General features: G+C 34.8%; 22 protein-coding genes, 2 long non-coding RNA genes, 3 other non-coding genes and 1 pseudogene across 66 annotated transcripts in view; 15 read left to right on the plus strand and 13 right to left on the minus strand.

The window, feature by feature from the left end:
- The window catches only part of LOC140665799 (DDB1- and CUL4-associated factor 11), a 16,852-nt gene extending 8,588 nt beyond the window's left edge, over nt 1-8,264 (plus strand). For all 5 annotated transcript variants that reach the window (XM_072892355.1, XM_072892353.1, XM_072892357.1 and 2 more), the window contains exons 2-10: nt 3,000-3,093; nt 3,329-3,578; nt 3,733-3,885; nt 3,966-4,144; nt 4,230-4,322; nt 4,498-4,744; nt 4,886-5,038; nt 5,137-5,243; nt 5,773-8,264. In XM_072892355.1, coding sequence (XP_072748456.1) covers nt 3,000-3,093; nt 3,329-3,578; nt 3,733-3,885; nt 3,966-4,144; nt 4,230-4,322; nt 4,498-4,744; nt 4,886-5,038; nt 5,137-5,243; nt 5,773-5,916 — 1,420 coding nt within the window. In that variant the 3' untranslated portion in view covers nt 5,917-8,264. The remainder of the gene's footprint in view (nt 1-2,999; nt 3,094-3,328; nt 3,579-3,732; nt 3,886-3,965; nt 4,145-4,229; nt 4,323-4,497; nt 4,745-4,885; nt 5,039-5,136; nt 5,244-5,772) is intronic.
- Nucleotides 8,265-11,519: 3,255 nt separating this feature from the next.
- Nucleotides 11,520-18,157, plus strand: Tan (C45 family peptidase tan). Its single transcript, XM_072892359.1, has 8 exons — nt 11,520-11,679; nt 12,572-12,751; nt 13,710-13,907; nt 14,317-14,424; nt 15,555-15,771; nt 16,593-16,833; nt 17,379-17,575; nt 17,919-18,157. The coding sequence occupies exons 2-8, from the start codon at nt 12,638-12,640 to the stop codon at nt 18,047-18,049; spliced, it is 1,206 nt and encodes a 401-aa protein (XP_072748460.1). The 5' UTR covers nt 11,520-11,679; nt 12,572-12,637; the 3' UTR covers nt 18,050-18,157.
- Nucleotides 18,158-18,522: 365 nt separating this feature from the next.
- Eef2 (eukaryotic translation elongation factor 2) lies at nt 18,523-25,756 on the minus strand. The gene is made up of 14 exons (XM_072892343.1): nt 25,602-25,756; nt 23,590-23,804; nt 23,307-23,500; nt 22,715-22,923; nt 22,392-22,625; nt 22,189-22,302; nt 21,828-21,974; nt 21,395-21,635; nt 21,027-21,194; nt 20,478-20,767; nt 20,080-20,289; nt 19,805-19,987; nt 19,441-19,698; nt 18,523-19,164 (listed from the first exon to the last, which is right to left on the minus strand). The coding sequence occupies exons 1-14, from the start codon at nt 25,602-25,604 to the stop codon at nt 19,096-19,098; spliced, it is 2,535 nt and encodes an 844-aa protein (XP_072748444.1). The 5' UTR covers nt 25,605-25,756; the 3' UTR covers nt 18,523-19,095.
- A 1,056-nt stretch (nt 25,757-26,812) lies between these two features.
- On the minus strand, nt 26,813-45,712 carry Cactin (cactin, spliceosome C complex subunit). The gene is made up of 12 exons (XM_072892365.1): nt 45,368-45,712; nt 44,020-44,870; nt 43,769-43,945; nt 43,481-43,679; nt 42,880-43,375; nt 33,353-33,879; nt 31,980-32,457; nt 30,662-30,778; nt 29,613-29,702; nt 29,305-29,532; nt 28,756-28,927; nt 26,813-27,624 (listed from the first exon to the last, which is right to left on the minus strand). The coding sequence occupies exons 1-12, from the start codon at nt 45,604-45,606 to the stop codon at nt 27,425-27,427; spliced, it is 3,774 nt and encodes a 1,257-aa protein (XP_072748466.1). The 5' UTR covers nt 45,607-45,712; the 3' UTR covers nt 26,813-27,424.
- LOC140665805 (uncharacterized) lies at nt 39,634-40,556 on the plus strand. The gene is made up of 3 exons (XR_012046660.1): nt 39,634-39,798; nt 39,951-40,100; nt 40,253-40,556. It is a non-coding gene; the product is annotated as an uncharacterized lncRNA (long non-coding RNA).
- A 54-nt stretch (nt 45,713-45,766) lies between the features above and the next one.
- Cks30a (Cyclin-dependent kinase subunit 30A) lies at nt 45,767-48,887 on the plus strand. Its single transcript, XM_072892364.1, has 3 exons — nt 45,767-46,183; nt 47,274-47,401; nt 47,492-48,887. The coding sequence occupies exons 1-3, from the start codon at nt 46,131-46,133 to the stop codon at nt 47,557-47,559; spliced, it is 249 nt and encodes an 82-aa protein (XP_072748465.1). The 5' UTR covers nt 45,767-46,130; the 3' UTR covers nt 47,560-48,887.
- Nucleotides 48,465-49,952, minus strand: Vps25 (vacuolar protein sorting 25). The gene is made up of 4 exons (XM_072892362.1): nt 49,741-49,952; nt 49,345-49,490; nt 48,911-49,129; nt 48,465-48,819 (listed from the first exon to the last, which is right to left on the minus strand). The coding sequence occupies exons 1-4, from the start codon at nt 49,788-49,790 to the stop codon at nt 48,707-48,709; spliced, it is 528 nt and encodes a 175-aa protein (XP_072748463.1). The 5' UTR covers nt 49,791-49,952; the 3' UTR covers nt 48,465-48,706.
- A 1,021-nt stretch (nt 49,953-50,973) lies between these two features.
- LOC140666045 (E3 ubiquitin-protein ligase RNF34) lies at nt 50,974-55,033 on the minus strand. 4 transcript variants are annotated; one of them, XM_072892770.1, is made up of 7 exons: nt 54,653-55,033; nt 54,449-54,534; nt 53,863-54,055; nt 53,311-53,422; nt 52,450-52,828; nt 52,200-52,380; nt 50,974-52,066 (listed from the first exon to the last, which is right to left on the minus strand). In XM_072892770.1, exons 1-7 carry the CDS (start codon nt 54,666-54,668, stop codon nt 51,891-51,893), a joined length of 1,143 nt encoding a protein of 380 aa, XP_072748871.1. In that variant the 5' UTR covers nt 54,669-55,033; the 3' UTR covers nt 50,974-51,890. The 4 variants fall into 4 exon arrangements, with proteins under 4 accessions (XP_072748871.1, XP_072748870.1, XP_072748873.1 ...); XM_072892769.1 differs by having other exon boundaries at nt 50,990-52,066; nt 52,450-52,861; XM_072892772.1 differs by having other exon boundaries at nt 50,997-52,066; nt 52,450-52,861; nt 54,649-55,032.
- Nucleotides 55,034-55,940: 907 nt separating this feature from the next.
- LOC140666225 (uncharacterized) lies at nt 55,941-67,480 on the minus strand. 5 transcript variants are annotated; one of them, XM_072893159.1, is made up of 6 exons: nt 61,085-61,149; nt 60,728-61,008; nt 59,029-59,303; nt 57,932-58,271; nt 57,592-57,729; nt 55,941-57,308 (listed from the first exon to the last, which is right to left on the minus strand). In XM_072893159.1, the coding sequence occupies exons 3-6, from the start codon at nt 59,285-59,287 to the stop codon at nt 57,194-57,196; spliced, it is 852 nt and encodes a 283-aa protein (XP_072749260.1). In that variant the 5' UTR covers nt 59,288-59,303; nt 60,728-61,008; nt 61,085-61,149; the 3' UTR covers nt 55,941-57,193. The 5 variants fall into 5 exon arrangements, with proteins under 5 accessions (XP_072749260.1, XP_072749259.1, XP_072749264.1 ...); XM_072893158.1 differs by lacking the exons at nt 60,728-61,008; nt 61,085-61,149 and adding an exon at nt 66,475-67,480; XM_072893163.1 differs by lacking the exon at nt 61,085-61,149 and having other exon boundaries at nt 60,884-60,904.
- Nucleotides 67,481-71,575: 4,095 nt separating this feature from the next.
- Nucleotides 71,576-122,492, minus strand: LOC140666380 (uncharacterized). 3 transcript variants are annotated; one of them, XM_072893509.1, is made up of 6 exons: nt 122,356-122,492; nt 121,818-121,950; nt 77,289-77,611; nt 76,607-76,878; nt 76,179-76,340; nt 71,576-75,760 (listed from the first exon to the last, which is right to left on the minus strand). In XM_072893509.1, exons 2-6 carry the CDS (start codon nt 121,828-121,830, stop codon nt 75,493-75,495), a joined length of 1,038 nt encoding a protein of 345 aa, XP_072749610.1. In that variant the 5' UTR covers nt 121,831-121,950; nt 122,356-122,492; the 3' UTR covers nt 71,576-75,492. The 3 variants fall into 3 exon arrangements, with proteins under 3 accessions (XP_072749610.1, XP_072749609.1, XP_072749611.1); XM_072893508.1 differs by lacking the exons at nt 121,818-121,950; nt 122,356-122,492 and adding an exon at nt 95,467-96,593; XM_072893510.1 differs by lacking the exons at nt 76,179-76,340; nt 121,818-121,950; nt 122,356-122,492 and adding an exon at nt 95,467-96,622.
- Nucleotides 80,286-81,459, minus strand: LOC140665847 (nucleolar MIF4G domain-containing protein 1 homolog; annotated as a pseudogene).
- Nucleotides 118,316-123,844, plus strand: LOC140666383 (alpha/beta-tubulin-N-acetyltransferase 9-like). 4 transcript variants are annotated; one of them, XM_072893516.1, is made up of 7 exons: nt 118,316-118,423; nt 122,818-122,902; nt 122,993-123,102; nt 123,176-123,232; nt 123,297-123,437; nt 123,513-123,607; nt 123,687-123,844. In XM_072893516.1, the coding sequence occupies exons 2-7, from the start codon at nt 122,826-122,828 to the stop codon at nt 123,795-123,797; spliced, it is 591 nt and encodes a 196-aa protein (XP_072749617.1). In that variant the 5' UTR covers nt 118,316-118,423; nt 122,818-122,825; the 3' UTR covers nt 123,798-123,844. The 4 variants fall into 4 exon arrangements, with proteins under 4 accessions (XP_072749617.1, XP_072749618.1, XP_072749619.1 ...); XM_072893517.1 differs by lacking the exon at nt 118,316-118,423 and adding an exon at nt 122,536-122,675; XM_072893518.1 differs by lacking the exon at nt 118,316-118,423 and adding an exon at nt 122,539-122,665.
- Nucleotides 123,845-123,982: 138 nt separating this feature from the next.
- On the plus strand, nt 123,983-125,409 carry LOC140666382 (mpv17-like protein). Its single transcript, XM_072893514.1, has 5 exons — nt 123,983-124,342; nt 124,440-124,630; nt 124,712-124,824; nt 124,920-124,990; nt 125,049-125,409. The coding sequence occupies exons 1-5, from the start codon at nt 124,208-124,210 to the stop codon at nt 125,205-125,207; spliced, it is 669 nt and encodes a 222-aa protein (XP_072749615.1). The 5' UTR covers nt 123,983-124,207; the 3' UTR covers nt 125,208-125,409.
- Nucleotides 125,410-125,506: 97 nt separating this feature from the next.
- LOC140666379 (arf-GAP with dual PH domain-containing protein 1) lies at nt 125,507-128,323 on the minus strand. Its single transcript, XM_072893507.1, has 6 exons — nt 128,138-128,323; nt 127,478-127,703; nt 127,095-127,293; nt 126,659-127,018; nt 126,362-126,584; nt 125,507-126,279 (listed from the first exon to the last, which is right to left on the minus strand). Exons 1-6 carry the CDS (start codon nt 128,247-128,249, stop codon nt 126,212-126,214), a joined length of 1,188 nt encoding a protein of 395 aa, XP_072749608.1. The 5' UTR covers nt 128,250-128,323; the 3' UTR covers nt 125,507-126,211.
- Nucleotides 128,324-128,895: 572 nt separating this feature from the next.
- On the plus strand, nt 128,896-130,147 carry LOC140666381 (uncharacterized). Of its 2 annotated transcripts, none has more exons than XM_072893513.1 (3): nt 128,896-129,217; nt 129,304-129,702; nt 129,864-130,147. In XM_072893513.1, exons 1-3 carry the CDS (start codon nt 129,144-129,146, stop codon nt 130,042-130,044), a joined length of 654 nt encoding a protein of 217 aa, XP_072749614.1. In that variant the 5' UTR covers nt 128,896-129,143; the 3' UTR covers nt 130,045-130,147. The 2 variants fall into 2 exon arrangements, with proteins under 2 accessions (XP_072749614.1, XP_072749613.1); XM_072893512.1 differs by having other exon boundaries at nt 128,899-129,217; nt 129,786-130,147.
- Nucleotides 130,148-131,458: 1,311 nt separating this feature from the next.
- On the plus strand, nt 131,459-134,002 carry LOC140666315 (uncharacterized). The gene is made up of 3 exons (XR_012046742.1): nt 131,459-131,789; nt 131,858-131,992; nt 133,644-134,002. It is a non-coding gene; the product is annotated as an uncharacterized lncRNA (long non-coding RNA).
- A 2,321-nt stretch (nt 134,003-136,323) lies between these two features.
- LOC140666184 (uncharacterized) lies at nt 136,324-145,491 on the plus strand. Of its 4 annotated transcripts, XM_072893096.1 has the most exons (9): nt 136,324-136,516; nt 136,627-136,767; nt 138,945-139,169; nt 140,847-140,947; nt 141,140-141,288; nt 141,388-141,636; nt 141,809-142,322; nt 143,648-144,163; nt 144,533-145,491. In XM_072893096.1, exons 3-9 carry the CDS (start codon nt 139,085-139,087, stop codon nt 144,971-144,973), a joined length of 2,055 nt encoding a protein of 684 aa, XP_072749197.1. In that variant the 5' UTR covers nt 136,324-136,516; nt 136,627-136,767; nt 138,945-139,084; the 3' UTR covers nt 144,974-145,491. The 4 variants fall into 4 exon arrangements, with proteins under 4 accessions (XP_072749197.1, XP_072749196.1, XP_072749198.1 ...); XM_072893095.1 differs by having other exon boundaries at nt 136,324-136,767; XM_072893097.1 differs by having other exon boundaries at nt 136,324-136,763.
- On the minus strand, nt 145,146-145,217 carry Trnaq-cug (transfer RNA glutamine (anticodon CUG)). The gene has a single exon. It is a non-coding gene; the product is annotated as a tRNA-Gln (tRNA).
- Nucleotides 145,492-146,739: 1,248 nt separating the features above from the next.
- Nucleotides 146,740-148,454, plus strand: LOC140665613 (uncharacterized). Its single transcript, XM_072891909.1, has 3 exons — nt 146,740-147,006; nt 147,498-147,620; nt 147,698-148,454. Exons 1-3 carry the CDS (start codon nt 146,834-146,836, stop codon nt 147,873-147,875), a joined length of 474 nt encoding a protein of 157 aa, XP_072748010.1. The 5' UTR covers nt 146,740-146,833; the 3' UTR covers nt 147,876-148,454.
- Nucleotides 148,455-150,078: 1,624 nt separating this feature from the next.
- On the minus strand, nt 150,079-169,236 carry LOC140665614 (zinc transporter ZIP1-like). Of its 7 annotated transcripts, none has more exons than XM_072891914.1 (9): nt 168,570-169,236; nt 167,279-167,365; nt 162,536-162,772; nt 161,895-162,062; nt 161,276-161,437; nt 161,024-161,173; nt 160,450-160,657; nt 160,100-160,226; nt 150,079-151,035 (listed from the first exon to the last, which is right to left on the minus strand). In XM_072891914.1, the coding sequence occupies exons 3-9, from the start codon at nt 162,724-162,726 to the stop codon at nt 150,797-150,799; spliced, it is 1,245 nt and encodes a 414-aa protein (XP_072748015.1). In that variant the 5' UTR covers nt 162,727-162,772; nt 167,279-167,365; nt 168,570-169,236; the 3' UTR covers nt 150,079-150,796. The 7 variants fall into 7 exon arrangements, with proteins under 7 accessions (XP_072748015.1, XP_072748014.1, XP_072748013.1 ...); XM_072891913.1 differs by having other exon boundaries at nt 167,279-167,426; XM_072891912.1 differs by lacking the exon at nt 167,279-167,365 and having other exon boundaries at nt 168,570-168,879; nt 168,954-169,235.
- Nucleotides 169,237-178,080: 8,844 nt separating this feature from the next.
- Jar (Myosin heavy chain 95F jaguar) lies at nt 178,081-196,954 on the plus strand. The gene is made up of 18 exons (XM_072891896.1): nt 178,081-178,240; nt 185,702-185,895; nt 186,255-186,328; nt 186,432-186,561; nt 186,670-186,834; nt 187,044-187,456; nt 188,558-188,817; nt 188,980-189,137; nt 189,216-189,380; nt 189,740-189,963; nt 190,121-190,312; nt 190,995-191,978; nt 192,107-192,246; nt 193,049-193,093; nt 194,120-194,240; nt 194,327-194,444; nt 194,570-194,785; nt 195,995-196,954. The coding sequence occupies exons 2-18, from the start codon at nt 185,715-185,717 to the stop codon at nt 196,144-196,146; spliced, it is 3,738 nt and encodes a 1,245-aa protein (XP_072747997.1). The 5' UTR covers nt 178,081-178,240; nt 185,702-185,714; the 3' UTR covers nt 196,147-196,954.
- A 232-nt stretch (nt 196,955-197,186) lies between these two features.
- Nucleotides 197,187-208,275, minus strand: LOC140665604 (fatty-acid amide hydrolase 2). Of its 2 annotated transcripts, none has more exons than XM_072891897.1 (10): nt 207,955-208,275; nt 201,879-202,049; nt 200,799-201,018; nt 200,253-200,470; nt 199,088-199,199; nt 198,696-198,994; nt 198,530-198,628; nt 197,889-198,056; nt 197,621-197,803; nt 197,187-197,466 (listed from the first exon to the last, which is right to left on the minus strand). In XM_072891897.1, the coding sequence occupies exons 2-10, from the start codon at nt 202,044-202,046 to the stop codon at nt 197,362-197,364; spliced, it is 1,572 nt and encodes a 523-aa protein (XP_072747998.1). In that variant the 5' UTR covers nt 202,047-202,049; nt 207,955-208,275; the 3' UTR covers nt 197,187-197,361. The 2 variants fall into 2 exon arrangements, with proteins under 2 accessions (XP_072747998.1, XP_072747999.1); XM_072891898.1 differs by lacking the exon at nt 207,955-208,275 and adding an exon at nt 202,696-202,831.
- Nucleotides 208,276-211,081: 2,806 nt separating this feature from the next.
- On the plus strand, nt 211,082-241,411 carry Axn (protein axin). 10 transcript variants are annotated; one of them, XM_072891839.1, is made up of 9 exons: nt 211,082-211,458; nt 211,590-211,748; nt 234,739-234,894; nt 235,275-236,079; nt 236,490-236,651; nt 236,942-237,603; nt 237,683-237,999; nt 238,071-238,366; nt 238,453-241,411. In XM_072891839.1, exons 3-9 carry the CDS (start codon nt 234,807-234,809, stop codon nt 238,577-238,579), a joined length of 2,457 nt encoding a protein of 818 aa, XP_072747940.1. In that variant the 5' UTR covers nt 211,082-211,458; nt 211,590-211,748; nt 234,739-234,806; the 3' UTR covers nt 238,580-241,411. The 10 variants fall into 10 exon arrangements, with proteins under 10 accessions (XP_072747940.1, XP_072747948.1, XP_072747942.1 ...); XM_072891847.1 differs by having other exon boundaries at nt 236,945-237,603; XM_072891841.1 differs by having other exon boundaries at nt 211,082-211,454.
- Nucleotides 241,198-250,450, minus strand: LOC140665578 (uncharacterized). 3 transcript variants are annotated; one of them, XM_072891850.1, is made up of 5 exons: nt 250,191-250,450; nt 247,388-247,547; nt 246,504-246,634; nt 243,748-243,870; nt 241,198-242,160 (listed from the first exon to the last, which is right to left on the minus strand). In XM_072891850.1, exons 1-5 carry the CDS (start codon nt 250,246-250,248, stop codon nt 242,075-242,077), a joined length of 558 nt encoding a protein of 185 aa, XP_072747951.1. In that variant the 5' UTR covers nt 250,249-250,450; the 3' UTR covers nt 241,198-242,074. The 3 variants fall into 3 exon arrangements, with proteins under 3 accessions (XP_072747951.1, XP_072747953.1, XP_072747952.1); XM_072891852.1 differs by having other exon boundaries at nt 243,748-243,855; nt 250,191-250,449; XM_072891851.1 differs by having other exon boundaries at nt 243,748-243,858; nt 250,191-250,447.
- Nucleotides 250,451-251,421: 971 nt separating this feature from the next.
- On the minus strand, nt 251,422-253,289 carry Sturkopf (lipid droplet associated hydrolase sturkopf). 2 transcript variants are annotated; one of them, XM_072893155.1, is made up of 5 exons: nt 253,143-253,289; nt 252,896-253,026; nt 252,504-252,824; nt 252,203-252,394; nt 251,422-252,112 (listed from the first exon to the last, which is right to left on the minus strand). In XM_072893155.1, the coding sequence occupies exons 1-5, from the start codon at nt 253,162-253,164 to the stop codon at nt 251,678-251,680; spliced, it is 1,101 nt and encodes a 366-aa protein (XP_072749256.1). In that variant the 5' UTR covers nt 253,165-253,289; the 3' UTR covers nt 251,422-251,677. The 2 variants fall into 2 exon arrangements, with proteins under 2 accessions (XP_072749256.1, XP_072749257.1); XM_072893156.1 differs by having other exon boundaries at nt 252,896-252,969; nt 253,143-253,167.
- Trnaf-gaa (transfer RNA phenylalanine (anticodon GAA)) lies at nt 253,215-253,287 on the plus strand. The gene has a single exon. It is a non-coding gene; the product is annotated as a tRNA-Phe (tRNA).
- A 3,660-nt stretch (nt 253,290-256,949) lies between the features above and the next one.
- Wge (BAH domain and coiled-coil containing protein winged eye) overlaps nt 256,950-288,358 on the plus strand; it is a 59,281-nt gene continuing 27,872 nt past the window's right edge. The window contains exons 1-6 of the mRNA XM_072893154.1: nt 256,950-257,964; nt 281,466-281,693; nt 283,275-283,400; nt 285,765-286,067; nt 287,552-287,962; nt 288,326-288,358. The exon at nt 288,326-288,358 is cut by the window's right edge and continues 198 nt beyond it. Of these exons, the coding sequence (XP_072749255.1) occupies nt 281,486-281,693; nt 283,275-283,400; nt 285,765-286,067; nt 287,552-287,962; nt 288,326-288,358 (1,081 nt within the window). The 5' untranslated portion in view covers nt 256,950-257,964; nt 281,466-281,485. The remainder of the gene's footprint in view (nt 257,965-281,465; nt 281,694-283,274; nt 283,401-285,764; nt 286,068-287,551; nt 287,963-288,325) is intronic.
- Nucleotides 282,163-282,235, plus strand: Trnaf-gaa (transfer RNA phenylalanine (anticodon GAA)). Its single transcript has one exon. It is a non-coding gene; the product is annotated as a tRNA-Phe (tRNA).

Raw genomic sequence — 288,358 nt, forward strand, 5'->3', positions numbered from 1 at the left:
AATTTACTGAATATAATAGATTCTATTATATAGATCACTAAATATCTGGTTATCTAATCTATTAATCATTAACCTTTGTTTCTGCGAGATAATAATTTTCCGCTCATATATCTTTGTTTATTCTATAAATAATTAAGGTGCAGATTTAAATTTCCTTCTGTCTACGTAATATTATATATACGATAACGAAATGACCGATTATATTTTCAATTGATAATATATTTTATTTTTTAAGCAAAATTCAACAATTAATTTTTTCGTAATATTTTTTTTTGTAGAGAAATAATTACGAAAAAACAGTCTTATTTATTTTTTCTTCTATATTAATCACGCAATTAATAACGAATTTAGTAAAATGTTAAGACTATCTGATAATATTTCCAAAATGTGATTAAGATATGATAAAGATGAAAATATTATTTTCTTTTATTTTGTAAATTAAATTTCAAAATGTGAATAAAGAACAGATACTCTATTAAAAAACTATGACGCAAAATAAAGGTAAAAATAAACCTTGGAAAATATAGTAAAAATTAAAATAAGTTTTTAAAAAAAATAAAAAACATTTTTGTGCAATAAATTTAAAATGCATATCATATTAATAAGCTATTATTCGCTTTTGGGCGCTGTATTAAATTTCAAAATATTAACCGAATATATCGATAAAAATATAATGACATATTGAAATATTGATCTAACCGCAAAACTAACCGCATCGTTGTATTATAATTACTCACCATTTTACATTTTCACATTGCATAGAGAATTTGAATTTATCGCTACAAATTGGATTCAAATTTTTACATTCGCCCCCCTTTTTCCCGCGCCACATCAATTTCTTTTAATATCGTTATCTTGTAGCCATAATTCTTCAGTAAATCATCTTTCACAAGTTTGCATGACCTTTATCTTAAACTTAACTTTCAAATACGCTTCTAAAGTTTGGAACAGTTACCGCAGTATATGCGATAATAAATACAATTCGATTTGCATAATCAGAGACGAAAACTTCTCGGGCAAAATTCAAGAGCACGAGTTTTCGCGAGATATTATTTAACGACAATAGATTGCAGAAAAGAAAATTCGTGAAATTGTTATGGATGAAAAAATTACAAGAAACGTCAGACGAAAAGTATCAAAAAATCGATTTGCACGAAATGCGTTTATGCGGAATACACTTACATCTTATGAAAAAAATATGTTAATACATTACACGTATACATTTCATTATTATTATTATTATTATTATTATTATTATTATATAATTTATATAACGTGCACAAGTGATATATCTCCGAAAATTGAAATGATATCGATGGAAATGTCAATAATTACATAAATAATAGCACTTGCTGTTTTAAGATCACGAACTTTTCAATTTCATTATATATTATTGTTATCAATTCTCAATCGAGTTAAACGTTGATTAATTGAGTCTCGAATGAATATGAATATCGATGTTGCAAGAAACACGTTTTATCGCTTCTAAAATTATAATTATTGCATTATTATTATAAATTGTCGAATTTGCATATGAAAGGCGACATTTAGCGATAGATGGATAAATGCTCGATTTCCGTAATAAATGCATTAAATTGTTTACAATGAAACAAAACCGCGAATCTCGAAATCACCGACAATTCATTTGAATGCCGATAAATGCGATACGCAAAATCCGAATGAAATATACATGCGAATTTATTTATATTAATAACAGATACGTTTAAGGTTAACGGCATAAAATCGCAAAATTGCTTCTAAATTGCGTGGGTTGTATGATTTGAAATTAACCTTGCGCTCTTTTAGAGACCAAAAAAAATGAAATTCAAAATGAATAAAAATGACGTATTGTTGACCAATATTCGCAGAATCTTTTAGAATATTGAGTCTTAAATAATTCCAGAATTTGAATTATAAATTTGTTACCTTGTTAGAAAATCACAATGATATTAATATCGATAATATATTTAATAATATTGTAGAAATATACGATACGGCTCAATGTATATGTATAATGAGAGAGAAAGAGAACGTACTTACGATTTTTATATTCAAATATGGCAAAGTGTGTGAATACCATAGACTTATGTAATATAAATAGACTGCGCACTCTATTGTTCCATCTTACTAATGTTGATTTCGAGTATCTCATCTTGGAAGAACGCAATTGACAAGCGTCTACTGTATTCAGTAATTCTTTTCGAGTAAGTCTATGGTAAATATTGGTGGGAAATTGATATAAAACACGTGCGATTGAAGGTGTTTATCTAACGTTTTCGAATGTTAATTTATGACCAATCAGAGCCATTCCTCTAAAGAATGAAATGCCTATGATTAGTTAATCTGTGTCAAACGTTATAGAATACATGCACGTGTAATGTCGTATCTACAATAAATATATAGTAAGCCTGAAAAAATTAACCAATTATATTTCATTATTTTTCTCGTATTCAATTGTGATTGGTCGATTTTTTTACGGCTCATCACACCTATCGCAGATTCGGTCTGATACGTGCGTCGTTGCGTAATACGCAGGCGCGGGAAAATATATTTAATACGTTTAATGTTTTGTACATACATACATACATTGTATCGCGTTGCGTTATATTTTCTTTTTCCCTCCCATATTAAACGCGCGATTGATCGCTTTCATATGCATCGCGTGATTATGCAAGTCCGTTTGTACGGGCTTTTATCGTCGATCCCTTTCCCGCGCTCACTGTTTTCCTAACCTCCCGAGCTGTCTCTCTCGCTCTCGAGCTACTCTCGCATATGTCGTCTCGTCACGCGACGCTTCCCGGTGATCGCTGATTCTCTCGCTGACCAAGGCCGAGAAAAAGCCGAGAAAAATCTTCCCTCCTCGCCTGCGCCCTGCGCAGGACATCATATTCGTACGCTGTACCTGTCAATCGTATAACCTAACCTAACCTAACCTAATCATGCCAACATCATGTGACATACATTTCGGATAATTATTTCAATATTATTTTCTTTTCCAGCTCAGACAGGATAGAAGATAGATCCGATGAATCCGAAGATGAACATTCAACCGCCACAAGACGAAGATATGTTCAAGATACAGCCGGGCTAGTAGTGAGTTACCTGCTGCAGAATAATTTTATTCTCGATTGATTACGTTGTTTGGAAAATATTTCCCCCTTTTCCACTCTATTTTCTTTTGGAAAGCCAAATACAAATTTTTTATATTCATCTACTATCGCTCTTTATATATTTTTTTTTAATTTTTAATTGATTACCTCATTTAATTTTATTGATTACATATCATCTGCAATTTGCATCACGCGTAACTTTGTGCAATACTTTTTAGGGAAATGATATAAACTACATCGTTAAACAGGCCTCTGGGGTAACGCATAGTTCTGATCAAAAGAATTTGTCCATTACACCTGTGATACAAAGGAGAGCCCTCAGACCTGATGGTTTTAACTCACATGAAAAATGTATATTAAGAAATAGTCTTTTACCGAATAAACCAGATGTGATAGCGAATTATAATTCTAAAGTTTTTTGCGGTTTATTTTCTAAGGATGGAAAGTTTTTCGTCACTGCCACACAGGGTAAATTCATTATTTATATTTATCATGTGTTATTTCATGCGAGAAGTCTTATATGCATTATATATAAATAAACTTGTTGTAATTGTGCAATTCTATGACTTTGCGATAAATTGTCAATTGCCGATTCATGTTCAACGTGTGCAAATGTTTGTAGATAAACGGTTGCGTGTATATAGCACACCTAAAGATAGATTTAATGCGATTTTACCCAAGGAAATCCAGGGACGCGACGTGGGTTGGAGTATCCTAGACATAGCATTTTCTCCGGATGGTAAATACTTCGCATACTCGAGTTGGTCAGAAAGTTGTAAGTAATATCTTATGATTACACGATGTGCGTTTACAGCTCTTTTGCAATATGTAATTTTCTTATATATTTCTTGACAGTATATCAGTACCCTCTCGTTGGGCGTAGAAGTGTAGAAAGGCTACAATTAATACCGACAACTCGGCGATTCTGCGTGTTTTCGATAGCATTTTCAAACGATGGCAAAGAGATCATCAGTGGCGCCAATGATGAATACATTTATATATATGATCGCGAGAGTTCTCAGCAAGTTTTGCGGGTTTGTAAAAGCATTATCTAGAAAGAAGAAGATATTTTCATGATCCATTACCATTGGTTTTTTCATTGGATATAAATTTTTACAGTTTCATGGTCACGAAAAAGATGTAAATACTATAGCCTTTGCCGATGACTCTTCACATGTTTTCTACAGTGGCAGCGACGACGGATTGTGTAAGGTACAATCTCGAGCCAAGAATTTTTTTCTCTTTTTCCCTAATGATATAAGTCGAGTATTGTGAGAGAGTGCGTTAAATATTAAAATATTCGATGGAACTGGCATTTGTTAAGATAAGCAATTATCCAGAAAGGTCTCTTTATATTAATCTTTATCATGTCTCTCTATCGGTTTAGGTATGGGATAGGAGAACAATAAACCAAAGAAATCCCTGTGCAGTTGGAGTGTTGGCCGGTCATAGCAATGGAATCACGTATATCGATTCACGCGGCGACCAACGATATTTAATTTCCAATTCTAAAGACCAAAGCATTAAATTGTGGGACATACGCAATTACTCCAGTCGTAGAGCTGCGCTAGCTGCTAGACAGTTTGTCGATCATGAAAACTGGGACTACAGATGGCAGCGTATGCCTGACATGAGTAAATTTTCATTGAATTTTAATAAAAAAGAAAAAATTAGGATAGCCAATGTTTTTATTTTTGTTATATTTACATGTTTTATATTATATTTATTTTTATTATATTATATACACATACATACATGGTATTTTGCTATTTCAGTAAGAGAACCACAAATTTTAGAGGGTGACAGCAGTGTTATGACGTATTATGGCCATTCCATTCGTAAGACTCTGATACGTTGTCGTTTCTCGCCACGAATTACAACCGGCCAAAGATACATTTCTACAGGAGATTCGAGGGGTCGGCTCATCGGTAAGTTTTGATCCTTCTGATTTATTGTACGATGTTGCAAAATAATCGCACAAATGAGCGACCTAGTTTTACACACTCTCTTTTTTACTCAATTCCAGTATACGATCTTCTAACGGGGAGAATAGTGCTCAATATAAGAGGTCACAGAGGATGCGTCCGTGATGTTTGCTGGCATCCTGATAATCACCACATCTTTACCTCATCTGTGAGTAAAATCATTGCAAAAATATAGATTGAAAAAGAAGTCAAAATTGTCGCTAACGAGTTCTTCTCTAAGATATGTTAATAAAATTATCTGTTGAAATATGTTTGAAAACAAAGGCTTGAAATATATTTCTCGAAATGTATGCAATTCTTTGTTTAGAGAATAGTGGAAGATATTTTTGTGCAATATTATTCAAGAAAATTTCTCGCTGTCTTTTCGGACATGTATAAAACTTATACTTAAAATATATATATATATATTAAAAGATATTGCAATTTAATTCACTATATATATTTAATCACTTTAAATCACTATATATATATATATATATATATATATATATATATATATATATATAGTGATTTAAAGTGATTAAATATATATATATATATATATATATATAGTGATTTAAAGTGATTAAATATATATAGTGAATTAAATTGCAATATCTTTTAATCTATCATCCAAAATACAAACTATTGTTATGGTAATATAATTATACTATTTATAATATATTTTATGCTTATAGTGGGATGGTAAAGTAGCTAAATGGAGCTACAGAGATGATAGAAATATCAATATGGATAATCAAGAAGAGGAATTGATTATTCCTAATGCTCCACTATTACGGCGAAGTGAAAGAATAGCTGGACAAAGAAGAATAAATTCATAATGCAATTGATCAGTATTTATAAAATTTTCTTTGTTATATTTTCTCTTTTCTTTTCCGAAGCAAATTCAGTATTTGATTGGTTAAAAAAGAAAAAAAAACAAATTTGCTTCAAAAAGCGAGGGAAATAGAAAAAACGGCTATCGATAACAGGTTTCGCTGAAGTGCTACTTTGGACTTTCCTAGCATACAAGTATTCGATGTACAAGACTGAAAATACTTTTTATCATCCGTGCTTATGTATTTTGCGGGAAAATAATTGTCATAAACACTTCGCGTCACTGATACAGATTGAACGAGAACACTATTACTCAATCTGTTGTAATGGCACAAAAACAATTTAATCACATGCTATGCATATCTCTTCCTTTTTTCCTTTTTACATCGTTCACAAGTGTTTATACTATAAAAAAGCGATGTATTTTGATTAAATCCTCGTCGTTTTTATGAAATCTTTAATGACTTATTCCATTAAATGGCACTTTGATTGACAATATTACAATCGGTTCTTTTTCCTGGATTGTAATTTTACTCAGACTGTTTAGACATAGTATTCGAGCTATGAGCAAACTTGTCTCCAAAAATGTTTTCCTCTTTTCAAACATACCTCTATAACTTAAAAATTCGGATCGCTCCAACATTTGTTTTTAACTGTGTAAATTAGCTTATTGGAAATTATTTTATTATTGTCTCAGGCCCGATTGCATCAACATTATTTTGGGTTTAAGCGAGACTTAAATATATGTCTGTCTTTATTCATTTAGAAAGAAAGATAAAGATAGACACATGTTTAAGTCTCACTTAAATCCAAAATTATGTTGGTGCAATTAGGCCTCAGTGATTTAAAGATATTCGAGATTGACATATCTTCCTCTAGTAACGAAACGAGAAAGAATAAACACAAATGAGAGAAAATAAGAGAAAGAGCAAATTTTAACATCAAAATACTGATTAGAGTGTTGTTAATGTTGGTAAAATATATATCTAACAATAAATATTCAGATAAAAATTCAAGCTCATGCTCACAAAAGAATAAAAGAAGGAATGATTTTATCATTGCATTCTGTGTATAAAGATACTAGTATATTTGTTTGCAATTGTAATATCATGGCAAAAATACAATTTTGATGCTTTCAATATTAAATGCGACATTTTGCGCACAATAACTCTGACTTCGATTAAAATTAAATAATTTTACATTACTTTTGATGCAGAATGATGTGTATAATCAAGGTAGCCTCGTTTTGTATTGTGCAGTACTTATTCTAAGGCCCTAAAACGTGTACATATATATATATATATATATATATATATATATATATATATATATATATATATATATATATATATATATATATACATACATACATACACACAAGCAATTTCCTTATTATATAACAATTATTTTAAAATGTCAAACAAAATGTCGTATTAATTTATACGTTTATATTTGAAGTAAAAATTATCTCAGAGGAAATTACTATTTAATAATTTTAAACTAACTGAACGTATTAAAATTATTAAAATTTTTACATTTCTATGAGAAAAAAAATCGCTCATGTATGTATGTATGGTATTTTAAAAATTAATTTAGTAACTTTATAATTTAATTTAAGAAATTAAGGGACTATTGAGCGATCCGTAATTTCGAACTAATTTGTTAAGCTGTCATAATTAATAAATATTTACATTTTTATCTAAAAAAATGTAACATACTGTTGGTTTAATATAATACCGATTATTATATGGCTTGGCATTTTAATATTACTAAATTCTTTTTCAGAATTTTAAATATTTTTTTATTGCGTTTTAAAAAATTAACTTAAAAAAAACTTTCTTTAAGTTAATTCCTTTTAAAAGTCCTTAAAAAAATAATTTTATTATACATAATATATTACACTATATATTTTAAATTTATACTACAGTCGGACCTCTTATCCTATGACATTTTCGGTCCGGAATCTTCCCTTTAAACCTCTGATCCTACGACAAAAATTTGAGAGTGGGGGTATAATTCCTCTTTCGCGGTCGTAGCATGAGAGGATTTTATTGTCGTAGGATAAGAGGTCCGACTGTATATTGTATTATGTATATTTGAGACAATTTTGTTGACAGTATGATTGATAATATTATTCTATTGGACATTAATATATAACTTCATGCATGCAATTACATATTACATAATACAAATCCAACATGCATAAAAAAGATAAAAGCGCGTGCAACTCGTACACGCGCTTTTGTTTTTTTGCAAGATTAGAACATTATGCATACAATTACATAATACAAAATCCAACATGCATAAAAAAAAGACTAGAAGATTATAAGCGCGCGCACCATTTTGTTTGTATTGTGTGTATGTATGTATATATATATATATATATATATATATATATATATATATATATATATATATATAGTGCTTATTTAATACAAAACTTTATTTATTATAAAATAATAAAGTAATATGAATTATATAACATACCAATCTTTTATTTTTTTAATTCGAATTTCAAATTTATTTTATGTTTTCTTTAATTTAACCAATTAAGAATCCTAATAAAATTATAAATTAATATTACTATACTACAGAATAAACTACAGAAATTAAATGAATGTTATTATTAGAGATAAACTTTTGCAGAATTATAAAATAATTTATTATCATGTGCTATTTTATAAATATTTTATTACTTTAATTTATTTAAGCTAAGCTAATATATTAATATATTACAAATATTTTTCAGAATAATATATATAGATGTATATTCCTTATTTTAAAGAAATATTTAATTGTATGAAATAAGTCTTTTTAAAATGAAGATTTAATCAAGAATTGTATTGTTTTATGCGAAAACTGAGATATATATATATATATATTTATATATAAACAAAGTAATCGCAGGCTTACGGAGCAAACAATTTATTTAAAAATAATAATTGTTGTGAACTTGAAATAAATATTCCAGTACAAATAACTGGCAAAAAGAGAAAAAAATCAATTAAAAACTAAAATAAAAACCAGCAAACGTTTCAGTCCTATGACCGGACTCTCTTTAGTGTTAAATAAAAAAAAAAACGTTTAGTCTATCGCAATATACACGTGTCTAAAATGTAATTAAAACGGTAATCAGTCGACTCTGATTGGATTTCTTTACAGTTTACATGTTACTTATTACGGAGATCCGTGTGTGAAGGCCTTAATTATTATTACCTCCCAATTGTTGTGGAAAACATTGTGGGGACAACGATTTTGAAGATAGCTATCGGTGATTTCTCGCTTCTGCGTTTAAGGACAATTGTTTCTAACCGTCTCTTACTGATTACCCGTTTTAATTACATTTAAGGCATATGTATTATGCAATAGACTAGTTCTATTTTAACACGTAAAATAAAAATGATTACTTATATATTTGTGTAATATACTGAGGAAAAAGTTCTTTTAAATCAAGTAAATGTATTTTCTTGAAACCTTTGCTTTTGATGGAAGGAATTAATTATTTTATTTAAATAAAAGTATATAATTTTAAGTAAATTTGCATATTATATTGAGTATATTATTTTCTGTCTATATATTTTCTACGTTTAAATACCACTTTTATAAAATATATAATATCATTTATTAATTCAAGTACATTGTTTTTTTAAATTAAAAAATTAAATTTTTTTCTAATTAAAAAATGCATTTTAATAAATATTTTATAAAATTAAAATATAAAAATGATGTAATATATTTTATAATAAGTAAATGTACTTAGTTCAAGAAAAAAATAATTTTCTTATTTAATATTTACTGTTTTTAATATACTTACTCAAACAAATTGACGTTTTGCGTACAAGTAAATACGTCATTAGGACCCATCAAATAAATAGTTTTCTTGAATTAAGTAAAACGTTTTGGTTTTAAGATAGTTTTTCTGTCTTATTATTAATTTATATACTTATATAATAATAATAATAATAATGTATATATTTATACAATAATAATAATTTATTATCTAATTTTTCTCTTTATAAAAAATGGCATAAAGCCTTTTTCAAAAAAGAATCTTTGAACCATCAACGTGATCTTACGGAAGCCACATAAAACACACGATAATTGATTTAACTCGCGGAAAGACGAGAATTTGGAAGCCGCATAAATTCTGATGGCGATTGATCGATCGTGATGTAACTCGCGGACATTGTGTCGACGATTCCGATAATTTGGCGCGTGTAAAAGATTTTTCTTTACGAATACAATAAAATTATACACAATTTTTACCTAAACTCGAATAGATTAATACTCTAAAGAGTTTTAACGGATCCTGTACAAGATTTACTGAGATATATCACGCGAAGGAACATTATATTTATTTAAACGCACACATTTTGTTAGAACCTTGAGGAATATTTCTCTCTCTCAAACGTACTGAGAGATCTAATTATCCCGGGGAAAAAAACCACACACAGGCCACGTGTAATCGTCGTCGATGCGCGTTTCCTCCCACAGGTTTTTACATGAAAATCGTTTGAGAAAAACGTCGACATCTCGCAAAGACAAAGACGAACGGAGTCTTCGCCATTTCCAGATTTAGCTGCGCGCGAAATCGAGATTCATTGTCGGTAGATGAAGTACACACGCGACGATATATTTCCCGGATGGTCCTTGAGCGCAATATCGAGGGAGCCTTGAATAATATTCTTCTACAAGAACGAACGCGACTTATTCGGGTCTATGCGTACCATCGTGAAAAGAACCGATGACTATAAATGGAGCTACTTTAATTTCTAACGCGATAACATATATTTACGGTACTACAATTCTTTCTCATGTTTTTTTTTCTTGTGTTTTTAATCCATTAGAATTATGATGATGAGACGTAAGAATAAAGCGCTGTCTTGAGATGAAGGAGAATTGAGATAAAAAAGATCTACTCGCGCGAAGAAAAGAGACTCTATTGAAAATTGAAAGGATGAATGTGAATGTTATTTAATTTATCTTGAATTATTTAATTTTTTAATTAAATCTGCGACAAAACTTTAACAACTTTTGAAAGGACGAAATTGCGCGATATATATGTTATTTCGAATTTTCTATTATCTCGATGAACAAAATATGTATAAATAATGTAGAAAATAAATCTGTGATTTTAATAAAAATAATAAAAATAAGACTACAAGTATCAGTCACGTAAAGAGGATACTATATACGCAGTGTATCTATTGTACAAAGTATAAACGTGTATTTAAACCAGTGTGTAGAATCCTGCTAATCTGTCACTTTTTATATTAGATGAAAAAATGTCAAAAAAAAAAAAAAAAAAAAAACAAATCGGTCGGATCGCGCGTTGACAATGTCGATTAGATAAATGAGCTTCTCTTCTCTTTACCCGGGTGACTATCAGCGGCCTCCCGCCTCCCGGATCTACCTCCGAGAGATCGCTTCAAGGTAACGGGTGCATGCGGTGAAACGTAAATCCTCATCTCTCTCTCTTGTGTGTTTTTTTTTCCACGTGGTGGTCGTGGCTCGACGCGGTCGCGATTACGCGAACGTAAAGCGATGTAACGCGATAAAAGCCAGATAAAAGACACTCGCGAGTCTTCCCGATCGCGAGGCGAGACAGGTCGAGGAATTGTCAGTCGCGCGACGATCGTTAATCGCCGCGAACCGGGTGATAGACGGTCGATTAGAGGGACATCATCATCGGTCCGCGCGATCGGTACCCTCACATCCGCGAAGATACACCTGCAACACTCGATAGAAATCGCAAGTAAATCAGGCAGGTATGTGCACGCGATGGATAGATGATCGCTCTTTGTGAATCTTCCTCTCTCTCTTATGTTTATTATTTTTTCCGCAAATTGTCGCGTCGTGATCAAAACAAAGAAAAAAAAGGCAAATAGGAGTCCACGTGATTATACTTATCAATCCGTTTTGTCTTTTTTTTTCTTTTTTTTTTTTTTTTGCGTGAAAATTGATTATAGAAAATACACGTTCCATTATATCGCTCTTATGTCAAAACCGCGAATGTGCAATTTGTAGTCATGTGTTATTGCAATTTGGAAGTTTAATTTGCTCCGAAAAATCAGGTCCTTGTTTTATTTTTGTAATTTTTTTTTTGTATCAATACTTCAAATTTTCTATCGCTCTCTGATATAGAATCTTTGTTTAAAATTGAGTAAACAATTGAATTAGTGAAAATTCGGGAAATGTGCAAATTTCGTGACATGAGGATAACAATATTATTATTTTTGCACTATCCGTTTCCGAAATGGTTTTCGATTACGTCGATTATGGTATTATTAACTTTTTTCTTCGTTAAACTACGCTTGCGTTAATATAAAGAGAAACTGGATACTATAGAGTGAAATTGAAAACGCCAAAGAGTATTAAAGTAGCCGAGAATACAACATGCTGTTTACCATAGGAATAATTCATGGCGAAATAAATACAACTGTTAGCTTGTCGATGATATATAATTATGTTTAGTTAACATAAATCAGTTAATACAAATATAATTATTTAACGCATTATAATTATTCTATAAGCGATTTTCACAATAAATGACTAATGTGTATATGTCATTTTCCACGCTTCGACTGCTAATTTGAATCGCAACTCTGATTCACTGAATCGCAATCGATTTAGCATTAAAAAAATGTATTATCAATCCAGAGTGGATATTCATCAAGCTAAGAAGAAAGAGAAGAAACGAACATTTTCGTCGTTCAGACTGAAAATATGACGGACGTCGAATCGTGCAAGATCAAGTCGATTTCCAAGGGCATAGGGCGCAGGAACGTCGTTCCTATAATCCATGTTCGAGGAACGCATTACGAGATTGGCTTCGATATCGTAAGAATGAGATTTTTACATAGATCTTGTTTGATCTCTTCAAATTTTTATCGAGCTCGAATTTGTGTAAAACAATTGTCTGATTTCATCGTTTGTGTATATAATGATTATTTTATTTCACTTTTGAATATGCGATAATCATTCGTGTTTCTAATTTTAATGATTATCGCAAATGTCATTTGATGTAATGATTGTATTTTGATTTATTCCGATATTATACGCTATTATTGTCAAGATAATTGAGTCAGCTACTTTGTTTCAATGTATTTGTATCTTTCTAATTAAAAAAAAAAAGGGAAAAGTTTACAGATAATCTTTCTGCGACCGATTGATTATATTTATATCACTTTTTTACTCGTAAATAGCGTAAATGACACATATAAGTCCAATCAGAATAAATAAACTTCGACATATCACGCACGATTGAATAAAAAAGTGTGCATAAGATAATCGGAATCGGGGGCGGAACGAGCGCGGGGTGGGACGCAATAATGCGCGAGTGGAGAGAGAGAAAAAAAGGACGGTGTGACATTCACCCGGATTAAGTTCTCTGCATGCATTATTATACGCGACAGCCGACGTACATATATATATATATATATATATATATATGTATATCATGTTTGATTCTTTCGAGATCGAGGGAATTTATCGCAGCTATTGACCGACAGTTCGGCAATAAAACAAGGAAATTGAAATGAACAGAATCGATCTTCAGTAATAAAATTCTTCTATTTTAAATTATCGCCAGATAATGTTTCATTTCTTCTTCAATGTCAATTTTTAAGGAATTTTTATATAGGAAATTCCGTATGACATTTATTTATTTTTGAGAGAGATGCAAATATAAATTTATATATAAAAAGAGAATTAATCCTTAATTAACGGATATTTATTTTAATCTCTCTAGTTTAATCAAATTTTCTTGTGCGATGTGTCCCTTATTTTTCTGCATCAGGGACGCACTTTTGCCAAGATGATCCAAGATTTCGTGGATATTTATTCACCACTGAACGAAACTTATTTACCGCTGTATGTTACTAAGGAGGGCAAAAATGTTTACGAAGAAACCCTTAGCGCGGTAAAGAAACAGTTCCCGCAATACGTGAGGGAAATCGAGGGAACAGCGGACGGTGCAAATGTACCATTCTATAAGGTATGTCCCTTCCAAAATATATATAAATAAGAAAATTTATACATATAAATATATATAAATAAGAAAAGAGAGAAGTTATATATTTAATAATAAGAAGCCAAATTTTCATTTCGACAGAAAGAATTCGAATCTGACATTTATGAAGAGAAAAAGTATCATTATCCTTATTTACGCTAATTTTATAATTAAGGAATAATTAAAGATTGTAATATGATTTCAGATTTTACAAATTTATTCCTTTTGTTCATCTTAATTATTTCAAACTAAATTTAAAAATTGCGAGATTGTGTCCGAATAATAATAACTATTTAAATACTTTTACTTTTAAAATACAAAAAATTTTGTTATTTGTCTTTGACATACACAAAAGATCAGAAATTTAAACGAATGCGTTACATGATCATTACAGCTGTTTCTGATGCATCTGGATGACATTATTTCGAACGTCACACTTGGAACCCAGGAAAATTCACTTCCAGTCGGCTGTTCGACTATCATATGCAATCAATCAGGATCTGTAAGAGTGATAATAAATCAAAATAGATTAGTGTATCTTATCGGTATAGAATATAGACTCTCAAGGTGAGATACCTGGATCAAACGTGTGTTTTACAATGCTTACATATCAGTAACAACGATATATGACAGGAGATGTGATTGCGACTGATTCTCTTTACATCTTAAATAAAACGCACCGGTGCGAGAAAAATAAAAATGAAATCATGATATCGTTTGAAGATGAAAAAACAATCTTTATAATATAAGACATAATAATTTATGTTATTTACAGAATTAGTTATAATAATTAAAGCAAGAAAATATTTACTATTAATAAAGACATTAAAGAGCTAAACAGACACGCATAAATTAACATATGGAATGCGAATTTTTTATCATGTAAATATTTTTATTATGTACATATTTTATAGCACATTTTATATTTTAATTAAATAGAATATATGTTTACGCTGACCTTTTTAACTTGATAGACGAAAGCAATTTCTACTAAAATTCTCGCGTAATAGAACAACGCGCGCATCGATAAAATTGAAATATGATAATCAATAATTGAAAACCTTATTGTATCTGTGAAGAGAAAAACTCGCGATGGAAAAAAAACGTTTTAATTCTCGCAACTTTATCTGATAAAAATATATGTAAATATGAGTACAGCCGGATGAGTCTCGTCTTCTTTGCAAAACAATAATAATGATATCGGGACACATTATCAATTTCCTTTTCCATAATTCTCCTTCAGATGTCACAATTATTGTCTTGCATAATAAGATATGAAACGACAGACATTATTTTTTATGACCATAAAATGGTATTACTTTATAATAATAGTCGACAAAAGTCGCTAGTATATCTTTGCTTACTATATTATTATATTATATTATTTTTTATTTGATTCATATGCATAATATTACATATATATTATTATATCTTGTTACTTTTATATTATAGTATTAGAATGTGTACTACTATAATAATATAATAATATAATAATATAAAATCTGTTTACATATTATATTATAGTCTATAAAATATTATAGTAAATATAATGTAATATTATTATATATTATTTATTCTCGTTATTCGATTTTATTTTGTTCTCGTGACACGCGCGCTTAACGAAAAGCATAGGAGATTCTTGGTCACAACGAGGACGCCCTCAAGGAGACCTTGAACCACTGGTACCTGGTGAGCGCTCACGTGATAGAAGCCGGCTACCGGGAGGAGAAGTTCACGTCGTTGAGCTATGCTGGTTTCCTGCCGGGTTACACGATGGGTTACAACCATCACGGCCTCGTTTACAGCATCAATACGCTTAGTGCCGCTGTGCTGCGGTCTGGCAAGACTCGTGAGTTTCATCCCTTTGTGAAATTTTAATCTTCTTTTACAATTAAATATTAAAATGATTAAAATTCACACTTGAAAATATAACTTTAATATCGTTTACTTTCTTAGATTTCTTAGTTAGCCTCTTGATTTAATCGTGAATCATAGGAAAGATAACTTGGTTGAAGTAAAAAATTGATTCCCTATCGATCGAAGGAAAACTTCTGATATTTTTTGTTATATAATTTTTTTCTTCTAATATTTTGTATATATAATAAAAAACTAAAGTTTTTATATTTTTAATTTATCTTTTTTCAAAAATCAGTTTAATAAACTAATGATATTTTTACGTCAAGTATGACATGATTTGGATAAATTTCATTTAAATCGATATAACAATTTTTATTATACGTTTTAATCACAAAAAAACCCATTAATTCATTAAAATAACTTTCGAAAAAAATTTAATTAAAAATATAAAACAGCTTTACTTTTTTATTGTATTAAAATATATACATAATACTGACTAAAGTACATTTTTAAAAATTGCAAACTATATTTTTGTTATTTATAATAATTAAAAGTTACATTATTGTAATAGTTAATTGGAATGCGATCTACATTTAAAATACTGGTGCTTAGTCCACATTTATTATCTAAAAAATCAAAAGTAATGAAAAATTAACTTGCAATAATCAAAATATAAATATGTTAAATATCTAGAAAAAAATTTTTTTAAATTTAAAAAACCGTATTTTATGGAAAAAAAATTTTATTTGTTTTTTCTATTTACGTCTGCACTATCCTGTATTAAAAAATCGTACAATTTCGTTTTACACGCAGCACGATACTTTTTGACGCGGGCACTCCTGGGCGTGGAGAACTTTGTGCAGGCGCAGCAGACGCTGAGGAACGAGGGCTTCGGCGCAGCGGAGGGCTTCTCGGTGAACATGACATTCCTCGCGCAGGAGGGCGATCGGATGTTTCACAACGCCGAGGTGGGCCCGGCCGAGGCGGATGCCGCCAGGTCGCAGCTCAACATTCTGACTGTCAGCCCGGGCGAAAACACGTGGCATTGCAACAAGTATACGATTATGACCACATAATTATTGCATTATCGCGTGGATTATGCATATATTGTTTTTTATCATTTTTCTCGGTATCAGAGTTATCTTTCGCTTACATTATTGTCTCACGCAAAATGAGGCTAACCGCATGCAATATTATTACCAATTAGATCAGTCAATTTGACTAATGTTTAATTTGCATTTCTGATTAATTTTTTTTTTTTATTAGAGACAACACTTGGCTCGATCTTGAAAGTCTAACAATCTAATTTCGAAATATATCAAAGTAAAAAGATGATGATTACTCGCTGAATGGAAGTAACAATTATTATATTTAAAATCATAAACATAAATTATTATTGTACATTAAAAGTAAAATAATCACTAATACTGACAGTGGGATGAATCAATTATTTTACACATCTCATTTACAAATGAGACGTTTGCTCAATAGTCAAGAATGCTGAAATAATTAAATGATAAAACATACAGCTTTTCTCATGTATGTACGCCTTCGTATTTCATCATTAAGCAATTAAACAATGCATTTCTATTGTTTCAGGTATCTGCGTCTGAAGGTGACAGAGGTGGAAGGCATGATCATACAGAGCAGCATCAAGAGGATGAAGGCGATTTGCAAGCATCCGCCGGCCGAATGTCGCCAGGATGTGATCGATATACTCAGCGATCAGACAGACGATGAATTTAGAGTCTATCAGGAATTCAACAGAGATGATCGCATCAAGACGATCGCCACCGGTACGTTCTAAATCAGGAAGTTGAGCTTATCTAAAAAGAATCTCTTTCCTGCACCTTTCGATTAAAATTGGTGGTACGATTATATATAATCATTAGATTCCATATTTATTAAAAAAAAAAAATAGAAAGCATCATATATATGAGATAAACGCGCTGGAAAAAATTACGTCATAGTTATTTAGGATTTTCTTATCAACATTCGCTGATTAAAATTCAAGCACGATCCGCGTATCTCTCAGAATTCACGTTGCAAGATCATCTGAAAGACCTGAATACAAATGAGGAAATTCTGCGTCTTACGCATGTGAAATAATTACTATTACTATGGCTTCGTTAATTGTAGGTATCTTCGACTGCATCGAACGAACGTGGTCCATTTACACGGACAAACCGCAGTGCAACGAGCCGATACTGGTAATACCTATGCAGCTTCGAGACTCTGTGGCTTCGCGATACAATAATGTGAAGAAATAATTCCTCTCGCTTCTCATCTCGATCGAATTTCTCGCTTGAATCACAAAAATGTGTATTAAAGTATATACATTCGTATTCGTAAGCTGTAATAAAATTATATATTCTTGACTCGCGATTTATAATAATTACACATGGAAATTCATTCGTTCGTTATTATAGATCCTCCACACATACAACATACATATATATAGCGTTATTTCGTTTTAGATTCGAATAAAAAAAAAGATATGTAGAAACATATTTCTAATCTTTACGTAAATAAAATAAAAAGTAACACAATGTGTAATTCAATTGTGTAAAAAATATTAATGTATGCAGATCTTATTGAATAAATAAAATTTTATACACTATCAATCATCGCACTTCCGGTGCGTCTCAATATTTTTAATTGGAAAAGGAAATTGGCCGTAAATTTTATAAATAATCGTCATTGCGGCACATATTGGGCAAAGGGAATAAAAATATTCGTCGTGTACTATTTTGTAATCTCATCTTTAATTCCTTGATATTTTTTGTAATATGAGTACATTGTTGTGATGATTCTTCCGTTTTAGTAATTTCGGGAACTGTTTGCATCCGATCAATCGTATAATTGTAAAGTCTTCAACATAATCTACTAAATTCCAGTAAAAAAGCAATTTAAACTATTACAGAATCGTTTTCTTTTTTTTTTTTCATCTTTAAACAAGATTGGCGTGAAAAACGCCGTAATATGAGTAACAGTCATAGCGCTTTACCCAATAGCTAAAAAACCATAAGCAACCACCAGTCTAGCGTTGCTTTCCTAATTAAATAAATGTACAAAACATATAGTCCCTTTGCACTTTTACATGCAGATGTATTCTGCATATTATTTTTGTTTCTTTCGTTATATAATTACATTTTATTATCCTTGTTCGTATTTATAGTTGTCTTCCACGGATCATTGCGCAAAATAAAATTTATAATAAACCGATGTTGTAATTGTATACAGCAGCTCCAGCGATTTATTAATCGAATTACAATATTTAAATAGGTATTTAAATATGGTGCGCGCGGATTTGAGGTTACAATTTGTCAAGGTACGCGTTCAAGTCTGGGAGACCTTCCTTCAATCCCTTTCTCTTACGTGTATCCTGCAAAAAGCACAATTTCCATTGTCAATATCTCAATATAATTATAATTGCAATGATTTATATTTGTATTTGTCGATGATCTGATTATTTATTTATTGTTAAATGAATGTACGTTTCCCTATTCAGGCTAACCAGGACTTGTACTGGAAAGCCGAAACTAAAAAACGCTTTCTCTTCCACGAGATTAAAAATGGCAGTGGCAGCGCATGATCACCGCCATCAGTTATGCACGTGGTGAAACACGGGAGAAATGTATACGACGTGAAATGTACTTACTTGCACAACTTGGTATGGTCGAGAAGTGGCTTCCATTGGATCACCCGGCAGGATCTGCCAGTGATCGAACACGCACTGTGGGAATGCCTGACCACCAGTGTTGGAGCGTAGATCCGCGGTGAAGCCAAAGGATTCGTTTACAGGAAGATAAGCTTTAACTACGAACATGGGAGTACCCGCCACCTGTTGTTCCTCGAACACGTGACCTCTTCTACGATTCAGTACACCGTAGATACCACCGACTGCTACTTCCGGACACTATTAAAAAATAATTTGAGATTTAATTGTCTCTTGATAAATTTTCTTACACTTTGATTTGTATAAAATTGATAATGTGCATCATTATCGAAATGATATAATTTACCTGAATTTCACATAAGTAAACGGGTTCCATAATTCGGGGTGAGGCAGTGAGAAGACAGGCATAAAGGCAACGTCTTGTAGTAGGGATAATTTGACCACCACCTCTGTGGATCGCGTCAGCGTGTAACGTCACATCGTGAATGTTAAAACGTACCCCTCTTAAATTCTCTTCCGAAAGAACGCCCTATAATAATATAGAAATAAGTTATAATATTGAACGTTATTCATCACGCGTGCATTACATCCGAAACGAAAAATCCTTCGATAGATCTTTACCTCTTTCGTAGCCCATTGGAATCCAGCTACTACCGAGTCCTTAATTTCATTGAGATACTGTACACCTTTGGTGCAATCGACCAATATATTGGGTCCGCTGCCATCAGGTCCGAAGCACCAGATTTTCCTAGCTTCGGTTACATCATAATCATATTTCTCATTCAAATAACGAGCGCGCACTTTGAAGTCGTCCCGCGGGTTAACATCACCCTGCAAAATATCGAAAGATAAAATTTAGTTTGGGTTTCCTTTTTCTAAGAAAGAAAACTATGTTCACACATTCTCAATCTATCTATTTTCTCAATATCTTTTTCATTCGGTTTTCATATTTCACTTGACTTTATCAGAAATGCTACGTTAATAAAATTCCTAAAAAGAGAAAAAGATGTGAAACTTACGCTGTCAATATCTTCAGCGAGACCGTCCGGCATCGGACAAGCCATCATGAACAATCGATTGTGTTTGTTTGGAGATTTCGAAAGACACATTTGATTTGACTGTTCAGAGATCGTTTCTCTATACGATACGACGGGATCGGATTTCTTAATCGGAATACACGCGTGATCTTCCTCAAGATCTTTCAGACAAATTTCGAGATGCAACTCTCCGGCACCGGCGATGATATGTTCGCCAGATTCCTCGATGATGCACTGCACCATAGGATCGGACTTGGCCAAACGCTTGAGACCTGTAATTTGACATGAGAAATTAAATCATACATTTTCGCAAATAAAAAATATTTCAAAATAAATAAATATTTAACGATATTTTCAATATCGTATCAGATGGAAAAATTCAAATCATGGTCCTTCATAACCCAATGCTCTTGTTAGTCTCATCATGTGAATAAATAGTAGAAGTATAACTTTTAACAAAATATTATAAGATGTTACTAATAATTAAATGTTTATTGATGTTTAAATTGTAAAATTATATAAAAAGCTTACCTTCCACCAATTTTGGCAAATCAGCAGGATTTTTCGGTTCTACTGCGACACGTACGACGGGCGATACCGAGAATTTCATAACTTTCATATTGTGTGCATCCTTAAATGTCGTGATAGTACCAGTCTTGACCAAGAACTGATCAACACCAACAAGACCGCAAATATTACCTACATTATCAAAATAAATTATTAGTCGAGTAATAAAAAAATATAATAAAAAATTCTATTTTTATTTAGTAGAATCAGCTGGCCGTTCTATTTATCGATCATAAGATATCAGAACAGGTCTGTCGAACAATCATCATGTAAATTTTGTATAAAAATAATAAAATGATATTAGAATCAGATATCTTGACTTGATCACTAACCAGAAGGCACATCTTCAATAGCTTCGACATAACGACCCATCATTAGAATGGTACGTTGAATAGCTTTCTCGTATAGATCTTCCTTCTTGCCCGGTTGGAAGTTGGGTCCCATGATACGAGCCTTCATGCCCGTGCACACCTTGCCCGAAAATACTCGGCCAAAAGCGTAGAAACGTCCTTTATCTGATGTCGGTACCATTTTCGAGACGTACATCATCAAAGGTCCGTTCGGATCGCAATTCTAAACAAGAAACGATTTTATTAATAAAATCACAAACTCATCGGCGATTTGATTATTACTTTATATATAATTTTTTTTAAATCAGCATTTCAATTTTCCTTCATTAATTTCAGAACAGGTCTGTGAAATAAATTCATCATATATATGTTTATTTGAAATAAGTTCAGAAAGAATCTAATATATATTACAAACCTTGATACCGATGGCAGCTTCGTCATCAAGTGGTCCTTCGTACAGCATCTCCATACGGTATTTTTGAGCAGTTACAGGAGATGGTAGGTGAATGGCAATCATCTGAAGTAGAGCCTCTCCAGCAGGCAACCACGTTCTCATAACAACCTGAAAATATTATACAACACAATAGTAAAAACATTCCAAACTAAAAAAGAAGATAATACTACAATTATCGAGTATTTTTCAGATGCTATTATCGTCTCATTATAAATCGGAAGAGGTGTCAGAAAGCAATAAAATTATCATCATATTGACATGTATATATGTAATAAGTATATATCCTAAAATATACAAAATTTATTTTCCAAATAAAATTTACCTTTAAAAGAGCTTTTCCATCCTTGTCCTTATCTTCGGGTTTCAGTACAATTCCCAGTTTTTGCAAAAGAGTGTCCGCTTCCTCCTTCTTATAATTCATGATACTATCGAAAACCTACAAATGAATTTAATTTTTGTAACTTTTGTGATATTAAATCATCATAATTGATTTTCGATAACATTGAAGACTAAGATAGTGCTCACCTTATAAATCGGATCTAAAACATACATGCAGAAGGATCGTTTGTTATCGGTCTCTTTCTGTTTGCTCCATTTCTTGGTCTTGGGATTGAAGAAAGACTCGCCCCACAATCTGTTCATAAGTTTCACTACGTCAATCTTGAACTTTTCAGCGTACATCTCAGAGAATTGTTTTAAAGTAAATGCCCAACCGTGGAGACCGGAACCGAAACCTACAGAGCCCTTGCTGGGATCTACCTGTTTTACAAATATATTATATTTAAAGAGGCATTTTGTGTATAATGATAGTTTTCATCCAAAAATGAAAATAAATATATTCCACTTACTCTAACTTCACCCATGGGACCATCATCATCAGAGTACGTCGCAATAATAACGTTAACATTTTCAACAATACGTTGGAAAGTTTGATAGAGATCTTCGCTATCCAGTTGGAGCTCTAACAATGCGCGATCCATTTTGTTCATAAATAAAACAGGCTTGATACGCTCCGCGATCGCTTGGCGTAGTACAGTTTCAGTTTGTACGCAAACACCTAGAAAAAAAACAAATGAATAATTATAATTGCTTTTCTCTCATTTCAGAAGAGAAATTATCATGTTAAAATCTTTATAAAAAAAATGTATTTTTTATGAATGTTCGAAATAATGTTATTATGAGAGTTTAAAGGATTTGTAGCACTTGTGACGTAGCATATTAGTAATGAACATAAAGATAGAGGTTCACTAACAGCGTTTAGACACATTTGCTCTTTACTCTTCTTCCATTGCACTGTCAACACTGTCAATGTATATCGATCAGTTGCAGATGCAAACCAAACGACATACTGTAGAGTAACCCTTGTGTGCTGGAAGACCAATCTGATCGATTGTATCAAAGGAACTTATTTATAGTAGATGAAAAAAGTGAAAAACATACCTGATACACAATCAACGACAACAAGAGCTCCATCAGTGACACGAAGGGCGGCTGTAACCTCGCTTGAAAAATCTACGTGTCCAGGTGAATCAATCAGATTAATTAAAAAGCCCTTCTCATCTTTGTCACGTTGATCGGGATTTGTAATAAAGACTAAATCTTTTTCTTCAAGTTCAAAGAACATGGAAATAGCACTAGAGGGAAAGCAGCGAGTGATAATAATGAACAATATAAGAGCCAGAGATCAATTGACATTATAATAGTACAGAGAAATGCAACTTACGTAGATTTAATAGTGATACAACGCTCTTGTTCATCCTTGCGTGTATCAGTAAACCGGGTTTCACCGGCTTTAGCGCCGGCGATAATGCCGGCCTTAGATACAAGGGAGTCGGTCAGAGTTGACTTTCCATGATCGACATGTGCAATGACAGACATATTTCTGATGTTCTTTTTTTTGTCCATCATGGTACGGATCTCGTCTACTGTAAAGTTCACCTGCAACAATGTATTTTCACAATTAAAGCATATTTTACTTTTATGCAAATACAAGTTACAGATTAATGTAAACTAAAATTTATTCAAATTTATCTCAATATAATGCATATATATATATATATATATATATTGTTATATATATATATATATATATATATATATATATATATCTTCATGCAACTTTATTGCAACATGTTACGACATTTGAAAAATATAGATTATTCCCAAATTATACAAAAAATATTCTTTTTATTGAATATTAAATCATTTAGTTTAATTCTCATATAATATCAAAGTTAAATACTTTTGTAAAACAATTTAATAATTATATATCTAGCAAAATATTTAAGATCCATAATCACTTTTGTATTAATTAAATTTTAAAAAATAATAATAGTAACTTTATAATGTGTATGAATGCAACGGAATGTATATATAATAATATGAGGCTAATAATAAAGTGAAAAAAAAAATATATTTTTAGAAACAAAGTGATAGCATACATTACTTTAAGTCTAACCTAAAAAAAAGAATTCACAAAAACAGAGATAAAGAGATATATTTATGTATAATCACTATATTTTAAATGGTATTGATAAAAATTATTGGCACACTTCAAAAGTAAAAATAAAAATAAAATAATTATACAATTAAACATTTTGATAAAAATACAGCAACAGTTTGGAAAGAGAAAGAATAGATATTAAAAGCAAATTTAAATTAACATTTCATAACAACAATAAATTAAAACATTTCATTGTAAAATAGGAAAAGGCAGTAAAGAATTTCAATTGATATATTTAGATGGAAAAGAAAAATGCTGTTGAAAGAGAAAGAGAGACATGTATAATCAGAATTGAAATAAAGATAAATCGAAATATCAGAACGTGATACCAGAGACAATACATATAAAGAATAGTTTGAGTTAATGAATAGTATTGTATTCCTAGCCTTGATTGACGCACATTATTCCGTGCGTAGATTCGCGATCAGCGTCATCGCCTCAAAGATTTCGAGAGAGAAAGAAAAATTCAAGCACATTGCCACGCGTGTCGACACGAGGCTGCATTGTGACACGTCGACGAGAGAGAGATAAAACATTTCCGCTCGGAACACATCGCGAAGATGGAATTTCGCGGCCGCGTGTCTCCCGTGACATTTCGCTCAGGTATCGTGCGATCCAGGAGTCGGATCCAGGACAGATGTCTCCGAATACGTATAGCGTCCCCGTCTATTTCGCTATCCCGATGGGCGGGAATTTTTTCTCTCACGACGCTCGACACATTTTCCTACGGGCGGACAGAGCCTCGATGAACATCAGGCGAGTACCGCGTGGTCGAGAACTCGAGGGAAGCGTATCACGCTGGCCCGAGCACGTTGCTCGACAGGCACCATGACACGTTGCGGGCGAAACATATTTCCGCTCGGAACACGTCGCGGACGTGATGCCGCTGACGGTGGAAATTTTCCCCCAACTCGAGGATGTTCCCCGCGACGTTTGCCACCCGCGTGGCGCGGCTCGGCGTGTCCGAAAACCCGAGATCTTGAGCGAGATTCGACGCGTGACAAAATTGCGCAATCCTGAGTAATCGTTCACTCTCCGTTCACGCGAGGGAGACGGTAAGATAGACGGACTCTCTTGCGGTTCTCGGCTCTTTTGCGCGAACGAGCTCGAGGTGTGCGAGCAAGGACGGCGAGGGAGACCGCGAACCTGGGGAAAAAAATATTCGCGGTCGCGCGTCTCCGAAGGTCGTGCGATCGCGATCGCGGCAGCGGCATCGCAACGCGGTTACGTACCATCTTGGATGTTGTCCGATTGTCGACGGCCTGGTTCGAAATATACGTGCACCAACAATGGCGAACTCCCTCGGAAAGAACTGGCTATCCGCCGTGCACCCCAACGCCGCCTCTTATGAGTGGCGAAAGCGCCGCGGTGCGGCGGCGTGCGGCTCCTCGTCGCGTCGACCAATCGGGTCGTAGCGCGACTTGCGCAGGCGCGCTCCCCCCACGCGACATTTTAAATTCGCCCAAGTTCCAGTGCGCGCGTGGATGTTCGTTCCTTCATGCGCTCGTCTAATTTATTGTAACCTACAATTTTTTTTAATTTATAAAATACGAGAAAATGCGAATTTGATGTAGCGCTCTCTTTATACAGGACGCAATGCACATCAGATAGTAAGAAATAGTTGGTAATATTTAATCAATCTTCTGTTTTTTTCCTTTTTGTCTAGAACACTTATCATATGATGTAGCAGTTATGATAAAAGATTAAGTTTGTTGTTTATTTCAAGACGAGAACATAGTCTTAAGATAAGCGAATCGATCAATAAGAGTCGAAAATTTTCATCAATCTAATCTCAAGATTATTCGACTTATTATTTGTAGCTTTATCTCCAGCCTAACGTGTCTGATGTTTGACATATAACAGTTTATATATAAAAATGTAGATTCTAATACAACACATTTTCGTTTTTGGAAAAAAAATACTTTTATGTCAACCATCAGACGCAATGCGAATTTTCTATATCTCCTATCGTCTTGCACCGGGTGCAATTTAGTACAACACGACTCAATATTTCTTCGTGATTTGTGTATACTTGTACATCTATCCAAAATCTAAAAGTTAACACCAATCATGAATAGCCACTCACTGAACGTCCAATGATCGATGTTATACTAAATGCACCCATTGCAGTGCATTCCACAGGATTAACTGAGTAGAGTTTTCGAACGCAGTTTAAAAAGCAATCTTGCACTTACTGCCATCTATGGATAGTAAAAATGTGTTTTGAAAAATGTCACGTCGATTGTATAATATATAATTGATGTTTAGATTAAGAAAATAATTAAAAAAAAAAAAAAAAATAAATATATAAAGTTTACATTTCTACGATAAAAAAATATCTTTTTACACAAGTGATTGCAAGTATTTTTTTTGCGATCTGAAATATGATTCCTGCTAAGAAGATTATCATTTCGCAATGTGTTCTTTTTCGAATAAATTTTATTTTATAAAATTTTATTTGAATCAATTACAAAGCCACTCTGTGTTATGTAAATTAATCGCACGATCAAATATATTTTCTAAGATAATATGGATTAACAAAAAAATCCGCGAACTGGAATAATGATATTTCTGAGACATCTCGTATATACATTATGTATTTTATAGATAATTAATTTTTGTTTCTAAGAAATATAACGTGCATTACATGCGCAATTCCAACAATTGAGACAGTCTAATAAATTCGTGTTCACGCAAAGTGCACGTCAATTGTTGCATATAAATTTAAGTCTCTTAGACAGAGACTATAATTATTACTCACTTTTAAACAAGAAGAATCATTATAACTCGAATCACGTAATACAAACCTAAATAAAAATGAAATAAAACTGTAAATATCCGTACGGACACACTCTAATATTACAAAAATTGCGAGCTAGCATTGTAATATTTAGTCCTCATATAAAAACACAGATGAGAATCACTTCTAAAAAAAAAGATATAGCGATTTGTTATATATTTGTTATATATTCTACCGCTTGCTCATAGTTAGATGATCCATGTCCACCCGAATTTCTAAGATTAAACAAAGAGCAAATTGCAGTATAATAGTCTCTCAACGATTTCCTTTGCAGCTATTCTCGTGAATGTTCACGCGATCCGGATTAAAGGTTCTTCCACAACGTTTACACGGCACCAGCTGACTCAGATGCGTCATCCAATTAGCCTCCGCCGTCGCCGCCTGATCAACCACCATATTTCCCGAACGGGTATCTTCTGCGAACAGTGAAGTCGTCATTGCCGATTGTATCGAACCTTGAAAAGTGCAGGAAAAATCTTAAAAAGGTACTCGAACAATTATATCATCGGAGATAAGTTGGTAAACAATGGTAACTAATCTGTTTGATTATCAACAAATCGAATCGCCTCAATTTCGCGACAAATTAATGTTGAAACAAATTTTTTAGAAAATTTAAACTTTTAAAAGTCGCCGTGATAATCCTATATTTGCATCACGATTCTCGGATTTTAAAATTCTTATCTCGAAATTACATTTTTATATACTTGTTTAAGGTAAACGAAATTTTTTTTTTTTTTGTCACGTTTTTCTGCTACGAATTATTGATTCAAAGCAACAGCATTTTTAACTAAGAATAATCTGCGATTCGTGTATAATAAATTAGATCTGCCACCCACTTTCATTCTACGATGGTGCATAAACCAACATTACGGATTCATATATCATATATGCACGTGTAATTGCTTCGGTGAGCGATTGACTCACTATAGGTACTTGAGTCTTACGTATTATTCTTGACCCTGACAGAATGAATCTCAAGGTAAGAGACAGAAATGTGTACGAAAGGGCAAATGTGTATTACGTATCGAATAAATACTTATAAACTTCGAAAAAAAAATCAATTTTAAGTTATTTATTATTTTTTGATAATAAATGACAGTTAAAATTAATTTGTTTTCGAAATTTATTTATTCCTTTTAATTATACAGAAAAAGAATAAAATTTATTTAATATGTATCTTTAAAAAACATATATGTCCTTCTACTTTACACACGTTAAAACATTTAATTGTAATTTTTACCAAGCAATCAATAATATACTTTTTCTCGCTGTTCTCTGAAAGTTTAATTTTTAATGTTTAAATAGAAAGTGCTGCGAATGTACTTCCTCCACTGATGTACGATAATACTATATAGTACGATATACAAAATTTTTTTAAATTTTATTTTTATTATTATATTTATTTATTTTACTTTTATTTAATTTTTTTTTAATTTTTATTAAATCATGCATATCTCTTGTTCGAAATATCAAACTTTTTTTTTTTCAAATGCGTGTACTTTCATCGCAAAGTTCCTCCGATGACTTTATTTCCATCTTATACATATAGGCGTGAGAATATTATCGAAAGAATATAATTGACTTACGTATGTATATAACATCAGGTTTTATCGGCTCCTTTCTTCTTCGGGCCGGCGACAGTTTGTCATTCTCGGCGTGCCATTTCTTCAAGCACTGCGGCTCGTGAATGGCGATACTGGAGGATCCGAAATCTCTACCACAAATGTAACACGTGACGGTCCTCTTTTGCGATATATCCTAGAATCAAGCGATTTATGCGTCTTCTTCCTCTTCTCTTCTCTCATCTTCGACTAAATGTTTCGTCCGAAGAATATGCTAATACTTGCATGTTATCTTTTATTGAAATCGTGTAACAGCACACACAAAATCTGCTTTATGCTCGCACACAACACAATCACATACATTTTGCATAAAATAAGATATTTTATTTTGCAAATGACAAACAAAATCGTTTATACAGAGTGCTACATAGAAATACATTGTTTTAAATATTAGAATTATTGGAAAAAAGGCTAATTACTAAGAGAAATTTATTCGCACAAAAAGATGCATTATACACGAGATCGACTACGGAAATTCAAATGCGTGCGCATTTTTTTACTGTAAGGACTCACCGGATACATCGACGATGATCCTTCCTGATTTCTGGCCGATTTTTGCCTATGGAGGGTCAGCTGATCTTTCTGCTCGTTGGCCGAATCGTTTTGTAACTGCCATCGTCTACTGCACTGAGGCTCATGAATCTTGATGCTTCTGGTGCCGAAATTTCGTCCACAAATCCGACAAGGAACAGTTGGTGGCATAACATTACGTCCATTCGCCGTTGCCAGTCGTTCGTTGTTCTAGAAAAACAAACACGGTGTCGATGAGAAAGAAATAAAATATGAAAATGATTAGGCGAGTAAAAGCTTATTTTTAGTACCTTTGGAGTAGCCTTGCAGCTTCTCTCGTGAATTGGTAATCGTTCCGGTAAAAATGTCCTTCCGCACTTTGCGCACGGAACTAATTGCTCCTAAAAGAAAATTCAAGTTCTCATATCTTTGATCATCACCTTTAAAAAAAATATGAGAAAAGGTGTGCCTGTTTAAAAAATTTTTGTGCAAAATACGCACAATTATATTGCACTTTTTATTGAATATAACAATTTTTATGCTTGTAAAAGAATCTAACAATAAGTGTTTACCATTGATTATTTACAGAAATTATAACAATCAAATATTTTATATCTATTTTTAAATGTATATTTTATATACAAATATAAAGAAATAAAAATTAATATAAAAATTTTTTCACACGATAGAAATGCAATTAATAATTATTAATGCGGTGATCTAATTAATAATTTATGAAATAACCGGAGAATACTTATTCATTAAAAAACATACATTTTTTTTGTTTGCCTGTAATACTTGGCTGGATTTGCAAATATATTAAGCTCTATCAATCTAACGACCAATCTACAATTCAGCAGAATTTCTTACGCAAATGTTTATTAATCGAAGTCTGTTTGGACGGTTCTCATTTGGTATGCGTTCGTGTGAGTTATATGCATATGAGATGTTAAGAGCAATCTTTAATATTCCGTTTAGAATCACGCACTAAAATTACAAGTGGCACGAAACGTTCGCACTTCGCGATACATATTTTTATTATGATTTATAAATCTTAAACGTAAAATGAGTTGAATATATTTCCAAATCTCCAATTTTATAGAAACAAATTCTTTCCGGTCGACGTTAACTCGCAATGAGATGTGTTTCTGAACATTTTTAAATATACGATTGAGCATTCTTTAAATCATTTCTTGCATCATCGGTCAACGAAAGTTACGTCACCGTTTGACAAGATTAATGAAGCGCAGACACCGACGTCCGCTCAGGTAGAAACGGCGTGATGCACTTTTCGCGTAAAGATAATCGCTTCGTAATGTGTCTGTTAACGCTGCACGGTTAATTAAAAAAAATTAACTACCTGACTTTGTTCCCATGCGGCTGCGTTCCAATCGCTATGTTCGACACCGACCGCGGGTCTTTGCGGCCTGGGTCGTCTTTGAGATGGAGGCAGCAAATTATTCTCACGATCCCATTTCTATAATAGCATGTATATAATTAATTGCATTACAAATTTATATCTGCATATTATTTATGAATATATATTTTTTATGAAATAATACAGAAAAATAATAATTAGTCAATATAAAAATAAATAGATAATAATATAATTGATCAATAAGTAAATAGGTAAGATAATAAGTAACTAATATAAAATAAAAAAAATTAATATTACACAATTTTATTATTATTAAAAAAAAAGTGTTAAACAAAAGGAGAAATTTATTTCTTTTAACAAAAATGCTTAAAAAAATTTTCGCACGATTTATGCGCGACATGCGGTTGTATCGATTTTACATTGCAGTATTGCATTGGCATTGCTGTTGTGGTTGACATTATAACTTGTTCCTTAATGTCTGTCATTGCAAAATATATATATATATATATATATATATACCTATCGAGTTAGAGGTGACTGTGCAAATGTGAATTTTGCTGATCGATTACAAGGATCGCGAACGTGACAAGATAAAGATCGAATAACGTGACTATATCGGTCGATCGATCGGAGACACCCAGTATAAGAGAACCCGCAAATTACCGAACGCTTATAGTGCGTTATAGTTACCTGTACGACGTACGTCAGTTACACCTGCACGAATCTGCATCTATGAGATATCGAGCTTGATGCCGTACAACACGTCGCGCCATCGATTTTGCAAAAGGGCCTTGACTTATTACACGCGCGCATTATCGAGAGGCGCTCTATTATATTATAAACTTTCCGTGTATATGTTGCTCCCGCGATAAAATCGCGATGTCACACACAAAGAGGAATTTACTTGGATAAAGAAGCTAGTCTTCGATTAATCTCTTATAATTCTACTTCGAGAGGCTTAATTAAGTTATATGATTTATCAACTATATATTATAAAAGAGATAGGACTGAGATTTTTTTATTCAAAAAAATAGACGCAGTTTAATTATATAACTCGCGCGATGCGAATGTTAAATTTTTTTTTCTCAAAACTAAATTTGTAGAAAATTGTATCGCGTTATTGCATTATAAATTTACATAATATACATAATTAAGAATTATTAATAATAATTAATAGTTATTAATAACTAATAATCAAGAATAAGTAATAATGTTAATTATTAATTATTGTTAATATTTTTTATTAATTCTTAATAATTATTAATTATTGTGTCAAGATGTGACAATTGAAATTATTTACCTGCATGCACCTAGGCTCATGTATGGGAAAACTGGCGGTGCCGAATTCCCGGCCGCAAATGTAACACGTGATCGTCTTGGGGCCCCGTTTCATCGACGCCGGCGACGACCTGACCTGGCGACCCGAGTCCTGGGAAGGACGATCCTCAGAAGCGACCGGCTCGTCCGACCTGTTTCTATTCCGGTCGCTGCGAAAGTTTAATGCCACCGGCTTCTGGATAGACTTGGGCACCGGCGGCACCGCAGGAGTCGACTTCACTGACGTTGACGTTGATGTCGGGATGTCCTTGATCTTGGTCTGACTGCCCTTTGGGTGACTATGAAATCTCTCCGGCTGATCCGGACGTCCGCAGGTCTTGCAGGGTTCCGGGGCGCTCCTCGTCGACGACGCGGTGGCGGTGAATATTTCAAGATCGTTTGGCAGACCGACCCGCGAGCTCTTTTTCTTCACCGTGGACAGCACTTTGAGAGGACCGTTTCTAATATATATGTGAGTACAGAGTACGCGATTAAATATGCAAGCATTGCGATTTTTAATTTATCAGTTATCAGATGCGAATATAGAACTAACTGAGATTTTTAAATTGATACTATAATTATTTTTCGAGAATAAAATTCATGATTTTTTTTCAAGTTTTAATAACCATTAAATACGAACATTTGATGTAATATTTTTTAATAATTTTATAATTTACAATAACTTATTGTTTGTTTATTTTACGCCCGTGCCTTGCTTTTTTCTGAATAATTAATTTATATTATTAATGTATTTTTTACAAATTTAAAGTTCTAAATAATTAATTTATATTATTAATGTATTTTTTACAAATTTAAAGTTCTAAAATACTTGAAAGAAATTTCTATAGCTAAGGGAATGTATAAATGTAAAAGGTACGCCATTATTTTTGATGTATTCGCAGACTATAAGAAAAAGTAGTTATTTCGGCTTATGTAAAGCCATTACCTATACCTATACAACATCTAGCATTGTCTCAATAACTTATTCTGGCAGAAATGTACATTTATACGTATTTTCACAATAGCAGTTTTTACTTATCATGCCTATGCATCAGCCAGCTGTTCGATCGAACAGTTATGTTAGTTTATTTGATAGCCACCTTTTTAAATTACAGTTTTTATTTTACAATTTAATTTTTAAATATAGAAACTTTTTTTTTTCAACATGCAAACTAGATTCCTTGATACATGCGATTACACAAAATCTTTGAAAAATGTGTGTATTACTTAAAACTTTTATGAAATTTTCATTATTATCTCCTCCAAAAAAAAAAAAAGAAGAAATTATTTTTATTAAATTCCTATTTTGCCGAAACTAAACGATTCTATTTAATAAATCACAATCAGATCACCGACCTATTATTATTATCGTCGAGTTTCCTGACATCGGAGTTCCGTGTCACGGTGCCTGTGGGCGACGTGATCTTTTGATTTCCGCGGGGCGATCGCAATCGGTCGATCTCCTCCATCTGACGATCCGTCGCGATCCGCGGCTCGAAACTCGCTCGCTGACGGCGCGTCACTGGAGGAGCGTCTTCGCGGGACGACCAAGTAATGGGCGTCGTCGAGGCGGTGGCGGCGGCGGCGACGGCGGCGGCGCTCCGGCGACGTCGTCGTCTTGTAGCCGATGGCGACGACGGCACCGGCAACAACGATGACAATGACGATGACGACGACGACGACGCCGTCCCCGTGTTCCCGCCGATCGACCTGTCCATGTTTGCGGTCGGCTGCTGGAACCGCGTCATCGAGTCGCACAGAAGTTCCTTACTCAGCAACGACATGTCAAGCTTGTCAACGAGCGCGGGGTCCAGCACGCTCGGTCGCGCGAGATTCGCCGTCTTCGGCCTCTCCGGTTCCTCCGCGAGGGACCCATCCGTGCGCTTCATCTTGGGCGGCCAGGTGCCGGTGTTCGCCGCATTTCTCGGCGTTGTCCTCCCGCCGTCCGTTCTCTTGGTCGCACCTATTTAGACGATCTATCGTTGATAACGTGCACCGACATCGTTACGCGTGAATTTACATCAGTTAATATCCATTAGAGAAACCGTAATTGTAAAAAATTTACGTAATTGTTTTTTTAAAGATATCAGATTAACAGTAGAATTATTAAATATGTAGTTAATAATTTAATGTTTGAAAATTAAATGATTGGAAGATATTAAACTTTTTTGAAAATTTCGAATGAATTTTGAAACGAATATACGAGAAAGAATAAATAATATTTATTTTAAAATAAAATATTTTTTTCTTTTAACAAAATTATTTCAATTATGATAAAATTTTGTTTTAAAAATAAATATTGACTTTTTTTAATTGGTTGGCATTAATGTTTGAAAATTAAATGATCGGAAGATACTAAACTTTTTTGAAAATTTCGAAACAAATATACGAGAAAGAATAAATAATATTTATTTTAACATAAAATATTTTTTTCTTTTTACAAAATTATTTCAATTGTGATAAAATTTTGTCTTAAAATGGGTATTGACTTTTTTTAATTGGTTGGCATTTAGTTTTGAATCAATTTAAAAAGAAATCAGAGATAAATTAGAAAAAATATTTCTATTCAAGAATTTATATTATTTATAAAATATTGCATAAAATGATATTTTTTATTATTAATCTGTTATCAATTAACCAAAAAAAAATTTATATCTTTAAATTCTGAATTCTATTTTCGACATTCTATATAAAAAATATTTACAATATTTTTATTAGATATATCAATCGAGTAATTTCGATACTAACAACTATGACAGCTTATTTTTTTAAAAATTAATTTTTTAATAATTTATTAATTTAATATGTATATCGATCAGTTTGCGATAAAGTATGCGATAAAATACACGATACAGACACATTACCTTTAAAAATCTTCAAGTCATCTTTTAGTATGAGAAATGTTTTCTCCGATAAAAACTCACACGGTCCTTTCTTCCACTTCATTTTATCGATTTTATCGATTTTATCGATTTCGTGATCTTACAAATCGCGGATATCAGAGTTATTTACACGCTGCTCGTGTCACGAAGCGAGCATTACTTATCATATTTTGCATCACGACAAATTTTTTTCTCCATCGATTTACACCAACATTGACAACTTTACATTGATTTATGACAGGTGAAACCAAAAAAAAGTATCAAATTTATTAATCAAATTCCCCTTCAATTTCATATCATTCAGAAATAAAGTATTATATTATATTACAATTTATCTCATTAGTGACATGTGTTTCGGAAAGCTGTCACGTTGGAAAGGAAACATTTTCCGACGCCTGTTTGAGCGATCTTTTACTTTTCCACACAAACGGGTGTTATTTTTCTTCGACTCTAAGTTACTCGACGGCTTGACGTCATAGACGTGTATCTTTCCTCCCGATGAAGACGGGCTATAAGTACGCGTTATCCCGTATTACAATCTGCTAAATTGATTATCGAATCTACTTGATAATTTTAATTAATTTAATGACGACATTGATGAAGTAATTACTTTACACCATTCGCGTTAGAAATGCAAGAACGTGGCTCCTTTTTTTTTGTTTTACAAATCGCACACATTAACGCGGATACGCGAAAAGTAATCGTCCATGCACCAAGTTCCGAACGTGTATTCTTAATTGTGCGTGACCGTAAAGCGGAAGTCAAATTCCCCGTCGACGCGCAGCTCCTCACCGTCGAATTACGCGGCGCACTGAGGCTCGGCTTTACATTGCCATTAGCTTCGGACGGCTTTTACCTTTCTATATGTGTGAGTGTAGGGTCGACTGTGTGACAGTACACAGGTGGCAGAGCAAAAATCGATCCAACGACCACCGTTTAAAACGGCTATACACTCGGCGCTCGAGTGTATGTTCTCATCACTGCGCGGAAGTCGTTGGCGATAAAAGTACGTGGAAATCACAAAGGGAACCATGCGCTTTGCCATAAAATAATCACCTACAGTCGGTTCCGTAAAACAAAAAACACCCTATATATATTTCTATAGACCTTTTTTGTATTCAGTTTTTTACCGATGTGAACCTGGCGCCCGACTTTATGAAAAAAAAAAATTAATAATATAGTTCGTTTGTACGTCGTTTGTACCTGTTTGTACCACACTTTTTTTCGTTTGTACCTCAACCGGTTCGGAAATAAAAAATAATCAAAAAATGGCCAGCGCTCGACTTTAAGATATTTTAATTTCATTAATGCCATTCGATAGAGAATCGTTTGTACCTGTTTGTACCTTTTTTCAAATCGTTTGTACCTCAACCGGTTCGGAAATACGACCATTTTTAGTTTTAGAGTAACGCTATACCGATATTTCCGCTATTTTTTTAGATATCGCAAAACGGCCAACGGGGTTCGATAGAGAATCGTTTGTACCTGTTTGTACCTTTTTTCAAATCGTTTGTACCTCAACCGGTTCGGAAATACGGCCATTTTTAGTTTTAGAGTAACGCTATACCGGTATTTTCGCTATTTTTTTAGATATCGCGAAACGGCCAACGGGGTTCGAAAGAGAATCGTTTGTACCTGTTTGTACCTCTTTTCAAATCGTTTGTACCTCAACCGGTTCGGAAATACAGCGATTTTCGAGTTTTGAAATTAACGCTAAACTCGTATTTCCGCTATTTTTTTAGATATCGCGAAACGGCCAACGGGGTTCGAAAGAGAATCGTTTGTACCTGTTTGTACCTTTTTTCAAATGGTTTGTACCTCAACCGGTTCGGAAATACGACCATTTTTAGTTTTAGAGTAACGCTATACCGATATTTCCGCTATTTTTTTAGATATCGCAAAACGGCCAACGGGGTTCGATAGAGAATCGTTTGTACCTGTTTGTACCTTTTTTCAAATCGTTTGTACCTCAACCGGTTCGGAAATACGGCCATTTTTAGTTTTAGAGTAACGCTATACCGGTATTTCCGCTATTTTTTTAGATATCGCGAAACGGCCAACGGGGTTCGAAAGAGAATCGTTTGTACCTGTTTGTACCTCTTTTCAAATCGTTTGTACCTCAACCGGTTCGGAAATACAGCGATTTTCGAGTTTTGAAATTAACGCTAAACTCGTATTTCCGCTATTTTTTTAGATATCGCGAAACGGCCAACGGGGTTCGATAGAGAATCGTTTGTACCTGTTTGTACCTTTTTTCAAATCGTTTGTACCTCAACCGGTTCGGAAATACGGCCATTTTTAGTTTTAGAGTAACGCTATACCGGTATTTTCGCTATTTTTTTAGATATCGCGAAACGGCCAACGGGGTTCGAAAGAGAATCGTTTGTACCTGTTTGTACCTCTTTTCAAATCGTTTGTACCTCAACCGGTTCGGAAATACAGCGATTTTCGAGTTTTGAAATTAACGCTAAACTCGTATTTCCGCTATTTTTTTAGATATCGCGAAACGGCCAACGGGGTTCGAAAGAGAATCGTTTGTACCTGTTTGTACCTTTTTTCAAATGGTTTGTACCTCAACCGGTTCGGAAATACGACCATTTTTAGTTTTAGAGTAACGCTATACCGATATTTCCGCTATTTTTTTAGATATCGCAAAACGGCCAACGGGGTTCGATAGAGAATCGTTTGTACCTGTTTGTACCTTTTTTCAAATCGTTTGTACCTCAACCGGTTCGGAAATACGGCCATTTTTAGTTTTAGAGTAACGCTATACCGGTATTTCCGCTATTTTTTTAGATATCGCGAAACAGCCAACGGGGTTCGAAAGAGAATCGTTTGTACCTGTTTGTACCTCTTTTCAAATCGTTTGTACCTCAACCGGTTCGGAAATACAGCGATTTTCGAGTTTTGAAATTAACGCTAAACTCGTATTTCCGCTATTTTTTTAGATATCGCGAAACGGCCAACGGGGTTCGAAAGAGAATCGTTTGTACCTGTTTGTACCTTTTTTCAAATGGTTTGTACCTCAACCGGTTCGGAAATACGATCATTTTTAGTTTTAGAGTAACGCTATACCGATATTTCCGCTATTTTTTTAGATATCGCAAAACGGCCAACGGGGTTCGATAGAGAATCGTTTGTACCTGTTTGTACCTTTTTTCAAATCGTTTGTACCTCAACCGGTTCGGAAATACGGCCATTTTTAGTTTTAGAGTAACGCTATACCGGTATTTCCGCTATTTTTTTAGATATCGCGAAACGGCCAACGGGGTTCGAAAGAGAATCGTTTGTACCTGTTTGTACCTCTTTTCAAATCGTTTGTACCTCAACCGGTTCGGAAATACGGCCATTTTTAGTTTTAGAGTAACGCTATACCGGTATTTCCGCTATTTTTTTAGATATCGCGAAACGGCCAACGGGGTTCGAAAGAGAATCGTTTGTACCTGTTTGTACCTCTTTTCAAATCGTTTGTACCTCAACCGGTTCGGAAATACAGCGATTTTCGAGTTTTGAAATTAACGCTAAACTCGTATTTCCGCTATTTTTTTAGATATCGCGAAACGGCCAACGGGGTTCGAAAGAGAATCGTTTGTACCTGTTTGTACCTTTTTTCAAATGGTTTGTACCTCAACCGGTTCGGAAATACGATCATTTTTAGTTTTAGAGTAACGCTATACCGATATTTCCGCTATTTTTTTAGATATCGCAAAACGGCCAACGGGGTTCGATAGAGAATCGTTTGTACCTGTTTGTACCTTTTTTCAAATCGTTTGTACCTCAACCGGTTCGGAAATACGGCCATTTTTAGTTTTAGAGTAACGCTATACCGGTATTTCCGCTATTTTTTTAGATATCGCGAAACGGCCAACGGGGTTCGAAAGAGAATCGTTTGTACCTGTTTGTACCTCTTTTCAAATCGTTTGTACCTCAACCGGTTCGGAAATACGACCATTTTTAGTTTTAGAGTAACGCTATACCGGTATTTTCGCTATTTTTTTAGATATCGCGAAACGGCCAACGGGGTTCGATAGAGAATCGTTTGTACCTGTTTGTACCTCTTTTCATTTCGTTTGTACCTCAACCGGTTTGGAAATACAGCGATTTTCGAGTTTTGAAATTAACGCTAAACTCGTATTTCCGCTATTTTTTTAGATATCGCGAAACGGCCAACGGGGTTTGATAGAGAATCGTTTGTACCTGTTTGTACCTTTTTTCAAATCGTTTGTACCTCAACCGGTTCGGAAATACGACCATTTTTAGTTTTAGAGTAACGCTATACCGGTATTTCCGCTATTTTTTTAGATATCGCGAAACGGCCAACGGGGTTCGATAGAGAATCGTTTGTACCTGTTTGTACCTCTTTTCATTTCGTTTGTACCTCAACCGGTTCGGAAATACCACTATTTTTAGTTTTAGAGTTAACGTTATTTTATATATATATATATATATAATTACATTTATAATTCATTATAAATTATATATCTTTATTATAAAAAAATGAATCCCGTTGGCCGTTTCGCGATATCTAAAAAAATAGCGGAAATACCGGTATAGCGTTACTCTAAAACTAAAAATGGCCGTATTTCCGAACCGGTTGAGGTACAAACGATTTGAAAAAAGGTACAAACAGGTACAAACGATTCTCTATCAAACCCCGTTGGCCGTTTTGCGATATCTAAAAAAATAGCGGAAATATCGGTATAGCGTCACTCTAAAACTAAAAATGGTCGTATTTCCGAACCGGTTGAGGTACAAACGATTTGAAAAAAGGTACAAACAGGTACAAACGATTCTCTATCGAACCCCGTTGGCCGTTTTGCGATATCTAAAAAAATAGCGGAAATATCGGTATAGCGTTACTCTAAAACTAAAAATGGTCGTATTTCCGAACCGGTTGAGGTACAAACGATTTGAAAAAAGGTACAAACAGGTACAAACGATTCTCTTTCGAACCCCGTTGGCCGTTTCGCGATATCTAAAAAAATAGCGGAAATACGAGTTTAGCGTTAATTTCAAAACTCGAAAATCGCTGTATTTCCGAACCGGTTGAGGTACAAACGAAATGAAAAGAGGTACAAACAGGTACAAACGATTCTCTATCGAACCCCGTTGGCCGTTTCGCGATATCTAAAAAAATAGCGGAAATACCGGTATAGCGTTACTCTAAAACTAAAAATGGCCGTATTTCCGAACCGGTTGAGGTACAAACGATTTGAAAAAAGGTACAAACAGGTACAAACGATTCTCTATCAAACCCCGTTGGCCATTTCGCGATATCTAAAAAAATAGCGGAAATACGAGTTTAGCGTTAATTTCAAAACTCGAAAATCGCTGTATTTCCAAACCGGTTGAGGTACAAACAAAATGAAAAGAGGTACAAACAGGTACAAACGATTCTCTATCGAACCCCGTTGGCCGTTTCGCGATATCTAAAAAAATAGCGGAAATACCGGTATAGCGTTACTCTAAAACTAAAAATGGCCGTATTTCCGAACCGGTTGAGGTACAAACGATTTGAAAAAAGGTACAAACAGGTACAAACGATTCTCTATCGAACCCCGTTGGCCGTTTTGCGATATCTAAAAAAATAGCGGAAATATCGGTATAGCGTTACTCTAAAACTAAAAATGGTCGTATTTCCGAACCGGTTGAGGTACAAACGATTTGAAAAAAGGTACAAACAGGTACAAACGATTCTCTTTCGAACCCCGTTGGCCGTTTCGCGATATCTAAAAAAATAGCGGAAATACGAGTTTAGCGTTAATTTCAAAACTCGAAAATCGCTGTATTTCCGAACCGGTTGAGGTACAAACGATTTGAAAAGAGGTACAAACAGGTACAAACGATTCTCTTTCGAACCCCGTTGGCCGTTTCGCGATATCTAAAAAAATAGCGGAAATACCAGTATAGCGTTACTCTAAAACTAAAAATGGCCGTATTTCCGAACCGGTTGAGGTACAAACGATTTGAAAAAAGGTACAAACAGGTACAAACGATTCTCTATCGAACCCCGTTGGCCGTTTTGCGATATCTAAAAAAATAGCGGAAATATCGGTATAGCGTTACTCTAAAACTAAAAATGGTCGTATTTCCGAACCGGTTGAGGTACAAACGATTTGAAAAAAGGTACAAACAGGTACAAACGATTCTCTTTCGAACCCCGTTGGCCGTTTCGCGATATCTAAAAAAATAGCGGAAATACGAGTTTAGCGTTAATTTCAAAACTCGAAAATCGCTGTATTTCCGAACCGGTTGAGGTACAAACGAAATGAAAAGAGGTACAAACAGGTACAAACGATTCTCTATCGAACCCCGTTGGCCGTTTCGCGATATCTAAAAAAATAGCGGAAATACCGGTATAGCGTTAATCTAAAACTAAAAATGGCCGTATTTCCGAACCGGTTGAGGTACAAACGATTTGAAAAAAGGTACAAACAGGTACAAACGATTCTCTATCAAACCCCGTTGGCCATTTCGCGATATCTAAAAAAATAGCGGAAATACGAGTTTAGCGTTAATTTCAAAACTCGAAAATCGCTGTATTTCCAAACCGGTTGAGGTACAAACAAAATGAAAAGAGGTACAAACAGGTACAAACGATTCTCTATCGAACCCCGTTGGCCGTTTCGCGATATCTAAAAAAATAGCGGAAATACCGGTATAGCGTTACTCTAAAACTAAAAATGGCCGTATTTCCGAACCGGTTGAGGTACAAACGATTTGAAAAAAGGTACAAACAGGTACAAACGATTCTCTATCGAACCCCGTTGGCCGTTTTGCGATATCTAAAAAAATAGCGGAAATATCGGTATAGCGTTACTCTAAAACTAAAAATGGTCGTATTTCCGAACCGGTTGAGGTACAAACGATTTGAAAAAAGGTACAAACAGGTACAAACGATTCTCTTTCGAACCCCGTTGGCCGTTTCGCGATATCTAAAAAAATAGCGGAAATACGAGTTTAGCGTTAATTTCAAAACTCGAAAATCGCTGTATTTCCGAACCGGTTGAGGTACAAACGATTTGAAAAGAGGTACAAACAGGTACAAACGATTCTCTTTCGAACCCCGTTGGCCGTTTCGCGATATCTAAAAAAATAGCGGAAATACCAGTATAGCGTTACTCTAAAACTAAAAATGGCCGTATTTCCGAACCGGTTGAGGTACAAACGATTTGAAAAAAGGTACAAACAGGTACAAACGATTCTCTATCGAACCCCGTTGGCCGTTTTGCGATATCTAAAAAAATAGCGGAAATATCGGTATAGCGTTACTCTAAAACTAAAAATGGTCGTATTTCCGAACCGGTTGAGGTACAAACGATTTGAAAAAAGGTACAAACAGGTACAAACGATTCTCTATCGAATGGCATTAATGAAATTAAAATATCTTAAAGTCGAGCGCTGGCCATTTTTTGATTATTTTTTATTTCCGAACCGGTTGAGGTACAAACGAAAAAAAGTGTGGTACAAACAGGTACAAACGACGTACAAACGAACTATATTATTAATTTTTTTTTTTCATAAAGTCGGGCGCCAGGTTCACATCGGTCAGTTTTTTTTATATAAATATAATATTAAAAAGTCTATTCGCGTAGCATTGTACAATATAATAAAAAATGGTACAATATATATATATATACAAGTTTTTATCCATAAAAATATGATTATTAAATAATGATATATATTTTACATTAACGGCGGTATCTGTATCTCTTGAAATGAAACCACAACTGAAAGATGTTGTTGTGAAACTGACATCTGAATCCGCGTTTGTACGAATATTCCCATTCCCGGTTGACGATCTTGAACGCGATGTCCTCATAAGGTGGGCCCGCGTGAAATCGCAAAATAGCAAAGTCCTTATTGTCGGCACAAGGTGTCTGAAAGTTAAACATTGATGATTAATTGTTGACATATCCAGTGATATAGATTTTAAATTAAAATATTTAAATGAATTCTACATCTACGCGCGCAAAGGAAACAGAGAACATATACATATACCAGAAAATACTCCGGCGTAGTATTTTTGTCGATGAGATCCGGATAGAAGATGTTGAACTTGTAGCCTTGTACAATCTTGGGCGGCGGATTGTCCATGTCGTAGTGCGTCTGGTTGTACTTGTTCCACTCAAAGCCAGTGTGCACGCGATTAAAGTAACGCGGCTTACGTGGTCGATACTTGTCGGACCAGAGATAGATCTGCGCTTCCAGCGACGACTCGACACTAAACTGCGCTTCGTCTGAACCCATACCCTTGCGCGCCTCCCGATGCATTGCTTGCTCTTCGGTCGTTAGTACATTCTGAATCTTTCTACCGGTACTAAGTACCTGCTGTCTCGCGTACTCCAGTCGCTGATTGTCCTCGTCCACCTGTGTAATTAGCGTACCCGGTTCGAGTTGCGAATAAAGTAGATAATTGGGTGAGTAGCCACCCGCTTCATACTCGCGGAAGCATTCGGACAATAGATCGTTGGCAGCATTAGTTTCCTGATCATCACTGTAACATAATAGTTTACCTTGTTATCATTGCGAAAAACGAAATGAAATTTTAATAAATTAAAAAAAAGCCAAATGGAATTAATGGGAGGGAGAGATCACTTACTCTGGACTATTTTCGTCCTTTTCGACCGCTATACTCGTGGAAGGCTCATCCTGCTTAGCCAAGGACTCGCTCTCCTGCGTTTGTGAGCTTTCAGCTTCGTTCTCCGCTCTAGCTACACCTTGTTCGGCGATTAGAACCTCCAGCTTTTTACGCAGGTTCTCTTGATGTCGATCTCGAAGTCTCGCCCTTGCCATATGGGCTATACGTTTAATACTTAGCGTGAATAACATGAATTATTATTTACAATTTTTTAATACATTTTTAAATTATTCATCATATCTGTCTTACCTTTTAATTGCGACAATAGGCTTTCCCAATATCCGATATCGACACCTTCTGGCTTTCCTGTAATTTTCGCCTGAATCTGCAACTGTAAAGCTTCCAACTGCGTCGCAGTTTTACCTTTAAAGATGGTTGTAACGTCTTTGGCTACTGATTCATGAATTCCTTCTCTTCTACCAACAGCTGAAAAAAATATAATATAGTATAAACAACAACAAAATCAAGAAAAAAAAAAAAAAAAAGAATTGCTCCCTTACCAACTTCGTATTCCGTCCGTTCCAGCTTTCTGAGCTTATGTAATTCATCCTCGACAATCACTGTTATATCGTTCCAGTAGTCTAAATTTTTGCCTCTTTCCAGTTCCTTGTAAACCTTTATATCCTCTATGAGATCCTCCAAATCCTTCACTTGCAAACCTCGCAAGTATGTGTATGGCTCATGCATTTCTACCGCGTCAACCTCCTCCTCTGCGCTAATGTACTTTGCAAGAAGGTCGATAGGTTTCGCACGACCATCTTGAATTCTAATACGGGATCTTAATCGAGCTTGCTCGAGATGAAATTGATCTTCCTGCCGAGCCCATTGCTCTAATTGAGCAGCCTCCTTGCCCCTCTGCAACATGGTCATTTCCTCCTCTCTCTGTTGCCGTTCCAATTCTCTCTCTTGTCTCCTCTTCTTGACCTTCTCCAACTCTCTTTTATTCTCCTCCTGCTTGTGTCTGTTACGAATCTCCAATTCCTCTCTTCCAACACCGAGCAAACCCTCTTTTCCCAATTTTTTCGACCACACAAAGGTGGAGAGAATATTGCCATCCCCAAATGGATTATCTGTATTCGTGTAATGTAAATAATCATTGTCCCAGCCCATTCTCTCTTTACGTCTGCGCTCCTTGGCTTCCTTCTTTTTCAGGCGACGTAGGCGTTTTTCTTCTGGCGTTTCCGTCACCTTCATCATCTCTTTCTGACGTTTGCGTTCCTCCATCTGTTTCTGCCGCTGCTTTTGCAGTTTCTCCAACAATTTTGTAGAATCTGAAGATGAATCTGTGGATGAGTCGTTACTAAGCTTACTTGAATCGGACGATGAGGACGACGACGACGATGAAGACTCCCTGAACAAAAAAAAATATATCAATATACGTTATTATTAAGGTGACCAGACGTTCCGGAGTTCTAAGCTCTTTGTCCCGCATTAAAATTGTTCCAAAAAATGTCCCAGAGAGAAAGAGAGAAAGATTTAACGTTTCTAACTTTTTAACATAATTTTTACTATTGTTGTTTCATAGACAGCGTTAGTTAAGACTAATGTTATTATGTTAAATTTTAATTTTGATTTTAATTTTGATGTTTACTTTATGGAAAAAAAGTATTTAATTTTGTGTTGTTAATTTATATTAATTTGTAAAAAATTAAGAAATGTTTTCTCTCTCTCTCTCTCTGTCTTTTGCAGTTTAAATATATTAATAAATGTATAAAAATATAAACACGTGTTTTATTAAGGTTTATTTTTTTTTCTTTTACTTGGACACCGCATCGAGGCACTAAACATCTGGTCACTTTAGTTATTACGAAACAAAGGCCAAAGAGTCTTGAAACAGAAAAAACCTACCTCTTTCGGTTTTTATGTTTGGAAGACTTCTTCCGCGATTCGCGACGCGAACGGGAATCTCCGTCCTTTGACTTTTTACGCCTTTCGCCGGACTTTTCCGAATATTTGTGTCCGGACTTGGATCTCCTGGATTCCACGTGATCGCGATCCCTTCGCGACGTTCGATCCTTACGTCCACGATCCTCGTCGTATTCCATCCTCCTCGATCTACGGTCGTCGTCACGTGAGTATTTCTCCATCGCCCGATGGGAGGAAAAATAAAAATTATTATCAATCAAAATCCCTCACGCGTCTAACCTCGTTCCCTCTCGGGAACGATGCGCTCGGCAGACGCGCCATCTGGCGCCATCTTGGCGCAGCTGCTTGACGCAGCTGATTCCGCGACTACGTGAGTTGACAGACGGAACCTGGGTGGTTGGCGAGAAGCGGCGAGGAGGAACCGTCCCGACTCGCCGACGACGATCATCCTCGTCGATCGATCAATGTTTCTGTCACCACCAGGATACCGACGACGGTGGGAAAAACGCGTCGCGATAGCTCGATGAAAATCTCTCTTGACTCGCGCAGTGAGGCCTCTTCCGGGGCTCGCATGCTCGGCCGGCATATCCGTTAAACTTTCAAATTAGACAGCGTACGCACGCTAGCGCGAGTGGTCTTTTTGAAGAATTCGTCTCGTGTTTAAGTGCGTGTATTTATTTCTTCGCGAATCCCGAGTCTCTCTCTCTCTCTCTCGGTGATCTCTCGCGTGTAACCAAAGGACAGAATGTCGCACATCTACTACTCTAACAAGTACTACGACGACAAGTACGAGTACAGGTAGGACACCGCACGCAGGAAGTCTTTTGTGGAGTCCCTTTCTTCTCCTAAACAGAGTCCCCGCTGATCTCGATTCCTCGCGAGACTCGACGTTTCCTGCATAATCTCGAGTCTGAGACGACTCTGCGTCTGCGTCTGAGTCATCTTCTTCCTTCCTCTCGTCCGATCTTTTTCCTTGTCTTTTTTTTTTTTTTTTTTTTCATCTTTTTTCGTCCTGCTGATCGGCGAACGTGTCGAAGCACATTTAAGCACGTCGTTTAGTTTAAATGGCCGAATCGAGAAAGTTCGCGCTGTCAATTTGCTTTGTTTTGTCTGTGTTAAAGCTTGTCGTTCATTCCAAATTAGCATTTCTCGAGTTGTCCTTTTTTTTCTGTTTAAATGGATCCGATGATTTCTTGACCTTCATAGCGCAAGCGGTTGCGTTCGGATGAAAGAGAAATAATGCTTACATGTGTAGTTCCTCTCTCGCAATTTGTGATTTCAGTGCAAGAAATGTCTTCTATTAGAAGGATAAATGTGAAGAATATATACAAAGAAAATAAGAAGAGATAATAATATTGCTAATATATATTCACAAATTTTTTTTTGGGTTAAAGTATAAAAGTTAAATTAAAGTTTGAGAAAATATATTAATTATATATATCACATTATGAGAGACTATAATATTTGAAACTAAAAAAATTATGGAAGAAAAGCTAATTATTTTCTTTGTTTAATTGTACTAAATTCAGAAAATGACATATAAAATTGAATTAAAAGATTACTGAATTTTTTGTCATCTTGCACAATATTATGATTAATTTTTATCGAGGAAAACAAATTGATAAGAATTTATTTTGCAACTTTATGAACTTCATTTTTATTTAAATTAATAAATTACTCTTTGAAATAAAAGAAACAATTTGAAAATTTTTCATTTTTTTTCAACTTATTTTATATAAATCTCTATATAAAAAGAGATTATAAGGTTTATTATATTTTTTATTTTTATTTTTTCTCACGTACTTATTATTTTTTATATCTCATTTATTTATTATTTTTATATTTTCTTTTTCTTATCATTTATTTTTTCTTCTCATAAATTTCATAGGCATGTTGTTTTGCCAAAAGAAATGGTAAAACTAGTGCCAAGAACTCATCTGCTGTCTGAGCAGGAATGGAGAGCCATTGGAGTCCAACAGAGTCAAGGATGGGTGCATTACATGATTCATGAACCTGGTATGCATTTAGTACATTCATGTAGTTCTTATGTTTCTTTAGCGTTTACAATTAACAAGAAACTTATTTTAATCAAATGAATGTTTTCAGAACCACACATTCTTTTATTCAAGAGAAAAATAACGACACCTCCAGAGCTGAGAGAAGAAGAAAATTGAATGTGGAGAAATTATTATACTATTAGCTTGTAAATAATGATTCAGATCATGTTCATATTTATAGTGGAACATATTTGTGATGGTAAAGCAATGTTACTTTCTTCCCCTTTCTCTTTCTCTGTCTTTAATACAGAATGCACTGCATGATATTAACTAAATTTTCTATAGATTTGATTTAAGGAAACCGTGCAAATTAATTGTACATAAAAAATAGTCTGGTTAATTTCCACATAATAATATGTCCATGGTCTTCGTGTCTATAATTACTTCGCTTAGCCATTCATAAAAAAATGTCAAGCAAGTATGCTGTATATATGTCTATAGAGTATCTTAGTTTTTAATCATCGCTTTGTCATAGCTCTCACCTTTTTGCATTAAAACCCAAGAAAGATATGATATATTAACTCTGCGACAGTATGCGACATACTCTAGTTGTTCTCAAAGGTTGTAGTTTTGAAGCGAAGTAATTTATAAGAATTTATTCTTGTGATGAGAGTGCCTTTTAGAAGATTAGTCTAAAAATTTCAGTTAAATTAAGGCGCTTGGAGTAAACATTTCATTAAGTTTGACAAAAGTTCTAATAATAATTAATACAGAAATAGTGTAAACACATTGCGTTCTATGTAACTCGTTCGTTTCAATTTTAATACTTTGACTCCGATTCCAAGAAGTTTTATTTTTATTTTTGCATTTTCTCGTTTTGACTTATGTATTGACTTGTATGATTTATATACCTTGAAGAGAGTGTATAACTGGAGATACATTAGTTCATACTTGAAAAAGAATGTACACAGATAATAAAATCATTATTCATTTCAACGCAATTCTTATATCCGAATTTTAGGTATACTTAGTGATTTTGATTTACTTTTTATAAGAAAAAAAGAAAAAATGTATTGCTAATATTATGTTAAATAAATGTTTGCATTTATGAACACATATTATTTGTAAAAAAACAATATTACCTTATATTTTAACAATATTTCCTTTACATCGTTTGTGTAATCATAAATTTGACAAAAATGTATATCTAAATGCAAATATTTATAAGCTATAACGCATCAAGTATATGCAGTTCAATATATTATATTTCACATAATCTATACTCGTGCAATTTTCAATAATACTTGTACAGTTTTTCCAAGAGTTAAAAGAATTTAACACCTTGATTATCATCAAATAAGATTAGCTCTGCTTTTCTGGCAGGTTCCAGTGTCCTCAATGATCTGATTAATACTTCTGTATCAAGACCATGAAATTCTATAAATTGAAAAACATACATATGTAAGAAATTGACCTAAATATGAGTATAACAATATAATTGACAATTGAACTGAATCATACAATGTACCTTGCTCAGTCGTATCCTCTCCTTGTGTCAGTTCGAATAACGTGCACACAGATCCAATAAAACCATTCTCTTGCGCCCAATTATATATTATATCACCCCATTCCTCCAAAGTATGCCAATAAACCAGCCATCTCTGTTTGCTTTTATCCAATGGAGATGCGTTTCCTGATTTTCCCAATTCTTCCAGTATTATTAACACAGCTTCAGACGGCAACCTTCCTATTATTATTCTGTTAAGGAATTCTCAGTAAACAGCAGATGTGAATAAACTATTAAATAACATTATTATTAAGCAACTATTACAAGAGAGAAAGAAAGCACATAAATAAGTTGTTAAATACATTAGTAAAATGTAGAAATTCTATTGAGTAGAATGTGTAACAAAAATTATATTAAGAATAATTGTCTTTCATTGTAACAAAGAAAAAGGATACTATTTATATTGGTGTTATTAAAAAGAGGATTTGTGTGCACTTCTCGCACGTCCACGACGGCCTGTTTTGTGATACGATAATATTCGAGTACCAGACCCTTCCAGGCCGCTATTTGTTTGGCTCTGGTATCCGCGTGAGGTTGAAGCCTGCAACGATAAAGCGAGATCGTAAAAACGCGTGAGAGATAGAATTCCGAGAGATTTTCCAATTTAATATCATTTTGCAAAAAACATATACAATCCACATACTTTCGTTTTCGATTTACATTCTTAACCTATGCGGAGGGCTTTTATCGAAACACGTTTTTGCGTTGAATGTCTTGTCAAACTCAGCGTTCATTGACGTTGCGTTTTAATTTCGTTGTGTAATTGTACATTTTTTGACAGCGATACTCACGTAAAAAACGGAGGGAAACTGTATTGCCACGGCCACTCAATTTCTGCCATTGTCAGTGATCAATTGTCGCAAGACAACGACAATCAAGCGTGCGCTATCGAGGATCGCATAGGTATTTTATTCAAGAAAAAGTAATTTGACATAGGTATCTCGAAAATACTTCAATATATATGCAATTTGTTAAAAATAATAATGCATCTTTCACGTCATCCCGCACGAATAGTATAAAAATAAAACTGTTTCAGTATGTATATTTTTTTAATTTAAATGCGAATTTACATTAATTATTGCAAAGATTCTCTGCATATAATTATTTTTAAATTAGATTTTCTCTTCTCTTTCAGACTCGTAATCTTTTGCTAGTCTTAAATATTTGTAATAATTGAATTCCTTTCGCATTATGAATAATGATACAATTCATTATAATCAGAACAATATTAATTCTATTATTGTTTAATGCTTTATTTTTTTTCTATGGAAATAGGATAAAATTAATAAGCTAGTTGCATATAAAAACATTAATATTTATCTCCTTTTTTTCTTCTTTTGATTTATAAATTTCTGTTAAATACTGTATTGTAAAATAATTGGAGGAAGGGACAGTAGGCTCAGCAAAGGAATTTTTGTAATTGGAAAGGTAAGGTGATGAATTTTTAATTGTTATTGTTTATTATATTATTGTTTTCCTTTTAAATAAAGTGTGATATGTCTATGCACATACATATATAATTATACATGTACACATTTATATAACAAAACTTGAAATTTAATTTTTTTTTATAAATGTTCATATATAGTATTTTTTATATTGTAGAAATGCTAAGACAACATTAAAAAAACTCAGCAGGATATATTTTGTTATGATTGTATATAATAAAATGTGTTTCAGCTGTATATAATAATAAATGAGTTTTTCTGTTACATTTATTTAGGATATCCTAGTTATACTTTCTTCGATTAGAAAAAATGAAATAAAATTTACAATAATTTTCGCAGTTTATGCGAAATATTATTGGTAAATTTTTTTGTTGGTAATTGATATTACAATTTAAATTCAAAAATTTGCGAAATATGTTATCAAGATATAATCAAAAAATTGGTGCTAATTATAATTTCCAAAATTGCGATTTTAAACATTTCTTAAATCTTTAATTTTTACAGTTTAAACTGCGAAAATTTAAGTTTTCAAAAATTGGTAAAATATTAGAAAAATATAATCAAGTAAGAATTTTAACTAAAATTCTAAAAGGATCGCTAGATCCAAGAATTGCTATAGAGGTTTTCAAGTGTTAATTTACTATTTTGCAGAACTATAATTCATCTACAGAGTTTATTTTCATAAAAAAGATACACTGTACAATACAGAATTTACAAAATTTCCGAAATCAATGCACTGTCAAAGTATCTCGGAAAATGTGTAATTCTGTAATATAAAAACTTTATTTTCATTCCTAGCATTTCGAAAATTCATTCGCGATATATATATCATATATAATTAATATACACATTTATAGACATTTATTTCAAAATATAATCGATTTCTTCTATTCCATTATCCTCTATTCTATTATCCTCTTTTATTCCATTATCTTCTATTCTATTATCCTCTTCTAAGTTTTTCCGTTTAAGATTAGCTAAATAAGATTTTTCTGTTGTGCTGTTATTTTATTGCTCACTTGTCATGTAATCATACTAGAGTGAGAAAGCGAAAGGAGCATATAATGATATTTTTATTCTGCACGCGAATACAAGCAAGGATTAAAAGAAAATTATAAAATAGAGGAATGTTCAATATCTCTTTTGATAGACATAGATAGATACTAGGATAGAGGAAATCGACTGTACATCGGTATTTCGTCAAGAAAAAAGAACTATATTTCAGATGGCGAAAGGTTAACCCATCTGAATTTTAATAAAAATACGGACTGTCACGCATATATAACGTTTGTCAATATTACATGCGATTTGCGTCATTCATCAAAATTTTTATTCTGCAAGATCTTGGTGTTTCTTTCGATTCGATTCTTTATATACATGTATTTATAGATCGATTTCAAATGATAGTTGTGAAATCAATCTATTTGTTGTGACAAATGACAATAGCCAGTCGCTGCTCAAGCGCGGCTACACTCTTTCTAGCCATTATCTCATTAGGCTTTAAAGAATCGCACAACACGAACGACGTACTGCTTGCATATCGGACACTCGGACATTTGTTTACCACAGTTTATACAGCAGGCCATATGGCCACATTCTAAAATTACGCATTCGATCGGAGCGTCCCAACAAATTTTACATAGTTCTTCCTCGCTGAGTTTTTCCACATCTGTAATAATTCATTTATTGTAATAAAGGGCAATATAAAATTCTTCAAAATAACACAAAATGGTGAAACATACATAATTATACACACATACACATAAACACATACATTAATAATATAATATATTTGATCTTACCTTCTCTAGATTGTTTGTACTCCTGCCATAATCTGGACACTCTGTTCAATAATTCCTGTCTCTCTAAGCAGCCTTTGTAATCTACGCGATTTGTACTCAACAGATTTTTTAATTGTTTAACACTTAGATACTCTAGTTCCGATGCCTCTTTTATATCCGACAATTGTACTTTATCCGACCACTGCAAGAAGAGAAAAGAATTAAGAAGCCAAATGTATATAAATATATGTACAGGTTGGTTAATGTTTACCGTGGGAATTTCTGTAACCATATCCGATTTTCTCTCGTTTGACGCTTCGGAAACTTCCTCATGCTCTGTGATTAGCGGCTCCGATGCATTATTGGGCTCGGTTGGACTGTTGTCAGTTTCCAATACTTCATGTATCTCAATGTTATTACTTTTCGTCGGTCCCTCCTCGAACGATTCGCTATCACTTAGTGGCACGCTAATGATCGGACTACTGTGACTACTCTCGCTTGGCTCCTCCGTCATTTCGACGTCTTCGCTTCTTGCGGGTTGCGCTTGTTGTTCCTGCGCGGATTGTGCCTGTTGTTCCTGCTCGGGTTGTGTCTGCACGTCTTGGTGCGGTTCGTCATTTGCAGTACTGACATTTGGTGTGCTTTCCAATCTATATAAGGAAGAATATCTAGGAACTCTAGAACTATAAATATTCACATTATTTTAAAATAGTATCTCGTAAAATGTGTCCTAATTCATTTGAGACATTTGTAGAGAATTAAGAATATTTTTATGCCATTCTTTTCTGTGAAATTAATGATAAAATAGTTGTGAAAACTAAAGCTATAAATCTGTTTATCAACATATATTTTCTGTATTTCTATATTTTAAACTTTTCAAAATAACTTACTTATTAGATCATTTGTAATATTTTTTAGTACCTTAACTCCACGACAATCAGTGGCATATATATATATATATATGCCAATAAAATTTCTTTGCATGAAAGAATTGTATCATAAATATAATAAACAATTGACTCGTGTATCAAGAGATGAGTGTTTCAAATCAGAAAGTTCTCATCGCTTGAAAAAATTGGTCTTTAAAGGATCAATACTTGTTAATCATGCTGATATGTAAAATGTAACATACAGTGGCTCTTCAGCAACGTTTTGTATTCCGGCGCTTGTACTATAGTCAGTACTAGAGCAAGGGTCAGTTCCGTTAGCAAAGAGCATTAGTAAATGTACCAAGTCTTCTTTCTCTGAAAAATCAAAGTATGGTCCATGAAACCTTTCCATTACAGTGCATCTTCAATCTTTATTTATATCTTTATTTAATATTATACATGCATTAAATTATATAGAATGTGCATTCTCATAAATTCAGAATATGTTGAAATTTAAACTAATCTTGTGAGAAAAACTTTGAATGTTATATTCATAGAAACAAATAGAAAGAGAGATTAAAAAAGTGTATAACAGACGTTTTTATTGTAAATTTATATTCTTTATAAATTGAATAGATCAAAGTTGAAAACATTCAAATATTAAATATAGACCATACTGAATTTGAAAGAAATCTGTTTGTAGATTTTTTCTTGGTTTATTTTATGCTGCGAAAAATTCAATGAATTTTTCACAAGTTAGTTTATTAAGATGTATTATATACAGAACTATGTCAACAGACAATGTTTATGCATACCAACGCATCCTCTGACAGAGACCTTCTTTGCCACAAGGTACTGACGTAAATCCTTGGAGCGAATCTGCCTAATCTGATTTCTCACAAGTGGCCTCCTTGATAGTACACCGCAGCTGTCGCAGGTAAACACCTTATCCAGTCGTTTTATCACACATTCGGAACAGAAGTGTCTCAGACAATCCGCACATTGTTTCTAAAAATATATTATACATAAATATAGAGAGAAGTTTGTGTTATATGTAATAATTTTCATCTTTTGAGTAGAGAACTTTGTGACCTAATTCAAAGATCCAAACAGGATCTTGGAAATGTCACTTTAAGTCCTTCAAATAATTTCAGATCTTAGAGATATTTAAAGCCAACAACAAAATGTTAATTACTAAGTTTATTACTAAGTTTAACGGATAAAAAATTAACATGTGTGATGACATTTATGCGACACGTATCCCGAGAAAGAGACACGTCCTCTTTCGCGTCATCCAAATAATAATACGCGTAATTGGATGCGTTAATTGGAGCTGATCGAATCGTCGTCTCAGGTGAAATATGCAAAGCGAAAACACCGTAGGAAAACCTGTTTACTAACTTTTCTTTTGAACAAATTGAACTTTGCACTGCAAGCCTCGCAAGCCATCTCGGTGAAGGTGTCCCCGGAGCCGCCCGTTCGTCGGCCTGAAAAGTAAAGGAATTTCACGGACATGCCGTGAGATTATGAAGCACCAGGAATAAAGGTCGTATGATACATCCTACGATAAATCTACGATAGAGAATGAATGCTATACACACGCACGTCGTAGAGGCGACATAATAGGGAGCGTAACCTTTTTTTTTAAATCGATATCGCGACTACGGTGTACTGTTATCGGTCCAGTATGGCCGATGGCGACGATGTCGCGAGTCGCGGACGAAAAACGAAAGCGCCGATCGGTGAGGAATGTTCCTACACGTCGACGTCGTCGTCGTCGTCGTCGTCGTCGGCGTCGGCGTCGGCGTTGGCGTTGTTGTTATCTTCCTCTCTTTCTTCCTCCTTTCTTCTCCCGTTTGACCCGCTGAGCTACTCTCGCGATCGGGCCGAGAAATTTGAAATGTCATAATGCGCCGACCGATCATATGATGATACGTTTCTCCGAGCTCGGCGGGAACTTTTGTGTCAGTCGCGATAACATCTTTCTCCCTTTTTATTCTTATTATAATATCTCATATATAATGATAAAATCTCCTCTTTATCATATCGAGAATATCGATGCACGATATCGGCTGTTATCGATATGAAAGTAGGATTAGTCAATCGATCCATCATCAATGAAAATTTATCGAATTAATTTAACTTTTTTATTTTCTATTTTCCTGTGTTTTATATATATTGCATATAAGTTTTATTGATACGAGATGTAAATATTCTTTGAGCAAATTATCGATTTTTAGCTTATTTTCGCTTACCGATCGAGAATGAAAGTATTTCGAGAAATATACTATATATATTATTTAATAATAAATATTTAATTAACTTAATATATAGGTTTGAATATTTAATGTCTTAACAAAGTATTGAATATATTCTTTATTATAATTTTTACTGGTTAAAAAATTGAAAATATCACATGAATAAAAAAATTTTTATTTTAATAAGCTATTCAGTTTTCTTCAGTACATTTGCAAATCTTTTTATGAGTAAAAATCATATAGCAAATGCATATAATAAAAAAAGTCTTTTAAAAAGTTGAATTAAAAATTTTTTTAACTATTCTTTTTACCTTGAATTTTAAACAAAAATACCTGGAAAATTAGATAATTTTTTAAAAATTTAAATAGATATCTTTATTGTTAGTATCTATTATTATATTATTATATTATATTATTTTAACTATTTTGATAGAATTGATTAAAATTCTTCTCATAATTATCACTCTCTCTAATGACTCAAAGAAGAATTTGTTTTATGATTAATATAAATCTAATTACACCATAAAATAATGATACACGTCATTATAAATGTTATAGAGAGAGAAAGCAAAATTTATATGTATATTTTTACAGAAGATAAATTCGCTTTTTATACATCTTATTATATATGCGTATATAATTTTTATACAAAAGAATCGTGCATGCAAGTCGAAAAAACTTGTTAAAAAATGTATTTTATTGCACATAATTATTACTCATATGTATTTTTTCTCGCGCGAGACGATAAATTTCATAAATAATTCGTTTACACTTCTGAAAATTCGCTTATAAAAAAAAGATAGGGTAAAGTAATTATTATGTACCACACGATGCTGATATACATTTACTATATTTATTATGGCAGCATGGTATCGTGTTTTGAAATTTTCAAACACACGATATACGTTTTTCTCGTGAGTATACTTTGCATAAGATATATTTATATATTATTGCGCTTCATTAAAAATCTCACGAAGAAAATTAGGTTGTTAAAAAAGACGTTAAAAATTAGGTCGTATAAAATTATGTATGACAAAGAAGAAATTATAATTATTTCTAGCTAATTCGTACAAAAGTTCAATTACTAACGATATATACAGTGTGACTCGCAAAATATAGAGAAAAAAATCAAGAGCAATAGATAAATAAATAAAATAAAATTATAAATATGATGTGAGAGTAAAAATACTTATTTAATTTTACTCATCCCTGTATAATCGCACATGATCGCTCAATACTGATACATGTCTCTGTCGTCATATATTACAAATCGCATCTCGCATCGTATACATACACACAATTAAATATAATTAATAAGTCGATAAAAATATTCTCATACTGTACAAATAAATATATAAAACATCGATCTCGTTTTACACTGTCGACTAGCCAAACTTTTGGCAGTTTCTCAGATGATATATAGGTATATATAGATTTTTATACCTATATATACGATATTTCGGTCGAGAATTTGACCTATCACGGTATCATAGTTACACAATAATGGTAATCTCGTTGTATTAACATTATTGCATTTATTTGTGAGCTTTTCTTTAAAGAACCTATGTAATTTTTGCGTACATTTTGCGAAACATTTATGTAATCACAAGTATCTGTTAATTCCCGAATCTACGTTTAAAGAATATTTTCTTATTTAAAAAATCCCCCCATGTTGAATATTTTTATATTCGACGCGAAAAGAAATTGTAATATTCTTTATTAATAACATGAAGTTTACGAAGGGATTATTCAATTCTCCTAATCCTTTGGACAAACTTTTTACTTTACTTTCATAGAACTTGTCAGAGAAGAGAATAAACGCACGTTTCTCTCTTTCCATTCCTAGACACGAGTCATCTCGTGTATAATTATAATTATACCATTACAATTACATCGGATGTAACTGTTCCGATATCCTCGTGAGAGGTTCTTCATCGAGTTCATTAGAAATTTGATTCCAACGTTCATCCTCTTCATCCTCTTCGTCGTGCATCGAATCTTTCCTGAAGAACAAAGATTTTTCATTTATGTAATCAAATTTGAAAAAAAAAAATACAAAATATATAATATTTTAATCTTTTGACAAATGTTTTGATAAAAATAAATGTCTACAATAATTATGAAACAGTCTACATACACTTGTAGCAGAAGACTAGTTTGAAAAAAAAATGTAACTTAAATGATCGATGATTTCGTGTCTTTTAATGAATAAATAATTCTAATTTTGATCCTGATAATTTCTATTGTAGATCTAAAATCGAAAATTACAGAAGTAGCATTACTAACTGATATTTGTTGGCGGAGGGTAGAAATAAGGATTTCGGACAATCCTTAAAATAGGGCCAGCACTCGCCGTGAAATTTCCCACGATTTTCAGCCTCGACGTATTCCTTGAGGAGACTCGCGAACGGCGATCGGCTGGCTCTAAAAATAAATTTATTTCAATTTTATTCAAATTACCTTTTTATATACTTATTTTATAGTGTTATTAAATAATTAATAATTATAATTATGTATGTATATACATATATATATATATATATATATATGTAAAACAAAATTATTTCGCAACAGTACCTTCTAAAAAAATTTCACATTCGCAACTAATTGGCAGTTGAATTCTTACGTGAAGAACAGCTTTAGCATTTCGCCAATCAGGCCAAAGTTGTTGAGATGGTGTCCTTGGACCTCGCAGATCGCCCTCAACAGGCACGCTTTCCCGTTCATTCCCAAGGCACTCAACATATCTTCGGCGGTACCGTAAAGCAAGGCTCGTTCGCCACCGTGGAACGCATTTTTTGGTACCTCCGCCATGTCTCGTTTGTGTAATCTGCGTTTAATGAAGGCTGCGATAAAATCCGCCATCATCATGCCGGCTTGTCGACTCTTCAGCTTCCTATCAAAACTAGGTGGTAAGGCGCCGTACGGATTCTCGTTGTCCGTCAAGCCCAGCTTGTCGAAGTCGACTGAAAAAGAATTCCGTCAATCGTAATTCGAAATAATTTTACGAAATTTTCGCCAAAAAAATTTCTCCATTTCAATGTGAGAATTGATTGTAGAGTTATTTAATATTCAATTGAGTAAAAAAGGTAGAAAATATTCTGCTGGACCACACAAATATATATAGCATGCTTCTTCAAATAGACTTGAATTCGAAGAAATTTTAATTCTAATTTTTTAAATAGAATCTAGTGTCTCTTCTATTTACAATTTACAGTATTGAATTTTTTACAAAAAGTAAATTAATTTTCAATGTCAATTAAAACACTGTATTCATTGAGAATGAGTTAACTTACATTTTTCTCGATCTTTTGTACTTTTGAGTTGTAAATAGAAAATTCTTCAATGGATCACATTTATAAATGTATAACATTATTCTTCTTCAAATAAAACTTTAAACTTTAATTCGATGGAACTTAAATATGAATTCTAATTATAATTTTCAAAGAAAAAATAGACTTGTCTATTTACAGTATCAAATTTCTTATAAGAAATTTAATTTTAAATATCAATTATCACTGTAATCATTGATAATATCAAGTCACATTTTTCTTGATCTTTTTTATTTTTAAGTAATTATTAATTATTTTTAAGTTCTCTTCTCCCTATAGTATTTATAGTCGCAAGGGAACGTTCGACTCGCAGGACTTTGCTTTGTACGAGTGAGGTCTCGAAGAAAAAAAATCAAGATCGCGAAGCAGGATGATTAATGGACGGACTCACTCGTGAACGGCAGACTGATGGTCATATTGCTGAGGAAACCGTAAGGTGGATGCCTAACGAAGGGCAACGCTAACGTCGGCGTGATCGTCATGACCGTACCGGGCGGTAACGCGATTCGTCCATCGTTTGTGAACCAAAAGACCCTCTTCTGCCTGTGATGCGGCTGTTGGCTGGAGGCATCATTTTCCGTGTCCTTCCCGGATGACGATTCTTTCAGCAGGGCCAGACCGAGTAGCAACAAAAGCCCTCTTCGCGTCATCTTGTCGTCCGAGCAGCTGGAATTGAAATCCGCTTGTAAACAAATTGTCGTATATACACTCAAAAAAAATGATCTCGCATGTCTTCAACAAAAATTTTCTAGGTGTAAAAAATTAACTAAAACAGATAAATTATTAGCAAATACTGTGCTCCTACATATATTTTCCTTAATCAATTTAAATGACAGAGACAGAATTTATATCTGTACTATTAGTGTAATTTAGACGAGTAATTTTAGAAGTATTTTAAAAGTGTAATTTCCTCCAACACGTTACATGCCTCCAATTAATTAAATTACGATATAAATTAATATATTTATATCGTATAGAACTGACAGCTTTAACACGCGGCCGAAATTTTTGACAGTTCTCGCGAGGAGGGTCAATATCCTCCACACTATTGTCAAAGACAATTATATTTGTAATTAATATTTGGCAATGGGATCTAAATTTTCTAGAAGTATTGCTAGAATATTGCTGCTATAATTCTATACGTGACAAACAATATTCCAACAGATACAAAAAATAGCGATAAATTTTAATTGAGACATCTAGAAATCTATCTACATTAGCAAAAAATTTTTTTGAGTGTAGTTAACAAATATTTATTAGATTCGAACATCAATCGCTGGACTAATTAAGATAACTTGCGTTTTGTTTTGTTCTTGTATTGTTTTTTAAAAAAATAATAGACGTAACCACAGAAAATAGAATTAATAGATAGTTTAGCACAGATACGTGTTTTCGCAGATTGTAGACCACGCGGATTAGATTAATGGTTTTATTTACGAATACCCGGTAATTCTGTCGTCCTCTTAATGACGCGCCGGCGTTTCAAGTAGGCCGCACGACAGATCCCGCGGAATTATTTGCGATAAATCGCAACGCGCACGATGCGTATATTACGTATCGCACTCACGAGACGCACTTACGGTACCCGCGTTATTGGATCTCTCTGAAGGTAAAAACATCTGTCTCCGCAGGCGCACGCATCGGGGAGGGAAAAAAAATTTTTCTCGGACAGATATCGCCGATGGATTTGTCGTCATTCATGCGATTAATATCCTGTTGGCGTGCGAGAAAATTTTCGCCTAATTGATATTCGGGACGAGCATGTTTGGCCGAGAGCTTAGCCAATTCGGCCAATTAGAAACTTAATTTATGAGTAAGGAGAATAGACCGTCTCTTTACGAGATAATTGTGCGTTACATTAGCTTTTAGCACGCGCAAATATTTATTCCGTTCAATAAATGTATATCTAAGCATTTAGAAAAATTAATAAAAATTTATTAATTATGATAATATAATATTAAAATTTGCTAATTTATTTATTATAAAATCTTTATTATAAAATAATTTATTTATTAAAAAATTAAGAATTGAAAATTCGAGAAAAAAGGGTAAAAGTCCCGGAATATTCGGAACTTTCATTTTATACGTACGCTTTTTTGTCAAAACAGCAGGGCTAATTCATATCGTTTTAATTACGATAAAAACAAGTCTCGATTGCGTATCCCGACGTCTCCTTTTTCTCCCCTTTATGTCACAAAGTGCGTGCGATGCACACACATCGTCGCGTCTCGTGTCTCCCTACTTACGATTGCCGGGTTCACTAGACGTTGGCCGGTTCCGTACCTTTTTGATCGATGTAACAGTATATTCTGCAATATATACTGCAAAACCCCGTGCAGTTAAAGGGGGAATCAGGCGACTGGGCTTCGCCCTAGAAAAACGCGATGTCGTTTGTCCGTATAGATACACATATCCTCATGTCATGTCGTCTTATATACCATACATACCGTTTGCTTCTCGATAACTCCACGAATGACCCGAGCACGAATATTGATCATTAAAATAAATTTTTTCTTGAATTTTTTTCTACAAGTATTTAAAGTGTATTATAGTCTTTCATAACACCTATAAAAATAATAATTATATATAGAATAAAATAATTGTATATTGCAAATAATTTATGGTGTAAATATATTTTTATTTTTTCCCCGAGTATATATATATATAAATTCTATTATTGAATCATCGATGCAATTTCCTCCAACACTGTTATATGCCTCCAATTAATTAAATTACGATATACATTAATATATTTGTCCATGCAACTGAAAGCTTTAACACGTGGCCGAAATTTTTGACAGTTCTCGCGAGGAGGATCAGTATTTATAAAAATAATAATTATATATAGAATAGAATAATTGTATATTGCAAATAATTTATAGTGTAAATATATTTGTATTTTTCCCCGAGTATATATATTCTATTATTGAATCATCGTACAATTTCCTCCAACACGTTACATGCCTCCAATTAATTAAATTACGATATAAATGAATATATTTGTCATGCAACTGACAGCTTTAACACGTGGCCGAAATTTTTGACAGTTCTCGCGAGGAGGGTCAGTATTTATAAAAATAATAATTATATATAGAATAGAATAATTGTATATTGCAAATAATTTATTGTGTAAATATATTTTCATTTTTTCCCCGAGTATGTATTCTATTATTAAATTATCGATACAATTTCCTGCTACACGTTACATGCCTCCAATTAATTAAATTACGATATAATTAATATATTTGTCATGCAACTGACAGCTTTAACACGTGGCCGAAATTTTTGACAGTTCTCGCGAGAAGGGTCAGTGTCCTTCACACATTTATTATTACTGATTTTAATATGCATCGATGTAACGTACCACGTTTTACGAAGTTGCTCCGAAATGTTTTAAATCTACATTTAACCCGTTACGATATTCGTGCTTCGAATATCGTAACGGCATATTTATTATCAAATTCGACTTGTATGTTAATATAATTGCAATAATGAAATGTAACTGACGGTTTTGACTTGCGGCCTAAATTTTTGACAGTTCGTGAGGAGGGTCAGTATCCTTCAACACATTCATTATCACTGATCTTATGCATCGATGTAATACATTACATTTTACGAACTCGGCCCAAATTTTTTTTTAAATCCACACTTAACCTGTTTCGTGCTTCGAATAGTGTAACGGATGTTCGTTATCGAATACAACCGGTATCATCCAAAATGTTTCTATGAATTATCCTCTTTGAGAATTCAGCGGAAATCAACGTAACTTGATTTGATCTAGATCGTCGGCGAACCGGGCCACATTATTCTACACGGCGAGAGTGAAGTTCAGAAAGAGGAAAGACGAAGAGCAGGGAAGAAAAGGTGGGCCGACCGCTAAGTGCATTGCGCGGAATACGAAATGCGATTGACCCGTATAGGTATTTTGATATGCGTGCGGTGTCGTTCACGAGAGGAGAATGAACTCGCGGTCGAGACGGCGTCTCGCATTATAAGCCACTTATAATTACATCCCGGACCCTCGATATCGCGGCACATATGTGTTTTTCGAGGAAACACCGTTAGCAAGATCTGGGTCATTTTTCAGGATCCGTGGTTCCTCCCCGCTCCCTTCCAGCGGTTCAAGAGAGATCCTATATCTCGCGCAATCAGATGCTTCTTTTTATCGAGCGAAGCGACGAGATAGCGTTCGATAGGGTCACTGGTAGTTGTTCAAAGTGGCCGTTAAATGTCGCATTATAATATGTTTAACGATGTGGAATGGTTCGTGATCGGAATAAGATGTTTAAAGAGGTAAACAAAATCTGGGGACAGAATTAAAAAATGTTGTAAACTCGATAATATTTCAATTATAAATAATGATTTAAAATGTAAAGATCCTTTTTTGGATTTAATTAAGCTCTTTAAGGAAAGAAATAAATAAAAAGAATTTTTATTTCAAGAGTGCTTTATTCCTTAAATATTGGCAGTCAGTTTATATATTTTTTTCCTTTTCAAATGTATTGCAAAATATTGCGAATGCTAATTTCTTATGAAATATGCATTAAGAGAGAAGATTCATTGTTATTATTTAACAAAATTTTTTTCATATATTCGAAAAGACAATCGTTACATCAGCTTAGTTTATAAAAACTTATATCCTGTTAATTTGCAAGGCTTTCTTTTCAATTAAATCTCTTCAGTCTAGTGCCTAAAATCGCTTCGCGGTTGAATTGCGCGACGAGCCAATTTCGATAAACACGTGTTACGGTTTCGCTTCGGAAGCGCGCGCTGCACCTGATTTTATATGCACCCATACAGATGTACATTTAACATTCCTTCGCAACAAAATGTAACGAATTCCTGACCTAGTGCCCGAGCCTAACGGTAATATCGTAATACACCATGGTTAAAAATTACGCTCTTAATGATGACTTTTGCAAAAAAAAATAAGACAAATTAATTATCTATATATTAAATTGTTCGTTTTATCGATTGCCCGATACGTCAACAACAAAGTCTCATCTCGTTCGATTAATAGAGATTAAATCAGAAGTCAAATATTCGATCCTGGAGTTGATTTTTGATCATTTATGGGAATCATTACAATATGTAATACAAACGGAAACTGAGTACGATGCTCCGCAAATAGCTCATAGATTTGTTTGTCGACTCGTAATCAAGATCATTTATTATTAGACCTTTGAGATTGCCATTCACGACCAATGCCAAGGAGCGCTTCGTCGAATAATTAATTTACGATGCGCGTAGCCATGTGTAACGATGAGGAGTAATTATCGCCCGGTCGTAATCAACTACTTTCTAATTGTATGCGACACGTGTAGATGTTTTCCCAAGCGAATAATTAAATCGAGTTGGTGTATTACTATGAAAAAGAACATATTAGTAATAGAACCAAAAAACTAATTTTGATTACTTTCTGTGATACACTTTTGGATATTAGCAATGATAAAAAATAGATTTTTAAATGGAAATACATTTAAATATGAGGGCACTAATTTGAAAGATTTTAATATCACAGTAGACATTAATATTTTAATTTTTTTTAAAGGCGGTAATAATTTAAAAAAATTGCATTATTTTCGCATATTCCTCGATGCATGGCGTACGATATTATAAATTGCAAATTACTGATTTCTAGAGATTTACTGTGCGTACCGCTCCTTCCACGTAATACAAATATTTCTTTCATAAGACGGCACGCGCACGTTCATTAATACGCAAACGTGCACGAGATCGTGCCTCTGTAATCTGAGATTTTCCACATCATAGCGAAAGCGAATGTGGCGATTCGCAGATCTGCTGCGACCGTCTCACATGCATAAATTATGACGATCTAGATATGTGAATGTGAATGTGAACGTAGAATGTGCAAAAACTTCATTTAAGCTTTAGACTATAATAAATAATTAATTATCATATGCATACACGAGATCAGATCAGATTTTTCTCTTACAAATTTATAAAAATATTAAATTTACATATTTCAGGGTGAAATAAAAAATACTATTAAAGCTATTAAGAATTCAGTTTTTTGTCCAATTTAAATAAGGGAGAGCAATTGAATAAAATATTAATTTTATATACTATATACTATGTTCAAAAAATGTTTATAAAATGTTTTAACATTCTATGGATCTCTTATAAACTTCTTTTAAACATGTGTGTTGTTAGAGTAGTATATTTAATAAGACCTTGAGACACATCTCTTTCTAAAGCAATATTTTTCCTTGCATCTTTAACATCCCAATTTCTTATTCTGAAATAGGGGAAGGATTCTATAATTAAGATAAAGTAATCAGCACGTTATATAAGGAATTAATCAGAAACCAAGGAAAGTCCGGGAAAGGGATTGATATAGCGATCTCGCGTACTAATGAGTGGACGATCGTTAAGGTCGAGGCCGCGGCACGGATATTGCCTCAGGGATTTGACTAATGTAAGTTCATACCCAGGCTCTAGAGTTGAAACCCGTCTGATGGGGCCAGTTGAACGGGAAAGAAAATCCGGATTTTCAAAGAATCGCGAAAAAGAATGACGGCGCACGATGTCGTGAATCTTAACACGCGACTTTTTTAAGGTCTTCTGATAATGAATGCAAGTACCGTTCGCGCGAGGGGGCGAAGATATAAATTCGTACGTGTGTCGAAAAGTGTATAGTGCATTGACACTTTTAATGTATGCGTTACCTGTAGATTATAATTAAATCTAAATATAAGATTTTTATTTGTGACGATTCAATATTTATTTTACTTATATTCATTAACGATTTTTCATCCAATTATTTTCATCAAAATTAATAAGGGTTTTAAATTTCTTTAATCTAAAAAAAAAAAACTTTAAAAAATAGAATTTTAATGAATGAGAGAATCTTGTTTTTTAATTATTATATTATTATTATTATATTATTACTTTTTAATTATTTTCGTCAAAATTAATAGGATTTTAAATTTCTTTAAAAAACTTTAAAAAATAGAATTTTAATGAATAAGAGAATTTTTTTCTTTTTTTTTTTTTAATATCACAATCAGAGTCTGTCGATAGATTAAACGACTTAATTCGTGTGCTTTGCTCTATCGCTATAGTCTCGAAAATAGCAAGCTTGCGTTACAACGATATGCAAAATCTATGTTTCCCAGAAAATACAGAAAATACGAGATCGATTCTTCACGGTATGTTTCAGAAGATACATGTTCATTGCGAAAGTATAAATACGCGACCGTTATGCCGCATCTACGCACCCATGTGGATGTTTCTAAATCGATGCTGCGCTCAGTGTAATCATAAACCTCCAGTATATTCCACTCTACACGTGCCTAACCACGGAGATTAACCTGTTCGTTCACTTCAACAAATCATCCGAAGATCCACCTGTCCATTATCGGCCAGCAACACTTTTTCCAATCGCAACATTGAATGAAAAAAAAATGGAACGACAAAAAGAAAAAATTGGGAGATAGACGATGCGGAAAAAAAATTTGATGCTCGATTAATCCTGACATCGCTAAAGAAGACAGGCTTCTTTTTCCGGTCAATTGTCGCTAATATAAAATAATCGTTTAATATTATAAAATGTCTATAATCCTCTTATTTTATCGTGTAACTAACAATAAATACTTGAAATATTTTATTACAAATTTTTACTGATTAAAAGAGAATTTATACGTGTGTTCGTTAAGTAAATAAAATTTTATAACTATGAAGAATGTAAAATGAACAAAAATACTTTGCGTAACCATTATAAATAGAATTAAAGAAAAAGGGGAAAGAGAAAGTCGATTAAATTTGAAATGACAGTAACTAATGATTAAATTAACGATTAATAAGCTTATTTTACCTTTATTCACAACAACAGGCGCAATATTTTGCGACGGTGCAGCGGCTCGGATCGACGGCGGATCCACCGGCCGGTGATATGTAGGGTAAATCTTGATACACACTGATTAACAGAGCTGATTAACAGAGAGCTGGCACACAACGTTGCGCGCCCAAGCAACCACGCGCGGATGTCCAATTTTTACGCGCGCATATTTCTATCTGAATGTAATGAAAAGTGTCTATTTTTTATCCGGGCATTGTCGGTTCGCCATAAAGAGAGAGAGAGAGAGAGAGAGAAAGAAGAAGAAAGAAAGAAAGAAAAAAAAAGAAAGAAAAAGCGAGTCGATCCAGTTTTTGTTAACGCCCGTTCCGTTTCGTGCTTATCCGGAGAACAGATATCGAGATAACGAACGCTGTTTCCCGCGACTCGCACAGATGATGATCTGTCATTGCACAGATGATGATCGCGTCGCCGCATGCATTTTATCCGCGACGCCTCATCCCGTCCATTCACTGACACTTGGCTCCAAATCGGATCAATTAAATATCTTGGCACGATTAATTAAAGAGGGGAGGACTCCTGATCCCGACCAAGTGTCACCGATCTTTGGCGCAAATCGAGATTGAGTCACCGAGTATATATATATATATATATATTGTCCACATTTATTAACGTAAATCTATGGTTTTGTCCGCGGATTTGATATCGATCAGCCTTCTTGAAGGGTCGCGTGAACACGCACTTTATTGACACGTCCTCTGGCGCATCGATTTGCAGATATTCGCTACTCTTCTCGGGGGGCGATACGCTGTCAGTCGGAGCATTTACTTCGTTGTAACGTTGCGCGGTTTTTCCTCCTTTTGACTTTTCGACCGGATTCGGTTGCGTGCGCACGCGGAGACAGCCGTGTCAGTGGCTCGCGCGCCGACTTTTTCAGACTGATCGCGATTCCGCGATGGCGCAGTCTCTCGACGCGGACTCGTGTCTCCCCTTCCTCGGGTTACGCATGTATACCTTCCTCTTCTCCCCCAATACGCGACCTTGAGTCTTCTCTGTGCGCTCGATGAATTAACGCTTATTTATTGATACTTAATATTCAATATTAATAATTTATATTTAATTACTAATAGTAAAAAACTAGTATGTCACCTGGATCTAAGAATTCTTTTGTGACCCCGCTGGTTTTTGGCAGATTGTTTAAAGATCAAGCTTATTGTTCAATCAAGCTACATAGGTCTCATTTTGTGCAGATTCTGGAGATTTAAAAACATGTAACCCAGATACCTTTTCAAGAACAGGACAGTGACATAAGATGCTGTTCTTTATCCTCGTCATATAGCCGGCATTCTTTGGCAGCTAGATCAAGGTTGAATAAATGGGCTCCAAGGACCACATGAGAAGTAAGGAGGCTTGGTATATCAACCCCGTCGCATTTTTTCTTAAAAATTAAAAAGACAACATATCATAACGTGTGCGTTAAAAGTTACAGAATAGCCCTGCCTGAACGGAAACGCTCGTGGAATGCGACACGGGGTTGGTAACAGGCCACGCTGATGATGAAACAACCCTTGACTAATAGAAACTCCTGTCAATGAAGGCTTCGGACTAGTATCGGCCTTCTTACTAGTCACATGGCTCTTAGAGCCCATTTATTCAACCTTGGTGATTTTATGTTTAATATAATTTAATATTAATATTTAATAACGATTTATTATTTTCATATATACCTATTGGTATCTCGGAGATAAAAGTATATGTATTATATGCACGTTAAAATATAAATATTATTGGATGTATATGTATATTATATTTGTTTTTTGAACTTTTAAACATCTCTCACAAAGAAGAGGTAAACATTTGTTAAAATTTAAAAAATATAAATAAATACCAAGAATAACTTTCCCTCTCTCGTTTCTCGATTTCCAAAGTTTTCTCGAAGGTACCGTCTCTTCATTTTATTATTCGAATGTACAGTTGATCCAATCTCCTTAAACAAGTCTTGTCTTTCGTGAGAAGAAACGAGAGAGATATGAATTAAAATTTATGCATGTTATATTATATTATTACATAATAATATATTAATTTTGAAAAAGGGATGAAAGGAGTAATGACGAAACAAGACGTATATTTCAAGATTAAATATGTATCTATCTCCAATCCAGTTTCCAATAGAGTGTAACGCGTAGTGAAAGGAGCAAACATCAGAGAGAGATTTATAGCATCTTAATTCATTACATAAGTTTTTAATGTGCATCTTTTAAAGAAAAAGAAACTCGAGTATCCGAAAAATTATTCAATGTAAGCATGTAATTTGTTTTGTGCGAAAAATATACAAATTGTTATATATATTAGGTATTATACAGTACTTTTCTCATGGACCAGCAGAGATTTTCTCTAAATTTTCTTCGAATTAAATAAATTTTTATAAATTTAATTTAATTTAAATTGAAATACTTCAAGAGAATTTTTTTTTATAAGAAAGACGAATATTAAATATAACAAAAAAAATTAATCAAACAAGTTTAATCGTATGCGTTTTACAGATACACTCGTCTGTCTTCGTAGAAGACTTTAGAGTAAAGGTTACGATGTATTGTCCAGAATTCGTGACGCGAATCGGACAAAAGAGAGAGAAAAAGAGCGAGTTCTCCTTCTCTCTCCCACCCCCGTTACTGTTCTGGATCTAAATACGAGATTGATATTGAGAACGAAGAGACACACGCGGAAAAGGAAGACGGGCGTTACGCAAATGAAGGAGCTAGCCGGCCGGAGAATGAAAAAAGGGGAAAATCGAAGTACGTCCACGAAGATAGCGGTATACAAGCGTCACTGTGAAGACGAGAAAAAGGGGGTTAAACAGGGAAAGGTGGTTACGGTTGTAGAGCGTTATAATGACATTACCGTTAACAATAACGAAAACGATAGGAATAAGAATAAGGATAGACACAAACAGCATCGATCATCATCCCCCATTAGATCTCTTAATTTTAACAATTTTTTTGTATAACGCACGCGATATTTTCGTAATATCAGAAAATTTGACAAAATTTATATCTACTGAAATTTAATTTATTTTTTCACTATTAAAGGTCTTAATTGTTTTTAAATTATTTAAATTATTTCCATAAATCGTTCAGATCATCCCCCATTAGATCTCTTAATTTTAACAATTTTTTTGTATAACGCACTCGATATTTTCGTAATATCAGAAAATTTGACAAAATTTATATCTACTGAAATTTAATTTATTTTTTCATTATTAGAGGTCTTAATTATTTTTAAATTATTTAAATTATTTCCATAAATCGTTCAGATCATCCCCCATTAGATCTCTTAATTTTAACAATTTTTTTGTATAACGCACTCGATATTTTCGTAATATCAGAAAATTTGACAAAATTTATATCTACTGAAATTTAATTTATTTTTTCATTATTCGATCTTATAAATATTGATGTTTGAAAGGTTACAAGAAGAAAAAACGCGAAGAGGACTTAAAAGGTTTTCAACATATTTTATTAGATTTGTTTATGGAACGAACAAGGTTTAATACGATAATACTAATCCTAAATGAAATCTTCGAAGGCTCGCGCGATCCTCACATGCTCAAGATTTCTCCGAAATAAAAATTTCATTAAATTATCTTTGATTCTTTGCCGTAAGGATCAGATACACGAGCGAGAAAACTCGGATACGCGCGTGTCAGGATACGCGCGAGTCCCTCTTTCATAACAAATCGCATAATTTGAACAAATCATCACGTACGAAGATACGATCGAAACGTCGGGAAGGGGAGAAAAAAAACAACATGTGCGTATAATTATACGCAATTAGTCGTAACGTATCGCGTTTTAAACATATTATTCATTAAACTTAAATCAATATATATATATATATATCTACCTATAGGACCTTACCATACTTATACGAACTATAATAAGTCGATAATATGGCACTTACTACATAGTTTTCAGTGTGTCTGTGTATGTATGTGTGTATGTGTGTAAGAGCCGAACTTAAAACCGCGGTACATAATAACCGATTAGTTATTGTCTAACAATAAGTAATAGAGTGATATGCATATCGACGCGGAGAGTGAAACTGCTGGCTGTAACAGGTTCGTGCAGCTAGTAAATATCATCGGACATCTGTGTCGTCCCCGGTAGATCCTGTACGTGTATGTGTGTTTGTGTGTGCCCGGATAACGGACGGAATTGTGCACACAATCCTCCGTCCCGCTTTATTTCATTTCGTGTATAAAAACGTCGAAATATAAGATCTTTTTCATACGGTATACATATTGCCTCGTCGCGCGATAAAAGGGCGCGGAATCGCCGTTAATCTTCCGCCCCGAGCGATCGGAATCTCTTCTATAGTTCCCCATTTCCCTATCATGTATCTCGCAGAGAATTCGATCGGATATGCTTATCCAATGGAATTCATCATTAATGCGATTGATAACAATCGCTTTGAAAGGAATAAAATCTCTCGGCAGCTCGGCGCGATCGACCATGATTTAACTCGCTTCTCTCTCAAACATCTCGAAGAATCACGTCGAGAATTTTATTACGCAATTGAGATCGACGGGCAGAGAATAACGAGTCAGATCACTTCTCATCGCAAGTACATATATTTCTGCGAATATATATATATATATATATATATATATATATATAATTATATATAAAAGTTGTTATATATATATATATAAATTATATATAAATATAGTTAATTTTATATATATATAAAAGAGATTTATGATATATTTCACATGAACTAATTTCTCTCTCTTCGTTGTGCGGAGAATTTTCGTCGATCGATAGACTGCGTAGAGATTATAATCAAACGCATAAGTTCCTTCCGTTCTGCTGATAATATTCCGAAAGAGAGTGATTTTATTCTATTCTCGAGATCTCAAAGTTTTAACGAGGGTGTGAGCAAGATTACGATTGTATATAACACTAGAGGAAGCTCCGTTCGCCGTCAATTCAATCAAATGGCGGATTAAGATACGTGTTCTTGGCGACTTCGTCGTTGTTGTACGTAATGGTCGTAGCTCTAAAAACGCTAAAAGAGACGTCCCTCTCGCGAGTCGAGACGTCCCGGTAAAAAGGCACACTTAATTCTAGGTCGTTAAGTTTTGTACGATAGTAACTGTCGGATTTCTCGATTTTCGAATCCTGCACGCGTTCAATATACGTAAGATGTGATCGACAATAACACTAAAAGAAAAGAAAAAAAAATCGAATAAGGGTCGAGATTTAGACACTTGGCTATGGCTATGGCAGTGTGGTCGTTCCGTTTGTAAAAGTACGGTGATCCACAATAATCTATCCAGGGTGTCCTCCCGCGATCTTAGTATCTATGACAGATTTTTTACGAGCGAGTTTGTCCTCGGTAAAAATGTCGAGACGAATTACATGCGATTCCAGATTTTTCAAAGAGTACACTTCAGAAAAACAAATATAATATTATAATTTACAGTTTTTATCTGGAAAGATACTGAAAATTTTTGAAAAGTATAAATCTATTTTGTGGAAATAAATGTTTAAATTAATAAAAAATAAGATTTCACTAAAAACTGAATCTCTATCAGCACACATGTTCAAAAGATGTTCAAATGTTTACGAGATCCACAGAATATTAAAATAATAGTTTTAACATTCTATGGATTTCTTAAAAACATCTTTTGAACATGTATGCTGTTAGAGATATTTGATATTATAAAGATTTTTGAGATCAGATATCTAAGAAATATAAATTATCTTTTCTTTGAAAAAATTAATTTCATGGTATATAAATATTGTGTAATGTAATTAGTAATCGAAAAATTAATTTTATGAAATTAAATATAATAATAAACATAATATTATCGTATTATATTAATTAATTAATATATGTATAATATTAATATTATATAATAATATAAAATATAATATATAATATATTTAGTGTATTCATAAATGTGAAAAATTAATTATATAAATAAATGCAATAATAATAATTGAAAATTGACGATAAATTATAATTTTTTTTCGCGATATTTTCACAAAGGAAATCTTGATTTTAGATTCGCCTAGAAATTCAATATTTTTAAGACACCCTGTATAGTTTTTGCACTAATACCGGACGTGTGTTAGGTTAGGTTAGCGTATCGTTCAGATGGTATAAGTATCAGAACGATAAGAATAATTAACAATCACTCTAATCTTAATTCACAACCGGCTTGTCAGCTCTTTCGGAAAGTAAAATTAAAAAGGAAAAAAAAAAAGAAGAAAAAAAATACAAGAAATGAATAAACGAAACATTTAAAAGTGCAAGTGAAACCGACTGCGTGTTATTTTCGTTAAAATAGATAAAGGGAGATAAAGGAGGAAGAAAAAAATAATAAAAAGAAAAAAGACAACGAAAAAAAAAAAAATACACTTAACTGGTCTCGCAAAGACGAGAGAAGGGTCTATATGTCTTCAACGAAGCTGTCTCCAAGTCAACGTTAAGAAAAAAAGCTGCTCGAAATAAAAAATAGTCAAGAAATTGAAAATAAAAATCTCTATGCCATTTTATCAAGATTAGGTAAATAGTTACTTCACCTAATGCTTTAGTTACGTATATAACGAGGAAGTACGCGAAACTTTCCGCATGAAGTTTCTTGCATTGTCGCGTGCGATATTGATATCTTATTATGTACTTCGCCATCGTTTTTTTTACTCCGCTCCCCCCCTTCCCTCTCTCGTGTTTCACATAATTCTCTGTTCACCTTTTCTTCTCTCTCTCTCTCTCTCTCTCTCTCTCTCTCTCTCTCTCTCTCTCTCTCTCTCTCTCTCTCTCTTTGTATAATTTTTTTTTCGCCGCTAATAGAAATTACCTTATCACTGTAATAACAAGTAGTCATCAAGAGTGTCGTATTAAAAAATAAATTTCAATCGTACAATTAACAACATTATCCATGAACATTTATCTTTCTGCGTGCGCCTCCCTAATGGGATGGCTACTCGTGGTAATTCGCGAATATACGCAACTGGTTGTTTTCCAGGCGAGTACACATATTCACTTCGTCCCTTTGTAACATTTACACAAAAATCGCAACCTCTATACTGTCACAATTTCGGGGAGAGCGATGAGCGCACAATTTAATTATTAGTAATTAAAAATAAAAGTCTTTGGTTTTTTGCACACTTCTCTCTAGATCTCGGCCTATATCTCGTCGACGCGCTTTACAAACGCTTGTGTACACAACATATATACATATAGTGGCAAAGCCTTGTCTTCTCATCAATATTTCTTTCAATTTCATTACTATATCTTTCATTGACGCGTTCAAAACAATACGATATGAAAATTCTCTTATCAATCTCGGAAACGCGATTGTGCGAAAATGCATTATACTGGCATATATCTTTCTTTTTTTTTTCTTGCCATGCGCGCTCGAGCTAATTTTGATTCAGAATGCGCATCGTGTGATCCGATATATAACACGAGATAAATGCGAAAATATTTTAGCAAATTTGGCGTGTACTAGTGCACATTAGAAATTATACAAATTTACAATATTAACATGAATAATTAAACCATTAAAATAATTATAATAGTATATTATAACTCTTCGTATTATTTATTTTATTTTAATTATTTATGCTAATATAAATTTGTGCGCAATCTTTGTATGTGCCAGTATAGTCCATCTAAATTTGCTACAAGATTTTTTCTAAAAATTAATGAAATTCAGAAACGACTTGGATTGCAATAAGATTATCAAAATAATTGAGAAACTTCACTAAAATTTTGTCAAAAAGAGAACCATTTAAATTAAATCATAGTAAATAAATGATTGAATGAATGCGAGAGATTGCGTCTCGACTGATAGAATTATAGAAATATTAATGTTCGTTACACTGCAAACTTCTGTCAATTGTACTTTCAAGAAGATTCGCTCTCGTTACTTCGTAAATAGACCGTCCGATCGATCTATTCTACGTCATGTGTGCTATCAGCAGCAATTAGCATTTCGCAGTCTTTCGGGGGTTTGCGCTGTTTTTTTTATTTCGCCATAAGTCTGTAACAACTTACGTATATATACTATAAAGATATAGTATATAATATTACTTCGAAACTGTGATACACGTATCTTTATGTCGACATAAAACTCAGAGTTAAAACAAAAGATTATCGTGAGCAGAGGAACACTATTACTAGAAACAATATAGTCTCGATGCCGCGTAGATCATTTTTATTTATCTCTATTCAGCTAACTAACGACGTACTTCTCGAAGAGCGAATATAACTTTTGTACTTGTGCGGTTACTTTTTTGTTCTCTTTTTTTCGTTTTTTTTTTTCCTTTAATAGCATGCTTATACATATTATTCAGACTTGTTTCTCTTAATTAAGGCAGAGTTTCGTGATGCTCGGGCTAAGCACTTTGGCACTCGCTGGTTTCGGTTAAGTTGATAAATCCCCTTTTACGTCCGTTTTATGCGCACCCGCGTTCGTCGATAGTTAGTTAGACGCAAAAGGGAATTTCTTCCTTTTCGTAATTTATTTATAATAAGATCAGGTAATTTGTAACGGTGTGGACTAAACGCGTCGTTAAGTATAGCTTCAGGAACGAAGAACGGAGAGAAAACCGCACTTGTCGTCAACACATCATTATTAGCTATCCGACTAATCCAAGAATTAAAAACATAACGCTAGTTTAAAAACTTAAAACGCGACATACGATATAAAAATCCAACGGGCGGATTTTGCCGTCATTTTGGTACTGGTATTATCGTGGGCAAACGCGAGAAACATTGATTGCCGAGCGATTAACAATTTATTTAATACAAAGTCTAACAATTGTTTCTTTTTTTTTCAATTTTTGTTTTTGTTTTTTTTTTTGTTTTTTTTTCTATCTTTTTTTTTCATGGACAACGAAGAAAAGTTAAAAATTTATTTAATTTTTCCCCCGACGTATCCTGTCGTCATTCAATACGCGAGGGACGTCATCCTTGTTCTCCGTTGTCCTTGTCAACGGGTGGAAGCCTCCTTTCCCTATTCATTTAGGGAAGAGTTGACGGCGATCGTTGCCTCGAAGGCTCGTACGGACTGGCTACGGCAATCTCCACGAGCATCCTAAAGGAGTCCCCGTTGTCCTGGTGGGCGTATGCGTTCTCGAGAGTCCGCGGTGGCAGGCCACGATAGTGGAGTTCTATCTGCTGCTGCTGTTGCACACCGGGCGTTGCTGACAGGTGCTCTCGAGGGGCGCTCCAATACGCAGCGGGTTCGCCGGTGGAGTTGTCGTGGGAACTCTCAGAATTGTTGTCATCCCTGTACAAAAAAGATGCTACATTTAATTCACTAATTTCTAAAACACTGAGACGTCTACGTTATTTGCAGCGTTAAAACAGATGTGAGTCGCGTGCGAGAATCAGTGATTTGAATCACAGTGCCAATGAAAAAAACGTGCGTTAAATGAAAAACATAACTGATTCTTTTATACGTACATCTGAATATATTTGATTTATTTAGTATTTTAGCATTTGCTCTAATCAATTTTTCAATTTTTTCGTTATGTTTGTATTGATAATAAATTTTTTTTTGTATTTCCAATTATTTTTGTTTGCACGATTGAGGAAGTCTCGCAAATCGCTGAGAAGCTTTTTTTAACGGATAATTTCATAACGATCGCAAAGCTCTGTTTTTCCCCTGTATCGAAAGCAACCGATTGTATCGGTATAAAACTTGCCTTCGTCGAGCAGGATGAGAGATATCGTCGCTGTCTAACTGCTCGACTTGGGCCTCCGCATAGGGGCGAACGATTACGTTGGGCCATCGTATCGAAGGACGTTCTTCCTCGCTGTGGTAATCGTTCGGACTGCTCTCGTAATCATTCGGACTGTCCTCGCTTCTGCGTAGGTAAATCTTGAATGATACATCTAGTATTTTCGTACACTTAATCTACCGATTTTCCTACTGTCCTAACGTGTTCTCTCAAGCCTCGTCATTAGCGAAACAATGGATATAAGCGCGATTTCCTTCATTGATTTTTTGACGCGCGGCAAGAGGTCGGTGTTGAGTCGGTAAGTGTCGGTGAGGACAAAATTCTTTCCCGCGCTAATATCTATACATCGATAACACAACTACATCGGAAATAGGAAGAAAAAATAAAATTACCGATATGCAGGTTCCTCATCGTAATCGTGATCTCTTTCGAGACCCTGCGTCGACGCGGCCGTCCTGTCCACGGCGTGTAAGCCCCAATTCTGGGACCTCGATACGTCCATCATTTCCGACGAATCAGACCTTCGACCCTCCCGGCGAGGAACGCCAGCCTGTACGCTACGGCGGGCACGGCGCGATATCGTGTAATGGAGAGGATCCTTGCCGTCCTTGCGCAATAAATCAGGCAAGATACGCCGCCTGGCATTTATGAACCAATTGCAAACCTGCAAAAATAAACCGGTATATGTATATAATGGCGAGTCGATGTTGAAGTAATAGGCGAGAATCAACTAGATAGATTAAGTTTAAGTCAAACTATAATTTATTATACACGCAATTAATTGGGCAAGATCAAAGTTTACATTGTACCCAGCCAAGTCGGAATAATAATTTTTTCTTTTGTATGTAAAATTATACATCGTATTTAAATGTGTCCACCATTCCCAAAAAGATATGACGCAAACCACATTTTCATATTAATCGATTAATTAGTAGCGAAAGTGATTTAAAAATTTTTTTAAGTTATTCAAACTGACATATTTTCACGACTTACTAGATATCCGTGGTTACATAAAAGTCTCGCGAATGGAAAAAAAAAAAAAAATAAATAAAACAAGTGTATATCATAACTAACCTGGAGGACTGAGAGCGATGTTTGTTCGCTGAGATTCGACTTCTCGCTCTCGCTCGGGTAAGCGTTGTACCTGTGCTCGATCAGCCAACGCTTCAGGATATTCACCGCTTCCTTGGGCAGGTTGCCACGGCGTTTCCTACGCGAGGAATCTTGGCCGGAGGCGGTGTGACGATTCCGGCGAATATCAGGCGACGTGTCCGGCGAGATGTTCTCCGTTTCTGATGATCCGCTGTGGTCGTCGTCCGTGCTACTGGAGGCTCGAGGTGGCAGAGCTCCCACCGAGGCTCCTGTCCCATTCGAGGAGCGATTGTAGTACGGAGCCACTAAGATCGTATACGTAGGTTTGTTAATCGTTCATCGATATATCATTATTTTCTCACAGTCGGAAAATTTGTGTTTTCTTACAGTATTAAAAAACATGTCTTTTTAACATTATTTTCTCGTTAAATTTAACACTGTGTTTGTGTCTTCGTAATCTTTCGTATAAAACGAAAACGAGATCCTTACGCGAGAAACGAATCTCGGGATTCGATTTGGTCATTTATTTTACGCTTGTTCAAAAATTCTTCTTCTTCTTCTTTTTGATTTTCTCTTATGAAGGTTGCCTAATTTTTTTTATTATTGAAAAACATGTTATTTTAACATTATTTTCTCGTTAAATTTAACACAAATTTTCCAACTGTGTTTGTATCTTCGTAATCTTTCGTATATTTATTTTACGCTTGTTCAAAAATTATTCTTCTTTTTCTTTTTGGTTTTCTCTTATGGAGGTTGCCCAATTTTTTTTTTTTGAACTTGGACAAAATCTTGTAGTTTAAATTAAAAAATCTTAATCGCGAATTTTAATTCGGAAAGTAATTTAGGAAAAACATAGAGACGAATTGTACTCGGTGCCTGCTATTTATGTCTTAATTTCTTAAACAGTCTATTAATCGAGAGATATTTTTATCAATAATCTCTGTCATGATTTTTGTCATAGATTTATAAAATTATTATCTTGATGTACTTGTTTTATCACAGATTTCTATATCTTATTATTGCTTTAAAAAGAACTAATCTCATGTTAATAATATCTTAACACGTTAATTATTAAATAAAAAATTTGAAAGTTGATAGTGTGTTTAAGAATGATAAATTGATAGGACAAGGAATTAAAAAAACGATGACTTTCGATTGTGTAACGAGATAAGAAAGAAACGCGCAACGTGTGTCCCACCTGATGCCGACTTCCGAGAAGCAGCTTTTATTTCTCCTCTTCGGGAGTCAACCTCACGTGAGAAGAAGTTATTTGAGCAGCTAAATAAATAGTAGAACGATAAGCCAGTAAATTCACATGCACCCTTTCTCAGTCGATCAGTTTTAGCAATATCGTCTTCGTTACACAAACAACTTTACAAGCAAACCGCGTTGATATCGCGTAACAAGAATCTTGTGTTGCGATAACGTGTCAATTACGCGTTAAAATAATAGAGAGAGATTCTCGCGCCTACGTGTTTCGCGCGTTTCCCTCACGCACAAACGTACGTCGGATTGGCCGAGATTCGCCTTTCATTGAGACGGCGCACGCGTACAGACGTCCGGATTATGCAATCCAAGGTTACGGGGGAACGAGCGTAAATAGTAAGGTCGTAAGAGTAAGCGAGTTGCAGTGCGAGAGAGGCAACCGACCAGAAACACCGAAGGAATTTATTTCGACGGTCGGCGATCGAAGAGCTCGTGACTCGAATGATGGTTTCTCGATGAGGATATATTCCCGATTCCTAAATGATTTCTCAACATGTGTTAACGTATAAATATGGGTGCTAGAAAAAAACTTGGACGGAAAAAAAAATCTCTCTAAAAAATGTAATGGAAATAAATGCAGATGGTCTCGAAGGAGACGATCAGGAGACAATAAGGTACTATTAACATAACGAAATTTTTTAAATCTTTCAACCTTTGTTTTTAATCTTTCAACCCTCATTTTTCTTACATGAATTGTAGAAAATTTATTACAAGTTGACATTTTTTGCTTTTATTTTCGGTTTAAATGATTAATGATTTTTTTCAATGATTAATAACAATTTTTCCAAATGGCTTTTCTACAAACTGTCATTTTTTCGGAAACCTTTAATGTCAAGTTAATTGACGTTTCAGAAAATGAAAAATTAAGAAAAAAAAAGAAAGATTTTTATCATTACATTTTTATATATCGTTATATATCTCTAAAAAACATCGATGCAGATGATAACTTTACAATCTTTATTTGAATTTTTCAAAATGAATCTACTATCTAATTGTTATGTTCTAAAGGGACAGATTTAATTTATATAAGAATTGAATAATTTCTGTTCTACATTTCAAGCTCATTAATTTTGTGTTATCATACAGATGATTTAAAATACATTTTGTTAATATTATTTGTTAATTAATAATATCATAAAAATTTGCACAAAAAATTTACTAATCTAATCCAAGCATAGGCATCCTTCTCTTACTGCAAAGTGAAAAAGAAAAGATGATCTAATTGAAAGAGCCGATATTAAATTTGCAACAAAAGTGGTACGTATTTCTGCAACTTTACTAAAAAATAATGACATAAGCAAAATATCTCAATATGACTCATCTCTGATAGAACATTTGAAGAAAAATTTAAAAAATTTTAACGATAAGGTAACAGCGTTACACAATTTAATGTAACTCTAGAAGATTATTAGAAGTTGATGAGAAAGAAAAATAGTAGAAGCCAAAAAGATATATGAAGATATATAATGGTAAAAGGTTTGCAAAAAAAAATGATGACCTCTGACAGTTTCGCTGAAAAAAAATCATCTCTAACTTCAAAGGAATCCGTTCTTAAACATATGTACGATAATTTTGACACATCCTGTATATTACATATTTATACATATATTTACAGAATATTATATACTATATACAATATATATATATATATATATATATATATATATATATATATATATATAAAATGTATTTTACACTTACTATATAAAACTTTTAAAATAAAAGTTTCGATTCTCGGGTATTTAATAATTTATCTATCCCCATTATGCCCGTTTATTCAATAATTCACTTTCAAATTGTCAATAGCACCAATATTTTCTACGGAGAAATAATTTATAAATAATCTATAATCAATTTCCTCTAAAAATTTGCAATTTTGGAGATCAGAATATTCTTTTAAACACTTCTAAACAGACCCCGCTTCATTTTATGTAACAATATTCGTAACATGATTTGTCGTACGCGCATTATGATTAATTTATCTAATTCGATAAATTGGATTACTTTTAAAACGAGAAAAGGAAGAGCTTTGTTTAAAAATAGGTGAGTCAAGAACTTTGCTAGATTTAGTAACTGTTTTATATTTAAATCTTCTAATGTCTTTTTTATCTCACAATGCATAATATATAGTTAACTGATATTTTCTGTCATAGTCACATAATTTTTGTATTAGTACAGCATAATATGGATTACATTTTTTTCTCTTGCAGTAATTGAAAATAATAGAAATTACTTCCCTTTACTGATTTCTCAACCCAAGATGATGAATCTTCTCAAAAGCGTCTAAATAATCTTTAGCTAATCTAGTATGCAAAAGTGTGTCTTCTAACATCGGTATTTATTCTGTTTTTTGTGCCAACTCCAATATTTTTTCGCAGTAATTTTATTTCTTATCTTCTAAAGTCCTTTTGAATTTACCAATATCGTTGAGATCCGACTGATCTTATTATCCACCATTTTCCTTTCTCATTGACTTCTAATAAGTCTTCTACAATTACATTAAATTGTGTAACGCTATTATTTTTAAGGATAAAATTTTTTTAAATTTTCTTCAAACGTTTTATCATAGATGTTTATCATATTGAGATATTTTGTTCGTGCTATTATTTTTTTAGTATCAGTAATCATCTAACGTAAATTTGATTTTCCAATTTTTTTTCCAAAGCAGAAATATGTACCACTTTTGTTACAAATTTAATATCAGTTCTTTCAATGCAATTGGATCATCTTTTCTTAATTGAAAACTCACTGTGTTTTATAATCAGTAAAATTAATTACATCTCTTTTTCAATGAATCTTTTCTCTAATATATAGAATATTTTGAGTTCTTTCTATTTGCTTTCCATTCCCAGATATTTTTGAATTTTCATCAATCAACCTTTTTCATTTTTGTAGTTTCTTTGGCCACACGATAGCTATCTAATAGTACGATAGTTACCTGAATCTGTAACGTAATACTTACATACCAATAAGCATTACGTTAAAAATTCAGAGGTAACACCATTGTTATGTATACCGACTTATTTTACTATTCAAATTTACTTCTATACAAAGTTTTTCTATACATAATATAAAAGATCTCTTCTATTCATATCTACATCTTTTTGGCTTATATTTATTAGAATTTCCAATTGCTGTACGGGTTAAACAATGTCTTTTTTGATGAATAGGAAAAGTGTAACTATCATAAATTCTCAAAACGGCAATTCTCTAACTCAAAGCATATTCAAGAAAAAAAAAAAAAATTTGCTAGCCCCGCACTTTTCGAGTTTTGCATTTTTATTAATTGTGCCATATTGTGCTACAATTGTGCTGACTTGTGCCGCAAACGCGAGATTGATAACACCAATAACAATTAAGGAAAAAAATAAAAACGAAATTATGATAGCCCCGCACTTTTTTACGATATCAAAGATAACATAGAGATTTATTCGTATTTTGTATTTCTACCCAAAAAGATAAACTTTATAATTGGTTTATTATTTCTATGATTTTAAATATAAATTATATAAAATATAATATAAAATTCTATATAAAGTTCTAGATGTCATTGGGTCCAGAGTCACGGGAAGAGAATTTCAGTGTAATCTAACATATCCGAGTTAACGGGTCACACAATCGGCTCGCGAGCTACGCGGTAAATATTAATATCAGAATGTTACGTAAAAATCGACGATATCTGCAAGGGGGTCAGAAAAAGCGCATGTGAGGGTCGCGTCACATTACTAACATCCGTGATATATAGCTTTATCCTCGTTATATAAAGCGATTCAAAACTAGATTATATTCGTTGACGTTCTTGGAGATGAGAGCAAAAATTTATAAACGTCAAGCAACGGAGTGACATTTTCTAAAAACTAAAAAATTGGAACGATAAAATGCAAAAAAATAATAATGTGCCTGATAAGAGTTTAACTACTCGTCGGAGTGGAGTTTGAAATAATATCGCTGTACAAGTTCTACTCGTACATTGTATTCGTCGAAAGACACATCGCGCGTAAATCATATGGAAATAAACTCTAAGGTCGGTTTCCCTTTCCACGCGATGTGGTCTCGCGAGCGTTGTTATTTGAATAAGATTATGTAAAACTTATGCGAAGCAGAGGTCGATCCGTAAGCGACGCAAACGTCAAAACGTAAAAACGGACAGCAGGGACGAGCGAGCTGTCATATATCGAACAACAAACATCATGAGATATAAAATCGCATTCCTTCCTTAAATTTACGACTTGAAACTCATTTTCAATCGTTAGATTAAACGATATTAGGATATTCATACAACATAAATTATATATAGTGTTACAAAACTACCTTCTCAATTTTATTAATTAAAAACTGAATAAGATTAAGGAGTGGAAAACATCTAAATATAAAGGTAGATCAAAATATTAATTGATAATTGATTTCTAAAATGAAAGCCATACAGAGTCGACGTAGAATAGCCATTTAATTGTCAAAATTGTATAGTTTATAATAAATAATGAAACCTTCTTTTTTCTCAGTTAACTTCAACCGATTTTCTTTTATAATGAAGGAAATTTAACTCAAAGATAATTAAATCGATATATATATATATATATATATTGAAGAGATCGCAAATATTTTTCACCTACTACCTAATACATATACGACTAATCGAAATCATTGTAATTTACGTCTTGTTAAGCGACGATCAACACTCATTCAAAGCATCCTAATTAAACAGCTGAGTCACGACCGTCGCTTTTTCGATCAAATGCTGCGAACAATTCGTTGCCAACCGCGCTGCGCGACCCTGCCAAGTGTCATTACACTCCGGTATGTCCGAGGTGAGTTTAGAAGCTGGCATTTCGTGTCACTATAAATTTAGCAAGATCCTCGTAGAGTTGACCGTCGTTACGCGGCGAGACGCGTCTAAAAAAATAATCGGCCAGCCAAGCGAAGACATCGATGATTACGTTCTCGCCTTTCAAATTTTATGTTTCAACGATGCGGATGTTTGTAATTATAAATACATATACATTTTATACATTGACGTTGACGGCTGACACGGCCGAGAGATAATGTTATGATATTAACGTTATATATTCTTTCGAATTCAGTCGGAATTTGCGTCGGAGTTGCGTCTTTATTTATAAACCTATAACGATATTTAAACGCCGATTGGTCCGTCATAAACATTGTTGATATGTAAAGCCATCGGCGAAAAAATCGAAAGTATATTTTTTTGTTAAGTATGTAGATAATAAGATGGGAATGAGGATTTTCTCTATCAAGAATATTTTCATCTCTTACTTAGTCGCGCGATTATACTCGGCTAGAAGTCCTACCTATACCTAGGTAGTGCTAGGAAGACTCGTCGTTCTCAAAATAATCTAAGTGTTCCGCGCTGGTCCCATATTTAGCGCGAATATCGGACTGATTCGAGTACAGGTCAAACAGAGACCGAAGTTGGAGGCAACATAAATATATTTAAATATATTTAATTAACCGATAGAGAGATTAAATTAACATAAATTTTTTAAATCAAATTAATATTAAGTATTAAATTTTAAATTGACAAACATTTTATATTTGAATGTACTTAAACAAGCACAAAATATACAAACTGAAAAAAAAAATTAGACCTAACCGAAAGATATAAAATTATTTTATCAGAGAAAGTTTATCGAAAAATTATTTCGAATATCTAAATATATCCTTGAATAAATGCGATAGATACGTTATTCTTTTAAACAATCACGTGGAATTAATCAGATAATAGTATCTCCCAATTTTTTAGACTAATCAAGTAAGCAATGATCGAAAAAAACATAAGAATCCAACGCATGTTTCGAAAATGTTTCAAGCATATTTTTTTATTTCAATGTGATTGAACGCGATATGGATCGATATCTCGCGAATCGGGGAGGGAGGGGGAGGGGGGGGGGGTAGCAAGGTGCTTTTTCTCAAGAAATGCATCGTGCATCTCGTCAAAAAACAACGTTGCCGGAAGCGGAATCCACCGCTAGAGAGTCTAACGTTAGAGGACCGACTAAACTTAGCGCTTGAGTTTTGCGATTACGTAAGGTCCAGTAACCCGACGGCGTAAAATTAGGATAGCTCTCCTTGCTCTTACGCGCGTGCGCTCCCCTATTTTTTTCTTTTTATGCGACAACTGTCCTCGTCTCATAGTTCGCTATATCCATCCATCTTGCGACCCGTAACAGAATCCACAATGTCTGATGATAAATAACGTGTTACTTATTCCGTATTTATTAACATATTGCAAGACTTGTCTGATGACTTTCGTGTATAAATGTCAAATACAAATATATATACACACACACACACATACACAAATATTTTAATTAATAATATTGTATTAATATTAATATACTTAATTATAATATTAAATATTGCGCTACACTATTGAAAGAGATATATAATATGAAAAAATAGTAGATATTACAAAATTGCAGACAATGAAAATGATATTATATTATGATACCATTATAAATAAATATCAGTATATATAGAAATAATGTTTAATATTCATTGCGATTTATATTTCTAAGATAGCGTATTTACCTATTAAATATTTGTATATTTGTATGTCGCAGGTTTCGTCATAAAATCAATATTTTATTAAAAAAAAACTTCTTAGAAAAAAATTTTTGAAAATTTTTTTTTTTATGAAATATTTTAATAAAATATACTTAAATAATACATGACTTGATATTTAGCATTACAGATAACATGCGAATTGTCCAGTTGTATTTTAAACTTTGTATTTCATTCGAGAATCGTATTAATGATTATATTATAAACGATTTAAATAGATTGTAAGAATGTGTTATGTGTTAAGAAGTGTTTGAAAAAACGAATAAACTATTATTAATCAACTCATTCATTCATTTTTCTTTTTCCTTATACTCTGTCATTATCATGGATTATTATAACCGTCGGTTAATCTTGCGGAACATTCTGTATCGCTTGACAGATTTACGTTAAGAAATTTATGACGCGTAGAATAATATAACCGATGTGAACTTGACGACTGACTTTAAAAAAAAAAAAAAATTAATAATGTAGTTCGTTTATACCTGTTGTTAAAGAATTCGAAATAGTCAAAAAATGGCCAGAACCGGTTTGAGGTACAAAGAAAAGTGAAAAAGATATAAACAGGTAGCCACGATTCTTTGTCAAACCCGGTTAGTAGTTTCACGATATCTAAAAAAATAACAGAGTTACCGTTTTATCGTAAAACTAAAAATCACCGTATTTCTGCACCGGTTGAGATACAAAGAAAAATGAAAAAAATACAAACGATTCTTTGTCAAACCGATTCGAAAATACGGTAATTTTTAATTCTTTCATATAACGCTAAGACGGTATCTCCGCTATTTTTTTAGATATCGCAAAACGACCAACGGAAAAATAAAATGTGGTACAAACAGGTACAAACAAATTATATTATTAATTTTTTTTTTATAAAATCGGGCGCCAAATTCACATCGGTAATAATATAAGCGTCCGAAATAAGATAAAAGACAATTATAATTGCAATTTCTAAAATCTTCTTAAATATTAGAGATTAAGTGCTGTGGTTAATTATAATGAAAAAAATTTCCAAAAATTTTTACACGTGTAACAAAACGTTGACAATATTTGCAAAAAAAAAAAAAAGAAAATTTTTCGAATTCATACTAGGGCTATCAGATGCTACCCTTAGAGTTCTATCTTAACCCAATAAGGTCAACTAACCCACGCCTCTACATAAGACGACCTATGCTATGGTCTCAAATTATGAAATTTGGCATTGAAAGACCGGTTTCAGTTTAGGAACACCATAGGCAAAAAAATTTCTGACCATCCCTTAAATACTGAAAATGTTTCACGATAGGTTAAACGTCACTCTTCTACACATTGATCATAACAAAATGGACGGCTAAAATTTCATAGTTTTCCACATTTTTATTTCTACGCATTTATGTATATGTACATACACTTCTTATGTATATCTGTTATTGGTTAAAGGAATATAAAGATTATATAACGATTTCTTTTTTTATTCTTAATAAATATGCATTACGCGCCACCTCTGTAATGAAAAAAATGTTACTTTAATGAAAATCTATCAAAAATTCAACAAATATATAAAGAATATTTTATGCGATACATTATTTTTATTTGCTGTTCTTTAATTCTCTCTGAGAGTTAAATTAATCCTCAGAAAATTATTTAGGATATTGTTATTTTATTATTCATGAATGAAATAAGGAAAAAATTTTATATAATATATATATATATATATATATATATATTGTAGAATGTGGGAATTGGTGTGCTGTCACGAATGACAGTTCGATGATTTTCATATTATTTGGATCGCGTCGAGCGAAACGAACAATACGAATTAAAATAGTCGCCGTGCAGACATAGAGCGGGGTGTACGTATCGAAATTGAAAATAACGACGATCGGATAACGATATCTCTGATTGTAATCAATTTTCTTTAATTGTTACTAATAAATATAATCAGTGACTTACGATATAACTTACTCGAGTATTTTCCGTCTCCGAATCCTATCTCTCTCTCTCTCTCTCTCTCTCTCTCTCTCTCTCTCTCTCTCTTTCTTTTTCTCTCTCTCAACATTAAAAATAAAGTAGAATAACTAACAAACTCTACAATATATGTATGTATATATATATATATATATATATAATTTATAAATAATTAAAACAATTAAGATTTATGTATTAGTATGAATAATATTAGGCCTCGTTGAAAAAAGTAATTTTTTTCTATAAAACGTTTTTATATTTTATTTAATTTAATGAAATAATAAAATAAAAAAATTAGTCAGTTTCTAGGAATTAATTTTATTTTGATTAGAATTTGAACAAATACCCGTATTATTTATTATTGGAAATCTTTTCTTTCTAAGTTCATGCCTATATATTACAGTATAGCCTCGATATATTTACAGTACCGTGCCTGTACAAAAATGATTTGAAAAAGAGCATCGAATGCCACTGATATGGTATAGCGCCAAAAATTTAAATTACGCGGCAACTGCTTCGTTCCGAAAGAAACGATTGTATAGAAATAATAAAATACAAAATATTATATATGATGTTCTACGATAGAAAGAACGTTCTGTGAGTATTGTAAGACAATAAAAGTACCGGACAAAATTTCATAACAAGAATTCATTATTTTCACACGATGTTATAAGTAAAGATAAAAAGTTTATTTATGGATTTCTGTCCTTTTCACAATATTACATTTTCTTCATCGTAGATATTATACTTCGTATATAGCGGGTATATGTTTTCTTACAGAAAGATATTATTATTGCCACTCAAATGTGCTCATTACTTCATGCAATGGCACGAGCCATGACATGACGGCTCTACTGAACTATCCGGCTTTTTAAGTAATTTTTTTTATAAAATATAACCAAGTACATGCTGATATATTCTATGTATTTCATTTATAAATGATCTATAGAAAGCGTAGATTATTCATAAACGAGCCAGCGACATCATAACAACTGACAAAAGAAATAGTTATTAATAGCTACTTAATAACTATGTCCTCTTTTTATTAGAAGTAGTAGGGACAAATTTATCTTTGTTACAAAAGAATAACTTTGTTAAGTAATTCTATCTTTCTCACCCGAGTAAATAAATCTGCTTACGTGTAAATGTCTAGGGCTTCGTTATCTTGGGAAAATGATCTTATAATTGTCTGTAAGAAATGTTAAAGAATATCACCTATTCCAGATCACTCGTCTGTTTTTTTTTTTTTTTCTTACGATTTTCACAGTAAAGAGGCTACGTAAAATAGAGTCTAAAAACTTGATCGTAAACTAACTCCTTATACATATGCAAATAACTTTGATCCTCAATAGTCCGATGCTTAGCCATAACTTGAATAAATTCTGCAGATGAGACGATTGTCGATTTGCGATATTCGTACTTTGTCTCGCACAAAATAAATTATTGAAAACATAATTCAACGATACTTATTTTTAGAAATTTTTTGAAAATACATAAATAAACCTAGAACTGCACAAGAATCATTTTAGAATAATATTTTTGCTCATAGATACGATTTTCCCGAATCTCATCCCTATAGATATGATTTTCTTGAATAGTATAAACTATTTATTAATATTTTAAATTTATTAAATTAAAAAAAAAATTTAATCTTTGTTAATATTAATTTTAATAATTCTTAATAATAAAATTAAAATACACATAAATAATAATAATAAACCTACAAGGAAACTATATTATAACAAGTGACATGAAACAATTTCGATATAAAGTTTTTCTTTCATCTAAATTTATAATAACTGTTTATAAATTTAGATGAGTCGCTGTTCTATTTCAATCAATTTTTTTTTTTTTAAAGTAAAACTCTTTATAGAAAACTTGAAATCATTATAATAATGAGATTCATCAAAACAATATTTTTTTCAACAAGCACATGTGTAATTAAAATTCTTATCTTGTTTTCTTGAATGCTTTTTTATGTTTCTTTATACTTTATTTGTACTTTACTATTTTTTTTTTATTTTTCTTTGTATTTTTCGGAAATGAAATAAAAAATAAAGTAATGATGAAAGAGACATCACAGAACCTCAAATATTAATTTTCTAAGAGCAATAAATTGGGGATAACTTGATAAAATAGCATTGATTTGAAACTTAATTAAATCGTATATTTAATTTTTTTCTCGAACTGTCAAATTAACGAAAGAATTATTCGGCTGTCAACTGCTTACAATTTTATATTTAATCTCTTCGTGCGCAATTACAGTAATGCTTTATTGCTATAATTTTATCTATTACATATCTATATATTTATTTTCAATATCATTTAAGAGAAACTGATATTAAAAGAAGGATTACGACGTAAAAGTTCAATTATCTCTTATAAGCAAAATGTTAAGTGCTTTGTATCTTTTCGTACCTTTGTGAATCGAAAATTTATAATATTTTAATCGTAAGCCTTTTTCTTTTTATAAAAAATGCTTTCTAGTAGAAACTTGATTTTTTTTGCTGAGTCATTGGAATCTTAAAAAAAATTGTAGGATGTCAAAAACATTGATAGAACGTTTTTGTGCTCAAGAGACTACGATCGAGATTGACCTACAGACGATTAACTAAGCACGTTGCATATGGATTCCGCCAAGCTAAGATACGTAATCGCCGTATTCAATGCAAAGTGTACTGATAGACGGAGCATGTACAAACAGATGTCACGGACGTGATCGCTGCGATATCTCAGTCAGATATGACCGGATGTAGGGGAAACTACTTGAGATTTTACCTGAGATATAGATTTTTCTATTTTAGTTTTTCTATTTTAAGATTGGCTATTTTAATTTTTTTAATTTCTTTTAGGAATTAAAAGGTATATGCACGATGTTGCCTACACATAAAGTCGGTATTTAAATTATATAATATTTAATAGAGTCTATGTGAACAACTTGACGCATACATGCAACAGATCTCTTACAATTCATCAATAAACGATTTCAAAAATCTTAAAAATATTGATAATTATATTATAAAATATTCACATACGACTATTATATATGAATATTTATTATAAATCTCTCTCTCTCTCTCTCTCTCCGCCTCACCTGCTTCCCCTCCCCCTTCTCTCTCTTTACTTGGTGAAAAGAAGCAAAATTCTTTTATTATTTTCTTCCTATTATTACAACACATTTTTCATAAAATTAAATATTTCTACAGAGAAAATGTTACAATTTTGATTTCATTCTTTAGAAAACTTTTTATGATTAATGAAAATCTTGCAATCTTATTACTATAATATTTAATGTAATATTTAGGATGAGTTAAAGGAATCTGGCAATTTTCAAAATGAAATAAAAAAATGAAATATAACTTATTAAATATTTATTTCTTGTCAGATAACAATGAAATGCCATTTGAGTATATTACCTGATTTTTATCCATTTTTTAAATTAAAAAAAATTTTTCACATTATTAAATGTTCTCCGCATTTATCCTACATTACTTTAATCTATCATGCAGGTTCACTGTTTGCATATCTGGTATAACTATAATTTTTTATATATGTATATTACCAAACTCAAGGCCAGTATACAGCAAAAAATTGCAGTTATACTAGACAACACGAGGCAAACAGTAAATTTGCATGATAGATTAGAGCAACAAAGTAAAATAAATGCGGAGGACATTTAATAAATGGAAATTTTTTTTAATTTTAAAAAATAAATAAAAGATCAAGTAACATATTCAAAGGACATTATATATCATTGTTATCTATCAAGAAATAATAAATAAAGTTGTATTTTATTTTAAAAATCGTCAGGTTTCTTTGACTCATCTTATACTATATATCTTTTTATTTCAGGGATTTTATTTTTAAATATATATATATTTTACTAAACATGTTTTTTATTATATGCAAACTGTTACATTACAGAATAAACTTTTTTTTAGAAATATTTGTATTTCTTTTTTGACGTAATAACAAGAGAGCAATTTACTTTCAAAAATATTAAACTTTATTGTCAAGTGTTTGTTTCACGATCTTTTTATATATATTACAGATTTTTTTTTTAAATTTGAATTGATAAAGAATAAACTTTTTTTTAGAAATATTTGTATTTCTTTTTTGACGTAATAACAAGAGAGCAATTTACTTTCAAAAATATTAAACTTTATTGTCAAGTGTTTGTTTCACGATCTTTTTATATATATTACAGATTTTTTTTTTTATATTTGAATTGATAAAGAATAAACTTTTTTTTAAAAATATTTGTATTTCTTTTTTGACGTAATAACAAGAGAGCAATTTACTTTCAAAAGTATTAAACTTTATTGTCAAGTGTTTGTTTCACGATCTTTTTATATATATTACAGATTTTATTTTTAAATTTGAATTGATGAAGAATAAACTTTTTTTTAGAAATATTTGTATTTCTTTTTTGACGTAATAACAAGAGAGCAATTTACTTTCAAAAGTATTAAACTTTATTGTCAAGTGTTTGTTTCACGATCTTTTTATATATATTACAGATTTTTTTTTTAAATTTGAATTGATGAAGAATTTGCGTATGAAATATATATAAAAATTGAAATATTCATTTTAATTTGTAAACTAAGAATTTTTACCAGAATTATTATTCTTATGTCGAGATACCCGTAAATTAGTTTAAATTAAATAAAAATAACATTTTTTAAATACAATGGCTATATTTAATAAATAATCAATTGAAACTGGAATCGCTTTCTCCCCATAAACTAAACCATCAACTCTATTCATCTACTGAGATTGGGCGAGCAGATATAAAATTTAACCTTAAATCGAACATTGAGATCTTGATTGAGATCTTAAAAACAAAACTGACATTTAGAAGGTATTACTCGACAGCTGTTCGTTCGAAAAATGAAAGACATGACTTTCTCTCCGTTACGAAAAATCATTCTGTTAATGAGGAGTTACTGTGTTATCTCGATGTCACCATATATATATTGCGATTAAGTGTTTTGATGCGTCCCTCGTCGCCAAAGAAAGAGCTATTTATGCAACAGAGATGAATCCTTGAAAATATTAACCTTTCGTCGGTGGCTAATGCTTTCTAAGATCTGGGTCAGTGGTGATACGGACATTTCATCAAACATGTATCTTTCTCCGTCATCTTCAAGGTTTTTAATTTCTTATTCATTCATTAAAAAAAAATATAAAAAATGTAAAGAACCAAGAGAAAATAAACTTTGTGATTTAGAGCAATAATATCTTCTGTAACTAAAAATAGATAGAAATATATACGATAAAAACTAATTATAAAAACTAAAATAGATATCGAATAATTAAAATTTTGAGTCCAGTAATGACTATAATTCTATTTTGATTATTATTTATACTTTACTAATGGCGAACGCTAAAAAGATATTGCTCATATAATTTATAACGATAACCTGTTTAGTAAAAAAATTAAAGCAAAGAATAAAATAGAGATCAAAGTTATGAAATTAATTCAAACATATAAATTTGAAAATTGAGATTTATTTGATTGAAAAATGTGAGTCAGACAATGTTACTTCTCAACATGAAAAATAATAATGGGTAAACGACCCCGTAACGCGAACCGGTTTAAAAATAATGTCACATAAACGATACGCACTGAACCATCAAATTGAAAGTGAAGGAGAATGCCAATCGGCAGGCATACGTATTTTAGTGAGATAATCATGTTAGATAAGAAAGATGACATGGCGTATACATATCGCTGACTCTATAAATTTTGTCTTTGTTGCAGAAGAATTGATTTTTTCAAAAGACAACATATATGAGGTATATCATGAATACAATATTTTAATAAGTGAATGTGCACATTAAAATAAATAAATATGTTATTAAAAATCATACATACTAGTTTCTGAATTATAAATAATAAAAAATGCTCAATCTTATTTTATTTCAATCCAAACATTTTTATTTTTGTCGTGTATTTATGATTAATCTGTATAAATCATGTAAGAAAAAATTGTCAGAACGACATTGTCGAACTTTGATTCTTGATGAATAATTGAGATTTATATTTCTATAAATCACATATAGATCACAGAAATATTCAAAACTTATACAATATTTAAAAATCATTATTCTAACATATGGCACTTTTTTCAACAGAAAATTGGCATCCTTCTATATGCATTTTGTCTCTTTTTTAAATGTTACAATTATTCGAGCAGGATTGAGAAATATTTCTAAAGATAAAAAAAGAAATCAAAATTGACATATGGAAGACAATTTATTAATTTTTAACGATTCTCGCAGCCACGCGATACAATGTCAGAATTTACGACATTGAGATTCTTACGTTCTCCGCGTTAAAGTTTTTGTTTGCACGCGCTGAATATCTTTTAATGAATTTAAATTTAAGTTGTAAAATTTCAAAAAAGACAAAATGTATATAAGTAGTTGCTAATTTTATGTCTAAAAAAAGCCATATTTTAAAAAAGTATTTTTTAAATATAAGTTTTAAATATTTCTGTGATCCATGTTATTTCTGAAAATATAAATAAATCCTAATTATTATAAAAAATAATTAACTTTTTTGCATTAGATATTTCTAAAAAAATAACTTACATTTCATAAAATTTAATGTTAACATCAATTTGTTTTATATGGCGATGCACGTAATTTAACAAGACAAAACTATTTCACTTATTATGTACAAATATTTTACATATTTCCTTTGTTTTATAATTTTCTATATTAAATAGGTAAACTAATTTTTAATTTAAAAATTGTTAAAGAAACATATAAATTTACAAATAAATCTTGAAGAAAAGAACAAATTTTATGTAATATAAAATTTAGGAAATACAATTTTATCTCTTTTTTAATTTAGAAGTAATATAAATAATTGCAAAACACACAAGAGCAAGAAAAAAAGGCCAAACGTTTACGTATAGAGAGGCAAATAGAATATTTATATCTTGCTAAGATCGGGCGCCATGATCCAAATCTAAAATCTATGTTTAATTCCATGTATCATATTGTAAGTTTATCGATAAAGATTGTATCAAAGTTTTTGGAATGTCGATATTTTTTCTTCGATCAACATGATTGACAAACGATACATCAGTTATGTCAGAAAAAAACTATAGCCCGCGCATTGCCATTGACGCGAGAGCACGTGGTCGTGCGTTCTTACGAGCGACATTACGGGGTTTACACGAGTATCTCCACGGAGTGCGGACTGCGGACACTTCCTTACGTCACGCGCCGGTGCTGCGGCGGAATCACACACTGTCAAGAGCCACCACGTGCTTTGGACATACGTGTGAGACGCCCACGCTCTTGTTGCGACTGTCAGATCGACGTAATTCGTCAAAAAGCGCATGATTCTAAGTGCCGATCAACGAAACGAATGTCGAATATTCGTCTCGGATGATTTTGCCAATATCTTATAACGCTATTTTCGTGCATCATGTGATAATAAGAATGATGGGTATAACGTCACGTATCTCATGCAATGCACTTTGACGTTATAACGAATCTTACGAAGTTGATAGTAATCTTTGGAACTTGGTCAATAGATTACTCGAATGTGCAGAAACGAATGACAATTTACATATAACACACATACACATATACATAATAAATATGCAGCGTACAAATATGTTGTTTCTACATTAATCAATATTTAATCGATATACATAAATAGATGTTATAAATTCTTTAATATTTATACTTAAAGTTTCAAACTGTTAACAGAATTTTATTAGGAGAATAATGACATTATTGACAGATGTCACAATGCCGTTAATATATAGTAAGAATTCTTTAACAACAGCTGGATATATAAAAAAAATGAAGAAAAATAAGAAGAATAAAACATATAGTTAAAAATATAAAAGTTTTCTGCGAAATTTTTTTTGCTTGTTTCATGATTTTTATTTATTATAGTCAATCTTTTGGGTTGTTTGCTTTCCAGCAAGTAACACAAACGACATCATTCTATTTTCTTTCAACTTTAGTGATATAATAACAAAGATAGAATTGACTGTGTCGTCTGCTTGTTGGAAAGCACCCTAGATTTTTTTTTCTCTCAAGGAAAAAATAAAACTTTGAAAATTATATTTCTTTAAAAATTCATCAATTGACACCGTATATGAAGTTATGTTCAATGATAGGATAGAATTTTGGCGTATTTTGTACCGGCATGTGACTCGTAAAAATGTCAAAAACGACTGTCACTTGCACATATCTGTCACCGGCAAAATAATCATAATAAACAGACGATTCAACTTGGTCATATTTCAAGCTGACATGAATATAAACAATTGTTATTCAAGAAATTAATGATAGCAAATTTTCACGGTGAAAACTAAACTATATTATATTCATGTACCTGGTCTTTCATTGCCCATTCTTTGTTCTAAATGCATGGCGGCCGGAGGTAGCATTCTCTTTGATACTTCAACGTCGCAAATTCAAGTGAGATAAGTTTTTGATCTTTTTTAAAGTCTGGTCTTTATAAATATAGATACATCTATACACTTCTATTTTTTATCTTTAAGGCACTACTTTTTTGTCTAATAATAAACTCTCGAGTATAAATTATAAATATGTACACTTGTCAGTATATTAGTTATTGTTTATTCTTCTCTTTTTACTTTTAGAGCAGAACGTTTTTTTATAGCAGAATATTTTCGAGTTAACAAACTCCACAAAACGATACTTTTATACGCATCGTGGACACGATATTACGAGTGCTAGTTTCCGTCAGTATAAAAACTTGCAAAGATTTGTAATAATTCCTATCGCTTGGAACGTCTCGACAAGACTCTCCGTCAGCTCTTCAAATGTCAAAAATGACAGATGGGTCTCAGTAATCACGCTGAATACAATCTCTCTCGAGTCTTTTTCTCGACTGCCCCGAGTTACACGAATGATCTTATTCGAACCTTCATGCGAACTATTTAAAAGCTGCGACAGCTGTGCTCTCGCTTCGACACGAACTTGCGAAAACACGTTGCTTGAAAACCGGTTCGATTAAAACACGAGCGTCCGATCTGGATCACGAGGCGATGACGATGGCGATGCTCGAGAGGACGACGCGAGGACGACATCGGCATTGTCGACGGCGACCTAACCGCCAGGACGCTTCTTCGACGCGGCTGCATTTGACGAGACGAACTCGTCGCGACACGCGACGGCGACCACAATCGCCGAGATACCGTCCGTTCGCGATCGTCCGGACACGATTGCCACATCCGAGTGTCTCTCTCACCTCTCCTTTCGCCGATAACAAGACGGATGATATCCGGAATGCCCAAATATCGCACGTCGACGCCACCGCGACCCGTTTCTTCTTCCCTCTTTTTTTATTTTTTTTTATTTTTTTTCACTCGCGAGAACGCAACCGATTCGATTCGTAATCCCGCTCGACACGACCGACCCGACTCGTATCACGCTCGGCGCGCGACTGCCGACCGCGAGAGACGCGACTTCGCTTTTACCCCACTATCTTCCCGCGATCGGAGCAACGCGAGACACACACGCATACATACGCGACGCGATAGAGTTACGTCACGCACTCGTAACGATAGTAGATAGGTAAAATCATCGCGCAGCGCAGAATGAGTTGGCGGGAAAACTTCACAGCCGAGTAAACGAAGGTTGTCGTGAAAACATTTTGTCTTAGGGCTCGCTATTATACGTTTAAACATGTAATTAGCATATCCGTTTATTAGAAACATTTATTTCCGAATTCGTGTTTTTTAATACTATGCGTTTAAACGAAATTGTTTTAAAAATAAATAATGACTGGAACTCTGTTTAAAATTAGGGCTCAAATTTTATATATTTTATATATTTTTTGAATATACGTGTAGTCGTGAAACGTTTATCCGTTTATTTACTTAAAAAAAAACCGTTTACTATTATACGTTTATTATATGTTTACTATACGTTTACAATTTAAACGAAAACACGTTGACGCGTTTACACGTTTAAATTAAAACGTTTACACGTATTATTAATATCCATTTATTAACATATTCCTTTATCCAGTTAAATTATTAAAATTAACTGAAAAAAAGCATATAAAAATAACACAATGTGCACGTATTTTTAATTTTACATTATAAATGTTTCGAATTATTAGTGACAAAATTTATCTGTTCAAATTTACAGAAAAAATGTAACATTATATGTATAATAACAATAAATAATGTTAAACTTTTACACAAAAATTATGTCAAAAAATAAAATTTACTTTTAATTTAATTTATTTTTATGTTAAATTATAACATAATATTACTTTTTTTATTCTAACATATGTCCAACATTTATTATTTATTATTTATTAACAGAAAAATTTCTGTGGATCTTTTGAGACGCGATTTGTGTTAGATTTAACACAAATTTTCCAATTGTGTATCTTGACTTTATTTATACAGGGTGTCCCCGAATCAACTCTCGTGGGTAGATAGAGCGTAATAAAACTATAAATTGTTTTTATTTCTTTTATTTTTTACGTAATTTTGTAACTTTTTCTTAATTTTTTAAAAATTTATAAAATTTTTATACATTCCTTTCACGGCATAAATGTAACGCAGATTCCTTGAACGATTGATACGCCCCTGAATATTAGTCCTAAAACATGGCGAAATACTACGTCATCAATTGCAAAAAGACCAAGTGTCGACAATACGTATTGTGCCAGAATAAACCTGCGGCGCAAAAAAGCCTCCTACTTGTTACTTGTTATTAGGCGCATAGTATAACTAGTATGGGCACTCTTTGTCGACACTTGGTCTTTTTGCAATTGATGACGTAGTATTTCGCCATGTTTTAGGACTAATATTCAGGGGCGTATCAATCGTTCAAGGAATCTGCGTTACATTTATGCCGTGAAAGGAATGTATAAAAATTTTATAAATTTTTAAAAAATTAAGAAAAAGTTACAAAATTACGTAAAAAATAAAAGAAATAAAAATAATTTATAGTTTTATATTCACAAATATATTATAGTGTTACCTCTGTGATGCACTCTCACAGATTTCACACTACCACATATACAACAATTGTCTGATTGGTTTTCCTCCCAAAAACATGATGGAAGCGCAGAACGAATCGACGCAAACCCTGAAAAAGCTCGGAGTGTGCATATAGTATTACTATACTAGGCGCGGCGAGACAGTAGTCGGAGGGCTCTACAAAAAACGTACAAAGGACGTACAAAGGGCGTACTAAAAGAGACACGTACAGTGCACTCTGCGTTTATGTCTACTACCCACGAGAGATCCGCCAATTCGGGAACACCTTGTATATCAAGAAATTTATATGGTTTAAATTAAAAAAGCATAAAAAGAGATATTTGAAAATTATATTCATTATAAAATAATTCCTTTTGTGACTTTTCATGTATTACAACAAAGAAATTATGTGCTATATTATTTTACGTATATTAAATGATAATTTTATAAAGATAAAAGATTAAATCATATGCTACCTAAATACTGATAAATTTATTATTTTATATATTATGAATTATAAGACAATATACATAATATTAATAATAAAGCATAATAAAATATAATGTGTTTAAATATCCAAATATATTTTATAATCTTATAAAAAATAATATTAATCTTAACTTTCAATAATCATAAAGTACTTAATAATCATATAATCATAATAAAAATGTATTTTAGGCCCCCTTTCGCCTTTATTAGATATATGTATTTAAAAAAATGCACACAGTATCTCGAGTTTACTGTGTGCATTTTTATTTTTCGATGTGCTTTTTGTTTAAAAATATAAAGAAAATCGCAAAATCAGAAAAGATGTTAATTGCAAAATATTTTATCCTACATAATTATTCAAATTATTACTCACCCCTGTGAGAACGTGTACGCATTATTGTGGAAGATGCAATAATCACAGATAACTTATAATTTGGTTTGTGGTCTGTTCGATAGCTCGATGAGGAATGGACGGACTGAGTAACAGTTTAGCATCTTCTCTCTCCCCACCTACTTAAATTGCAAATGGCTGAAAACCTAACCCTTAAAGTTTCCGAAATATAATAGAATTGCAACACGACAAAAAGAAAAGAGGATAACCAAGATTAAGACAATGACAAATTATCCAGCTACAACTGAATATACCAATATATTTGAATGCGCCTTCTCTAGGCATTGGCCAATCACAGCCATTCCATTCTTTAGAAAAATGGCCACAGAAGGGGAGGTGGAGGATAATGCCGATGGCAAGACTCGCACCTCTCCGTAATTTTTTTCTTTTTTATGCTTTTTTCATTTAAACCATATAAGTTTCTTGATATATAAATAAAGTCAAGGTACACAATTGGAAAATTTGTATTAAATTTAACACAAATCGCGTGTCTCGAAAAATCCACAGAAATTTTTCTGTTAAATAATAAATAATAAATCGCCAGTCAAGGACACTCGAAGGGATTGTTTAGTGTATTAGGCCCGATAAATAGGAAGATTCTCACATACCCCCGAAGGAGTTCCCAATTCTCCGGAGGATGCGTAATGCACTTCCCCTACGTTAACAAAAAAAAAAAAAAAAAAAGATATGTCAAATCGGACTCATATATATATATACACATATATATAGGTATATATAATTATTCCGCGAGTAGTACGCATTATGAAATAAAAAAAGGAGTGGGGATGACAGGCGAAATCGGCCACAGGCTTGAGTTATAAGAATAAGAAATAATTTAAGCTGAAACTCACACGTACATAATTCATTCTTGTTGTTTTCCCCTTTTTTGACAGTGACACACACATACACACACAAACCTGCGCGCACACGGAACAAAATCGGACATGTTCAGTTTAGGGAAATTGACATTACAGTCGGACCTTTTATCCTAGGACTCTCTTATGCTACGAAACCTCTTATCCTACGACAAAAAATCCTCTCATGCTACGACTGTGAAAGGGGAATTATACCTCCACTCTCAAATTTTTGTCATAGGATCAGAGGTTTAAGAGGAAGAGGTCCGACTGTATTAAATCCATACTATTGTATTCTATATTGTATTCATTTTGTATACTATAATACCATACTATTCATTATAAAAAAGACAATAAATGACCATAAAAAATTATAGTGTATGTAAATTGTTAAACTTTGAGAAATTGCTAGACAAAGAAAGAAATAATTATCCTCGCATTTTGATTTCGTGAAATTTACAATGACATTTATGTGGATTTTAAAAAAGTAACCAATTTTCAATGATTTATATAAAGTTATAAACAAAATTGAAAAATATATTCAAAGAATGACAAAGAAGATGTGTATTGTCTACTAAACAAAGGAATTCCGAATGAATGCGTAATTGATGCAGTTACATCTTCAGGGCTGAAAAAAGATGTGTACTTATAATCCGAAACAGAAAAAAACTCGTTGCAAAGCAAGAATTTTTTTCTTAAAATAACAAAAAATGGCTACGCGTAATTTTTTTAATATCAATGAGCATACATATCACTTGTAACGGTGCATCGAAATACTGGATATTTCCTTGAAGCACACAGATAGTTTTGACAGTATTATTCAAAACGCCATCGTCGTTCGTCGCTATTTTTCATATTGTACGCAGTATGCTCTTCGACACGTGTTTTAAGATTTTATTGTTGAAAACATATAAATTTTCAACATATTTGATCACAAATTTGTTATAATGCATAAAAAATGCTACGACATTGCTACGTAATTTTTTTAATATCAATGAACAATTAAAAATGTCGTGTTGTATTTATAAAAAATTTATACAGTTTATTTTATATTTCCATTAATATTTATAAAATTTGAAACGTTAAATGCTGTAGAGAGCAAGGAATCAAATCAAAATAAAATAGGACAACAATTAAGAAAAACAAATATACAATATAATTCAATAAACTTAGATTTAAATATGAAGACTATTTGGTACAAAAATCTATGTAAAATTTAAGGTTAACATTAAGGTTAACGAATCTGTTTTGGGCTCTTTTTTTTAAACAAGAAGTAGTGAGTAATAATGCATTTGGATTATATCGTGGGATAAAATATTTTGCAATTAACATCTTTTCTGGTTTTGCAATTTTCTTTATATTTTTAAATAAAAGGCAAATGGAAAAATACACCTAGGAGTGAACTCGAGATACCACGTGCATTTTTTTCTATACATATATCACTAATACATTAATGCAATCAAAATATCAAAATATCTTTAAATAACGATGATAAAATTAATAAATATTAATATTTACAATAAACTATTGTACAAGTCAAATATGGCGAGAGATGACTATAAATGGACATAAGACGCCATTGCAATGGGAGTCACAAAGGAACAGAGATCCACAAATAAGATTGCAAAAAGACAGCCCTCCCTAGCCGGGAAAAACTGAATACAGACTTTAGGAGAGGATAGAACGACATGGAAACAATTGGAAGAGGCCTATGTCCAGGGGCGAATGCTCACAGGTTGAAGAAGAAAAAAAAGATTATTAAGTCAAATATATGTGACACATTCGTCATACGCTTTAAAAGAATAACTTGAGTAAAAGTGTGGTACGTAAGGGCGTAAAGGAACTGATTATGCACGGAAAAAATAAATTCATTAAATTTTATTTAACTAGGCATTCACTTTTGCATAGCGCCGAAAATCTTGCAGAAATTAAATCACTTCGTATTGTGAACTTTGATAAATAATTTTTTGAGATATGTATAACACATAAGGAAGTGTTTATTGACTGTCTGTTAAAATTCTAAAACGAAAAAATGTAATAACCTAATGAATCATTTATTAACAGTTTTCAAACCAGTCATATAAACTTTCGATGACTGTCAACAAAAATTTGAAAGCGCGGGAAGGCAGCTTGTATAATACTCATGTATTAAATTTTCAAAGTCAGTCAAGGAAAGTTTAGATAACTATCAACTAGCTTGTTCACACTATTGGTACAGGGCCGAATAAGTTCGATCACGGTGGTAAAAGATTTTTTCGAATTGATCGTTGCCTGACCGAGAGCGGAACGAAATTTGAGCGTGAACCTAGTGTAAATAAAATGTTTACATAGTGTGTATAAGGTAGCTGTCCCAGTTATAAATCATTTAAGATTGATGACTACAATTTTTTTATGTTTAGAAAAAGGATTATACAGGAGAAAAAGAGTTATATATTTGAGTAGACACCCTGTTATACAGGGTGTATACTCAAATTCTGTAAAAAAACTCCCTGAGAATTCCAGGATCTTTCAGACATTTTTGTTCAAAATTCCAAGTAAAATTAAAATATTTTTAGATGCATTTTTAAAATAAGCTTAATTATTAGCGTATGTGTGCAACAATAAATAATCTCGAGAAATATGTACCAAAAAGCATGTGTTGCACAACGTGTATAAAGGATGACAATGGCCTCTTGGATGATGTCGATGACCTTGTGACTATCTGCTAAATCAATTTACGGAAGGTCATGATTTATGTCAAAATTTTTCACACAGAATTTGTAGAATGATAAAGTGTATTATCAGAAAAAACTTCATTACCGAAATGGAACAATAAACAAGAATATTCGGCTTAGCCGAAACGTTTCCTGCCTAATTTATACGATCCTCTATAATTTATCTATAATTTATTTAAAAAATGTAGTGTACATGATATATAAAAAATGTTATTATATTCCCTTTCTCTCTCTCTCTCTCTCTCTCTCTCTCTCTCTCTCTCTCTCTCTCTCTCTCTCTCTCTCTCTCTCTCTCTCTCTCTCTCTCTCTCTCTCTCTCTCTCTCTCTCTCTCCTAATGACTTAAAACATTATTCCAAAGTGAAGGTACACAGTAAAGAAGAAGAGAGGGAAGCAATTAACACAAGTGCCAAAAATGTTCAACGCAATGAAGTAAATGTGCCAGTTGAACGAACGATACGTCTTATCTCCGGCGTCAACTTAACACATAACAGATAACTTGACTCTCAAGACTCGTACCGCAACTGACAGATTACGTGACAATTACGTGATTCCTTTTCGTATCGTTGTTTCGACCGATCGATTTCGCTGGCGAATAGTCGCGCGTTCGCAAAATATATGATGTCATCTCGCGCGACATCGAAATTATAAACAAATCGCGATTTTAATTTTGCGATCGCGCTTCGAACATTATCCAAGGCCTCATCTGTACTATTCACATTTTATTGATAGCTGAAGCATTAATAAAAATACAAAAAATTCGTATCAACTCTTTTAGTTCAGTCAATTAAAATATCCTTAATTAATCCGGTCGACGATTCAAATTGTAACTCAAAAGGTCTTCCTTTTTTTTCTGAGCGTAACATAAAGATTACGATTTATTTCTATCGCTATATATTTATACTATGTATTCATTAATTTTAAAAATTATCTTTGTTTATATAACTCTATTTCAGAAATTTTCGAAAAATTATTATTCCTATCTTTGTTTTTCTTTAATATTAAACACGTACAATGCTCAATGATGTGAGATAACGAAAAATTTGTCTAATCACAATTGTCACATGTAATGTGGTTTATAAAAGTAACTTTCAATATCTCTTATAAGACTCACAATTTTTATCATGCTAAAACTACAACGATAAAACCGTCGAACGATATATCCTTGATATCGCCGTGTTATTGCAAGTGCTTTCAAAAGTGCGTAATAATTAATTACGGTTCGTATAGTTTCGTAATTAACTCAGCCATCGATTAGTTAAATTATGAATCTTTTCACAAAGATTTCTTATTCAATAACTGTATTCGGTATATATAACCTTTTCAAAATGATAGTAGAAATCATCCTTATCTTATCGGTAAAATGCTTGTATTACATATTCTTATTTTTATTTAGTACTCCTGTACTTTGTACGACATTTCAATGAAGTGAAATATCCCGCAACTTGAAAATTACTCTTTAATTGTAAAGTTCGATCAATCATAAATCTTATAGAATAAATAAAAAAATGGCAATATACTTAAAATTATTACCGTAATTTTAACGGATACCAGAATTCTTCTTCAAATTCCTTAACAATTAATCACAACAGTTTCTTAACGTTAACATGATAGAAAATGAGACTCCGTTCATAAAAAAAGTACTAAAAGAAATATCAAAATTTCTCTTATTCTTTAGATAATTTCCGTTAAAGTTTGTTTTAAAATTATTTATCTGCGATTAAATTTCTAAATAATACATATAATTCATTAACATTAAAAAAAAAGTATTGCTTCCTTCTTTCAGCTCTTAATAAACTCAATTATATATCCCGCGATTTAGTCTCAATTAAATATTATTTTAAAGTGGAATTTATATTTAAAATACATGATATAAGGTTTTATTTATGAAACCTAAAAAAGATTTCACATATCAGTTTTGTTTATATCAAATTAAAATTACGAAACATTGTCATACGTGATGGCACTTGCTTCTTTGTAGTATTCTTTTGTATAGAGATATTGCAAAAATGTGCGTGGTATGTAGATAAAAAAAATATATAAATATATGCAATAATAATAGGGGAAAGTCGCCGATATCATACCGGCTCCTAAATTGTATCATCTTTATATTTTATAAAATCCGAAGGCCTAGTGTCATCTGAGTATTATCCGAGATTTGTCTAACCTCATAAAATTAGTAGAGGGAAATAAATGTTTGTCCACGAAAGCATCCTGTTAAAAAGAGCAAGTAAAGGTTACTCTGTTGTATACTTTGTTATCATAATTTGAAAAAAAAAAAGTCTCTTAAATCGTACCACTTATGGTTCCCTATATGATAAACTAGTATGATGAAAAGTATAGAAAATATAGAAAAGATGATCATAGGGCGTAATTTTTCTAATACTTAATCGCTCTATAATGATCGATTATCTTTAATAATGACTAAAAGACTATACAATAGGATATGATATCATACTCTATTGTACCGGTACAATGTGGTGATTTCTTTTCTTTTTTATAAAATATAATAATTCAAAAGTGGATATACGAATCTTGTTGTAACATTGTTTGGTAATTATTCACTTATACGGAGTTAGTATTAAAAGTTATTAAGACTCACTCATATATCAATTATTCACTTATACGGAGTTAGTATTAAAAGTTATTAAGATTCACTCAAAACAATTTCTGTGTAAGTGGAAAAGATACTTAATCGTGTAGATTGTCAAAGTTTACTATTATTACTATCAGAAAACTTGTGTTAATAACTTTTTAATAAATGCCCAGCGCGGCCTAAAATCTTCACAACATTACTCAAGATGATCACCTTAATAACATATGTGAAGGACATTGAAATCGGGGGTGGCTCCGTATAAGTGAATAATTACCCATTGTTTCTAAGAGAGGCTACATCTGTAATTGTTGCCAAAATTGTATCACTTGCAAAGGTTTTAAAAAAACGTATCCGTAGTAGATATTGTTGTATAAAAAAATTAAAAAAAAAAAAAAAATAAATATCACAAACAGATCAAAGATAAATCCCCATCAATTTTTGATCCATTTTTATTCAGCTTCTGCAAGTTGTAAAAAAAATTGAAAACTGGTCCAAATTGTAGGCAACCTTACCCTATACAGCTATGTGGAAATTAATGCGAGATGCGCCGCCTCTACGTACAAAATTAATTTTGTCGCTCACTGATATTCTTCGGAGAGCGCAAGGCGCGCGTATGAAGAAAAAAAAATATAGGATATACAAACTAGATCACTAAATAAACCGTTTGCGCGTGAGTCGCCATTAGCGCGTGCTCTCTAAACACCTTGCGCAAATCCGCGCGAGAGCCCCTTTAACGATCTGAACAAATCGTGAAACGGTCGGTGAAGAGATCCGTGCTTCTCGTTAGCTCGTCGCCGCTAACGCAGAGAAGACCATTCGCATTCTTTTCGCCTCCTTCGCGATCTTTGTCCGACCGGTCGCTCCAATTGCCTAAATGTCAAGTACTAATTACTATTAGGTCAGAAAGTCTTTTCGTAGTTTGAATCGCCCTTTTTGCATAAAATAAAAAAAAAATTAACCTAATAATTTTCGACGATGTTCTATTATAAAATTTCTAGATAATGAAAAGTCTACAATCAAAGAAGGGTGAGTAAAATGTGCTGATTTTTGCCCAAAAAGTGTAATTTTAATCACTTTCCCACAGGGTTAGACCAATAAAACGAGTACTTTCGTATTCAACAACTCAAAGACGATTTTGTTGCAATTATTTAATTATTTATATTATAGTTTAGTTTTATAACTTTGTTTACTAAAAACTAAGGAGAGAGAACTAAGGTTGAACCCGGGAAAAACGAAAATAGTAATATTTGAGAAAGGAAGAGGAAGAGCAAGGAGGAGAGAATGGAAGTGGGAAAAGGAGAGTTTAGAGAAAGTGAAAAAGATGAGATACTTGAGGTACATAATGCAGAAGAATGAAGGAGCAGAGAAGCATACAGGGTGGATCATTTTAATCCATCCAGTCGAATATCTCGAAAACCAAGCTCGGGAGAGAAAAATGTTTCAGACAAAAGTTGTATGGTTTCGAGGGGGCCATAAGATGGTACCATTGGTTTGACCTTGAAAAGTAGTCATTTGAAGGTCACGTGAAGGTCACTTCAAGTTTTTTAAATGGAACACCCTATATATTTTTACATATTCTTGTAGCTCATCTCGAGAGCTTTCCAAAATACTTATGACAAAATATTTTTCATTAAGTATTTTTTGAGTTGTAAGGCTTCAAAGTTGCAGTATTTTGACATAAATTACAAGATATCTCATAAAATATTCATTTTTTGATTATCTTACTCTAATACTTTTATGCACAGAATAATGAGACGAATCAATTGGTGTAAAGAAAACACATAATTATGTTAAAGTAAAAATATGTAACTGTTAGTTGCAAATTCAGATTTTTACTTTAACATAATTATGTGTTTTAATTATGCCAATTGATTCGTCTCGTTATTCTGTGCATAAAAGTATTAGAGTAAGATAATCAAAAAATGAATATTTTATGAGATATCTTGTATTTTATGTCAAAATACTGCAACTTTGAAGCCTTATAACTCAAAAAATACTTAATAAAAAATACTTTGTCATAAGTGTTTTGGAAAGCTCTCGAGATGAGCTACAAGAATATGTAAAAATATATAGGGTGTTCTATTTAAAAAACTTGAAATGACCTTCACGTGACCTTCAAATGACTTTTCAAGGTCAAACCAATGGTACCATCTTATGGCCTCCTCGAAACCATACAACTTTTGTCTGAAACATTTTTCTCTCCCGGGCTTGGTTTTCGAGATATTCGACTGGATGGATTAAAATGGTCCACCCTGTATATATATATATATATATATATATATATATATATATATATTATATTAGAGAGAGAGAGAGAGAGAGAGAGAGAGAGAGAGAGAGAGAGAGGGAGAGAAAGAGAGATCTCCGAGTTGAGAAAGCATCGTTATTTAGTATTCAAGTATGTAATCATATGAAATTCTCATAATCAAATCTTATAATATCATAAAAAAAAATATTTTATGTAAATAGAATAATGTACAATAAATAACAAGCATGTGTGTGGTCTCAGATTGCAGTTTCCCTAAAAAATTCTATAATATAAAAAAAGAGCCATATTGTAAAGATGACAGTCTATTAAATAAGATATATTATGCTTTTTGTTTAACATAATATATATAATATATATATATATATTCTCTCTCTCTCTCTCTCTCTCTCTCAATGTTTTATATTTCAATATTATTGGATAATTTATTCATTACACTACTTTCCATGTAAAACTCTCCAATGTAAAACAGCAGGTAATGATTTAAGATTCTTTTCAGCTCATCTGCATTTATTTACCTTGGAGCAGGTATATTATAGAATTCACTTGCTATTTTCTTATTAAGCTATTGCAGATTAATATTATTCACAAATCTTGAGTAATTTATAATATTTTTAAGAAGAGAAAATTATTCGATTAGTATATGTAATTATTGAATAAAATGGAAGCACTCTAAAATATTTCGATAAAATATTTCAACTTTGACATATTTTTTCGCGTTATTAAGCTAGAATTAATCTAGACGATCGTGTATGCCATACATTTAAATTCCATTTATAAAAAGATAAATGAACGGTCGCGGTGAGATTAACGAGTACGATTGAGTATATTTGCGGTCGCGAAGAGAAAAATAAGCGGCAAGTTTTTGTGTCGGATGGTAGGATATCAGTATAACATAATGATGTGACAGACTAGGTTTCTTACGCCAGTCTAATGACCGAAACATGTCAAGGAAACTATCCAATCGTCGACGTTCGTAATAAAAGTGTATATAACGGTAACGCTCGAGAAATAAATTGCACGGGACAAGAAAGCAAGGGCGCGCGGGGTGACGGTAAGAAAGGGTAAAGGAGGAGATACGCAAATGATTCACGAAAATTGTCTCATCTTTCTCCCTCTTACGCGTGTGCTCGATTTTAGAGAACGAACAAGGTCTCTCTCTCTCTCTCTCTCTCTCTCTCTATCTGTCACCGCTCTCTTCGCCCGAGGAGATCTCTCCTGTCAAACTGCCAGGAGCCGCCGATTTTCGACGCCTGGTAATCTATTTATAAATGTCGTTCAGACAAACACACCGCTACTCGAAACGTTACTTGGCCGAACGTCGATTGTCATCGGCGCGAACAATGTAACGTAGATATCAAATTAAAATAAATTTTGCAATCTACCCGTTCCGTGAAAGCGCGGACAGTTGGGGACTTCGCCAGCGCGGCGCCGCCTATTATCTTTGGGGACTGAAATTTATTACGTACGGTAGTTAACATTTGTGTTCACGGCAAATAAACGTGCCATTGCAATGATACTCTTGCAGATAATGGTGAAATTAATAGTTTGTCTTGGCCAACATGTACTTGTCAATTTACGAATTCTACTTCTCACGAAATGCTGAATGTGACCGAAATCAATATCAATGTAATAAAATTAATTTATGTCAGGTTTTGCATCAAAAATTGCGCATCAATACAATTTCATAGTGTGTGTCAATAGGGTAAACTCGGGTAAGATGGCCATAGTTTTTTAAAATGCAAAAAACATACTTTTATTTTTGTTATTTTTTAATAGGGCTTAGCATATTATCTTCACTGAAGCTTAAATTACGTAATATTATCGTAATTAAAAGGAAAATACTTGATAGAAATTTTATACAGGGTGTATACTCAAATTCTGTAAAAAAATTCCCTGAGAATTCCAAGATCTTCCAGATATTTTTGTTCAAAATTCCAGGTAAAATTAAAATATTTTTAGATGCAAGTTTTAAATAAGCTTATTTATTTTAGCGTATCATTTTTTGACATAAAAAACATATATTTTAAACAATGTTATATAAACATAAACAAAAAATATATATTTTAAGCAGATTTTAAACTTAAAATATTTTAAATTATTATACAAAAATTTTTAAATAAGTACTTCTTTGACATTTTTTTAAATTCCCTGAATTCTAATGAAATTTCATGAGAATTCCATGATCTTTCAAGGTATAATAAAATTCCTTGAGAATACCAGATTTTCCAGGTTTTTCCTGGGAGTATACACCCTGTTATATTTAAAAATAGTACAACATAAGACTCTCAAAAACAATGCAATTTCGAAAATTATAGGATAAAAAGAATTTTCTAACAATGAATATATCTTTAGAAAGAATGTACATCTATAGCAGAACTGCTAAAGTTTTTGCACAAAGAATTATTTACACAAAAATAAAGTGTGTATTTATTGTATATTTAAAAAAAAATCGAGATTCTCGAAAACAATGCATTTAGAAAATTGTAGGATAAAAAGAATTTTCTAACAATAAGTATATCATTATAAAGAATATAAATACTAGATTAATTATAGCAGAATTGTTAAAGTTTTTGCACAAAGAATTATTTACACAAAAATAAAAAAACAAGTGTAAATTTAAAAAATCGAGATTCTCGAAAACTGCAATTTCGAAAAGATACTTATTTAATGACAAGGTATATAATATATATATATATATAAAAATATATATTATAAAAGAAATACAGAGACGATACTTCCCTGTTGAAATATCGCAATAATTTGAAAGAATAATAATAGATATACAAGTCATTAAATGAGGTAAAATCTGCGTGGAAAAATGTAATAAAGAAGAAGGCTAAAATACTAAACAAATTGCATTATATATTATCAAAATAGTACAAAACAAGCATTGGCCAATTACCCAACTTTTAAGGAAAAGATGACCATAGTGATGGAAAGATGGCCATAATATTTATAAAAAAGTAGCGAAAACGAAAATAAAAATTATAGGTCATATAACAATTTACATATCTTTATAATATGTCTAACGTCAATTACGATAGCCTAACTGTAATTTATTCGACGTTATAACAGTTTTTAGTGGACAAATGAAAAACTTTGCAGATAGTCAAAAGTAAAAATATGATATAAGATTCACAATATCGTTATATCGAATAATGTATGCACATAAATTACTGTAAATATCGATTATCTTTGATAATAATTAAAAAAAGCACACTGATGCAGCGATTATTGAAAAAATTACAGCCTATGGCCACCGTTTCCGTATGGAAAACCCAGTTTTTCATTTGTCCACTAAAAACTGTTATAACGTCGAATAAATTACAGTTAAGCTATCGTAATCGACGTTAGACATATTATAAAAGATGTAAATTGTTATATGACCTGTAATTTTTATTTACGTTTTCACTATTTTTTTATAAATATTATGGTCATCTTTCCGTCACTATGGCCATCTTTTCCGTATGGAAAACCCATACTCTAGTTTACCCTATGCTTTATCATTTAAAAAATATTTATGATTATAAAAATTTTATTTTTCATGACAGGACAGAGAGATGACAGCATTTGAAAAAAAGAAGACGAGTCTTTCCAATTATAAATTAATAAATCGTCAAATATATCTTGCATCTTACCCTCTTTAGGCTGAATATGACGGATATTTATATGTTTTATATATATATATGTATCAAATATACCATATACCTTACCTAAGAGCTTTGACAGAAAAAATACATAGGTATGCCGATAAGAAGGAAAAATAAATATGTATATATCGAGTCACAGATAACCCACGCAACCCTCAAACGTCGAGAAGCAAGGGGGCTTTAGTATTTCGTAATCTAAAAGGGAAACGGCGAGATATATTTCATCCACATGCTTTTCCCTTGACACTCAAGACGCGATGATGTTGTTTTCAAATATCTTCGCGCGTTATCGCAACATCGAAATTATCGAAATACCTTTAATTAACGAATATCTGTGTCTTGTTTCGAATAACTAGCGAGAGGAAATTCTCAAATCAGACGCACATTGAAGACGAAGAAACGCGAAGAAGCGGGGAGAACAAGAAATCGCGAATATCTCTCGCGACGCCGGTAAATTCCGGGATCTAAATTTAATGACGTACAACATACACATATACATGGTAAAAGAGAGAAAGACAGAGGCATAGGGAGAGTGGGAGGAATCGGAGCGCAAGCGGGAGATGTGAGTGCCGAGCCAGAATACGCGCTCTCTGTGTCTCATAATAAGTGTTCCACATGATGAGGCCGGAAAGGACCCTCGCTCTCTAGTGTCGCGACGCGACTGAGTGCCGGTATTTTTAATATCGTTTTCCTATGTTTAGACCGACGAATGGAACGTCAGTCGTCGTCGTCATAGTCGTAGTTACGCGACGACGGGACGGGAAACGTCAGGTGTCCGTTACCGGCGCGGCGACTCGCATGCCTACACCGAAAAAATTGTATATTCTCTATTTTAGAAGAATTCCTTCTAAAGCTTTCCTCCAATAAAATATTCGAAAAAATTCAGAATATTCCCCTCTAATGATCTTTTCTTAAGAATAGTATATGAAATAAAGAAAATATTCTTAAATTGTATCATACAAACCCTATTTGCGCTTACACCACTAGAGGGCATAACGGTATATTTTTCCCATGGATAGAAAAACCTCTCGCAAGATATAAGAACTCTAACGTTTACGAAACGTCATTGCGTGCATTACGCTGTTTAATCACGCAGCATCCATCCGAAAGTCCCCAGTTTAGACAATTCTAATGGCTACGAAAGCCTCAAGACTACTAGAAGTGTATATATATTCTTACATATTATAAGAATATCTAATACTTTTCTATTTTTTAGAGGATTTCTGTCTTTAGGTAAGAAAATCCTCTTGGCGCTTAAGTAATAAGTGGTATATTCTTAAAATGAGAAGTGTGTGTGTATTTTTTCTCCCTTTTATTATTTCCCTTTCATTATTCCTTTGTTACTATTCTCTTTTGTTATTTTTATACGATTAAGGACTAAAAGCCCGTTTTCGAATGGTTTTGCCTAGAAACTTTCCACTGTACAAACGGTCAAGACATTTCTCTGTGGGTCAACGACTCGAACAATTTTACCTCTCACCTTTAAGGCTCCTGAGTAGTCACCGCGGCCATATTGAAATCGTGACGTCATAAGCGAGAAATAGCGAGAAATGACACCCTAATTTATGTTGCGACTGACATGTAAATAAAAACATATTTCAACGAAATAATACTACCAATCTCTTCGGAACACTTGTAAAAATGGACAGCTGGTAATCCTTTCTTCTGACAATTGATAAATAACTGTAAATTGAGTCCGAAATGAACCCTTGAAATGCGGAAAAACACGCGATTTGACAGCTGTCGAAAGGAGAGGAAAATGTTACTTTACATAGTTTATTCCTTATACAGCTTGGCAGCCGTCCATTTTCACAAGTTTCATAAATACGTTGCACATCACAACACTAGCAAAAAGCAAATAATTACGACGTAGGTCGCAACATAAATTGCGCTGTCATTTCTCGCTTCTGACATATTTCCCAAAAGAGAGAAAGAGACAGAACTATATGTCGCCACCGTCGACATCGAAGTTCCGCGGCGAGTACTCAGGAGCCTTAAAGCTCAATTTTTGGAAGTACTGTCGCGTACTGACGCTTACTAAATGAATCCGCGTGAAGTCACTAATTGTAAGAGATGATCCATCGAGTAATCGCAGATAGACATCTGCATGATACCGTTAAAAGCGTAAAATTTTTGAACATTTAAAATTAAATGATAAGTAATATCCTTTTTTTATTTATTTTATAGTAAAAGTTCTATAATAAATCAGAATCACAAATACGTCAATTGGTTTTTCTCTCCTCCGTATTCTTCAATTTATTTGATGACATTCCCATTAAAGCTAATATGCAAAAAATACTTCACTACAGTCACCTATGTCCTATAACTTTACATTATAGCATTAATAATATTCTACATTTTATTTCTATTATAATGTCTTAAATAATCATATAAGTATATATTTTTTTATTTAAAGACATTTAATCAATTAAATGTTTTTAATTTAATTTTTTATATTGATTATATAAATGACTAAATGTCTTTAAATAATTAAAAAGAATTAATCGTAAAAATCTGCCATTATTTTATATCAAGAGAGAGAATTTATATTATATAGTATATTTTATATCATTGTATATATTTTTAATTATTTAAAGACATGTAATCATTTATATAATTATTACAAAAAATTGAACACATTTAATTGATTAAATGTCTTTAAATAATTTAAAAAATTAATCTAAAAAACTACTATTAAAATTAATTACGAATTTTAGGTATATCAAGAAAGAAGAAAAAGCTTCTATTCAATCATGATCGAATCAAGATGCTAATAAATCAATTACAAAAGTTATCGGAGCATTTAGCATTGAACAACGAGCGTGCAATTCGCATCGCATATTAAAATAGATTAACTCACTTATCGATTCGAACCGATTAGACACAACGAGAACACAAGTGCGAGTATAAATCTCGTTAATCGACCGGCTATGCGGAAGGAAAATCTATCTTAACAAATTCTAGACCGGTTATGCGTGCCAAGACTTGCAACTCTGTATGCTACATATAATCCAACATATGTGTATATAAATCGCGCGTCCTGGAATCTCTCGTCATTGAAAAGAATTGAAAGTACGATTTAAAAAAAGTGATACTCCGATAACATTTTTCGGTAATTAGTCTTACTCTCTTCTTCGCTCAAAGTTTAAAAAATATATTGTTTCTATAATATAATATCGGTTTAAATCCATCATTTTATATAGAATGAGTCAAAGAAACACACTTGACGATTTTTCAAAATAAATTAAAAAAATAAAATATATCATTGGATAACAACATGGAATGCCATTTGAGTATATTACTTGATCTTCATTCATGTTTTTAAAAATTTTTTTAATGAATAAGATCAAATAATATATACTCGGCATATAAATATATAAAGGATATAATATAAATGGCCATTTTATATCCTGTTATGTGAGTTAACACTTTCAAATGAGGTGCGTGAATAAACTTAGATAAGAGTGAATTTTTTATGAAACGAATAAACTGTTGTAGTTACATTATTGACAGTAGTGGATTACATAAAATACCAGCCAAGGTAGAAGCAATTAAAAAAATGCGAAGACTAGGAAATGTAACTGAAGTGCGTAGTTTTCTCGGTATGATAAATTATTACGGTAAATTTATTAAAAACTTAAGTACTACATTACATCCTTTAATAATAATTTACTACGTAAAAACGTAAAGTTTCATTGGACAAAAGAATGTAATAAAAGTTTTATTGCAGCAACAAAAGCGTTCACGAACCCAAATTTTCTAGGACATTTTTTAATATTTGGGGAAAAGATGTTATACATAACACACTCAAAAAAATATTTTTTAATATTTGGGGAAAAGACGTTATACATAACACACTCAAAAAAATATTTTGCTACTGTAGATAGATTTCTAGATGTTTCAATTAAAATTTATCGCTACTTTTTCTATCTGTCAGAATATTGTTTGTCACGTACAGAATTGATAGCAGCAAGATTCTAGCAATACCTCTAGAAAATTTAGATTCCATTGCCAAATATTAATCACAAATATAATTGTCCTTGACGATAGGCTTTAAAGATAGGTATCGCAGAAAAATTTTCTATCTAAATTACACTAATAATACAGATATAAATTCTGTCTCTGTCATTTAAATTGATTAAGTGCAAAATATATGCAGTATCACAATATTTGCTAATAAGTTATCTGTTTCAGTTAATTTTTTACACCTAGAAAATTTTTGTTGAAGTTGCAAAATCATTTTTTTAAATTACATATTTGTGATAAGCAATATGATTCCCAAAGCAATTTCATAATTAAAAATCTATCTATATTTAGATAAATACGATAAAAAAGAAACAGCTAACTGGTCTCTGACGATATTATCTACAAGTAGCGAGGAGAGATCAGTGGGGCGATACACCAGGGAATAACGAGTCGAGCTACCGCGATCCCTGACGATTAATCGGATAAATATCTAGCGCGATTCACAGTTGTCGCGTAGACGTTACTGCGCTCGTTTTATCAGCGCGTTAACGTCGAGTTGCGCGATCGTATTCGGGCATCTCTTCCAGATAAGCGACGAGTGAAGTAACCGGTGTAAAACCGACTCCACAAACACGTCCCTCGGTCAAAAAGTTCACACCTGAATGTGAAAGATCAATCAAGTGTCGCTTAAAGAAAGAATCGCTTTTTCATTTTTTTTTTTTTTTTCTTTCCAACCGTCATCAGATAATAAAACTATATCATCAATAATAAAAAAACGTTTGACAGTTGGATTAATAAATAATATTTTAAATTATACCATCGCGCTGATAACATCGTTTAACAACGACTATTTTCGTGTATGCGATCCTGGAAGACCAAAACAGCATCTATGAATTTAAAGGAAGGAATGCCCACCTAATCGTGCCATCAAAAAACGCCTCCCGTTGTTAAGAGGTCAAAGGGAACAACCGGGTATAAATAGAGGAAATGCAAGATTTCAGAGGTCAGCGGGATACGATAGCTACCTCGAATCATTAACGATCCGCCTGTTTAATATATCCGTTATGGTGTACAAACACAGGAAGACGAAAAGGTGAAATGACGCGAGAGAGAAGAAGATAAAAGGACGATTCGTTTCATCCCGGTTTTGTATTCGCGCCCATATATCATTTCTCGCACATATCTACACAGAAAAAAAGAATATTCTTATTTTGACAATATCTTTACTTTCAAAATGTAAATCTTGAAATGAGATTATATTGCGTTAAACAAAGAAAATTTGCTTGGATCAAGACATTTTATATAGTTCAACCAAGAAAAATATATTCTTGTTAGAATAATTTTCTTGAATGAAGAAGATAGAAAATATTGGATGGAAAATAACACATGTTCAAAGATTATAATTTTCTTAGAATTGAAATAATTATTTTATTCTTGAAATGACAATCGTAGTATTGAAATAAAATTATAATATTGTTAAAATTTAAGATTTTTAAATTCTTCCAACAAGATTATAGATTGTTGCGTATATATGAAACAAATGAACGCGTTCATATGAGTATATAAGTTTTGATATAACACTTATTTTTTTTTTGTGTGCCACACTTTGTTGTGTAAACTATCGAATTTTATGTATATTACGGCAAGAATGTTTTGTCGTTAAGGCAGTCTGAGAGGAACTCGCGGGCTAAGGTGACGGTTTTGTTGTGCACAACACGAAGCTGTTATCGTACATCAAATTTTTTTGACAAAGTCTCGCGAAGTATGTAAATACATATCTCCGAGTAAGTATATATGTATACACAAAATATATTTAAATAAATTAATATATTAACTCTGTGTGTGTGTAATTATTTTTTTTTAAATAAATGAAACGTATATCATTTCATATTGAAAGAAAACAGCGTCTCAATTAGCTATTCATCTGAAAGATTGAAGAAAGTGCTTGATTAAAATTTTTTTCAATATTTTCGAAATATACCTTCGAGTACCTACGTAACATGAAACCAGCGTTTCGTTTCTCTCGAAAGTAGTCGTTTTGACATTTTAAATATTTAGATGCCGTTTTCTACTTCTAAAACTATAAATTGTACATTTTAATATCAATTATTTTACGATTTAATCAAAATGATATGCTAGCTATGATGTGCTGTCCATCGACTTATCCTCAATTCATATATCATTATGCATTTCCGTACGTAAACGAAGTTGACATTTAATGACCCGATGACAATAGTTGTCACGGTGTTCCGTCGCTGTTCATTGAGAAACTGCTCATTAACGGTCAATGTGTGCCTGTGTGTGACATGATGACAATAAGAGGCCTAATGTATTAATATATAACGGAACTGACGCAAAGCGGACCTAAATATTTCAACAATTTCGGTCACTTCACAGTTTACTTAATTAAATATCATTTATTCTATCAACTGCACGGTAAAAATATTATATATTAAAAATTACAATATATTTTTTTGTAATTCTGGAAAATACTAACATCTAATAATAAAAGAAATTATGCGTGCGATATTTTCATTCAATATTATATATATAATAGTTTATTCAATTTTATATATATATATATATATATATATATATATATATATATATATATATATATAATATTTTATAAAAGAGTATTGTAATTATTTTCAAATATTTGGATGCACAAACAAATGCATAATTTACAATTTTTATAGTAATAAATGTTTTAATGTATTATATTTCATTATATTTCAGCTTTACAATAAATGTAAAGAAGACTATATTTTTTCATACAATTTGTAAAATTTCTTTGTGATTGCGATGTGCGTAGTGCCACATTTGCAATCGGTCATTATTAAAAGAAATAATAAAATATTCGTTGTGCTTTTAACTTTTTAATGAGTCTAAAAATAGTCATAATTATAAACTCACATGTTCCTTCTCATGGAAATGTTCAATAATACAGATAAAAATTGTATACCTATTATACAATTAGTAGTATATTTTTTAAATATCTACGTTTAAATCAATTATACATTTAGAGTATATATATGTATTTTTTTCCCGCCATCGCTTCTTGATCGTAATTGGTGCGAGGATGAAGTTTATAAGCTCTCGCCTCTGTGCTTTGCGACCATTTATCATGCCGCTGTTCACGCGCAGACTCCTCGAGGACATGAGATACGGAACGAAGTGGCGGCCGAGAAGTGCGGCCTCATCGTAAAACGTTACGTAACACCGATAGCGCCACTCGCGTCCCGCGCTCTTGTGACAGTCGGACTAGCCGCGCGTCTTATCACGTCGTCGCGTCGCGTCGCGTCGGAGGATACATACATCGTCGCTCAAGGTCCGCAACGATCGGGGATAAACGCGACGACGGAGATCCATGGGAAATTATTCGGCGAGATATCGGGCAAGTGAAAATTGTATAAATAACGAAATCGTGAGGGGCGAACGAGAGACGTCGAAGTCGCGCGAGCGAACAAGACGCGAAACCAGTTAAAGTCGGTTTCCTCTTTTTCTTTTGCTTTTTTTTTTCCCCCCCGATAACAATTATTATTGCGCTCGCGTTACGCAATTCTTCCGCCGCCTTCCTCTCTCGACAGTAGCACTCGTGCTACTGGCCAATGACCAGGGCTAGATAACGCGCATACGTGCGACCCACTTACGGACTTGCTAATCTTGGACTATAACTCGGACTAAATTCCTCCGAGTTACTACTACGTCCTTCTCCTTTTGCTCCTTCTTTTCCTCTATTTTCTTCCTTTCCTCCTTTTACGATTATTTTATACCACGAAAATCTTATCGCGCGCGTTTATTTTTCTCACTTGGATTTTATCGTAAGATAATTGAAGAAATGCCTTAAAAATCTCAACAAGAAAGAAAGAAAGAGATGACATCTCTTGAAAAGATAAAAACAATTTGTGAATACTTTCTTCGTTAAACGCATTATTTTAATTGTAATATTTCAGATAAATTTATGAAATATTTCGAAAAATAAAAGGCAGTACTCTGATATTCGAAAATGTCATATTAATATATTTTAATAAGCAAGATGTTTTGTAAAAATTACACTACACGACTAGTTGAACATTTTTTTAGAAAATTTAATGATTGTTTTAAAACAAAGTTAATGAATAAAAATGAGAAAAAAAATTAATCACATAATTTAAGGAATGGAAAGAAAGATATGACATCTCTCGAAAAGATAAAAACAATATGTAAATACTTTCATCGTTAAACGCGTTATTTTAATTGTAATATTTCAGATAAATTTATGAAATATTTCGAAAAATAAAAGGCAGTACTCTGATATTCGAAAATGTCATATTAATATATTTTAATAAGCAAGATGTTTTGTAAAAATTACACTACACGACTAGTTGAACATTTTTTTAGAAAATTTAATGATTGTTTTAAAACAAAGTTAATGAATAAAAATGAGAGAAAAATAAATTACATAATTTAAGGAATAGTCGAAAATAATATTTATTGTTTGTAATATTCCAAATTGATAAAACATTTCGAAAAGTAAGACAGTACTTTGACATTCGAAAATGTCATAAATGTCAAAAATAAATCACATAACTTAAAGAATAGTCAAAGATAATATATTAGTCTGTTTTTTTCTTCTGTTTTCTCTCTTTCTTTCTTTTCTCCGTGCAAGATTTGAACATACATACTTATTTCATTTTAAATACAAAAAAATATAGAGACACGCGGCTAAAACTATCTATCGCGTCATGATATAGAGATAGTTAAACTTGTAATTTCTGGGAGATACTCTTCCGGCTCTGCGTGTCTACGTAATGGAAGCTAAATAAACCCAATAGAGATGGAGAGACGCTTGGCTTTCGACATGAATAGAATCAGATATAAAGGCAAACATGAAACGAATACGTAAGCAAAACCGACCCAATTGCATTATGATGGTAATTTATCGCGGTGGTGTTCATCGTTATCTATATCTTCTCTAGGAAGACAAAGATTGTTTTTTTTTTTTTTGCGATAACATTAAAATGAATAATTTTTTATGATTAAACGCAAACGAAAATGCCACGTGCATTCTACAGATTTTTATATCCGAAAAAAATTATTTAAAGGGAGGTCCTTCCTTCTAGTTCTTTTCAGGACAAATAAAAGGTTATCCTTTAAATAATTTTTTTTTTTTTTCACAAGAAATATGGAAAAAGCTCTTTCTTCGAAAATCCTTTGTATTTGTGAATTTATGTCTGTGAAAGTTGCAATTTCCAGATTTTTCATGACAAGTACATATAAGTGTGAGATAACAATGAAGGAATAAAATCGGGGAAAATATTATTAAGCTTTTGTTACTTTTAAAACAAACTTTTAATACAAATGCAAGCAAATTGATGACAATAATTAACAAATAAAAAAAGAAAAAAAAAAAGAGAGAGAGAGAGAGAGAGAGAGACAGTCGCTCAAGTCTCAAAAATAAAATAAAATATTATAAATATTATAAATATTATAAAAGTTTCGAAAAACAAAAATTTTATTAAAATAAATCATCAAATTAATAAAAAAATATCTGTCAAACTTTAATAAAAACAAGAAACGAAAAAAATACTTTTAAATGTTTTTTCGTACGTGTTAAAGGCAGGTAATGTTTCTCTTTCAGTGAAAGCGTCTATCTTGACAAAGAAAAGCAAATCCTTCTCCGGTTCTGCAGTTAACAAATATTCGAGTTTAGGCGATTACCTGAACGTTTAAATTCTTTTTGCACTTCTAGTGCACATCTGCACATATATCTGTATTCCAAATCTTTTAAAAAAATTTGCTCATTACATAAAAAAACTCTAAAATATCTTTAGTCATATTCTAAAATTAAATTCGCGATATATTTATGCAAATTCTTAAATCTAAAATTAAATTCGCGATATATTTATGCAAATTCTTAAATCTAAAATTAAATTCGCGATATATTTATGCAAATTCTTAAATCTAAAAAAGACGAAATCTATTTATTGTATTCTTCTTTGAGGAAACGGACTGTCAATGAAATAAGAGATTTTGTACTTTTGCAAAAAAATTGCAGCAATTCTTATATAAAAATTATAACATTTTCAGAGTGCAAAAACGACATTCTACGAATGTGCGATATCTTTTGCTATCGATAGCGGAATGCGCGCGCTACGAAAAAAAAAGAAAAAAAAACGAAATAGCCTCGTTTACAAAAATATGACGACGCTTTCTTTGCCACATAGCCCGAATAAAAAAAAAAGATTACGCACGAAAAGAAACGACAGACACACATGCACGCGAGTTATATTGGCTAGGACAAGTCGATCGCGCTTTTTTGACGACGTTTACAAACACGTGCTTTCCGGGACAGCTCGTTAAAGTCGTAGCTGTGAAATGATCCGCGACGACAACGATTCGATGGAGGGAAAGTGTCACTCTTCCGGAAAAGGCAAAGGAAAAAACGATCCTCGACAGAGATACGTGTCAGGTCGAAGGGCAGGCAAAACGCGCGCGAGGAATATTTGCCTCGAGTCGGTGCACTGACAAAAGACCGAAATCTGACAGTTGGGACTACAATGTGTGCCGGATTCCTTGCCGCGAGTCAAGTAAGCCCCGTAGACAGCCGGGTCGGGCTCGTGCAGGGAACTCGCGCGGCGCGCCTCTCAAGCACCACGTGCCTACGCGCCATGGCATTGGCTCGCGGTGGCGTCTCACACACCGAAACGCAACATGCCGCACGATGGCCAGTGTGCGTGCTCGTAGAGAGAGATACATGTACACTATATTATAATATATTAAAGAAACATCTCTTTAGACAGACTTACCAAAACGATCCATTATGCGTTCAAGCGTGCCAGGCAAATCGGAACCCAAAATTGTGCGGTCGGCCGTTGTTTACGATCGTTGGACAGAAAGACGGAGAGAGAGGGGGAGAGAGAAAGAGAGACAGAGGGAGAGCTGTCAAAGAGAATTTTTATCGGTCAAAAGTCAACGAATGTCGGAGCGTACGTTGCCGAGGCCGTTCGCCGCCGCCGCTACATCGTCGTCGTTCTCATCGTCGACGCTGTCATTCTATCGTCTCGCGAGACGCTGGTCCAGACGCTCCGAGGAAAACACGCTCGAGGAGAACACGTGTTTATCGTACGAATTCTCTCGCGTCAATCAAAGATTCTCGATACCATGCCATGCCATGCCACGAGCCACGAGCCACGAGCCACGAGCCACGACGCGTCGTGGATCCATGCGGCGTGGTTGGCTCTGCGCGCGCTCTTCTCCCGCGCGCGTCTTTTCGCGCGGACGCGACGACGACGCGGTGGCGGCGGCACGCGCTCGCAATAAAGAAATACACGCGACGACACTCACCGGCGTATGTAATTAAGTGTTCCGGTCCGTCCCACGCTTTCTGATCTTGCACCGATGCGCCGCTGTCGTGTTCGTCTCTCGTCTCGCGCGCGTCCCTTCTCGCCGCTGCCGCCTCTGACGGCTCTGACAGATAAACAGCGCGAACGCCGTGAATGTTCTTGACGTTCAGTGCTGAATTGACAGTTGCACGATATGTCTAAAGACAGGTGCGCTTCCATTCGGCGTGGCGGGAAGCTAACGTCAAGCGACTCACGCCATCCGTAGCGCCATCCATCGGCGAGGAAAGAGTAACGATTTGTCAGTCTATTCGGCACGTGTCGGTAAAGCATCGTATTTGACAGTTAAAAATATAACCTATCAAATTATAATCTGCCTTGTTGGACGTGTGAGATAGAAATATAATTTTCGATTGTAAGCACGTATCGAGGTGCATATAAATTTATTTCTATTTTATTTTTATAGATAACATCATGAGGAAAAATATGAATACCCGAATCAACGGGACAAATGTTATTTTGGTACCGTATCGAGAGAAGCATGTCGTAAAGTTTGTATCGTCATATTATGCTACTCTTTTTTTCTTTATATATTCTATACGTAACAATTAATGACTCGTGCGAAATTATATTATATTTAGATATCACGAATGGATGAAAAATCCAACGCTGCAATATTTGACAGGTTCCGAACCGTTGACATTGGAAGAAGAGTTTGAGATGCAAAAGCGGTGGCTCGAGGACGAAGATAGTAATTATTCATTAGTTTGGCACCAACTTTGTCCGATATTGTACCGAGTAATTTTAGCTTCAAATTGTTGCAGAATGTACTTTCATTGTCCTGGACAAATGTGTCTTTCTGTCTACTGAAAGTGAAACAGGTGTGCATATAAGGTTGCGCCAAGGCTACACTATATAGTTTTTCCATCGAATAATCTGTTTCAGATGCCATGATAGGAGACACGAATTTATTCTTTAACGATTCGCAAGAACCAAACATTGCTGAAATAGAGATTATGATAGCCGACGAGGCATGTCGAGGCAAAAGGAGAGGCTGGGAATCTGTTATTCTTATGATGCGTTATGGTAATTTGTATTTAATAGTAACAACTAATTTCAATATTTTTTTCTTAATGCTAATTTACATTTGTTTTGCAACAGGCTTCGAAACGTTGAAGATTAATAAATTTCTTGCCAAAATCAAATTAGACAATGTAATGAGCATAAATATGTTTGAAAAGCTTGGTTTTCAAGAAGTAAGTTGAATGGTTTGACCTCTAATCATATTTTTACACTAAATATTTCATTACTACATAAATAAAAATTATAATTTAGATAGAAAGAAGCGAAGTTTTTCAAGAAGTTACTCTGCAAAAGAAACCATCTTCTGACTGGATGAGCTGGTTACATTCTGAATTAAAATCTATTACACCCAAATTACGTTGACCTACTGTTCAAATCGTTATTACTGTTATTCAATCTAATAAATTATTAATTTATATACATTTGCAATTATGTATACAACTTTATATAAATAAAAGATTTTCATAATATAAAATCTAAAACTCCTCAATGTACGTCGCTTCTTCTCATTATAATATGTAATAGTGATTTGGTAGAAACACCGAGATGTTGATGCAACACAATTGACGTAGTTGAATCCGTAATTGAGCACGATTGAATCTAAATGGTTGTGAGCAGCTTCTACATGCCAGTGTCAGCGTCGCCCTTCAAAGCGGCACTATCCATTCAAGCGTCTTTATCAGTTACGGCAATAGTAATATTTATCTTACCTGATAACACCACGAAACGTGAAACAAACGATAAGACTTGTGATTAGCCAAGTAAAAGGAAATATGTCGGTGAAGAAAGTTCTTCGAATGATAAATAATATTATACAAAAGAGACCGTTATTGTATAACTCGGTGGTATACGGTTCCTTCTTCACGAGCGCGGAGGTCATTCGACAGAGTTTCAGTAATGTATCCAAGGTGAAATATATGTTTGGATTTTTTGTCTCCAGATAATACATGAATAGAAATTTTGCAATATTGTTCACGCTAATGAGTGGATCATAATCGTGTACAGCCGATCGCTGAAGAGTCTAAAAATTCCGTCGATACCAAGGGCCCGACATTAATACAGATTCAAAGACTTTGTGAAACATTGAATCTCGTAGATGAAGACACTTCGATGCAATCGACGAATTATAATTGGCCCCAGTTGAAGAGATACGCAATTTATGGTTGCTTCCTGGCCGGACCGATATTATATAGATGGTATTCTCGTCTCTGAATTGATGTAAAATGTTCCTTTGACTTCTTAATAAATTTATAAATTAATACCGATTATAATGGCAGGTACAAATGGCTCGACGCATTTTACAGCGGGACATCCGTAAGGATTGTGCTAACAAAACTCGTTGCGGACCAATTTCTCTTCACACCACCGTTACTTGTGTTATTCTTTATTAGTTTGTATCTCCTTGTGTATTTTGCGTAAAATGCAATTTATCTTTTTTTTTTTTTTTTTATATATAAATTATAATTGACTCTATAAATCTTGCAGGTATGAGTTTGATGGAAGCCAAGTCGGATGTTCTTCGAGAATGCAAAATCAAGTTTCTGCACACTTTTCAGGTTCGTTTCGAGACACGAAAGTCGAAGCGCATAAATTACATATATTTTTGTTTTCCAGACTTCGTGCGGATATTGGTTACCGGTGCAACTTGTGAACTTTATGCTAGTTCCGCCGTTTTTACGAGTGACGTACGTCAGTATCGCTTCCTTCTGCTGGATCAATATCCTTTGTTATTTAAAGAACGTACCTGTCACTGAATACGAGCAAAGAAAATAAAATACTCAAATCCGCGTTATGCATATATTGACGTTATTTATATGGGCATTATGTGAAGAAGTAATTAAAATTTAATGAGATTGAAAGTTTATTCATTTCTTTTGGCTTGATATTATTTGCTGTCAGTGAAACCCCATTTCCAAGAGAAATCTCAAAATAATATTTAATGCGTAATTAGCATATGTAGACAATTTATTGTTTGGCATTCATTTCCGAAGATAGTTTTATTTACAGGAACACAGTTTGTTGCATTAGGATTGAGTTAGTTCCCTTAAAAAAAAAAAAAAAAATAATGAGAATGAAAGTGCTAGGCCCTCAGATTTTATTATTTATATACAGAATATATATTTATCATTGTCACTTGCGGCCTTATATCAATGAGAGATGGTTTAAACAAATCAGCTGAGATTAAGAAATATAGATAAAAAAAAGAAATAAAAATACTGTTGTATGTGAACATTGTTGGGTGATCTTTAAAAGGTTTTCTACATAATATTACAAGCCAGCCTTGTCATTCGATAGATTATTCTGTAGCAGATTGAATGAAATTTCTGGAAGAGAATAATGTCTTTCATATTCTGAATGTTACATGCTATCAGAGACAAGTATCACACGCAATGTTATTGCTAAGTAAAAATTTCATGTCATATCTTTAATGATACTGTCTGCCTACTTGACAGTAAGCAACACAAGCTTGGCTTTAAACACAAGAGTGTTATGATTGACGAGCGATTGGTGCTTGGAGTTTATATATCCGCGTTTTATCAACTTCTTCTTTGAGAGCAGTCTTGTGTATGTCTCTATATAAACTACATTACCGTGCGCAGATATACGAGTAAATACATGACTCGACAGCGACACACATAGCAACGAGTAAATAAGCCCGACCGTCGCACGTGTTTTTGCGCGCGTGCTGAGTCATATATTTGTCTATTTCGATAATACGATTCAATCGTATGATTATCGGTGAACAATTAAGAAAGACGTCTAAGAGGAATCCAACCCTATCTCGTGGACGAAAATATATTCATTGTTCCGCTGGCTGTGCGTTTTCTTACGAGTCGCGCCGCTACTATAAGTAAAAATTAATATGTATGATTTCACATATATGTATGAGTTTCTCAATGCTCAGATTTATTTACATATTTACTTACCGGTCGCGTCTTGTGGCGTTAATGGTTTATCGATCACTTTTTGAATCACATGAATCCACTGCGATCTGTCGTCGTCGCTTTGCGCAGAGAGCAGATAAGTCCTATCGGGTGTCTCGAGAGTAAACGAAAATCCTTGGTCTCTAGCACCCGGTGGTACACCGGTCTTTACCGCAAAACCTTCGGAACTGTGTCCTAGGAAAATTTCACCTTTTGGATGCGCATCCTTGTAAGATAAAAAAGAAGTTAACGATACAGATTGATTGATAATACAAGAAATAATATTTCGAATATACGAACCATAGGATCGTCGTGATACATGAGTTTTCTGCCATCCAAGGTAAACCATCTTTTTTTATAAGCGTCTGTATGTCTTGGACCGGTTTTCCATAGAAAACCTTCGCGCGGAAAATCTCTCGTAAGTTGGGAGAGTAACTCGTTTTCACTTGCACCTGGATATGCTACCTGTAACCGATGTAGCTTTGCGCATCTGATCGCGAGGTACCAATTCGTAATTACTTCTGGATCCTCGTGATACACGTAGATATGTCTCGTTGTACCATCCTTCATAAAGGATAGCTGAAGACTGTTTTGATTACCAGTTTTAGGTGGTGCAAACGCTACATTCAATTCCGATATCCTTAACACAGCTTTGGGTTCCTTGAAATAAATATGTGAAATCATATTATTGGCATGTATTTTAACTCGAATTGCATCAATCTCACTTTTAAATCACCTTATTTTCTTTGACATGATACTTGAGTGTATCCTCTGCCTCGCAGAGTACAAACTTTCGAGGATGATAACGCGAATCTTCCTTTCCGCGTTTCATTAAAAATCCTTCCATAAATCCTGACACATAGTGATTTTGTCTTTCAGGATGACAAAATTCTTCCCTCTCATATTTTGCTCTTATCCACTGTTCGACTAAAACTCTAATAATTAAAAAACAAAAATTAGTTTCCATTAACACAGACACTTTAATATTAAATTTTAGTAGAAACATACAATTTAATGTTTAATTATAATCTACCGCTGTTAGTTGATAAGACGAATAATAATGTCATCAGAGATAATGAACTGAAACAGGAAAACCACAAGAAGCACTTGATAACTCACTGTGGGGCATCTGGGCTTGGTCTACGATAGCAAGAAGGTACACGTTCCTCATAGTGCAGTCTCGCTGCTGTATTACCCACTTCGCGCATCCTATTCACTTGGGAATCTTCCCATCTATCTAACTTTAAGTGCTTCACTTTCGATATATGTGCTCCCATGGATCTGTGTACGCCGGCACATCTCGTACAAACAAATATACCTATGTTGTAAGACGCCCATTCTGGATCTGAAATGTGTAATGACAGTACGATCAGTGAGGCAATAATATGGGCGAGATTGTTTTTAAAATCAAATTGAAGGAAAAAATAGAAGAAGATATCACGTCCGTTCTCAGATTTAAAGATCACTATCGTTTCGGTACAGGATGCTACTTATCACACGAGCGATTAAATTCCCTTAATGTCGTAACGCGCGATTAACTGTATTGACGTTAAATCAAGACATTTACGCGAATCGCGATCAATTTCGAAATCAAACTTACAACACTTTGCGCGATTACGCGATCGTAATATTTAAATATCACGGTATAAAAACAAACACGTCTCTCGGAGGTTACGCCACAATTTTCCGTAGGTTATATCGAACGTACGCGAATCGCACGCGTCTCGCTCGTGGATGACGGCTGAGGGTAAACGGAACCTTCTTACGGAACGCACTCACTCTTGGCCCCACAGTCCGCGCACACGTTGTTCCCAGGCTTTTTGAGGAGTTCCGCCAACAACTTCTCGTTCGTGTCCGCCATCTTAAAACATTGACATACGAAAATGTTCATACACCGTGGACGAACGCAGCTCGCGGCTCGCGGCTCGCGGCTCGCGGCTCCTCCTTTTTCCGACTCTGTCACAAATATAAGTATACACATTAACCATAGACTTGTGAAATATAGATGGGCGTCAGCTGTCAATGGCATCGTGGAAGGGAGCAGGAGGGAGCCTGGGTTTTATTTGACTCACTCGCATTTTGCGCGCGAAATACAAATCATCATTAGCTACAGTTTTTCAAATTCTTTTATATTATTTAATGCTATTTATATTATTTATTATTATGCTATTATTTTACAAATTCTTTTTAATAATATAATATATATATATATATATATATATATATACATATTTTAATAGAAGAAATCGACGCATGCGCACTAATCGTTGATTGTGGCTGTCATTTCACAATAGATTAATTCTGTCATTTTATTTTTTTTCTCTCTTATCTTATAATTATTACATTATTACAATTATTAGTAACAATTTTAACATTTCAAAAATTTCTCCATTCGTGTGACACTGTGTATGTGTGTGTGTGTGTATGTGCGTGTTTCTTGCATTGCAATACTGATCTAAAGAATATATAACCATTGGCAAACTGATTGCACGAATCACGAATCTCCAATAATTTCTCTCCTTTTTTTTCTCTCTCTCTCTCTCTCTCTCTCTCTCTCCAAGGAAATTTAGAATTGGCTTCTTCGTCATGAATATAAATAACTGTTATTGTTTACTGTTTTGTTTTGATAATTCGAACGAAAAAAAGATTTAAATCCGAGAGAGATAATATAAAAGCTGGGAGATATTTTTACAAAACAATGCAAAATGGATTACAGTATTGTTTACGTCTAGTCTAGATTGAAAGAGGTTATATTAATTGATTTAGTTTGATAAACAAACATACAATGACACGTGTATGCATCTGTTGCAAATATCGTGTAATGCAAACACATGCTGCGTCAGACATATCTCTTTATGGGTGAGTATTTTAACATTTCCACAACTATCTGAGTACTGTGTGTATTAATATTTGACGCAAAATGATTGGCAAAATATTCTCCCAAGGTTACCAAAAAACGACGAATTACTGAATAAATGGGTGCTGGCGATCGGCAAAACGGAAAAGAAGATCTGCGAATCGTCGCGAATATGTTCGCGTCATTTTAAGAAAGATGACTTTAGGTACAGCATAGTTGGAGGCAAGCGGTTTTTAAAGCCAGGTGCGATACCATCTCTTTATTTGAACAAGGAGAGTAAGAATAGTCGGCTTTCTGACAGTGGAGACATGGTGGGAACTATGGAAAACAAATCATTAAATAATACCATATCGCAAGTAGATGATGGTAAAGATAATCAACTGTCATGTATAATTGAAATGAAGATACAAACAACCACCGAGGACACAAACGAGAGTACTGAATTTGTCACTCACGAATGCTGTGATAAAACACAATTGTCTGAAAGGTAAGCGATATAATGATTCCTTTATATTATATCTAAGAGAATATGTTTTATAGAAGGTATTTTTTTTTTTTTTTTTTTTTTAGAATATCAGCTTCTTCATTAGACTCCTCTTCTTCAAATGAGCCAGAAAAGAAATATAAAAAACATTTGTATGATGTCAGATGGGAGGAAATTTCTACATCTCCAGTGCAAGCTAAAATTTATTGGGAAGTGGCAATTAAAAGAATTACAAGGCAAAAAGTAATACTGAGAAGCTTACGACAAAAAGTCAAAAGGTTAAAAAAAACAATTCTAGAGTTACAGACTCGCGTCAAAAAAGTAGCGAGTAGCGACTCGCAGTAAACATTGTAAAAATTGTATAATTGTAACATATGTCAATAAATTTTCAATATCTTTAATTATATATGTATATATTGATGGATAAATCTAATATATGTAGAACAGACACTATATTGTATAAATAATGTTTTTTTTCTTTAATTTTCTGTATTTTTCTATTTATACATATTTTCTTTTTTTTTTTTTTTTAATTAAATAAGAGTAAGATAGTATATATACACACATATATATATAGTATTTTGTATTTTAAACTTGTTACACCAAGCATAAAAAGTGTAAACAGTGTAGATAGAATTCCTGTTTGAAAATTACTAAAATTTCTAGGGATGTGCACAGATTATTTGATATGTATAAAATGTGAATATTTCACATTAAATCTACTAGATTATTTTATATATGACTGCAAAAATAGGATCAGTATTACGTCCCCATGAAAAACATGGTTACAATCATTATATATCTTGGAAATAGGTATCGTCATTTCCTCCTAGGGAACATACTCGGCTCTCTTATATAGTAATATATGAACCAAAAAGTGCTTGCGAGAAAGCATTTATTATATCATAAATATAAAACAAAAGTATTTATGATAATAATTTTTTCAAAAATAAAGAAAAGAAATGTGCGTATTTCGCCTTATTCGAAATTTATTTAAAAATTATGATATTTTGTCATTTGCAAATTTTGAAATTTTTACATGTAAAATACAATAAAATATTATAAATATGCCCTCTTCTATTAATAAAATCTTTGTTTATGTTCAAAAAAACAGAATACAATCAATTATCGATATGTATTATATCTGCTCGCTTGGAAAAATCTGACAGTGAAAAAGTTTATAATAACAGTAAACTGTCATGAAACGTTTTTGAATTTTGAAAAGTCAGAGAATTCTGATGGAATTTTATTCAAAGAATTTTAAAAAAATTTAATTATCTCTGATAATTTTTCCTTTATATTATAAACAGAGTCGATAATTCCGAATTGACAAAGTTACTGCGATATCGCACATACATTCGTGTTTTTCCTTACAAGATTTGAGTAGATATTAGAATTAGATAATTAAAGAAAAAAAAATATATATATATATAAAATAATATATATTATATGTAAATAAATAAATATTATTTACATTGTTTTGTGTATATAGAATATATTATGACAATAAATAAAATTAAAACGGCCCTCTAAGGTTAAATACAAATAATTATAAAAGGGCTAATGAAAGGCCAAGTTCAGTTATTGGTGAGCATACAAAAATTTTCTTTTATTTTAAAAAACTTAATAATCTAACATCAAAATAAGAATGCGAACGTTTCAGTCAATCTTTTGACCCGTTTCAAAGCAAATTACAATAAAAACTTAAATCGCAAACAAATTAGAAACAATATAAAAATTAAAAAAAAAACGATGATATTGTCTCATTTAGATTTACAAGCTAATTGTCATCAAGGTAAAATTTTCGAAACAAGATATACGTTCCATACTAGGTGAAATCCAAGAGGTATGTTAAATCTTAATATAATCAATAGCTTCCAATACTTTACATTCTAAATTGTTTAGAATGTAATGTTTGATGATTGACAGTTGAGACAAGAATATTTTATGGCTTTCTAATTTTTAAACAGGCGTTTCATATCAAATTTTCAAGCGTTGATCAACATTTCAAACGCTTCGATTCTATCTACATCCGATTTGAATCGCAATATAGACTCAAAAAATTTTGTCGACAATCTATCGATGACAAGGTGTGTGTTAGACAAGCATAAAATAGACAATACAAACACTGAACGGCTTGTGATTAATGTTTTTGCAGACGGCCGTTGTCGAGGATGAGCCCATGGGGAGCTCTCACTTTTTTGTAGCCGACCATTTGCCACTCACCCTCTGGACATTCGTTACGAGTTGTTGGATGCTTCGATTGCTATCACCTTTGGATTATTTGGAGACGGTATATTGCTCCTATCAATTCTAATGCAAAATTTATAAACGTTGCAATTTTACCAAACGATTCTCCACGCCTTTAAATATTAGACTTAGATTTGAAATATTGAAATATAAATAACCGAGATGGCGAGTCAAACATTCAAGAGTTTGAAACATCTCGGTCCATCGATTTAAACTTTTTCGATGTAATAACCGAAATGTTTAATATCAAAAACTTTAATTTTCATTTCGTCGAAGAATCTGTCATTAAGATTAGGGTCCCTCTAAGGCAAAAGATCCTGCAACAGCGTTGCTGTTACGACAATAGGGAAATCGAAAACTTTTGCACGCACCCTCGAATTCAGGATGCTAATTGGTGGGTGGTTAGCTCGTAGCCACCGGCAAGTTTTCCAAGATTTATGAGCGCTGTGGCTAAAGGCGTGAATAAGCCCGGGTCACAGTCAAGGGAAGGGTAACGCAAGATTTTGAATTAAATGTCAACCGCACGGATGAGACACGAAACTAACATCGTCTCGCCGCGACGTCTGGGAATAATGACGTTGCCAGCGCAAGTTCACGCATTATTTACATCCGGTAATAAGTTAATGATGTTTTGCGATGACCTGGGGAACAATTGTCAAGTATAAAAAAAAAGATCTATGTATAATAAAGAGATCTATATGTAATATATAGAGATTCGAAACTTGCCGATTTATTGCAGACGATGATTCGTGAATTGATAGATTCGAAAAAGGAGTCTAGAAATCAAAAGAAAACAAAGATCGTCCGGGAAATCTGGGAAGATCTCGAGATTCGCCGATTTAAAATTTAAAGAGAGATTTATGATGAAAATATGGCTTCTCTGAAAATCTAAAAATTCAGAGATGCGGAGCTGTTTGTAAAAATACGAAGAAAAGTACAACTTTTACCCCATTTGAATAATTTCATTTAACGAAACCTGACATTTTAACAATTAAAAGATTCTGTAGGATACTTTTTTTGAAAAAAAAAATGGTACTTACGATATATAATCTATTCTTTTTTATAACTTTTCTCTATAATGCAAAGATGCTTATTATAATTAATAACGTTACGTAGCTCGTCCGGTTTCTAATGAGCCTCGCGTATGTACGAAATTACAACTAAATTGCAAAACACGGGATTTCGTCGTAATTATCACTTGTTAGCCGGCCGTGTCGTCTATTGCTGCTCGAGCGAATGTCATGTTGGTTTATCCACGCACCCGTATGCGTTACCGTTAAAGTATGAAAAATGATGTATCTTGCGCGGGGCTTAATGGTCCATCCCCTTTTTCCCACGCACGTTGCTCGCGCGTTACTCGACGCGGCGAATCGTTTTGAAAAATAATACGATTCTATCGGTAAATATATTCTTCACAGATGAAGTATCTTTATCGCGAGCCGTCGGAATCGAGGGTTGTTGACGCAAGAAAACTAAATAAAATAAAAGTCTCAAATCAGTATTATGATATTTTTCCCCTCGAGTATTGACAAGTTTGTTTCACGAAATGTTTATATATAATATTTATTTATTTATACACTTCACATTAATATGTATATATATATATATATATATATATATATATATATTTAAAAATTTTATAAATATATCATATACTATATACATATAATGTATGTATAATAAATGTTATATAGATCTCCACTCGCGCGAAAACAACAGCCCTCCAAAAGAAATAAGAAGAACGGAGAAGAGCTATAAATTGGGGGTGACGAAACTCGGCAAGATGCAAAGACCGTGGGGCAAGTGCAATGAAAGTACCATTTGGTACAGCACACACGACGCTCACCCCTACGACTGGCACGTGCTTCGAATATAATTTATTGCAGTTGGAATTTTGTGGGGTGTCCCGCGGATCCCCCGCGTGCTCTTTATACCTAGCGACGGGTACAAGCCACTTTTGTTGTCCGCTCGATATACCAGAATCCCGCCAATGATGACGATGATCGTTCAAGCACTAGAAAGGATCTTTGGTGTTTTATTCTCACAGAGAATAGGCAAAAAAAAAAAAAAAAAAAAAAAGAAAAAAACGAAGACACAATTATTTCTATCCAAAACAGAGAGAAATAATTAGAAAGCAAAAGTATATACTTAAAATATTAAAGATTTGTGATAATTATAATTTTTAATAATATTAAAAATCTGTTTCTCTGTTTTGAAATTGACCTAAAGGAAAAGAAAGAAAAGGAACAGGATATTTTTGCGCACTTTTTAAAATAAATGAAATACAATTATTTAGAATATTATAATCATATCTGAAAATGGAATAATTGTTACTCTGCTCTTTCTATTAATAATTCTTGAAAATTATTCGCTCTGTTTGAATTACTCAATCACAAATACCTTAAAACCGAGGCCCGTGTGTGTTCTCATCCGTTCAATACCGCGCTTTTCAGCGTCTGCCTCTCTAACGAGCCTGTTTTCCTTTTTTTCTTCCCCCCTCTCCCCCCCCCTTTCCAGTTGACAGAAAGAACGCTCGTGGCATATATCGGTCGCGACGATATATCGACTTCATACGTGTCGCACTTGGAAATCGCGGTGGTTTCGTCCCAATAATTCGGATCCCGTATTTTGCCGAGAGCGGCGCGTAACGCGGGAGCGAATCCCGGCTACCCTCATCGCCAAAACAACCACCCTCGCGTACGTGAGCGGGATGAGCAAGCGGGATCGGGGCGGGCTCGGGAGTGAGAATCCCAAGTTTCGAGTTCGTGGAAAAAGTTGGACGGTCGTCATCCCTTCACACTTCTTCTGGGCTCTTTTTCCAGCAGAATGCCACCACCCGCGATATCGAATCGCCGCCGAATCGTGCGCTCGCGGTGCGTCGTCTCGTTCGATTTGAGTTTATTTTAGGTCCGACTTGAATGGGGTGCGAACCGAACTAAAAGAAGAGAGAATCAATAGTAATTATATCCGAAATAAAAAGAGAATAATCGAAATTGCTGGCGAAATTGCCGGATTAAGATAACCGGGTTTAAGAAGAATTTATAGCAGCGCGCTTTTTTTTTTTTTGTGTGTGAAATTACTAATTTCTAATCTGCGAAATTGGCCTTTCTACAGGAAGAAAATTTTATAGTAAAAATTGCAATATAATTGTTGTAATCGTAAAACATACCAACAAGAGAAATTACGCGCGTAACATTTTTATTCAATAATATTATGTACGTATATTTTTCCAAAAAGTATTGTAATTATTCAAATATTCTGATATACAAACAAACGCGTAATTGTTAAGAAACATTAAAACAAACGTATAATTTACTACTTTTATAATAATAAATATCTGAATAGTAGTCGTTACATTTCAGTTTTAGAATAAAAGTTGTAAAAAGAAATACATTTTTCATGTATTTTTTACCGTAAAATTTTCCCTGTAGAAAATCTCAGACTCCTTTTTAATCTCCTTAATCCTATCGTTTTTATCCATTTTAATTTTCGAAGTGGAGAGCAATCGGATACTTAATAAAAATGTATCGCATGTTTCGGATTAAGTTATATGAAGCAGATTTTTTACACGTGAGTAATGCATATTTTTGGTCACGTTAGAAGGGTCGACACGTTCGATGAAAATGCAAAGATTTTCCTCGAATTAAATGGCACCTTTCGAGATTGCCCCTTTCACGATTTCCGTTTGTGATATTCTTAAAGTGTATTAGCCCTCGTCATGAGTCCCACGAGAGCAATCTCCCAGAAAGTTTCATTCGAGTTTGACTGCCGGTTATATTCGTATATCTTTCTTATCGTGTCTGTCGTCGCTAGAGAAATTCAAAATGAGATCGATCGAAAAATTATAAATTTATTACATAATCTTATTTTTATTTCCCAATTCACACGTGAAGCATGATATTCTACGTATAATATAATTAAAAGTTATTCGTTTAGATTCAAGCGATAGAAGAAAACAATAATGATATTATGACATTTTATGATATATGCAAACATGTGCAAAAATGACAAAGTATAACAGTGATTCAGCATTGTTTCTCGAACGCACGTGTTTTTAGATATTTTTATAAATGTTATTTCTCATCTTTATGACGTTTGCTGAATCTGGACTATTGTAACAAATTTTTTTCTTTTCTTTTTATAAGGAGCAAAAATATCATTGCGAAAGCTTTGTTAACGGAAGCACGCGCGGATTCTGCGTGATGCATCGACAACTCACGGCGTGGGAGTCGACCGGGCAGAGTGGAGAGAAGGAGGGCAGAGCGAGCGAGCGAGCGAGCGAGAAAGAGAGAGAGAGAGAGAGGGGGGGAGAGGGAGGGAGGGAGAAGGGAGATGCTGCTGGACCGAAATCTGGCCTCAGTCGTGCGCGACGCGCCATATGCGGTGGACCATTTGTCAGCCCGCTCACAAAGGCCAATAATCTCGCGTGACACGTGTGCCTCTCCCTCGATAAAAAGCGTTACGTGTCGCGCCGCGTTCGTGGAGAAGGTTTTTCCGCACCAGAGAAATTTCGGGCGTCGTTCGGTGCAGATTTATTTACGGAACGCGCGATTCCAACAATCACACAGTGCGTGAGAGTCGCTCTTTCTTTTTTTCTTTTTTTTAATTATCTTTTAATATTAAATGCACTCGAAAGTCTGAAAAAAAGTTTCGCGGTTATCGTTCACTTATTTGCAGATTTACGGAAGAAATTGCAATTTAAATTTGACTCTGATTATTCGCGAAATGTTCTCGCTACCCTGTAGTTCGGCCTGGGACACGTGGTACTCGCCGATGAAGAAATTGCGAGGAACTTAAGTATTTTGCGATTGGAAGTAGGTAAGTCATATATTTATTTTCATGCATATATATATATATATATATATATATATATTTGTAATATATTCTATATGTATATGTAAACTAAATAATGCATGTATACTATATACGAAATAATGCATTTATTCACGATAATCTCGTTGACTATAATAAATTTATATGTTAATGTTTTTAGTTTTTCTTTATGTTATTGTTATTATTAATATGTCTGCATTACTTTTTGCGACAAATAGCACAAAATAAATTCACGTGTAATATAATGCATTATTATCATAACGCCAATAAGAATTAAAATTTAATCCTCTCAGTTACCAATAAAATTAAATTATTTAATAGGCTCTAGATTTGCTGAAGAAAATTCGTAATTAAAACCTGATGCGATCGCGACGTCGTGTTGTTTGATAAATAATGCAAACTTTCGTGCAAAATAAAGACTCGTTCGTAGTAAAAGCTTACTTATTTAGCGTGATAGGAAGCGTGATAGGAAATTAAAAGCGTCGACGGGATTACGCGCGGCGCATAATTAAAGCGCTCACTCGAAAAGCGTAAAAAGAAAGGAGTACAGCGATGTACAAGATAGCCTCTAATTTAACGCGAGGTTTTAAGCACCTGTGTTGTAAATATTACGGAAATCTGGATAATTACGGTCGAGGGGGAGGATAAAACAACCCGACTCGACTCGGGTGGGCTTCACATTTATTAGGGGCGAACAAAAGCGGCGAGATAAGAGCCGCGCTGAATCACGGCCCGATGAGACACGAGAGCGTGTAAATGTGCTTTCGGTGTAAGAGCCGCGAGAGCACTTAACAATTGCTTAAAATAACCAGAATGCAGCGTGCGCCGCACTCACTCACGGCGGAAAATGGCCGTTGGGCGCGTGCCGCTAAATTCCGACCAAATTCGAGAATCGAGATGCGTATCGCCGATGCAATTTCCATTTCGGAACGTGTCCTTTCGTGTATATTTACGTGTATTTGTAGCTATATTTATATAGTTTGCACGCGAAAAATATATCCAAGTGACGTGCGTTTACCGAAAACAGAAAGATTAATTAAAACCGCCCATCATAAACACACACATATACATAAGCGATGTATATGGATATATTTTTTATAAAAATTAACATATACATGTTATGTATACACGTGTGTGTTTATTATTTTTTTTTCGTTTCTCGATAAAAGCATATCTTCCTCTCTCTCTTTCTCTCTCTCTCTCTCTCTCTCTCTCTCTCATAAAAAAAAAAAAAATATGTATATATATATATATATATATATATAATTTTCGTAAGAAATTAGAAATCAATGCATAAGAGAAACTTTTCTCTTATAAAAATAAAATATGTATAATATTATATATATTATATATAAAAAATAAAAGTTATTTCTTACGCATCAATTCCTATATTACGACTTTCTTATTAAAATTATTATCGATTTTTATTAATATGGAGATTGAGTGCAAACTATCGCTAAAGATATCGATAAGGACCGATTACCATGATCCTGCTGGAAGAATAAAGCGGTTGGAGGATCTTTACAAACTTCTTAACCTTTCGGATTTCCAAAATAAAAAGATCTGAGCTGATTTTTTTTCCACGGAGAGTTTAGCCGCTACGTTATCTCGGCGAGGAAAAGAGAGAGGGAGGGAGAGAGAGAGAGAGAGAGAGAGAGAGAGGAGGGGGGGAGGAGGAAGAGAAAAATTGCAAAGTTCTTAAAGACCTACGCCATTTCTTCGGAAGGGATCACTGGCCGTGACTTGTCTCCCTCCGAGACGGCTCCGAAACTTGGGAATTTTTCGTTTCCACGGAGTTGCAAAAGCTCGCGTGGGCTTACATGTATATCCTTAGTTCCTTCTCAACCCGCTTATCCACCCGCCATCCTTCAACTTGATCCCGCCTTTTATTTTTACACCATTCATCTCTTCTCTTCGTAAGAGAAGATACGCCGAATGAATCCTAAATGAGTAGACGTATTATAGAAAGGGAGTGGAAACTGCGAACTCTTAATTTTCGGTATCAGCCTCTATCATCTTTATCATCGTTTGAAATTAATCTCTATTTTACGTTCTTTTTACGTGTTATATCCGAGGAAGTGGATGAATAACTGAGAGTTAATGATTGTCGTAATCGCGGGAGATATATAAGTTTCGTCGCGTCGTCGTTTTTCATTTCGCAGATAACACGTGCCTCTTGACGTACCTCAATCGCCTTTATGAAGGGTGGTGGGCCTTCACGATGAAGAGCGGAAAATGAAAAGTAAAACCGGAAGACGAGACGGCTCAGGGAGGACGTGAAGTAGGACAAACCGCGGTGAAGATGAGATACGAAACTGCCTTGTATCTGCTTTCGCTACTGATCCTGTCGTTCAATGATCCTTCGTGGGCTTCCGCCGAGATCAGAGGTTTGCCCATTGATTAGTTTGTTCGCCAATTGCTATAATAAACAAGATGTTATATTGGTTTATAGAAATTGGTAATTAATAAAAATTCGAATCAAATTGAAATCAAGGTTTATCAAATTGATAAGTATAATTTTTTTGTTTTTCATAAAGGAAATAGTTATTTCTTTCTAGAAAATATAAATGATTTTTCTGAATATAACGACGTTATTTCTATCATCATACAAATATGTTTGAATAGCCGGATGATTTGTGAATGATTCGATAAAGAAGCTGCAATCCCGGTAGAAGCTTCGACGGGAATGAAATTGCCTAGCTTAATGAAGCACGAGGGGGCGAAACTTCGTCGAGAAAGAACGTTAATCACCTTTGTAATGGAATAACATTCGCCTAGATGGAGGGACAACGTATTTAGCGCCATCGTTAAGGTCGCCGCTCGCACGCGGGGCGGGGGCGGGGGCGGGGGGGGGGCGGGAGGGAGGAGGGAAAGGGAAGTGGGATCTATCTTTATATTACATAAAACAAAAGATCAAAAATAAAGATCGCGCACAGAAATAATATTTATAAATTATTTATAACGATAAAATAAAAATATAAATGTCTCCTTTTTTTCCTTCTATTCTGTATTCGATGCATCAAAGAAGTCGTTAGTTTATGACTATTCATGTATTCCCTCGTAACGAGAAGATCGTTACGTGCAGAAGCTATCGCCCGAGGATACTTTATGTAATTAATTGTATGCATTGTCACGCGTCTGTGATATGGATGGCATCTGCAACGGTCGTATACTACTAGTGGAATATACATTTCTTGAGAAATATATGATATGACGTATCGCAAAAGAGTGAAAAAAAAAAAAGAATAAATAAATCGGAATGAAAACGTATTATTATACATATTAATTAAGAAACGACAAAGAAATATGATTGTATAAATTTAATTTACTTGTATTCACGCAAAATAATTATGCCTTCGTTGTATTATTATTCAAAATTAACACGATTCTAAAAAATTAATCACGTACAATTGACAAAAAAGTTGTGGGACGCACGGAATTAACCGATACCAATTTATCAAGCACGAGAAACACATGTATGTACCTCCTACGCACACGCGATAAAATTAAGATGACAAATATAGCCGAGAGTCGGCAAGTACACAGAAGCACAAGGGACACGGCGCTTCGTTTCAGTCAGATCGCCGACATCAATGGCAATTAATTAGCCGGTAAACTCTGAGTAATTTCATCAGTCCGGTGCAGTCGAGGGTCGTTGAATAAATAAGGTTGTGTTATCATCGGGAATACCGATGGGGCGGCCTTTCGATAACCATTTCTCGCAACGTCTTGTCCTCCTCCGCGAAATCCATTTATTTTAGCGAGATCGATTCTGAGACCCCCAAGGGTCTGAAAGTCTTGCGGAAAGGCCAAAAAGAGAAATGTACGAAAGATTGTTGGGGTAGCTGAAGCGATCTATTCGAATTCTATTTCATCCAAAGTATCTGTTTATTGCTATTACACACGATTTATAGAGAGTGCCCGAAAACTACCGAGTGTCCTTTTAAGAACAGATACTTTTCAACCACGAATTTTGCAGTTTGATCTGTTTCTTTTACATCCGCGTGTTATAATAAATACAAGTTGTTTAGGTCGTTGAATGACGCATTTTTCGCGATGCGTAGGATGCAATCGTACCATCAGAAATTCAGTAGGCTGGATTCGCTGGACAGGACGAATGGGACGATGCACTGTGCGAATTAGAGCGCCTCTAAGAGATCCCCAGGTTAATATATATATATAAATATTTGTTACAATTATTTTTAGTATTCACATACATATTTCACATACATATATATAATAAAATAAAAAATGTATAATAAACATAGATAAATATAGAAAAGTTAGATATAATAAAAGACCAAATAAAGAATTGAGAAGTAGTTTTAAAATAGTAGCAAATTAAATTAATTCGTAGGTGATCGAGATAAAAGTTAGGAGATTGCAGGTGGGTTTCCTGAAGGAAGCTCGATGCGAGGGAGCGTATTTTCAGTTTTCGGACAGCGCGGACGATCCTGACGACGAGACAGGTCGATATTGCGGCCACGTGACCGGGAACATTACGAGGTACTTTGCTCGTCTTATACATCTTATCTCGTTCTTTATTCTCTCAGATTCAGCAGATTCTCGCTGCTGATAAAATCACTTTTTTTTTTTTTCACGCAGACTATTTCTCCGACGTGGTCCGGATCTGACCATCACTTTGTCGTCGGACGCGCAGTTCGCGTCGGCGAACCCAGTCATTTTCTCCGCGCAATTTTCCATCCTGCCGGCACGCCTCGCGGTCGAACGTCATCGCGGTTACTCGGCATCCTCGTCGCCCACGTGTCCCATGGAGTGTACCGTCCGCAACGAGCGCAGGTCCTGCAGACTTACCTCGCCGGGTTATCCGAGCGTCTATCCACGTGGAATTAGGTGAGCGCGAATCACTAATAAACTTATTTTGCCAGAGTTTCGGATGCAAAAGGTTTGCTCGTTGACATAAATTTTATCCTTTTATCAAATAGTTTTATGAAATGTCAATTGAAAAATGAAATTTTAAAATTTTATTTTCAATTACATCGATATAGAAATTATTCCCACACAGATGCAGAATCGCTTTGGAGTCGAGCGCCGGTCGCTTCAGGATAGGGGGTCAGCCGGAGGACCTTTTCGACTTGATGAACTATAGTGATCAAGAGAGTTGTCAAATAGAAGATTGCGAGGACTCCCTAGAGTCTGAGGGACTCGCTCGCTCGTCGTTCTCGGCCCTCGCGAGGGTCGCGAGGAGTCGGGATCCTAGAGATCGTTTCCTAGCGGATGAATCTATTACCGGGGACGATCGATCGAGGAACGAAGACAACTGTCGGAAGAGACGCGGCGCGGAAACGAATAGACAATTAACGAGGCGGAGGCACTACGAGAAGAAAGCGACACGGTGGTACGGAGACAGGCAATATCGTCACAAAGAGCCGCCGAATAGGCCAGGCACGAGCGAGCCGAGACTTCGCATAAAATCAATGCGTTCGAAGATAACGAAGCAGGACCAGCGAAGGGTCGTCCCGAACCGTTATCTCAATAGCGACTCTGAAAGGCCGAATGAGACGTTCGGTAGCACGACGGTAGGTAACTCATTCAAGCAGAAAAAGGGGGTATTAGTGAGCTCTCGCTAATAACTTCTGTACCTCCAAAGTATATACTATTTAAACACATAACGTGAATTTGCAATAAAAAGATATTAGATAGCTTTATTATTTAATTGCTATTTTACTTGTTTAATTACTCGATTTTAAATTTTATTTTAATTATTACGTAATAACTCAAAATAATCCTTCGAAATTAATCTATAGCACTTTTTTCATTACTAATTTCAAATCCTATGTTTTTCACTTGAAACTGACAGTATATGTATACTCTAACACAGTGAGTGATATTTAAAAAATAAATTAAATAAAAAGAGTAACACTGTCATTTGGTAACATTTAATTATATTATTTATTAGTTATATTTTCGCATTCATATCTACTCTCTTGTAATAGATATAATCTTACATCACTGTATCTTGTAACTCATTCAAGCAGAAAAGGAGAGTCATAGTGAGCTCTCGCTAATAATTTCTGTATCTCCAAAGTATATACTATTTACACACATAACGTGTATTTGCAATAAAAAGATATCAGATAGCTTTATTATTTAATTGCTATTTTACTTGTTTAATTACCCGATTTTAAATTTTATTTTAATTATTACGTAATAAATCAAAATAATCCTTCGAGATTAATCTATAGCACTTTTTTCATTACTAATTTCAAATCCTATGTTTTTCACTTGAAACTGACAGTATATGTATACTCTAACACAGTGAGTGATATTTAAAAAATAAATTAAATAAAAAGAGTAACACTGTCATTTGGTAACATTTAATTATATTATTTATTAGTTATATTTTCGCATTCATATCTACTCTCTTGTAATAGATATAATCTTACATCACTGTATCTTGTAACTCATTCAAGCAGAAAAGGAGAGTCATAGTGAGCTCTCGCTAATAATTTCTGTATCTCCAAAGTATATACTATTTACACACATAACGTGTATTTGCAATAAAAAGATATCAGATAGCTTTATTATTTAATTGCTATTTTACTTGTTTAATTACCCGATTTTAAATTTTATTTTAATTATTACGTAATAAATCAAAATAATCCTTCGAAATTAATCTATAGCACTTTTTTCATTACTAATTTCAAATTTTATTTTTTTAACTTGAAACTGGCAGTATGTATTCTAACACACTAAAACATGGAGTAATATTTAAAAAATCAATTAAATAAAAAGAGTAACACTTGTCATTTGGCAAGATTGAATTATATTATTTATTAATTATATTTTCGCATTCATGTCTGCTCTCTTGTAATAGATAATCTTATATCACTTATCGATTAAGGTATCCAAGTACAAATATCCCGGGGAGGAACGATCGTCGGAGAACGTGACGTGCGAAGGCGGCGATTATCTCGCGCTGCTGGAAAACGTGAACGGAAGGGTTCTCGAGATCTCAAAGTTCTGCGGCAGCGGCCGGGTACCCCGTATCTATTCGCGCGGAAGGAACGTGATCCTGGAGTTCTTCGCTCGAAAGGACGGCACTGTAACGCACGATGGTTTCCAAGTGACCCTGCAGGAAGAACGCGTCTCGCAAGAAACGAAACACGCGAGATGCGAGTTTGTGTACAGGAGCTCCCGGCGTAACAGCCGGGAGAACATCAGGTCCCCGCGGAGCTGGTACCCACCCAATACCGTGTGCACTTACAAGTTTCTTGGTAGAATTACGGAAAGGGTCTCCGTTCACATAAAGATCCTCAGAAACGAGCTTGACCACGAGAAATCGGAAACCAACAATAAGCGAAACTTTAGCCTCAACTATTGCCCAGGGAATGAAATTACCGTTTATAATGGAGCACAGGTAATTGACTTGCCTAATTTTTATTTAATTACTTTTCTCAAGTTATATAAATCGAGAAACATTTATAAATCTTAATGATGCACAGATAAATAGACAGTTTATCTATTAATAATTAGAATGAAAAACAATTTTAAAAATTCGATAATTTTACAAGCGATTTTTTTAACTTGAAAGATTAAGAAATTTGAATAATATAAAATTCCAAAAATTAATAAAAAATTTTAATAAACTTTTAGATGTCTTTATCAAATAAGCTTTGTTCAATTTTTTTAAAATTTATTTATCAAATAGTTTTTATTCAACTTTTTTAAAAATTAATATGTTATTTTTATAAGCTATTGTCTTAAAAATTGATAACAATTCGCACAGGTAAATGGCAGTTTCCTGATGTGGTCCTATTGCGATGTATCTCATTGGGACATCAACAACATTCAAGTACCTTTGACATCTAGCGGAAACGAATTATTGATCCAATACTACAGCGCCAAAGGGTCCTATGATGGTCAGGGATTCACTTACGCCGTATCATATCGATTTATTAAAAAGGAACAAAACTTTACCGGTATAAAGCGCAAATATAAATCAATCTCGTTGAGGCCCGTTAATTTGTCTACTCTCAATCTCAATGACACCGATATCGATTACGAATGCGACAATAGAATCGGCACGTTCAAAAATTGGTTCGCGGTACTGATGGTTTTTGGAATAGTGTCCTTTATTGGTGCTCTCGTCACGATAGTTACTTTAACGATCAAATGCTTGAAGATCAGATCCGCCGAGAAGAAACTCTTGCAAAATACAAAACAGTAAAGTCAGGAAGAGTTTCATGTATCCTTTCTCTTCTTCTCTCTCAGTCTTTCGTCTCATTACTACTGATTAATAATGTGATTAAAAGCGATCTCAGGAATTCGTTTGAGAGACGAAGATATTGGAAATCTCGAAACTTAAAATTCCATTGAGATGACAAAAATAAAACTTGCTAAGGTCCCACCGAGATTTGAACTCGGATCGCTGGATTCAGAGTCCAGAGTGCTAACCATTACACCATGGGACCTTGGTACTTTTTATACGAACAATTAAACGGCACATGTAAATATTTGCGAAAAAATATCACGAAAAGTTGTTGAAATCTGATTAAATGAGTCGTACGATAGAAAGATCAATTTAATATCGCGCCAACATCTTTTTAACATATTTCGTAGCAAAGGAGATTTCTCAACTGCAGAATAATGTACAATTATGTATACCGAACTGAATTTTTATACGTAACATAAGGAAATATAATAATAAATTGTAATAAAATATGTATGAAATAAGCAGAGGATAAATGGACAAAATGATTAATTATGCTAATAATATTATATACACGATACTCTTCTTTTTTTATTCTACATATATAGATATAGACATGAGAGACATAAAGATAGTTATAATTTTACGACATTCGTACTTATATAGGTGGAAAAGATTTCACCTGTATCTCGCAGAGAGAGAGAACTGTTTATTATTTTTGAATTAGTTATGTGAGTAAGATTTTAACAGTTTTAAATCAGAAAAATTAAGATAATTATTAAAAAACAAATAAGATAATTATTGGTAAAGTAAACAGTAGTATGAACGCGCTTTTTTTTCTTCAATAATTGATTGAGATAAATTACTTAGATATGAAAGACACGCGCGGCAACCCTTCATACATATAAGTAGCATCGACTGTTGCTATCATCAATTTCTGTCAAGCACATTTCTTTAAAAAATACAAGGAATATTTCATTCCAATAATTTTATCAGATTAAAAAAAACGAAGAAGCAGAGACGCGGTGCTAATTATTTAAAAATTTTTCAAAGGTTAGGTTACAAATCGACTCTTTATATTTATTTATTATTTATTTTATATATGAGTATATATTTTAATAAATAATTTTTACAAGTACATGATTTTATAAATACATACCACAGATTATAATTACACAAATATAAATTACATATTAAATATATATATAAAATCAGTTTCAGAGAAAAGTTTATACACAGGTTCATCATATACAATACATGGATAATATATAATATATGTATCTTTTTTTGTCTCCGTTTTTCTCTTCTTCGTTTTCTTTAACTTTTCTTTAATTTAATTTTACAAGTTATCACATGACCTGTCAAAATTTGACAGCTACAGACGACACGTGCGAAGCAAGTCGCAATAACGCACATGGCAACGAGACATCGAGACAACCCATCAGCATCTCGGAAAAGAGGCAACAACGTGTAAATAAAACATACCTTTTTTAGAAGAGAGACATGTTTTTATAAATACATACCAGAGATTGAAGGATGACATAAAAAGAAGCTCGAAGAATTTTTATTTTATATAAAACACAATTTTAAATATATAACAGACACAATATACGAAAAGAAAGATAGAAAGAGAGAGAGGGTTCTTAAATCTCAGGCATTCTCGCGCTTCGGTAAAAACGTCATCGACGTGTCTGCGGCTATCGGTATATTACCGACTATGTTACCGACTGGGGGACTTTTTCGCGCCTGCGCGCTACAGCGGTAGCGAACGCAGCGCCTCACGTTATGCACGCGCTGCGCAGCTATAGGATCGGAGCGAAAGTCTGACGTATCCTGTACGTATATTGCGTCTGAACAAATTCGACACTCGTAGAACGGATGACGATGGCCGGCTCGGGAAACGGTGATGGGTGTTGTACCACGGTCATGAAAAAGCTCGGCCTGCAACCTGTCACACGATGCAGCCTCGCCAAATTCTACGTGCCGGCATTCGGCGCCGCCTCGTATACCGCGATGTCCGTCAATGTCATGAATCCGAGTCTCGTCGTCAAGTAAGTGAACATTTCGTACAGACATTTCGGCTACTATTCGTGCATGTAATGCGTGTAATGTCAATCATTGATGAGATGAAGTGTAACCTGACGAGGAATCTTTTCCCCCCTCTCTCTCTCTCTCTTTCTCTCTTTCTCTTCGCTTATTACGTAATTCCAATCGCATGCAATTTATGCATGTCCTTGCGATAGATGAATGTTCGACGTCGTGGATCTTAATGCGATCATGATATATTTATATACTTCCACAATCGATGTGACGTTATGTCTCTCGAAGCGAGACAAGCATCTAAATAAATAAAGCAACGGAGAGTAGAAAAACGAATGGAACAAATTTATATAAAACTAGAGATCTAAGAATTTCAGGATTGAAGAATTGAAAGTTTGAAAGATCCAAGTTATCTAAAGTTTTAATTATTAAAAAATACAAATTGGAATTTTTATCGTGTTGCAATGAGAAAGGATAGTAAATAACACTTTTGTCTTTTCAGAGTATTTCCAAAGAGGGATATTACAAACGTCTTATTGGTTGGTACTCTACTTGGCACAGGATCGTACATCTACACACGTGAGCACGTTAAGAGTGCGCCACAGTCTGTAAGAATTTTGTTCAGGTGAGAACTGACATTAAGTGATAAATGCAATATATTTATTGAATTACAATTTCTTATTTGCCGAATTTGTCTTTTAGTGTTACAGGTGCATTATTATTGAGCTTAGGATCTGTCTTAATGTGGGCCGTGATACGTTCCATAGTGCCACCAAGCCCTGCCTGTTGTACGATAGCTGGTATTGGCACTGGAGTGACACTTCTTAAAATTGGTTCGAGCTATCTTGAATTTGTTGACAATCAAGTAGCGAAAAAGTAAACCTCTTCTGTTATGCTTTCTGTTTGTTCTTTTTTATATTTTAAATTTGTATTTTACATTAATATGAGAAGAAATTGTGTTAAACAAAAGATACCTTAAAGTATCGTTGAATTTTGACTGAAATTTCTACAGATGCAAATTATACGAAAGTACATCATCCTTTGCACCGAGTATTTACGTGAGAGGTTTCTTCTAAAAAGAGGAGAATACAAGTCAATTTTTTCATGAAAACTTGAATTGTCACATTGCACAAAATAATTAACTTGCGCTGTCAGCAATTCTAGTGTTGATGAATTTTTTGCCTACTAGCGAATTATATTAAAGCATTCGCTACTTTTTTTCTCGTCACATGACACAATAATGTTACCAATATTTGATAAATTGTTAATTACACAAGATATATTTGCAATATGCACGCATTTTGGGAATTTAAAGAAATCCCGCATAATTCCGGGCGTTTAGAGAACAAAACCGGAAAAATACGTGCGTCGTATGTTTTGTAATCTGTGCAGCATTCACATAAGAATGCATCGTCATGTAGATAAATGTCATCGTAAATATATACGAATACGTCAAGTATGTGATATGAATTCAAATTTATAGGAAAAAAAAGGAGACATGTTAACACTTATCCTGTCCGAAAATTCCATCGATATCCGCATCTCTTTTATATTTCTATCAGATAAATTAAGATGATAATTGATCTATCGGTATGAAAATTTATCGCGACTAATTTGCGCAAATTATCCCAACAATTATTAAACAAACTTCTTTGTCCTTTATTTATTAAGAGAATTTGAAAGTACGTATATAAGAGAGTTGTGAAACGGTCGAAACTTGCAAAGCTGGTTTCTTGTGAAGTGACTAATAAACATCAGCTACTATCTCTCTTTATTGTCTGCCGCGTTTCACTGAAATGTGTTTGTTTCGTCGAGCTATTATCGTTTATTTATGCATATTATATTGCACTCTCGGGCGATTAAGGAAAGTACTGTCAGATAAGAGAGGCCTCCGGACAAATGCAAATTACTCATTGCGATGTTTCGTATATATATATATATATATATATATATATATATATATATATATATATATATATATATATATATATACATACAGTCACGAGTCGATCTCGCTACTGATTTTTAATTTAATCGTTCGTAGCATAAAAAACATCCTAAACGTCAAGTTATACTACGCGATAAATAAATGAAATCTGATACTTTCAAATTCGCACAGGCGAAATGCGAAAGTCCGAGTTGCAGTATCCAAGTCTCAGGGTCGTTCTTCAACCATGAAGTGCACGCATCCTGTTCACCAATCGCAATTAAAAGCGATTGACACGAAGGCATGGATCTCGGTATCTTATCCTGCGCGACACATTGCATTCGATGTGTCATCATATAATATTGAAATAATGCGATAAATTATCTTATTTTTGAGAGAAGGAGAGAGAAAATAGAGCTGTCCCGTACATTGAAAATCGAAGATGTATTTAGTATTTTATTGAAATTTTTTATATAAAGTGTCCTTTACCTGTCTTTTACTTTTGTCAATTAAAAATAAATTTTCTCTTAGGACGTTGAGCATCGAGTGCATTTTTGTTCAGGAACTAAACTCAACGGATGAGACTTTATTTTTCATTTATAAAAATTATAAATGCTTAAAATTAATATGACAAATATGTACATGTATATATTTGTCATGAGTCTTTTCCACATTTTCATTAAAAAAAACACTCATTTCATAATTAGACACAGATGGAAAACCCTCGCTAGGACAAGGACACCCTATATATACACAGGCAGTTGGTTGACTGTTGTATGTTCCCTCGTCGTGCTTTGTTGCAGTCGCTATTGTTTCGTCGCATCGTAGGCAATGATACGGCATGCTTTCCAACAATAGTCAGCCTCAACGCGAAACCCGATGATGATTACAGCATTTCGCTTCAGGGTAAAACGAGTTTGAAAAATACGCACATCGTAATTTATTTATTACGATAATAATTGAGCCCCAAAGAAAAAAAATGCCTCACTGAAAAACATCTTAAACTGCAAGAAATAATATCCATTGCTTTTTAATATAAAAATTATGTTGATTCTCTTAAAAAATAGATGACAAATACTTGAGAAATATATAATATACATATATGTATAAAAGATTCATGCATTATTCTAGTGTGGGTAAAAAAAATGACGCGTAATAAAAAAATATTGCTATAATTTATTAAAAATTCTTATACAAATACGACGCATATTTATTTAGCTGTTCTGTCAAGTTCAGCTTCCATATTTTTTTTTTTTTCTTTACGCATTTTTTATGTAGGAAAAAAATGTTCAAAAGTTAAAACGCACTGTCCGATATTATTAATAAATACTTTCGGTATTTACGTAAAGTTTCATTAAAGGCACTTAAACAATATGTATATAATTAAATAATTATCTATTAAGGTATCTAAAAAATGAAAGATAATTGTTCCACCGAAGAACGAATATAGATACTATGTACATCTACGTGAAAGTCTTTTTCCATTGCAAAATTTTGAGCGAGAAACTCTTCGTAAGTCAACATATAGTTCCCGATCGGTGCAACGGAAATCTCTGAAAGGATACCTCTTTCTTATCAAATGTACGTACAACATGGTACAGTACGAGTCTTCCGTCGTCATATGTCCGGAATAAAATCACAATCGACATGTAAATGCATGCGCGTAAAAAGATCCAGCAAAAACCCTATTTTCTGGTCTCCGTCTCAATCTCTCCCTACGATTCGTTTCCATATCCTCAAAATGGATGAAAAAAATAGATGAGAACCATCTGTCCGTGGCAAAGACAACATCGTGATCCGTTGAGATCTTCGAGATATCCTTCGTTGAATCTGATCCGTGAAACATGGAATTCACGGAAAATCCAGGTCGACCCCTAACTGCGATGGGGGTGCAACGGGGTGGTCTCGTTGATATCCCTCGGTCGTATCGTCGTCGTCGAGGACGTGAGAGCGTTAGAGAGCACCTCGGCGATGCTGTCGGTCACTTTGTCGATCGCATCTGTAACGACGTGGTGTTTATGATCGTGCTCGTGGTCGTGATCGTGGTCGTGGTCCTCCTCCGCGTGCGAGTGTTCATGACCGTGGCCGTGATCGTGGCTGTGCGAATGAGCGGCTATAAAAAGAAAGCGTGGCAACTGAGATTTTTTTTTTATTTCATGGCAATCTTTAACCATATAATTTCTTTTAATGAAAAAAGAATTATACTAACTATAGACGATAATTTCTAATTCGCGATAAAATTCAACACAGAATTCTATTTATAATTTTCTGTAAGGCTTATCTTAATATATGTGTATTACTGATATTTTTTTTGTATTATATGACGCATGTAAAATTGTAAATGCAATTTTAAAATTCATTAAAAAAAGTTTTCAAATATAATAAAATAACGTAATTTTATTTAATTTTTCTCGAAAATATATTTTTAGGACAACCTGTCATATAGTATAAGGCATAGTGACGTTAAATATTGCTTCATTAGGTTCAACTAGCATCGGCCGAAAGTATGTAATTAACGATAACAGCCTGGTACGGATCGCTCCGTCGAATAAAGTGTCTAAAAGAAAGCTCTACATCTATAATAACGATCGGCAATTTCAATGAGTCAATTTGCCTCGATATTGTCAATTATCTGGGCTGACAATAATATTAATTAGTATTAAATTATTAGATTATTCCTCTCGAAATAATGGACTGTTTTTCACGACACGGTTATACATGTATAGAGTGAGTAATTTGTCGCGCATCTGATTTCCGTCTCCACTCTACCCCATCTGTCCTGGTTATTTCCGCCTTGTAATTGCCGCGCGTGGGCACGAAATTCTCCGAATGACGTTCAAACAGACAGCGGTGATTTCGTCATCACGAAATGCGTCAAACCTACACGTTCGAGAAAGCCGTCGAAAGTCGGTCGAATCGTCCATCGACCTACACGTCCTCGGGTCATTGCCATTGGGTGGAGAGAGAAAGCCTCAAGATATACAACGGACAGATCTTTTACGAGAGATCGATCCGATTCTGTCTTTCGAACAGACGATCGCTGTTTAAATTAATATGACAATGACGTCGGTTCCTTCCCGGCGCTCGTTACGCGATAAAAAAAAAAAAAAAAAAAAAACGGCAGTACGCGTCTTGGAAGAAGTGGGTTGTTGCCGCATGCAATTTGCCAATCATATAGCAGCCGACGCGAGTTGTGTAAAAGTTCACGTCCAGCACAGTCACGTAGGAGTAACACGCGAAGCTCCTGTATTTTATACAAGATAAATGCTCTTTAATTTAATAGTTATTATTGTAATTAGAGTAAAGAAAGTGGAAATCTAATTCTTTCAGATATATATAAAATATTTAATATTACGCATGTATATGCATTTTCTATATATAAAAGTATATAAGAATATTTTATATATATATATATATATATATATATATAATATTCTTTATATTATGTAATTTATATTAATATAATTTATATTTTAATTAATATATAATTTTGAATATTAATTAATATTTGAAATTTTATATTAATATATTTTCGATATTTCTTTTTTATTTTTACGTTTGTAATCTTTTATATATAGAATTGTTAATCTCTGACTCTCTCTCTCTCTCTTCTTTCATAGAAAATATTGTATAAGAACGAGTTTTGAATTGCGACTAAACTTTGTGTCTGCGCACTTTCGTGAGAAGGTCAGAATGCAATTAAGATTATGTAATAACAAGTGATGTATCCACAGAGAGGTAATCGTTATTACGATCCATCTCTTCCACACTTGCTGTTACTTTCTCGACAAAATGATAGTCGTACAATCTGTCGAGCTTATTGGATATGTCAAAGTAATATACCATCGTGCGTGCGCGAATAAAATATTTTCGCGCCGATGCAAAACATGCGATACGAAAGTAGTCCGAGCATCAATGGTATCTAAATTATATCTTGAACTTCCTTGGAAAATATCCGGAATTAATAAATCAATTTTTTTTTTTTTCATTTAAAGCACAAACCGCTATGCAAACTTTTTTTTTATTTTTGCACAAACCGAGAGGTGAAATATTTTTTATTGTATTTTTTTTTTAATCACATCTTGTATTAATGTTTAATACGCCTAGTATGTTTATCGACCATGATCTAAAAATGAAATAACAATTCATAAGAACAAAAACGTGAATTCCTTTGGCGACAAATCTCAAAGCCGAGGTATTATTTTAATATAAAAGAGCACACGAAATAGAAACATTTCGTGCATTGTACGAATAATTTGGTTCACATTGTTGAAATATACTTCGCAACAGTTTTATCAGAATCATTATTTGAGTCATATAACAACGCGAGAAAATGACATCAATTATCAAAAGAGTTATCAGCCAAGTCATCGTTTCGAGGACAAATATTTCAGCGCGTTTTATATAGATATATAATAATAAATGTCTCCCGTTGTTTCCCGTAATATATATACATATATATATATATATACCTAAGTGTCTCCTATAGTCATATCTACAAGTCATTAATTAAATCGTCCGTTTGATTATGATATCAACGTGTTTAACGGTACAACGCTTCTACCGATTTCGCTTCTATCATTAAGTTCTCTAAACGAAATAGCGTTGCACGCGAGAAGGATGTTGCCACCGAGAAAGTTTTTCATTTCGAAACTTGCCCTGACCCTGACTTTTCAGATGTAAGTTTGTCGGCGAATCGATAGATTAAACGAGAACTAACACGTGAAGTGTATCAAGGGCGTACCTGTAATAGGTTTGCACCGAGGCAAACGATCCTGCCGAAACTGGTTTGGCGATAACTATTACGGATAATCCGCTGGACGCGGATGACGTAAGACGAACGCTCGAGGCGATTATGTCACAAATAGTATAGATCCTCGTATTACGATCGACAAACACAACTCGACAGCTTTCGTATTTGTATTTTGGATTTTTCGATGTCTCCCTTTAAAGAGAGAATGCTCTTAATATTCATCTTAAGAGAGAGAGAGAGAGAGACAGAGAGGGAGGGAGGGAGGGAGGGAGAGAGAGATTCCTCACTTTAATTATATTACGAAATTTTTCGCTGCCTTGTTAGATATATAACATAGCTTACGATGGTGAATAAAGTTTGTTTTTATATATCATCTCTAATAATTATAAGATGCATCTTTTCTAAACACAATCATTATGTGAAGAAATACATTTTCATTTCAAATGAAATTAAAAAAAAAAAAAAAAAAACAAATAGATTTGGGATTAAAAAATGGCGAGAAAAAACGAGCTCGCTCATCGTAAATAATGATTTTAATTTGAGATAATTTTAATTTGAAAAGACTAGGAATTATCCGAGAATAAGATAATTACTCTTTACGAATAATAACGCACGCATATCATTGCGTGGAGATTCTGAAATGAGAAAATCGAAAAGGAAGAGGCGCCTAATGGATGAACTTTCACCCTCGATGGCAATAAATTTCTACGTCGGCGCGCGATTCCGGGTTTGCGAAGACACACGGAAATTCTGGCGATCACGCGAGAAGCCGAAGAGGAAAAGCGGAAACGCGCACGACGATAATACAAATTTATTCGTCCGGTTGTGTTACGCTCCGATGCGTCTTTCTTCCGGGAAATGGACTCACTGGCGATCTGCAGGCCCAACATCAACATGAAGCCGACGATGATCGCGACCAGCTGTAGCAAGCCGCTCTTCTCGTTTGCCCTCTCGCGCGCTAACACCTCGAAGAACACCACGTAGAGCAGGGTGCCGGCTGCCATGCCCTGAAGTATAGTAGGCGTAGGTCCCAGAGTTTCACTGTCGTTCTTGAAGTGGCCCAGCGCTAGCCCAATCCCGATCCCGATCGGCGTCACCATGGAAAAGACGGACAGATATCCGAGAGTGGCTCGGGTGGACGCACCGGCCACGTAGAGCTCCATCCCGACGCAGAAGGAGATGACCAGCTTGTGAGTCGCGATAGCGGCTGCCAGATAGATGACCGAGCTGATGGACGGCTCTAAGCCTACGGCCAAGCCTTCGAATATCGCGTGGAAAGAGAGCGCGAGGACGGTCAGCAGACCTTGCACCGAAGTATTTTGCGTGCCATGTTGATGATGATGATGGTGGTGGTGGTGGTGGTGGTGATGGTTGTGATCATGATGATTATTATGATGAGAATGATCCTGATGATGATGATGATGATGCCTGATTTGCGGATAATTTAATTCCGACATTGCCAGTTCTGGATCGGAACGTCTCTCGACCTGACGTCCTTCATTGGTTAACGCGGGAGATAGGACGAATATAGCCGGCAGGACCTTGTTATCCTTGCCCACGTGATTGCGCAGTTCATCGAGCTGGATTTTAGATCGTTCCAAACCCGCCTGGTTCTCCTTGTCCTCGTCATGATCGTTCCACGCGGTAGATCTTGTCGTCGTGGTGGATACGGTGGTGGTCGAGCCGCTCATCGTCGACGGGCCCGTCTGATTGTTGTTACATCTGCGCACCGACACGGTCCGATAGAGCAGCGCCTCCGAGGATTCGGGTTTACCGGTGAGGGCCGCGTGCACCGCCTCCTCGACCAGGTAGACAAGGAAGAAGCCACCGCAGAAAAGCAACTCTGCCAAACCAAGAGTGCCCAGAGTCGGCAGCTGACCGTTTGATTGATGCCTCTCGACGCTTTCGCGCACTTCTGGCGCCAGGTGTAGGAATGTCGTAAACAGGAGCACTCCGCCGCCGAAGCAAAGCAACAGCGATGTCAAAAGACCCTGGGAACGATTTGCCGTTTGCTAGGATAAAAGTGCTCGGCAACTTCACAGACCTCTACGGACTTTTCGTTTCGGAGCCGATTTTTCTTTCTTAGAGAGCAAAAATAGAGAACAAAAATTTTGACACATCTTTTCTCCATTTTTTTTTTCAGTGTTAAATATTTTAATAAGTCCCAAATTTTAGAAAATTTAGAATGTTAAAGTGTGCATATTATTGTTTATTTAAAATTGAAAACAATTCTTTTAGTATTATATATAATATAATTTTATTTTAAAAATTAATATACCTACTCTAATATTTCTTAATTTTTTCTTACAGTGTAAAATTGATTTCCTGAAATTCTCAACAAATGATACAGAGACGTATTGTAATTACGATATACAATATTGTGTATTCAGGAAAGAGAATATTTTTATTATTTTTCTATATTTAAAATAGAAAATTATTAATCGAAAGATACAAAGTAATAATATTTTCTATTAATCGAAAAAATACAAAATAATAATCTGTCGGAAAAATTAAAAACGAAAAATTCAATACATTGCTTATTTAAAATTTTACTTGTATTTACCGTCGGTTTTAATTAGCATATATGCATAGTGTTTACAACTAAATAATTAAGAAATGGATGAATTTCAAATAGTTTAGAGAGTCCGTAGATGCAGATTGTAAAATACCGAGTACTCTTTATATCAACTAGCAGCTACTCCGGATGTGTCGCGGTTACTTCTCGATCAACCAGCAATTACATATTATTTACAGATGTTTCGTGAAAATAAACATTTCTTTTGCAAGGGCAATTTTCCTATTTCTGACTTGTCGATCATCTTTGTGCCGCTTCGAAGCATGTAACGTAAACATGTTTATGTTACAAATTAATATTTATAATCATAATATATATTCGTAAAATATTGATAAAATTGTAGATTTAAATTAGCGAAAAAAATGGTCAGTGCAGAAATATCCAATTAATATCCAAGGATATCCGCCACTGTCGAGAATAGATACTCAAGGACGTCCACTGACAAGTGTAATCTCCGTAACGTCAATTATTTTCCCGCTAATTCAACCTGAGCAACGTGTTTGACCGACATTTCTTAAGCTAATCGAGTCGGCAGAAAGACGAAATGATTTCCGCAAATGCTGCCAATTGATCAAAAAGAATCGACAATTCATCCGGGAGGACTTCCGTTCGACTTTTTCTCAAACGTACTTGCTTGTTTGCCGCCGAGACCGAGTCGACACCCGGCAAAGACGCCGATGTGGACGTGCTGGAACGATCAGAGGAGATCGGCCGGGGACGTTTCCCAAGTCGTCTCTTGGCCCTGCAACGTCCCACGATCAACGGCAAGGTTCCCAGCATCAGGGAACCCAGACCTAGACCGATCATCGCGCCGATTTTTGACATCAGGAGAACACTGGACGTCGTCGTGTTTTCTTCCATATCGGACATCGTTTCAAGATAATAACAAGAGGATATCAAAATTCGATATCTCGATGAAAATAACTACAATGTCTACGCTGAAGAATTTCACAACTGCACTGTACGTCGATTATCTCGTCACCACTTCACCACCTCTCTCTGTCGCGCCTTCTTGTCAACGACGAGTCTTGTCATCTCACGCTTCGTTCCCCGACGAGCTTTTGCAACCCATGGGCAAAGTGGTCGGCGAAAATTGCGACGAATGATCTTTCCGTTCAAAGCGAACCGAGGGAATTCCACGCGCCGCGACGGCCGATCAGACACTATCTACTCCGGTCTCGACTCGACGAGAACTCGGCTCGATCGGACCCCTCGGCCGCCGCCTCGTCGTCTTACATAGTCCGAGCCGAGCCGCTTCCTGCCCACTCCCGCGACAGCTACGTCCCGTCCTTATCCAACGATCGTCCACTGGCGCGTATGTATGTACACGCTCGCTCTAGCACCTGGATGATGACTGATCGCTCAGTGGCGTAAAATCAACGGTGGATCCGAGGGGAAGGGAGGACTGAAGAGAATGCGATGGCGAAAGGTAAAGAGACCGAGAGGAGAAAAAAATAAGATAAAAATAAATCAAGAAAAAAGAGGCAATGAAAAGGAAACAACTAGAACGAGGAGCAAGAAAGATAAAAAACGAAAGAATGAAGGACAAGATAAGATATACAATACATGTGGAATTTATCCTTCGCTTATTTTGTAACCTGGTAACATTCACCTTGACCATAAATCAATTTTTTTTTTATATTTGTGCTCTATTTTCTTTAATAGTGTTGATGATATATGTATCAATGTTAATTGAAAGAGGAATGAAAGGTAATCAATATCGACGATGAAAATTTAATCAGTGATTGAACTCCAACGATGTTATTTTGAAATCTGTCAACTTGTTGCTCATAGTAGAGGGTGAATAATCCTCCAAGTTGCCTGCTCTTTATACGATGGGGCACTCTAAGCGTCGGTTACATCCCTGCAACTATTTTATGCCTGACGAGCGGCAACGCATAACGTATTTTTCCCTCCTCCATGCGTAGGCGCGTGTACAATACACGTGAATGCGTGAATGAAAGAAATCGTCGACAACACTGACACTCGTCTGCGTGCGCACGCAGGGGACACGCGTGCAGACATCGCCTACGTAATAAACATTTGCATCGGCGATTGGAAGATAAATCTTCCAAGAGTGTAACGAGAACAAGAGGGAGACGAGATTAAAGGATGATGACGGAACGAAGAAATTGGAAGATTCTCGGATCGGTCCTTCGACTTCCAAGACAATTAATTTGACTTTATTATGGAAATAAATTTCTCCTTTCAATTTAATCTCATTTCATTTTCACGGCGTGTCCAGACCACGGATGAGAAAATATAAGAGGCACCTTGGTCGCTTTCGAAGCAAAAGGCGTGAATTTAGCCTGGCGATAGTGGGCCAGCGACATGATCACGCCACCCGGTGATTATTCACCAGGCTCCGCGATACTTTCACCCTTATGCGCGCGAAAAAGCGAGAGGATACGCGTCGCTCGGTTTCGGACACATCATTGAACGTCGATCGGCAACGGTAGAACGTGCAACGAGCCATGGAACTATCTCATGGGAATCGAGATCTCGATCGACGGCACGAGCCGGGGATGTCCTCCCCTGTGTGTGTGTGTATGTACGTCGTCAATTATACGCCGATAAAGAAATAATCAACGAGCGATGCCATTCACTTTCGCCATAGTTTTCAGGCTTTTTTCCCTCTCCCCCTTCCCTCACGATCGCGAAGCATGAAGGACCGCGAGTCATACTTGAAAAAAAAAAAAAAAAAAAAAAAAAAAAAAACATCCCGCTATGGGTGACTCACGAAATGGACGGAAAAAGAATAACGGTTGTATTTTCTGACAACGACGAGAAAAACTCTTTCAAGTCAACCTTGTGGGAATTGTGTCTCGCATTGCGAATCATCGACAGGATGTCCTCTGCATCTCACGTGCCGCATTCTCTCTTCTTTCTCTCTCTCTCTCTCTCTCCCATCTCCTTCTATATGAATAGTTTGTGACGCTCATTTCGAACGTTGGCCTCGACGTGCGCGTTGCTCTTTCTCTTTCTTTTGATAGAGAGAGAAAGAGAGCGTCGTGATAAGTGACTGTTGACCAGCGATTAATTGTTTGCTGACAATCGATATGAGTCGACCGCCTCGGTCACCTTCGACCTCGATTGCTCGAAACATCATTCGTTTCCATGAATCAATCCTATGAAACTTTCCCGGTTTTCCCGTATTCTCTTTATTTTCAATCGTCCATTTTTGTATTTCATTTTGTTTATATAAAATTTAGCTTTAAGAATTTTCTTAAATTAAATTGATACACGTATATATTTTGTTTTGGAGGAAGAAAAGAATGTCGTGCCTATTAGTAAAGCGAAAAAAAAAAAGAAAAACATTTTATACTGAAAATTGAATCGGCTTTAATCAGAAGCTTGTAAAATTGACCCATTATCAATTGCATGATGATTGATAACTACTGTTTTAGCATCTTATCGGTATTTTTCACTCAGCAACTAATCTTTTTATCATATCATTTTGATTTTTCACTGTTGACTGTGTGCATTCAAGGAAAGATCCAATATGTATTTTTCCAGTCGTGAAGCAATCAAGATAAATATAAGCAAAATATATATATTTTACTCATATTTATTTTAAATGTACATATATCTCTTATTGCTAAACTTATCGCAACTTGAGCTTTTTGTTTCTCAATATATAATATTCTTATCTATTAAAATTCTGACATTTATTCATCTGACCAGATATTCATTCGAAGAACGTGCATGTATAATGCAAATGCGAAGCTTAGATATAGAACATCTATTTTTAGCGCTAAATATTTCATTTCTTATGTTCCAACTGTTATTATGTTATTGAAAGATATATTACTAAACATTAGTATAGAAGATAAAATTGTCTGTACTTACTCGACATCTGCAGACCGAACATTACGAGAAAACCGAAGAGAATCGAGGCGTATTGCCATAGTCCGGTTCGATGCTCCTGCAGAATCTCGAAGAACACCACGTAGAGCAGAGTGCCCGATGCCAATCCCTGGATAGAGAGAGACCAAAAAAAAAAAATAAGTACATTTTTTCTCTCTCGTGTTTATGTAATTTTATTATTCGATTAATCCACGGGCAAATGTGATTGTTGGCAAATTTTTCGAAAAACGCGAACTGATAATCATCAGTTACGTTATCAAAAACCTTTTATACGCTTTACGTAAAATTGATATTTTTTTAATCGGTCATACTTGAAAGAAGTCGACTCTTGCCTGTAATATCACGGCCATTGGTCCACTGGCAGCCGCGCTTCCACCGCCGACCAGTGCCATCCCGATACCGATTCCTATCGGCGATACCACGGCGAACGTGCACGTGTAAATTACAGACAGGTACGGCTTGGTTCGGGAAGCGAGCAGTTCTACGCCGATGCAGAAGGCTATGACGAATTTATGGGACGCCACCGCGAGGAACATGTACCTATGGAATCGTTCACGCACAATTAACATCAATAATAATAATAATAATTTAATAACTATAATTGTATAATTTTTTAAAATTACAATTATATTTTTTTTTTAAGTAATACAAACAAATAATACGGCTGTAGAGAGCAGGGATCCAAAAGACAGCGGTTACAATTCAAATATTAAAATAAAATAAAAAACATAAGTATATATTACAACATTTAAAATATTGATATAATTTGTAAGGTAAAAAAATAAAACGTAATTAATGCGAACGTTTCGAGCCCGTATATATATATATTTTTTTTTTAATCGTTAGACTTCTAATTTAGTTCAGGTTCAGTGGCAATTAGGAATATATCCGACAAAGACTAATTACCATACGTTGCCAGCCGAACTTTCTAAACCTATCGCCAGTCCCTCGAATAGTTCATGCACGGATAAGCCGAGTACTATTAATAATCCTCTCAGAGAACTAATCACAAAGTCGTCGTCGGCGTTTGTGATCACCGGTAAATGGCTGTGACCTCTGTAATTTAAAAGATCATGTGATATCTCTTTGTAAAGTGTCATCGACTCGCCACTGATAAAAATCGACATCTTTGCGGCGAGAAAAAAAAGAATAGCTTACGCATGCGAGTGACCGTTGTTACCGTATGACGGTGTCTGTCCGTTTTCCACCAATTCATTCGTGCTGCGGTTCATATCTTTCTTGTCATTTATCTGCCGCTCCACTTGTCTCCTCCTCAGGTACGTATGCACGGACTCCTCCACCAAATACATGATGAAGAACCTGCGCAGAATGTTTGCAAAAATCAATTTATCGATCAATAAAAAACCGAGTATTTTATTTTAAAAAATACAGAGATAGCGAGTAAAAAAATTTATACACATGTATTTAACATATTAATATGTAAAATAATATATTATAACGTCAATAATAGGGAATCAAGGGTAAAGGAAGAGCGAATTTTCTTCTTCTTATTGTAATAAATTATATTAAATTATATAATAAATTAAAATATAAAATACATTTTGATATATATCGTCTAATTATATTTGCATAAAGCTAATTGCGTAAAAATCAGGACTGTATATTAATGATGTATTTTAAAGATTTAAATTGAATAATAATATTTTTTCTAACGGAGGAATCTTGCGCGTCGACAGAAAGATATTCCACCTTTTCTCTAACGATTTTTCGTAATCTTAGCTCTGACACTCGATGACATCATAGAAGATCAACTCACCCGGCGCACGCGAGCATGTATGCCAATGGAAACTTGAGCGGCTCCATCTTGCCGGCCATAACGAGATTTTCTACACCTTCCGCAACTTCCGGCATCAAATGGAGGAACGTTGTGCTGAAGAGGACGCCTCCGCCGAAGCCGAGCAGAAGGCTCACAATTTTGGTAGATCTACGCATGGTATTTTGTTATTTGTTGTCCCTATCTCATTAATTCGATCGTTAATACGGTATAATTACCGTTGGACTTTTTTAAAACAATATCAGCAAGGTGCAAAGTGTTATTGTGTGTCACTTGGAATCACAGTGTCGTAATCTCTCAAGTATGATAGCAAATATACATGTTGATGAGTCGTTACTCGCCGTTCCATGTATTTTGCCGTACACGAGTAAATAAATTGATAAAACAGTATTGATAAATACATAAATTTTATTTTTCTATATTTTTCTGGTGTTTACAAATTTGATCAAAAATTATCATTAGGTTTATTTTCGCATGATTCATCGAGATATAATAATTGAATAATTGAATAGTGCAATAATACAATAATAATAAATGCCTAAAAGCTCTATTATAACGATTTCTAATTTATATTAGAGTCGTTAAAATATCTATATCACCTGAAGAGAAGGATATATCTTTACCTGGGATTTTGTCCGTTCAAGTCCCATTTGAACCACTTGGCGAAAAACATGGGTATGATGCCCATTATTGTGCTGACGCTGCACAAAACTACCATGGTGACGGCTTTGGCGGTTAGCACCTCCTCATGCGAGTCCAAGGGATGATCATGATAATGATGTTCATCATCGTGATAAAGCGACGTGTCGTTCATTGTCGATTAGGAACAGTAAATTGGTCGTGATGGCGAATTTTGCGATCTGCAATAATTTGATAATAATGAACGATTCAAGTCACACAACGCGCAAAAAATCGTGGAAGAATCAAATGAAGTTTTCTTAAATCGTGACGATTGAAGATTACACAAGTAGTCCTTCAGACCAAGTTAAACGACACAGGGAGGATTTATAGTCTTAACTGATATTCTAGAGATAAGTGTAAGCATTATTTGACGAAAAAATAATCCGATTATTTAACAATCATATCCTCTCTCTCTCTCTCTCTCTCTCTCTCTCTCTCTCTCTCTCTCTCTCTCTCTCTCCAACTGATCGATCATTGGCGTTCAATTTTTGAGCGTAATGGAATTGTAGCTCGAAATTCGCCGCACAGAGATGCGTGCCTAATCTTCTTACGACAAACACTTTTTATCTAGGCATTCTTTGCGAAAATTTATTAACATCAGCAGTTTTAACTCGTCAGCAGTCGCGTGCGCTTTTGTAACATATTTTATCTCTTTTTTTTATGACAGACAGTGAGGATATTTTGTTACATACATGGGAATATGGAGTCAGTGTGGCATTACAGACCCTAAGAGAACATTATATTCTCGTATTTCTACAATTTTCGCATGTTTGAATTTTTTTTTTTATCAAAATTTACACAAAATTCTCCCAATATTTATACTTTATATTCACCAAAACAAACTCGCGTCATATCCTCTATCTTTTTTTTTATCGCCAAACACTGTTAAGTTTATTTTATAATAATTAACTTAAAGCTTCACAACTTTGATAATCAAGGTTAAATGTCAAATTTCTTTATAATTTCACTGATAACCATGCAAATCACATTTCCAAAACTTTACATGTTTTAATAATTATCATACGATAAGTGTTACAGATAAATGTTACCAACAACAAAGATATAATTATTGTGTCAAGGCTTTATCATAAGTTAATTATATTTATCGATCAAAGTTCAGTCTTTATTTACTTTCACTTAAAAAAAAAACAAAATCTTTTTTTTCTTAATTTAGATATGATCAGATTCTCTAGGAATACTTTTTTTTTTCTTTTTTTTTTTTTTTTTGATAAAAGTAATTTTAATAACTTTTACCCTGTAAAAATTGTGCAACAGTTTTATAATAGTTTTTATCGATATCACATTTAGAAAGGTACTTGTATCTATTTGGATTATTTCGATAACATATGATAATGTTTCTATTATCGCGCCACTTCAAAATTTCAACAGTTTTATTATGTCCGCAAAACTTGTTTGGCACAAAGTATTATTTGCGAGATTAACGGATATAAACTCTTTCTACGCATGTATGAATTTCGGAATGCTTGGAGATTCGTTCGAGATTCAAATCGAGTTTTAATTGCTAGAAAATTAGATTGCACTAAGCAACGGCGCAATGTGCAATCGCGGCAAAAAGCTGTTTCAAAACGATTCGGTGTTGAGAAAGTAATCAACAGGCGACACGGTTTCATGAAATTTAATAATAAAACTACCGTGCGCGCAAATATTATTGTCGAAATCGATTCAAGCTTATATTGTATTAAAGTTGCATATTATTATTATTATTATTATTATTATTATTATTATGTGCAAACGTTAAATTTAGCACTGTAATGTCATAAGCTAAAAAGTGCTATTTATTTGTTCATAAATATATATATATATATAAAATCTATGATTAAGCCTTCTAAAAATGTGTATTTATTAGATAAATTAATTGCGCTGAAGAAACATATATATATATATATATATAGTATATTTAGTGCGTTATATTTAAATATAATATAACGCATTAAATATACTAGCTACACAGAAAAAAAGTAAGTATCAAATCAAAACTCATATACTCATATAAACGCGTTCATTGTTTCATATATATACGCAACAATTTATAATCTTCTTAGAAGAATTTAAAAATCTTAAATTTCAACAATATTATAATCTTACTTCAATACTACAATTGTCATTTCAAGAATAAAAAAATTATTTTAATTCTAAGCAAATGATAATCTTCAATTTAAACATGTGTTATTTTCTATCCAACATTTTTTCCTCTCCAATCAAGAAAATTATTCTTAAATAACAAGAATATATTTTTCTTGGTTGAAATCTCATTTCAAGATTTACATTTTGAAACTAAAGATATTGTCAAAGTAAGAATATTCTTTTTTTCTGTGTATAATTAAGGTTTCTAAAAATGTACGTTTATTAGATAAATTAATTGCGCTGAAGAGACATATATAACTAGTATATTTAGTGCGTTATACGTGAATTTGAAAGATTTCTAAAAATAACATGTATTATTTTGCACTCATCATGATGGAATGTAATTACGATGGAAAAACTGATAATGAAAAATTCAATGAATCATTTAAATGAATCACAAACAATCGATAATTTTGTACCTTCTTCAATGTTTTTTCTCAGCTTTTCCCGACACCGCGTCCTTCCCAAGTATTCTGCGGTCAATCAAATAAGGAAAGAATGTTTTCAACACCGTGTATAATCGCGAGAATCAACGTACTACTAATCGCACTGTCTTCCATCCAGCATTTATATACACGGTGTGTCATTCGATATCGTCTCCGGTGATCTTTAATAATCGCCGGGGGGGCATCGCGCGATAACGCGGGTAGTAACACCGGTCCCGCCGTTGGTGGGCATTACGACACCCTTAATAGCATACATTTATGAGACGCGTTATTTCCCGGACCCAAACGCACGTTGTTTGACGTCAAAATGACGTTCTTTAACATCGAAATGACGTGCGCTTGCTACCTGGGATCCGGGATGCGTGTGTTTTTCAATAATAATCGCGACCACGATTAAAAAATAAATAATTGATGTGATGCTACATTTTTCGACGATTAAATGATACAAAACTATAAAAAAAAAAGTAGGAAGATGCATTGAAAATTCAAAATTTTGTCTTCAACACATATTAATTCAACGCGTTTTATACATTGCGTTGAAGAAGGGTTCGAAACGTTCGCTCATTTAATTTTAATTTTATTTCGTTTACCGTATCTAACAACCTTTTATGTATTTTTTATTCTAGTTTACTGAATTACATATTTTTATACCACTTAATTATATTCTATTCCATTTTGATTTACTTCCTTGCTCTCTACTGCCTTTGATAATTTAATTTCTTGTTATTTAAAAGAGAGCTCTTTTTAACGTTTATCAAAATTTGATATATTTTTCTATTTGAATTCCCTGATTCACATAAACCTTTTTCCCCTCGGTGCAACGTGAAGTCACGTGTCTTTTACGAGGCTCGAATTCGATTTATCAATACTAGCGGGGAAGAAGAAAGAGAAATTGTTGCGAGAAGCTCATTCGAAACATGGGAATCGCGATTCTCGCAAGATCCAACGGCACGAATTAACGGCGCTTGTTCGGTTAGTCGGCTCGATCGTTGCAATCGATACCAGAATGGGGAGAAGCGGGAAGAAGTAGTAGTAGTACCCAGCCTTTGAAACGTTGCGGCGCAGGTACCGAGGGGAAATGAATGTAGTGAAAGTGCATCGGCGACGTGACCCTCCGACGAATAGGGAAAAAAAAAGCAAGAGGGATGGGGAAAGGGACGGAGGGAGACCGATTTCTGTGTCGTTCAAGGTAAACTCGAGGCGATCGTAGTAATCGATCCGCATACCTGCAGTGGAGAAGTTACATTAAATGTTTTTTATTCGTGTTTCTCTTTAAATTTCAAAATTCACCAATGACTCATATAACAATCAGAAAAATCCTCAGCCTTGATTTCCCTCGAGAGTGAAATCATCGTGAAAATCAATTTTTCCTCCTACTCATCGCGCTTGCATTGTAATTTATTCCATGTTATAAAATTCCTCGTTTAATATAAATGCGTATTTTTCCGTGCGTTACTTTACATTTACGTTATGATTATATTCGAGATATTTCTTTCTTTCCCTCTCTACTCCCTTCACGTGCTAATCCATGAATTATTTGAACAGTTGATACGACAACCTTTATATTGTTTAATCGTATATACATATATATATATATATATATATATATATATATATATATATATATATATATATATACATCTGTTGATTACGCATCGCTTACTTAATCATGATCCATACATGCGATTAATATTACTATTCGAATCACAAGTCAAGATCCCTCGCTCGATTCCTTTGAATAACTAACCGATTATTTAATATCATAAAGTGGAAAGTAACTTGATTAGAAAATTTTCTTATCTACACTTGAAATATTGCTTCACTAAAATTATTTATCAGTTTTACATACACACCCATATATTTACAACTTTATCTTATTAATATTGTCATTATAATATTGTTATTATAATCATCAGTAATGTTACTATTATTATAATATCAAACGATATTGTAATATTAATTAATTATATTAATCTTATTGATAATAATACTACACACATCATACAGATTATACATATTAATTAGGTTTTCCTACTTATTGTTAGATATACAGATCATTTGGAATCTTCTCTGTTAATCGTTGAAAATACCTACTCAAATAGGATGTGTGTGGCAGAGACGTGACATACTTCTAAATGCTGACAGTGACATCGCCCAGTGATAATGCACACGTTTTCAAATCTGAGAAAGAAACCGGAGCCTTTTAGCATTAGCATTTCACCGGCCGGTCGATTTTGCATGCCTGAAAAATTTATTTGTACGAAAAAACTGTCACTATCGTAACCGTAATTATATTATAAAAAATTTCACTTTATCGACCATCAAACTACTTAATAATAAGAGTGATATGCTGAGAAGGAATTGAATTGCATTACGTCATATTTATTGATAAACAGTATGAATAAACAATTTTTTTCCTTATATACAATTTTTTGCTCGGCACTTTCTTTCATCTCAAAGAGATATCTGTGTTTGTATTTGCATTTTATCAATCAGGAATTTTGACGAGAACACGGAATCCCCTTTCTCGCCAGAAGAAAATTATTACCGTTGACGGAATTCGTATTGTAATTTTATTTTCTCGATTACGAACTTTTTAGCAGTAACAATAAGAGAGTTTCATATGTTGTATTATGTTGAATTTATTAATAAATTTTTTTTTTCTCGCAAGTTTTCGGAGGTCTCTTTTCACCTCGGAAAGGCTATCTGCGTTCTTATTTGCATTTCACTGGCTGGGAGTTTCCGGTAACGTGGGGAATTCCCTCGTGTGTACTCACAATCAGGGAGAATTATAATAAGTATAACTCGTGTCTCATAAAAGTATGTGACACACGTGTGTTACTTAATATGCGATACGACAGGCGTGACGGTTTTGTTTATTAATGTATATACGCGTGATTCAAACTCGAACATAAGTCACAGACATGGCGGATGTTTCTGGTTTATTTACGTACAATTGTCAATGTCACTGGTAGCAATGGAGTATGTTAATAGGAATACGTTATAACGTGACATAACGTCATTGCTTTTCTCGCAACACCGAAAAGACCATAAATCGAAAAAACACATGAGAGAGTTACATGCATATATTCGTTGCCTGAGTGTGCGTCGACAATTTATGCTGCAATTGATTGAAGCTTCATTTCAACGAAGAACTTAATTCATCGGAATAAATAGATGCGAGTAGAATGGAATGAAAAGGGATTTAACAGAAGTAAGAAAAGCCAATCGAAGATTATAAACATTCCCAACTTTTTCTAACTCTTATTCAGCTGTTTGTAAATTAAGCACGTGACTTATTCGAGCAACACAGGCGTCTGAATTTTCAGAAAGCGTGTTATTTATACAAATGGCATGTTCCGTAGTATATTTACTTTTCTCTTACCTCGAATGACAAAGAGACTCTTGGACGAAGAAGAGGCGAGAACCTGCGCGTGTCTTCAACAACAGATATCGTACATTTGTCAGCCGATCAATCCGAAGAATGCGTCGTCGAAAACTGAGCACTGATGTCACACGTTCGTAACGTCGACCAAATAATAAACGTCGGTCTAATCAAAGTAATTGATTGAATTTACCGTCATAAATGATTTCTGACAGATGACGAGGCACATTCTGCGTGGCGATCACGAGGGCAAAAAAGAAATGTCAACACTCTTCATTGAACGGAGAATCAGCATACTCGCAAGAACATTCTGCTGACGAGCCAAACGTGATCAAAAATAAAAAAAAAATCAGTGATAAATAGAGCGATTTACACGATTCTTACAATGTTCTCTCACAAGAGTAAGGAACCACCTCTTCGCGAAAAAAGAACCTGACAGATGGGTAACGACGGACGGAATGACGTTAGGCGAAATAACAGACGCCAAGGAAGCACCGGCGACTTAAATGGGGGGACCAGAGTCGGAAGGGATCGCACCGCGAGTCCGGAGCGGTTGGCCACGGAATGCGCGAGCGAGGAACAAGAGGCACCGAGGAGAAGAGGCGAGATACAGCGCGTTAGGAGAGGCTTCGCGTACCTGTTCTCGGTTCTCGGTTCTCGGTTCTCGGCGGGCGCGTTCGTCCAGGATTCCCCTCCCTAGGTGGGGAAACACAGCGGAGAGGACACAGAGGTGGTGGGCGAATCCGTGGATTCACCCCGATCACACGTACGTCGTGACGTTTGCAACGAGGGAAGGGAGAGGGAAAGAGATCATCATCTCCGAGTCCGGAATGCAGTTAACGACGGTCGAATAATCGACTGGAATACCAAAGTGGCACCGTCGCATCTCACTCTCGTGCAAAATTATCTTTCTTCGCGCCCCGTTCACCGCATAATACCGTCTATTCTGCGGAGAAAAAAAGCCGTTCTCGTATAGATAACAAAAGGATCGCTCACATGATTCCGACACCGATTCTGTTATCCAAAGGTTTATAGACCAGCGATCTTGACGCAAAAAAACTCTTTGCATCTTTGACTAATTGCGAAATGTATACTCCCTTATCGACGTTATTATGTAACATGTGAATGATAAACCACGTGTATAAATAATAATTTCTTTTACAACGATCGCAGAATTTTCTATGAAAATGATTGCCCAAAAAAATTTATTGCATTTTATTTTTATATGATACATTTATTATTATTGTATTGTTAATATTAATTTAATTATTATATTATGATTGACACTCACTAATTAAATTAAATTAGATAATATATTGTAAGTTTAAATTGCGTAAAATTTGTTTGCGAGTTTTTCCTTTATTTTGTCGTTTCTTTTATTGAAAGAATATTTCGAAAAACATTATAAGAATATTATCAAACTGATTGGAGAAAAATAACGACATTAACGCGTAATCGTGATTATAAATTTCGGTCCCTGTCTAGAATCACAAGTGTTTTTTCAGTTTGACGCGATATTTCCTGCTGATTCTTTATCTTGTTTATGTGTTTTAATTCAATTATCGTATATTTTCTTTTCTGCAAAATCGTGACTTTCCAGAATTCCATAACGTTATTGTTCTTCATTTCTTTTCGCTGACATCAGGTACCTCCGTAAGAAAAAAAAAATGACTTAAAACGAGCCAAAAAAAAATTTATATGGTATGTCTCCATGAAATATAATCCTTCCTTTTTTATAAATTAAAAATCGACTTTAGCATTTTTTTATTTCTCTCTCTGTTTGATCGTTTGGCTATAACTCGACGATGGACTTTGGTCAACTGCACGAAAAGTATAAAAAAAAATTCAAAAATTTTTTATTTCGAAGGTGAAAAACTCCTGATTACAAACGCAACGAATCATTACTTTTAATTTATTTATATAACTATCGGAGCGATTCGCGTGTTTACCTCACAATACAGTTTTTTTTTACGTCGAACATAATTATCTCAAATTTGAATATTCTGATGTAATTGTTTTAATAAGGCAACATATACCAACGATATTTTATAAATGATGAAATAAGCGCACGCGTCAGATGCATCATTATCATTATTGTGTCTGAGGTAAATTGAGCGTTAAGGAGGAACTGAACGAATTAGCTACATCAAAAATTCATAAATCTAATACATTTCAAGATTCATGAATTTTTGATTTTGCAAAACACTTTTTTTTTGATCTCCTAAAATATAAAATTAATAATTAATTTGTGAATTAAAATCAAGACTTATAATAGCTTCTATAAAATATAATTTAATCTCAAATTCGTAAATATTATCAAACTAACTTTTTCATAGTAACCGTATTACAAAAATTTTAACTGTTAATAATTGTATATAAAAAATCACGAAAATAAAAAAATCTTAATTATACAGAGCAAACCTTTACTTTAACTAGCAAGTTAATTATTAATTTTATATTTTAGAAAAAATTGAAAGGCTAAAAAATTTTGCGCAACTTCAAATTAATAAATCTCGAAATGTATTAAATTTATTAACTTTTGATGTAGCTGGTTCTCTCTGTTCAGTTCTTCCTTAAATCGCAATTAGCCTGCCTGCAGTTTTCGTTCGCGGATTCTCTTATCGCAAATTCAATTTACTGTCAATTCGTCATGTAAGGTCTTTCGTATTCGCAACATTCTTTTCATAGTGAAAATAAAAAATGCCATAAAAGAATCCAATGTCGGAGAAACTGCATATATTTCACGCTTGTTATGCAAATACATATTTATCTTCACGATATAACTCGACGTGTTATTACAAATCCTGCGTCATTAAGGCTGTATTTATATAATCGTATTTTTGTTGAATAAATTCATTTGAAACAAGTTTTCAGACGTGATACGGTTCAACAGATGAATCTTGATGATCAATTTGATATTCGTAATATTTAATATAAAAAAAATAATATAGAGGCAAGACTTACGTGATATAAATCACATAATAGAAAAGAAAAGGTCAATTAGAGCTTAAACGCAGAAAGTGATACGTAATCTAATGATTTATTTCATTAGATAAGATAACATGTACTAGTTGTTTTACCAAACATTTCGGTCCTCTTCGGACTTTTATCAATTACTGCAGAAAGTTAGTCTTGAGAATAAAGCTTGAGTTGTGCTTAAGAAAACATCGATAAAGATCGATATTTGAGAAGAAAATTATATATTATTCAAATATTATTCCAAGACGACTTAAAAAGAGATTGATATTTAAAAAATTATATTTAAATTACAATTTAATATCAAGAAGATTAATATTATTATTATTATAACTCTTGTAATATGAATTTTTGGCAATCTATAATTGAAATTAATTGAATGAAATTATAATGCTTATCAATCAATATGTATGTGTGTAATGAACCTGAATGAATTGTGCAAACGTTTATCGAAACGTTGTATTAAAAATTCACGAAATCCCTTCAAATGATGGTCTGAGGATGAATTTATCAATTGATACAGATTTCGAAAAGAATCTTTTTTATATTATATTCTCTCTCGAATTGATGATATGTTTGTGTTTGATATATTCTCATGAGATAATCTAAATTTTTCAGAGCGGAATCTCACTCCAAGCAATAATGAAAATACTACCAGTCGAAGTAGAGTGAAATTTCACTTTTCGAAAAAATGAAATTATTTGCTCTTTGTTGGATTTATCCTTCAACCCTAAAAAGAGTGACATTTCACTGTTTTTTTATGTTTTTTAGGCGATGTCACTTTAAACTGGAGTAAAGTTTGGAATGTTAACGACTTCACTTTAAAAATAAGAATAAAATTTTTCATTTTTTAGAAAGCCTTAGAGTGAATAAATTTACTCTATTGAAGTGAATGTTTACTCCATTTTACTCTAAATTTTTTAGAGAGTGCACTTTTAAAAAAGATTATTTTTTAGACGAGCGCTTTTTAAATAAGATTTGATTATAGTACGGACCTAAAATACGTCCCTCATTATGGCCCTCTATAAACAGAGAAGGATTTTACGCTCCGTATCTATTTATGTTCTCCGTTTCTCACGTATGAAAAAAAGCGAGATAATGTGAAACACTTATTTCGTTTCTAAAAGTATTGAAATGTAAAATCCAATTGGATCAATTGATATTCATCGCGAAAAAAAGAGAAAACTTCAAACATGTACGTACAAAAACGCTTTCTGAGTATAAAAATAACGCACGCAACATGACGTATTACTTTCATCTCATCACATTTTTCAATTTTTTAGAATCAAAATAATTTTAATCTTAATAGCTCGCGTTTTGTTAAAACAATACAATAAAAATAAATGCTGTAGGAGGTCCATACCAGCAATAATATAAAAGTATAATGATTTATGAATATTTTAATTTTTTGCTTATCCGCGAAAAAGAAACATTTAAATACGGTTTCTAATTAATCCTTTATTTATATATTCATTTATTATTTTATATTTATTTTTTTTTTCAATTTGGAGCAATCTTAGATGTATAATATATTGATGAAAAATCTTATTATAGTATAATTTTCTTTTCATCGTTCTTTTAGAGACTTTTGAAGGACAAGCTCTCGCGAGAGCGAACGAATATGGCACAAAACGATTGAGATAATCGCAAAATTATAAGAGTTCAATGTCAATGAATTATTTATTTTAATTAATTAATTATTTATTTCGTTTTAACTCACTAATTATCTAACTATCTAATTATCTAATTTTCGCTTTGTTTAATTAACTATATCACAATTTAATTTAAAATTCAGTATTGCACAATGGTAATTTCATTAATCGTTTGTTCAAAAACAGTATATTGTTTCTTTACTAATATTGTATAAAATTTCTCTTTCTTGATGCTTTTGATGTTTGTGCGTTTGCTTGTCGAGATAGCTAGATAGAACAATAAATATTGATTATTAAATATTAATTGCTTAATATAAAAAAAACAACTATTCTTCAAATCTTATTTTTATCCGCCTATCAATATCAAACTTATCTCGAAAATTACATCATGTTATGCTGTTCGCTTATCTAATAATTAAGTATATCTCCTCGATTTGAATTTAAACTTTTAAGATATATTAATTTATATTATACAATTATAATATTATAATTTATAATTGGATAATATGTAATTATCTCTTATCCTAAGATAATACTTCTTTTGCTTTTCCGCTGCGGAAAATCTTAAAAAAAAATTTACGGAGTCTATCTAAAAATATGTATATTAAATAAAAATAAGAGAAAATAAAATTATTTTATTTTAGATTTTAGAAAAATAGTTCTGGAATTTCGTTGAGTGTATCATCGGATTCGCGGATATCAGGATAGATCGTACAGCGTGTTTGCGGAATCGAGATAAAGATAAAAAGTCCCTGTTTTTTTCGCCGAGCATGCACTTTGGGTCAAATATTTATGCATTTAATGCTACAGTAATTTTACAGTAAATAAACTGCTATCGAACGATGAAAAAAGAAGCGACTCGTTTTTTGGCATCGTGATATAATTATCTCTCAGTCTGAGATAATACTTCTTTTGCTTTTTCGCTGCAGAGAATTTTTTTTAAGAAATTCGTAGAATCTATCTAAATTACGAAAATATGTATATTAAATAAGAAAATTCGAGGAAGATTATCTTGCGTTTTAGAATAATAGTTTCAGAAATATTGTTGAGTGTGTCATCGGATTCGCAGATACCAGGACAGATCGTACAGCGTGTTTGCGGAATCGAGATAAAGATAAAAAGTCCCTGTTCTTTCGCCGAGCATGCACTTTGGGTCAAATATTTGCGCGAGCGCATCTAATGCTACAGTGTAATTTCGCGGTAAATAAACTGCTATCGAACGATGAGGAAAGAACCGATTGGACATCATGATGTTCGCATGCATCATCATTTCCAACATCGCGTCCGTACATGTCATGACAAAATTACCCGTAATGATAAAGATGGGAAATGATTATCGGAACTATGCGATTATTTTCGCAACATTCCTAAGAGGCGGGAATAACCGAAGGACAATTTTAAAAATCCAATTCATGGACTAATAATAAATATTGATACATATACAGTCTGCGTATAAACTATTTATTTGTTTCAATCACATATAATTTGTACATAAAAAGAATTTTAACTAATTCTAAGTTTGATTATCAACGAGAAATAATCGCCGTCTATTGCAACATTGAAATATCATCGCAAGAGTTAATTTCTCCACCAACATCGATTAACTCATGATTATTAAGAGTAATTTAATCGATTTAGTGAACAGTGATGTGTAACGATGAGAACGCAATTAAAAGTTAATCAACGTCAGCTTGAGGAATCGGTTCTAAGTCGATCAACAAGTGGCGGTAGCTGAGAGCGAGTGTGTTTACTATTCCAATTTTACTTCTTTGGATTTCGTTTATTTGGAATGGAAAGCGCGCTACTATCAATGACGGTGGTGGCTGATGATAAATAAAGCATAAGAGTAAAAATGCTTCTATAGTCGGCTAATCTGTTAACATATATCCTACATAGAACATGATATTATCAACTGTTGGAAACATACTGATACTGGATATTACTCCATGTAGATTGAATAAATACCAAAAGATATCACTACATTGGATTTCCGAGAATTTATTGTGACATATCATTTTGACAAAAATAATGTCATGTGTATCTTGCTTCTTTACGAAAAGAGTTGACAAAAATAAAATGTTATATGAAAATTATAAATTAATGAAAAATAAATTATAATTACAATTTGATACATAATTTAAAGTATATTTTTTAAAGCCGTTTTTATTTCTTCAATACAATTAATATGGGTAATTTGTATAGATTTTCATATATATTAATGAAATATTATTCTATATTTTTTCTGTAATAATTCTGCATATAATGTATATAAATGATAATGACTCGGTATTTGATAAAAAAACTAACATCCATCTTCATGATAATTATCCGAACGTCTAACAAATATTCAAACAATTGCAATCAATGTTATCAGTGAATTATGTCAGCGCTGTCATCCATTAAAGCCTGTTCAAAAATAGAATTTTGTGAATTCTTACTCTATTTTATCGTATTCTTTAAACTATATACAAATTTCTGCAAATCGATAATTACATGATACTCGAGGAGTTATTTTTTTCAGAGATATCAAGAAAAACAAATTTTCTACTTGGTAATATTTTAAAATATTGTTCAAAATTCAAACTGCAATGTATATATTTCATATATGACAGTGCTGACATAATTGACTGACATTGTACATAGATATTGCAATGTACATATTATACTTGTTGAAAATTTTATTTTAATACATGTAAACATAGCAATAACTAACACTACACTCAAAAAAATATTTTGCTAATGTAGATAGATTTCTAGATGACTTAATTAAAATTTATCGCTACTTTTTGTACCTGTTAGAATACTGTTTGTCACGTATAGAATTTATAGCAGCAATATTTTAGCAATACATCTAGAAAATTTAGATCCCATTTCCAAATATTAATCACAAATATAATTGTCCTTGACAATAGGCCTTAAAGATAAATATCACGGAAAAATTTTCTGTTTAAATTACACTAATAGGACGGAAATAAATTCCGTCTCTGTCATTTAAATTGATTAAGTGCAAAATATATGCAGTATCACATAGTATTCGGTAATAATTTATCTGTTTTAGTTAATTTTTTACAACTAGAAAATTTTTTTGATTGTAGTATCTGTTCAGACAGAGAGGCGAGATTTCTCCCCTTTTTCTATTATCATTCCTCCATTCCCACATCATTATTCTTCATTCATTATTTGTCATTGTCACCCTGTCGCTCGTTGGTGAATGAACGCGAGCAATTGAACGGGTTCGGCGTAAGACTGACGTAAGTCCATAATTTATAATTTATAAGATTTACATTGAATAATTTGACCTTGATGATATATGATTACAGGCTCGTTTTATTTTTTACTTACAATTATTCGATTGCAAACGATATTTTATCGATTCATTTCCAACATATCGGAGCATTATTGATATCGAGGTGCAGATATAAATAGAAATGTCTATAAAATTATAAAAAACTTTAATCTTATAGATATATATACATACAGATTACAAATCAATTTTTTAAATCTTTTAATTGATGCAATCGTAGTGACTATTCGTTTGAAATTAAGGATAACGTAAATCTTTAAAGTCTGTAAATTTCGTATATGTGCAAATTGACAACTTGAGAAAAAGTGGATATAATATGATGAAATATACATAATTAGATATGAGAAGATCTGGTAAAACATATATAATTTTATATAATCATACATAATAATATCTGAAAAATGATTCGATATGATCTTATATAATCATATCTTTATACACATAATCATATTTGATCTGATTATATATGAAAACCGACCTAGCCGATTATATGATTAAAATATATTATAATTATAAGAATAAAATCATAAATCGCACCAAATTCAGAATAATATAATATAACACTCAAAAAAATATTTTGCTAATGTAGATAGATTTCTAGATGTCTCAATTAAAATTTATCGCTACTTTTTGTATCTGTTGGAATATTGTTTGTCACGTATAGAATTTATAGTAGCAACATTCTAGCAATACCTCTAGAAAATTTAGCTCCCATTGCCAAATATTAATCACAAATATAATTGTCCTTGACAATAGGCCTTAAAGATAGGCATCACAGAAAAATTTAAATTGATTAAGTGCAAAATATATTCAGTATCACAGTATTCGCTAATAATTTATCTGTTGCAGTGAATTTTTTACACCTAGAAAATTTTTGTTGAAGACATGCAAGATCATTTTTCTGAGTGTAATACATGGTCAGATCGCCAAAATAATTATTTAGATTTAATTATATATAATCATATATGCATATATATTTAAACAGGTCCATCCACTCAAAAAAATATTTTGCTAATGTAGATAGATTTCTAAATGCCTCAATTAAAATTTATCGCTACTTTTTGTATCTTTTGGAATATTGTTTGTCACGTATAGAATTTATAGCAGCAACATTCTAGCAATACCTCTAGAAAATTTAGATCCCATTGCCAAATATTAATCACAAATATAATTGTCCTTGACAATAGGCCTTAAAGATAGGCATCACAGAAAAATTTAAATTGATTAAGTGCAAAAAAAATATATGCAGTATCACAGTATTTTTTAATAATTTATCTGCAGTGAATTTTTTACATCTAGAAAATTTTTCTTCAAGTTACAAGATCATTTTTTTTTTTTTGAGTGCGAGGAGAGGACTCACTTTATTCTCTCCCGCGAGAAGCTTAATCGCCAGCGCTCCGGTTCTTTCGACATCGCGGGGGCTCGCATCGGGATCACCCCGGGGGCCCGGGGGTCCGGGATACCGTCACCGGCACCGGCACCGGCACCGGGTGCGAGCGATGGTAGCGCGCGATCTCTACCTACGTATAAGTACGTGTTGCCGCGATCGCGGCCGTTTGCCGCGTGGCATCGGCGGAAACGGCCGTTGATCGCCGAGCTCGCTCGCTCGCTCGCTCGTTCGCTCCTTCAGTTCACTCCGGTGCGGCAACTCAACAGTTGCATGTCAGATTTTGTGCCGTGCGCGTTGTATTGTACTTTCGTCCCGGCTGGCTGTCTTTCGCACGGTGAGACCGCTCCCGGTGAGTAAACCCTGCGATATATTATGTATATCTTTCGGTCTCCTCTCGCCCGAATATTTTCATTTCTGACCCGCGCTGGGTCGGAGAGCGATTATTTACACCTTCGCTGAGACGAGCGATTATTATTTCGACAGGTGTATAAATAAACGGCAACACACTTGTTGTGTTCTTCCAGTTGACGACCGACTCGATTCGGAGATCAATTTTGAAAGTAAGAACAACAAAGCCGGTCGCTCGGGCGACTTACGTCTGTCAACGATCGTCGGTATTCAAAAGTAAATAATATAACTCTTTAGAAAAATACAGTAGTATATAGAAAATCCTTGTCCTCTATTCAAATAATTTGTTTCCGAATAAGAGCTCCGAATTTACTCCGGGAAGGGAATAATTTCTACGAGAGGAAGAAATTCAGATTTTTACATCTCTACGACATTTTCAGACATACGGAAAAATAATGCCTCAATGACGAGAAAAAAAAATTTAATTCGTCGCATCGTTGGGTCGTAAGGATAAATTAATCAGCGAAAATATGTGATTCACGAGCGCGGACACCGACGATTTTACGTAACGCGTATTTCTCTCTTTACCGCGCGCAGAATCGGAGCGGGAACGAAAAAGAATTGCCGGACGAATTTTTATTTCAAATAAAAACCCCCGCCGTTTCGCCGGGGATTTGAAATAAATCTCTCTCTAATCTAGTCCGTGATTAGGGAAGTGGAACGAAGTAAGAGGAGTGGCAGGTGCAGTGCAAAGCGAATGCAAAACCGCGACGCAACGCGTGCGAATTAGTGTGTGAACCTGCGTAAGCACCTACGTGGAAAACTCTATCCGGAAGGGCGGCGAGGAGGTCAAGAAAAGGAGAGGGGGGGAGAGGGGAGGGGTGAAAAAGATGATCGCCCGCGAGCACAAGAGATGATACTTTCTTGCGATGGCGAAATATATACGTAATGCAAGTGAGCTTTCGCAAAAAACAGAATTTAATTATACCGTCGTCGACGGTGCGTGCATCGCGTTTTTTTTTTTTTTTTTTTCTCTCGATGCGTTTTCGCAACGCGGTCTCTCGCTTCCGCAAGAGCCGAGGGAAAGCAATCGCGTCACCATTTAGCCTGATAACGATAGACGATTGATAGCGATCGACCGTGCGATTGAAAGAATTGTCTTCAGAGATAAGAGCTTCAGGTAGATAAAAAAGAATCGGAGTAAATGTCATCGGCCGTGTGTTTAAAGAATTAATATTCAAATTTCCCCCTTGATACACATTTATGGTAATTTATGTCTTTATTAATCTTTGACATCGAAAGTATGCTTCGCGATTGTACTATGTAACTTCTGATTACATCTGATTATCGAGATTATGACGCTCAGCGTATATCGTACATAGTTCTTCCCGGGAACAATTTTGATCATTCACGCATGCGTCTTAATACGTATTAATTGCGAGCTCTTCTTAATCGGGATACTTGTTAAACCAATTTTACGAATTCCTCTCGTTCGTTGACCGTCGAATGCTCGAGAAAACATTGCATTATCCCACTGTACTGAATCGTTAATTTCTCAAAGAGGCTTGACTTACATATCCCCAAATGCTTTCAACTCACAATCAAACTTGTGGGAGAAATGTCTTTTATATAGCGCGATATATATTTGTTTGAAATGACATTGAGTGTTAATTACTGTTAATTTTGCGAATCATTCCGATCTCTCGTGACGAAGCTCATAAGACAAACAATAGGCTATTATGTTTCGTATACTATTTGCTCGCCTCGCTTGACGACACGTGCGAAAGTCATCGAAATCGGAGACATTTACTTTACGTTTCTCTCGTCTCTTTAGCGAAAGTAACGCGGCGAAAGCGAGTTAACAGAATCGAGATTATCCATCTCTGCGCTTTGTCTGCCGCGAAAAAGCGTCTCGCTGTCGGCTAGTCGAGCGTTTTATGACGTATGACAGACATGCGCGTTACGCAACCGCGCGGGAGAGAAAAAAAAATCGCTCGAGCCTTTATACGTACATGTAGATGTATAGGTGGGCGTGCGCTGCCGTGAGAGTCGAGGATACCCGTGACTCACGCACGCTTCTCTCCATCCTCTCGATCGTGTGTACTTGAACATGAATCGTCGGCCACTTTTCCGATACCGGTTCCCTTTTTCAGAGTAAATGGTGGGCGAATAATTTGCATTAACAATTCTCCTGCTAAGATTGGTCTTTTAGTTGCGCGAAATAATACCCTGTTAAATTATAATGAGACATTTAAGGGAGAGATGATGTATAATTAATGCGCTATGTAAACAGTATTATATCATCTCATTGATAATGGTAGTGATAATTTTGTACGTAATTTTCTTCTAAAAAAACTTTACGTTTTATTACTATTATTGTTTTAAACAATAATACTGAATGTGGAATAATATTAAATTAATAATAATGTCCGCAATTATCTTGTGAAATTGACGGAGCATTGTTCTGACGATATATCAGATTGGATTGAAATAAGGTACAAAATATATGATGCGCAGCTGGATTAATCAGTGCAAAATGTCGAGCGGAACTCGATGCAAATGAGAGATGGCGGGACCGAAAGCTCGACCCACTGCACTCGATTTAATAACCAAGTGTTCTTGATGACAGCGATGATGCGAAGGTTGTTCCAATTAATGTTAAACGATGTAAAATGACGAAATATATCGGCGCAAGTCTCTGTCTGAATTATGAATTTATGATAATTAAATCGCGCATTAACTGAAACTATTATATATTGGAATAATTTTAATTCTAAAAAAATATCTTCTTATTTAAAAATATGTGTCTTCCAAAATTTTAATATTCTTTTAATAATTTTTCATATTTTAGATTTTTTATTACAAAATAAATATTATTTGTATAATAAACAGAAGCCCGATATACATATTTTGAAATGCGATTTCTCTTTTTCTAATCTCATTTTCAATAGAAACTTTCGAATGCTTTTATTTTGATTCGAGGATATAAATATTAAAGATCCAATTGTGTTTATAATAAATTATCATTATATATCCGTACTTGAAAAATTTTATTTACAATACATTCTTTCCAAAAATAGAATCACGATAAAATTCACGGACGAGATTTATTTATTTAATTTTTTTTTTTTTTTTTTTTTTTTTTTTTTTGTGTGTTCGGCCATGGTAGGGAGAATTTGTTGCGCGCTCACGCGTGTCTCCCCGTATTTTGTATGCCGGTCCCACCTGCCGTTTCCTGCTTCCTCTCGTATCCCTTTCATTCCCTTCCGACGAATTTGCGACGCACCTTTGCACGCAAAGTGCATTTGACATTAAAAAAGCACGGATATCTCGCATCGACGTGCGACTATCTTTATTAAACGTCAGGTCGCGAAAGAAGGTGGAGAGCGAGCCGCACCTCGTTTCGGAGAACAATGCGCGATTTAAACACGTCGAGCGGAAAGGAAGGACGTCGAGGCCGGTAAAAGGGCTCAGCGAGGATCGATATCTATGCTTTAAAAAACCGCGAGAAAAGAAAAAAAAAAAAAAGATTAATGATGGAAGAGAGAACGAGAGACGACGCAACATCTGGACGTTACGGTTTCTTATGCTGTAGAAGAAGGTGAACGAACGATTCTTCGTCTCTCTCTCTCTTTCTTTCTCTTTCCGATGTGCATCTCGCGCTCTCGACACGCAAAGAAGATTGCTTTGGATGCCTTACATGCTTAGGCGCCGCGACGCGTTGCAACCATTGTCCGCTTCATTCGGGCACATCGTTTCGGGTAGGATCGATTAAATTTGCGGAGGAAAGATTTGAACGAATCGTCGGCCCTATTACGTTGTAAAATCCGTTCCGCGGATGAGAGCGATGCAAAACGCGATGCAGCGTCACGACTCGCCGCGAGTGTCCTGAGGATCGGACGCAAGGATTTACCGGTGGCTTTTACCGTTACGATATCTCTAACGGGATGCGACTGCAGAGAGAATACGACAGAGGGAACAAGGCAATTTCTCTCGCGCTTTCCAGATCAGCCGCGCACAGTTTCAGCAGATTCAATCGTCATATTATTACATATTAAATATAGGCGTCATACACGGGGTAAACTTTCCTTCGACATTGTCGCCATTTTATTTTCAATTTCAAACCAAAGTAACGCAACGAAAGCTGAACCTTTGATTTCGGAGCGTGTTTCGTATAACAAATAAAAATTAAAACGAGATGAAAAAGGTATGTAAAAAAATTAATGCAGTTTTTAGATAGTTTTAGCAGCGCCCGCTTCATTCCCAGCCAGAAACGTTACTCGGATGCATTCGTATGCAAATAGCCGGCGGGGTTAGCGCACCGCGTTGAAGACGGATGTTGGAGCTTTTTCGAAATTTCTGTCACGACGCGCCGCGCCGGTCGACGGAGCGCGTGTAAAACGCGAGACGCAACGGCTCGTGACGACCTTTGATCACGCAGCGACTGTCGATCGTCCAACCTGGCAACACCAGGAAAATACATGCACACGCGGCTATTCTTTTTTTTTTTTTTTTTTTTTTTTGTCAGCGAGCGATGATGACGACGACGACGACGACGACGACGACGCGTTTTGTGCGCTTGCTCCTCTATTTACCTGTCTGCCTACCTGATTTTATCGCCGCAACATGACCGTCCGCGCAATCCCCGAGCGTGTCCGCCGCGCACGCTGAACTCGAAAATCATCGCGGAAGAATCGCGTTACGTAATCGAGAAAATTGTCCCCGCGCGCGATACGGACAGGTGGACGAAAATTGACGAGTAATGCCATCATGTCGTTATGATAAGAAAGAAGTAGATGCGATAGTTTGCATTTTTTTTTTTTTTTTTTTTTAACAAGGATCTGGAAATATCTAATAATGATAATCTTTATTGCGCAAAAGTATTGGCACAGCTGGCAATATTGTTTTACGCGATTGGAAAAAAAAAAAAAAAAAAAAAAAAAAAAACGAGCTGATATAATGCCTAGTCTAAACGAAACAAAACTGTAAATTTGTGTATTTGTGTGTAAAAGTTGATGAAAAGAGACAAAACATTACATGCAACATTTAAGCAACATAATATATCCAAAGCATACAGCTACGTATTCAATGTATTTAATTAATTATTGATTTGAATTAAAAAATTTAATAATCCAAATTTAAAAGTTTTATTTGTCTCAGACAAAATCGTCTCCATATCTTTTAAAGAATATATCATTACATCTTTAGCTGTGAATTGTGGAATGTATATTACACACATTACATGATAAAATAATAATCTTAAAATTTTCTGAAAATCTAATCGGAAAGTATAGAATTGTATTTTAATTTAGTTTTCGAGTAGACTATTCTTAATTAATTCACGGAAAAAGACGTAGCGTACAATTCGACAAACGAGATCATAATCTGACAATGTCAAGTTCATTATTTAAAGAAGGAAAATATTCAGACGATACAGCTGTACCATACGGTTTCGACGATGAGTAACGGCGATTATTTCGAGTTTGTCGCAGCGCACCTTCCGTCATTGCTTATCTCGATAACGCGTCATGATAAGCGATAAATTAAAGCATAGAATTTCACTTTTTGTGTCGACTGTCAAGCTGAAAATAGAGAACCCAAATGGTAAAATACAAACGATTAACGTTAACGTCAAAGCATAAACTTAGCGTTATCTGCCTCTATTAAACGACAATAATGAATAAGCTTCTACTAATTTATGCAATATTGTTTTGCGCGATCATGAAACGATCATTGCGCATATACAGAATGTTTCAGAATCAACAATCCTAATTTTATTGACAGTGTCTTTTTAATAGTTTCGAATGCTCGGTTTAAAATTGAATTTTCGATGAAGCACACAAAATTAATTAGGTAAATTTTTATTTAAAAAAAAGAAATAGAAAGTGAAATATATTTTTACGATTCTCATATTTATAAAAGAGCCTTTTATAAAGACACTTCACACGACAACTTTTCAACGATCGAATAGCAATATTCTATAATTTTATCACGTACTTATATATACTTCTCGATAGCACGCCGATAGCCATTTATCGCAAAGCTATTTATCTGTAAAGCTATTTGAATACAAAAGTCTTGGATTTCGCTGCTAACGCGTTCTTCGTGGATACAACCAATTCTTTAACCTTTATCGACCGTCGTGACACTTTTGTTGCTTCTTCCGTCAATAATGCACAGCTTGGAATATGACTACGGGCCTGGATGAGCGTTAACAATAAAAATCTTCATTCAGCATACGCGGTAGAGCGCCGGAAGTCAGACAAGATTCATTCGTCGAAAATCTCTACAATGACGGCAGGGAGAAGGTATTCGTCTACAACCAGCAAAAGTTGTCGTCGACAATTTACATTTCGTACACACAAGCGAAAATAATTTTATTTTATTATTTATTTCGACATTACACGTCGACGCGACAAAGGTTTGAATGGACAAAATCTTTTAAAGTCTTGAAATTTTTCTACAAATATCGTTAATCGTTCCTTCGAGAGACTCAATATTTGCAAAAGATTTTTTTTTAATAATTATTTCAAAATTGTCTCAATATTTTTGTTGACTTTAGATTAATCAAAGAATCAACTGGAGAAACCGTCTTCGGATGTTTCTCATAAATAATTCAATTATATCTGTTGAGATACAATTTTAAATACTCAAAAAAATATTTTGCTGCTGTAGACAAGTTTTTAGTTAGAAAATTAAAATTAATCGCTACTTTTCTATCTGCTAGAATATTACTTGATACATATAAAATTTTTAACAGCGATACCTTTAGAAAATTGAGATCCCATTGCCAAATATTAATCACAAGTGTAATTGGCCTTGGAGAGGCTCCACAGAAAAATGTTCTGTTTAAATTATACACTAATAATACAGATATAAATACGGTATCACAAGATTTACATTAATCATTTATCTACTTCAATTAATTTTTCGCACTCAGAAAATTTTTGCCATAGTTGCAAGATTATTTTTGAGCGAAAAGTGATGCGTAAACGAGTTTATCGTCCAATATGAGGACGTATTTTTGTAGCGTACGCGATCCATATATTTTCGGAGTCACGTGATTGTAGAGAGTACTGATTTCGCGTATTTAAGAAATCTTTTCTCCTTAATTATATTAATAAAGATTACGATAATATACGCGAAGTTCATCGCCTTAATTGTATTTTTTTGTTACAATATATTAACTTCAACTTGATTGTGAAATATATAAGACTGTGCTAACAAGAGACAAGAACTGTATGAGTCATTCTTTTGCCACGTGCTCGTCCGTCCGATACGCGAGTTGCAAAGTAAAAATCCAACAATATCTCGCTGAAATTATTATACTTTATATTATACGGAACGAGTTCTCCAGGCAGCTTTCTCGCGTGTACGAATGCCGGAGATCAAAACAACGACCGACGCGATGATTGTGCAAAGAGCGTATTGTTTCAACCGTGCGACCGTTTCTGTATTTCAGAGTAAGACCCGAGATGGAGAACCAGCAGGTGTGGGTCCGCGACCCGCAAGAGGGTTTCATAATCGGGAAATTCGCGGACATGATGGACGGGGACGCCCTAATCGTGCCTCTCGATCCGAAATATCCTCAGCGCACCTGTCCGTTGGACGAAGTGTATCCTGCCGGCGAATATACCAAAGATGTCGAGGATAATTGTAAGTTTTTTTCTTCTTCTAAACACATACGTATCTTTCAAAAATAATTCAGTTTTGTCTTATTTAGAAAATTAAAATTTTCGCAGTAATGTTAATGATAATTTTGCGCTATAAACTTTAAAGGAAAAATAGAGAATGTAATGAAAAGATACGTTACCGGCTGTTTACTCGACGTGGTTCCCCCCGATTGTTACACACCGTGACGAACTTGTTTCGACCAACCTCTATCGGACATTAAGATCGCGCGGTCACGCTCGCTTCTCACGCGACTTTCGCTCTTTTACAAAGGCACTTTCACTGATCTCTTTCCTTCTTTATTTATATTTTTTTTTTTTCTTCTCTAAATTATCTCTTCCCAGGCGCCCTGATGTACCTGAACGAGGCTACTTTGCTGAACAATATACGCACTCGCTATTTCAAGGACAGGATATACGTGAGTAATTACACGTGGTGACGCGCTGCAGTCAAATAATCGCGCCTCCACCATCACCACGAGATCTCTTTTAATCATTCGTTACGCTTGTCTTGGTTTGTAGACTTACGTCGCTAACATTTTGATAGCCGTAAATCCGTACTACGAGGTGAAGGACCTCTATTCGCCGCGGACTATCAAGGCTTATCAAGGCAAGTCCTTGGGTGAGACACCGCCACATGTCTTCGCTATCGGTACGTGCAACATTTTTCGTTTTTTTTTTTTTTTTTTTTTATTTCTTCCACCGTTTATTCGTGCTCGACGAGAGTACAGAGCGATCCTTCCTTTTTTTATCTTCGCAGGCGATAAAGCGTTCAGAGACATGAAAGTGTTGAAACAGTCCCAGAGCATTATCGTATCCGGCGAATCGGGAGCTGGAAAGACCGAGTCGACCAAGTATCTCCTGCGATATCTCTGTGATCTCTGGGGCTCGACTGCTGGCCCGATCGAACAGAAGATTCTCGATGGTAAACAAAACGTCACCTGAACGTAATTAATTTTAATAAAGTTAATTAACGTTATGAGAAACGCAATGATATTTAAGAAATTTTAAAAAATCTATATGGCTAAAAAAAGAATGTCATCCTTTTTATCTACTTTAATCATGCGTCGAGGTTCTCGATAGAGTCTATTAGTATTTAATTAATAATTAAAATTATTTACAATCGACCCACAGCGACTCCAGTACTGGAAGCGTTCGGCAACGCGAAGACGAAGCGCAACAACAACAGCTCGCGCTTTGGCAAATTCATGGAGGTGCACTTCGACTCCAAGTGTCAGGTGGTCGGCGGATACATCTCCCACTACCTGTTGGAAAAGTCCAGGGTATGCCTGCAAAGCCCGGACGAGCGCAACTACCACGTGTTTTACATGATGTGCGCCGGCGCGCCGGCCGACTTGCGCGCAAAGTTGGCCATCACCAAGCCGGACGACTTCCATTACCTAAGAAACGGCTGTACCCAGTACTTTTGTACCGCGAAGTCGGAAAAGCGGCTAAACGAGGCGCAAAAGAGCCGCGAGCAGGTGCAGAAGGGCAGTCTTCACGATCCCATCTTGGACGACGTCGATGGCTTCAACGCTATCGATCAGGTACACGCGCGAAATTTCTGAAAAGAAAACACTGTTTCAAGCAATACACTTAATCCTTACCGTGTATAGCTATTTTTGGTACACCTGCAGAGTGTACACGTGGGTATATTATGTCTGACGCGTTTGTGAATGAATAAAAACGTTATAAATAATCTGAAAAAAATTCATATACCTTCTTTCATCTTTCTAAATAAAAACTGAAATAGTAAATTTGAAAAATAATTTGTTCAAGTATATTATTATTACAAACATGTGAGGTAGAAAACTTAAATGCATTGTTATGGGAAAAAAATCATAACTTTTAAATAAATGATTTTTTTTTAAATAAAACCGTTTTTAGGAATTGAAATTAAAATTTTAAAAAATGATAAAAAAATATACCATATTAAAAAAATTAAGGTTAGATACTTAATTTTGGGATATGAAAATCGTATTTTTTTAATGGTCGCAGTCAGGTTTTAAATAATAAATGCTTTTTTTGTATATTAAACATTTTTATTACTAAAATTTGTATCATTTATCATCTATATATATCATATACATTAGATAATATTTCGATATTTCTTCTGTCGAACATATACCGACATATTGCATGCAGTAAAAAAATATACCATTTTTAAAATTTAAACTAATAAAAACGTTATTAAAAATACTCAATAAGTTTCATTAAATAAGATTCATAAGAAAATAAAAATTAACTTACCTTGAGAAAAACTATACGTAAAGTGTATACGTGGGTCTTTAAAATATCTTCCGGAAAAAGTATGCGTTGAGTGTATAGGTGGGCCTTTAAGGACCAATACTACATTTGTTTGCTTGCTATGGGGAAAGCGACTGCCACAGAAGGAGGCCCGCTCGTGCTTGACTTGCCCCATCCAACAACTTTTTTTAAGACTCGACGCGGCTATTCCACGATCATTCGCCTTTGAGTAATATTATAATTTAGAAATTGCATGGACACAATTGACCCACGAGTACATCATAGGGATTAATTATTCCTACCTAATGATAATTTTCAAATTTGTGTTATTTTATTTTTTTCTTAAATCTTCTCGTGTATATGTATGGTTTTTTACATTCTTTATTTTTACTACTTTACAGGCGTTTACCCGACTCGGTTTAGCGGAAGTCGAACGCATGGAGATCTACACGATGGTGGCGGCGGTGCTTCATCTCGGCAACATCACGTTCGAGGACAATCCGGAAGACACCAAGGGTGGCTGCAGAATAACCGTCGACTCGGAAAAGGCGGTCACGATATCTGCGAAGTTACTGGGGGTGGATCCCGAAGAGCTGCGACAGGCTTTGGTCTCGAAAGTGATGCAAACTAGTCGGGGTGGCATCAAAGGAACGGTCATTATGTGAGTTGAACAGGAGAGCATTTCCGTCAATATTTTTTTTCTTTATTATTTTATAAGATATATATATGCTAATATTCTTTATATATGTATATGTAAACTTTCTATCACACGTTACAAGGTTTTCTCCGATCATTTTTATCAATTTGTCTGCTCGCACGATAGGGTGCCGCTGAAAGTCTACGAAGCTAATAATGCCAGGGACGCTCTAGCAAAGGCCATTTATAGCAAACTGTTTGATCATATCGTCGCGCGAATTAACAAGAGCATACCCTTCAAAGCTTCGAGTTACTACATTGGCGTGTTGGATATTGCGGGATTCGGTGAGCAAATTAATTCTCGATCATTGAAAACCTACTCTGTGATTATAATAAAAATTGAATAATAATTTTCTTTTTTAGAATATTTCAAAGTCAACAATTTCGAGCAATTTTGCATAAACTACTGCAACGAGAAGCTTCAGCAATTCTTCAACGAGAGGATCTTGAAATACGAGCAAGAACTTTATGCTCGAGAGTCATTAAACGTTCCGAAAATCTCCTATGTCGACAATCAGGATTGCATTGGTACGTGAAATTGAAAAAAATTTTTTTAACTTATTTAAAGGCTGTTGTTAGGGATCAAACATATAGTTTAGTATGCAAACATTTTGGAAATTTAAAAATTTTGAAAACCTAATGCTGATATCCATTGTTTTAAATTTAAAAAATTTATACCGACAAATAACAAATCGTTTAGATTATTTTATTATTTTTAATGCAACGTAAAAACGCGAATTTTTGTTTTTATTTAAAATAAATTTTTTCTTTTTTTTTTTCGGAATAATATTTTAATTATTTACTTAAGTTTATTATTTTGCGAATGGATAAATAATACTCCCATTCATAGGTTTTAGAAATAAATCATGAATCATGCCAACTTTCAGATTTAATCGAGTCGAAGAATACGGGTATCTTCAGTCTGCTGGACGAGGAATCGAAATTGCCGACTCATAGTTTCGCGCATTTCACCAACGAGGTTCATCGTGCGTGGAGCGGTCATTTCCGCATCACTTTACCGCGAACGTCACGATTGAAGGCTCATCGAGAATTACGAGACGACGAGGGCTTCGTGATTCGCCATTATGCCGGTGGTGTCTGCTATCAAACGGTAAAATAGCATATTTCGATCAAGATGTAGCGAGCGATGTACAAAGACATCGTAAACGCTGTCAATAGAACTGTACTTCTTTCAAATATTTTTTGACTTTTTTATAGACATATTTTTGACTGTCTGATTGAATTGAATATTTATTTTAATTTCGCAGAACCAATTTATCGAGAAGAACAACGACGCGTTGCACGCTTCTCTGGAGGCGCTCATTCAAGAGAGCGGTAATAAATTTCTCAGGACACAGTTCGCCAATCATTCCTTGCAAAAGGGAAAGCTCAATTTTATTAGCGTCGGCAGTAAATTCAAAACGCAGCTTGGCGAACTTATGGATAAACTAAAGAGCAACGTAAACAATATTTTTCTATCAATTCTACGTTCTAACTCTTTTATTTCAATAGGGTAAACTCGGATAAGATGGCCATAGTTTTTTAAAATGTGAAAAACATACTTTTATTTTTGTTATTTTTTAATAGTGCTTGGCATATTATCTTCACTGAAGCTTAAATTACGTAATATTATCGAAATTAAAAGGAAAATATTTCATAGAAATTTTATATTATCAAAATAGTACAACATAAGCATTGGCCATCTTACCCAACTTTTAAGGAAAAGATGACCATAGTGACGGAAAGATGGCCGTAATATTTATAAAAAAATGATGAAAACGAAAATAAAAATTATAGGTCGTATAATAATTTACAAATCTTTATATGTCTAATGTCGATTACGATAGCTTAACTGTAATTTATTCAACGTATATAACAGTTTTTAAGGGACACATGAAAAACTTTGCAGGTAGTGAAAAGTAAAAATATAATATAAGATTAACAATATTGTTATTTCGAACAATGTATGCACATAAACTACTGTAAATATCGATTATCTGTGATAGTGACTAAAAAAGCGCACTATGTAGCGATTATTGAAAAAATTACAGCCTATGGCCACCTTTTCCGTATGGCTATCATACCCTAGTTTATCCTATATCTTGTATCTTTTTATTGACCATTCTTCATCTGTATTTTTAGGGAACGAATTTTATAAGGTGTATCAAACCAAACAGCGATATGGTGGCGCATCAATTCGACGGAAACAGTATTATGAATCAACTTCGCTGCTCAGGAATGACGTCGGTTCTGGAACTGATGGAACACGGCTATCCCAGCCGAGTGCCGTTCCATGAGCTCTACAATATGTACAAGAATTATCTACCACCGGAACTGGCCAAATTGGACCCCAGATTCTTCTGCGAGGCGCTGCTTCATAGTTTAAAGTTGAATCAGAAGGACTTCAAATTCGGCATTACTCGCGTCTTTTTCAAGCCGGGCAAATTCGCTGAGTTCGATCGGATCATGAAGTCCGATCCGGAAAATCTGCGCAAGCTGGTCGCTAACGTGAAAAAGTGGCTGCTAAAGTCGCGCTGGAATAAAATGCAGTTTTGCGCGCTGTCGGTGATCAAACTGAAGAACAAGATCATCTATCGAAGGCAACATCTGATCGTACTGCAGAAAACGGTGAGGATGTACATCGCGAAGAAGCAGCATCAGCCGCGCATTCGCGGAATCGTGAAAATCAAGAATCTGCAGAAGCAATTGACGCGAATGGAGGAGACTGCGAGCCAACTGAAAAATCGAGAGAAATCAACACAGGACATGAAAAGGCTGGACGACGACCTAGAGACAACCATACGTACGATCAAAAACAATCCGAGGCTCGCGCCGTTGGAGATTAACCGTCTCTACATGTCTCTGGTGAATCAGGTGAACAAGCAAATGGCCTCTCTGCAAGATATGATGAAGCAGCAGAAGGTCGCCGAGGAACAGGCGAGACTGAGAAAGATCCAACAGGAGCTTGAACTCGAAAAGAAACGTAAGGAGGAAGAGGAACGTAGAAAGTGGGAAGAGGGGGAAAACAGAAGAAAGAAGCTGGATATGGAAGTCAGAAGAAAAATTGCAGAAGCGCAACGGAGAAAACAGGAGGAAGAGGATCAGAAAACGGCGGTTGCTCTTCAGGTTTGCTTGAATTTTTCGAATAATTACTGATGTACTTTGTTTGTATTGTTATTCTGTTAACTTTTTATACATTATTTTATTAATTTTGCATGTACTATATTCTTCATTTTTATACTTATTATTCCAAGGCACAATTGGAAAAGGAGGCCATGGAGGAGACTCGATATCGGGAATTGCTCGAGCAAGAAAGAAGAGACCACGAACTGGCGGTCAGACTCGCTCAAGAATCCAATGGACAAGTGGAGGATTCACCGCCGCCTGCGCGAAGGTAAGAATCCAGATAACATTTATAAAAGAGATCGATTTTAGACGATTTTAACCTTATATATTAATTTATTAATTTATATGGATAATTATACAGAGTGTCCGGTAAAGATTGAATCAACGCTCGTGAGCAAGTAGAGTTCATTAAACTGAACATAAAAGTCCTTACCATTTTGCGATTTTCGCAATAATTATTGAGAAATTAATTTAAAAATATCGACTAATTCGTGTGAGTATTAGCACGTGGCGAGAAAAGCCAGCCCGCTGTCAGCTGTCATGCGTCATGCGATTGCTAGTCACACGCATAGTAACCGTGTAACAGCGGGTTGTCTCTTTTCGTTGTGTTGCTAGCGATCGCCTGAGAGCTGTCTTTTTGCAGAGCGCTAGTATATTGATCGATATTTTTTAATTAATTTCTCAATAATTATTAGGAAAATCGCAAAATGGTAAAGGACTTTTCTGTTCTGTTCTTTTTAATGCGCTCTACCTGCTCACGAACGTTGATTCAATCTTTACCGGACACCCTGTACGTGATTTATAAACGATATTTAAAATATCTAATATTAAACAGATATATTTAATGGACCAAAATTCGAATTAGATAATATCTTGAAATATATTTAATTAAGATGTGATTTAGAAACGAATCGATATACACGGTTTATTACAAATCGATGGATTAAATAACGAAACGTTTATATAATAGCAACTTAATCTTGATCACGATAACGCGTATCATTTTTGATTACGTTGTAAAATGTTGACAACCGGAATAAGACGTTATTTTGTTGTTTAAAATCATACAGTGGCTCCGACGTACGAGTATCTACAAACAACAACAGGCTAATGAGGTATCGTATAATTACTCGGGTTTTTTTGAATAAATGACTAACTCAATTGAGGGATTCAGTCCCTTCTCAAAATTAATTAAGACTCATTCGCTGTATTATTTTCCGTTAACCAATCTCGAAAATTCGATAATTTCATTCCCGGGTAAACTAACTATTCTCTATCTCCGAGGAAGTTATTCGTGGACTGTCATTTGAAGAACCTCTGCAAAAATGACACGACGATTTTGTATCCTTGCATGTGTCTTGATCGTAAAATTTATTGACTCAACATTTTTAACTCAAATTTTATTCACGGGTAAACTAACTATTCTCTATCTCCGAGAAAGTTATTCGTGGACTGTCATTTAAAGAATCTCTGTAAAAATGACATCACGATTTTGTATCCTTGCACGTGTATTGATCACTCAAAAAAATATTTGACTAATGTAGATCGATTTCTAGATGTCTAAATTAAAATTTATCGCTACTTTTTATATCTATTAAAATATTGTTTGTCACGTATAAAATTTATAGCAGCAATATTCTAGCAAATCTGTCAAAAATTTACATCCCATTGCCAAATATTAATCACGTAATCAAATATAATTGTCCTTAACAATAGGCCTTAAAGATAGGCATCGCAGAAAAAGTTTCTGTCTAAATTACATAATAATACAGATATAAATTCTGTCTCTGTCATTTAAATTGATTAAATGCAAATATATGCAGTATCACAGTATTCGCTAATAATTGATCTGTTTCAGTGAATTTTTTACACCTAGAAAATTTTTGTTGAAGACATGCAAGATCATTTTTTCGAGTGATCGTAAAATTTATTAACTCAACAATCTCCAGTTTCTTTCATTCCTATCCTTACGCACGATTACTCATCAATTTTAGCAAACGCGTTAACACTTTGGTATCCTCGTAGACTAACACCGAAGCGAACATGCTTAACACTTTCTACGATATCGAAAGTTGCACAATATTATGAAATTCCGATTACTAACGGTGCTATTTTTTAATGCGTGTTTGTTCGCGACGTAGATCGGAACAGGTGCGTAACCAGCAAGCGGCTATGAGCAACAAGAAATATGATCTGTCCAAGTGGAAGTACTCAGAACTACGAGACGCAATCAATACGTCTTGCGACATCGAGTTACTAGAGGTGCGTTCATGCACGTCGATTTTATGATATCGATCAGAAAATCATATATAACAAGCTTTATTGAAAGAAAAATCAAAATGTTCCAGGCTTGCCGTCACGAGTTTCATCGTAGACTGAAGGTTTATCACGCCTGGAAGGCGAGGAATCGCAGGCGAACGACGATGGACGAAAATGAAAGGGCGCCGAAATCCATCATGGAAGAAGGTAGCCAACGATATTGCCAACGATAAATCAAATAACAATATTAAAAATTAACAATAATTTATGGATAAATAAAAAACAGTGGCGCGATTAATTGGACGCAAATAAATATCGATTACGGTTTCCAGCCGCGAAAACACCGAGGACAACGTTGAAGCAGCAGATAGTCGAGTCGTCGCAGAGATACTTTCGGATCCCCTTCGTCCGTTCTTCCGCAGCTGGACAGCAGGACAACACGCATAGCGGAGGCAAGAGGGGTTGGTGGTACGCGCATTTCGACGGACAATACGTGGCACGGCAGATGGAACTTCATCCCGATAAACCGCCCATACTTCTCGTGGCAGGTAAGGTCTCGAAGATATTTATTGACTTTGACACTGTCCAAACTTCTTTCCAATGAAAAATAAAATCGCATACTTATATTCGAAATTTAAAAATCATAATCATAAGAATCTATCAACATCGAGTCTCTGGTAAAAAATTATAATAAATCAACAGAATTAATGGAATTTAGAGATGACAGAGTAAATTTTTATCTTACAAATATTTCGTAATAAAATCGCGCTAATAAAGACTATAACCAGATAAGCATACTAAAAGTATCTCCGACGAGTTTTCAAATAACATTTGGCCTGTCATGTTCTCACTGTAAAAAAAATTTTTCCTCAAAAGCTCCCTAACTCTATTATTTTCTAGGTTATCGAGAAAAACGTCATTTTCAGATTTATTTTTTTTCTGTAAATATTTGAGATGATCCCATATAAATTCTTTTTCTGAACATTTATCAACGAAAGACACAAAAAAAATATTTTTCCATTAATCTCGAATAAAAGATCGATTTTTATAAAAAGAATAAAGTTAAGAAATGGTTTTTTTAACATTCCTTTCGAGGTTCAATCATCAAACTTTTATAGAATACTCTTTTTATATGTGTCAATACTCTCAAATTTTTTCAACTTTTTTTCGAGTTGGTGCAACATAGTGAAAAAAAAAAATAACTTTTTAAATTATTTTTTGATAATAGGACGATAAAAAATTGAAAAAATTTGAGAATATTGAGAAATATAAAAAGAATATTCTTTAAAAATTCGGTGATTGGACCTTGAAAGAAACATGTTAAAAAGGCCATTTCTCAATTTTAGTCTTTTAAAAAATTAAGTTTTTATTCAAGATTAATAAAAAAATATTTTTTGTCTCTTTCGTTAATAAATATTTAGAAAAAATCGATATGAGATTATCTCCAATATTTACAGAAAAGAAAAATAAAAACTTAAAATGACATTTTTCTCGATAACTCAGGAAATAATAAAGTTAAGGAGTTGAAATTTTGAAGAAAAATTTTTTTTTTATAATGAAGAAATGACAGGCCAAGTATTATTTAAAAACTTGTCGGGGTCACTTTTTGTATGCTTGTCCGGCTATATCCTTCCTAATCATTTTACCATTATTTTGTTACACGTGTTTGATGTATAATGTGTCATGTTAATTCATCACATTTATCACCTAAGAAGTACTATATATTGGAAAAAAATGGAAATTTCTCTGTTTGCCAGGCGTCGACGATATGCAGATGTGTGAATTGAGTCTGGCTGAGACCGGATTAACGCGAAAACGTGGTGCCGAAGTCCTGGAACACGAGTTCAATCGCGAGTGGGAGAAGTACGGTGGTAAACCGTATGTACCGCCATGCGATCGTAAAAAGTGAGATAGATTCTTGATTCGAGAAGAATCCGGTCTTCTTTCGCGAAAAAAAATATGGAAATTTTGATGATCGATTATTATCCATTTCATATAAATAGCCTCTTGCGTATATAAAATGCGGTTCTCTCTGTGCCTTGCGAAGTGTGTCTCATGCACGGATTATAATATACATACACACACATTGCAATTTATATATATTACATTTCATTTACATATGTTAAAAACATTTTTCATCGTATAAATATCACTTTGTCAGAAAACAAAGAAAAGTCCTACTTTTTCTACAATCTGGTTTCTACCGGTTCTACAGTTATTAATCGATCAGTATTTCGTATAATAAAAATACGTTTATAAAGTAAAATATAAAATAACGTTAGATATGATAATATTGTAAAAAAACAACGCGTAAAGGATTATATGTTATCACGCAAATTTTTTTCTTTTCAGTTTTTATATATAAAATTATATATAAAATCGCGTTTGGTACGATGACATTCTAAAAAATTACGCGTGAAGGACTCTATATTATCGCGAATTATTTTTTTTTTTCAGTATTTATGTTTCTAAACATTTACAAGTATGTATAGGATACGAGATGTAGTCGAGGTTCCTTGTATTAGGCTTGTGCATCGTTTTCGAGCTATACACAAATGTAATCTTGTTATTTATAAGAATCATTGATTCAGTAGCGATAATATTTATCGCATAAGTAGGGTTTCGAATAATGATTAATAAGAAGAATGCAAATGAACGGATATGTAATAAATGTGTTATGCTGCAACAGTGGGGGCGGAATCATTGTAGAAAACAAATGTAGTGATATACTTGTACGTCGAATGAACTCTAATGAAAATTTTTGCAAAAACTTCAAACTATAAAACGATAGTGATACTCACATTCGAATGATCTATTCACGTGATTGCGAATATATTAATAATTATATATGATAATGTATTATATAAAAAATATTTATATATATATATATATATATATATATATATATATATATATATATATATATATACTTATATATATTAATAAATCTTTAGCAAAAAACAAAACATTTTATTTGAATATATTGCATGCCCAAGTGTTTATAAAAAACAGTTATCTATAAAAGACTCTACCTACAGAAATAATTCGATGTAAGTTTCATTATTTGCATGCCATTTTTCTTTGCAATAAAAAGATGTCTCACATCTGTTATTTTAAGAATAAACTAATCATAATTTGCAGATATCTTTTGCACCCAACCACCAAAAGCAGTTTCCAGCTCTTTTGCAACCGCCAGGCAGAGACGATCCTGATAAGGTCCGGCTATCACCTGCAATTTTTTTTTTTTTTATATATAACTTTGCTTCATAAAATGCTTTACTTCGGATAATCATTCATCTTTTATACGAAATTATGGAAATCGCATGTTTTGAATTTTTTTATTCTTCTTGCGAGAAAAACATAGAACTATCCGGTGTGTTTACCTGAACACCAATGGGCAATCCCTCGAAGTTCAGTCCCATCGGTACGTGTACCGCGGGAAAACCAAAAGAATTGAAAATACTACAGTAGGCGGTGTTTAGCGTTTCGAATAGACAAAGTTGAGAAAGAACCGTCGAACGCCGGAATGTCGGGTAAATAAAAATTCCGTTCTCTCCCAATAGATCCTGCGCGAGAAACGAAGATAGATGATAAGAATCGCGAACAGAGACATTCAGTTGATAATTGATGTTAAACTCGCGGGACACTAACCAGCAGCTTCTGCCGAATTACTTTTCCTTGCTTCGTATAATACAATTCATCTGATTCTGAGAATGGGAAATGTGTGTTACAAATCATGTTTAAGAAGGACGCCTGGAAAGTGTATTGCGACAAGCCCAACAGAGTTTTCGGCAATTCGATGAATGGATTTTTTGACACCTGCAACAACAAAAAAATAAATAAAAAATACGAATTTTATATATTTGCATCGAAATATAATGTGAGACATACTTTCGGTATAATTATTTATTTTTCAATAAAGAAAAATAACTTCGTAACGCTATATATTTACGTAACGCGTGTAGATAAAATATTTTACATTCCAATTCTAAAAACGTTCCACTAATATTACGCAATACGACCGCACAATATTGCAACATTGCAGTGAAATATCGTCTGGATTTTTTCAGACACTGCATGGAAAGGGCACGAACGTAAAACTTTCACGTGATGTCGACGACACAAAGTTAACTGTGAATTAATTAAATTTTTCCACTATGTATCTCTCAAAAATGAAGGTATATTTTATGGGAACAATCACATTACGCTATAAACTCGAATTATTTGGTACAATAATATTTGTGCGCGTTTTAGAAATAAAAAGTATTGCGTGTGTACGTGCACATAAATACCGTATGATCGTTGACGTCTATCAACAAGGGAGGAATCTTCACATTGAAAAACTCGGCGATCGTAATCTCAACCAGTTCAGTCGGCCACTCTATTGGCAACTGTAACATATCCAGCAACTCTGTGTCAAATTTTACATCCTATGAAATAAACAAACGTCGTAAATACCTTCTCTACGGGGATATTGTTTTCCTTAAAGTGCGTCACAACTCTCTGAACGCAATTTTGGATTTCCGGCTCTACCGGCAAGGTGCCAAATCCTTCATCCATACTGAATCGATAATAGACTTTCAATTGCTGCAAGTCCACCGGCACATCTAGACGCAAGTTGCGATCGCACGTGGATGTCATCACTTTCATAAGTACTCCGAGATCCTCCGCATATCTGGTCATCGGACCAAAGGTCAGGAATCTTTGGAAAACTTTATCCTCGGTCCATGGAAAGTGTCCTATGTTCGAAACAATTCCTAGAAGAAGAAAAATGTACGATAAGTCAATATATAAATTTCATTAAGAAAATAGGATTAAATTAAAAATGTATTTAAAAAAAATCAATTTACCAGCCGTAGGTTTGTGTCCAAAAATGCCGTTGAAAAGAGCCGGTATTCTTATAGAGCCAACCAAATCCGAACCAATTCCGATCACGGAAGCGCCTGCCCCTAACAACGCACCCTTATACAAAAATATTAAACATATTTTTTCACTTTTTTATTTTCCTTTTTTGTATTTTAATTTATTATTCTATTAAACTTAATTTTTTTTTAAGCAACTTGAGATCAATTACAAAGTAACGATATCACACGTGGCGATAAGTTTATCTTCGCGTCTTCTTTCTCTGCGTGAGAAGAAAGTATTCCCGGCGAAAGTTGTTAATAAGTCATAACTTCTCCTTGACTCACGTAAATATTTCGTTCAAGTTGACACTTGAAAGATGATTTTGATAATGATATAGCAATAATAAGATAGCAATGTCAATAATTTTACAACTGCTAATTATTGCGAAGAACGAATCAATGTATTGTCACCATTGTCTTGATACCTCCTATCGGAGATATTAAGTCATATGTTGTAAAAATTATTATTATCATTTTCTTGATATAAATCTATGTAACTGCCATTAAATGTTGCGTAACAATATATATTGAAATTGAGAAAGATAAACAGCTCCTATGACAAAAACAAATATAACAAACAGGCTAAAGGAGCAATGGAACGATACATTAAAACCCAAAAATATTTATTTATAATTACATAAATTCATCTGTTAAATAAATAAATTGTGCTTTAATTTGCTGAATTATATTAACATTTAAAAATATATATTGACATTTAGCTCCTTGAAATTTTTCTAATTTTTTGTATGTTAGTTACGCACTTAGATCCGTTTTAATGTAATATATTATACGATTTGTTTTTTTCCTTGTTGCTTTTTATTACATATTTGTGGCTAAAGAGATACAAGTAAATGTCGAAACGTCCACTTATAGCTATTGAAGATATATATATATATATATATATTGACAATTATCTATTTTCAAAAAAAGTTTAATTTATTCACAACCTCTTATCTGCCTATTGTTTTTGTGTTTTAATGATAAGAAATCGAAAAAAACGCTCTTTCAGGAGAAAAACTGTTACGTAAATAATTTCCTTGAAAAATTAGTTTTTTCTGTTACACGATTATTTTATTATTAATATTTTTGAGATAATTGAAAGTGGATTTACCTCTCCGCCAGATGATCCGCCACACGTATACCTGGTGTCGTAAGGATTAAAAGTACGGCCGTACAATAGATTCGAACACTCGAAACCAGCGCACATCTCCGGGGTATTTGTAACGCAAATTGGGATCGCTCCAGCGTTTCTGAGTAGTTGGATGACTACGGCATCGGAGGATGCCTTCACTCCTTTGTAAGCTAAAGAACCGCCTGCATAACTGCAACCTACGAATAATTTATCTCTGTTTATACTTTCTTAAAAATGAAATTCAATACATGTCAATCAGCTTCATTGTAATTTAATATTTAAAACTATGATAAAAAGATAAATAAGACGAGAAATTTTTTGCAGAAATATTTAAATGCATTAATGTATAATATATTATTGAGAAATTTCTTAAAATAAATTAAATTAATTGATTAAATAATTATAATGATTTTATTTGTAAATCAAATTTTCAACAAAAAAAAATTCATATTTTAACATTTAAAGTATGTATGTATATTTAATATTAAATTTATTTTATTTTATTATATTAATATTAAATAGAACCTTTGACAGCACAACATTCCTTGACTGTGAGCGGTACACCGTACAACGGCTTTTCCTTCTCTAACGTTTCAATGTCAAATTTGCCGTTTGCTAATTGTTCGTCGCAAATTTTCGCCTCGTATATTGCATCGCCGAATCGATTACCGACAACAGCATTTAATACAGGATTCACTTTTTTAATTTGATCTATATATGCGAGCACTACATCGTAACACGTAACCTATTTTTAAAAAAAACGTAATTTTCTATATTTGCGTCATTTATGCAATATTATTTCTTTACTACTTTTTATATATTCAATGTATCGATAAAATATAATAGATTATAATAGATATTTTGTCGTAACAAAATTTAATTATAGTCAAATAATTAATAAAATTATAACATGTAATTGACAAAACTTATAAATATTAAAAAAAGAATATATATATATATATATTGGGTTGGAAGAAAGGTAATGTCGTATTTTTGGGTCAAAATTGGAACAAATTTATTTATATTTAAAGACAACTTTAATTTATTAATATATACATATATACAGGGTTGGGAAGTAACGCGTTACTTGTAACGTCGTTACCGTTACAGTTATTTTTTTCGGCAACTGTAACGATAACGGCGTTACAAATTTTGTTTGTAACGAGAAAAGTAACTTCGTTACATTTTTCGATACCGAGTAATGAAATTAAGAGTTACTTTTTTCGTTAATTTCCAGACAACACATATCTTTAAAAAATGCTTAAAAGACAACTTAAAGACGTTTTATTATTTTTTAAATATCTTTAACATGTCTTTTAACTTTTTTGTGCAGTCTAGGATTTTTTTCAAATATACTTGAATATACTATACTTTTTTCGAATATAATTTTTAAATAAAGAAACATAGTTTTTTTTCGTTTCATGGATATGCGCGCATTTTATATTGTACATGTAACATATACTATAGATACTTGTACACATATGCGTGAAATGGAACTTAAGATTGATAAGAGTATTGAAACGCACTATCACATACTTAGAAACTACTGACATCTCTTTCTATCTATTTGTATCTATCTATTTTGTAAAAAACATTTACACTCACCTCTCTTTGTCTAATTTTTCTAGCAAGTGCAGTGGCGCTAATCGTGAGTAAGGAATCTGTTATCGATGGTACTCTCTGCGGCTTCTTGCCAATAAATAACAAGATTCGACGTAGTAATGCGGAGAAAATATATATTATACTTAAGCACACGCGCAACTTTAACAACATTGTCTGTAAGAGAAATATTACGTTATATAACCGCATTGCATATCATGTTAAGAAAATGAATTCAACTCGATTAATTGTAATTTTCTGGTTTGCTATATGCAAGTATCGTATATTACCGTAAAGAAGACTGAATTAGATATCTAAGCGATCTATACACGATAGTTTTTTAATTAAAAATTTTAATCACTTATATAACTACAAAATTATTATGACTTCAACACTTTACTCGAATTAATCTCCAAAATATATTATAATAAAAATATGTATATAAACTTAAAGTGCTATAAATATATGAAAATATATGTGAAAAACAAAATATAAGATTGACTGTATAACTTTGTTGAAAAATATGTACTAATTTTGGCAAATGAAATTGAGATGCTACAATATCATATACATTACATTTTTGTTAATAGCTTCTTTCAATATTTTGAAGTTATATATTTCTAATTGAATAATCTATCAGAATTTATTTTTGAGTTAAACAAGATAAACATTGCCTCATGACTTAAAAATTTTTTACATTATTCAATAATGTTAATTAAATCAATGTATCACTAACATTGATTTAATTAACATTACTAAATATCGTAAAAAATTTTTAAGTCATGAAGCAATGTTTACGATTCTAGGTGGTCTTTATCCTCACCTTGAGTTTCACGTCACGATTCGCGAATAAACGTAACCCTGATTATATGACAGCTTCTTCACGCGAATGACAAATAACGCATTCGTGACGGTTCCTTTCGTAACCGATCACCTAGATTCCTTTGATATTATGGCATACAAGTCTCTCGCATTTATCTATATACATATATATATAGTCCGACAAATATGTACATATACCTCACGATCATTATTGGCACGTCATCTCTTATGAGATACTTTTGCATAATTATCAATATAATATATAATTTATGTTCATGATTTTAACTCGAGTATCGTAAAAACCATTAATAGGCAATCAAAGTGCAAATCTTTGTTTATTATTACTTGTAAAAGAGAGACCAGTGAATCATATCGTTGTAATGTAACCGCAATTATCGCAAACACAATTTGTCGGATTTGTAATGTTGACTCGAAACTTTATACGAAAGACTCTTCCTTTTTTCTTCTTTTTTTTAAATATTTTTTCTTATTTTATATTCAATAAAAAATTTGTATAACTCCAAATAGACCAAATATTGCACGCTTGTTTTAATTACAAAATTGACTTTGGTTTAGTTGAAATTTAATTTAATTTAATCGAAATAAATGTGAAAATATTTCTTCCCGTTTGGTACTTAACTTTTTCGCGTTTATTCTCAAAGAACCGGCGTTCCTTAAACGCGGCTCTTAGTTTTGCTCTTTCCTGCATTTTACGACGGCATTTTCCACGGAAGACGGCATAACTAAATACTGTGTAAACTAACCAACACCACCTGGGAATGGTTCTCTAGTCAAGCACGTTCGAGATATATTTGTGCAATGTACGACGAAAAATACCCAAACTCATGTTTAAAGACATGTAGGTATACCTATATCGCGCGTACCTTGAATACACAATTCAATTCCTTCTTCGTGTACACGCGCATGGGATGCTTATGTCATGTTATTTCTGCGACTTTTTTACACAGCTGTTATCTTTTTTTTTATGTTAATTAAATCGTTCAAACTGCTTATACGCATCAAAATATGCGAGACACTGCAAGTTGTAAAACTATTATGCATCGCAACATAAAAAGAATATCATATTTTCGTTTCCAAAGTTCAAAGTCTTATCGAAAAATTTATCGCTTGTATTCGGATTTTTTCAAGATTAAAATAACTATTTCGAGTTGATTTCTTCGATTTATAGATTAGATTGTTCGACAGTTAACATAAATAGATTAGAATATTAAAAATAGATTACAATATTAATAGGCTAGATAGATTTTGATTAAAAAACATTATTCATTTATTATTCAAAAAATAATTGCAATCATAAAACATGCATCGTAAATAAAAAAATTTGAATTAATGTATCTCGATACTGAAAAAAGACGAAGAAAAAAAATTACGTAATATAAACATTAAGGAAAATCACTGTTGAAAAAGTGGAAAATTTTTAATGTTTCTACTTTAACGAGGCTTACAAACCTCTCGTACACAACGATTGTCGCAAGTAGAGTATAAATTATTAAAACCATTATAATATAAAAATAAATTTCATTTGAGTTGCGTAAAACACGTATCGTTCTCACGATTTGTTTGCATATAAATTCGATCGATTCTATGACGATGTCTCCGATGACATTGCAATTGTTTCTAGAAAATAAATCTTCCTATTGAATATAAAATGTGTTCTGAAAGTCATTTTGAAGAAGTGTCTAAACCATTTTAACGCCAGGAAAGATTCGATTCGATTGATTTAACGATTCGAGACTACTCTTTCTCTCTTTTTCTCTCTTTCTCTTTTTCCCTGACTCTGCAAATTTTGTTTTTTAAAGTGTCATCACTTAACGTCTTTCACTTTTCTCTCGCTTTCGATTTTTCATTTTTTTATTTTATTGCGTGTTTATAATAATAATTCTAAAAATGTATTTTTAAAGCCAATTATAAAGAGCATTATATACTTTCTATATTTTATTTTTTATTTTTATAATTATTTTTATAATTATTATTCAATAATTATTTATCTTTATTAAGAATTGTTTTTATAATACATTCTTGAAAAAAATAAAAAATATGTAGAAACGTTACATTTTCTTCTTCACTATTTTTTGCAATTTTGTAAATACTAGTTGTTCAATAATCTATCCATCGTACACATTTGTTATTACTTTACGATAAATTTTTCTCTGTTTCAGCGTTATTATATAGAAATATAAAATAGTTAGTTTTTAATCAAATAATTGGTTAATATTTGCCCGCCACATCTAAGTAATAATGATTTATATAATAAATAATATATTTTTTTAATTAATTTTTCCTCATAAAAATTTAAACCTTTAGAATACTTTTATATTTTAACAATACTGTATTAATAGAAATATATCCGCGTAAATAAAATCTTTCTGTTATGTCAAATATTAATAAAATATTTTAATAAGTATATAAAAAATTTCAATCGTGTATTCATAATTGGATATTAATTAATAAGTTTTAAGCATAAAGCTTAAACGTAAGAATATACAAATTTAATAATTAAATAGTTATTAATGTTTTTTGTAAAAAATGGATAAATAAAATGATTGTTCTGCGAATTTATTTATATATATATATATATATATATATATATATATATATACATATATGTATATATATGTATATCTACATACATATTATATGCAAACATAAAATTATATACAAAATATGTCTGGTATATATGTATATTTGTTTCTTACTTTTGTAAAGTCATCTGTAGATAAAGAAAAAGTAATAAAAAGATTTTGAGATCAGAAAAATAAGGTAATCTTGAAATCTTGAAATCTATGATTCTATCTGAATACTAATTTAGATAAAAAATATGTTGCGGAATAGATTATGTTCAACACAACAGGTCGGTTATAGTATTAAGAATGTTTCCAGTAGATTTATAAGACCGAACAAAAATACGTTTTCTTGAACTGTGGTACGAGTCAAATTATTCGCAATATTTGAAAATATGTTTGTTTTATCATGTAATGCTATAATAGTTTTACCAACGCTTATTTAGAATAATTGAAAAATAATTTAAAAAATAATTTTTTCATTATTTTTTTTTTTAGAAAAAGTGAGATAAGCAATAAAAAAATTGCCTATTTTAGTTATGGATACTTTTTTTATATAATATATGTAAATAATTTTTTCTCTTTGATCGAGATTAAGGATACTATGAATTCTCGATTTTCTAAGATAACCTCCACGCTTCAATACCCATCAAAACTAATAAAAACTCATTTTTACTAAGAAGGTCAAATTCCTAGACTAGTTACTACAATCATCAGACTTTAATCCTATTGAGCACATTTATAGCAAGAATTTAAAACTACATATAGAAAATAGAAAACATTCATATAAGATAGAATTATGGCAAGTATACATTTGTAAACTCAATAGCAAAATTTAAGATCGCATTTCTAATTTAAATAGATCGATGTTTCATTGTAATAATTGCTTCTAAAAACATGACAACAAGTTGAATTTAAAAAAAAAGTTTACTATATTTTTTATTGTAAGACTTCTAAATAGCTCCTATCTTCGAATTTAATAATTCGCATAAATATGCATCAATTATAGTGGTCATCACATATTTATCTTATAAAGGATTTTTTGCGGAAATGAATAGAAACAAAGATATTAACGCGTAAAATTCAAAAATTTCACATGATCTCGCACATTATAATCTTGAGCAGAGTAAAAAGACAACAGAAACAAATAAAAGAGTAGAAATTTTGGCGATAAATATTAAAGATAAATAAGAGATAATAAGTGAGAATATAACTAAAACGATATCACGCTCAAATATTTCGTTATTCTGCATAGATAAGTCTACCATATATACTAAAAATAAATAAAGATTATAAAGATTAGCTTTACAGTATATTGTTCAAAAATTATTTTTACGTTATGTATATAATGAAAAATATGCGGCTCAATACTTTTGCACCGTTCATAATAAAACATTGTGCAAAAATAAAGCATTTAACATTATTAAAAGTTTGTGAAACTTAAGATTGAAGTTCAAATAAATACATTTTATTTACATATATATATATATATATATATATATATATATATATATGAGGTTTTTTTAACATTATTAAAAGTTTGTGAAACTTAAGATTGAAGTTCAAATAAATACATTTTATTTACATATATATATATATATATATATGAGGTTTTTTTTAACTATTATTGTAAAATGAATACGTACTAAAACTTGTTTAGCTCAAAACTTTGCACTCCACTGTATGGAGATATATTTAACTTAATTCTGCATGATTTACATATGTAATTATATCTGGAATGCTCTTTTTTTTCTCAGATGTATATGTCAAAGATATGCATCATATTTTAATATCATCACAATCACTAGATGAAATTTACATGTAGAATCGTAATTATCTGAGCACATGTACGATATTTAGATAAACATCTAGATCTAAAATGTAGATATCTGGAATTTCTTCAGAATTTAAATGTTTATTTTTGTGCAATTAATCTCATTTCTTATTACATATATAATTTTTGTACATGTCTGATATATACATAAAATATTTGATGAAATCTTGATTTATCTTAATGATTTTGAAATATCTGAATAATATTAAGGCAATAAAAAGAATTTGCGTCAATATAAACAAAAAATACAAGATTATACTATAATATTGCTTAAGTGTCATTACCAATGTCATTTCATATTATTGCGCATCATTGATTGTATAATTAATGACTGAAAATTATATAACTTGATATAATTGAGTTAAATGGAATTACAATATATATGTATTGCACATGTCTAATCGTAAAATGAAAATAATGACTAATAGTATTATAGTATATAAAAACCAAGAAAAATAAAATTTTTGTTTCTATTGTTATTCTTTTACAAAGATTTAATTCACAACATAGAAGTGACAAGTCACCACATGGACTATTATCGCTAACTCGAATAAAAATCCTCTTCATATCTTTTTATAATATATAAAACAATTTTTTAAACTATTTTCACAATAAAATGCGCCACTCTACATCATTTTGTTTCAGTATTAATTGTTATAAATGCTATAATTGTTATAATTGTTATAAATTGTTACAAGCACTATAATTCCTTTCACAGTAATACTATACGATAAAAAATTTTGTGTTAAATTTAACACATTTCTCGTATTCCAATTTATCCATTCTAATTGTAATGATAATCACATATGAATAACTAATCTAAAACAAATCATTTCGTACATACCGTTCAACAGTGATATATAACTTTGGTACAGCCTTATCAACACCAGGCCTTATCTTTTTAAAAATCGATTTTTTGAATATCGGATACTCCAATCAAAGTGTCGTTAAAATTAAATAAACGTTTCTTGCTGTATCTTTTTCTCCAACACTCTCGGCGTCAAACAATTTCCGCTTGCACGGAAATACGCACGAGAAAGCGTCGCTCTGATAATTTATTAGATTAAACGGCTATATAGATGCCCGCGAGATTTACGCACTATATTAAATCGTCGGAACAGTACGAGCGCGTACCATCAGCACGCGGCAAAGCGGACTAAGACTGAATCAGTGATGCCTCGACTATTTTAACAAATGTCTCGTGTCGGTGGGGGATAATCCTACGCGCACGATAGTCGTGTGCAACAAGACGATGCATTTTCTCAAAAGTTCTGACTTTACGATCTAGAAGTCAATTATCGATAGAGGTAATTGTTAACGACGGTTACAATATATAGTATTTTTGGTTCCAACTGATTATTTTTACACCGCGTTTTTACGTTTTTCTTCGACTGCAATATGTTCGATTTTTTCTCGTTTTAAGCGACAAAAGCAACAAATTATTAATTATATATTAAATATTGTATAAAATATATGAAAATCGCTTCTTGAAATTAAAAATAAATTAAATTAAATAATTGAATTGAGAACTAGATTTTCATTCAAAGGCTATAGCCGGATAAGCATACAAAAAATGCCCCCGACGTGTTTTTAAATAATACTTGGCCTGTCATTTCCTCATTATAAAAGAAAATTTTCCTCAAAATTTCAGCTTTTTAACTTTATTATTTCCTGAGTTATCGAGGAAAATGTCATTTTTAGTTTTTATTTTTTTTTCTGTAAATATTCGAGATGATCGCATATCGTTTTTTTTTCTTAATACATATCAACGAAAGATACAAAAAAAATATTCTTTCATTAATCTCGAATAAAAACTCGACTTTTAAAAAAAGAATGAAATTAAGAAACGGCTTTTTTAACAAATGTTTCTTTCGAGATTCAATCATCAAACTTTTATAAAATAAATAAATAAATAAATAGCTACCGTATTCTAATCTATAAATAAATTACTATCTATTCGGCCAATAAACGAGCAAACTGAATTATATTATATCTAAATATAAGAAAGGTTATACCTTTGAATCATTATAATAGCGTGGAGTCTGTTGGAGGTGAGAAGTCTCTTTTAGTAAGGAAGCGTTTCGATAATGCATTGAACACACAAGTAAGTTTTAGAGGGGAATATAAAAAATGGTAATTAATTGATTATTTTCGAAATTTTAATCTCATACAGTAACGTTAACGTAATTTTGATATTTTATAGAATTTGCAATTTTACGCAGCCAAATACGCATAGATTGTTGTTGATGAATGATTTTAATTTCTCGCCCTCAACCAACGAGGGAATGATCATTTACTAATAATTTGCGATGTTAGTAGAAATATTGTAATTCTTGCGTAGGAACTGGCGTGGTTCAGATAATTGACTGTTAGATTCATAGTTTTATAATTTTTTGATGACAAAAAGAAAATTATCCACATGCTCTTTGACATTGATTCCCGTCACACGTAATATTAGCATTTGTAATTACGTTCTTAAAATGTATTGAAAAAGACTACATACAGTTGAAACGTTTATTCCAATGTAATTTAGAACAATAAAATTTCATTATTTTGACGAACATATAATTCAATTTGCTCGTTTATTGGCCGAATAGATAGTAATTTTTTTATAAAATACTCTTTTTATAGGTCTCAATACTCTCAAATTTTTTCAATTTTTTCGAATTGGTGCAACATGGTGAGAAAAATGGGAAATCTTTTTTTTTTATTATTTAACAAAACTCGTCGGGGGCACTTTTAGTATGCTTATCCGGCTATAGCCTTTTCAGTCAAGAGTCTGAAAAATACAGAATTATGATTAAATACTTATAAAGATCAATTTTAACTTTACAAAAGAGATTATGATTTTAATTTAATATTAATCTTTTATTAAACTGTGCATTTGCAAAACAATTTTGTTTTTGAAATAAAAAATCGGTGTGTGATATTCCATTAAATACCAATTTAAAATAACAATTCCATTAAGTATCAATTATATAACTTTATTAAATATCAATAAGAATTTTTCGATTAAATTTTGAGATTCATATTATCATCAATGGAACAATGGTATAATCTTTTCTTAATCATTTCTGCGGAATCGTTTATCAAATGATATATTGATTGATACGAATAAATAAATTTATTCAAATATTCATATATTAATTTCAATAACAGAATTAACAGATTAGAGAAAACAGACATTGGAATAAGAAGTTTATATAGGTAAAGCTTAAATTTTATCTTTGAAAATATGTTTAAAGAGATATTTTATAAAATACTCTTTTTAGTTTGAAAATATTGTGATAAGATTTCTGTCATCAACAAGTAAAGAGAAAAAAAGAAAGAAAAAAGAAAGAGAAAGCGAGAGAGAAAGGGAGAGATTTTGATTCATTTTCTTACTTATACATATATATTGACATAAGATACACATATAAAGTAATAAAGAAAATAAGATATCCTATTTCCCAAAAATTATATTATAGAATATTAATAATTTTTTTTATCGCAATTAACTTTAATATTATTATAATAATAATTAATAATATTAATACGAGATGCATCTTTGAATCTTTTAAAAATTGCAGATAAAAAATATCAATATTAAAAATAAACTTGAATACTAACTGACTATTATTTTATTTTATTATATTCAATATTAAAATATTAATAATCAACTTATTGTTAGAGGTAGTACATGTTGCTTTCGAAAATCGAAAACACTTGCTAAATATAGCATTAGATATTTTTATATTTAATAATAATAATAATACTTTTTAAATATTTGTATTATTTGGTACAGTCGCGTTATTTAATCATTACGACTAGATAATCGTGAAGGGGGCATCCCGCGCAACGATGACAACGTTGATCGCTGCTTCTCGCGCGGCAAGACAAGGGCAGAGGCCACGCGGCGCGGCGGTGGCGGGTGGCGGTGGCGCGTCGATTGGCCGATCTGGGTTCGCTGGCGAGCCGCGAGAGCGCGCTCGCGCGCGCGCCTCGCACTCGCGCGAGAACCAGCGACCGATGGCGACCGACGAGATGTGCCTGCGAAGTTACGTGCGGCTGTCGTGCCGTGTTTAGAGCCGCGCCGCCCGCGTGTGTTTACGCCGTTTTCGCGCTTTCCGTCCTTCCCGAGACCCGCGTGCTCGCGACGATCGCAGCCTCGTGTCGTTTTAGGCAACGACGACACGTCCCACGTCGGTGAATGCGTGCCGCGATTCCATCCTACATGTGTGTGTGCGCGCATGTGGTGTTGTGTTTGTGACGACGATGTGGTAGTGCGCTGTGTCGAAGAAGTGCCGACCAGTTCACGGTGGATCATCCGTCTGTACCGAGCGAGAGAGAGAGAGCTACACGTATGTAGGTAAATACCAGAGTGCGAGCAAGAGAGAGAGAGAGAGAGAGAGATTGAGAATGTATATGTGTGCGCGCGCGAGAGAGAGAGGGAGAGAGGGAGAGAAAGGACGGAAAGAAAAGTCGTGATCCGTGTTGCAGCTTACGTCGAGCCGCCGCCGAGAGCAACGAGAGTTGACACTTTCATGAGAGCATGGACCTACGGCTGCATCGTCGATCGTTTACGAGTCACCAAGAAGCAACATCGTCGTCCTACCGTCGTTGTTGTCAATAAACATCGGCCACGGACGGATATACAGAGTGAGTCATTGCTCCTTTGCTTTCGTTCATACGTTCGTGTTTCCTCCCCTCTTTCTACCATCATTCGTTTCTATTCGCTCCTCCTTCCCTGTTCCCGTGTCTTTTCTCGGGCTGACCTGCATTTTTCCCGAAAAACATCAATACTTGACTTATCGAATAACGAGAAGAAAGAAAGGGAATGCGTTGAAAAATTAGTTGGATTCTCCTCGGAGAAATGAGCGAATCTTCTTACGTCAAGTTAAGTTAGGTCTCTATTCGATGTGTACGAACCGACGAGTAATCCCGGTGTTTAGTTTTGAAAGTTTTGAAGAGTCAATGACACTTTGCGTCCCCGAGAATTCCGCGGCTAAACGTACACGGAATATTTTTGCCTGTCTACAACGTCGGAATTCTTCGGAGAGTTCTATCCGGATTTTTAACCTCCGATCTCTCGTTGCAATTTCCTCTCACAAATATTTACACATCCTCCTTCCTCCCATTTTATTTGCCCCCACCCCCCCCCCCCGCCCTCTGTCTTATTATCGTCTCCTCTTTACTCTCATATACTTTCTTACTTTTGCCGACTCATGTCGCAGCATCCCTATTAGTTTCGTCTCGATTCTTACATTCCTCCCAGATTTAGAAGTTAATTACGGAGGGAAAAGCCATCGAGATCATCACCGAAATGACCGGCCGGACGATACACATTTTTTTCATTCCACGATAGAGATTCAACGACCGCATTCAGAAATCCTCGTTTTCTCGCGGCTCCGGCGTGTATACAACGCACGCACACACACACACACGTGCATCCCGCACTGTCGGACGCAGCCGTGCGTTTTCTCGAGCCACGCTGGTTTTCTGCGGTCGGTGCTTTCGTTTCGACTGGTCGCGACTGGTGCTTTTTCTTCGGCCCCTCCGCGCTTCTCTCGTCACGCTGTCGATGCCCTTCGTACTCGTATACCGGGTGTCCTATCAGTCGACGAGAATCAGCTGTCAACTTGGAAAAATAGAAAATTCCTTGAGAGTTTATTCAATCGTATGAGATAAAATCAAAATTATCAGTGAGACGAAGAATTAAATGTCTTATTCCTTGCGTCTTGTTTTTTTCTTTTTTTTTTTTTTTTTTTTTTTTCCGTGAAATAAATCCTCTACAAGAATCGACAAAAATATAATACATTTAGTTAATTTTAAATGAATTGATTTTAGTAGACATTAATTACAGATTTTATTATGAAAATGATGATTCGAAAAAAGATCGACTCGACAAAGTCTATTTTCTGAAAGATAACGAAAAATAACGCGCACCGCACACGTGCATATATTTGACGTTCCAACCAAAAACCGTCTAGTTTCTAGTCATATCCCGACCTACACAGAGTATCGTATCAGCCTCTCGCTTATGTTTATATGCAAATCTTCGTGGCAAACTTTCGTGTCGAGAAAGACACTTTGAACGAATCAAACGATAAACGCTTTGCGTTTTCCGGAATGCCATAGAGAAAGAGAGAGACATACTCTGACGTTTAGACGGCAAAAGGTACGACGTCGCGCTACGACGAGGGCATAAGGCAAGGATAATGATATTACGGCTTAAAGAGACGGCTTAACCTAACCGTTAGTTTATTGGCGTGAAGGAGTCGCGGAGCGTGTCTACATCAAAGCGACCGCTTCCGAGCTCCACTTTGCCTCGCCGCCGCCCCCTCCCCCTCTCTCTCTCTCTCTCTCTCTCTCTCTCTCTCTCTCTCTCTCTCTCTCTCGCGCGCGCTGCTTCACTCCCCTCCTCCGCTGCTGCTTCGAATGCCTCGTCGCCGTCTCGACGCCGTCGACCACCACCATTACCACCACCACCACCGCCGTCGCCACCGACGCTTCTATTCGCTTCACCGAACTACGACACCCCGCGGCTCTGTATCCCTGTGAAGCTGTGTCGCCTATTAACACCTATTAACATCTGAAACGGGACACGCACACCGCCGTCGCGTCGCGACACAGAGATGGGGATCTCCTCTCGCCGGCGATAATCTCGCGATCTTCTCTTCTCGGTAATGTAGTTATCGTCGAAAGACGGCAGACTTCCGGGGTGAACGTGTCCGGACGAGATGTAAGATATTAAGAGAGATGTATAGAAAGGCTTTTTTAAGCGGTGGGTTAATAATAAAAGTATATAGCCATTTACATACAATATATTAATACATTTTATAGAGGGTGTCTATTCTCTGGATAAACATGGACAGCCTGGAATTTTTAGGAGATTTCTTTTGTGGGGAAAATCTGGAAAAATCGGAGAATTTTATTAGGATTCAGGGAACTTTTTTCAAAAATTCTTTGATAAGTTTGCTCTCGAATTATAAAGAGTCAGTCAGCCAAGCAAATTATACATTTTATTTATATATTTAATGTTTTAACAACATATGCAATACATATTCTTTGTAATTTTTAACGATAAAAAAATGAAGATTTGATCCAAGTGAAAAATCCTTCTCTTAGTGATTCAATTTTTTCATTTACTTGAAACTTAAAAAGCTCTGTATTTTCCCTTCGTATGAGTGAAAAATGTTAGAAAATGCATGCAATAAAAAATTTATTTTAGAGAAAGTTGTATAAAAATTTTTTTTTAATATTTTCTTGATCCAAAATTTTTAATAAAAATATCTAGAAGACCAGGGAATTTTTAAATAATTTTTTTACAAGATTTGAATAGAAACCCTAAAGAGAATATGTATATATAATGCATGTATTAATCTTCAAGTTGCATTCACCTCGGAAATTATCAGATTATTATGTGTCCGTTTTATTCTCTGTTATACATCGCAATAGCACTTAGAATCTAATAATCTTTTGTCTTTGGTAATAAATTTTATCGATATCTTCAAAATGGATTATTTATATTACATTATAAAACTATATTTTACTTCACATATTCAAAGCAAATAAAATTACTGGTCTCGTTAATTAAATTGCTACTTTCCGAATTGTAAATTAAAAATGAATATAAAATGAAAAAAAAAATGAAGGATTTTTCTCGCAAATTTATTCTTCAAGTTAAGTAATCATCAGTCAATTAATCAATCAAGCATGGAATTTCCGTGAAATAGCGCAGATTTTGATTTTTAAAAAATCGAGAATCAATCTATCTGTTTTTCCAAATTCTATACACTTTTTAATGTCGCGACAAAAACTATTTTCCTTCTTTTTCGGGATTCGTTTCTTTTTATTTACCGCTGCGGCCGGAATTGCGGTCGGTAATGGATAACGCGTCGACGAAATCTGCCGTGGTCGATCACGCGAGCGGAAGAGACGCGTGGCCACCCTCCGTGAAGGCGAAAGGGTGGGCGAAGAGCGAGAGGGAGGAGGTGGAGAAAGAGAAGTGCAGCACGCACAGTTTGGGAATCCCCTGGAGCACGACACGCTGAAGCGTGTCGACAAAGTAGCTGCTAGGGCTTTCCTCCTCCCCCTCCTCCTCCTCTTCCTCCTCCTTCTCTTGGTGCCATCGCTTTTGATACCACGTGCTCCTCGGCCGGGGGTTAAAGCGGCCGCCGACATCGGCAAAGCAAAGCAAAGCAAAGCAAAGCAGAGAGGGGAGACAAGTCCTCCCCATTTCGATATCAAAGACTCAACAGCGAGAACCGCTAAAACGATGCTTTTTGACATGACAAAGGCGCGCGATGTTTCTCCCCTTCCCTCCTTTTCTTTCTCCTCTTCTAACCTTTCTCTTTTACCGCGATGTGTGCGTGTGTCGCCCGCTCTTTCTCCACTTTTCTCAAGTCCATTTCTTGTTTGCGGCAAACACGCGCGCCCGCCAAAGAAAGTGGCTTACGTTTCGTATATACACTCTCGGTGTCGTCGTCTCCTCGTTGTCCTCGTCTCCTCTTTCTCTTCTACTACTATAGGCAATATTTTCTCACTGAAATCGTGCCGCGGAGAGAACAGATCCCTTTAAAGTGTTGCGTCTCTCTTTTGCGATCTCGCGATACCGTCTTGCCTTTAATTCACTCACGCGCGGGATATACGTTACACGTTACCTCTACATCCACGTAAACGTTTCTTTTTACCCACGTGTGTGTGATAAGTAGACATTGCGCTTCCATTGCGATTCTTTTTTTTTTTTAACAAAAAAAAATGTTCTTTATTGTGTGTTACTAAAAAGAAGTCTAATTTAATCTAAAATTTAATTTTTTTTAATCAAATCTTTTAATTCTTCGCTAGATGAACTTTGCAACTAAAGACTTTTATTAAATTAAACATAAACAATTAATCGAAGAATACATAATCTATCTAAGCTTCTCTAAAGCTTTAATTCGCGAAGAAAATAATGTAGTCCCAAAAGTGGGACATATCCTGCGGACATATACGGTATAGTATAATATAATCAGACATATCAGGACGTGTTGTAACGACGATTGCGCGTAATGTGTTGATAATTATTACGAGACGCGGCGCTTCTCTTGATGTAAACCGGAAGTATCCATAGTGTATGCGAGAGGAAAACAGTATCGCGAGCTTGATCCCCGCGTCATCTGCTCTCCTCGTGCAATAATTGCCTCTGTATTGCCGGCCATAGTTCTCTCTGCTGTTTGTCCGACTTCTCTCGCCCCCCCCCCTCTCTCTCTCTCTCTCTCTCTCTTTCTCTCTCCCTCCCTTCCTCGATCTCTCTTCTAGCTCCTCGGCTCCTGTGTCACTTAATCGCCGCCGTTTCAACCGCTTTGATTCGTCGCAATACCTATCGCAAAGCTAACGGTCGGCCGACGCTAATCGTCCGGTGAATTCAAAGTGTGCTTTCGCTCGAGTGTCCTTGCTCGTCGGTCGAACGAGCGTTGCGCTCTTCTTCTTTCGAAAGCATGGCACCCTTCGGATTGATGAAAGGATACCGACATCCAGGCACAATAAAATAGCCGGTGGTCCCGCAGTATTGAAAGACATTTTCGAAAACGATTTCCTTGATAAGCGTGAACATAAATGCATTCTTCTCATGTCGATATTTTATTATTGCTTTGGTTTTCAAGGAAAAAAAAAAATATCTCGTTTCATGTTCTGAACCACGTACAATATACAGGGTGTCCGATAATTACCAATCCCACCTCTCTAGGGCAGATAGAGCAGGTCAAACTGAACATAAAAGTCCTCTACCATTTTGCGATTTGCGCAATAATTATTAAAATATTAATTAAAAACGCTCAGCGAACGATATATATATATATATATATATATATATATATATATATATTTTAATAATTATTACGCAAATCGCAGAATGGTAGAGGACTTTATGTTCAGTTTGACCTGCTCTATCTGCCCTAGAGAAATGGGGCGGTAATTACCGGACACCCTGTATACCTGAGCGATAATGTAAAATAATTGGAAAATATAAAATAAAATTTTATTATACAAGACTTTGAGAAAATGAACATTAAAAATTACAAAATTAGTGATATGTTTATAATATATTTAAGTTATATTAAAGTTTGAATAACCTTTAACGAATACAATTTGTGCATATGTCATTTAATAAAAAAACAATTTGAAATAATTTAAATAATCATAATAAAATTTGCATAAAATGTCAAGATGTTTATTCTCACAATAAAATTATATTCTTTTTATAATAATATAATAATAATGTATAATAATTGCTTTAAGATTGAAATGGATGAAATATGTAGCGTAAACTCCACTCCAATTTACGTTTGCGTTTTAGTTTACATTGCATGCAGGCAGTATGTAGTTCGATCGCATGGATTCGCATTACGGCAAATCCATGCTCGTTCGCATAGCATAAGCGCATAGTCTTGACGATGAACACGAAGAGCGGCATGTAAATTTTTCAGCCGCAATACCGGAAGCGACGGTCGTGTAGACTCTCTATTGCCTCCTTATCCGGCTGGCTGAATCTTTTAACGTCGGTAAGAGGCAAATCTCGTCCCGCTTAATCCCGCGTAAAGGACGTTTCAGTGGGTTTTGTCGGTGAAACTTGTCTCTCTCTCCCTCCCTCTCCATCTCTCTTTATCCCTTTCTCGCGCCTCCTCTCTCGAAGACCGGTCGAAATCGATCAAACGATGAAACTCGGAGAGGAGCTATGCATTTTTTATGCGATGTAAAAGAAAGCTCGTAAAACTTGGAAAGACTCTGCGAGGTAATCCCACGCTGTTTCTTCTCGTTCCCTTTTCAGCAGCGAGATCTTCAACTTTAGTTTTGCAACGATCCCTTAATATTCTGCTTTCAATCTCGCTATGTGCACGATTTAAACGTCACGATTTTTAACGTTTAAATGTAAAAAGAATTTTATTGGCAAGATTTTGCGGATCTTATTAAATTTTTAAATTCGACACGACGATTGTTTAATGTACACCGTGATTTTGCTATATTCGGAAAAATGCATCTACGTTGTTTGGTACCTTGACGAAATCTGAAAAAAGATCTTACTCAAAAAATTATAATCAAGAAAGAATCTTTTGCATGGTCTCTGGCTACATGTACAAAACTCATCAGTTTGATCGATATTCGTTCGATTCGTGTTAGGTGCGCGGATTTATCCTCGGCAGAGATTTCTCTCTCGGCTCAGGAGAAGATCCTACTTGCTCGGACGAGTCTCGCGGTATTCTCTGCCGTCCCCCGGGCTCCCTCAGCCACGACGGCGATCCCGTTAACGAACGACGCCATTAAGGGCGCATTAACATATAATTTTCCGTGAGAAATTATAGGCGACTCAGCGCCGGGTTGCTTTGCACGGTGTTTATTACGCGTGTCCGCCGCATCGCGAGCGGCGAGAAAGAGAGAGAAAGAGAAAGACAGTGAAAAAACAAGAGAGAAAGAAGAAGAAGAAGAGAGAGAGAGAGAGAGAGAGAGAGAGAAAAGTCAGGAGCGCCACACCGACGTCCGGAGTCGATTGGCGGAAAGGGGAAGGGGGAGCGCAACGGATCACGAAAAAGAGGGGGAGGGGAGAAGGAGACGCAGAGGTTTTAAATCGCGTGATGTGTTAGTGCATTCATGCGAATCCGCATCGCGCAGCGGGGTCGGTGAGAGACGGGGTAAAGGGCGGGGAGGGGGGAGAGGGAGGGGGGACACGAGGAACGCGCGTGTGTGGGATCGCGTGCGGCGGCGAGATCAAACGAACACGCTTCGTCTCTGTCTCCCGCACTTGAGCTTTCTCTCTGTCTCTCTCTCTCTCTCTCTCTCTCGTCATCATCGTCCTCCTCGTCTCGTCGTGACTTCTCCTCTCCCCTTCTCGGTCGCGCCCAAGCTCCTCTGGCAAACACGCTACCAGTTTCTCACTTTTGCTCGCGAGCGCGTGCGTTCTCTCTTCTTCTTTCTCTCCTCGTCGACGACTACGACGACAACGACGACCCGACACCGGTTCTTTTTCTTCCCTCTTATCCCTTTGCCTTCTGCCCTCTCTTTTTGTGCGACGACCAACAGGCGCGATTCCATTATTATCGCCGATAGTTTAATTTTCATTAATTACTGGGCGCGCGGGCTTCCCACAAGGTTAAAACGCTATGATACCTTTTTGGTTTTGGTATCTTAAAATTCCTAAAGACCTAACAATAAGACAAAAAAAAAAAAAAAAGAAAAAAAGAAATAACACAAGTGAATCGCTGAATTTTGAAAAAGTTCACAAACATTATGTTCACAATATATGTTCACAAACATTAGGGTTCTTTGTATTAAAATCTTTCCCTCTTTGTCTTTCCCTCTCAACAGAGAGGGAATAAAATTTAAATTTTTTTTATTTTCAATATTTCCATTATATTTCCATTATATGATATAAATAAATGTGTATTTGTTATCGCGTTAAAGGACTTGTAAAGGAATTTTCTTTTAATTTTCTCCTAAAATTTATTATTTATTATAAAATTATACTCTTTTAATTTTCTTTTGTACATTTATTTTTTATCTAGTTATAAAAAGCATAAGTAGAATCCATTTTTAACAATGCCTGTGAAATTTACATAATAATACATAAAATATGTACCTTATAATAGAAATAGAAGTCAATCATGTTCCAAATGATGTAAATCAAAAAGATCGATCGAGATTTAATCTGGAACAGAAATGAAATCAGCCGCGAGGTCGGTTTTAAAAGAATTTCGTATAACGGGGCCAATCGTTCTGTACCTGACAATCTTTTTAAATCAGTATTTATACATGCCACGAGGTTGATAAGATTGTCGGAAGGCTGCCAGCTGCCAAGCCGCGCACCGGGAAACGCTTAGTCGCATTTCAGGTGCACTTGATGCATCGATTTAAGCTTCTTGGCCGAAGGCATCTTCGGCGACTAGATGCGGCATCGGTTCTTCCTCTCTCAGATAGGAAACCGGTTATCCTCTTAAAAACAAAATCGCGAAAGACTATTTTCAAGAGTCCGAAAATTAAAAAAAAAAACTTTAAAGAAAGTCCCGTCTTTTCTTAACAAATATAAGCGAATAAAATATTTTATTGCTTTAAAGTCTAAAAATATTTATCAAGTGTTACTATATTGAAATCAATAGAGCGATAAGCGGAATTAAAAAAAGGAAATTAATATATATTTATGAAATAAACCCAGGACTCAATTGTATTAACGCGAAGAAAAATTCAGAGCGTATCGATATAAATTTCTCTCTTTCTAATTCTCTCGGGACACTTTTCGTACATATATCACTATCTTTCGAGATCGGCTTCTTTCGTTGACGATCCTACGTCGGCCCGGTCAAACCACTGACACCTTTTAAGTCGCCGACTTTCTTCCCCTTACGTTTCTTCACTTTCCTCGCTCTCCTTTGCTCCCTCACCGCCATACTTTGGTCTTTCGTATATTTTCTTTGTCCTCTTTCCGACTGTCACGCAAATTTCTCGCTTCATTATCGCCGGTCACGTCACTATATTTCCGAGTTCGTATTTCTTTCTTTTTTTTTTTTTTCTTTCTCTTTCGTTAACAAAATTTAGCATTTTAATAAAGCAAAGTAAGATTGAAATCCGTACATGAACATGATAAGCACACTTGAATCTTTTTGTGTGACAATGTTCTTTTCTTTTGACGTCTAGAATAAAATTTCCCTTTGCAAACGACTTTTTTTATCGATCAATAGATACCAACTTTTGCCGTTTTTGCGGTCATGAATTTAAACAAACGGAAAGGATAATATTTATGTAAAAGTTTTTTTTTTTTTTTTTTTTTTTTTTATAAAGTAATCTCATGTCTTTTTTTTTATTGTACTTTCTTTTTTTAATTCTCCCAGGTCACTTTTTTATTATTTGTTTGCTTTGTTCTTGATAATATATATATATATGGGACAAAATGATTTGTCGTTTTAGCTGTCTCAAAGCGCTTAAAAAATCTACAAAAATTTATATATATGTATACTCCTTGACATTCGTAGAAAATGATCATGTAGTTGCAATAAAAATTAAAAAATAAATTTTGAACATTTTTATTATCATATACATTCTATTATTAAATTATTGATATTGTCAAAGTGATGTATATGTATATCTTTAAGGATTAATTTTTTCAAACAAAATTTATTTTCTTGACTTTATTATCTGATGACTGAAATATATCTTTAGCGATAATCATAACGGTGCAAACCGATTGATCCGATGAGAATGTAATAGAATAGGAGAGATCATTATTCGTTTCAATTGAAAAACCGACCGACTGATCAGTACCATCGAAAAATCCGAGTTTCCGTTTAAAGATCCTCTTAAGAATCTGCCCTTGTACCTGGACCCTATCACTTTTTTGTTCCGCGTCTTCGTATACACCGAGATCTCTCTCTCTTTCTCTCTCTCTCTCTCTCTCTTTCTATCGCTAGAGAGAGATGAATAGAGGCAAGAGAGAAGATCAGTCCGACCGAAGGAAGGTAGTGGAGAAGAAGAGATAGGAGGTGGGGGATGCAGTACGGCGGAAGGGAAGAAAAAGAGAAGAAGCGCGCCATGAGAAGGGGAAGGGGGGCAGGGGAGGGGAAGGGAGGGGAGGGATAGAACGTGAGAAAGACAAAGATAGTGCTCGATCTTTCTCCCTTGGCTCCTACGGTCACCGTAGTTTCAGTCTCACCATATACGTTGCATAGGACGCATGAGGTTTCGGACCCTTCGCTCTTGTGTTCGCCGGCATAGAATCCTCGTCTCTTTTCAACCGTGATCATTTCTGTGAACTGGTCATCGTTGAAAAATGCCTGAAAAACCGTGATCCGATGTTTCGTGCACGAGTACACGAGTTTTTTTTCCTCACGATAGATATCTATTAATATTCTAAAGAACACGAATAGCGAGTAATTACGTATGGTGAAATGAACTTTAAAAGCCGAGAAGCGAAAGTTACCGAGTCTCGTGTGAGAAAAGTGTCGATCGTTCACTCTTACATTCGCGAAGATAACATTGAGAATAAGCCCGTGTAAAAAAGGAATTTATAATCGACTTATCCGATAGGATTAATACGATGACACGATGGTGCGTAGCTATTGTCGCGAGATGATTTTCAACGACGAAAGGTGACAGTAAAGTAAAATCAGCTTCGATGACCGGTGATCGATTCGCGATGAGGAGAGGAGGGAGGACGTGCATTCCGCCACGGGAGACTTCGATGCCTCCGTCCGGAAAATCTCGACGCGAGTGATGCAGTCACCCGGGTGTTGATACTCTATACCGATCAACAGACGTTTCCTCCGAGTCATCGGGGGTGGAGATATATCTCTTGTCACGCGCAGACAACTCTTTCGTTAGGCAGATAATAAATTCGTGGAGTTCTTGCTCGAAGAAAAATTGCAATTTCTGAAACGTTCCACCTCCGTCGTAAATTAAGGGAAATTAAAGTGAGATTCGGATTTGCAGTGCGAGTTTGAGTGCTTATAAAGAAAGTTTCCCTCTGTGAACTGTGATAATTCTGTAAAAGAACAGACTCGGCGAAAAAAAAAAGGAATTTTTTACGTAAACTGTGATATTATCGGAAATGATAACGATATAACCGGATAATTGTTCGTAGTGTAACGCGGTGAACTTCAAAAAGAATAAATAAATAGGAGGATAAACCGACTAATAATCATCGACCAGACATAACCGGCCCGATAACGACGACGACGATGATGATGTATGAACGAATCGTATCGCCAAAGTCCCATGAACCGGCACGGAGTCAAGGTATTAATTGCAGTAAATTACTGGAGGCTATTAATTACGGCGCACCGAACGGATCATTAATTGCGATCTAATAAGTAGAAAAGGAGGGGAATCACTTCCGCTTTATAATTTCACGAATTCTTTGCTATTATCGCGTAATATAAAATATGAGATTTTTAAAAAATGTATATAAAAATCATGGAGACTCGACTCTACAAAAATAAACAATTTTATTTTACTGAAAAAAATAATATCAATCTATATATATGCTAAAATTTTCTAAATTTTTATTTGCTATAATGCTAAATTTAATCAATATATTTAACGTCATAAAAACTACATTTTACGTTAAAAAACAGTATAATTATGGATTTGGTGCTGTGAATACATCGTACTTAAAAATCTAAAAGATTTTTTAGAGTTTTGCCATTCTTTTAAATAGTTCTAGAATGCTAAAGATTTTAAATAGTTCCGATAATTAAATTTAAAAAATCAAATCCGAAATTATAATGTGTTAACGCATCAAATCATGAAACTAAGTGTATCAATATTTTTGGATCCTTTTGGCTTTTTTAACTATTGAAACTATTTAAAATCCTTACATAAAACTCTAGACCTATTCAGAAGAATAACAGAATTCTAAAAAAAAACTTTTAGATTTTTAAGTATAGTGTGCCAAGTCCCCATAGGAGCTATGGATTTTTACATATTTGAAATTTTAAGTTTGTTTTAATTCTTTTGTGGAATAATACTTTATTAGGATACTTTGAAGATGAAACAATCCTCTAAATTGTTCAAGGTATTTTAAATTATTTTGATGAATACATTTGTTATAATGATTATTCAAAAAATATATGTTAATTTCTTACGTAAATTAGATTGAAATTTCTATCACGTTTTAATTTGCTATCAAATTAAAAAGATTATTTTTTTTTTATTTTATTTTATTTATGTTAGTTTGTGTGTGGTCGCGCGGTATACCTTTAAAGTTTAAAGATTCTTTTTATAAGACCTAGACTTTTAAAAAGTCCCTAGTTCGTAATTCGGTCCGCTGTATTAAAAGACTATAACTTGCAGAGGGACAATGACTTGACTTTTAAAAAACCGATTCAACAAAAGAGCTGCACATGTTTACGGCGAGTCATAATTATAAAGATTGTCATAAAGTTTCCGAATGCAATGTGTTTCGGAAGCTTTGTAGAACAATATCTTTTTCTTCTCTTTGAACATACAAGTAACCTGAGAAATATTAATGTTCCCTTTAACCGCTACCTCTTTTTTTTCCTCGCTTAATTACTTCAATTTCTTTGATAACAGCCGATATTTATCTACCTACAATTAACATTGTCCGACAATGGCTGAAGTGATATTTGGAAAACTCGAAGATAGATCAGGTAGTTATGTTTGTCAGGAGAAAAGGAGCTTTGGTTAAAACCGACACGCCGTTCGTCTATCCCGACCTTAACCGCCACCTGGGGTGAGCGGTCCCTCAGATGTTCCTTTGAAAGATTTGCAGCTTGAGTATAGTAAGGTGACATGCGTAAAGTCATCTGGCGATAACGGTGACACGCCTTTGACCGCTTCCGCCTATGTCTTCCGCCGCGCCGTCGTTTGTGTATCGCGTATCTCTCTCTCCCCTCCTCTTTCCATCACGTCTGTCGTATCGTGAGTTATCCTGAAAAACATGTTCTCAGATCTGTATCTGATGAGAGAAAAAGTAACGGATTTTATTCGGCCGCGAGAGAGAGAGGACGCTTGAGCGCTCGCGTTCCTTGAAATGTCATCGCGCATCCATTTCAGTTGTTCCGAATTAATCTTTCCGCTGTGCGATATATAACGCTTATTAATATTAATGACATGCTAATGTATGAATAATATCACGTACATTACGCAGGCACAATTAGACATATCGATACGAGTAATCAATTGACAATTAATCGAGTTACCGTTATATCGAACGTTAGAAATAATAAATTGCTTATAGCTTATATCAAATAAGTTGAGCGATGTGTCATTAAAACGAAAGCTTTGATTGTATATAATTAAAGCGGAAGCTTTAAAAAGCTTGCTCCGTTCACGAAAATTTTCAAGGCCATCGCAACGAATGTGAAAGCGACTTTTGAAAATTCAGATTTTTATTTTTAAATGGAGAGAGAGAGAGAGAGAGAGAGAGAGAGAGAGAGAGAGAGAGAGAGAGTCTTTGCAAAAAGGTTAAATGGAGGTCATAAGAAAGAAAAAGGATTGGGGCAGGGGGATATGTCGGACATGTCCGCGCTCTCGGGCGCGTAAAAGAGATTTTGCCGACGTTGCTCTCCGCAGACGAGAGGTCGAAGGAACTACTTCGCGGACCAGAACGACGAGGAGCGGCGCGAATAAGAGAGCGAGGCGGGAAGAAAGAAAGAAAGAAAGAAAGAAAGAAAGGAAGGAAGGAAGGAGGATCGCGGAGAGGGAGGGCGCAGAGAGAGGGTTAGCTGAAAGGGTTAGCTGAATGGGAGCCGTGTGTATGCTTTCCTCGTTTGAGAAGCCTCGGGATAACCCAGGGCCGTAAAGGAGAGAGATCCCGCCGTTTCCTAACGTACGCGGATTCTGCGCGATAAACCCCGCGTCCGTAATTATTTAACACCCGTTAAATCAACGCGCCGTGGCCGATCGGTGCTCGCCGCCGCGTCTCTTTGCCACGCCGTATATGGGGTAATAGTGAGCGGGGTCGATTGGTCCTCTCTCGCCGATATTCGTACGGATTCTCAAGAATCGATTGCAAAAGGTTCGATACAGGGTGATCTGGGAGAGAAGCGTGGAAAAATTTCGGAACGTGCGCGTGATATTTTGTAGAGTAAACAAGAACCGCGGGGGGGGGAGGGGGGGGGCGTCGCGCATCAGGTTTGACGATCATCATTTTCGGTTTTGTTAGTTTTGTTACTAATAATACGGACGGGAAAACGAGAGATAAGCACGTTTTGTTAACCGAAACTTTTATGGTACCACAATGAATCGAATTTTCGGTTTGCCGCATCGGTATTTCGATTCGTAAAGAAAGGACGACTTTTACCTGATGCCTGCGAGAGGAGGCCTGTCCTTCCTGGAAAACGTCTCCGTTTTTGGACGCTGCTGTCTTTTGTGGAGGTTTTCTTTTTTTTTCACGGAAAAGCTATCTTGATAAATTTCATTACGATAATCATCTTGTACGGTAAACGCCACGTTATTAATTCCGATTATCAAGGGGGGAAAAAAAAAAAACAATCCCAATTTTACTCCGTTTTTCATCTCGCGACGTAAAGCGCCGCACTATAATTAGAATTTCGAATGCCTCGAAGGAGAGAAGGAAGATGCGCTTTCGTCGACCGCTCGTCGTCGGCGACGAACCGTGGCCGGACCCCCCCGGTTACGCGCTCGGGACACCCGTTAGAACGCGCGGCGCGGCTCGACGCGACGAGGGAAGGGCCCCGGAGAGTCTCGAACCCGCGCGGCTCGCCGAGCGAGCGAGCGAGCAAGGCGTTCCGAAAACCTGTAATTACGGACCCGGCGTACATCAAGCGGTGCCGCCGCCGCCGCCGCCGCCGCCGCCGCCGCCGCCAGCCGCCGGCCGAGGCCTACGTCTTCCGTCTCTCTTTTTATATCCGTTTCTTTTCCCCGCCTTTCTCCTGCCTCGCTCTCGCGCTTCTCCGCCGACTCCGTTCTCTACCGCCCACCCCCGCTCCCCCCCTGCCCCTCTCCTCGCAATTCCTCCCCTCCAGGCCCCTTCAGGGCCGTAAGGGTACGCGAGTCGAAATAACTGCTCCTAATTTGGATCCTTGACTTCTGGCGATTCATGTCTATTTTATGGTTTTGCGGTTTATTAAAAATTGGGGAAATAATTATGTAATCATTGATAATTTAATAAGGATTAACTTAAATGAAAATTATAATTAGTTGTGTAAATTATTCTTCGATTTTTCTCGTAAAATACAATTTACGACGACACAAGTCACAAGCGTTTTAAGAATAAATAATGATAAAGTATCTGTAATAATGACAGAGACGTTACGTTTATCGTTACAGATATTATTTATTCTTCGTGAAAATTACATTTAATTTTTACTCTTTTCTCTTATCGTTGTCGTGGCGGCAACTTTTGACAGCAAAGGCGAATATAATTTATCTATCTGTAAGTAAACGGAACTGCTTATTGTAATCCTAAGGAGCATAAAAGAATCATAGTGTACGACATTGCTTCTCTCTTTGATCTCTCTTTCCCCTTCTTTCTTTCTTTTTCTTCGAAAGTACCGCCGTACCTGTCCGACTTGTATGCCTCCTCTGTTCTTCTCTTTTCTTTCGCTGTGTGCCATTCGTTTCTTCTCTTCTACCGTCTGTTATCGGTATCCGTCCTACCTTACGCCTACTCCGGATAGTAGCTCAATCGCGAAACTTTTCCTCCTTCGCGTGATCCATAACATATAATAATGCGATAATCGTACGTATTTGTGATTATGAATTACGGCGATTTTTTTAGAGATTGTGTCAATTTAATTTAATAAATAACCAAAGATTTTAATTATCTAGATATTGTTGTATCAATAATGAATTAAGTAATATCATTTGAATTTATAATAATATAAATATATATATATATATATATATATATAATAAATCTCTTAAAAAGAGTAGTAATAATACTAATCACTACTATTATCGAATTTGTCTAATGCAATTAGTATTTTACATTTTAATTTAATAGTTTTGTTTCTTTTCATAACTTTTATAAAATGTATACCGCCAGGTTGTACTATTTAATATTATAATTTTATTATATATTTATAGTCGGCGGTTGGTGAAAAATGTAGAAAGGAGAAACTCGCACTCTCTTGGGAGATTCGCTGGAGGAAAGGAACGCGCGTGGTTGATCGCGACGTACAAAAAGCCGGCGTGTCAGCGACTGCATAGAGAGGTGTATCGTCGGTTGGCCTTTAAGATTCCTCTTCGTCCGCCGATGCGCCTTTCTTCTTCCCGCAGCATCGTTCGTTCGCCCTCGTCTCCCGTTTTTTTGAAAGAATCTTAATCGCTCGCCGATAAATGGCCCTCGCGAGATCGCCAGCGACCGGTGTTGCTCGTCGTTCTCGCTTTTAATCCGTTTAGATCTCCGCTTTTTAATCTTTTCCATCGTTCTAATTGTGCGTATATTTAACAGAATTTTAATTATATATCTACACGATAATTTTGATCGATTTTAATCGCATCTCGATGATTGTGTGATTAAATTTTAAAGTCACTAAGGCTCCGAAATTTCCGAAAGAGATTTAAGATATCTATTATCGCGACCACGTCGTTAAAGTGAAATAAATAAGAGAAAAATATCGTATCCGCCCTTCGGTAATGGAGATGAGAAATGAATCACGCGAATATCGGGAGAATCCGTAGAGAAACAGCAGAAAGCAAGTTCCGCGGCGAATCACACAGGCAGATCACTCGAGTGGCTTCGGATGAGCAAATCATTTCGCGATGGTCCTCCACGAGACGGTTTCAAAGCGAGTTGTCGACAATCCCATTGTTGCGCATCTCGTACAACGAAAGAGCCCAAAGGGCTCTGTCAATTATTTCCCGCTTCGCTGTCTTTCGCGAGTAATCGACCGATCGCGTGCGATATGCCACGCATTACACCTTTTGAGAAATGCCGTGTCTTAAGTTCTGAAGCAACATAATTTATGATCGCGCAGTTAATTTATTAAATTATTCCATACACAGAGAAAAAAAGAATATTCTTATTTTGACAATATCTTTACTTTACAAAATGTAAATCTTGAAATGAGATTATATTGCGTTAAACAAAGAAAATTTGTTTGAATGAAGAGATTTTTTTATATAGTTTAACCGAGAAAAATATATTCTTCTTCTTCTTTAAAAATAATTTTTGTTGAGTGGAGAGAAAAAAATGTTGCATAGAAAATAACACATGTTCAAATCGAAGATTATCATCTTCTTAGGGTTAAAATAATTATTTTATTCTTGAAATGACAATTATGGTATTGAAATAAGGTTATAATATTGTTGAAATTTAACATTTTTAAATTCTTTTGAGAAAATTATAAATTGTTGCGGATATATGAAACAATAAACTCGTTCATATGAGTATATAAGTTTGGATTTGACACTTACTTTTTTTCTGTGTAGGATTATAATTCAGTATATGCTGTATGTGTGTGAACATGTATCTTATTTTATCAATATTTATATAATTATCAGTAGTTATAATTCTCTTTGTGTTTATAGAGAGTAAAATCACTAATAAACTCATCTCTCTTTTTCTCTCTCTCTCTCTCTCTCTCTCTCTCTCGCTCTTTTGTCAGAGATCGATCAAACTAATTATTATTATAAATATTACTATATTACTATATTATCACACACGATAACTAAGATAACTTTTAATCATCTTGCAGATTTTTTTCATTTTATATATATAATAGATGTTAATTTTATAGAATTTTATATGACCCGACTTGAATAACTTAATTAAAATGTCAATATTTCGATATGATATTTTATCGTTTTTTTTTTTAATTTTATTTTTTGCTGTTATACTTACAATTAGCATCCCTTGAGATACTGTGTACATCTACTTTGGTCGGTAATATCGCATCTAGTAAACAAAACTTTTTATCAGCCCTGATGTAAAGGGGCAGGTATATATCGGGCGACAGCTGTTTCTCAATTTGTATCCCGTTGGCGATAACGACACCATATTCTCGATAGTCGCGATTATGGACCGCAGCCTTTGTTATCTGCGTTCATTTTGACATTTTGACGCTTAAAAATTATACGGTATTTTTATCATCGCAATCATAAATTTCTTAGCCAATCCTTATACAAGTTAATTAAAAACTTTAAATATCGCGATACCATAAAACGCACAAATAACGACTTGCATTCTCGAGTTGACTATAAGGAAGATCCCCCAATAATGACATATTTAAACAATAAATCTCCACTTTTTTCGACGCGCATGAATTTCGAGGGATCGGACACTCGTGGATGCGATTACTTCGAGCACGTGTCCCTATACAAGCGCGAATTATCGGCGGTGACCGGAAGCTACCGCAAATTCCTTGCGTCTGGAATTGAAAGTCACAAGGGTGTGAATTTTAATATCATATTGCGGGAAGAGAAACTCTTTTTCGCGCGAACGGACGTGAGAATTTTCGCGAATTCTTCGCAGCACATACGGCTTTAACACGCCTCGAAGGATCTTAATATCTCGTCGAACGTGTCCCTTATGCCTTCGCGGTATGTTTCATCTTTTCGTATTCGCAAGCGGGATTCCGCCGACGATGACGTCGTCGTCGACCACGCGAAACGGACGTGATTTCACGCAGGACCAAACCGCGATTTTATACCCGTAGCCATTTTACTGTAAAATTGACAAGTGAAGCAAACATATTTTAAATTTTATATACTATTATTATTATTAGTATATTATTTTATTATATTATTATATTGAAAAGAACAATTAAACATAAATTTTTATGCAAAACGATGAGAAATCCAAAATTAAATATGAGGTGTAATGTAAAGTTTTAAAAATATAACATATGAAACTCTCTACGTTACAGGCTCTTTTAATTCTTTTATAAAAATCCCAGGCTTTTTATAAAATGCCCGTTTGCTAACGTTCGACGCTTTATAAAAGAGCTGATTAAAAAAAAAAGCTTGCAAAATGTATGTAAAATCTATATTATTATTTTAGTATAATATATCTCTGTATTAATTTCGCACATATTAAAGTAGATAATTTATACTGCTTTTATATTTGCTAAAATGAAAAAGAAAGCCGCGTAAAATGATAAAATTGTACGATTAAAAAAATATACAAATAAAAATATTAATAAAAAAAATTAGAAATAAAATAAATAAATAAATAAAAATTCGAAATGTTTGATTTATTATTGTAGCTTTTTATAACGAGAACGTGTATCCATAATGCGAAATCATAACGAGTAAAATAATTATAAAAATTGTATTAAAAGAGTAGCCTTTCGCAATTATTTACATGACATCCCTATCGAAGCAAAATCTCTTTCGCGGTTTAATCCTCGACTTCAAAGAAAACGCAAAGCGATGAATTGAGAGAAAAACACGCTCGGATAAGGATATCACGTGCAATACGAGAGTCACCGAGCCGGAAAAGGTTAATATATTCTCAGTCCTCTGGAAGCGCATGAGGGTTAAGGTCATTAAATGGGACGGCGATGATGATGGTGGTGGTTGTTGGCGGAATACAAGATCACAGATAACACGGTCCGTAATTCGTTAGTGCGACGCGAACATAATAATGTTAATTTACACACCTTAGATGCATTTTCCCTCCACGCGCCTCTCTTCGTCCTTTTTCGTTTTATATTTGTCTAATGACGTTTCATCTCTATGTAATTATTCGACGGCGCGCTAACATGTAATTAAAAGTCGCAAAAGTGAACGCGCGCAAACTATTAGGAGGGCGTCGACGAATTTTAGCCTCCCCGAGGGCAGAGAGGGAAATGAGTTTCGTTAAATCTTATAATTCTATAATCTCTTCAGTTACCGATCCTCTTTACGCGAATAAAAGAGGGTTTGAATCAATTTTTTTTCTCAATAAACATTGAGAAAGATTACGTTGATTAATTTAAAAATTATAATTGTGTCTTTAGGTTTAGGATCATAGATACGTCATTCGTAATTGTTTACTTTTCTTGTCTTGTGTGTCTTAGCACACTGATATAATCTTTATTTTGATTTAATTTATAATTTTCTTTTGTAATTAAAACAAAGTTTGACGCTTCAATTTGATAATGTGTAAGTTCAATAGTAAAATTCATTGGCAAATTTAATACCGCGTAGTTGTAATTAATAGTAGATTTAAATGTTTTATTAATATAAATACACTGAAAAAAAATAATATTGAATCAACATCATCGTAGTTGAAATTTATTTAATTAATTCAACAACATTATTAATCAAATTAATACGCTACGTATTGATTTGATTAATAATGTTGTTGAATCAATTTTTTTTTTTTTTTTTTTTTTTTTTTTTTTTTCAGTGTAATAAAAGAACTCTGAAAAAAAAGGCTTTTCCACACTCAGGTAGAGCAATCGCCTGTCATTTAACATCAAAGTGACATGCGCTTTCTACCTGAATTTTGACAGTTCGAGTAGCACGTGTTAATATTCCATGTTTCGTAATATTTTCGCAATTCAATATGTTATTCGCATTTACCTTACTTTGAATAAATGAAAAATAAGCGAGTTCTCTACAAACGATCGGCAAGATAGATTTTCCCGTTTTCAACTTGGAATATTATACGCGATATGTCGTCTGATGCGCGATAGATGGCGACACCGACTTGATAAAGGTTCAAGAGGGTGAAGGAGGAGGAGGAGGAGAGTAGATCAGATTGAATTTCAAGCTGATATTGTACGCGATTTGAAAAATCCCTGCGATTGATAACGTTATCGGCATCGTCGGGGATCGGTTACGCGGTCTCGTTCGCTTTCCTGGTGGAGAGAGAGAGAAAATCGAGAGAGGGAGAGATGCCGTTTGGCTGTGTGAAAAAATCGGCGGTTAAAAACAGCGGAACGACAACACGGCCGGCAAGGACGACCGAACGGTGGCGGAACGTGTTTTGCCACCACGAGGATGAGATTCGTGGAACGGGTCGAGAGAAGTTGGTCCGTCCGAGAATGGACGCGAAGATATTGTCAGACAATGAGAGAATGTTCGCGAAAGAATTGATACGGCCGAGAAAGCCTCTTAAGTTAATACCTCGTGGCCGCCGTTGCTGACAAACGTTTTTCTCCCCCTTTTCATCGGGGGATATTGCGTTCGACTGGTTCAGCTCTCCGACTCGAAAGAGAGGTACGGTTATACAATCAGACTGAGGAATTCGTCGATTATCATGGTTCGCCATTGTTTGTAAGACCTCATCGTATGCACGATTGTTTGGAAAAATTCTCAAGCGTTCGCAGTCGGCAAGAATTTTATTTTTCCACAGTAAAAACATATATATATATATATATATATATATATATATATATTTCTTCTTCCCTCTCACAAACATTAGAAGGTAAATAGCTTAATTATAATCTGAATTTATAAAACAGAATTATGTTACACAAAGTTGACTACAAGTATATGATATATGGTTATAGTTATAAAACAACAAGTGAGATGATGTATGTACGCACATGTTGATTGAGAAATAATTATTTCATAATTTTTCCATGCTGTATCTTATGATTTAATAATGCAATATATTTATAATCAATTTTGAAAACAGTACTAGAGGTAAAAGCTAGAGAGTTTTAGTTTTTTTAGGAATGATACGTGAAAAGGTTTCTACAAGGCATCTGGAAATCAGAGTCAACGTAGTTTGCAAGGATTCTAGATTCTACCCCTACTCTGCCTCATCGCTATATCAATGTGGCGTCAGTCCTGGTCAGGACGCAGCCTTAGTTCAGTGTGCCTCCAGCAGTGCCATCGAAGCCATCGCAGGCTCAATCTTACAATCAAACAAAGAGATTTTTGCAGTGTTTGTAGTTTACAGCAGTTTGCTCCACTTCTATCAGAATCATAATAGATCCTTGTAGGCTTAATAAATTTAAAGGCAGCCTGTGTTAGATTCCACCACTAAGATGGTATGTACTCTGATTCTTCTCTTTTGACTCAGGTAAATGTGCATTGGAGCAAGATGATTCACTATGACAGCTTTTCATTTCATATTTCTTTCCATGTATGGGTCGGGATCAAATTTCCACGCTTAAAGGGCCATCCCTTCTTTCTTCGATAACTTTATAATAGTGATATAGCGATAGTAATATTGAAATTATTATTAACTTGTAAATTGTTATAAATTAATGATATTTTATTATTTTATACATCTATGTGGATGTATATGAAGAACTCTTCTCTTTTGAATTTGTATAATTAATATCATATATATACATAGTGCATGTATATAAGTTTTGATCTTTCAATATAACTTGATACATTAATGTAATGGAAACAACAATTGTTAATTGATTGTGTGTACAAGGAATAATATCCCTTATTCAGGCATATTGCACATTTACCGCTTAAATTATGGACCATGTGAACCACATTTCTATGCCCTGTCATAACAAAGAGGCAGCCCCTAGAGGTATAATGGCCTTTTCTTCCACAGATTGCCTCACCTCATAAACCTATTAATATTTTTCCGCTATATTAGAGCTCGATTTCAATAATATACAGGATATTAAACTCCTGAGATAGATGTAGACATTTTCAGAGCTGGTAAAAGCATTCAATGGATTGCGTTATAGGTTTTGTGGATCAATACCACACAAAATGGTCTGCGCAACAACCAATAGGGGTGTGCATATATATATATATATGTATATACAGAAATGCATCTCTGCGCAGCTTGCTAGGAGATGGGCTATGGTTCCTTCGCTACCCTCCACCCTTACAGTTCCTGACAACAGAAAAAACCTCCCTTAGCTGCTTAATTGAGAGATATGACTCACCCACCACAGAGCTCCATCGATCCAACATCCCAGATTTCTCTTCTTTGTTAGCACGCATCAACTCTCTGCAGAGAGTACCTTAGCAGAGCTATAACTATGTTAAAATCAATAAAATCTTTATTATATTTTTGTTTAATAGGCATTTATACTGTGGATAAAAAAAATATTAATACAATTTTTCTATTTTTACTTTAATTTACATATTTAATTTTTCTTTTTAACAAAATATTTATTAATAGGTTCTTTATTATAAAGATTGTTAGTCGAATAAATATACTTTTTGTTTTATTGTGGCTAAAGAAAATATCTCGACAGTTGTATTTTTATTCAGACATATATTGTATTTTGTTGTAAAAATATAAAATGTTTTAACAGTTAGATTTATATTGTGAAATCTGTTTCAGGTTGGGGCTAACCATGTCCTCTAAGAGATATCGCGGGCGAATATTAAGTGTAGATAACAAAATTGTACATGAGGGCCATAATAGATAGGATGAGCGCATCTCGACACAACGAAGCTCGTTGCTTCAATGAGAACTCTCCCCGGCCACCAGTGCCAGGTAAGATGAAACAAACTTCAATTAAACGAGCAAGGGAGAATATACACATGCACTGTGAAAGAAAGTCATGTAAGACTGTTTACAAATGTGATGGTAGCTCTAAAAACTCTTATAATCTCTTTGTAAAAAAAACCGAATCTTTTTATAAAATGATTATAAAATATCTTCCTTCAAAAAAGATGCAATATAAAGATTATTAGATTTTGTTGGTAATTTATGACTTTTTTTCAATTGCATGGCTGTGAAATCATCTACATGTAAATTAATGTTATCCCAATAATGTTCAAATTAATCTAAATACTTGATATTTGTAATTTTATAAAGAATATATATATCAACATTTTTGTAACTTATTTTAATAAAATCTTCGTATGTTTTAGGAGAGGAAACGGGGAGCTATGTCAGCCGGATCCGTCCACAGAGTCCCGCTTTGACACCTAGACGTTCTTCTTTCGCGACACCGCACGCCTCCAGCGGTGATTGCGATGCTTCCGCGCCATTGGGATTCGAACCGGAGGGTTGTTGTGGAACCACTACCATGGAGAGCAATTTACGTCCCGCTCACGAAAGATGGGCGGACAATTTGCACTCCCTGTTAGAGGATTCGGTGGGTCTGGAGCTATTTAAGAGGTACCTGGATGAGGAGGGGCATTTGGATCCACTTATATTCTGGTTTGCCTGCGAGGGTCTCAAACAACAGGTGGACGTTGGGAAGATCCCGCAGCTAGTGAAGCTCATCCATCAGAGGTTTTTTCGCAAATCTCGGCTAACTATACCGGAAAATGTGATGAAAGAAGCGGATCGGCGGGTCAAGGAAGGCCGCGTCGATCAGAAGGTGTTCGACATCGTGCAGATGGAAGTTGAACGACTGATCAACGAGACGACATATCCCAACTTCTTTAAGTCCGACGTGTACCTTTACTATGTTCAATCCTGCCAGAATACTAATTCAGGCGGTTGCCCGAGCTCGGGTTCGGGCAGTCGCGAGATGTCCATCTCTTGCGGACCGAATCTGCTGCCTACCGTACACGAAGACAGCGAGTACGTCGACATCGTACACAATTCGCACTCGACCGGCGGAATGTCCGGAGAACTGAGGGAATTAAGATTGACCAAAGATGTTCTGATGGCTACCCAACAAAGTAGAGCGATGGATCTACGACCGAGGCCGGAGGCGTACGCTGGGTAATTTGCCTTTTTTTTTTTTTTTTTTTTTTTTTTTTATTATTATTATCCAATCTTGAAATATCATTTGTCATTTTGTACAGTACGCTTCAAATCAGTCCTGCGATGAATGCCTTAACAGCGCTATCGATTCTTTTTGAAGCTTGATGTGCTGAAACTCTTGCATAATTTGGATTAAATTTTAAGTTTACATTTTATTTTTTTACCGATTCTGGAGCAATTGATGTCGTTGGAAAATAAATTCGCTATTTCTCCCCCTTCCCTGTAATAATCCCCAATTTTTTATAGTTTGTTCGATTATATGAAATTTTTTTTATTTCTAATTTTTTCGTTTGCAAAGTTAACCCCTGTTTTTTCATTTTTCGTTTAAACAATTGTTTTTGTTTTGCTGTTTTGCGTGGTACTTGTAGCATTTACTTGCAACATGGGACTAGTCCATATCACATGCACGTATCCAGATTGCACGCACAATATTCCTCCTACAATCCAGTATCCAGACAGGATTCCGAGCTTCAGAGTTTAAGCAGTGATGCACGTACCGAAGTGGACAATATGTCCCTCAATGGATCCATGTAAGTTTCTTTCATTTTTTTTTTTTTTTTTTTTTTTTTTTTTTTCTTAATTTTGCGTAGCTTTTTTTATTTTGCATTCAAAAGAGAAAGCGTCTTTAATTTTTACTTTAATCACATTAATATTTTTCAAATTGTTCAATGTCTCAGATTGAATGATTAATAACACTTATTTAAAATAAGTGTTATTAATCATAATAATAATATAAATCATAATATATATAATAATATAAATCATAAAAATAATAATAAACACTTAATATTAATTTATACGTATTTACGATTATCAACAGTAGCGATGGAACGAGCGGCGGACAGAGGAGTAAAAAGCAATACGTGAAGCAATCTAGTAGAGCAATCAAAGAATCCGCGACTATAAATCGTGAATCCATGGTGCACCACGTCGTTCCGCGAACTCAGCGTATGGGGTGCCCGAAACAGATGACGGCGGAAAAGTTTGCGGAGATGCTCACGGAGAAACTGGAAATTTTGGCGCGAGAGCAAAAAAACCAAGAGAAACTGGATAAATGCTTGCAAGCGAACGATGTGTCCAACAGTAGCGATCACACGTCTGTAGAAACGTTGAACGGAGCAGCTCACAAGACTGTGGGTGATGTGCCGAAAGAGAAAGTACCCCAGGAAGAGGATAGCGATCAAGCGATCCTCGACGAACATGTGTCTCGTGTCTGGTCGGATCAGACACCGTCGAGAACCCCCAGGCTCTCGCCTGAGAGGAGGCGTCCTGCGTACAACTATCCACGTTCTTACAAGCGAAAAGAAAAAGATGTAGACTCCACATTCTCAGTAGATAGCGGTAATATCCATGATTTCCAGGATGGCAGCGAGCTTGTCGGAGCTAGTTCCATGAGTTCGTTAGGCTCGCATCTGCCCAAATCTAAATCCGTGCCGTCAGATTATGCCGATTCCCTCCACAAGCAGGATCTTTATCTCCAGGGTAAATTGAATAAATTACTTGTTTATACATGTGAAAACCGAATTATGATTACTAAAGTAAAACAATCTGTCGTTTGTAGGTCATGAGCAAAGATTCCGAAGGTCGGACATGACAAGACGATCAGCCACTAAGAAATCGATGGCAGAATTAACAGACAGCGGAGTGAGCGTCGTCAGCGACGTACCGCCTTCTGTAAATAAAGATATTCGTCTGATGCCCCGGTTTAAGGAAGCAGATAAGAAGGCGGATTTAAAACACAATTGTCGTCACGGTAAGAGGTATGGCTCGCGTAGCGGATCTTTGGAAAGACCCAACAGAGAAACATGGAACATGGGTGTACCTGCTCAACCGTTTGTTGCTGACCCGGGAATGCCACCTTTAACACCACCTCACACGGTAAATCAAAATTGTTTCTCTCTCTTTGCGCGCTTGACAGTATATGCGTTACAAATGTATATATGTTGCAGGATATACAATTAGAGGAGACGTGTAGAAGATTAAAAGAGGAAAATAGAGTGCGCGCTAGTTGCAAGCAACGACCTTTGAACGTTTCCAAACAGATGTACGAGTCTGCGTCGCAGAGTCAACCATACGTTCAGTCTAATCAGTCCACGTTGAGGAAACCGAAGCAAGACGCGGGCGATTTTACCATTGTTGTGTTCAGTTTCTGTGACGAACAGTTCCCATACAGGACAAAGATTCCTGGTCACAACGTCACTTTAAAACAGTTCAAAGAGTATCTTCCGAAGAAAGGAAGCTATCGGTAACGTATAACATCACTGCAGCTTTGTTATTGATATTTATATTATTAATTTCGCTAATCTTATAATTTTTTTTTTTTAATCGTAGATACTTCTTTAAAACGGAGTGCGAGGACTTGGATATGAAAGTCATTCAAGAAGAAATAACGGACGATTCCGAAGTTTTGCCACTGTGGGAGGGTAAAGTGATGGCGCAAGTTAAAGCACTTGAATAATAGACTGAATAGAAAAAAAAAAAAAAAACAAGCGAAAGAAAAACATGCACGATTTTTAACCAAGTGCCGCAATAAATATTTAAGAGATTCGACACACCTACATTCATACACTTATACATACACACACATACACATACATTAGACCATCAAGTCGATGCGCTCGGTATTTATACATATATACATATTAACGTTTGTCACGCGGCCTCCATCTCTTATAATTGCCTAAGAAAGTAGTTTTAATCGATAGAAAAGGAATATCGAATCGAGCAATATCGTTGCACGGATGAACGCTGCGGAAAAGAAAGGAGAAACGGCCTCATGTTAAACTGTCGATCAAATGTTAAATTTAAAAGAACGTTGTACACTTCTCGCTGCCTGCATCTGAATTTTTCGTAAAAATCGTTTACACGTATCTGAAGCAAAGAAGAGTGTTCTTTTTTGTTGTCCTCCCTCTTCGAGATTACTTTATCAACGAATTTACGCAGCTCGTGCGCGACAGCGCTTTATTGTACATAAATTAGTATGGAGTGTGATTTTCACGACAGGGCGACGACATTACGTCGGTACGGACTTTGCCAAGGGAAATTATTTGCCATAATTCCGTCTGGTTTGGTATCAACGTCACTTTTACGGGGCAGTTTGGGCAAGAACGGCAACAACAACGCGAATCGTACCGAATACATTGCGACCGGCTAAACAATTTCTTCCTCTCGAAGACTTCCCGTAGTTCTCCAAACGACTGTACAAAGGTAGTGATCGCATAATTGATCGCCTTAGTAAGGTCCGCGTAGGCATTAAACTTGTATAGAAGAGTAATCATAAATTGGCGTCTAAAGTATTACATGTATTTATGCAAATAAGACATGGCGCGTCTTGTTTAATACACGTAATATATTTTACGCGATGCAATGTGCAACGTGGAAAATGTAAAATTGAAAAAAGTAACGCGAATCGTGTTTTTTTTTTTTTTTTTTTCCCTCTTCCATAATTTAGTTGTGCTACTATTACCTTTGTGTCATAGTCATCCATCCGACATTTCGAAAGAAATTCACAAGGTATAGAGCCTAAAGACACATGGCAATTTATAGTCATGTGTCCAAAACACGCATTTTGATATTGGAATGGCAAACTCTGATAGAAACAAAGAAAAAGAAAAAAAGAAAAATTATTAGCGGTTAGATTGTAATAATGTATTATCAGGTGCGAAAATATGTGCCTTTTTAGTACGGTAAGAGCGAAATAAGCCTAAGAGGAGAGAGAAAGAAATGGTTGAGAAATATTTATAAATTGCAGTACAGGGGCCCAATCCTGATAGAAGAAACATTTTGTGTCCAATATTATTAATATATTCCCTTAAAATTGTATCTGCACCGATGCCGACAATTTTCTGCCTCGTATATTGCGGATTCGTCCAATTTGTTTAAACCTTTCAGTCTTTTATCAAAGATTGTCAAGAGTCTGCGTGCGAAGAAAAATCTTTGATCCAAGATTTTCTTTGATGCAAGCGTACGTTACATTTTCATATTCACGAGCGCATATTTATCTTGTAACTAGTCACGCATCATTATGTAAATTTCATTATGTAATTTTTTTTTTTTTTTTTTTTTTTTTTTTCTTCAAGATTTTTCTTGGCAACATTGATCTTGTCCCTCAAATTCTGACTCTTGTTAGATACTCAAAATTAAAAACTTAGATTTGCCTATATAAATATAGACTGTTAGTAGGCTGCCTATCGTATAACAAAATTAAGTGATAAGAGTTCCAAATGTAATGGATTTTCGATTAATCACATTCCACGTGAAAATCAAATCGAATGTTTTATCAAATTCTTTTATATTCTTTAATTAGGAAACAAAATTAATATTTACAGCATATATATATATATATATATAATATATATATATATATATATACATACACATATATATGATATATTAATATACATATATATCAATATATAGAACTCTATATTAATATATTCCAATTATAGTTTTATCTCTTTATATTTATTGTTTGATTATTTAATATAGAATGTGTTAATCATCGATTATCATCTTGATATACATTTAACTTCGTTGTATCATGTATGTGTATGTACACAAACTATATATATTTTTACATCACATACAGCAACTGGCACACAGTCAATTCTTATATAGTCAAACTTTATATTCTTGTAGAAATCGGCAGTAGCGTAAAAAGATATTCCATTTATTATTTATTTTTCCTATTTGTAAAGGAATTATCCAGTTGATCTATTATATCTTTAATAGTTGATTTTTCAACATTTGACTAATTTCAATCTTGGTTTAAATTATATCTTTCTTTTTTTTCTTGAACTTATTTGAAAGATATGTCGCATCAAAGAAACTGTAAAAACGAGAGAGAAAGAGAGGGAGTCTTTTATTAAAGTAAAAAGATGAAATTAAAGTTTGAGACTGAAAGGGTTAAATTGTAACTCATTTTTAATTGAAAGTACAACGTAAAAAAATTCTCGTCATTTTTTATCAGGTGGTCCTTAAATCGATGGTTCGATTTTGTCCTAATTTGCCGGAACTCGCTTCCTATGCGTGATCCCTGTGGGAAAGCCGGGGAAAAAAAAAAAAAACAATAAACCGTAGAAACGACGTACGTACCGTTTATTTATAAATTCGGTCGCGCCGCCACAAATCGAAGACGACGGCGATTGATAACGTTTTTTAATTGTATGTAATTGATCATCATCAATTAATATCACACGAACGTTAAAGTGTTCCTGTACCTAATTAATTAATAATTATTATTGTATCAAAAATATTGAGAGAATAATAATGCGATTTTCACTGAATTAAATGAATACACAATTGTATTGTACATTCAAGATCTTTCATCCTAGAATCCTACACTTGCTACATGAACCTACATTTTCAAAGACACAAGACAACTTTTTTATATAATTAATTTTCATGTAATTATAAAAAAAAATAATGTCGATATAAGTAATCTCGTGTTGAAATTGATTAAATTTGATAAAATTTATGTGACAATAGAATTCATTTTATAATCAAATAACGTAATCTGATAATATATTTCAGTACTGTACAAATGTTAATAAAGTTCAATGTTTCTTTTTTCATTATAAACTCGTATATTGTCGAGAGTATTTCACAAAGTTTGTTCTATTTCTATTTTTAACAAGTATGTGTATGTAAAAATGTGTATAATAAAATCAAGATATCAAATTCTTGTTAGAAAAGTCTATCCAACAAAAAGACTATATCGTGACTTGTTAAAATGGTAAAAAGTTGTACGAGTAAGTGTAGCCTAATGGCGGAACCATCGCGTGAAACGCGCACGGATCATGATTCTACTTGTATGGCCAGTTGAACACAACATATCTGTATTGACATTGGACTCGGATTCAACAGGAATCATCTTTGAGATGATAGACAATGATAAGGAATCTTGTAAATATTTTATCAATAATTATAATTAAGACAACTATAATCTGTTGTGTTACTGCGATGGCGGTAGATATGTGGGGTTGTACGGAGCTTGTTTAGCATACATCTCGCTGTTGTACGGCGGGGGTTGTGGCATTTCTAAAAAAAAAAAAAAATATCTGATTATTTCTAAAATAGAAAAAAAATTACCAATAATTATTAATTATTCAAATAAAAAAAAAACAAATTTAAAATTTAAAATTTAAATCTGCAGTTGGAAATAACAGTTTAGTCTTTTCATAAAGTGCCGAATACTCTTTTGTAAATCGGTATTTTAACACATCGGTCAAAAAGTCCCGAGGCTAACATATAGGTGACGCTGTTAGGGACAAATCCTTATGATTTCCAAAGAGTGCCTACCTTTACATAATACATGTCAAAATTTCATCATATTTCGACCATTAGTTTACAAGTTACAGTTGTTTTAGTGACGCTACTTTTGATATTCCAAAAACAATGGAAAAAAAAGAATTTCGTGTGTTGATTAAACATTGCTTTTTGATGGGAAAAAATACCGTTCAAGCAAAAGTTTGGCTTGATAAGTGTTATAGGGATTCTGCCCCATCGAAAGCAATGGTCGAACGTTGGTTTGCTGATTTTAAACGCGGTCGTACAGACACCGAAGATGCTGAACGCTGGACGTCCAAATGAGGCTGTTATTCCAGAAAACATAAAAAAAGTGCACAAAATCGTTTTGGAAAACCGTAAAGTGAAGTTGCAGGAGATAGCTGACATCCTAAAGATATCAAAAGGCAGTGTATTTCACCATCGTGCATGAACACTTGTCTATGAAAAAGCTATGCTCAAAGTGGGTGCCGCGCTTGCTCACAGTGGATCAAAAACAGCAACGCGTCGATGATTCAGAGCGAAGTTTGAAGTTGTTTAAGCAGAATAAAAAGGATTTTTTGCGTCGATATGTGACAATGGATGAAACATGGATCCATCGCTACACTCCGGAATCAAATCGGCAATCAGCTGAGTGGACAGCAACCGATGAAAACCGTCCGAAGCGACCAAAAACGCAAATGTCGGCCGGTAAGGTTTTGGTCTCAGTGTTTTGGGATGCGCAAGGAATATTGTTCATCGACTACGCTGAGAAGGGAAAAACCATCAACAGCGAATATTACATAGCGTTGTTGCAGCGATTGAACGACGAAATAAAAAAAAAATCGGCCTCAAATGCAAAAGAAACAAGTGATCTTTCATCAAGATAATGCACCGTGTCACAAGTCAATGGTTACAATGGCCAAATTGCACGAATTGAAGTTCGAATTGCTTCCACAACCACCGTATTCTCCAGATCTGACCCCCAGCGACTACTATCTGTTCGCAGACCTCAAAAAGATGCTCCAGGGAAAAAGATTTGCGTCAAATGCTGAAGTCATAGCCGAAACAAATGCTTATTTTGAGGGTAAAGACAAATCGTTTTATAAAAAAGGGATCGAAATGTTAGAGCGGCGCTGGAATGATTGTATCACTCTAAAAGGAGACTATGTTGACGAATAGAATCGAATTTTGCCAAAAAAATGTGTTTTTCTTAGTTAGCCTCGGGACTTTTTGACCGATGTCAAAAGTCCCGAAAAAACACGATGTGTAAAAAGCTTGAATTTATTATAATAATTAAATTATAAAGAACTTGCGATAATATAATAAATATATACATATATAGAAATTTTAATGAAATACCTGTCGAATTCGTTGGATATGGAACATATTGACTTGGAGCTGCTTGACTGGTGTAACTTGGTGGAAGATTTGTCTGAGGCTGAATTATTTGCACTACAGGTGGCTGAACTTCTGCAACAAGTACTCGTGTAACACATACAAAGTTATCCTGGCCATACAAGAGTTCGTTTCAGAGACAGCAAGCAAATTAGCATCAAGAATTCAAATCAACGAAATCAGAAAAGCACAAAAGTGTACAACTTAATAAAATTTATAACATTTTAAATTAAGAAAAAGTCAGATTAAAAAAAGTATCTCTTCTAAATGATTAATTTTAAAATACTTGTTTTTAAGAATTTTTTTAAGCATATGTAATTTTATGAAAAAGAGAGGAATGTGATATAAATAAAGTGTGCAATGAATTAGGTTATATATAAAATAACTTAAGATTTTATGAAACATGTATATATTTTCTAAGATCTTATAATATATGCTTAATTAAATACATAGCCTGCATTTTATCACTACATATATTCTAAAGCAAGCGAGTTTAATGTTAAATAATGGAATGTTTTTACTTGGATGCACTTGAAAGATTTAAATAAATAGTCATGTAGATCAATAGAATAAAATCAAATCTACATAATTTACGTACAAAATGTTTCATCAAATTTGTCTTTAGTGATATCTAATATTATAACTATACATCTTTCTCTCTAAATAGATTTATGCACATTGTATACGTTTCTAATAACAGGTAGAATAAACCAGAGACTTGACGATTTTCAAGATAAAATAAATAAATGAAATATATCTTAAATATTTATTCCTTGTTAGATAATAATAGAATATAATATACTATTTTATTTTTTTTAATTTAAAAAAATTTTTCACATTTCTCAAATGTCCTCTGCATTTATCCTACATTGCTCTAGTCTATCACACAGGTTCCTCACATCTGTTTGCACCATGTCTGGTACCATAATTTTCTCCTCATTGGTATTGGCCTCAAGTTCGTTAATATAGAAAAAAATTATAGCGATGCGAAACTTGCGTGATTTAGTTTATTTTTAAAATTGTCAGGTCTCCGTATAACTCACCCTATATAAAAAATATTTTATAAAATAAAAACTATTGTATGTATATTATATATATTATCACGCGACGATTATGTGGAACATTTTGTAAGTGCATTAGGTATATTTGGGAAGATTCTTAACGCTACACGAGATGCAGGCGACAAAAGTATTTATACGAATCTTATACAAATACAAAATAACTCAGTCATCACAATGTAATACAGTTTCAGAATCGATATCAGACTCGATTTTCACTGTGTGAGCTACTTCAGACTCTAAAAGCGAATTCTCTATGTAAAAAATAGAATTCTTTTAGTCAATGAAACTTAAAAACTTAATGACTCTTTGCAGAAATAATGCACTGCCATATAATACTGTTATCAAAAAAGAATTAAAACACACATAAGTACAATACATGGCCATTCTTACAAGGAGAATTCGCTTAACGATATATATATCTATATATATATATATATATAGTTTCTGTTAGTGACACGACACTATGTTTTTCTAAAAAGAACTGTTTGTAAGAATGTTAGTGAGTGCGTTATTGCATACGTTATTATAAAAATGATGCCACCTCAACTGCAATGTTTTTGTAAGATTATTTGAATATTGACAATTCACATTAAATAATTGATCCCTCTAACTATCGAATTGGAGAAGACCAATTATATTATATAAGATTAAATATGTGGCCCACTATTGCAATCTCACCAACATTCGTTCATTTCGTCCATAACTTGACTAACTATGAACAGCCTCCAACCATTTAGATCATACGTTCTTTGAGTTTATTATTGCGATAATTGTATCTAACTTTCGATCTTTTTATAATATCTGTTATTTTAATTTAATCATGTAATTACTTTGCCAATTTTTGCGCTGAGGAAGACCTAAATTATTGGGTCGAAACGTCCGCTACTACCAATATTTAGATTTATATATTTTTTTATATTTTTATACAATAATTCTGTTTACTCATTTATATAAATGTAACATTGCTACTCAATTTGACTTTATCATTATGACAATGTCACTTTTTTAATTTCGTTTAGATTAAATTATATTTTTACTTTTATACGAACATGTCTTTAACTGATATTAATTTTCTTGCTTCTATTATGCCTATTTTATAATATTATTTTTTAAAATTGTATAAGACTATTACTATATTATTATTATTATTATATATATATATATATATATATATTTATATATGAGTATAGATGTATATATAAAAGAATACATAAATTTATATTCCCCCTATAGGAATTATCTCAATGCGAGGTTACATATAAAAAGCAGAGAATATAAACTGTGAAAAAATTGTTCAAACCCTGACACATGCAAATATTCTTCACAGGAAGATGTGTCGGAATGGTATTATGCCATGGCCCTAGATCCTAGAAAGAACGACGATTCCATTACTGGCCAATTCAAAATTCATCAGTACTGGGTTTTATTATTAATGTTACGATTGCATTTGTCTTCATCACGTAAAAATATTTGTAATTTATAACTGTTCGGATATCTTTTGAAGAGTATCGTTCTAGAAAGGCTATTGCTGCTGTCTCTGATTATTCGTTTCATACGTAATGGAAAACATTGTTGAATATGTGATAAAATCAACATTAATGAAAATCATGAATAGTAACACATAATTGATGCAGGAAAAGTTTAAAACAAAAAACTTACTTCCATAGACGGTGCCTTGGTGACGGCGGCGATACCATGGGCAACAACTGCAGCAGAGACAGGATATACAACACACTATCAATCCAATCGCTATAGCTGCGGCGATTATCACGGGAACGATAATACCGAGTCTGTAAATGAATGTTATGTATGCGTGATATTGTGTATTACAGAATGTCCGAGAATGAATGATGAGATTTCGATCGATTTTTATAAATAACGCAAATTGAATATTGACATGAATTTTTTTAAATAATAATCAGCAACTCAAACAATTTTATTACCTATTCAATAATAGTGTCTGAATAAATGGATTTTGATTCATCTCAAATTAATTAATCACTATTCGTTGGACGGACCACAGATTTGTTCTCGATCAACCATAAGACGCAATTAATCTCTAAGAAGTTTTCGTATTGAGACACATGAAAATGTTGTGTAAAAATCAGAAATTTACGTCATCTCAGAGATGGAATTATAGAAATAATTGTTACTGATATTCTTGATCGAGGGTAAAAATTCTCTTACATGTGCCGTACCATTAATGGGACATATATTGAAATTTATTAATAGTTAATAAAACTGAAAAGTTACTGATTATTAGTAAAAAAAAAAAAAAAAAAAAAAAAAAAATCATATCCAATATTCAGTTTATGTTATTTATAAAATCGATTGAAATCTGAAAATATTCTAAAAAAATAACTATCTTATATTTTTATATTATTTAAGCACTTTATGTAAATCATCTAAGGGATTGAGCATTTCTTTTTAAATTCAGAATTAATGCATCAAGCATATGTGCGAAAGAATTATTTTGAACACTCTGAAAGTATATTACGAGCATATAAGCTCTACGCTTACGAGTGATTATAAAGATATTTTACCCGGTTTTCACGGCAAACTGCTCGGCGTCGCAACAATAGGTCCTTTCATTGGCTAAATCATAGCAGCAATAAGACTTATAGGACGGATCTAAAATACCCGGGCATATGTTCAGTGTCTTCTCCCAAATAGTTTTGCTCTCACCAAACGAACAGTCCATTCCTAAAAAAAAAGAGCAACTCGTACAATACTCTGTCAATGCGCATCACAATAAATTTGTACGCACAAGATATTCTTAAAAATATAAAGATGTTTTCAAATGAACTAAACTATTAACTGCTGACAAGACGATAATCTCCCAATAGATTTTAAATCGATTCCAATTAATAAAAGTAATTTTTTTATATTATTAATAACAAATATACATATTTAGTACATAACAAATATATTAATAATTATTTATATATGCATATGTAAATTTTTTTTATATTTGTGACTATTTTATTAATTAATTTTCCGAGATATTTAGCTATAAACATTGTGTGTCTAAAGTATTTGATATAGTCAAGTCGCCAGCATAAAGGCTTTTGGGTTACAATTTACATTATCAAATGTAAACACAAAACTATAATACGTGAGCGAGATTAGATACACGTTTACAATGACGCACTTTATTCCTGGAAGAGAGCCGTGCGTGTTCGCCGGGATAAAACTTTTCAAAGGAAGAGAGATCAATTTTCTACTACTTGACGTGTAGTCTCAAGATAGATCTTTTTTTTGCTCGCATACTTTTGCCTCGCCGACGGAAAACCGATTAAAAAAAGTCAAGAAATGTAAAAATAAAATCAAAATATACGAACAATTTAATTGTTGTGCATATATAATTTTTCCCGTAATTTTTAAAAATTTTTTCCTCGATTCTTGGAATAAACGAATTTCAGCATATCTTTAATATAAAAAGTTATGAGCGGAAATTGTGATGTCAACCTAAATTATTATTGAGAACTTTAGTAACAACCGATCCGACCTCGATGAAATGATGTATATTATATACTCCCTCTGTTGCCAACCATAGGCTAGCAGCAAGTCGAGAGTAAAAATACACAAGTAAGATAAACTCGTTTCTGCATCATTAGGGCTGGATCTCGTTTTGTTTAATGTAATCGATCAATGTGTTCTAACTCATTACGGTATATTGTACAACTATTACCTCGCTGTGAGCGATTTCTCGTTTAATTTTATGACAATGAGTCATCTTCGCCCTTTCTCGAGAGGGCGAATTTCTTTTACCTGAATGAGTCTCACATCATGTGGTCTAAAAGAATTTTTAAAGCTCCGAGACTGACTCACTCGCTTGTTGTAACAAGCCGCAAGAAAGATACATATGACACTTAATTTTCGGGAAAAGAATATCCTCCCGAAAAAAGGTCATCCCAAACAGAGAAACAAAAACAATACCGCGTTATGATTTATTTAGGAAGGAACAATGGGAATTAATTGATAAGGTATCGATAATATTCATGCGATTTAACTTTCTGATTGTCGCCAAATACAATTCGGGCATTGTAAAAAACTGCGATCGATCATTGACATTAAATTACGTCAAAACAGGTTTCGTATTTATAAGCGACAATCGACGACATGTTTCGAAAAGAAACGTGTATTGTCGAAAAAAAAACATATATATATATACACACACACATACACACATGTATATAGTATCAAAAAGAAATATAAATAAAACCATTCGCACAGGAAGCATCTGCTAGCTACACACGCAAATATTTTAATATGTTATCTAATCTCTCATACATTTCATTGCAGAAGTCAACCTCATAAATTAATAATTATTTCTATAATGTTACAGATGTACATAAAAATTTTATCTCTTTCTTTGATGAATATCAAGTAATAATGTACGAGATCATTTTTAAAAAATATTAAAACCATTAAAAAAAATTTCAAAACATTACATTCAATTTTATCCATCTATTTTATTTCTTTTTTATCTATTCTGTAAAGAAAAAAGTGTGCTAGTGTATAATTTGAAAAAAAAATTAGAAAAGAAACATGTTATCCAACTCACAATAGTCGTTAAAGAATTCAAATGAGATTTCAATTAAGCCAGTTTGCAAAGTTGATAAGCATTTATTATCAATTTACGATCTAATTTCAAGGTTGATGGCTCTTTCATTAATGAAAGCCGGTTCATTTTTTTCAATAGTTAATTAAGTGTCTAAAACAATGCGACGAGTATAATTTTACGAGATCGGATTTCGCGAAGTTTGCGAAAAAAAAACTTAGAGATATAAAAAGGTTTAAATTACATCATCGAGCAACCGTGCATATACATATATATATTGTCCGCGAGGAATTAATTTTTATAATCATTTACAATTTTATGTTATGTATAATTTTATTAATACGTTATTTAAAAAATTGTAACATTTGATACAGAATTTGTATAATTTAATGATGGATTAAAACGCGAACGTGCTGCAAATTGGCGATTTTTCTACATATATAACACGCTAATAATATTATATTATATATATATATATATATATATATATATATTTTTTTTTTTTTTAGAACATTTTGTTTTTCTCCCCTCGACCATTGTGACGTACATCTACGTGCATTGAAAAAAATTTTGTTTGCTCGCTATTTCTTCCAATTATTTCCTCTCGCAAAATTTTTATCTTATCTCATTTTTCTTTGACATCTAATTGTATAACTTCTAATAGCGCAGCTACAAAGGTAAAGCTTTTTTTTTTTTTTTTTTTTTTTTTGAGCACGTTTTGTATACACGCCACTCCTCTTTCGACCCACTTCAATTATGCGGATGATTTCATATTCTCTTACCATAAACGTATCCCGCGTGCAGACAAATCAGCAAGAATGTTCCTGCGAGACGCGACATTTCGACGTTGTTCTTAGAAACGTAGAACTTGGAAGAATGTCAGTCACTCAGTGGTTGATTGTGTTACGTGTCTTTGGAAGATTATGAATCGAAACTAACTAAACGAGCGAGAGAGCACGGAGGACTGAGGACTGAGGACTGAGGATTCAAACAGCCACAAACAACAACCTGTCGAGTACCGTCCGATACGAGTATAAACGAAAGAAACCACTGCCCTGCCACCCAGTATTGTTCTCGGGGCTTTTCTTCGCGCATGCGCGGCGCAATATAGAAATATCCAGTAATGTATATATCACGATTATGAATGGGCGCAAAAGTCTTGGGCGCGGAATCCGAAGTGATGGGCTAGGTCGATAATGCCAGAAATAAAACACGGACACGTAAAATGAAAATAAAGTTAATGTACTAAATGTTAATGTATTAAGTGAAAGTTTTTCGGTACGAAGCGTGAAATTGGTATATGAATCTTTAACTAAATAGTCTAAAAGCTACCTCTTTTTTTATAAGTTATATACGATACCGAAGCCACATTCAATGCGCATGCGTGAGAAAAAGCGGCCCCGAGAACAACACTGCCCCTACCAATCGTGTAAAAATAAACGAAAGGAAAGCAAGCGCAGAACAAGTGCGAAATTTGAAAGATAGGTAGAAAGAGAGGAACGATATATATATATATTTATAAACCCTTTGTCTCTCTTTCTAACGAAAGAAAATGGAGAAGGAAAAGAGTAGACAGCGTCCAATCGTGTCAGATTTTTGCATCGCTGAATGACACTGCGCAGGCGTGAGAGAATGAGAGAGACAGAAACCCTACATTTACTTTCTCTCTTTTTTTATATTATTGAATTTTGATGTTAGCAATTAATTTTAAGTCACATTGATAAAATGGATATTAGACGGAGAATAAAATCGTCCTTCGTATACAAATTTATAAATAAAATATGGTGATAAATTTGTTGAATAGCCGATTGCATATCTTTGTCTGCGTATCATATCTTTAAGGTTGCAAATGGCGCCAAATACGAACGGAACATGATTGGAAATATAAATGCTAATATTTTAAAATAACACTACATCAATAATATATTCTTTTCTATTAACATTTTATTATAAAGTAATTTCTTATTTTCTATACAATGTAAATTGAGCATTGTATTGTGCTTTTTCATTTTTTTGTGTATTTAAAAAAATCTTTAGTGCACCTTTAATATAAATAACAACTCTAGTTATATAAAGTAATAATAATAACATGTGTTCAATTTATAATAATATAATAAACAATAATAATACATTAAGTATATATATTAAAAATATATATAGTATTAAAAAATTAAAAAAATGTTTAAAAAATAACAACATACCCATATCCAAAAAAATTAAAGTGAATTAAATAACTATTAAATGCAACCTATTAAATTCAAATACAATATTAAGAGCTCGAATCTTCATTGATGAGATCGCCAATTATGTGTCCCATATCCAGGTCATTTTTTAGTACAAAGGAATGTTGGAAACCGCGTTGGCATAATTGAGCATTTAGATCAGGATGTTTTGATACCATATTTCTATAGAATTTCACTGGAGTCCAACCATCATTGGCACCATAATAAAACCAAAGCTTATCAGTGTATTTTGATATAGTATCATGGTCAGCTTCTTTGACATATTTCATTTCTTCTCTTCCAAGTTTAATTATTCTACCCAAGACTTTTGGATTCAACATTTCCTGAACCGCTTTGATGGATCTGGCTGGAATACCATAAAATAGACCAAACATACGTATCATAAATGATTGTAGAGAGAGCGGAAATATTCCTGTGAAGATCCAAGATAGAAAAATCAATACTGGTGCAATGGGTGATACCTGTGTTAAAAAGAAAATGCTTGTAATCATACATTCATTCATATATTTGAAAAATGTATTGTAATGATAAAGATAAGCAACAAAACGTACAAAATTACAAAAGTACATTCCATTACGGCTCTCTGCCATATATTCTATCGTAGGAAACAACATATAACATTTTCTTATCCTTCCATTAATGTCATGGTTTTTCAATAAATTAAGCACTAGCCAGGCACCTATAGAATGTCCAACAATATGTAGGTGCGCATCCTGTGGAACGTATTTTTTAATGAATTCTACCTACAAAAAAAAACACAATATTATAAGTCATATATCATAATATTAGATGAGATAATATATTGGTAAATTAATTAGGAAGCAACTGAAGAGAGAGATGTCTGAAATGTACCTTGTGTTGAATCTGCGCTGTCAAACTATAGCATTCTGCCCATTTTTCGTCACCGGGCATAGCAATCTCCAAGTTGCACGGTGGTTGGACGTGTCCAGCGTGTCCGATGATCCATACAGGTATGTCCAGAGTTAATCTCGATTTGATCGCCTTAATGAAACTCTCGTAGAATTGTGGAATACCTGGATTCCCAGTAATAACGAGCACTAGGTGCTTGCTGGAATGAGGTAGCGGATCCTCCTCTATCCAACGACCCTCCGATATCACTTGGGTTTGCACTTGGTTACAATTTATCATCGATCGTCGCATTTTTGTTGTTGTCTTTAATAACACACAATAATTAAATTTGAGGAATATTCGTAGAAATTGCAAAATGACAGCTCGCTACTTGCCTCGTTCGACGTCTCCCCAACACAAAGCCGAGATTGCATATGTGGCAGACTCGGAATAACCATCTGATGAATGTCTATCACACATGAAAAAAATTGCAGTATAACGGTACATAAATGCAGTAAGTTATCGCCTGCAAACATAAGTCGTAAGTTATAAATCAGAGGAAATTAATAAATCTGATTCGATCATTCTTCTCTAAATTTAACTGTGATTGGTTAATTTTTTACTTATAACTTACATACTTACAAGCATGTTGAAGCCTAGGCATACCAAGTTGCGATTACCAAAGAACAATGGATTGAACGTATACTGTCACGAGCCGAAATAGCTCAGTTGGGAGAGCGTTAGACTGAAGATCTAAATGTCCCCGGTTCAATCCCGGGTTTCGGCAGATCGATTTTTTTTTTAATAATTTTATGCGACGAGGTAGCAACTAATAAATGGTAAAAGCGACATAATTTTATTAATTTAATTTTTAGTGTTTTATAAATTTCAAAGAGAATATACCGTGCATATATTGTATATCACGTTCTACCGTTACAAGTGAATATAATACAGTTTTACACGCAGTATGATTGAAATCTGCTATACAGCTATGCAGCAAAATCACGTGTTTTATTACTTGTTATAGTTTTAATTGCGCATTCAATTCATTGAACTAATTTTGTCAAAAATTGAGATACTTTTCTTATGACAATGTTTAATATTTTTTGAGAAAAAAGGTAGACGTAAGTTATTTTTTTATATCGATAAATCATCGAACAAAAAACAGCACAGAATTTTGTTACTGGATATTTTGAAACTGTCTTAATTTGAATTTTAAAATAAAACTGTATTATAAATGCTAATAACAAGACATATTAAGTCATTAATTTTGTACATGTGCGTGCGTGCATGTGTGCGCGCGCGCGTGTTTGTGTGTGTGTGTGTGTAAATGAATGATAAAATGAATTGATAAAATATCTAAATTCAACACAACAATCGAAGATTACTCAGATGTTTTGAAAAAATATCTAAAATCGAAATATTTCAGGATTTTTAAGACTCGTGCGTTTTTTTTTCATAAATACACAAAACAATCCGCGTGACGAATTGACAGATGCCAGCAGTCTCTCAAGTCTTTTCAACCACACGTGTCATCGTCGGAAATCGTAGGATGTTTAAACAAGGACAGCCTGTTGATCGCGGTTCGGCCGTTTTCCATATATCGGCATCGCTGTGCGAACCGATGCCGGCGACCGGCGACCGGCGACCGGCGGCCGGCGGTTCCCGATCAACCGTAAACGGAAAACGCAAATGAGGAGCGAAACGGAGAGAGAGAAGAACCCGTCGCGTCTCTCGAGTGCGGCTTTCCGCCGCGTCCGCGTCCGCGTCCGCGTCCGGGGAGAGAGAGAGAGCGAGCATGGCGGCAGAGTAATTCGAACGCGCGTCATAGAGTCCCGCGGGCGGCGGCGCACGCGTCATGGCGTTTGATCGCGCGCCCGCGAGGCGGAGCGTGTGCCCGGCGACGTGCACACGCAAAAAGCGCGCTCGGGTCGCCCTCGTTATCGGGGCGTGGTCGCGATCTCGCGCCAACGCCGGGGAGATGCCGGGCTGACCGCCCTCCGCTCGCGGGAAGGCGCCATGCTGACGCGCACGCGAGATCCGCGTAATCGGACCGTCGTCGCCGTCGCCGTTCGCTCCTTCCGTCCACGAGTCCCCCGAACCCCCAGAGTCTTCGGGGCCCGTTACATAGGCCACGTATCGTAGCTGTTAGGTTGCATCGAAGATTGAAGATTGAAATTTGACCGAGATGCCAGATGGCACCATTATTTTGGATTTAAACGAGACTTAAACATGTGTCTATCTTTTTCTTTCTCTCTAGAATAAGTAAAGACACACATATTAAACTCTTACTTCGTGGAATAGGTCATTTTTCTCCGTGATTTTTTTTACTAACGTTAATTCCTCGAAAACGAATGATCATTAAATTAATATATTTAAGTATATTATTTTGTAAATTTATCATTTTAGTCTTTATTTAAAAGAATTTTTCAAAGAAAATATATAAATTTTTCAGATTTTGTAAAATACTTTTACGCATTAATAAACGCGTCTGATTCAACGCTTAAAAGATGCCAAAAATTACAATACGAAGTAAGAATTAAAAGTTTTGCTTAAAGCCAAAATGATATTAATGCAAATGGGCCTAATCACAATAAAAAGCAGGTAAAATTTCTTTGTTCTGCTTTGTCAAATTTCAATCTCAATCTTTAATGCGTAGTCTGATACGGATTTGAAGCCCGTATCAGAGACTAATACAAAATTTGACCAATTCAAAACCATTAGCTCTCCTTTGATTCCGATTAGAATTTCAATCTTTAATCTTCGATGCGTAATCTCTGATACGAATTCAAGGACTCATTACCGGAAGCCTCGATATCCATACTGGGAATGAAGAACGATAAATGAGTCGTAGAATTGGGGGGATTGCGTCAAGATTAGATCGCATTGATTATCGACCGCGGTTTTTTTGTTTCTTTCTCGTTAATGTATTTGAGGAAAACACGCAATTTAAAAAACACAAAATGCTTTGTGATATTTTGTTTGACGTATGTTTTCTATGTAAGATTTACTATTACATTTGTGTTTACCATCATATAATAATATAGTAAACATAACATTTAATCCGAACTTGAAAAATACAATCATTTTACAGAAAGTTTTACGTATATTGTTAAATGTTTGAAATTATTAAACTTATATGTTTAAAATATTGTAAATATTTTTTTAAGCACTAATAATAGGTTTCAATTTTTTTAATATTATATTTTATCTATTATACCATTAATTTAGTAGAATTATTAATTTAGTAGACTACACACACACACACACACACACACACACACATATCCTGGTTTATTCATTGCATGGAATTAAAATATTTTTAGATAGTAAAATATAGAAGCGATTTTTATTTTGCTGTATCCATATAATAAATTGATAAAATGGTAGTGAAAAATATACCACGCATCTTACATTTATATCGATCAATGAAATACATTTTGATACAGCACAAAATTGACTTTGAGATAACGTTTATCCACATCTTATAAAATACTAGTGTGGAAAAAAGTAACGTACGATTTATTACGTATAAAAACTAGAATTAATTTTCTGATAAATCAACTAGACATTCTTTTAAATAAGAAAGAGAGAAAAAAAGAATCTTTTTGTTAACGTCATAGATGATATTAATAAAATGATTGATTTTTCAATTCATACAAGATCGCAGAATCATACAGACAGAAATAATAACATTCATTATCTCGAATCTATTGTTGCGATATAATAATCAGAGACGTCACACAAGCGATGACTAACTAGGAATGTATTGCAAAAATCAGTCGAATTAAATTAATATCGACATGTCTGGCGGTTAAAAAATATATTTTTGTATAACTCGTTTTGGGTAGTAAAAACAAGGTTTAATCAAAATGATGAATAAACATTCAAATGAATCATCATAAGGCAATTATTAATTATTCGAAATACGCGCCGACGTATCGATAAGATCGAAAGAGCTGCCACTTCATCAAAGCCTTGCCTTTTCAGCAACGTGACTCATGAGAGGAAAATGAATTTGGTTAGTCACATAGGAGCTCAATTATCCGCTAACAATTCTTAATGTTTTCGTAGAAATCAATTATCCTACTATTAGAAAGCAATCTGTGCAAAGAGGAATGTTTCTCGCTCAATCGCGGAAGCTGACATTTTCAGACACGTGTCAGCGGACTCTCGATCGCCCGCTCTTTGTCGCGGGTCGTCTTTCGCACAATTAATTATCGGCAATAGGGAAAAAAGAAAATTCGATCCGACCTCGCGATCGGAAGAGACGGAAAGGAGGCGGCGCCGACGGAGAAGACGGAAGGAGGCGCGAACCGCCAGCCGGCCTGCCCGCCGCCGAGATGGACGTGGCTTTAGCGGACGGGGCGGCGCTCGTTTCGCCCCATTCTGGCGCCACGGCGGACGGCGGGACCGCCCGAACCCATAATCCTCAGTCACAATTCGGTCGTTGAGCGGTGCGGACGTCACGCCGCTCCGTGCAATCCCCGGATTATCTCCGGAAGTGCGATTCCGCGTCCGCGGCTCTCGGTGCCGCGTTTCGTCCGGTATTTCCCGACCGAGTGCCCGATTCCGGTTCGTCGTCCGAAGGAATCGAACGTCGAACTGTTCGGCGAAGCCGAACTCGGATATCGGACCGCGTTGCTTCTGCGACGAAACTATAGTGCCGTTCGATCCGTTTTTCTTTCGCAAAGTGGGATCCGCAATTAAAGCCCCGCGATCCAATCGCGATTACGGACTGTGCCGCTACGACTCGCACATCCGGAACACCCGGGACACCCGGGACCCGGATGTATTCTCTCGCGAAAATTCCGTTCCGTAAAGCGCGCAACTTTAAGCTACGCCCGGCCGGCGCGTATTAAAGGGAGATATGCCCGAAGCGCCGACGGCGATCGACTGACAGCCGCCGCGGTGGAAGCCTGCTCGAAGCGAAGCGGCGGAACGATACACGGTCGTATCTCGTCGTCGGGCGAGGAGATGCGACAAGATCGTCAGGACGAATCCACGTAGATCGTGACGCGAGAAGCGCCGCTTATTTTTTCTTTTCGTCCCGAGACGTCGGCTCGGTGCGAGATGTAGCTTGCCGCGAGGATCCTCCGTTCTTCCGCGAAGGGAAGGCGGCGATTATCGGGCCTCTCCTCGTCGTACACCGATCGTCTTTCATCGCGCGTGCTTAGGTGCTCCCCGCGTTTGTTTCGCCGAGGTGGTGCTATTCTCTCCCGCCTTCCTCCCCGCTCCCTAAAAGTGAATATATATCGGATCGCATCGGAGGTCTTTCTTTGGCCGCGGCCAGAAACCGAGAAACAGAGAGACGTCACGCGAAGAAGCACACGTCGACGACGATGTGCCAGGGTGTAGGATACTAGGAAAAGGACTCGTCTTCCTTCGTCGCGCCGAGATGACGGAACGTTGTCTACCGGACGCGTCCGACTAGTCGTCACAGTGGAGTTCTGCTTAATCGCAGGTATGTTATTTTTTTTTTTTTTTTTTCCCGACGGAACACGCGCGCTCCCTCCGAGTCTCGAGAGATTAGACTCTATTTGTTTTGAATAACGCACGCATATCGCACAGATTGTAAACTACTTAAAATTCAGCCTGTTTATTAACCGGTGACATTTGAACGACACGATAATTATACCACGCGTCTCTCGAGCCTCGGATGGACTTTTCTGGAATGTATACTGGTACATGTACATACGTGCTGTGATTTTACGAGACGCTTTGGCACGTCAATTCGGCGAAACGAAGCGACACGACGCTCGATGTCGAGAAATGATAGTATTTCGCGAGGATTTTAACTGAATCTGATACGCGTAATTATTGTGTTTCACCGCGATTATTCTCATTTTCCTTCGGTTCCCTCGTACCGGTGGAGAAGATTAAAAAGATTATATGCTACTCTTAATGCACCAAGAAATCTGCGAATGTACTTTCTCCCATCGTTAACTGCGATCGATATAGTGTAGCAAGCATATATATGTCACTTTGTCGTTAGCCCCTTTTTATCTTGAAAATCGTGTCAATCCGCTTTCGAAAATGCGACTGGTAATATTCGAGAATTTGAATTTTTTTTCTGAAAATTCTAAAAATAAGTTCGTAAAGATCGATCCTGGGAGATGGATCTCGCTGTAAGGATCTCTCTTATGAATGTAATTTTACATCTATCGCGTGACGTCGACAACACCCTTACAACTCTGTCGAAGATTCGTAGCATTCAGGAAACGATCCAACAATCTTGGGCAAGTTTACCTCTATGCGAAACAACCTTGTTTAAACTTGTCGCGTCGTTGTTTTGCGTTTCACAATAGCTTCTTCTCGAGCGAAATTTCTAGTTTCTTCTTTTGGATTTCGCAAAACGTGACGCCTAAGAATTCGAGTCTTGAATTTATCGCAAAAACGGGAGAGATAAAAAAAAAGGGCGGAATATTTTTGCGGAATTTCGAAAATTACAGAACATTGAACCAAGAACAAGGTTAAAAAACAAGAGAGAATAATAGAACGATATGTAGATAGATGGATTTATTCCTCACCTGTGAATTGAATCCCCCCCGAGGACAGTCAGAGGTAACGGAATTTGCGAGCTAACGTGAGACTACAAAAGCGAGAGATTTTTAGGGGGGTGGTAAAAGTTAAGAAATTTAACGCGCGCGCGAGATACAAAACGCGTAAGTTCTCAAAGTTCGATAACAATCCGAGCTATCTTGAAGATTAGAGAGTTCAGATTACGTAAGTAGAAAACAAGCCGATATATTTTGACCGATAGTATCACGTGCGGGGGCGAATCACTGTGCGAAAAGTCGTTACACGACACAGGCTAAAACAGTCGTAAACAAAACAATTGCTAACAGTCAGTTACTTGCGCTAATCTTTATATTATATCATTTGTCAGTGAGCACGTATTTTAATTGAGAGAAGAAAAAAAAAAAACCCAAATCTAGTGAATGAGTTACTTGGAGAAGGAAAGGAACTGTAAATTCTTTTCTGTCTGTTTTTTTTTTTTTTTCTAATTTGATTAATCTAATGTTTATCAACAATAAGAGACGATAGAGTATAGATAGAGTAAGAAAGTAAACACGTCAAAGGACGAGTGATTGCGGCATCGTTGAAATTTCCAAGAGATTATTATAAATCGAGCAATAATAATCGAAAGTGAAGCAAAATAAGAGACGCTGCGAGATGTTTACGTGTCGTACAGGAAAATAGAAAGGATAGAGAAAGAGTGATGGAAGGAGAAAAAGCCAGCCATGATTCCGTTCATCCGATCGAAGGCAAAAAAAAATGCTATGCGTCGTGAAAAATTTTGCTACGAGAAGGAAGCGGAATGGAGGGTTCAAGCCGAGTAAGCGAAAACAGCAGCAGCAGCAGCACGTGGCTATGTGTTTGCGCGCGCGCGCGCGCGCACTTCTAGGTTGTGTGTACCTGTGTGTGTGTGTGTGTGTATATATGTGTATTTGCGTGTCTATCTCGTGTGAGCGAGCAATGACAGCGCCAGAGAGAAGACGTCGGCTCGCGGACGCGAATGCCTTCTTTATTTCGAGAATGGCAAGATTTTCGCTCGCGTTTTCGATGTAACATAAATTTATTTATACGAGGATTCGTTTCTTTTTTTTTTTTCTCTCTCTCTCTCTCTCTCTCTCTCTCTCTTTATATAAACACTACGCGAGTCGCGCTGATAACCCGAACTGTGTGTATTTTTGAGCGTCGTAGAATAAGGGCGACGTTGAGAAACGACGGATAGAGCCAATAATGTGGGATCGTCATTTTCGTCCATCTGGCGCTGCAATTTCACGGGACACCCGTGAAGGACCACACCGTCCTCTCTCGAAAGATTGCTTCAGTAGTCCGACAGTAGGCTATACTTTGGCCTGAACATAATTTCGCTCTCTCTTTTTTTTTTTTCTTTATTTTTTATGTTTAGGAATCCAATGGGTGTCCGGCATTTTATTTCTGCTCGATTTTCACACCAAATAAAGTTGGTGCATAATAGCTCAGCTATTCTTGACGTACGCACATTTTGGACGAGTAATTCTTTCTCTCTGTCTTATTTATGAGAGATAAAGAGCGATACTTTTGACCACCAATCAATAAAGTTTTTTTTTTCTCACGACAATCGACGATAATTCACGCGATCCACACAAATACACACAGTTTCACACAAACGCGTGCATACCGGCAAACTTCCGCGAGCTGCAATTCTGGGGGCGAAAAATTTCCTTTAAAAGGGTCATTTAGCTTTACGTACAATTGTCCCGATGGAAGCGTTTAATTTCTTTTATTGGCATGCTTCGCGACATAATGTGCAACAATTATAATTCCCAATTGATATAAATAATACACTGCTTGGAAAATTAATCTACTGTTCTTTTCATTTACTATTGCATAATGCATGTAAACCGTAATTTTCTATACATTTTTATTTTAAACTTTCAAATTGCATTCGGACAATCTTATAACATTTTTATAACACGTTTGCGTTGCGATGAGTCTTTTTTTATTTAATATAAATCCAGACACTTAATAAAGAGAAAATGAGGCAGATGACAGCTGGAGTGTTCTTTTTTAGACTATATAAGTTGACGTATAAAACATATATTTAAAAATTTCCTTTGTTCTTGGTATAATATTTATATCACAAGGCCATTCGCACAAGTACGTTTATCTTAACGCATTTGTAATTTTGCGTGTAGTTAATACAAAATGGAGTGAAAATTATGAAAATTGCATTCTGTCGACAAAAAGAGACGATTCCGAGATCCCTTTAAATGCAAAAGAAAAATTATCGAACGTTTGCAGCTAAACACGATCGCGTTGCACAGTTTATTATACTCGTCATTAGCATCGCCGTAAACGAAGAAATTTTTTATTTGCATGATTACGTTTAATATCAAACTGGTGGATCTCATCGACTGGCATTAGTTTCTGTTAACTGACGTTAGCTAAGAGCAATTGACGTTAACGCGTCAAGTGTGTTCGTCGTGCAAAGAACAGATATCTCGCGAATAAATATTAATAACACGCCCCGGGGCCTGAGTAGATCTATGTTCTTTTGCCTCGATAATGAGCGATTATTGTATAGTCACTTGCATTAACAAGTTACAACACGAATGAAGAAAGCTGCGAGAATTTGGCCACATGAAAAGACTCCGCTCCGCAGATAAATCAACAAATTCTCCGGCATCGTAAATTCACGTTCGCGAATTTGTAAATTTATTCTCAGTAAGTTTTAATTATGGTTAAAGCGTTTAATCGGCCCGATAAATTATCACGCGAAACGCACTTCTGCGCGATATATAATGCCAGACGATCGAGTCTGTTTACTATTACTATTTATGTGAATTACATGTATTGTAGTATCTCGACACTTGCGCGTAAAAATATTGGCTACGTAAATAAAGAAAAAAAAAACTCGATAAAACTCGGAAAATATATATGATAAAAAGAAGCAATAAAATTCAGTTCAGGAATCTGCGAAAGGGAAAGTTGTAGAAATCAGCGTAAAAAGTATCGGGACCCGTTAATAAAAGTACCGTTTCTTATCGACATGAAACCAGATTCACGACCATCAGGATATTGTTACATTTATCGCGTACGCGTTATCGATAAATGTGGATTGCCGTGATTAGACAATTGCATTATCTGTCTCAAGTTTATTCGGGCAACGCTTGTTCGTTTAACAGATAGCTAATACACACGAGCTGTGTCCGCTGGATTCTTCGGCAAAAAGGACATTCAAGTATACTTTGAAAATGCGAATGCACGAATTTCCAGTTTAATCAAACTCGTTGTAGATAAGCAATTATATTACACTTATTTGCAGCGAGATTTTAAGAATTTTATGTAATGTTTACATTTTAATGAATTTTAATTTTACATATTATCGATATTTTTATCTAATAATGTACAACGTAAGACGCGCGTTTATATCCACAAAGTTTCGTGATATTTTTTTTTCTACGCCACATAGACACGAAGGCTACGAAGAAGTGGAAAAAACGTGGAAAACCGGTTTGTCGCATTAAGGCAACATTATGCGATGGAGGGTCTAACAAAGTTCTTAAGCTAGATACTTTTTCGCGAAAAAAATCTACATGGTAAACACAAATTTTCTCCTAATTGCGTCAAAGTTCATCGAATTGAAGTTCCTGTGTCTAATAAAATTTTCAAAGCAACAAGAGTGAGAGCTTCTGTGAAAACATTTTCAAGTTTTTACACAAAAAAAATGAATTTCCGGAAAACCGACATACAAGTTTCTTATCTCGCGTATGCGTGGCACATGTAAATATATAACTATAACATTTAATCAATAGAGATGAACAAAACTTGTGGTCTTGTGTAATATTTCCCTAAAAAAAAAAAGAAAAAAAAAAGAAAAAAGAAAAAACCCAATATGTAGATTACAACAACGAATCAAATTACGTTATGCGCAATTGAACGTTTGATAGAGTAAACTCTGCAAAAATCATTAAAAAATAAAAGAGTCATTTTTCATGATCCTTTATCTTTTATCTTTCTACGCTAATTATCTATTTTTAGACTAAGAATTTATATATGCAAATTTGACAACATATATACATTACACAACACAACACGTCGATGAGTTTTTTTGTTTTCTCTGCAAAATATTCCGGTGACAAAATTGTTGATTGAATTTTTGTCCGAAAATATTTCCGGTTCGCTTGTTTGACAGAAAAGGGGATCTCGCGCGCTTCAATCGTACGAAATCGTTTGCTGTTTGTCTGCTCGACGTTGGGTAAAGTGGCATTTATTTGGCTGCGACGACTATCATTTCGAGCGTCGGAGTTACGAATGCGCGGAGAGGGCCGTGGAGGTGCGTGCGAGCGTTGTTCCGCCTACTTTGCCGGAGGAGAAGGTTCGTCTCGCGTTATACATGACATTTATACACGTATACGTGTACACTTTGTTTGGCTCGTTTCCCCTAAATGCGCGCCGGGCAGCCGGGCAGCCGGGAAGCACGCTTTCGCGGAACACGTGAAGCAGAAATCGTCCACGACGATCGTCTCGTCGTCGATTAATGACGCGGCCTAACGAGCCGCGGGAAACAGAAACGCGGGGGAACAGAATATTCCGGCGCGCGAGCCCGCGTACGTAAACTATAGGAAAAGGCAATTTCGTCCCTTTCGATGCCGATGGCGACAAGTTTTCTTGCTATAAAAGAATAACAGGTGTTATTTTACAATGCACGCATTTATTTCTTTATTTTATTTGATGGAACAAGAGCTTTACATTTTTTTATTGGAAATTTAATTTAACGCTTCTTATCTTTCTCTCTCACTAATATGTCTCGTATAGCCATATAAATATATCCTTACAAATTTAATATAATCTTAATCTTTATATGGTAATAAAGTTTTAGAAATTACTATTAGTATTTTTAAAAATTATTGTTAAAGAAAATATTATTTGTTATTTTATGTAAAACATGTATTAAAAATGGTTTATAATGGTTTTAGCCATATAAATATATCCTTACAAATTTAATATAATCCTAATATAATCCTAATCTTTATATGGTAATAAAGTTTTAGAAATTACTATTATTATTTTTAAAAATTATTGTTAAAGAAAATATTATTTGTTATTTTATGTAAAACGTGTATTAAAAATGGTTTGCACGGATAATTGAATATAATACTAAAGTTTATTATAATAAATTTATTAAAATTTGACAAAGTGTATCAGAGAATAGTCCGTAAAAGTTCACGGGTATTTTTAAAGAATCTTGAAATAACAACTTGTTCATACAAAGTTTTACTTCGATTTTGAAGTACGATTTGTTTTCTCAACCACTGATGTATCGTTTCCATCGTTGATTCGATCCGTATTACAGATTTATCATGCGACAAACATATTGATCTTATAAATATTCACCGAATAGATTTGATGTGTAATTGTACCACATCAGCAAAATTAAATATCAAGTATGTACATTTATTTATAATTGTTTACGAAATCGTTAAATTATTAACAAAATATAGATACCTCAAATTATCAAAAAGAGAAATAAAGAAAAAAAGAGAAATGTAAGCTAATTTTAATAAAACTCAACATGTTTGTCGCATAATAAATCTGCGATATCGATCGAATCAACGATGGAAGGGATCATCGATTAAAAAACAAATCATATCACAATATCGAAGCAACAACTTTGTTGATATTTCAAGATTCTTCAAATATACATTTGATTGTTATGGATTTGTTCTCTGATACACCTCGTCAAAATAGTTCGTTGGAAAATGATACGAGTTTCAATTCCACAATCTTTTTCCACTGACCTTCTTCACTTTCGTAGAACAATAGCGCGTATTTGAAACGATCCGAATTATGGAGTACGTAAAGAGGCTCGCGAGTCTTACCTCGAGCGAGCGAACGAACGAACGAGCGAACGAACGAACGAACGAACGAGCGAACGAGCGAACGAACGAACGAACGAACGAACGAACGAACGAACGAACGAACGAACGAACGAGCGAGCGAACGAACGAACGAACGGACGGACGCGCACGTGTTTAAACTCACACGCGCGAGGCAGGAGCGAGGAGGTGAGGTAGAACGAGAGGGAGGAGAAGGAGGAGAAAGAAGAAGTAGAAGCGGGGCTCCACTACGGGCTCTTACCTACGCGCATCACGTTGCGTGTAGGACCAGCGCGTTGCGAGTGCATTTCATGTACTCCTCTCATCCCTGTTGAATGACGTGACCGCTGGAGAGTGCCCGGTGAGCGAGAAAGAGAAAAAGAGAAAGAGAGAGGGTAACACGAGACGAGGCCTCCTCTCCTTTGTGCCTTGAACCGGTCGCCTTTTACCATCTTAGCGCCGTATTGCGAAATTTTGTCCTATCAGCTTCGCAAATTCGAGCAGGTTCGCGAAAACGTTCGCGGTTGTAAATCCGATATTTTTTTCTTTTGTTTTTTTTTTTTTTTTTTTACTCTTGTCGTGTGCGACGAGAAATCTTACTACGTTTCATAAATTAATTATAGATTAATTATACAAAACGGAGAAAAAAACTTGCATCCGAAATGGAGATTTTTTATATATAGGAATTTCTTTTTCGTTGATTTCCTTTCACAAGAAATATCAAGTATTTTGAAGAAGCGAGACTCACGAATTCGAAATTCGATAAGTTTCTTCTCGTAAATAAACCGTGTCATTATATATTTCGGTTTGTAATATTTGTAGCGCGAAATTTAATTTGGAGCATGATTTCTCTGCTCTTGTTAATTCGAAAATTCAGAAAAATCAAGGAAAATAAACTCAAAGGACAGGGAATCAAATATTTCGGATCAATCTATGATATGAAAGACCCAAGACATTTCGTTTTGCAGAAATTAATTCTTTTCAATTTATTCATCAACTTCTTTTACCATGTATTAATAAGTTTGCCAGTTTCTTTTTTGCTCGACGTTTCAACGATTCTGCACGACAATGCCGAGAAATGGTATGTCAATTTTAATTACGTACACTGAAGAATATGAATTACAATGTCGATAAAGATCGGCGCGTCAAAGTTATCGTGGCTTTTTCGTATACTATCTTCAAAGTATATCTCGACGAGATTTTCTATCTTTGGGATCCTTTGAGCTTTTTAAACCGAGTTTACAACACTACAGCACGATCGGCGGAAAAATTCAACGACCAAGTCCTCCGATGTTTCGGTCCCCGTGTCTTATATGTGGTACACATTTATACCCCCCCCCCCCATCCCCATCCCCATCTCCATCCCCATCTCCATCCCCATCCCCATCCCTCTCCCCACCTCGACGCTCAAACACGTTCGATCGCGAGCGATTTACAAAATTTATGGAAGCTATTCTGCCTCGTCTTGATCTTGATTTTAGTGCCACCGGTTCAACACGCGGTCGACCGAGTTGTGTCGGGGACCATGACGTAAGTCTCGCTTCCTGTTTGCCCGGGTCGACTTGACACCGGCACGACCACTGCTTGCCTGCCCGTTTTTTGCGACGTTTCTCGACATATTCGCAATCTACGTCGTGAATGCCCGGCACCTTCGAAAGCGCTCAATCTTCCAAACACTAGTTTCCGATTAATTTTTTTTTTTAACTAAGGACATTGAAAACGTCTTCTCGCATCAGCTGGTACAACAATTAAATTGTAAACATGAATTTTTTTTCTTTTTACATTTGTTCTTGGAATAGCTCGAAGACACTAGAGCAAAAGAAAATGGAGAAAAAAAAAGTACAATGACAGTTGTAAAATTTGACAAATTTGATCTGTCAAATGTTGAAATTACAAATTCGAGAATCTGGATGTTGCTTTTGAAGATAAATGTTAGAAAATTCTGTAAAATCCCAAGTGTCCGAACCGCCGCCAGGGGATAAGTACATCTGCGTGAACGCATCGAGCAATTATTATTTCGGTATCCGTCACGGTAGGGGATACAAATGGATCTCGACAGACAGGACGGAGTTTTCTCCGGCGAAAATGGGAACTCTTAATGATGATGCCGGCTACTCGCCGTGGGTCGGCGAGAGCGAGTACAGGCTAGAGAATAACATTTGGAAAGCACACTCCGGGCCTAACGCTCGTCCTTCCTCGACCGCTCTCTTGGCCCGGGCCGACCGTCAATCATTGAAGGGACACACATACTATTCTGCCTCCGCGCTGCCTCGTCGTTCCCCATCACTCCTTTGATCCTACCCTGTAATATTGTTCCTCTTCTCCTTTGACTTTCCCGAGATGTCAGTTAAAGCCGCTGCCGGCCGCGCCATTCTCGTACACGGATAAAGGTGTATCCTCTCGATACGCCTTCTCCATTTCGTCTTTCCGTCCTTGTCGCTTTCGCTAACGACGATTAGCTACGCGCTTTATGCCAGCAATAGCAGCTGCTTTTGTTTCTCCTCGTAAAACCGAAAATATTTTCTATTATATTTCCTGGTAACCACATCGGTTAGGCTGCATCTCTTACGAGCATCGACTTTTTCGCTTTCTTCCAAAGTTCTCAACTCGTATAGGTTCTTCAGACTCGCGCCCAAGTAGAGACATGGAGAGAGAGAAAGAGAGAGAGAGAGAGAGAGAGAGAGAGAGAAAGAGAGAGAGAGAGAGAAAACGCAGAGATTGCTACACAGAACTCGAAAGTTTCCGGACAGTTTTCTCGACTAACAAACTTTTCCTCTCTGACCTTCGCGAACTTGAGAGTCTTTATTATAATTATTAAAATTTCGAGAGAAGAGCGCGCGAAGAGGCAGCAAAATGAAAACGAGAACACAGCACGGAAGGAAGTGACTTTATTAATTTATAATTTATATGTTATAATTTATAATTTATATATTGCTCGATGGGGCTTGATTTTTTTATCTCTCGGATAAAAAAAAAAGATGTGAAACATTTCGCTACATATGTATATCGATTATTGAATTTCAATTATTTTAGACACTGAATATCGATGTTGCTTAACGTTAACTCTGATTAACAAAATTTTGAGTTTCTCTTTTTCTTTCATTTTCCCTTAACGTTCGGGAAACACAATGTTTATAGTAGAGAAAGGAACAGAGAGCGAAATTTGTAACTCACGATTAGTTAATTTATACTGTCCATACAACTTAGGACATTACTTTGTGGAGAAAGCGATGCTGAAATTGTGTTACTGCGATAATTATCGATGGTCCTTTTGAAACACTCTCTGGGCGGATATTCAAAGGCAACAACGATGAGAGAATCATAGTTGCAAGACGATGAATGCTCCGAATGCCCGTATTGACAGTAATGCCAGTTCACGCACAGGCAGCCTGTGACAATACCTTCGCTAGAGTTTCCAGAGATATTTTCAACTTGTAGAAATGCTAGTAATTGCCATTACATCGTACAGCAACGTAGCCTTTACACGTCCATTGTAGTCTTTTTTAAAAAAATATGTAAAAGAAAATTTGACAATTGCTTAAAAGAAAGTTTTGGAAAATACTTTCTGTAACTTTGTAAAAATGTCAATAAAACGATTAGGATGCTTTATTGACAGTTAGTTGAAAGCAACTAAATGCTCGAGGTTGAATTTTCATCGTCTGTCAATATTCTCGCAGCTTAATTTGAGATTCTTAAATTCTTCATCTCGAATAAGTACTATCGATTCGTCAAAATATAAATGTGGATTTTTTTTTTTTTTTTTTTTTTCAACTTATATCTTTCCTATACCTTATATATTTGAAAGGAATTTCAATACATGCCTATTTATATACAATGACAAACAGGACAATAACCTACTGCGCAATCTTATTTCACACATCGACGGAACAAAACCGCACATCCGCCGGGATTAATTTCCGATTACGCCCCTGACTGACCTGTACTTGCTTTATCCGAAACGACAAGTGCGCACAGTCGGCTAGGTGATTGCGCTAAAAATTTGTTCTATTGACGAAGGGGGTGGGGGGAGAGAGAGCAGTAATTGATCTGTATGTGACGCAGCGAGAGGATATGAAAGAAAGGACGAGAGAGAGAGAGAGAGAGAGAGAGAGAGGGAGAGAGAGAGGGAGAGAGAAATAACAGCGAGGAAGGGACAGGATGGAGATAGCGCAGGCATGCAACAAAAGTAGATATCGTAGCGTGATATCGCTTGAGCGTATTGCTGTGTGTAAGCGAAAGAGAGGAACGGATAAGAAGGAGATGGAAAAAGAGAGAGAGAGAGAGAAGGAGAGAGGGAACGAGCGCGGACTGGCTCTCTCGTCGGTGGCAGAACTGGCAAAGAAGGGGGCCTTTAACCACTAGCGATGTATTATACAGCGGTGCTTAAGAGGGTTTTTGCAGTTAGAACTTTGCGATTTTTTCCAACATTTCAGAAGAGATAGATATTTGCAAGATATAAAAAATTCAGAAAAATTTTAAAATACTTACAATTAGATTTTTTGAAAATTTAAAAGAGATCAAAGATACGATGTAATAGATCGATAATATAAGACATTTAATTTATAATAGATTGATAGAAAAAAAAAAAAAGTAATTTATATATATTTTTATGATATTGTATTACACATCTTATATTAATTGATAATTTTTTTCATATTAATAAATTGTTGCGAGTTCCGAATTTCAATTAATATCTTTTTTTATTACATGGTTCTAATGATATGGGAGGAAAGAGATTGTCACGAGACGTCTTATATGTTAATCATCCTATATATCATTCATCATTCTTCTCTAGCGGAATCTTACGAAATGTTTTAAGAACTTCCTACATACAGATCGTTTTACAACTGTTGCAGAATATATTCGGGACAAATGCCAAATTTTCAGGAAGAAAATGTACTACTTCATCTGTCTGCTTTTATCCAACTTGTGTCTCAATCATTTCTGATGCAATAATTCTGACTTTACGCCGCAATTTCCCGATCTTCCATAGGCTAGAATCTTTAAAAGAATCTGCAGTCAATCTTGGTACAACTAACATCAACAAGTTGACCCAATATAAGCCCGGGTATCAGAGATTGGGAAGAAAATTTTTCTTTCAAATGGCAACGCTTTAGTTGTCATTAGAGGTAGCCTGGCGCGCGTGCTGTTTTTTGTTAATTATGCTTATGCCTTTTTAATCAGCTGCCGCTGCGAGAGCCGTCTACCTTGCTCCAAGTCGAGCAATTAAGCCGAATGGCGCAACTGCGTGGAGTAACCTAGTTGTGCGTCTTATCTCGCATCGGCGGCGTAGCGTGCGAAACGCGTGTATCTCGTTGGCGCCATCTTTTTTCCCCCTGCGACCGACCGTTCCCGTGATCGTCGATAGTTTTAACCCTGTTTCGTTCGTTTGTTCGTTCGTTCGTTCGTTCGTTCGTTTGCCGCTGTTACGTCTCTCGACGGGATATCCCGCGACCTTTAAAATTATTGTCCAATGGAGCTGTATGTATACAATGTTGACTCTTTTTATATAAATCGTTAATGTGACATGCATATCAATTTTATTGGTAAAAATACCTGAAAAGAGAATTTTGTAATAATTGTTTTGAAATTTTTTAAACGCTTGAATGAATAATTCTGAAAAAAAAAAGAAAGGAATTTATACTTTAGTGATATGTCAATTCTTTTCAAGTAGGTAAAATGGTAAAGAAAAAGATGAAAAATCTTTCTCGTTACGTATAACATTTTTCGATATAGTTTATATAATTTTATTCGATATGCATAGTTTATAATTCTCAATGGGAGCCGCGTTTAAAACGAGGTCGAATTACCTTTTCTCGCCGTGTCCAGCGCGCGATCGCACCTGTACGGAACGCTACGTCGATCTGATAACGTTTAATCACCCCGTTGCCAACGTGGCAGACAGGGGCGGTAATGCCCGTGGAATCGCGGATGCGCTTTTCCAGCCGACGCTAAAGGCGCTTTTCCGTTTTTCGTGTCGACGTCGAGACGCGACACCGCCGCCGGCGGCTCGAAGATGACAAGATCCTGTTGCATTAACTTCGGCTTTCCGCATCGCTCAACTTTTTGCACCCCGCGGAAAAAAAAGAAAAAAAAAGGGGATGGGGATCTCGAATTTCGCAAAAGAAAAATAGCGCGCGAAATAGCTGTTCATCTATCGTCGAAATCGAAATTCTCGCGAGAAATTCGCGGCCGGAGGCGTAAAGTACGGCACATCACGCATGAGAGATCGCGTGATTGTGAGAGAATAATGAGAGTTCTTAACTCAGAGACCGGAGTACCAAATCGCTTCCGTACGAGGCCTTTGCTCGACAAGCACATGAACCAAGTCGAAACATATGGGGAATCATATGGAGATGTGTGTTGAACTGCGCTGGAGACCCGCACGACAGTATCTGCCTCCCTCTTTCTCCTCGCTCGCGCACACATACGCACGCACGCGCGCGCGCACGCACGCACGCACGCACACACGAAGGCATACAAAGATAGAGAGACGCTCGACCGGAGGACTTGACTCTGTCTCTTTTGCTATCCGTCATAGCTAAAAACGTTCGCCGCCTGTCCCCTTATTCACGCGTGTAACCCAATTTTCACACGCTGTTAAATTTCGTCAAGAAAATGAGCGGGAAGCGCTTCATTACCAAGTCGCACAAATAGCCGAAATGGTAACTCGGGAATTCTGTTTCACTGTAGACCAACACACAGGTAAATTTACACATGCGAAATACCATGTGTTTCGCAAAGTATATATATATATATATGTGTGTGTGTGTGTGTGTGTATGTATATATGTATGTATGTATGTATGTATGTATGTATGTATGTATGTATGTATGTATGTATGTATGTATGTATGTATGTATGTATCGACCTTCCTTTCCCTAAGACTCCGACTGCAGTAATTTCCGTCGCGCAAACGTATACATTTCGTCGAATGAACACGAAGTGTCCGATAACGACGTGTAACGTAGCTCGCGTAAAGCTCGCTTCTTTTTCTTTTTTTTTTTTTCTCCGCCACTAGTATTCGATAACTCGACGAGATCGCGACAAGCGCGGTGGAAAATCGTAAACGAATGAAAACGAAACGTGCCCCGTACTCTACTCGGCAACGGCAAATAATAAATCGGCACTTGTGTCCGCGTGAGACGAGAGGCATGCGAGAGACGAAAGGAAAAAGAGAAAGAGAGAGAGAAGGAAGAAGAGAGAAAAAAACAGAGGAGGCGCGCGCGAGAGAACGATAGAGAGGAAGAGAGAGAGCGAGAGAGGAAAAGAAGCGTAGCTTCGCTCGAAGTAGAAGAAGAAGAAGAGGAAGAAGAAGAAGAAGAAGAAGAGCGGACGCGAAGAGTCTCGTTCGGTAGGGCAGACGGTGGTGGCGGAGAGGAGGCTGAAAAATTCAGAAAGACACCGAGGAAGAAAAGGAGACGGCGAAGGTGCAGGAGGGAGCGGGTTGGCGAAGCGGCGCGGGGCTCGGGAGGATACGGGTGGGCGGCGGGGCGGGGGAGGAAGGAGGGGGCAGAAAGCTCTGAAACTCGTTGTTAAAGCCGATAGAGCACTACTACGGGCTCGTCGGCCTTGCCTTGCCAACCGAGCCGCGCGTATATCCCCTTTATGCCGGTTGTTGGAAAGAGAGAAAGAGAGGGCCCTCTCTCTTTCTCCTTCTCTCTCTCCCTCTCTTTCTTTCTCTCTCGTCCACTTCCTATATATCTGAACGCGCGGGCGCGCAGATACGAGAGTTCCACCCATCTCTCTAGCCGCGCGGGCATATATACGGGGTGATCCGTGAAATCGTGACCGACCGATCGATCGGTTTTTTGATGGGCCTTCTCTCTCGCATTCTCTCTCTCTCTCTCTCTCTCTCTCTCTCTTTCCTTTGTCACGCTCCATGTCCGATTGCGGCTTCGAGACGAAAGTCCGCGATCCTTGAGATCGATCATTTGAATTTTGATGGTAAATTCTTATAACGAAATCTTGCGAGATCAATCTTTTCTCGATGAAAAAATATAAAAGAACCCATGTATCTCTGAAGTTAAAAAAGCGAAGTGCGATAAAATAGCGAAACTTTATTGCTCTTAAATTTAGGCATGAATTTTGTTTCTTTAAACTTACAATTAGAGATTTAATAATAAAAATACACTAAATATTTGTTCAATATCAATATGTGATCCCGAGCACTGTTTTTTTTTTTTTTTTTTTTTTTTTTTCTAAATAAACATCAAAGCTTTATATTATTAAAAGTATAATGAGGATTTTCAAGACACTCTGTATCTACCTGGGAGCCTCTCGTCGTCGTTAGAATCTCGAAGGCGTCGGTCTCGCGGACGCGCGTTAGTAAACGCAAAGTCGAAGCGATATACGTTTATTTGTCATACGTATATCGTAGTCGTGGTTCTGAGTTAGGTCTGGCGCTCGGCTCAGGTTGAGTTAGGTCTAGTTTACTCCAATTTACGAACGGCGGGCAGTCGGATGGCGTTCACGGGAGGGAGGGGAGGGGAGAGGGGAGTGGGGAGAAGAGAGCGGCCCGAGGGACTTTAATTTCCTCGACGTGTGTACGGGGCCCGATGGTTTAAAAGCGCTCCTAAGAACCCGCGGGGCTTTATGGGGGTATGCCAGAATTAACCATTAACGTGTGATTGTACTGGCGGAACCCCGCCGAAACTTGACACCGCGATCTCTCTCTTTCTCTCTCTCTCTCTCTCTCTCTCTCTCTCTCTCTCTCTCTCTCTCTCTCTCTCTCTCTCTCTCTCTCTCTCTCTCTCTCTCTCTCTCTTTTTTTCTCGCTTGCTTGGTGCCAAGGCTACGTCGTACCGAAACGTGAAACATAGACCGACTTGTTCGATTGGTCTTAAACCTAACCGAGCACGGCTAGAACCAAGTTAGGTGAACGCTATCGCCCAACGAAACCAAGTTAGTCCCAAGTTGCGCGAGTCAATGATTTAGACAACGAATAGCCGAATAAATCTAGAGAATGAAGAAAGAGAAAGAGAGAGAGAGAGTATAATTTGCGGGTAGGCCCGGTAATATATAGAGATCCGATATAATGAGATAAAAGAAACACGGAATACGCGTAGCATGTTAAAAAAAAAATCGTATGCTTGTGGACGATATGGGCGCGTCATATAATTTTAAAAAAGTACATATAAAAGATTGTTTCTCAACTTGCGGTATACTTTCAAAATGGCGCACGCGCGCGCCATTCGTTCGCGCAGCCTCTCTCCTCATTTTTTCCTAAGCACCGCATTCTTGATTCTTGCGACTTTTCAGTGCATTCTCGTCTTCGAGGAAAGACGGTCGATGGTGAAGCACGAACGAGAAAAAGATTGCGCCGTTCGGCAAAGAATTGGCAAAAATTTCATCGCTTCCCGTTTTCGAAACACTCTGCCGGAAGTACATAAGTTTGGGAAAGTAAAACGGTTCTTGACAGGATAAAATATTACCAACGAAGAGAGAAATTCTGCAACTTTACGGACACACTCCGATTTCGCATTTTCTTAACATCGTTTTTCCGATGCGTCCGCAGAACTCTAACGCAGACATTATCCTCATTACTGTACATGCTAACTGATGGCTTCCCCATCGTTAGAGCTATTTTATGATCAACACACGCAAGGTTAGTTATATATATGCGAAACCCCTTACCGTCCTTGAAGAAGAACGAATAAAAGTGCAGTTGTACAGAATAATCAACGCAAATAACAATTAGATTGCGCGAGCAATAATTTTTATCAATATCGATTTATATAAACGATACTAGTACTTTATTATTTATTAATAGTCAACGTCACGTGTGTCGCACATCCAAGACTATGGGCAAAACTCCGAGTAGTTTCTCGCGGCGACGTGTGCGATTATTTATATGTGGACAGGAATCTTCCGCCGGTTCGAGGAAACCGAAGAAGGAAGAAAACGCGGGGTGTAGAGTCATTTAATTCGGGTACACCCCGTGAACGCGGCATCGCACCGCGGGCGATGGTGGGGCGCCAGTTGCCTAGCGACCTGCCCCGGGAAGCCCCGTAGTCCTCCTCGGGCGCACTTTGTTTGCCGTAGTCCCCGAAAACACAAAGCTTTTCGTGACTTTTCGCATAGGCCGGCATAGATGGATAACGCGGTGTAAAAATAGTACCTAACTGCAGGACAATGTGTGCACTCTAGGATTTGGCAAACGGCAGGTTCGAGTTTATTTTCAAAGAGAGAAAGGGAGAGAGAGAGAGAGAGAGAGAGAGAGAGAGAGAGAGAGAGAGAGAGAGAGAGAGGGAGAGAGGAGGAGAAGGAGATGTATATATAAACGAGCTGCAGTATTATGAGAAAACTGTATAGTGATGTCACTTTACGTTTTGTAAAAATAAACTAAAGTAAATGCACGTACGTAGCGGATTCCCACCGGAATCGCAGATCTCTCTGCTCGTTCACTCTGATAGGGAGCAATTATAGCGAGTTTCAGTACTTGGAACAGATTTCCGATTGATCTAAGAGCTGCCATTTAGTTTGCGTCGCCGGATATCTTTAAAAACGAGGGAGCGAGAGAGAGAGAGAGAGAGAGAGAGAGAGAGAGACTCTGGATAATCGCTGGCAACGGATGAACAAACTCCCTCTCCGTTCTCTGTCCTTCCCCCCCCTCCTTTCCCCTCCTCGTTCGGGTGAAAGTTGTGCTCGGGAAAATCGCACGGATGGATCCTTGATCCCTGATCCTTGACGGCTCGTGAGAGTATAAATGGAAAAGCGTGCGAAATTCCGGAACGGCGTCCACTCTCTCGTCCCTTTAAAGCCGGCCTAGAATGCAAATTGCTACGACGAGCGAACTATCGATGCGCAGTTTTTCCGACCTCTTCTGGAATGGCTCGCGTATACGATTAACCCTTAGACGCGCAATTTCGTCGTATATCGACACTTCGATATTGTCGCGTCGCGTCGCGTCGCGTCGTGTCGTAATATATAAATAACGCCTATGTTTTCTCTGAGTTATATATGACATTCGCGAGCGATTGACGACTTTACTTTATCGCTCGATTTCCTATTCGTCGAGATAAGATAATATCTTTTAATAAAAAAAGGTTTTTTTTCACATCTAAATATGATTATTTTCAAGAAATTTGTCTCCGAGCTGGTTAAAATGTTGAGGGGCGATTTAAACGCCAACGCGTCATCTAAGGGTATTATATCTCGCTCAAGTAGCATGGTGAACGAAGTAACAGCAAGTGTGAAACTAAAGATAGAGTCGTAGGTAAAACTTTGGACATTTACAGAAATGGACACTACAAGCGCTACCTAAAAAGATATAACTATCTGTCTTTCGTATTTTACGTAAGTCGATGAAGACACCTCTCTTTACACGATGACGACAAACGTAAACGCGACGAGTAACGAGTAACACTCGAATACACGAAATCACATCGATCACGCAGCCAGCGCGTCTCTTGACGCTGACCCTGATTCTAGGAAAGGGATGAGAAAACGGACGGCCGGGTCCTGGAATGCTGCACCTAGCTTAAAATCCTTACCTTATACCTGTCCTTCTACTATGCCGCTCGTTCTTCGTTAATCTCTCGGTCCTTTTCTCTTCGACTTCTCACGTGGAAAGAGTTCCTCCCTCTATCTCTTTCTATCTATCTTCTAAGCAAGAGTTTTTTTTTTCTTCTCTTTTCGTCTTTCGTTCCCCTCTCCGATTTCCTTGCCTCTCGCTACGTTGCCTTTTCCTGCGTCCTTCGGGTCCCCCCCCCCCCCTCTATCGCGGTCCCTTTCCTTAGCTTCCTGTCTTCCTTCGGCGCGTCCTTTTCTGTCTTCTTTAAAAATCGCTGCTTCTCTTTCTCTCCATCTTTCTTTTCCGCTGTTTTTTTTTTCTTTTTGTTCAGCTCGAGGTTCTCATTTTGCAACTAGAAAAGTTTTCGATTATTCTTACCGTTGCATTATTTCGTTAGAATCGCAATATGACATGTGATTCATTCAATCTTTTGCTCAAATGAAAAAGAAAACAAATTTTTTAAAGAAAATAATTCGAGTCCTTGAATCTACACAATGGGCTACGCCGTAACAAGCTTCGTTATCTTACGACAGAAAGATATGAAGTAGGAAAAAATTCCTGCGTGTTCGAGGGATTCGGTTCGCTCGGCCAGGTGTCCGGACGGTGAGCGAGCACTATCAGCGAACGCAGGAGCCCGCGGGTCGAGAGAGAGAAAGAGAAAAAAAGAGAGAAAGAGAGAGAGAGAGAGAGAAAGACCGACGAAGAAGCCGAAGCATAGTGTAGGTGAGACACGGCAAGACATTGAAGAAGGACGCAGAACCTGTCCTCTCGAACTGAGCCTCCTTTACTCTCGGGCCTGCTCTGAAGAGGCTTAAAGAGGCCTTCAGGATTCGGCCTCTCGGATCTTGGTTTATAGCCGCAGACGAACGAACGTTGCTGTAGCCGCGTCTCGAGAACGCGTTTCTAATCACACCAGAATAATTTCCAGACGTAAACGAGAAGAGTTTCGCGGCAGAAAACGACGCAAAAAAAAAAAAGAAAAAAAAAGAAAAAAAAAAAGGTCGCTCAATTTGCATCTTCTCTCAACGCGACGATCGATCTCCTCGAATCATCAACGAAATATATGTCGTATCGAATCCCATAAATCTCAATTTCATTCGTCAGTTTCTTAAAGAGAGCGAACCATTTTTTTTTCAATCCCGCCGAAAGATTGTGGATTCCGCGAGTGAAAAACGGCATCTTTTGCGCGGCGCGTTGTTAAAGATCGGAAATTTCGGTCCTCGGGATAGCGTGGGGTTGTATGTGGAAATGACAGCCGGCTCTGCTTGGTCGCCCCTGTCATGTCGCATGGAGGGGGTCGGGGACGAGGGAGGTGGGTGGTGGAAGAGAGGGTGGTGCGCGCGGGAATCCTGGCCACCCCCTTCCCCGTCGCCTGGGCTGCATATATCGACCCACCGACGGTGGAGCAGAGCGTGCACGACGACCCCTGACTCGCGCACATACATACACACCCACCCACCCACCCACCCACACACACACACACACACACACACACACACACACACACACACACACACACACACACATACGAGAAAGAGAGAGAGGGAGAGACTCCTTAACCCTCATCCGTGCGCGTGGTTCGCGGGGCTGAATTTTGATGGACTATCGGAAATCAGGCGTTGACGATCGCTCTTCGGTCATTCTTGACACAGAAGATAACGAGCGATTGCTGCGAGACATGTAAATGATGAATAATAATCGGAAAGAAAGAGGTAGAAATCTTGAGGGAGGAAGAGAGAAAGAAAAACGTGTGCGTGTCTTTAAATAGCGGAGGGACTTCAGAGAAATAGACAGGAAACAAAATAATCTCTCTCTATCTCGGAAAGATGGAAGAGAAAAAGAACCTTGCGTTCTTCGATTCTCTAATTACGAACCTCCTTTGTCGTGCGTAGCGAGAAGAAGGAAAGATTATGAAATTTTTTGTTTTGTCTCGCTGCGTGATTTTGTGCGAGTTTTACAGAAACTCCACATCGTTACATCCGTGTAATACATAAAATAATTATAACAAACATTAGGTTTCCTTTATGATACTGTGATTGCACCAGTTGGGCGCATGGAAAAAAAAAAAAAAAAAAAAAAAAAAAAAAAAAAAAAAAACAAGCGGAAATTGAAAAGCGAAATTCTCGCTGATCGCGGCGTAATCAGAGTCGTGGCAAGGAAGAGAGGCCCGCGATAATCCCGACCTCGTAATTCGTCCCGTCGCGTCGATGGCAGGAGGGGGCGAACGAGAAAAGTCGGAGGTGTCAGATTTTTACGAGCACCTGTTCCCGAGCATTTTCCCTCGGCGTAAAGAGGACCCCGCGCGTCGTCAGGTAGACACGCAGGGCTCGTAGGGCCCCGTGTACGTACCCTATCGACCTGGAAACCTGTTCTTCCTTCTCTCTTCCACTCCCCTCTTCCCCCCTGCCGCTCCTCGCCCCGTTCGCTCTCTGCTGCTGGCGGCGGCGGGAGCGATGGAAATGAAAAATTAGGCCGTTGTCGGGACCTCGCCTCCTTCGGAACGCGTCTCGGACGTCTCCTCCACCACGTTTGTTTCCCCTCGCGCGTCGACTTTTTCGTCATCACCATTTATTTATCGCACGCCGACACGTACGTACGGGGTGTTTGTAAAACAGCCGACCAGATTTCTATGACGCGCGGCCGAGTAGTTCGTGAGATAAGTTCCTAGGGGCTTACGTCACATGGTGCTTTATCGAAACGGTTTACGAGTAGTTTTATGTTCAATCGCTTATCAAATTTTGAATATCCTTTCATATTTCCGTCGAGGTAAAGTCGACTTTAAATCCGGGACCAAGATCCGCGCATAAACAAATGATTTGCATTTGGAGGAATCTCTCTTCGTAAACCCAGAAAGAACGATAATTTTATATCTCGCGTCGACGACGTGATTTATGCGTATACGCATCCAGATAAATTGGCAGATTAATCGATAATTTTGAATCATCCGCGCAAATCACGCATCGCAAACGCATGTGGTATGTCTTGCATTTTATTGCGCATGTAAAATACCGAGTCTGAATCATAATCTCTAGTTCACGACCGAAACATTCTATTGTATACATCATATATCGCTATACAGACACACACACACACACACACACACACACACACACACACACACACACACATGGAGGGAGAGGTCCATGAAAAGAGAGAAATTGGTCGATCATAATAATTTGCGCGGCTATCGGCGAGTGCCACGCCACGTGTATTCCTCCATGGTACGATGTATACCTGCGGATTGACAGGTTATTGGCGGTTAGTCGTTACTGCACGCGGCGAGATCGAGAGCGAGTGTGTGCGATTCTCCGCGTAAGCCGTTTATGCGTAAGCGCGTGCGTGCACGCATGACCGAGCGCACGCGAGGGCGCGTCAAGGATCGCGATTAACTTTGTACTTGTGTAACTTGACTGTATAATTTTCTCGCCGGAGCTATTTTTCTTTATGAAAATGGCGCGTGATATTCATTATATTCCCGCTAACGCGGCCGGTTATGTTGTTACATTGCATTGTAGGCGGAAATTAATCTTAGGCGGCGCCAAATTTTTACTTTGCTATGTAATCAATTTAATTGCGTCTCATATATATATATATATATATATATATATATAATATTTTTGTATCAAAAGCTATCCATATGCGGGGAAATTTATTAATTAGAATTGATGTATTTTAATGAGAGATGTTTAATGTCAACGACATGTGATTTCAATCATGTTTTGACATTTTAATTTTTATAAATTTCCTCTTTATAGAGAGAGAGAGAGAGAGAGAGAGAGAGAGAGAGAGAGAGAGAGAGAGAGAAGATCTTAAAGACTGATTTTAATCAATCATTTACAATCTTGAAAATATAAAATTTACGTCTATTTTTATATTCGTGTATCGATTAATTTGATTTAATACCAAAATTAAAAATTTATCTAGCGTTATAAAACGAAGAATCTCTCTCTTTAAAAATTGATCTTTAAAAACTGTTCAACACTTTAAACTCTGAGATGAGAAAACTATTTTCTTGTACTAGTAAACTGTAAAGAGTGAAAAAATTTGCGTATCAAGCTGGCGATCTCAAAATCAGTTATATCGATCTACGATGATTGTGTCGCACGTACACCCTTAGACGCATCACCCTGTATATCTCTAAGAGACTACATTATGCTTGCCGACCTGTTGCTACCCTTTCCTACCTCGCACCCTTCCACTGTTCCTTCCGACCTAATCCACCCGCCGCTTCGAAACGGAACCCTCCCTCCCTCCCTCCCTCCCTTCGCTCGTCCTTCTCCTCGTGTGCGCCTTCTCATGTTCCTCTTCGTCCAGCTCATTGATACCGTTCTATATTCTTTATTTTAACCTCGTCTTTGTTTTCCCTACCTTCACCTTTCTCGTTGTTTCTCTTACTTTATTCTCGATTTTCATTCACTGTCTCTATGTCTTCTCTCCTTTTTTTTTCTTTTCAAATTCTTTTTTAAACTCATTCACTTTTCTCTTTATCCAAAGCTACTCTTTCAACTCGAAATACTACCGTATCGCAATATCGATATCTTGATAGAAAATGGCATCGATATTTTTAACTCGATAATTTAAAAGTATAAGTAATTTCTCGGCTGGTATCGCGGCCGATATGTTATTTTCTACCGTAGACTCTAAACGAGGATTTATAGACACGGACGTCTGCTACGCATGTATCCACGGGGTGTCCGGGAACGGCTAATCATAGCACTAATGACGCGGACTCTTTGTTCGACTCGTAACAGATACTTGTTTCTTTTTTTTTTTTTTTTTTTTTGAACTGTCCAAGCAAAAACGATCTTTTCTTTACGACTCGATCTTATCTTTCAAACGAGATTATTTTCAAATGGATTCTGCTTTTCAAAACTCCAGTGTCTCAATCATCAGAATATTTTGTAGTACGATGAAAATATTGCAACGCGAGTAACGAGGAAAATTTCCTCCCGTCGGGAGAGAAAATCCGCGCGATTGAAATTAAGATGTCGAACGTCGCTCTCGCTCGGTCCGTTCCTCTCTCCAACTTGAAAATGGAGATTAATGCCGTGCATTTTTTTCTCGATACTCTGATTGCAGCCTCGGGAGGGGGTGGTTCGATGTTGGTCCCTCCCGTGGCCCAAGGTGGGACCGGCGATCGTCCCGTGGGGGACACGGTGGCACGGGCGCAGCAGACGACGACTGGCACCGCCGCTGCTACGACGACCCTATGGCCTTTAGCACCTGCGCAGCCCAATCAGGTTGCCCATCAACAGGCCCAGGGCATACCACCCCTGGCCGCTACGCCTGCGCCCGCTCACAATCAAGGTTCGCATTACATTATTTATACATTATGTGTATGTGTGTGGCTCAATTATTATTATTATCATCTCGCGGCAGCGTAATAATCCGCAGATTAAACTCCGAGAGAGAGAGAGAGAGAGAGAGAGGATTCTCGCTTATGTAAGATGTATCGATGAAACTCGCACCCTTTCATCTTTATTTTTAACTCTATATATATATATAAAATCTTAATTCTTTCCTCTCTCGAAATATATATTTTATATTCCATATATTCAGGAAAATGTTAAAAGTAGAGCGTTCGATTTCGCTGAGAAAAGTCTCCTCGACAAGCTCGATGCTGTGCTTTACTTACGGATTTTCTGCGGTGCATCCGGTATACGTTATGTAATGTTTACTATTGATCGGAGGTCGTTCACGCTTGACATATAATACGTTTATCACGCTTTATCAACTCGATAACTCGAATTTGAGTTGTACGCTACAATCTTTACGTGCCGAAATAGCTCAGTTGGGAGAGCGTTAGACTGAAGATCTAAATGTCCCCGGTTCAATCCCGGGTTTCGGCAAAACTTTTTTTTTTTTTTTTTTGTATTTTTGATGTAGTATTTTTTAATAGAAATGTTATAGAAATGCAATATTCTTCTTTTTTTTATAGTATTTTATTAAGTTTTAAAACGGAACAAATATTTACCTTTATTTTAATTAACTCATGTTTTTAGTATAACTTGGCATAACCATTAGTTATGTAGTATTTCATAACATTTAGTATATGTACATTATATCTGACTTGATCCAAGTCAAAATATCGTATTTGCCCAGGTGATTGATTACCGTTTATTGAAAAACTGGACAAATATCTTATTATTAATAACGTTTTGAAGAAACGCTGTATAAATAATGAGTTGTTTATTTTTCAAATAAATCCATCTTGCAACATTATGAATTTTGATGAGGTGCGAATTTTATGATAATTCTTTTGCACGCCACATATGCATTGGCAAGCATTTCGAAACATTATAGCGGTTCGTATTAAAGATAAAATTCTGATTACCTTTTCGCATTTGGCGACAAGAAATATGCAGAAGACGAGTAGTATTGTGACATTTGATAAAAAGATCGCGTATACTAGTGTGATTGATCGATACAAAAAATTCGTCATTTAATCCATGTAAAACAAAGCGTTAACAATAGACAGAAAAAGATAGACCAGCATGTCACACACTTTTGTCGAGCACATGTTGAATCAGATATTACGGAGAGAGAAAGAAAGAAAAGTGAGAAAAATATTGAGTCTTTCCAGTTCTTTATTCTGTAATAGCCGGTTACGTGGGTCCGCAAGATAAGGGAATAAAAACAATCCGTTTTTTTTTTTCTTTTTTTTTTTTTTTTTTTTTTTTGTCAGAATGTTTAGGGGACAGATATCATAGTTGTAATGTTGAATCTATTTTTACGCATGGTTTTAATAATATGCATTTTTCTCCGAATTATTAAGCGTTTGCGAATCTCGTTCGATCGAAAGTCAAGTGTCAATCGCTTTGTCGCGTGTCGTTGAATTACTTTGCCTAGATTAATTATAAACTCTCCGATATCTTAATGATGTTACAGGTGCAAACCGCTACGGACTGTACTCGTTATTCCCAGGGGGTGGCGGGGGCAGTTACGTCGCCGCCACTCCTGCCACCCCCGGGCAATCGACGCCAGCACGGGCTTATCACGCGACGACGCACAAGGGTAAGTTTACAACGACTTCCTCTCTCTCCGATTCATTTTCTTTCAAGGCCGCGTGTCCTTTGCACATTTCTCACGCGCTTTACGCGAGAACGCGAGAATCTTTGCGAACCGATCGTGCGTTTGATTGAGAATTATGTTAAGAATTGTATCTTGCACAAAATAATCGAGAATTTTCAAGGTTGACTTGTGCGAATTTTCACAGCCACGCTTCCTTCTCTCTTACAATGTCCAAACGTCAATATTTCCTAAAGATAAAGATACCTTTTCGATTATAATATGTTATCTGTGTATTAGGTCAATAATATTAATATCATTACCTGCAAATAGTTCTCGATAAAAGACGGTAAAAAATCGGAGAACATTTGACGATTGAAGGAATTAGGACCAATTAAGAATCACTTTTAACTAGCGATTTTTCCAGGAGTCTTTGGTGACAAGACTCCCTCAGATAATTGAAATCTCACCAGAGATTCCATTTTCGACAAGACTCGAGAGGGAGAAAGGGACCCTCTCTACCCTCCTTCTTCTCTTTTTCTCCCAAATCTGCTGTCCGTCTACTATACACCGTCGGTTTACGGAGCCCGCGTTTTCGGTTACACCTCGAACAATGAGGTTGTTAGGAGCTGAGGAGATTCTCAGGGGAAGAAGGGAGACGCGGCGCAGGGGAAAGAGTCTACTCGACAACTGGACACGCGGTCGCACACAGGAATTCTATTTAGGCGCGCGCATTTTTCTTCAATTCCTTCCTTCTCCACCCAATTCTCCTCCGACTTTTAATTGCGTAATTGCTCTATTGTGAGTTTGGAGAGGCTCGCGATTAGCAAAAGACTTTTTTGCGTCAAAAAAGTACCATGTATAAAGAACTCGTATTGCTAATGGTCTCGGTAAGCTGACGAAATATAGACTCTTCAATGAATCTCGAAACGTTTTTTTTTTTTTTTTTCGCCAATAAAGATTGATTCGTTTCGTAATTTCTAATTTTGAACGTTACGTGTATTTCTTTCATGCTTCTCTGGAATGTGTTGCAGAACGAACAAGTAAGTATAAGTTATAGTGTAGATTCGAAATTTGGACAAAATGCCTCTTTAGGAAAATGACACTTTCCGATGTGTCCGCTAATGACAGTCAGTTCCGTACACATCATTGTAGATATCAAGGTATTTTTCACACACGTTAATTTGCATAGGCAGATACGTATCCGCATTTAGATAAAATCAATAGTCCTAGCGATGGCGCAGCGCGCTGCCGAAGATATATCGCGCTGCCGCGCGCTCTGATAGAACGTCGCGTTCTCTCTCTCCCACGAGAATAATTCACGTTTTCCCTGCGAAACGCGGATTTAAAAAATACTAATATCCGCGTTATTCCAGCACCATATTCTCCTTTTTTTCGCAAAATTACAGTTAGCTAATTATTGGTAAAATATCCGATTAGGTAATTATCGATAAAATATGGAATTCTAATTTTATTGGCGAAATATGGAATCAAAATACCTATTTCAAGATACTCTCTCGTATTTTATCGATAATTGAAATTAAAATGTTTTCTCATTTCATAGATCTACTCAACTTTTGTAAAAAAAATTTGCTGAAAATTTTCCCTCATCTTCCCGATAGTTTTGTACAAAATTCCAAGTAATGAGAATATTTAAAAAATTTTTTCATGTAATTTTCTGAAAGAAGCTGAATAGTTTTTATAAGATCAACATTTTTCATTTGCATAACATCTTCTCATTTCTTATCACTACAAATTAAAATACAGGATGTGCTTATACTGTATATTCAACAACTTGTTAAGATATTGAATATATAAACAGAGAGAGATAAATATATATATATATATATATATATATATATATATATATATATTTGTAATATAATTTAATCACATACTTGACAACTTGGCTTATCGACAGATTGCCGACTCTACGGTATAGGAGGAAAATTATCACAAAGAAGGAATTTTTAAAAAAATTTTCCGCGTTTCTATTGAAATTCCACAAGAATTTCTAGATATTTTCAGGTATAAAAAAATTCCCTAAGAACTCCAGGTTTTCCATGTTTTTCCAAAGAATAGACGCTCTATATTTTTCTGCGAAAATGTAAATATTTCAGAAATTACGCACATTATTACACAAAAAATCGAGAAAATTCTACACAATAAAATATCATATATGGAGAATAAAGAAAAAGCATGCGTAAATATTGGAGGAATTGACACACATCGTGAAGTGAATCGGCGATCTAGAATCGCGAAATGCTATACCGTTGGTATTGGCGCGGGGAGAGGACGAGATACATACCGTACGCTTATCGTCCATCGCGGTAAAGCGGGTCGATTAATCGGCGACGGTGGATTCTCCAGTTTCAGAGAGCGTGTTTTCCGCGGCGGTCGGGGTTGGGGTGGGTGGCTACACCTGGGGCGCTCCCACGCCCCCACCGGGATCGCCCTACAGCCCCGTGCCCGTGACGCAGCTGGAGCTGCTGGCGAAAAACTTGGCGAACCTGGCGCCCGCGGCCGCGGCCGCGGCGGCGGGCCAGCAGGCCCTCAGCCTGCAGGGTGTCGGCGTTAACGTTGCCGGTAGTCTGCATCACGCCCAGCATACCCAGCACACCCAGCACACCCAGCACACCCTCAACCTCACCGGGCTCCACCATCTGCATCACGGTAAGAGAACCTTTTCAACCTCCGTGCACGTTTGTCGCGCTGATAAGCGTCACGAGAACTTGTGCGGCCGCAATATCGCCGTCATTTTATCGACATAAATTCACGAGTCATTTTTTTATCTACATCAAATTCTTTTTTCAAACGAACAACGTGAATATATCTCGTTTCTAAAACTAGAAAGACGACGTCTTTAGCAAGCATCTTTTATAGGTAAAGGATTTTTTAGATTACATGTGCATGTTACGTTTATATGCGTGTAGGTCACGACAAACGAAAAAGAAAAAAATTGTAGATGGAATTATATCAATTATACATCCTTTCCCGATTACGTGTGTAATTTTATTTAACGTTGTATTATGCGACAAACGTGTCGAAATATATAGAGTTATCGCGAAGAATTAAATACAGTAGAATATATATATATATATTCGATTTCAGCAAAATGTTATCAAGAGCGGAATGAAATGATTGCCGTAATAAATCACATTACATTCTATAAGGTTCTCGTCTTACATTAGTCAAAACTTGATGATCTAATCGTTAGAATCTGATAAGCGAAGCGTAGAAATGGAACTGACGTAAGGACAGATTAAAATCTCTCGCACGTACAGATAGATATATTTTATTTCTTTCGTTTGCTGTACGCGCAATTATTGTCTATACATCACAATCGACAACTTGTAGCATTTTCAACGCGGAGAAAGTATCTCGGAGAGATCCTGAAAAAATATCGAAGCGAGTTTTCCCGATCGCGCTTGCTGCTACAATGATAATCCTTTCCCCTCCTTCTCCTACCAATTTGAATAGGGTAAACTCGGCTAAGATGGCCATAGTTTTTTAAAATGCAAAAAGCATACTTTTATTTTTGTTATTATTTTGAATAATGTTTGACATATTATATATATCTTCACTGAAGTTTAAATTACGTAATATTATCGAAATTAAAAGGAAAATATTTCATAGAAATTTTATATTATCAAAATAATACAACATAAGCATTGGCCAGCTTAGCCAACTTTTAAGGAAAAGATGACCATAAAATATTTATAAAAAAATAGTAAAAACGAAAATAAAAATTGTAAGTCACATAATAATTTACATATCTTTATAATATGTCCAACGTCGGTTTTAGCGGACAAATGAAAAACTTTGCGGATAGTCAAAAGTAAAAATATGATATAAGATTCACAACATCGTTATTTCGAATAATGTATGCGCATAAACTGCTGTAAATATCGATTATTTTTGATAATGATTAAAAAAGCGCACTATCTAGCGATTATTGAAAAAATGACAACCTATGGCCGTCATACTCTAGTTTACCCTATTCTAATTATCTCATATCATCAAGGTGTGATATCGAGTGCTGGAAAAATAGCGTTACAATTCGTGTGTCCACTCTCATTATTACGTCGCAAGATTTCGCAACGTGATAACGGCTCGACAATAACGTGAGGTTTTTTGTGTTCCGTGTTTGTGGAAAGGCGGCCTTCACCAGAACGCGTTCTCGCCCCAGCTGTCCCTGGTGACCGGCGGCGCACCGACGTTGACCATCAACAGCTTCTCGTCACCCAACTCGGCCAACGGCGTCGCGTCGACGACGGGCGTTCTCCTGCAAGAGTACCAACCGCCGATAGGTGCGACGGCGGCGACAGGATGCAACGTCACCGTCAATTCAGGCTCGTCCTGCCTGACCAACACCAGCAGCACGACCAGCGGCATGCTGGTGCACGGCGGTGGCGCCGTTCAAGCCGCCGCCATTCAAGCCACCACCGGCGCCGTCGTCGCCGCCACGGCCACGAAGAAGCGGGAGGCCTTTCTGTCCAGTCAAGGCCAACCGGTGAAGCTGGAGAACAAATCGACCAGGACGTCATGCCTCTGCAGGAACAGCAACGGTACGAGTGTCCGTTCGCCGGACTTGGTATCCTCGACAATTTTTCATGGATGACGAATCTTGATCTTCGCATTCCCGACCAGCGCTTTTTTTTTATCCATCTCTCTAATCTCTCAATTTTTTTATTCACATTTCCCGAACCTAAGATTGTAGTTTTTCAATCGCTCTGAAGATATACTTTTCATTGGTTGAATTTTTTTTCAAGTTTCCAATCGTAGAAATGAAGAATCAAGGAGAAAAGTAGAGTTTAAATTTTGGAAAGTATTTTACGCGCACGTTGCTCTTGGATTAGATTGAATTACAAGGGGCTCTCGATTATATTGGCGAATTATATACTAACGATCGCGAAAACGACCGATTGCAGGAAAGACGAAAGTGGTGCACTCGGACGTGGGAT

The sequence above is a fragment of the Anoplolepis gracilipes genome, chromosome 5 (genome assembly GCF_047496725.1).
Source record: "Anoplolepis gracilipes chromosome 5, ASM4749672v1, whole genome shotgun sequence".
In the NCBI taxonomy this organism is placed as follows: Eukaryota; Metazoa; Arthropoda; class Insecta; order Hymenoptera; family Formicidae; genus Anoplolepis; species Anoplolepis gracilipes.

Coding starts and splice junctions, on each gene's coding strand:
- Tan (XM_072892359.1), top strand. CDS start 12,638: ATGACGGACGTCGAATCGTGCAAGATCAAGTCGATTTCCAAGGGCATA. Junction 14,425..15,554: donor TATGCAATCAATCAGGATCT/GTAAGAGTGATA, acceptor CGAAAAGCATAG/GAGATTCTTGGTCACAACGA. Junction 17,576..17,918: donor CATCAAGACGATCGCCACCG/GTACGTTCTAAA, acceptor CGTTAATTGTAG/GTATCTTCGACTGCATCGAA.
- Eef2 (XM_072892343.1), bottom strand. Junction 21,636..21,827: donor AAGCTGCCATCGGTATCAAG/GTTTGTAATATA, acceptor TTTCTTGTTTAG/AATTGCGATCCGAACGGACC. Junction 19,165..19,440: donor GACCATACCAAGTTGTGCAA/GTAAGTACATTT, acceptor TGCTTTTTGCAG/GATACACGTAAGAGAAAGGG.
- Cactin (XM_072892365.1), bottom strand. CDS start 45,606: ATGGAGAAATACTCACGTGACGACGACCGTAGATCGAGGAGGATGGAA. Junction 43,680..43,768: donor CCTATTGTCGCAATTAAAAG/GTAAGACAGATA, acceptor TTAAACGTATAG/CCCATATGGCAAGGGCGAGA. Junction 32,458..33,352: donor CTCGACGATAATAATAATAG/GTCGGTGATCTG, acceptor CATATATATTAG/AAACGGTCCTCTCAAAGTGC.
- Cks30a (XM_072892364.1), top strand. CDS start 46,131: ATGTCGCACATCTACTACTCTAACAAGTACTACGACGACAAGTACGAG. Junction 46,184..47,273: donor GACGACAAGTACGAGTACAG/GTAGGACACCGC, acceptor TAAATTTCATAG/GCATGTTGTTTTGCCAAAAG. Junction 47,402..47,491: donor TTACATGATTCATGAACCTG/GTATGCATTTAG, acceptor GAATGTTTTCAG/AACCACACATTCTTTTATTC.
- Vps25 (XM_072892362.1), bottom strand. CDS start 49,790: ATGGCAGAAATTGAGTGGCCGTGGCAATACAGTTTCCCTCCGTTTTTT. Junction 49,491..49,740: donor AGTTTCCCTCCGTTTTTTAC/GTGAGTATCGCT, acceptor TTATCGTTGCAG/GCTTCAACCTCACGCGGATA. Junction 48,820..48,910: donor AGAGGATACGACTGAGCAAG/GTACATTGTATG, acceptor TTCAATTTATAG/AATTTCATGGTCTTGATACA.
- LOC140666045 (XM_072892769.1), bottom strand. Junction 52,381..52,449: donor TGGTTACAGAAATTCCCACG/GTAAACATTAAC, acceptor CTCTTCTTGCAG/TGGTCGGATAAAGTACAATT. Junction 52,067..52,199: donor GTACAAACAATCTAGAGAAG/GTAAGATCAAAT, acceptor GAATTATTACAG/ATGTGGAAAAACTCAGCGAG.
- LOC140666225 (XM_072893158.1), bottom strand. CDS start 59,287: ATGACGCGAAGAGGGCTTTTGTTGCTACTCGGTCTGGCCCTGCTGAAA. Junction 58,272..59,028: donor CATCAGTCTGCCGTTCACGA/GTGAGTCCGTCC, acceptor ATTCTTTTTCAG/TCGACTTCGACAAGCTGGGC. Junction 57,309..57,591: donor CCCTCCGCCAACAAATATCA/GTTAGTAATGCT, acceptor TTTGTTCTTCAG/GAAAGATTCGATGCACGACG.
- LOC140666380 (XM_072893508.1), bottom strand. CDS start 95,521: ATGCTACCTCCGGCCGCCATGCATTTAGAACAAAGAATGGGCAATGAA. Junction 76,879..77,288: donor CATCGCTCTCAGTCCTCCAG/GTTAGTTATGAT, acceptor TTATTTTTGCAG/GTTTGCAATTGGTTCATAAA. Junction 75,761..76,178: donor TCTCATCCTGCTCGACGAAG/GCAAGTTTTATA, acceptor TTTTTTGTACAG/GGATGACAACAATTCTGAGA.
- LOC140666383 (XM_072893516.1), top strand. CDS start 122,826: ATGAGGAAAAATATGAATACCCGAATCAACGGGACAAATGTTATTTTG. Junction 123,103..123,175: donor GTGGCTCGAGGACGAAGATA/GTAATTATTCAT, acceptor AAATTGTTGCAG/AATGTACTTTCATTGTCCTG. Junction 123,438..123,512: donor TATTCTTATGATGCGTTATG/GTAATTTGTATT, acceptor GTTTTGCAACAG/GCTTCGAAACGTTGAAGATT.
- LOC140666382 (XM_072893514.1), top strand. CDS start 124,208: ATGTCGGTGAAGAAAGTTCTTCGAATGATAAATAATATTATACAAAAG. Junction 124,343..124,439: donor GTTTCAGTAATGTATCCAAG/GTGAAATATATG, acceptor AATCGTGTACAG/CCGATCGCTGAAGAGTCTAA. Junction 124,631..124,711: donor GGACCGATATTATATAGATG/GTATTCTCGTCT, acceptor TTATAATGGCAG/GTACAAATGGCTCGACGCAT.
- LOC140666379 (XM_072893507.1), bottom strand. CDS start 128,249: ATGAACATTTTCGTATGTCAATGTTTTAAGATGGCGGACACGAACGAG. Junction 127,704..128,137: donor CGCGGACTGTGGGGCCAAGA/GTGAGTGCGTTC, acceptor TACACATTTCAG/ATCCAGAATGGGCGTCTTAC. Junction 126,280..126,361: donor AACGCCACAAGACGCGACCG/GTAAGTAAATAT, acceptor TTTTACTTATAG/TAGCGGCGCGACTCGTAAGA.
- LOC140666381 (XM_072893512.1), top strand. CDS start 129,144: ATGACACGTGTATGCATCTGTTGCAAATATCGTGTAATGCAAACACAT. Junction 129,218..129,303: donor TCAGACATATCTCTTTATGG/GTGAGTATTTTA, acceptor TATTCTCCCAAG/GTTACCAAAAAACGACGAAT. Junction 129,703..129,785: donor AAAACACAATTGTCTGAAAG/GTAAGCGATATA, acceptor TTTTTTTTTTAG/AATATCAGCTTCTTCATTAG.
- LOC140666184 (XM_072893095.1), top strand. CDS start 139,085: ATGAGATACGAAACTGCCTTGTATCTGCTTTCGCTACTGATCCTGTCG. Junction 141,289..141,387: donor GTGACCGGGAACATTACGAG/GTACTTTGCTCG, acceptor TTTTTCACGCAG/ACTATTTCTCCGACGTGGTC. Junction 142,323..143,647: donor AGACGTTCGGTAGCACGACG/GTAGGTAACTCA, acceptor TTATCGATTAAG/GTATCCAAGTACAAATATCC.
- LOC140665613 (XM_072891909.1), top strand. CDS start 146,834: ATGACGATGGCCGGCTCGGGAAACGGTGATGGGTGTTGTACCACGGTC. Junction 147,007..147,497: donor AATCCGAGTCTCGTCGTCAA/GTAAGTGAACAT, acceptor TTGTCTTTTCAG/AGTATTTCCAAAGAGGGATA. Junction 147,621..147,697: donor TCTGTAAGAATTTTGTTCAG/GTGAGAACTGAC, acceptor TTTGTCTTTTAG/TGTTACAGGTGCATTATTAT.
- LOC140665614 (XM_072891910.1), bottom strand. CDS start 157,120: ATGTCCGATATGGAAGAAAACACGACGACGTCCAGTGTTCTCCTGATG. Junction 155,667..156,880: donor TCTCGGCGGCAAACAAGCAA/GTACGTTTGAGA, acceptor AATCGTTCCCAG/GGTCTTTTGACATCGCTGTT. Junction 151,036..154,543: donor GTTGGGCCTGCAGATCGCCA/GTGAGTCCATTT, acceptor TTCTTTTTATAG/CCGCTCATTCGCACAGCCAC.
- Jar (XM_072891896.1), top strand. CDS start 185,715: ATGGAGAACCAGCAGGTGTGGGTCCGCGACCCGCAAGAGGGTTTCATA. Junction 187,457..188,557: donor GCTTCAACGCTATCGATCAG/GTACACGCGCGA, acceptor ACTACTTTACAG/GCGTTTACCCGACTCGGTTT. Junction 190,313..190,994: donor TGGATAAACTAAAGAGCAAC/GTAAACAATATT, acceptor CTGTATTTTTAG/GGAACGAATTTTATAAGGTG.
- LOC140665604 (XM_072891897.1), bottom strand. CDS start 202,046: ATGTTGTTAAAGTTGCGCGTGTGCTTAAGTATAATATATATTTTCTCC. Junction 199,200..200,252: donor GCGGATCATCTGGCGGAGAG/GTAAATCCACTT, acceptor TTTTTGTATAAG/GGTGCGTTGTTAGGGGCAGG. Junction 198,629..198,695: donor ACAATATCCCCGTAGAGAAG/GTATTTACGACG, acceptor GATATGTTACAG/TTGCCAATAGAGTGGCCGAC.
- Axn (XM_072891839.1), top strand. CDS start 234,807: ATGAGGGCCATAATAGATAGGATGAGCGCATCTCGACACAACGAAGCT. Junction 234,895..235,274: donor TCCCCGGCCACCAGTGCCAG/GTAAGATGAAAC, acceptor CGTATGTTTTAG/GAGAGGAAACGGGGAGCTAT. Junction 238,000..238,070: donor CTTTAACACCACCTCACACG/GTAAATCAAAAT, acceptor TATATGTTGCAG/GATATACAATTAGAGGAGAC.
- LOC140665578 (XM_072891850.1), bottom strand. CDS start 250,248: ATGTCGCGTCTCGCAGGAACATTCTTGCTGATTTGTCTGCACGCGGGA. Junction 247,548..250,190: donor GCACGCGGGATACGTTTATG/GTAAGAGAATAT, acceptor CTTTTTTTTTAG/GAATGGACTGTTCGTTTGGT. Junction 242,161..243,747: donor ATATCCAACGAATTCGACAG/GTATTTCATTAA, acceptor TTTTTTTTTTAG/AAATGCCACAACCCCCGCCG.
- Sturkopf (XM_072893155.1), bottom strand. CDS start 253,164: ATGCCTAGGCTTCAACATGCTT. Junction 253,027..253,142: donor GCCTAGGCTTCAACATGCTT/GTAAGTATGTAA, acceptor TTATGTTTGCAG/GCGATAACTTACTGCATTTA. Junction 252,395..252,503: donor CAGCGCAGATTCAACACAAG/GTACATTTCAGA, acceptor TTTTTTTTGTAG/GTAGAATTCATTAAAAAATA.